This window comes from Bos taurus, chromosome 29 (genome assembly GCF_002263795.3).
Source record: "Bos taurus isolate L1 Dominette 01449 registration number 42190680 breed Hereford chromosome 29, ARS-UCD2.0, whole genome shotgun sequence".
Taxonomy (NCBI): Eukaryota; Metazoa; Chordata; class Mammalia; order Artiodactyla; family Bovidae; genus Bos; species Bos taurus.
The window spans coordinates 578,608-866,965 of record NC_037356.1 but is presented as its reverse complement, the minus strand read 5'-3'; the positions used below and the strand labels follow the sequence as shown (position 1 = coordinate 866,965).

Here is a 288,358-nt window from a genome sequence, read left to right as displayed (position 1 = left end):
GAGCGATGTGCTCATTGCGTCTGCCTCTCTGGTCACCAGAACCCTGACTGCAGTGGCCCATTTCTCTCTGTCCAGATACTGGTCACAATGGGACTTCACAGAGATAAAAGAAAGGCTTCACTCCTGTAATTCTTAGCACAAACACAGATGGACCCACAGCTCTGAGTTCTATACAGAGTTCTCCCATATGTCCAGTTCCATCCCTCTAAAGATACAGTCTAAATGTGCAGCCAAAGAAGTGGTTTTCCTGGGGTCCAGTCCAAGCTTCTTCTCCCCGCATGCCCTGTTGATTCTCTGCTACGTTTCTCATGATGTTCATGTCTGTTTTTTAAAAATAATATTTATTTTTGACTGTGCTGGGTCTTGTTGCTGCACGTGGGCTTTCTCCCGTTGTGGCGTGCAGGCTTCTCACTGCAGTGGCTTCTCTGGTGGGGGAGCACAGGCCTCAGGAGCATGGGCTTCAGGGGTTGCAGCAGGCGGGCTCAGTAGTGCGCCCGGCTCATTGGTTGCAGCTCATGGGCGCTAAAGCGCGGGCTCAGTGTTTGCAGTACACAGGCTTAGTTGCTTTGTGCCTTGTGGAATCTTCGCAGACCAGTGGTTGAACTTGTGTCCCCTGCCTGGCAGGCAGATTCTTATCCACTGTGTGACCAGAGAAGTCCAGTGTTCATGTCTTACACTGCTGCATAGCACAAAGCCTTTGGGCACTAATAGCCTTGCTTCGTCATTTAATTAGCTGTATGCATTTGGATAAGTTACTTACCTTTTCCTGTGTTTCAGTTTCCTTATCTCCAAAATGGGGAGCATCATAATAACAGGACTATAACACTCATATCTCATAGGGTTGTGGTGAGAATGCAAGGTACCTGTTCATCAATATGCAAATCCCTGTTCATCAATAGAAAGGTACCAGTCACAAAACATCATGTGATGGTGCCTGATGCAGATTAAATGCTCAGTGAATGCTACCCACTCACATTACACCAGGGAACACTGACTAGTAAGTCCTTAATTGTCCTCTTTGAGGAGGTATTTCCACTTAAGAGCATAGACTCTGATCATAGAGTCTATAGATCTATAGAGCATAGAAATCATAGAGTCTATAGATCTATAGAGCATAGAGTCTATAGTCTATAGAGCATAGAAATCAGATCAGCTGATTTCTCATTTCAGCTCTGCCACTTGCTGAGTGATCAGGGCCAGTTACCTGATTACCTCTCCAGGTCTCGGTTTCCTCCTCTGTAAAATGGGGATAATTACATCTATCTCACAATGTTGCTGTGAGGATTCAGTAATTTTATGTATATAAACATAAAATGGAAATAATGAGAGAACTCTGTACAGAACTCAGTTAGAGCTATGCTTATATTTGTGTTTGTGCTGATAACTACATCAGTGAAATCTTTCCCTTATCTCTATTATACACTTAAAACCATGCTTGGCACAGGGTAAACACTATACAACATTATTGTTAAACATACAGAGTCAATCTTGGGTGAGTTGTGGTTTATCCTTTTACCAAAGGATCTAGTGTTCAGAGAGCACCCATAATAGCACTGAGAAGGTATAACTGAAATGAAATTGGTAAAGTTCCTTGCTTGAACATTATACATTGCTCTATCAATTAGAAGAGTTTAGCCTGTGGCAGGAACTGCTATACGATCACCAAAACCTTTTCCTTCTTGACACAGAGCTAGCTTACATTTCCCAGCTTCGTTTTCGGGAAGGTGTGGCCATGTGCTTACTTTCTGGCCAGTGGAACAACAGGCCGTCATGATGTGTGGTACTTCTGGACCTGGCCCAGTATAACTTCTCATGTGTGATTCTCCATCCTCTCTGTCTTTTTTTTAAATTGTCTTCTGGCTGGATGCAGAGATCCTAGATGGATGCTTGGACCACAAGATTTTTTCAGTTTATCCTCCACCCCTATCTTCCAAACCAGGTAAATCCTTTCTAGATTGTAGGGCTGGATTCCATGGGATTCATGCTGGTGTCCTCCTCTGCAGATATTTAGAATTCAGCTTTCTCCCTTCTGACAAAGTTAGGCACCACACTTGCCCCTGCTTTTCATCTTCCCAAAATACATTGGCACTTCCTGCTCTGTGACCTTCCCACTCCAGTACTCTTGCCTGGAAAATCCCATGGATGGAGGAGCCTGGTGGGCTGCAGTCCATGGGGTTGCTAAGAGTCGGACACGACTGAGTGACTTCACTTTCACTCTTCACTTTCATGCATTGGAGAAGGAAATGGCAACCCACTCCAGTGTTCTTGCCTTGAGAATCCCAGGGACGGGGGAGCCTGATGGGCTGCCGTCTATGGGGTCGCACAGAGTCGGACACGACTGAAGCGACTTAGCAGCAGCAGCAGCAGCAGCTCTGTGACTTCATCTCCTATTCTGAGTTATTTTTCTGCATTTTTAGAAAGAGCTTCCAGGAGTGGGCAGAGACAAACAGGTACAGTCCTTCATGATTAAAAAGCAGTCCTGTCTGCTTGTCTTCAGAATTGACACTGGAGATGCAATATCAAAAACAACTTCAGAATTCGTGATGATTTTTCTTTTAGTAGTTATCATTCAGTATTTTAAAGCACAAACCGCACATATATGATTCATATGTCTTTAAACTAGATAATTATTAAACAGGAAATTAAGAGTATATATACAAGGCCTTTTCTTATTTATTCATTCATTTATTATTTAAAAGGACGATAGGAACTTCCTCTCCAGTTTACTCCACAAACAGCTGACTTGTCTACTTTGATCACCCACTTAGACTCACAGGCCTCAGTCAGGCTATGGGAGACTGGCATGGTCTCTTAATGGGAAGGAATGGAAAATCAAGTGGGCAATCCAATCAAAATTGGATTTTGATTTCTCTCGGAGCTCTGAGGTTCCATGACTTTGCCTAAAGTTTAATGTCCATTTGTAATTTCCTGCTCCTCTGATTCAAGCATGATAGTCTCATCACCTCAGCCTCTTTACTGAAGTTACTGAATAGCTTTCATGTGTATTTAAACATTTCATTTTAGATTCCACATGTAAGTGATATCATGATATTTGTCTTTCTCTGTCTGACTCACTCAGTGTGGCCATCTCTAGGTCTATCCATGTTGCTGCAAATGGCATTATTTCTTTCTTTTTTATGGCTGAGCAATATTCCATCACATATATGTATCATATCTTCTTTATCCATTCATCCATCAGTGGACATTCAGGTTTATTCTATCCTGGTCTTTGTAAATAGTGCTACAATCTAAAAAAAATTATACAAATGATCTTATTTATAAAACAGAAATAGAGTCACAGATGTAGAAAACAAATTTATGATTAAAAGTGGGGGGGATAAATTGGGAGACTAAGACTGACATATACACACTTGCCTATATAAGAAAACTAACAAGAATCTGCTGTATAACCACAGGTTATACTCTGTAATGACCTACATGGGAAAAGAATCTTAAAAAGAGTGGCTATATGTGTGTATATAGCTAATTCTCTTTGCTATATACTGAAACTAACACAACTTTTAAAATCAACTATACTCCAACAAAAATTAGTTAAGAAAACAAAAATTTATTTTAACTCCTTTTTCAAAGATCAAGTGAGAGAAATTTGGACTGAACTTCACCTTTTCTAGGGTTTTAGTGCTTGCAGAAGGCACCCAAGAGTCTAATAGCCTACTCATGGCTACTGTGTGTCCCTCCAAAGGACAGATCAGACCAGATTTCTTGGTGAATATGAACAACTCTTCTGTAACCAAATACGGGTTTCCAAGGTGGCTCAGTGGTAAAGAATCTGCTTGCCAATGCAGGAGATTTAGGAGACTCAGGTTTGATCCCTGGATCAGGAAGATCCTCTGGAGGAGGACATAACAACCCACTCTAGTCTTCTTGCCTGGATAACCCTATAGACAGAGGAGCCTGGTGGGCTACAGTCCAGGGGGCTGCAAAGAGTCAGACAAGACTGAGCCTGAAAGCATGACCTTTAGAGGCAGCTTAAGAGGAGCATAAGAGCTTATGAGCTTATGAGCATAAGAACTTATGATCTTATGCTCCTCATAAGAGCATAAAACACCAGGGAGGAAAGAACTGCAAGAACAGAACAGCAGAGCATAGATTCTCTTATTTAGCTTTTAATTTAACTAAAAAAAAATTATCCCTGGGACACTACATGCCTGTTTGCTAAGAAAGTGAAAGTTGCTCAGTCATATCTGACTCTTTCTGACCCCATGGACTGGACTATATAGTACATGGAATTCTCCAGGCCAGAATACTGAGGTTCATGGAATTTTCCAGGCCAGAATGCTGGAGTGGGAAGCCATTCCCTTCTCCAGGGGATCTTCCCAACCCAGGATTGAACCTGGGTCTCACACATTGCAGGCAGACTCTTTACCAGCTGAGCCAACAGGGAAGTCCAAGCTCATGGGAAAATCCAAGAACGCTTCAGGATTCTTATGAAACAATTAAATTTACAACTATTAGTAATGATTGTAGTGTAAGTATTTATGCTGATTTTGATAATGCTATAGTAATAAAATATTTATTAATAAAAACTTTATTATTAATAGTAATAATGTCAATCATCTTGCAAATAAATCCTTGATCTGACCTTGGTGTCCCTTGTCAGATTCAGGATGTTACTTTGTGGTGATGGAAATGATTATGGGCAATGAAGTGAGGTCACACAAGCAAGAACATATTCTTAATACCGAATTTTTAAAGAATACTTAAAAAAAACAAACCCATTCTCTTGATGCCATTGGTCAAGGTAGGCAAAAATAGAGAAAGATAGATTTGGAGATGGAGCAGGAATATTTTTTTAAAAACTTAATTAGGCAAAAGAGTATCAGTGAAGGGAAGAGTCCTGGCCTAAGAGGAGAAAGCTGGGTAACCTCAGGAAAGATTCTTAAATTCAAGCCCAAGCCCTTCTTTCTACCTGATGCTTTTCTTCCCTGTCCTTCCCTGCCAAGCATACCCTCCCCCGACCCAAAAGCTCTCTGCTCACGCCACAGACACCACATTCAATTTTTATTTAGGTCTCAGTTTATAGATACTACTTTCTGGGGGAGACTTTTCTGACCACCCCTTCCCACCACATGCTCCTGCCAATCATTGTGAACCCATGAAAGCAGGAACTAGATACCACATATTCAGCCTATATCACAGGGCCTGGTCTACAGTGGATGCTCAGTAAAGAAATTCAAGATGAAAAAATGACTGTTGAGCCCTGGCTCACCTTACCCTCCCCTGACAACTTATTTCACTTACTGTTCTGATTCTATCTTCCAGTGCAGGATTGTTTCCATCTTTTTCAATATGCATATTTCTTATGAATCCAAGCAGATTACAAACTATTGATCAATGAACACTAGTTCTAGACTTTGAATTCTCACTGGTATCAAGCATTGAGTTAAAAACCTACTGGGAGTGGGGGGAGCATAAATACTTTCTGATCTATTTAGTGAATGGTACGACTACCCACAATTAACTAGATCTTCCTTTCTCCTTCCTCATCCTCTCTTTCCTTCTTAATTTCTTGATTTAAGTCCCTTCTTGCCATGGGTCCACCCTTCATTGGCCCCAGATCACTCAGCCAAAAGAGGGAACAGATGAAGCCCATAATTAAGCCCGCTCACTAGTGTCTACAGAAATAATCCTTTACAGGACTTAAAGAAAACAATACAAAACCAAAAACCAGGTTAAATCTCCCAGAGTCCCTTATAAGGATCCTGAGGCTCAGCAGGTACCCCCTTAATTCTGAATGACAGAACAAACCCAACAGGTTGGTTATGAGAGTACATTGCACCTCAGTTTTCCCATATATATATAATGGGGTTAATAGCAGCTGCCTGCTACCTGCTCCACGGGAACGTGGTGAGATAGTGTTGTAACATGCGCCACAGTCCTCAGATGAAAGGCAATATATAAACCCAAAATGCTATTAAAGGCCCTTGACCTATGGAAGATCACGGAAGCTAAATTACTTATGGTGTTCACAGCAAGGTGGATGAAAAGACAGGGAGTTGAGCCCAAGGACTTTTTGGCGCTAGGACCTGGCCACTGCCCATGAGAATTAGGATCTGTACATGAAGCAAGGGCCTAAAAGCAATTTGGCAGTGATCCCATGGGAAACTTTAAACATTTTCGAATAAGTTTATAAGATAACTGACCTTGGTTAATAAATGAAATGGTATAGCACTCTGGTGATAAAACCACAGTCTCTTGCCTCATCTCTTCTGAACTCCTGTCCTTTTCCCTAGGGCAGCCACTTGTAATCCTTTCGCTCTTTCTTTTGGAATCACTTTCCATTTCTCTAAATAAAGCATTTATAGTCTTGCTTTTTGATTCACCAATTTTAGAAAATAGTTATTGAATTTTTGCCATTGATCTATTAAGGATTTTATCATCCTCCATCTCTCTTCCCTCAACCTTTTAATTTAGCTATGTCACTATTCCAGTTCTTTTTAAAAAAAGTTTATTTATTTACTTTGGCTGTGCTGGGTCTTCATTGTGGCTCATGGGACGTTCGCTGAGGTGCAAGGGCGTTCTCTAGTTGTGGCTCATGGGCTTAGTTGCCCCACAGCATGTAGGATTTTAGTTCTTTGACCACGGATGGAACCTGCACTTCCTGCATGGGAAGGCAGATTCTTATCCACCAGGGAAGTTCACTATTCCAGTCCTTTTATAATTTCCTTTGAAATTTTGTCATAAACTTATCACTTTGTTTCTTATTCAGCTATAGACATTTTTTTTTTTTTTTAACTCCTCTGCTTAGAAAATGAGACATTTTAGGGCATCTTGACCCTTCCTTTCAGTTCTCCTTCCTGTCTTCCCCTCTCAACTTCTGTCATTCGAACTTCCACATTGTCAAGATTGACATTTATATTCTGTATCAGAGCCATGACTGCACCTGCGCTTTGTATGTAGGTTAAGTTTAAGAACTGAAGATCATCTTAACTGCTTAGTGCAGAGCCTGATTCTGTACCATGATTATATTTTCTCTCTTATAGAATGTTTTAGGTTTTATGTAGAGTCCTTAATTCCTTTCTTTTTCTGGCATTGTTTGCTTTTATTATATCCTTAATTTATTCCCAAGTACTTAATCTGAGTAGGCATTCTATTAAATAGCCTCCCTCCTCTGCTCACTGCTCCCTAGATGCTGCACGGCTGTCACTCTGGGACTTCCTCACTGCTTTAGTTATTTGGAGCCTGCATCTTCTTTATTCTTGGTTTACTCTTGTTTTGCTGGAGCATATCTTCAACAGCTTTCCCAGAAAGGCATATTGAAAATAAATTTTGGGCTTTGAATGCTTAGAAATGTTTTTATTCTGCCCTCAATATAAGTGATAGTTTGTCTGGGTAGAGAATTCAGGATTGAAAATGTATTTTTCCCTAGAACTTTGAAGGCATTATTCCACGGTCTTTTTTTCCATTTTCAATTCTGTATGATGAAATTTTCTTTATATGTGTGTTTAGTGTGTGCTTTTTATAACAAAATTTATTTGCTTTTAATTGAAGGATAATTGCACTACAATATTGTGTTGCTTTCTGCCAAACATCAACATGAATCAGCCTTAGGTATAGCTATGTCCCTTCCCTCTCCACTGTCTTCTAATGCCCAGTATTAGAAGCCTGATGCCAGTTTTATTTTTGTTCCTTTGTGGGTGACCTATAATTTCACTCTAACATCTCACAGGGTCTTTTTCTTTACGATTTTGAAATTTCACAATGGAGGGTCTAGATGAGAATAGGTTTTCATTGTGCTGCAGAATTGGTGGACCCTTTTGGTTTAGAATGCTTATCTTTCATCTCTGGTAAATCCTTTCATATAGTTCCTTTGATAATTTTCTTGTTTGTTTTTCCAAACTCTTTTTTTTCTGAAGCATACTTGACTTACAATAATATATTATTTTCAGGTATACAGTAAACTGACTCATTGGAAGAAACCCTGATGCTGGGAAAGACTGAGGGCAGGAGGAGAAGAGGGTGACAGAGGATGAGATGGTTGGATGGCATCGCCGACTCACTGGACGTGAAGTTTGAGCAAGCTCTGGGAGATTGTGAGGGGCAGGGAAGCCTATCATGCTGCAGTGCCTGGGGTTGCAAAGACTCAGACATGATTCAGTGACTGAACAATAATACAATGTAGGGATTTGATATTTTTATCCATTACAGAATAATTGGCACTCTGAAGTCTCCTTTTCACTCTTCCTGGTGATTATAGGCAGAATTGTATCTGCTAAAATTCATAGGTTGAAGCCCAATCTCCAAGTACTTCAGAATGTGACTCTACTAGAAGAGAGGGCCTTTAAAGAGGTGATGAAACTTTCTTCCTGATCCGCTTCCATAATGGGACTGTCTGGATGAGCCAAAAGATGGGCCTGATAATCTATGTGCGCCTACTTCTGCTGACTCCAAAAATCCATTTGATCCTCAAGACAATGCCTTCCTGTCCTGGGCTCACTCCTACACTACATTTCATAATCAGTCTAACTGCTGGGTCTGCGGAGCACTCCCCTCTTTAGTGGAAGGCTTCTTGTGGTGGACATTTCCACTTCAAGGAAAAGACTATCTCCAAGTCTGCAAATACCTTCGACAACAGTCATATGTGATGTCTCTTCTTAAACTGATGACATTTAACAACATTAAGATGGACTGATGTGACTATGGACATAATATGACTTTTAATCTTGATTTTAATTTGTTTTAATGACTATTTTGCCTTGCATCTGTAACTGTGTAATTGGATTTGTTTCTAGTCGCATGAAGGTTTTTACGTTACAAATGGTGTCCAAGCGCCTACGAGTGCCACAGCCTCCTCCAACTATTACTTGGGGCCGCTGGATCAGAGACCCTCAATATGAGGATTAGGAGAATATATTGCCTCAACAATTTAGGGACCATGCCCCTAAACAGCAGGAATTAGTTTTGGAATTAAAACGACTCCCCTTTCCCTAGCAACATAATTCTCCTAAAAGAAAAGAGGGGGAATGAGAGAGTCATTTCCTAGGCAGGTTGATAAGAAGTCTAGGGGTCCCCAAGGAGAGAGGGGTCTGGAATTCTCAAGGAGGAAGAAAGGACAAACTTTTTTTCCCCCTCTACATTCCTTAAGATTATATAGCAATAATGTATCCTGCCTGAGGACAGTCTCTGGATTAAACCTTCTGGCTAATTCTGTTATCTTAAAATTTAAATTATGGGAGTAGGTCTGGTGAGGTCTTTACAACCTCCAGACATTCTTTGGATTCATTGGAGAGTATATAACTCCATTGCCCATACTAGCAAGGAGGTACTCTTTCTACCCGCTTCTGATGCCTATGTCAGAAACTTTCTCTATCTCCTTTATGCTTTAATAAAACTTTATTACACACACACACACACACACACACACACACACACGAAAGAGGTGCTGCTGCTGCTGCTGCTGCTGCTAAGTCGCTTCAGTCATGTCTGACTCTCTGCAACCCCATAGACAGCAGCCCACCAGGCTCCCCCATCCCTGGGATTCTCCAGGCAAGAACACTGGAGTAGGTTGCCATTTCCTTCTCCAATGCATGAAAGTGAAAAGTGAAAGTGAAGTCGCTCGCTCAGTCGTGTCCGACATTAGCGACCCCATGGACTGCAGCCCACTAGGCTCCCCTGTCCCTGGGATTCTCCAGGCAAGAACACTGGAGTGGGGTGCCATTGATGAAGTTAAAAATGAGACCATGAGAGTTGGTCCTAATCCAGCAAAACTAGCGTCTTCATGAGAAGAGGAAATTTGGACATATAAAGAGAGACAGCAAGCATGAATACACTGAGGAAAGACTGTGTGAGGATATGGAGATATGGTGGCCATTTGCCAGCTAAGTGGCATCAGAAGAAACCAAACCTGCCAGCACCTTGCTCTTGGACTTCTAGCCTCCAGCACTATAAGAAAATAAAATCTGTTGTTTAAAGCACCTGGTATGTGATACTTTTTTAAGCAGCTTGAGAAGACTAATACACTAAGTTTAAGTGATAAATGTAGAAATAAACAAACTTGAATCAGTTCAGTTCAGTTGCTCAGTCGTGTCCGACTCTTTGCGACCCCATGAATTGCAGCACGTCAGGCCTCCCTGTCCATCACCCACTCCCGGAGTTCACTCAAACTCACGTCCATTGAGTCGATGATGCCATCCAGCCATCTCATCCTCTGTCGTCCCCTTCTCCTCCTGCCCCCAATCCCTCCCAGCATCAGAGTTTTTCCCAATGAGTCAACTTTTCACAAACTTGAATAGGCTTCATTTAATAAGGAGAATTTATTGGTCCACATAACTAAATATCCGAGGGTGATAGGCTGACTTTGACCACTACTGAATTCAGGGGGCCAAGCAACATCATTGGGATGTGGCTTGTTTCGTCTTTCTGCTCTGTGTTCTACTTTCTGCCTTTATGCTCAGACCCTGGGTGGGGTTGGGTTGCATGCTCCCAGGTTTAAGTCCAGTGGAAGAGAATCTCGACCTCTTCATCTGCAGCTTCACGAAGAAGTCTCTTTGTTTTTATTGGCTCCTTTGTGTCACATGTTCTGAGCCGATTATTAAGCCCAGAACAACATGATGCTCTAATTATCTAGTCCTGTGTCGCCTACTCCCCCCATTTAAAAGTTGTTTGTGTATTTATTTGACTGTGCAGGGTCTTTGTTGCTGCAGGTGGGCTTTCTCTGTTTGGTGAATGGGGGCTTCTCTTCGTTGTGGTGCACAAGCTTCTCTTTGGGCGGGTTCTCCTGTTGGGGAGCACAGGCTCTAGGGCACATGGCTTGGGAGTTGTGACATGCAGGTTCAATGGTCGTGGCACACTGGCTTAGTTACCCCATGGCATGTGGGATCTTCCTGGGCCAGGGATCGAATCCATGTTCCCTGCATTGGTCCCACTGGACCACCAGGGAAGTCCACATTCTCCCCTTGAGCTAAGGGTGTCACATCATTCTCATCCAAACTGCCTGACTGAGAAGGGTGATTGTCTTACTAGAGGGAATTAATATGGGGAGTAAATGACAGAAGAGATTTAGATGTACCAGGTTACATTTTAATTGCAATTTTAAATGTGTCTGGTAGCAGGAACATAGCTGCATTCAATTATCTAGATCTAGAAATTTGAAGAAAGAAATGGCAACCCACTCCAGTGTTCTTGCCTGGAGAATCCCAAGGATGGGGGAGCCTGGTGGGCTGCCATCTATGGGGTCGCACAGAGTCGGACACGACTGAAGCAACTTAGCAGCAGCAGCAGCAGAGATTTAAAGATGGCATAACAATGAGAGGCGGTATGGGTTTGATCTAGCTGGTATTTTTTGAAGAAAGCTGTTTGTGTATTTGTTTGGCTGTGTTGGGTCTTAGTTGCAGCACACAGAATCTTTTAGTTGTGGTACGAGGGCTATTTTGGTTCCTAGTTCCCTGACCAGGAATCAAACCCAGGCCCTCTGTATTGGGAGCACAAAGTCTTAGCCACTGGACCATCAGGGAAGTTCCTGATCTAATCATTACGTAGTGGACATTTACTGTGTGTCTTGAAGGTAAATGAAGATGAGGGCAAAGCACTTCAAGAAAAAAATCTCCAGTGAGTGTGTGCGTGATCAGTGATTGGTGCAGTGTTTCTGTTTGTATCCAAGTAGGTCATTCTATAGCACTTTTCTGCTGGGGTCCAGCCCCGGTGGATCCAGGGAATTCGAAGGGGAGACGGCATCGGCGATCAGGAAACAATTGCTTAATTAAACGTTAATTAAGGATATAAAGAGTGGTTAAATAAGGATAGCTCAGTGAGGAAATTCAGTGGAGAAAAGAGGCTGAAATAAGGATAACTCAGTGAGGAAATTCAGTGGAGAAAAGAGGCTGAATAATTCAGCCAGAAGGTGAGAGAAAGAACGACATGGGGAGACCAAGTTTCGGTGAACAAGGCCCACACTTTATTTTTCAAAGTAGTTTTTATACCTTAAGTTATGCATAGAGGATAATGGGGGAAGGTGTAGAGTCATGCAGTAAGCCAGGCTTTCTTCCTGCAAACTTATCATATGCAAAAATTTAGGTGATTTGCATCATCTTCTGGCCTGGAGGCCTGTTAACATTTTAAGACCCTTTCTTCAGAAAACTTATTTTTCTCTGAAGGTGATTAGTCAGGCACCACCCTCCAAAAGCATTAAAATTGCATTCCTATAGGGCAAAGGTGTGGTGGGCTTTAACAAGAAAAAGAATTAACTCAAGGGTCCAAGGTTACAAACATTAAAACTGCTACTTAAATTTCTATACACCCATTATATCAATCAATACACTGCCAGGGACACAGTAGGTAAGGGATATGGAGACTTAGCAGCATACATTGGCCCAACAAGTGAAAAACCCTTCACCAGTACAATTTCTAATCAGTCTTTTAACTGCTCAAAGGAATCTGTGTTTAGACAGTTTAGAACGTCCCCTCCCTGTCACAGTTGGGAGGCTCTGAACAATCACATGTGGCCGGAAAAACCTATTCAGGCAGGCTAGAGGACTTCCAAAGGAGTTTGTAGGTTGAAACACTGTCACACCCAGGAATTATTAACTGGAGCTGTAAGTTAACTCTTTTTTCAGAGAGAGGTAGTGGGGGAGAGCCCCCCATAAAGTCAGAGGTGTAGGTGAGAGCACAAAGCAGAAAGTAGGCAGACTCTGGTTTTGGGGGCAGATGCTCGAGAATTTCCAGGGGGACTCCTGAGGCTCGATCCCGCCTTTGGGTATGCCGAGCCTCCTTCCTCATGACCTTTGCCACGGGCGGAGCTCCTGCTCCCGGCACTTTTCCATGACCTCTATCTTTGTAGTGGGATGAATAGTTATGGCTCATCTTATTTATCAACATTCTGAAGCCCCATGAGAGCTCTAAGAAGAGCAGTTTATTTCAGAGTTTATCATCCTTTGTCTTCATAGTTTTAAAATTTGCTTTATTCCTGTACCTTCTGTCATCAATGCATGTGTCCATGTGACTTTCGCTGCTTGATGGCCTTCAAGCTGATGCTAAGGTAGAGAAAGTGGGACACCCTTCTGTTAGGAAATCTCACTAAATGAGACTTGAACACCTTTTATAATTATCCTCAGGAAACCCATTTCTGGGCTGGGTGCCAGGTTCCGTTACTGACTCACTGGATAGCCTTGATCTGCAATTCCATAGCTCATTGCCTCAGTTTCTATATTAAAGAATAAGCCCCAACAAGACCTGTTTTCTGCTCTAAGATGTTTTGATATGTAAATAGAGTTTTACTTTTTCTTCCTCTCCTAAGTTTATTTCTTCCTACAAGCTGTTCTCACTGCCAACTAAACTCAGAAAAGAAGTGGTGGTAGTAATAATAATAATAATAAATACTAACGACAACTACAGTAACAATGACTTACATCTGTTAGTGATTTCTACGCATCGTGAACTCTGCTGAGTAATCATTTGCCTCACAACGCTACTTTGTGTACTGTGTGGTAAGTGGTCTCCTTACACTGTTGCCATTTAACATATGAGAAAACCAAGATGTAGAGGGGCTCATCTGGGTTTCCCTCACCCTGAGCCTTGTTCTTTACTGTTGGTCATAGCTACCTCCCTAAACAGTATGATGTTGTAGGACCTATGGACAAGGACTAGACAACTTCTGGAAAACTAGTACTAGTTGGTGGGTTTAGGAAAAAAAAAAAACTTTTGTAGTCAAACCTAATTCTCAGTCTACAGGTGAGGAAATTGAGGTAAAGAGATTGAGGGATTTGCTCAAGTTCATACCTAACAAGACCTCTTTGTCAACAATGATTTCAAAATACTGTTTGATGGGTGGAAGATCTAGATGTTTCTCCAAAGAAGACTTACAGGTGGCCAAGAGACACGTGAGAAGATGTTCAATATCTCTAACTATTAGAGAAACACAAATCAAAAACTACAATGTTGCCTCACCTCGCACTGGTTACAATGGACATCATCAAAAAAATCGACAAACAATAAATGCTGGAGAGGGTGTGGAAAAAAGGGAACCCTCCTACACTGTTGGTGGGAATGTAAATTGGTACAGCCGCTATGGAGAACAGTATGGAGGCTTCTTAAAAACTAAAAATTGAATTATCATATGATCCAGCAATCCCACTCCTAGGCATATACCCAGAGAAAACCATAGTTTGAAAAGCTACATGCACCCCAATGTTCATTGCAGCACTGTTTACAATAGCCAAGAAACGGAAGCGATCTAAATGTCCATCCCCAGATGAGTGGATAAAGAAGATGTGGCGCATCTACACCATGAAATATTACCCAGCCATAAGGAATGAAGTAATGCCATTGGCAGCAGCATGGATGGGCCTAGAGGTTGTCATACTGTGTGCAGTATGTCAGACAGAGGATGACAAATATCACATGATATGGCTTAAATGTGGAATCTAAAAAAAATGTACAAATGAACCTGTTTACAAAACAGAAATTGAATCACAGACCTAGGAAACAAACTTATGATTATCAAAGGGGAAAGGGTGGGGAAGGGATAAATTGGGAGACTGGAATTAACATATATATGCTACTATATATAAAATAAATAAGAACCTACTGTATAGCACAGGGAACTCTATTTGGTACTCTGTAATGACCTATGGGAATGGAGTCTAGAAGAGATTAGATATGTGTATATGTATACAGCAGAAACTAGCACAACATTGTGAATCAATTATCTTCAATAAAAAAAGTAATAATGAAAAAAACTGAAAAATAAAACATCAGTTGGGTGACTATCAGAGTTCACACATTAATTGTTTTTTAATTGTTTAACTTAATTAAAAAATTTTAAATCAATGTAAGAGGTTATTTTTCCTCCTTCCAGTATGGCTTTGAGAGAGGGTGTAGCATAGACATGAAGCATCCACTCACCCAAACCTGCTGAACTGACACACGTGGGGTGGGGTGGAGTGGCCCCGTGGTCTGCAGTCCTGTGGAGCTCCACTCCACTCCGTGGCACCTGTGATATCCAAGGTGGAGGGGCAGTGCATTTGGAGTCTGTGGACATCTTGCATCTGATCAAGGTGCTCCAAGAGTGGATTCAAGAATATGAGCATAACGAGAAATTTCTGATCAAGACGCACCACGTGCTGGTGGAGGGCACCCCACAATGCCCTGAGTCTGGACATCTATTTCTCATCGTCCATGGAATCTCCAACATGCTGCTGAATGATGAGGAAGCTGAGACTTAAAACCATGCCTGGCATGCTTTCCATTCAGTGGCCATGTGTACCTTTGTTTACACATACCCTGTTCACTAGTTCTATCCTGTGTATCCACAATCCTTCACCAAGTGACACATCAAACATACAATGCTTTTGAGCTCAATATTATATATATTTCCTCATTAAATATTCAAAAAAATTAAAGGTTGCCTTCCATTTATAGTTATTACAAAATATTGGCTAAATTCCCCATGTCGTACAATACATCCTCGAGCCTGTCTTACATCCAATAGTTTATACCTCCCTCTCTGTCACCCCTGGACTGTCTCTTCCCATCCTCCCCACTAGTAACCACTAGTTTGTGCTTTGTATCTGTGAGTCTACTTCTTTTTTTAATATTCACTAGTTCATTGCCTTTTTACGTATGTTACAAATGTAACACATATGTTACATCATACAATATTTGTCTCTGTCTGACTAATGTCACTTAATGTAATACTCTCCAAGCCTATCCATACTGCTGTAAATGCCAAGATTTCTGTTTTTTTTATGGCTGAGTGGCATTGCATTGTATATATGTACCACATCTTCTTGATGGACACTTAGGTTACTTCCATATCTGGGCTATTGTAAATAGTGCTGCTATTTTAATTTTTAATTAACAAAATATTTGGCTCCTATAACATTGACTTTCAATGATAAAATAGAAAAGTTCCAACGACATCTTTCTGGGTACTTTCCATTGAAATAACTGAATCATGCTGTTCACATCAGTGTATTTCATCTAACTCATAGGCAAAACTTCTGCTAGAACACCACATGGGCTTGGCTTTGCTCTTCCGCAGTGTGTGCTACAGATGAGATCTGATGCCAGCAGCATCTTCTGATTCAGGGACTCTCTCATTAGCTCTTCTGTTTCTCCTTCAACAGAGGAAATAGTATTGTTTTTCTGAAATTTGGGGCTGGTTTTAGAAGCTTTTTAAAATATCTGACTTATTTACATTTTTGTCATGAGGATCACGTTTTAGCCATGCTTCTGTAGGTTTTTTTCCTCTTCTGTAATGACTAAATTAATCAATTTCTTTAAAAACAAGGTCACTGGGCTTTGTTTGAACACAAAACAAGAGCATCAAGTGGTTTTGTATTTGAGAAGTTCCTTAAGAGACAGAGCACTGGGCACCAGAGATAAGGGTATTACCCCATCATTAAATCAACTTTCTGGATAGCAATGGTGATATTTCACAGAGGTAACTCTCTTTATCAGCTGCTGTGGAAAATCATCACGTTCAGAGATTCACTTATTCTAGTACAGAGCTGGTGCAGTCTACATTTATACTGGAATCCTTTCTATTCTTTACATTTATAAATTTTGAATTGTAGTATTGCTGTTACTATTTTATCATGGCTTTTTAAAAAATACTAAAAATAAAACAACAACAGCAATACTACATTTCAAAATTTATGAAGTAAGCCAGAAAGAAAAACACCAATACAGTATACTAACACATATATAAGGAATTTAGAAGGATGATAATGATAACCCTGTATGCGAGACAGCAAAAGAGACACAGATGTATAGAACAGTCTTTTGGACTCTGTGGGAGAGGGATAGGGTGGGATGATTTGGGAGAATGTCATTGAAACATGTGTAATATCATATAAGAAATGAATCGCCAGTCCAGGTTTGATGCAGGATACAGGATGCTTGGGGCTGGTGCACTGGGATGACCCAGAGGGATGGTACCGGGAGAGAGGTGGGAGGGGGGTTTCAGGATGGGGAACACATGTACACCCGTGGCGGATTCATGTTGATGTATAGCAAAACCAATACAATATTGTAAAGTAATTTGCCTCCAGTTAAAATGAATAAATTTAAATAAAATAAAATGAAATCATGGCTTTTGTACTTCAATAAATCACATTTGAGGGCTTCACCCCATTTTCAAATTGGTAGCATAATATAATACCATAGTTAAAGTAAAAATGCTAATTTAATGAACATGAACAATAACTTGCAAATTATGTAAAATATTTTAGCTAGCACAAAGTATTTCTATTTTTTTTAAATTGAAGTGCAGTTGATGTATGATATTATATTAGATACAGGTGTACAACATGGTAATTCACAATTTTTAGAGGTTATACTCCACTTATAGTTATTATAAAATATTGGCTATATTCACTATGGCAATATTGTACTGTACAATATCTCTTAGAGCTTATTATATACATAATAATTTGTATCTCTGACTACCTTCCCCATCTTGCCATGTTTCTTTTTTGTTATAGTCATTAGCTTGTTTTATTTTTTAGATTTCACATTTAAGTGCAATCATACAGTATTTGTCTTTCTCTGTGTGACTTATTTCACCTACCCTCCAAGTCCATCTCTGTTGTTACAAATGGCAAAATCTCATTCTTTTTTATGACTGAGTAGTATTCCATTATATACAATATGTGTGTATATATGTGTGTATATATGTGTGTATATATATATATATATGACATCTTCTTTATCCATTCATCTCAAGCCATGCTCTGTTAATTGAATGATGGTCAGAAGTCAATCCAGTCCTTGAAGAGCATGAACAGCTTTTAAAACAGATATGAGATTTCTGTGACAATAATAATCAATCCTGTATTTCCAAATCTGCAAAATAACATAAACATGTACACCCGTGGCGGATTCATGTTGATGTATGGCAAAACCAATACAATATTGCAAAGTAATTAGCCTCCAATTAAAATAAATAAATTTATATTAAAAAATTCTACTGCAATTTTCCACCTGAAATCACCAAGGTGTTGGTAGCCAACTTGATAGACTGATGGCCAGCTTCTGTGTCCAGTGAAATCTATTGGAGAAACGATGCTCTAAGTGTTTATTTGGGGAGGATCTGCTGGTCTTCTAGGAATTCAACCATTAAAGTTAGGTTCACACACCCCAAACATCCTTGTCTTTGGGTCTTTCACAAAGCCAGTTGAATTTGTCTCAGAAAGGTCAAACTTAAATATGTCTAATATAGAGATGCAGGTGGGAGGTTTAAGTGAAAACTGAAATAGCTCCCTTCTCAGCATCCTGCCTTTGGTACCCACATGGACATGTGAAGGAGGATCCCATGGGCTATAGATCAGCTTTGCCCTTTATTATGGGCTGAATCGTGTCACTTCAAAATTCATACACTGAAGTCTTAACCTATAGGATCTCAATATGAAAGAAGGAGCATTAAAGCGGACTTAAGTTGAGGTCATTAGGGTGGGTCCTAATCCATTATGACTGGTATCCTTATAAAGAGAGGAGATAAGGACACAGACACATGTGAGGAGTATGTGAAGAAGCATCAGCAAGAAGACAGTCATCTACAAGCAAAGGAGAGAAGTCTCAGAAGAAATCAACCCTACCGAAACCTTAAATTAAAACTTGTAGGCTTCAGAATTATGAAAGAATACATTTCTATTATTTAAACCACTGAGTTTGTGGTTCTTTGTTATGACATCTCTAGCAAACTAATATACACTGCTGCTGCTGCTGCTAAGTCGCTTCAGTCGTGTCCGACTCTGTGCGACCCCATAGACAGCAGCCCACCAGGCTCCCGCGTCCCTGGGATTCTCCAGGCAAGAACACTGGAGTGGGTTGCCATTTCCTTCTCCAATGCATGGAAGTGAAAAGTGAAAGTGAAGTCGCTCAGTCGTGTCCGACTCTTAGCTAATATACACTAATATATACAAGCACTTCAATTTGTCTGTGGCCCTGATACCTAGACACAGAAGGCAGTGTCCAGGTGAGGGTCTCATTGGTGAACCCTGAGGCAGTGGTGTAGTGATGAGGTGCCTTAACACAGCTTCTAAAATACCAGGGCCTTGAAAGTTACACCATGGAGCAGAAGATGCTTACAATTGAGAATTTACGTAATAGCTGGATAGAGTTTGCTCATGAGTATGAAGGAGACACCACCTGAAGATCCCAGATGCTGGGTGAGGGCTTTGTGGGAGACTGGGACCCAGTATTAGCACATGAGAATAGGATCCTATAAAACTCATTATAAAATCATGACTAAAATATTAAGAAAGGTAGAATATCATATTTGTTAAAAAAAAATAAAATTTGCACTTATTTGATTATTGGACCTGAAGCTTTTTTTCTTTCCAGATTCAGGTCTGTTCAGTTCAGTCACTCAGTCATGTCCAACTCTTTGCAACCCCGTGGATTGTAGCATGCCAGGCTTCCCTGTCCTTCACCAACTCCTGGAGCTTGATCAAACTCATGTCCATCCAGCTGGTGATGCCATCCAACCATCTCATCCTCTGTCTTCCCCTTCTCCTCCTACCTCCAATCTTTCCCAGCATTAGGGTCTTTTCCAAGGAGTCTGTTCTCCACATCAGGTGGCCAAAGTACTGGAGCTTCAGCTTCAGCATCAGTCCTTCCAGTGAATATTCAGGACTGATTTTCTTTAGGGTTGACTGATTGGATCTCCTTGCAGTCCAAGGGACTCTCAAGAGTCTTCTCCAACACCACAAGTTAAAAGCATAAATTATTTGTTGCTCATGTTTCTTTATAGTCCATCTCTCACATCCATACATGACTACTGGAAAAACCATAGCTTTGACCAGACAGATTTTTGTTCGCAAAGTAATGCCTCTGCTTTTTAATATGCTATCTAGGTTGGCCATAGTTTTTCTTCCAAGGAGCAGGTGTCTTTTGATTTCATGGCTGCAGTCACCATCTGCAGTGATTTTGGAGCCTAAGAAAATAAAGTCTGTCACTGTTTCCATTATTTCCCCATCTATTTGCCATGAAGTGATGGGGCTGGATGCCATGATCTTAGTTTTCTGAATGTTGAGTTTTAAGCCAGATTTTTCACTCTCTTCTTTCACTTTCATCAAGAGGCTCTTTAGTTCTTCTTTGCTTTCTGCCCTAAGGGTGGTATCATCTGCATATCTGAGGTTATCTCCCAGCAACCTTGATTTCAGCTTGTGCTTCATCCAGCCCAGCATTTCGCATGATGTACTCTGCATGTAAGTTAAATAAGCAGGATGACAGTATACAGCCTTGACATACTCCTTTCCCAATTTGGAACCAGTCTGTTGTTCCATGTCCAGTTCTATTCTTGACCTGCATACAGATTTCTCAGGAGGCAGGAAAGGTTGTCTGGTATTATGGCTTGCATTTTAGGTGGCTTTTTCAGCAAAGTTGTATATATTAAAAAAAATCTGGTTATATCACTTTTTGCCTTTGTGTTTCCTGCATTCTTTTCTTTAAAACCTGTGTGCATGTATGTATGTGTGTGTGCACATGCTCACACACACATGGACACTGAAATATAATGCAAACTTACAAAGTTTTCAGCAACGTCTTAGAGACTGGTATGCACTCTTCACACCTCCCAGGTGGTGCTAATGGAAAAGAGCCTACCTGCCAATGCAGGAGACACAAGAGATTCAGGTTTGATCGCTAGGTCCGGAAGATCCCTTGGAAGAGGAAATGGCAACTCATTCCAGTAGTCTTGCCTGGAGAATCCCATGAACAGAGGAGCCTGGTGGGCTACAGTCCATAAGGTCACAAAGAGTTGCACACAACTGAAGCGACTTAGCTCACAGACAGCATAGGGACTGGTATGCTCTCCTCACACCTCTCCATAAAGTCAAAGTGTATATTTTCTTCAAGATGCATCTCATGATCTCACTTCCTCTATCATGTGTTAGTGATAATAGCTATTTTTTGAGCACTTACTGTGCTAAGTGCTTTATATTTTCTAATATGCACTTTCCACCTCCCTACCTTTAACAGATGAGGTAATGTATACAGATAGTTTTAAATTGTTTAGGGTTGTCCTGAAGTAGCCAACTGTCTATTGTATTTTTAGATACTTAAAAAAATGTCCAAGTTGGTAAATGAAGGAATTAAAATTTTCAAAAATAGCTAACGTTTATTGAACACTTACTATGTGCCAGGGACTGTGCTAAACACTTTACACGGTTTACTTCATGTAGTTTCACAACCCAATGAGGTATTATCTCTTTTACAGGTGAGGAGACCAAGGTTCAGAAACCTTAAATCTCCTAAGATGACACCAGTGATTGATAAAGCTGGAATTCAAATTCAGGTCTCTCTGACACAAAAGCTCAAGTTCCTTAACCGTTATTTGAAATGATATTTTCTTTGTTCTGAATTCCTGCATCATTTGCATCTGTTTTTGCCCTGTGTGTATTTTTTTTTTCCATTTTCTCATCTAAATTTTAAACTCTTTAAAGCTAAAGTGTGCAACCATTTTGTTCTGTCCCCTGCAGACTGCCTAATCAAGTACTGGATCCACACCTGTCTCTTGATATGTGTATGTTGGATGGATGAGTTGTGTTGGAGCCCTTTTTTCCCAATAGACTTGGCAATGGTTAGCAGACATTAGTGAAAGCCCTCAGATGCTGATGTCTGCTGCAGGAAGTTGTGTTCATTTTCACTAGACAAAGAGTCTAAGAGATCTGAGGAATATTTAGGCCCAGAATGTCTGTCTTGGTGAATGTTCTATGTACCCTTGAGAAGAATATACACTCTACAGTTGTTAGGTATGGAGTTTGGCAACTACCAGCTGATTCTTAGTGCATTTGAGGGTAGCTGAGGTTCTATGTATTCTTACTGGTTCTTGTCTCTTTGTCCTATAGTTACTGGGAAGAGGATGCTAAAACTTCCAACTATGATGATAGATATGTCTATTTCCCCCTTTAGTTTTATCATTTTTACTTTCTGTATTTTGAAGCTCTTTTATTACAAGCAGATACATTTATGCAACTTTTGATTGATATGTCTTCATGAGGAATTGGCCATTATATTATCATGAAACATCCCTCTTCATTTCTTGTGTTACTTTTTGCCTTGTAGTCTACTTTGTCTGATAGTAACACAACCACAATGGCTTCCTTATGTTTATTGATTGCATGTCATATTTTTTCCATTCTTTTATTTCCAAACTACTTATGCCTTAAAAGTTTAAGTGAATTGCTTATAGACTTCTTACAGTTCAGTTGGGTTGTATGTTTTTTTTTTTTTGGGGGGGGGGGTGTTTTTTTTTAATCTTGTCTGACAATCTTTTTAAATTGGAATACTTATTTCATTTACATTTAATGTAATTATTGATATTTTCTGGTCTCCAAAATTGCTACTTGTCTTCAATTTGCCTTTTCTATTTTTTATTCTTCTATTGATCATTTTCCTTCTTCTTTTGGGGAAATTTTCTTAGTATGAACATACCTTGGAGATACTGCAGGTTTGGTTCTAGACCATTTCAATAAAGTGAATATCACCATATTTCCCAGTACATATAAAAGCTTGTTTGCACTTTACTATAGTCTATTAAGTGTGCAATATAGGTATGTCTATGACAATCAATATTACACACCTGAATTAAAAATTGTGAATCATTATTTGACAATACAGCATTGACATAAATCTTCAGTTTGTTAAAAAAGCACAGTATCTGTGAAGTACCATAAAGCAAAGCACAATAAAGTGAAGTATGCTTCTATTCCATTTAACTTCTTCTGTTGGCTTCTTAGGCATGCTTAATTTATTTCATTTTTTTTGTGTGTGTGTCTGCTCTAGTCATAGCAATATGTATCCTTAACTTGTCAAAGGCTGTTTAAGTCAGTATTGTAACCCTTCACATTTTCTTTATACCTTACCCTTCACTTTCCAACTTTCTACTTTATACCTGACACTTTCTACTCTTCAAGTATAATAAATTTTACAAATGTATTATTCCATTTACCTACTCTCCTATCCTTTGTTTTATTGTTGTCATAACATTTAGTTGTATATATATAATACTACAAACCATTCTTTATAATGTTATTATTTTCACCTTAAATAGTCAGCTGGCTTTTAAGTAAATTATAAGAAGACAAAAATGTAATATTTTACACTTACCCACAATTTCTGGTGTTTTTTCTTTCTGAAGAATCAAGTTTCCATCCAGCAGTATTTCCTTCAATCTGAGATGCATCCTTTACCATTCATGGTAGTGTGGGTATACTGGTGACAGATTCTCTCAGCTAAAATTTCTTTAAATTTAAATTTATTTATTTTAATTGGAGGCTAATTACTTTACAATATTATAAATATCTTTATCCCATCCTAATTTTTGAAGACCTATTTTTCCCATGTATGCATTAGAAGTAGAAGTTGGAAGAATGTTTCTGGACTGAATTTTATAGGGAACTTTTCTTCTAAGATGCATTAGCTCAATACTTACATCAAAAAGCAAATCTTGAGAAGTCCCAATGATTGTGAGAGCACTAAGGCTACTAAGCCTATCTGGAAAGGGTTGCTTTTGATGTGAAGAAACAGCAAGTAACCTTTCAGACAGAATGGTAACCACTCTGTTGGTACAAACATCTGCTTTAAAACTAAGGGTCCTTGGTTGTAAAATGCCTTGGGCAAAGTCTTTGATGAAGGCGTGTCCCTTTCTCAGATGGCATGAAAGGTGATATACCAGATGTGGTCTCACACCACAAGAAACACATCTGTAGGCAGCAATATCAACACATGAAAGCCCTGTTCTCTGCTAGACACATCTTTCATTAGGGTTTATTGTAGTATCGACTGTTCATTCACAAACATCTATTAAGTACTGCATAAGGTGGTGATGGGGGATATAAAACCGAGCAGGCACGGTACGTTCTGTGGGAACCTGTTGGCCACCTGAGACACCATAATGGGCACAGAGCAGCTTGCACAAGAGCTGTGGGCCATCAATCAGAGACACCGACACTGTGCTGCAGCCAGTTGGTGATGGACAAAGGAAGCCTGGTGTGCTGCAGTCCATGGGGTTTCAAAGAGTTGGACATGACTGAGTGACTGAACTGAACTGAACTGAAAGGGGGCAGGGCTCATGTTATTACCGGAATGATTTCTGGAAGACCTGGCTTTTGATACATACCTTGAAGGAGGTGGAAGCTGTGGATTAGAGAGGAGAACTGATGGAATTTAAGGAAAGGAAAGTTTGGGGAAGGGATAAACATATGAAGACACTAATATTTGGCAGAGCATTTGTTTAGCTGAAACCAAGGCAACATCCTTCCTTGTGTGTGTGTGTGTGCACATGCATACTCAGTTGTGTCCAATTCTTTGTGACCCCATAGACTATAGCCCACCAGGCCCCTCCGTCCATGGGGTTTTCCAGGCAAGAATATTGGAGTGGGTTGCCAATTTCTTCTCCAGGGGATCTTCCCAACCCAGGGATTGAACCTGCGTCTCTTGCATTGGTGGGTAGGTTCTCTACCAATAGCACCACCTGGGAAGCCCCAAAGGCAACATGGTAGGAAGTAAATACGAGATTGCAGAGGCACAGTCCATGGGAAGGTGTGGGCTCTGTGGAGCTGAGACACTGTTGGGAGTCCTGACTACAATCTTAGAGATGATAATTTGTCGTGACAGGTAACTGTAAGGGAGGCACTAAATGGAAAAAGACAATGTGAAAAAGAGAACTTGAATAGGAACTTTCTAGTAAAGAGAGATGAAGGAGCAAACTTCATCAGATGAAGGAGTCACTGGAGGTTGAAGATCAGCTAGGAAACTGTAGTAATTCTAGAGCAGTGCTGTACGCTAGAAACATAATGCAAGCTAACGTGAAATTAATTTAAGTAATCTACTTTATTTATTCTAATATATCAAAACAATGACATCAACATGTAATCAATGACAAATTAATAACAGTTTTTTTCATACTGAGTCTGAATTCCAGTGTGCATTTTTACTTATGGCACATTTTGATTTGAATGTTAAATCTTCATGGGAAACCTTTGACCTGTATTTTGTTGTTGTTCAGTCACTAAGTCATGTCCGACTCTTTGAAACCCCATGGACTGCAGCACACCAGGCTTCCTTTGTCCATCACCAACTTCCAGAGTTTACTCAAACTCATGTCCACTGAGTCAGTGATGCCATCCAACCATCTCATCCTCTCTCGCCCCCTTCTTCTCCTGCCCTCAATCTTTCTTAGCACTGGTCTCTTTCAATGAGTCAGCTGTTTGCATCAGGTGGCCAAAGCCTTGGAGCTTCAACTTCAGCATCAATCCTTTCAATGAATATTCAGTGTTGCTTTCCTTTAGGACTGACTGGTTTGATCTCCTTGTATTTAGATTTTATAAAATTTATGGTTAAAAAAGTCAATTCATGAAAGAAACATGTGTACCCCAATGTTCATCACAGCACTGTTTATAATAGCCAGGACATGGAAGCAACCTAGATGTCCATCAGCAGATGAATGGGTAAGAAAGCTATGGTACATATACACAATGGAGTATTACTCAGCCATTAAAAAGAATACATTTGAATCAGTTCTAATGACGTGGATGAAACTGGAGCCTATTATACAGAGTGAAGTAAGCCAGAAGGAAAAACATAAATACAGTATACTAACGCATATATATGGAATTTAGAAAGATGGTAACAATAACCCGGTGTACGAGACAGCAAAAGAGACACTGATGTATAGAACAGTCTTATGGACTCTGTGGGAGAGGGAGAGGGTGGGAAGATTTGGGAGAATGACATTGAAACATGTAAAATATCATGTAAGAAATGAGTTGCCAGTCCAGGTTTGATGCACGATACTGGATGCTTGGGGCTAGTGCACAGGGATGACCCAGAGGGATGGTATGGGGAGGGAGGAGGGAGGAGGGTTCAGGATGGGGAACACATGTATACCTGTGGCGGATTCATTTTGATATTTGGCAAAACTAATACAACTATGTAAAGTTTAAAAATAAAATAAAATTAAAAAAAAAATCAAAAAAGAAAGCTGTGGTACATACACACAATGGAGTATTACCCAGCCATTAAAAAGAATACATTTGAATCAGTTCTAATGAGGTGAATGAAACTGGAGTCTATTATACAGAGTGAAGTAAGCCAGAAAGAAAAACACCAATACAGTATACTAATGCATATATATGGAATTTAGAAAGATGGTAACGATAACCTTGTATGAGAGACAGCAAAAGAGACACAGATGTATAGAACAACCTTATGGACTCGGTGGGAGAGGGAGAGGGTGGGAGGATTTGGGAGAATGGTATTGAAACATGTATAATATCATATGTGAAACAAATTGCCAGTCCAGGTTCAATGCATGATACAGGATGCTTGGGGCTGGTGCACTGGGATGACCCAGAGGGATGGTCTGGGGAGGCAGGTGGGAGGGAGGTTCAGGATGGGGAACATGTGTGCACCCGTGGTGGATTCATGTTGATGTATGGCAAAACCAATACAATATTGTAAAGTAATTAGTCTCCAATTAAAATAAATAAATTTATATTAAAAAAAAGTCAGTTCACATACTCAAAGACACCTAAATGTTTCCCAATAACTGGATCGAGTGTGTGGTGTTTAGTTGCTAAGTCGTGTCTGACTCTTTGTGACCCCCTGTACTGTCACATGGACCAGGCTCCTCTGTCCATGGGATTCTCCAGGCAAGAATACTGGAGTGGATTGCCATTTCCTCCTTCAGGGGATCTTCCTGACCCAGGGATCAAACCCGCATCTCCTGCATTGGCAGGCAGATTCTGTACTGCTAAGTCACCAGGGCCTGGATTGAGTATCAGCTATTAAATGAGAATTAAAGTAAAAAAATTCAGTTTCTCCAATATCCAAGGCATATTTTGAATGCTCAGTGGCCTTGTATGCCTAGTTGCTACCATATGGACAGCTCAGGAGCAGAGGCTGGTCCTGGGGTGATAGCTTGGAGTAGGAATTTGAGGGAGTTTCCATCAAAATTGTGCTTACCTTAATAAACTGTGGGAAATTCTGAAAGAGACGGGAATACCAGACCACCTGACTTGCCTCTTGAGAAATTTGTATGCAGGTCAGGAAGCAACAGTTAGAACAGAACATGGAACAACAGACTGGTTCCAAATAGGAAAAGGAGTATGTCAAGGCTGTATATTGTCACCCTGCTTATTTAACTTATATGCAGAGTACATCATGAGAAATGCTGGGCGGAAAGAAGCACAAGCTGGAATCAAGATTGCCGGGAGAAATATCAATAACCTCAGATATGCAGATGATACCACCCTTATGGCAGAAAGTGAAGAGGAACTAAAAAGCCTCTTAATGAAAGTGAAAGAGGACAGTGAAAAAGTTGGCTTAAAGCTAACATTCAGAAAACAAAGATCATGGCATCTGGTCCCATCACTTCATGAGAAATACATGGGGAAACAGTGGAAACAGTGTCAGACTTCATTTTTCTGGGCTCCAAAATTACTGCAGATGGTGACTGCAGCCATGAAATTAAAAGATGCTTACTCCTTGGAAGGAAAGTTATGTCCAACCTAGATAACATATTCAAGAGCAGAGACATTACTTTGCCAACAAAGGTTTGTCTAGTCAAGGCTATGGTTTTTCCTGTGGTCATGTATGGATGTGAGAGTTGGACTGTGAAGAAGGCTGAAAGCCAAAGAATTGATGCTTTTGAACTGTGGTGTTGGAGAAGACTCTTGAGAGTCCCTTGGACTGCAAGGAGATCCAACCAGTTCATTCTGAAGGAGATCAGCCCTGGGATTTCTTTGGAGGGAATGATGCTAAAGCTGAAACTCCAGTACTTTGGCCACCTCATGCGAAGAGTTGACTCATTGGAAAGACTCTGATGCTGGGAGGGATTGGGGGCAGGAGGAGAAGGGGACGACAGAGGATGAGATGGCTGGATGGCATCACTGACTCGATGGACATGAGTCTGAGTGAACTCCGGGAGTTGGTGATGAACAGGGAGGCCTGGTGTGCTGCGATTCATGGGGTCGCAGAGAGTTGGACACGACTGAGTGACTCAACTGAATTGAACTGATACACTAAAGCACGGTGGCAGCAAATTGATTTATCCCAAGAGGGAATAAAGATAGTTTCCTAGGGTCTAAATATGTTACTTCATAAGTTCCCTGATGACAGGGACACACAATTCTGCTTGCTTTTCTCAGCTTCGCCCAGCACAGGGCCTGAAAGGTGGTAAGCTCTTGTTAAATCCGCACCGATCTAAGGAAGGAAACCATTTCAACGGAAGTCTTGAGTTCCTTTCTGTCTTCTGAGAGCACAATGGCCTGTGTATTTGTCTGAACTTCACCTTCAAGTCATACTCAGTCTCTGATGGCAGAGAAGGGACAAAGAAGTGTGTTTCTGCTGCTTCTCAGAGGCCCCAATTTAGAAAATGTGGAGTGAGAGCTGGAAAAGCAGGTGAACAGAGCTCGATCTGGGTGTTTGCTCCTTTTTCCTTCTTTAATAGCCCTACTTCCCTTCTTACCCTTGCTTCTCTTCCCTTGTATTAGGATCAGTCTCTGGAGTAAACATAAAGTTATTCCACGGCATTTAAAAAATCTGGAGACTTCTGATCCTATCTGCTGATTTCTGCAGAAAACCTTGATTAATGCTCTGTGAGAAGACAATGGGCAGGTCAGGACCCCAACTCATCTCCGTGAAGACCAGAGCGAGTGGTGTCCCTGACTACCTGCCAGACTACTCCCATTACTGCTGGGCCCAAATAAATCACCATGCTACCTGCTGCTGCTGCTAAGTCGCTTCAGTCATGTCCAACTCTGTGTGACCCCCTAGAAGGCATGCTACCTGGGGCCTCACAAAACAGCCTTCACATGATACACACACACACACACACACACACACACACACACACATATATATATATTTAGTGTAGTTTTGGATTTACAGAAAGATGGAATGAATAGTACATAGAGTTCCATGTACCTACCTCCCCCAGCTTGTGACCTCTGGCACACAATTTCCCCTATTCATATCTTGCCTTAGTGGTTTATTTGTTAAAATTAATAAGCCAATATTAACACTTCATTATTCACTAAAGCTCACAGTTTACATTCTTTGTGTTGTATGTTCTAAGAGTTTGACAAAGGTACCATTACAGTGTTTTACAGAATAGCTTCACCTCCCTAAAAGTCCCCTGTGCCTCACTTATTTAAGAAACAAAAAGGGCAATAATATTTCATGACATGTGAAACCTATGTGATATTCAAGTACCAATGTCCATAAACAATTTTATTGGAATGCAGTTACACCCATTTGCTTACATATCATCTATGGGTACTTTTGCTCTATAACAGAGTTGAGTGGTTGCAATGGGGATAGATGGCCTGCAAAGCTGAGAATATTTACTCTCTGGCCCTATGCAGAAAAAGTCTGCTGGACTCCAGCCTTGATCATGAATTCTGGAAAATTTGAATTGTTGCCTCTCAGCACTCAATGAGGGGTTGTGAACATAGTAGGTTTTTGCTCTAACTTGACCATTACAAAATATCTTGTCTGGAATATTAGCAATTATTTCCATTGTCAACTTTCTCCCAGGACCCCAGAATCCCTTCTGCCATTTTGCTAATAGGTCTTTATCACTAATGTCTTCATTTTTTAAAAAATGAATCTCTAACAAGAGATATGTAGTTGATATGTTTATTAATTACAAAAATTTGGATCAAAAATTTCATTCATTTGCTCATATATTGTCCTTGCCTCCCTCCAACAAACATTCACTTAGTATAACTGGCCCTTGAACAACACAGGTTTGAACTGCACTGGTCCCCTTATGTGCAGATTTTTTTCAATAGTAAATACTGCATAATCCAAGGTTGGTTGAATCCCTGGATTCAACTGGGATTGAGAGGTTGAATATAGACAGGGCTGCCTATAAATTATACATGAATTTTTGACTGTGTGGATGGTTGGCATCCCAACACCTGTGTTTTTTTTTTTTTTTTAAATTAATTTGTTAATTTAATTGGAGGCTAATTACTTTACAATATTGTAGTGGTTTTTGCCATACATTGACATGAATCAGCCATGGGTGTACCTGTGTCCCCCATCCTGAACCCCCCCTCCCACCTCTCTCCCCATCCCATCCCTCAGCATTGTCCCAGTACATCAGCTTTGAATGTCCTATTTAATGCATCAAACTTGGACTGTTGATCTGTTTTATGTATGGTAATATACATGATTCAATGTTATTCTCTCAAATCATTCCACCCTTGCCTTCTCCCACAGAGTCCAAAAGTCTTCTTTATATTTGTGTTTCTTTTGCTGTCTCACATATAGGGTCATTGTTACCATCTTTCTAAATTCCATATATATGTGCTAATACACTGCATTGGTGTTTTACTTTCTGACTTACTTCACTCTGTATAATAGGCTCCAGTTTCATCCACCTCTTTAGAATGAATTCAAATGCATTCTTTTTAATGGCTGAGTAATATTCTATTGTGTATATGCACCATGGCTTTCTTATCCATTCATCTGCCAATGGACATCTAGGTTGCTTCCATGTCCTGGCTATTATAAACAGTGCTGAGATGAACATTGGGGTACACATGTCTCTTTTAATTCTGGTTTCCTCAGTGTGATGCCCAGCAGTGGGATTGCTGGGTCATATGGTAGTTCTATTTCAAGTTTTTTAAGGAATCTCCACACTGTTCTCCATAGTTGCTATACTAGTTGCATTCCCACCAATAGTGTAAGAGGGTTCCCTTTTCTCTGTATCTTCTCCAGCATTTATTGTTTGTAGACTTGGCTTTAGATGGCTCAGACAGTAAAGTGTCTGTCTACAATGTGGGAGACCCAGGTTCGATCCCTGGGTCATAGAGATCCCCTGGAGAAGGAAATGGCAATCCATTCCAGTACTATTGCCTGGAAAATCCCATGGACAGAGGAGCCTGGTAGACTACAGTACATGGGGTTGGAAAGAGTCAGACACGACTGAGCAGCTTCACTTCACTATGACCAACCTAGATAGCATATTAAAAAGCAGAGACATTACGTTGCCAACAAAGGTCCATCTGGTCAAGTCTATGGTTTTTCCAGTGGTCATGTATGGATATGAGATTTGAACCGTGAAGAAAGCTGAGCACCGAAGAATTGGTGCTTTTGAACTGTGGTGTTGGAGAAGACTCTTGAGAGTCCCTTGGACTGCAAGGAGATCCAACCAGTCTATTCTAAAGGAGATCAGTCCTGGGATTTCTTAGGAAGGACTGATGCTGAAGCTGAAACTCAAGTACTTTGGTCACCTCATGCGAAGAGTTGACTCACTGGAAAAGACTCTGATGCTGGGAGGGATTGGGGCAGGAGGAAAAGGGGATGACAAAGGATGACTTGGCTGGATGGCATCCCCGACTCAATGGACGTGAGTCTGAGTGAACTCCGGGAGTTGGTGATGGACAGGGAGGCCTGGCGTGCTGCGATTCATGGGGTCGCAAAGAGTTGGACATGATTGAGCAACTGAACTGAACTGAGACTTTTTGAGAGCAGCCATTCTGACTGGCCTGAGATGATACCTCATTGTGGTTTTGATTTTCATTTCTCTGATGAGAGACATTGAGCATCTTTTCATGTGTTTGTTAGCCATCTGTATGTCTTCTTTGGAGAAATGTCTGTTTAGTTCCTTGGCCCACTTTTTGATTGGGTCATTTATTTTTCTGGTATTGAGCTGCATGAGCTGCTTGTATATTTTTGAGATTAATCCTTTGTCAGTTGCTTCATTTGCTATTATTTTCTCCCATTAAGTTTCCTTTGTTGTGCAAAAGCTTTTAAGCCTAATTAGGTCCTATTTGTGTATTTTTGCTTTTATTTCCATTACTCTGGGAGGTGGGTCATAGAGTATACTGCTGTGATTTATGTCAGAGAGTGTTTTGCCTATGTTTTACTCTAGAAGTTTTATAGTTTCTGGTCTTACATTTAGATCTTTAATCCATTTTGAGTTTATTTTTATGTATGGTGTTAGAAAGTGTTCTAGTTTCATTCTTTTGCAGGTGGTTGACTGGTTTTCCCAGCAACACTTGCTGAAGAGATTGTCTTTTCTCCATTGTATATTCTTGCCTCCTGTGTCAAAGATAAGGTGGCCATAGGTGCATGGGTTTATCTATGGGCTTTTTAAAAAATTTATTTTATTTTTAACTTTACAATATTGTATTGGCTTTGCCATATATCAACATGAATCCGCCACAGGTATACATGTGTTCCCAATCCTGAACCCTCCTCCCTCCTCCCTCCCCGTACCATCCCTCTGGGTAGTCCCAGTGCACCAGCCCCAAGCATCTAGTATTGTGCATCAAATCTGGACTGGCGACTCGTTTCATATATGATATTATACATGTTTCAATGCCATTTTCCCAAATCATCCCACCCTCTCCCTCTCCCACAGAGTCCATAAGACTGTTCTATACATCAGTGTCTCTTTTGCTGTCTCGTATACAGGGTTATTGTTACCATCTTTCTAAATTCCATATATATGCATTAGTATACTGTATTGGTGTTTTTCTTTCTGGCTTACTTCACTCTGTATAATAGGCTCCAGTTTCATCCACCTCATTAGAACTGATTCAAATGTGTTCTTTTTAATGGCTGAGTAATACTCCATTGTGTATATGTACCACAGCTTTCTTATCCATTCATCTGCTGATGGACATCTAGGTTGCTTACATGTCCTGGCTATTATAAACAGTGCTGCGATGAACATTGGGGTACACGTGTCTCTTTCAATTCTGGTTTCCTCAGTGTGTATGCCCAGCAGTGGGATTGCTGGATCATAAGGCAGGTGTATTTCCAGTGTTTTAAGGAATCTCCACACTGTTCTCCATAGTGGCTGTACTAGTTTGCATTCCCACCAACAGTGTAAGAGGGTTCCCTTTTCTCCACACCCTCTCCAGCATTTATTGCTTGTAGACTTTTGGATCGCAGCCATTCTGACTGGCATGAAATGGTACCTCATAGTGGTTTTGATTTGCATTTCTCTGATAATGAGTGATGTTGAGCATCTTTTCATGTGTTTGTTAGCCATCTGTATGTCTTCTTTGGAGAAATGTCTATTTAGTTCTTTGGCCCATTTTTTGATTGGGTCATTTATTTTTCTGGAGTTGAGCTGTAGGAGTTGCTTGTATATTTTTGAGATAGTTGTTTGTCGGTTGCTTCATTTGCTATTATTTTCTCCCATTCTGAAGGCTGCCTTTTCACCTTGCTAATAGTTTCCTTTGATGTGCAGAAACTTTCAAGTTTAATTAGGTCCCATTTGTTTATTTTTGCTTTTATTTCCAATATTCTGGGAGGTGGGTCATAGAGGATCCTGCTGTGATGTATGTCGGAGAGTGTTTTGCCCTTGTTCTCCTCTAGGAGTTTTATAGTTTCTGGTCTTACGTTTATATCTTTAATCCATTTTGAGTTTATTTTTGTGTATGGTGTTAGAAAGTGTTCTAGTTTCATTCTTTTACAAGTGGTTGGCCAGTTTTCCCAGCACCACTTGTTAAAGAGATTGTCTTTTCTCCATTGTATATTCTTGCCTCCTTTGTCAAAGATAAGGTGTCCATATGTGCATGGATTTATCTCTGGGCTTTCTATTTTGTTCCATTGATCTATATTTCTGTCTTTGTGCCAGTACCATACTGTCTTGATGACTGTGGCTTTGTAGTAGAGCCTGAAGTCAGGCAGGTTGATTCCTCCAGTTCCATTTTTCTTTCTCAAGATTACTTTGGCTATTCGAGGTTTTTTGTATTTCCATACAAATTGTGAAATTATTTGTTCTAGCTCTGTGAAGAATACCGTTGGTAGCTTGATAGGGATTGCATTGAATATATAAATTGCTTTGGGTAGTATACTCACTTTCACTATATTGATTCTTCCAATCCATGAACATGGTATATTTCTCCATCTATTAGTGTCCTCTTTGATTTCTTTCACCAGTGTTTTATAGTTTTCTATATATAGGTCTTTAGTTTCTTTAGGTAGATATATTCCTAAGTATTTTATTCTTTTGGTTGCAATGGTGAATGGAATTGTTTCCTTAATTTATCTTTCTGTTTTCTCATTATTAGTGTATAGGAATGCAAGAGATTTCTCTGTGTTAATTTTATATCCTACAACTTCACTATATTCATTGATTAATTCTAGTAATTTTCTGGTGGAGTCTTTAGGGTTTTCTATGTAGAGGACCATGTCATCTGCAAATAGTGAGAGTTTTACTTCTTCTTTTCCAATTTGGATTCCTTTTATTTCTTTTTCTGCTTTGATTGCTATGGCTAAAACTTCCAGAACTATATTGAATAGTAATGGTGAAAGTGGGCACCCTTGTCTTGTTCCTGACTTTAGAGGAAATGCTTTCAATTTTTCACCATTGAAGATAATGTTTGCTGTGGGTTTGTCATATATAGCTTTTATTATGTTGAGGTATGTTCCTTCTATTCCTGCTTTCTGGAGGAAATTTATCATAAATGGATGTTGAATTTTGTCAAAGGCTTTCTCTGCATCTATTGAGATAATCATATGGTTTTTATTTTTCAATTTTTTAATGTGATGTATTACATTGATTTGTGGATATTGAAGAATCCTTGCATCCCTGGGATAAAGCCCACTTGGTCATGGTGTATGATCTTTTTAATGTGTTGTTGGATACTGATTGCTAAAATTTTGTTAAGGATTTTTGCATCTATGTTCATCAGTGATATTGGCCTCTAGTTTGTGTGTGTGTGTGTGTGTGTGTGTGGCATCTTTGTCAAGTTTTCATATTAGGGTGATGGTGGCCTTATAGAATGAGTTTGGAAGTTTACTTTCCTCTGCAATTTTCTGGAAGGGTTTGAGTAGGATAGGTGTTAGCTCTTCTCTAAATTTTTGGTAGAATTCAGCTGTGAAGCCATCTGGACCTGGGCTTTTGTTTGCTGGAAGATTTCTGATTACAGTTTCAATTTCCGTGCTTGTGATGGGTCTGTTAAGATTTTCTATTTCTTCCTGGTCCAGTTTTGGAAAGTTGTACTTTTCTAAGAATTTGTCCATTTCTTCCACGTTGACCGTTTTATTGGCATATAATTGCTGATAGTCTCTTGTGATCCTTTGTATTTCTGTGTTGTCTGTTGTGATCTCTCCATTTTCATTTCTAATTTTATTGATTTGATTTTTCTCCCTTTGTTTCTTGATGAATCTGGCTAATGGTTTGTCAATTTTATTTATCCTTTCAAAGAATCACCTTTTGGCTTTGTTGATTTTTGTTATGGTCTCTTTTGTTTCTTTTGCATTTATTTCTGCCCTATTTTTTAAGATTTCTTTCCTTCTACTAACCCTGGAGTTCTTCATTTTTTCCTTTTCTAGTTGCTTTAGGTGTAGATTTAGGTTATTTATTTGACATTTTTCTTCTTTCTTGAGGTATGCCTGTATTGCTATGCACTTTCCCCTTAGGACTGCTTTTACAGTGTCCCACAGGTTTTGGGTTGTTGTGTTTTCATTTTCATTCGTTTCTATGCAAATTTTGATTTCTTTTTTGATTTCTTCTGTGATTTGTTGGTTATTTAGCAGCGTGTTGTTCAGCCTCCATATGTTGGAATTTTTAATAGTTTTTCTCCTGTAATTGAGATCTAATCTTACTGCATTGTGGTCAGAAAAGATGCTTGGAATGATTTCAATTTTTAAAAAATTTACCAAGGCTAGATTTATGGCCCAGGATGTGATCTATCCTGGAGAAAGTTCTGTGTGCGCTTGAGAAAAAGGTGAAATTCATTGTTTTGGGATGAAATGTTCTATAGATATCAATTAGGTCTAACTGGTCTATTGTATTATTTAAAGTTTGTGTTTCTTTTTAATTTTCTGTTTAGTTGATCTATCCATAGGTGTGAGTGGGGTATTAAAGTCTCCCACTATTATTGTGTTATTGTTAATTTCTCCTTTCATACTTGTTAGCATTTGTCTTACATATTGCGGTGCTCCTATGTTGGGTACATATGTATTTATAATTGTTATATCTTCTTCTTGGATTGATCCTTTGATCATTATGTAGTGACCTTCTTTGTCTCTTTTCACAGCCTTTGTTTTAAAGTCTATTTTATCTGATATGAGTATTGCTACTCCTGCTTTCTTTTGGTCTCTATTTGCATGGAAAATCTTTTTCCAGCCCTTCACTTTCAGTCTGTATGTGTCCCCTGTTTTGAGGTGGGTCTCTTGTAGACAACATATGTAGGGGTCTTGTTTTTGTATCCATTCAGCCAGTCTTTGTCTTTTGGTTGGGGCATTCAACCCATTTACGTTTAAGGTGATTATTGATAAGTATGATCCCGTTGCCATTTATTTTATTATTTTGAGTTTGAGTTTATACACCCTTTTTGTGTTTCCTGTCTAGAAAATATCCTTTAGCATTTGTTGGAGAGCTGGTTTGGTGGTGTTGAATTCTCTCAGTTTTTGCTTGTCTGTAAAGCTTTTGATTTCTCCTTCATATTTGAATGAGATCCTTGCTGGGTACAATAATCTGGGCTGTAGGTCATTTTCTTTCATCACTTTAAGTATGTCTTGCCATTCCCTCCTGGCTTGAAAAATTTCTATTGAAAGATCAGCTGTTATCCTTATGGGAATTCCCTTGTGTGATATTTGTTGTTTTTCCCTTGCTGCTTTTAATATTTGTTCTTTGTGTTTGATCTTTGTTAATTTGATTAATATGTGTCTTGGGGTGTTTCTCCTTGGGTTTATCCTGTTTGGGACTCTCTGGGTTTCTTGGACTTGGGTGATTATTTCCTTCCCCATTTTAGGGAAGTTTTCAACTATTATCTCCTCAAGTATTTTCTCATGGTCTTTCTTTTTGTCTTCTTCCTCTGGGACGCCTATGATTCGAATGTTGTAGTATTTAATATTGTCCTGCAGGTCTCTGAGATTGTCCTAATTTAATTCATTTTTCTTTTTTCCTCTCTGACTCATTTATTTCTACCATTCTATCTTCTAATTCACTAATCCTATCTTCTGCCTCTGTTATTCTACTATTTGTTGCCTCCAGAGTGTTTTTGATCTCATTTATTGCATTATTCATTATATATTGACTCTTTTTTATTTCTTCTAGGTCCTTCTTAAACCTTTCTTGCATCTCCTCAATCCTTGTCTCCAGGCTATTTATCTGTGATTCCATTTTGATTTCAAGATTTTGGATCAATTTCACTATCATTATTCGAAATTCTTTATCAGGTAGATTCCCTATCTCTTCCTCTTTTGTTGGTTTGGTGGGCATTTATCCTGTTCCTTTATCTGCTGGGTATTCCTCTGTCTCTTCATCTTGTTTAAATTGCTGAGTTTGGGGTGTCCTTTCTGTATTCTTGCAGTTTGTGGAGTTCTCTTTATTGTGGCATTTCCTCGCTGTGTGTGGGTTTGTACAGGTGGCTTGTCAAGGTTTCTTGGTTAGGGAAGCTTGTGTCAGTGTTCTGGTGGGTGGAGCTGTATTTCTTCTCTCTGGAGTGCAATGAAGTGTCCAGTAATGAGTTATGAGATGTCTATGGTTTTGGGGTGACTTTGGGCAGCCTGTATATTGGAGCTCAGGGCTGTGTTCCTGTGTTGCTGGAGAATTTGCTTGGTATGTCTTGCCCTGGAACTTGTTGGCCCTTGTGTGGTGCTTGGTTTCAGTGTAGGTATTTTGGCGTTTGATGAGCTCCTGTCAATTAATGTTCCCTGGAGTCAGGAGTTCCCTGGAGTCAGGATTTGGACTTAAGCCTCCTACTTCCAGTTTTCAGTCTTATTTTTACCATAGTCTCAAAACTTCTCCTTCTATACAGCACCATTGATAAAACATCTAGGTTAAAGATGAAAAGTTTCTCCAGTGTGTGGGACACCCAGAAAGGTTCACAGAGTTACATGGAGAAGAGAAGAGGGAGGAGGGAGTTAGAGATGACCCGAATGAGATGAGGTGGAATCAATAGAGGAGAGAGCGGGCTAACCAGTAATCACTTCCTTATGTGCACTCCACAGCTGGACTGCTCAGAGATGTTCACGGAGTTATACAGAGAAGAGAAGAAGGAGGAAGGAGACAAAGGTGGCCAGGAGGATAAAAGGGGGGAATGAAAAGGAGAGAGACAGATCCAGCCAGTAATCAGTTTCCTAAGTGTTCTGCACCATCTGGAACACACAGAAATTCATAGAGTTGGGTAGAGTAGAGAGGGGTTAGGGAGGATACACAGGCGACTTGGTGGAGAAAAAGGAGGAGAGAGCAGTCAAGCCAGTAATCTCGCTCCCAAGTAAAAAAAAATGTGTACTGAAGATTGGGTTCTTAAAGGTACAAAACTGATAACAAATACCAAAAAGCAAAAATTAAAAATCTAGAGTAAAGTTTGGAATTTCAAAAATACAATGTTAAAGAAAAGAAGAAGAAAAAGAAAAAGAAAAAAAAAAAACCAAACAAAGCCACAAAAATTATAAAGAAAACATAAGTACAAAATTGATAACAAATACTGAAAAGCATAAATTAAAAATCTAGAGTAGAGTTTGGAATTTCAGAAATACAATGTTAAAGAACAGAAGAAGAGAAAGAAAGAGAAAAAAAAGTCACGAAAATTATAAAAATATATATATATGAAGTTTGTTTTTAAAAAATAGGGTTTTTTTTTTTTTTTGCAAAGTAATAGTAGGTTATAAAAGTGAAAATTAAAGAAGTAATAGAGGGCTTAAAATTTTAAAGAAATTTAAAAAAAAAGAAAGAAAGAATTATCATAAAAATACTAAAAATATATCTAAGATTTACTCTGGTGTTGTTGTGGGTATTGTGGGGTCAGTTCATTTTCGGCTAGTTCCTTGGTCTGGCTTATATTTCTCAACATCTATAGGCCCCTTCCTATGTAGTGGTACTAACGACAGGGTTTTAATCTATTGCCTGTCACTTCCAAGGCGGTTCCCTCTGTTATAGCTTCTTCTGTTTGCTGGTCTCTTCAGTGTCTGATTTCTGCCCTGACACAAAGTGGGTGGTGGTGGACACTTTTTTTTTTTTTTTTAGGCTCACTTTTTCAGCCGCGCTGTGGGGAGGGAGGGACGCTGCAAACAAATAACACTGGTGTGTGCTCGCAGTGCCTCAACCACACTGGGCCTGCCCCCCACTCATGGCGCGTGTACCCTCCCTGCCCACACTGCTCAGGCTCTAGGTTGCTCTGCCGGGAACCATCTGAGGCTGGCCCTGGGCTGTATGCACCTCCCAGGTCTAAGCCTCTCAGGTTCAGGCACTTGGGTAGTCCTCAGAGGCGCAGACTCGGTTGGGCCTGCATTTTGTGCCCTTCCCAGGTCCGAGCAGCTCAGGTGATGAGGTGTTTGGCGAGCGCGGTTGTTGTGACTTATCGCCTCCCTGCCGCTTGGTTTTCTGGGTGTACAACCGGCACACCTTCTCAGGAGGATGTTGACCGTCCAGAACCCCAAGAAGTCTTAGTTAGCAAGGAAGCCTGCTTATGGTTTTGGAGATAATGTCTCTCTGGGGCTGAGATTTCCCCCTTCTGGCTCTGGCTGTGTGTCACTGGAGGGGAATGGTCTGCAGCCTGCTATCTCTGTTCAGTCCTTTGTTCTGTGCGCGGGCCTGGCGGTGTCTTAGGTTAGGGCTGGCTTTTCGCGTGGTAGTTATCCCACAGTCTGATTTGCTAGCCCAAATTAGTTAGCTCAGATAGTGCTCGGGGCATTCAGGCCAGATCCTTACTCTAAGCAATGCAGTCCACGCCTCCCTGCCCAGCCCCCGGTTGCTAGTGGCAGGTGCAGGCGTCTGTGCTGCTTCTCCGCTGGGGGAGTTACCGTTGGGCTTGTACTCTGTGGGTTTTAATTGTTTATTTACTTTTCCTCCCTGTTATGTTGCCCTCTGTATTTCCAAGGCTCGGCACAGACTCGGCAGTGAGAGTGTTTTGTGGTGTTTGGAAACTTCTCTCTTTTTGAGACTCCCTTCCTGGGACAGAGTTCTGTCCCTCCCTCTTTTGTCTCTTTGTCTTTTATATTTTTTCTTACCTCCTTTCGAAGACAATGGGCTGCTTTTCTGGGTGCCTGATGTCCTCTGCCAGCATTAAGAAGTTGTTTTGTGGAATTTACTTGGCGTTTAAATGTTCTTTTGATGAATTTGTCAGGGGGAAAGTGGTCTCCCCATCCTATTCCTCCACCATCTTGGCTCCTCCTCCTCTATGGGCTTTCTATTTTATTCCACTGATCTATATTTCTGTCTTTGTGCCAGTACCATACTGTCTTGATGACTGTAGCTTTGTAGTATAGTCTGAAGTCAGGCAAGCTGACTCCTCCAGTTCCATTCTTCTTTCTCAAGATTGCTTTGGCTATTTGAGGTTTTTTGTATTTCCATACAAATTGTAAAATTATTTGTTCTAGTTCTGTGAAAAATAATGTTGGTAGCTTGTTAGGGATTGCATTGAATCTATAGATTGCTTTGGGTAGTATACTCATTTTCACTATATTGATCCATGGACATGGTATATTTCTGTTACCATGGTCTGATCCATGGACATGGTATATTTCTCCATCTATTTGTGTCATCTTTGATTTCTTTCATGAGTGTTTTATAGTTTTCTATATATAGGTCTTTTGTTTCTTTAGGTAGATTTATTCCTAAGTATTTTATTACTTCCATTGCAATGGTGAATGGAATTGTTTCCTTAATTTCTCTTTCTGTTTTCTCATTGGTAGTGTATAGGAATGCAAGGGATTTCTGCGTATTAATGCTATATCCTGAAGCTTTACTATATTCATTGATTAGCTCTAGTAATTTTCTGGTGGTACCTTGAGGGTTTTCTATGTAGAGGATCATGTCACCTGCAAACAGTGAGAATTTACTTCTTTTTTTCCAATCTGGATTACTTTTATTTATTTTTCTTCTCTGATTACTGTGGCTAAAGCTTCCAAAACTATGTTGAATAGTAGTGGTGAGAGTGGGCACCCTTGTCTTGCTCCTGACTTTAGCAGAAATGCTTTCAATTTTTCACTATTGAGGATAATGTTTGCTGTGGGTTTATCATATATGGCTTTTATTATGTTGAGGTATGTTCCTTCTATACTTGCTTTCTGTTTTTTTTTTAAAATCATAAATGAATGTTGAATTTTGTCAAAGGCTTTTCCTGCACATATTGAGATAATCATATAGTTTTTATCTTTCAATTTGTTGGTGTGGTGTATCACATTGATTAATTTGTGAATATTAAAGAATCCTTGTGTCACTGAGATAAAGCCCACTTGGTCATAATGTGTGATCTTTTTAATATGTTGTTGGATTCTGTTTGCTAGAATTTTGTTGATTTTTGCATCTATGTTCATCAGTGATATTGGCCTGTAGTTTTCTTTTTTTGTGTCATCTTTGTCTGGTTTTGAACACCTGTGTTTTTGAAAGGTCAACTATATTTGGTTTTTGTTGAGTGCAGTCTTGGTTAGCAGAGATTAAGAAAACAGCCCCCATCTTTAGGGAGATCAGAAATGAGTATGGACGACAGACAGATAAAATAGTGACAACAACACAAGGTGGTAAATGCTCTAATAAACCCCGGCCAACAATAATAGAAGCGTAAGTCCAAGAATTAAAGAGCCACCAATCATTTATTTAACAAATATCTACTAGGTACCTGTTAAGTACCAGGTACTGTGCTAGGTGTTGGAAATATTATGGTGGGCAAGACAGATCTTAAACAGCTTTAAGTACAGGTTGCACTTATAAACATAGAAGGGATTTTTGAGGCCATGTGATATTACCCAATTATCCGATGAAAAATCCTCACCACAGCTTCTTGGCAAGTGCCAGTTACATTAATGTGGCCTATCTCCAGTAATAGGAAACATACGTTAATTTATGTCTAAAGTTGAATGATTATAAGTGTTGACTAAGCTTTATTTGAATGAAACTGTGACTCTGAGTAAAATTATATATTTCAGAGCTGAAAAGAACCTGTTAGTAAATGTAAATTCTTTCTCCTTTCCATGTGATGAAAAAGGCATTAACCTTCACTAAAGTATTAGCTCAAGGAAGATAGGGATTTTGTCTTTTGTCATAGCCTTTTGTTTATTCATAGACTTTACCATAGAACAGACTTTGGTATGTGATAGGCCCTAAGACAGGGAAGTCTGGTGTGCTGCAGTCCACGGGGTCACAAAGAGTCAGACATGACTTAGCTATTGAACAGCAACAACAAAGGCCCTAAGTATGTATGTGAATGAGTGAATAATAGTGGTCATCGTATACCAAGCATAACTCTATCAAGCAGTGTAACTCTATATAACTCTATCATAACTGTATCAAGCTCTTTACATAAATTATCTCATTTCTTTCTCACAATAAGATCGGAGTATTGACTAGTTCCCATCCTGCTGGTGGTCAACTGATAATAACTTGCTGAGGCTAACAGACTTAAGTGGTAAAGCTTAGGCTAAAGTTTTCTTTGTACCTTCTTTTGGCCAGATGTCAGGCTTCCCCAGTGGCTCAGATGGTAAAGAATCTGCCTGCAATGCAGGAGACCCAAGTTTGATCCCTGGGTTGGGAAGATACCCTGGAGAAGGGAATGGCTACCCACTCCAATATTCTTGTGGGGAGAATTCCATGGGCAGGGGAGCCTGGTGGGCTACAGTCCATGGGTTCACAAAGCGTTAGACACAACTGAACAACTAACACACACACACATGGCCAGTTGTCATTCTTGCTTGTACTCTGGAGACTTAGGATGTGAGAGCATTCCACAAGCTTGTCTTTCTTTGCAAAGTAGGATAACTGGGCAAAGGCAGACAAAGGTATATTGAGGAAATAGTCAAGCAAAGGTTGAGCAATCTTTGTGGTACCACTGAGCCCAAGGAAACTCCATGGGGACCACGGCAAATATATTAAGGATGGTAATACAGCTGGCCAATTTCCTATTTTCTCTCAGATCCATATTCTGCCTTTCCTCATCCTTTTACATATCATAGATAATAATATATTACAAACTTTCTTATTGACTGGTTCCCATGTTGTGAGATGAATGGGATGTTTTGACAGAGGAAAGCAGAAGCCAAGATAATTTTGACTTTCTTAATCTTCTGGCAGTGGCTGTCTCCTTTGAGCCCTAGATCCTGCAAGATTACCTCTAACTTTGTGGTCCCACCTCTGACTGGCAGCTCCAACAGGGATTCCAGCTTCAGCCAGGCAGTTCCAGTAATGAGTTCTGACAAAGCTGCCTCTTTCTGTCATCCAGCTGAGACTAAGAATGAACTATCACCCAGTTGTTGCTAAAAAAGGGTTGCTTCCTCATCTCACGTTTGGGTTCTAAGCTCTTTCATCTTTCCTGTGACCAATTCCTTATATTAAATTCCCTCTGTTGAAAGACTTAAGGTTGTTTCTGTTTCCTCACTAGGTGGACTTGACTGATACACAGTTAAGTCCTCAAATTTCAAGGTCTTAGACAATATTGATTCATTTTTTGGTGTGTGGTTAAAACTCAATCAGTGTTCACTGGTTAGGCTGCCACATGATTCAGGACCCATGGACTCTTGTGACACTGCCTTTCTCTAAGGGCCTTGGAGCCCTTTCTTGGATGCTCCCATGGCAGAGGGGACTCCGAGTCAAGAATCACACAAAAGAGGACTTTATAGGCCAGTCTTGGAAGAATCATATAACACTAATCTTCCGCAATCCTTTGGGCAGAATGTTTAGAGACACTGATAAGTGTATTTTTTCTGTGGGTCCATGAGCAGGAGATAGGTTATATCACCATCTAGTCAATCTCCACTGCACTGGGATGCTGAGACTTTGGCTGAGCTGGGTCTGTGAGTGCACACACTTCTCTCTTCTCATCTCTTCCATTTGCTCTTCTCATCCTGCCTTATTCATACATAATTCAGTTGAAAGACCCTTAAGGAAACTCAATATGGTGTGATGCTTATGCTCTGGGGGTCAGGATGAAGTGTATATGAATATATTATTCACCAACCAGTCAGACCACAACATGCCCTTTCAAATCCTAGAACTTGGTACCTGGAAGCAGCCATGGGCAGACTGGTGATAGGTGAACATTCTCTCATACACTCCACTGAAGAAGGTAAGAATTTGCTTCCCTATGCTTTGACGGTGGTGTATCCTTTGCTATTCAAAGAGTGGATCCTGTCAGTCAGCAGAACCAACAACATCTGGGAGTTTATTTGAAATGTAGCATTTCAGGCTCCAGCCCAGCTTGACGGAATCAGGAACCCATAATTTAATAAGATCCCTGGGGATTTGTCCATGTCCGAGGTAAGAGAAACCCAAGTAAGACTGTAAGTGTTGCAAGAGGGCATCAGAGGGGCAGACACACTGAAACCATACTCACAGAAAACTAGTCAGTCTAATCACACTAGGACCACAGCCTTGTCTAACTCAATGAAACTAAGCCATGCCTGTGGGGCCACCCAAGATGGACGGGTCATGGTGGAGAGGTCTGACAGAATGTGGTCCACTGGAGAAGGGAATGGCAAACCACTTTAGTATTTGTGCCTTGAGAACTCTATAAACAGTATGAAAAGGCAAAATGATAGGATACTGAAAGAGGAACTCCCCAGGTCAGTAGGTGCCCAATATGCTACTGGAGATCAGTGGAGAAATAACTCCAGAAAGAATGAAGGGATGGAGCCAAAGCAAAAACAATACCCAGTTGTGGATGTGACTGGTTATAGAAGCAAGGTCTGATGCTGCAAAGAGCAATATTTCATAGGAACCTGGAATGTTAGGTCCACGAATCAAGACAAATTGAAAGTGGTCAAACAGGAGATGGCAAGAGTGAATGTCAGCATTCTAGGAATCAGCAAACTAAAATGGACTGGAATGGGTGAATTTAACTCAGATGACCATTATATCTACTACTATGGGCAGGAATCCCTTAGAAGAAATGGAGTAGCCATCATGGTCAACAAAAGAGTCCAAAATGCAGCACTTGGATGCAATCTCAAAAACCACAGAATGATCTCTGTGCGTTTCCAAGGCAAACCATTCAATATCACAGTAATCCAAGTCTATGCCCCAACCAGTAATGCCGAAGAAGCTGAAGTTGAACGGTTCTATGAAGACCTACAAGACCTTTTAGAACTAACACCCCCAAAAGATGTCCTTTTCATTATAGGGGACTGAAATGCAAAAGTAGGAAGTCAAAAAACACCTGGAGTAACAGGCAAATTTGGCCTTGGAGAATGGAATGAAGCAGGGCAAAGACTAATAGAGTTTTGCCAAGAAAACACACTGGTCTTAGCAAACACCCTCTTCCAACAACACAAGAGAAGACTCTATACATGGACATCACCAGATGGTCAACACCAAAATCAGATTTATTATATTCTTTGCAGCCAAAGATGGAGAAGCTGTATACAGTCAGCAAAAACAAGACCGGGAGCTGACTGTGGCTCAGATCATGAGCTCCTTATTGCCAAATTCAGACTGAAATTGAAGGAAGTAGGGAAAACCACTAGACCATTCAGGTATGACCTAAATCAAATCCCTTATGATTATACAGTGGAAGTGAGAAATAGATTTAAGGGCCTAGATCTGATAGATAGAGTGCCTGATGAACTATGGACTGAGGTTCATGACATTGTACAGGAGATAGGGTTCAAGACCATACCCATGGAAAAGAAATGCAAAAAAGAAAAATGGCTGTCTGGGGAGGCCTTACAAATAGCTGTGAAAAGAAGAGAAGCGAAAAGCAAAGGAGAAAAGGAAAGATATAAGCATCTGAATGCAGAGTTCCAAAGAATGGCAAGGAGAGACAAGAGCCTTCCTCAGCGATCAATGCAAAGAACAGAGGAAAACAACAGAATGGGAAAGACTAGAGATCTCTTCAAGAAATTAGAGATACCAAGGGAACATTTCTTGCAAAGATAGACTAGATAAAGGACAGAAATGGTATGGACCTAACAGAAGCAGAAGAGATTAAGAAGAGGTGGCAAGAATACACAGAAGAACTGTACAAAAAAGATCTTCATTACCCAGATAATCACGATGGTGTGATCACTGACCTAGAGCCAGACATCCTGGAACGTGAAGTCAAGTGGGCCTTAGAAAGCATCACTATGAACAAAGCTAGTGGAGGTGATGGAATTCCAGTTGAGCTATTTCAAATCCTGAAAGATGATGCTGTGAAAGTGCTGCACTCAATATGCCAGCAAATTTGGAAAACTCAGCAGTGGCCACAGGACTGGAAAAGGTCAGTTTTCATTCCAATCCCAAAGAAAGGCAATGCCAAATAATGCTCAAACTGCTGCACAATTGCACCCATCTCACACACTAGTAAAGTAATGCTCAAAATTCTCCAAGCCAGGCTTCAGCAATATGTGAACTGTGAACTTCCAGATGTTCAAGCTGGTTTTAGAAAAGGCAGAGGAACCAGAGATCAAATTGCCAACATCCTCTGGATCATGGAAAAAGCAAAAGGGTTCCATAAAAACATCTATTTCTGCTTTATTGACTATGCCAAAGCCTTTGACTGTGTGGATCACAATAAACTGGAAAATTCTGAAAGAGATGGGAATACCAGACCACCTGACCTGCCTCTTGAGAAACCTGTATGCAGGTCAGGAAGCAACAGTTAGAACTGGACATGGAACAACAGACTGGTTCCAGATAGGAAAAGTATATGTCAAGGCTGTATATTGTCACCCTGCTTATTTAACTTGTATGCAGAGTACATCATGAGAAATGCTGGGCTGGAAGTAGCACAAGCTGGATTCAAGATTGCCGGGAGAAATATCAATAACCTCAGATATGCAGATGACACCATGCTTATGGCAGAAAGTGAAGAGGAACTAAAAAGCCTCTTGATGAAATTGAAAGAGGAGAGTGAAAAAGTTGGCTTAAAGCTCAACATTCAGAAAACGAAGATCATGGCATCTGGTCCCATCACTTCATGGGAAATAGACGGGGAAACAGTGGAAACAGTGTCAGAGTTTATTTTTTTGAGCTCCAAAATAACTGCAGATGGTGACTGCAGCCATGAAATTAAAAAAATGCTATTCCTTTGAAGGAAAGTTATGACCAACCTAGATAGCATATTGAAAAGCAGAGACATTACTTTGCCAACAAAGGTCCATCTAGTCAAGGCTATGGTTTTTCCAGTGGTCATGTATGGATGTTAGAGTTTGACTGTGAAGAAAGCTGAGTGCTGAAGAATTGATGCTTTTGAACTGTGGTGTTGGAGAAGACTCTTGGGAGTCCCTTGGACTGCAAGGAGATCCAACCAGTCCATTCTGAAGGAGATCAGCCCTGGGTGTTCTTTGGAAGGGATGATGCTAAAGCTGAAACTCTAGTACTTTGGCCACCTCATGCGAAGAGTTGACTCACTGGAAAAGACTCTGATGCTGAGAGGGACTGGGGGCAGGAGGAAAAGGGGACGCCAGAGTATGAGATGGCTGGATGGCATCACTGACTCGATGGACGTGAGTTTGAGTGAACTCTGGGAGTTTGTGATGGACAGGGAGGCCTGGCGTGCTGCAATTCATGGGGTCGCAAAGAGTCGGACATGACTGAGCGACTGAACTGAATTGGGGATTTGTACGCATTAAAGTTTGGGAAGCATTAGTGTAATTTATAAAGTTAATACTTTGCTCAGCTGGTGTCACAGGCGTCTATGCGGGACATACTGTGCTGTTTTATGGTTTCAGGAACTCCTGTCTGAACTCCCACAGAATAAACTCATCCTGCCTTGCCTCTTAGACAAACTAAAAATTGGACAGCAGGAGCATGCTGATGTTCTAACACCAACATGAAGAAGAAAGAAAGAAAAGAAGAAGGAAGGAAGGAAGACAGGGAGGGACGGAGGAAGGGAAGGAGGGAAGGGAAGAAAGAAAGGTCAAGTTTATAGAGTAGAGTGGTCTTGGGGCCAGAAATGCCCAGATTGCCCAGGAGTGGACATGCCTCAGTGAATATGCATGAGCATGAGTAAGAAACTTAAAACTGTCTCCTTTTTTTTTTTTAGAATTTACTCTCTAACTCTATTTTACTTCATATTGAGTTACCCTTCTCTGGTTACTTTTTTTTTTTATTGAAGTATAATTGATTTACAATGTTGCATTATTTCAGGTATATAGCAAAGTGATTCAGTCATACACAGTAATACATATATATATATATATATATATATATATATATATATACACATACATACATATACATATATTCTTATTCAGATTCTTTTCCATTATAGGTTGTTACAAGATACTGAATATAGTTCCTTGTGCTATATGCTAGATCCTCGTTGCTTATCTATTTTATATACAATAGTTTGCCTCTGTTCATGCCAAACTCCTAATTTATCCCTGCCCCGACCCTTCGATAATCCATGTTTGTTTGCCATGTCTGTCAGTCTGCTCTGTAAACAAGTTCATTTTTCTCGACTCCACATAGTCGATATCATGTGATATTTGTCTTCCTCTGTGTGACTCACTTTACTTAGTATGATAACCCATATGTGTGCACTTAGTCACTCAGTCGTTTCTGACTCTTTGTGACCCCATGGAATGTAGCTCGCCAGGCTCCTCTGTCCATGGGGATTCTCCAGGCAAGAATACTGGAGAGGGTTGCCATGCCCTCCTCCAGGGGATCTTCCCGACCCAGGGATAGAACCCAGGTCTCCCGCATTGTGGGCAGATTCTTTACCATCTGAGCCACCAGGAAGCCCAAGAATACTGGAGTGGGTAGCCTATCCCTTTTCCAGGAGCTCTTCCCAACTCAAGAAGCAAACCAAGGTCTCTTGCATTGTAGGTGGATTCTTTACCAGCTGAGCTACCAAGGAAGCCAGATAATCAATATAAAATCCCCTATCTCCTGTTAACAGATTTGGGCCATAGGCAATGGGTCAACTCTTAGGAATCTCTGAAACAAACTGATTTTAATTTCTTCTTGCCTTCTCTGCCAGCATGACAATTGAAAATTCCTACTTATTCTTAAAACTGAGGTTAAATGCCAAATCTCCTATGATTCTCTGAATCCAAAGCTTACCCCAGGCCCTTGGTACCCTTCTAGACTGACCTTCCAGGGCATGAAGCTAGGGGTTGCCTTCCACTACTAGGCCCCCCATACCTCTGATAATCAATCCAGGCTGGCCTCTGACACTCTCCCGTTTTCCTGAGGGGAAAGCTACCAACTAAATCTTCAGGTAAATACATCATCACACTTTGGTGCTATAGGGAGAGCTTAAGGATGGTTCATGTGTTTTAACAGAGGCCTTCTGCAGTCTTAAATGAAGTCCTGTAAGCACCTGAGGGAAGGCTTCTGCCCAGGTAGAGAGAAGCAGTGAGAAAGAGGCAGGGAATGAAAGGCTTTGCACACAGCCCTGCACACAGGGCTTTGTCCCAGACAAAGTGAACTTGGCAAAGACAAGTTCTCTCTTAGCCTGGGTCTTCCTCAGGCAACACAGGGCAATAGTGCATTTATCCTATGGCTACATGTATCAGAGGGCAGAGAGATGCCTAAACACGGCAGCTCTTAACCCAGGGACAGGTGGAGGTGGGAGGGAGGCAGCTGTGTGTGTGCTATGAGGGCATTGGTGCTGTATACTCACAGTGGTATTGAGTACTGGTATATTCACAGTTGGTTTATTCTAACCTTTATGGGCTGAGCAGGACTAATGGGCTTGTGTATTTTGGGAAACATTCCTTGGTGTTTCTAATTCATTTACCTGTGGATAACTGCCTTAAACGAATTGGTCACTCTCATTTATTGATTCATTCATTTATATTGCAAACATGATGGACTGCACACACACAGGTTACTAAAACAGTCCCTACCCTCTAAATGCTTACAGTCCTGTTTGCTTGGACCTTGCCCATTTATGAATTAGTCTAATACTTGCCTGTCTTACCTCCACTTTACTCCGACCCTGGGAAGACTCTGCATCCCCTCCCCACTCTTGGGAGGGGGTGGTTGACTTATGATCCTTTAATAGACTTGAAGAAAGTAGGGAAAACCACTTGGAGAAGGAAATGGCAACCCACTCCAGTATTCTTGCCTAGAGAATCCTGTGGACAGAGGAGCCTGGTGGGCTGCCATCTATGGGATCACACAGAGTTGGACAAGACTAAAGCGACTTAGCATGCGTACATGCATTGGAGAAGGAAATGGCAACCCACTCCAGTATTCTTGCCTGGAGAATCCCAGGGACAGAGGAGCCTGGTGGGCTGCTGTCTATGGGGTCACACAGAGTCGAACATGACTGAAGTGACTTAGCAGCAGCAACAGCAGCAGCAAGGAAAACCACTAGACCATTCAGGTATGACCTAAATCAAATGTCTTACGATTATACAGTGGAAGTGACAAATAGATTCAAGGGATTAGATTTGATAGACAGAGTACCTGAAGAACTATGGATGGAGGTTTGTGACATTGTACAGGAGGCAGGCATCAAGACCACCCCCAAGGAAAAGAAATGCAAAAAGGCAAAATGGTTGTCTGAGGAGGCCTTACAAATAGCTGAAAAAAGAAGAGAAGCTAAAGGAATAGGAGAAAAGGAAAGATATATCCATTTGGATGCAGAGTTCCAAAAACTAGCATGGAGAGATAAGAAAGCCTTCCTCAGCAATTAGTGCAAAGAAATAGAGGAAAACAATAGAATGGGAAAGACTAGAGATCTCTTCAAGAAAATTAGAGATACCAAGGGAACTTTCCATGCAAAGTTCCCTTGCACAATAAAGAAATGGTATGGACCTAACATAAGCAGAAGATATTAAAAAGAGGTGGCAAGAATACACAGAAGAACCGTACAAAAAAGATCTTCATGACCCTGATAACCATGATGGTGTGACCCAGAGCCAGACATCCTGGAATGCGAAGTCAAGTGGGCCTTAGGAAGCATCACTATGAATGAAGCTAGTGGAGGTGATAGAATTCCAGTGGAGCTATTTCAAATCCTAAAAGATGATGCTGTGAAAGTGCTGCAGTCATTATGCCAGCAAATATGGAAAACTCAGCAGTGACCACAGGACTGGAAAAGGTCAGTTTTCATTCCAATCCCAAAGGAAGGCAATGCCAAAGAATGTTCAAACTACCGCACAATTCATCTCACACGCTAGTAAAGTAATGCTAAAAATTCTCCAAGCCAGGCTTCAACAGTATGTGAACTTCCAGATGTTCAAGTTGAATTTAGAAAAGGCAGAGGAACCAGAGATCAAATTGCCAACATCCACTGGATCATGGAAAAAGCAAGAGAGTTCCAGAAAAACATCTACTTCTGCTTTATTGACTATGCCAAAGCCTTTGACTGTGTGGATCACAATAAACTGTGGAAAATTCTGAAAGAGATGGGAATACCAGACCATCTGACCTGCCTCTTGAGAAATCTGTATGCAGATCAGGAAGCAACAGTTAGAACTGGACATGGAACAAATGACTGGTTGCAAATTCGGAAAGGGGTATATCAAGGCTGTATATTGTCACCCTGCTTATTTAACTTGTATGCAGAGTACATCATGAGAAAAGCTGGGTTGGATGAAGCACAAGCTGGAATCAAGATTACTGGGAGAAATATCAATAACCTCAGATATGCAGATAACACCACCCTTATGGCAGAAAGCGAAGAAGAACTAAAGAGCCTCTTGATCAAAGTGAAAGAGGACAGTTAAAAAGTTGACTTAAAACTCAACATTCAGAAAACTAAGATCATGGCATCTGGCCCCATCACTTCATGGGAGATAAATGGGGAAACAGTGGAAACAGTGACAGACTTTATTTTGGGGGGCTCCAAAATCACTGCAGATGGATTGCAGCCATGAAAATAAAAGATGCTTGCTCCTTGGAAGAAAAGCTATGACCAACCTAGATAGCATATTAAAAAGCTGACATTAAAAAGAAACATATTAACAAGAGACGTTATTTTTCCAACAAAGGTCCGTCTAGTCAAGGCTATGGTTTTTCCAGTAGTCATGTACGGATGTGAGAGTTGGACTATAAAGAAAGCTGAGCACTGAAGAACTGATGCTTTTGAACTGCAGTGTTGGAGAAGACTCTTGAGAGTCCCTTGAACTATAAGGAGATCCAACCAGTCCATCCTAAAGGAAACAGTCCTGAATATTCATTGGAAGGACTGATGCTGAAGTTGAAGCTCCAATACTTTGGCCACCTTATGCAAAGAACTGACTCACAAAAGCCCCTGATTCTGGGAAAGATTGAAGGCAGGAGGAGAAGGGGACGACAGAGGATGAGATGTTTGGATGGCATCACTGACTCAATGGATATGAGTTTGAGTAAACTCTGGGAGTTGGTGATGGACAGGGAAGCCTGGCACGCTGCCATCCATGGGGTTACAAAGAGTAGGACATGACCGAGGACTGAACTGAACTGAATAGAATTGGGAAATTTGATATTATAACTAAAAGGAGTTTTGTTTCATCTGTTCTGGTTCCTCCCATTCTGTCAAAACACATTTGATAAGGAAACTGAGCCCTTTCTCCCCTTTTTAAATTAAAAGACTTTTTTTTTTTTTTGAGCAGTTTTAGGTTTACAGAAAAAGTGAGCAGAAAATATAGAGAGTTCCTGTATACCTCCTCACTCTCCACCCAGTTTCTCCTATTATTACATATTGTATTAGTGTGGTGCATTTGTTACAAATGATGAACCAATATGGATACATAATATTTTTGACTATAAGAGTTCATTCCTGGTATACAACCTACAGGTTAGGACAAATGTATAATTACATATACCCATAATTGCAGTGTCATACTGTATGGTTGCTGCTGCTGCTGCTAAGTCGCTTCAGTCGTGTCCAACTCTGTGTGACCCCATAGACAGCAGCCCACCAGGCTCCACCTTTCCTGGGATTCTCCAGGCAAGAACACTGGAGTGGGTTGCCATTTCCTTCTCCAATGCATGGAAGTGAAAAGTGAAAGTGAAGTCGCTCAGTCATGTCTGACTCTTAGCGACCCCATGGACTGCAGCCTACCAGGCTCCTCCGTCCACACAATTTTCCAGGCAAGAGTACTGGAGTGGGGTGCCATTGCCTTCTCCGATACTGTATGGTTACACTGTCCTAAATAGTTACACTGTCCTAAAATCCCATCTGTAGCCCCCTTTGCTCATTTATCTTGATGTTCTCAGGGTCTGCCTCCCTGCCTCCCTACCTCTCCTGCCCATGCCACAAGGTAAGATTGCACTCCCCTGGATGCAGATCAAGGTGCAGCTTATATTCAGGTCACCTTGCCCCACCCCAGTATCTTGGCTATCTCACTACCCAGTCATCTCTAAATTTCCGCTGAACTTGACAAAAAAATTCACCCTGCCTGCTCAGTGGAAAGACCCACAAGGAGATGAGTAAGATTGGATCTCTAGGCTCTGAAAGTTGCAAAAAATCCAGCTAGCTAGCAGGGCGATTAAATTTTCTGCTGAACAGCCTCAGGGAATTTCTCAAGAAATGCCAAGATTGTGGAATGGCTTTTCTTTAATCTTTATGACTCATTCCTCCTAAGCCAGCCCTAGTCCTTTAATGAAGCTTTTTTTTTTTTGCAGATGTAATTTTAGTGGTGCTACAATGTGTCTAATGAAGTAATAATTTGTGGGTGTGCAGGGTGTTATGAGGCAGCAGGAGGCCAGTTTAGGCAGTTCCTGCAGGAAGCAAAGCCAAGGTACCCACCCCATTTAGAAGATGCGCATTTCCCAGGCCCCACTGGCTGTTGCATGTTTGGCATTTGGAAACCCATGGTTGGCAAGGATCCGAACAACATATTCTATATTTCATCTTTCAAATCATTGTTCCAGGAAGGCAGCAGGGCAGACAGTAATCATTCCAGTTTGAACGATATTATCTGAACCTGCTGACAACAGGTTCTACTGGGCTTGGGACCTGCTAGGTTTCTCCTTAGAAGGACACTGATCTTTGGAAGGCAAGAAAGAAGTAAGATTCTTCATGGTCTGCAAGGCCACTCCACGTGACAGTTCAGGAGGCCAGGACCGTTCTCAGGTCTCGTCCAGGCCCTCCTGCTGCTGTTCCCCCATTCCAGATTCCATGACCTCTGCTACAGACGCCCCCTTCTCCCCCACTTCCCCTATCACAGAATGCTTCATAACCAATTGTCACTTGCTCCTTACTTGTCCACAGGCCCCTTTGGGCTGTTTCCTCACTGAGATCTGGACAGCTCTCTCTACAATAATGTTGGCAAAGTATACAGATTAGTTGAACAAATGAATGAACTGAATGGCTGTAATGGTTCTTTACCTCCATGAATGGCCCTTCTGTGTTGTAAAACAGAAGCCTCAATGCAATTCATACTTTCTCTCTTTTGAGCACAGCTCATTCCATTTGGTCACCAAGTCCATCAGTTTAAATCCTAAAATATCTCCCAAACCCTCTTCATTACTTTGTCCCTACCTGAGTTTAGATTCTGAGCATCTCTTGTGAGGGTTGCCACATAAAATACAGGATGCCCCATTACATTTGAATGTTAGGAAAACAACACATTAATTTTTTTTAGTATAAGTTTATCCCCAATATTGCAAGGGACTTAATGCTAAAAATTTTTCGTAGCTTATGTGAATTTCAAATGTAATTTGGTGGTCCTGTATTTAAATTTTCTTGTTATAAAATAATACATTTTATTGTTATAAAATACATAAAATTTTACTCATTTAGCCATTTTCACGTGTACAATTCAGTGGTGTTAAGTACATTCACAATATGCCACCACCACCACTATCCATTTCCAGAACTCTTCCATCATCCCAAATAGAAATTGTACCTCTTATAAAACAAATCCTCACTCCCCACTCCCTATATTCTCTAGTAACATTTACTAGATGTTACTACAGTACATCTACAGCACTATTACTTCCTGTCTATATGAGTTTGCCTATTCTAGGTACTTTATGTAAGATGAGTCATACAATATTGTTTTTATGTATGTGGTCTGTTTCACTTAGTGTAATATCTTTCAGGTTCACCCATGTTGTAGCATATACAAGGTTTTCATTCCTTTTTAAATTTAAATAATATTCCATTGCATGTGAATACCATGTTTTGTTTATCCATTCATCTGTTGTTCCATCTTTTGGCTATTGCAAATAATTCTGCTATAAACACTGGTATGTAAGTATTTGAGTCCCCACTTTTCCTGGTGGCTCAGAGGGTAAAACATCTGCCTACAATGTGGAAGACCAGGGTTTGATCCCTGGGTCAGAAAGATTCCCCTAGAGAAGGAAATGGCAACCCACTCCAGTATACTTGCCTGAAAAATCCCATGGACAGAGGAGCCTGGTAGGCTACAGTCCATGGGGACACGACTGAGCGACTTCACTTTCTTTCACTTTTTAAATTCTTTTGGGTATATACCTAGATATGGAATTGCCAGATCATAGGGTAGTTCTATGCTTAACTTTTTGAGGAACTGTCAGTCTGTTAGCACATCATCAGCAGCGCTCATTTCCACGATTCTCATGCCCATATGTTAAAGGATCAACTATAACTGAAAACTCAGCTGCCAAAGAAGCTGCCACCAAGGTGAGGTGGGCTTCTGTGTCTACCTTGCTGATGAGAACTGGTTTTAATTTAGTAGTGGCACAGCAAGGATTGGAATAGCTAGCAAGCATTCTCAATGTTGGAAGAGTTCAATATTTGACATCAAAATCATAGCAATCAACATTACATCTTTAAAATTATCATGTAAATAAGTAAGACCAGAATAATATCTGCATAGGTCAAACTAATATAGAAGGTACTGATAGGTATTGTATCAGCAGGTTAACCAAGAACACATCCAAGAGTTGATTTCTGATTGTCCAAATTTTGAACAAAAAATTCATTCAACAAATCGAGTAGACCAGCTAAAGCAAAAACTCGTAATGCAATATGAAAATCTTCTCTGGTAATCAAATAGCCCCAAACTGGAGGCAAGCCAATTCTCATTCACAAAACATCTGGAATTGTCCATGGATTTTCACATAGGCCTGGTTGTGCTTTCCTAGCCCTGTCATTGCCTGGACCCTTGGCAGTGAAGACCACCTTTTTCCCCCCAAGAAGGCCCTCCAGTTAATTTTTAAAAGTTTGTCATTTGGGTGCTTTATTGTCTCTTCATGTATCTAATAACTTATTTTACTCATTTGTTACTTGTAATTATGAGAGCTATAGTTTTATTTCTAGAAATTCTATTTTTAACTACTCATTATTTTCATTTTTTCATTAAAATTATTAATTTATTTATTTGGTTGCACTGGGTCTTAGCTATGGCACATGGGGTCTCTAACTGCAGCAAACTCTTAACTGTGGCACGTGGTATCTAACTCCCTAGCTAGGGATCGAACCTGGGCTCCCTGCATTGGGATCTGGGAGCTTTAGCCACTGGTCCACCAGGGAAGTCCCTCATTGTTTTTCATAGTGACACTCTTTTCTTAGAGTTTATTCCTTCACTGATTAATTTAAATATGCGTATGCCATAACTTTTAGAGTTACGTTATACTATCTCAAGTCTTTAGGGTTCTAATCCTGGTATTCACTGTGTCTGTTAATTCATGCATAGTTTTTCCTTATGTGTTTTTTAAAAATTTTGATTGTGAGGTCATCATTTGATTGATGAGACTAGCTTATGGCCTGGATTGTGAAAGTCTGCTCCTAGAGAGATGTTCCATTTAATTCTGGGGTATCACTGGCTTGGTGAAAATTGTATCACTGGTTGCATAAACTGTTATAAGAATTTCTTGGTCTAGACGTTCTGGGACCGTGAGAATAACTAAAAATGAAATAGCCAAGAGAAAAGCAAAACCAAAGCCCCATGAAATAAATCTCCAGGTTTTCCATCTCAACTGAAAGTATTTTATTTTAATATTTTTCCTCATTTAGAGTCTAGGGAAAAAGTAGTGATGTTCCTTGTTATTCAGTACTGGTGGATGGATTTTTCTTTTCTAGGTCACCATTTTTACTGAACATCCTGCTTATAGATGATCCTGGCTGTGTGTTTGGGTCTTAGGTCCAATTTCCTAGTCTTTGCAAAACTAAAAACTTATCTCCAGATCTTACAAGGTGGCAAAACCTAAGCCCTTAAGTTACTGAGTTCTATCATCTTCCTTGGTAGCTCCAGAGTCTCAGTATTCTAACTACTCTGAGCCTTTCTCTTGCCTCTATGTATCTTTCTTCTTGTGTGTTCATCTATGTGTGTGTGTATTGCTTTATTCAGTTGGTTCTATTCCATTTTGTCAATGGTTTCCTTTGCTGTACAAAAATTTTTCAGTTTAATTATGTCCCATTTATTTTTGCTTTCATTTCTTTTTCCTTAGGATACAGAGTTAAAAAAAGATCCCCTATGATTTATGTCAAAGAATCTTTAGCCTATGTTCTCTTCTAGGAATTTATGGTTTCAGGTCTTACATTTAGGTCTTTAATCCATTTTGAGTTTATTTTTGTGTGTGCTATTAGAGAGTGTTCTGATCTCATTCTTTTACATGGAGCTACCTAGTTTTTCCAGAACCACTTATTGAAGAGATTTTCTTTTCTCCATTGTATATTCCTGCCTCCTAAGAAGAAGGAAAGAAAGAAAGAAAGAAAGAAAGAAAGAAAGAAAGAAAGAAAGAAAGAAAGAAAGTGAAGTCACTCAGTCCTGTCCGACTCTTGGCGACCCCATGGACTGTAGTCCACCAGTCTCCTCCGTCCATGGGATTCTCCAGGCAAGAATACTGGAATGGGTTGCCATTTCCTTCTCCAGGGGATCTTCCCGACCCAGGGATCGAACCCAGGTCTCCTTCATTGCAGGCAGTCTTTAACCTCTGAGCCACCAGGGAAGCCCAAGCTTGCCTCCTAAGCTGGAGATTAATTAACCATCAATGTGTGGGTTTATTTCTGGGCTCTCTAATCTGATCTATTGATCTATGTGTCTGTTTTTGTACCAGTACCATGCTGTTTTGATTACTGTTACTATGTGGTATAGTCTGAATTCAAGGAGGATAATATCTCCAGCTTTACTTTGCCTATTTTGGGTCTTTTGTGGTTGCATATAAATTTAAGGATTAATTTTTCCAGTTCTGTGAAAATATCATGAGCATTTTGATAGCAGTTACATTAAATCTGTAGATTTTTCTGGGTAATATGGCCATTTTAACAATATTTATTATTCCAATCCAAGAATATAGTATATCTTCTCAGTTTTCTGCATCATTTTCAAATTTCTTCATCAAAGTTTTTATAGTTTTCAGAGTATAGGTTTTCACCTTCACCATAAGTGTACAGAAAAGGCAACAAATATTAATCTTGTTTGCAGAATTCATCTATTAGTTTTAATGGCTTTTGAGTGGAGATATTTTGTTTTTGTTCAGTCACTAAGTTGTGCCTGACTCTTTGTGCCCCATGGACTGCAGCACACCAGGCTTCTCTGTCCTTCACTATCTCCCAGAGTTTGCTCAAATTCGTGTCCATTAGTCAGTGATGCTATCTAACCATCTCATCCTCTGCTGCTCCCTTCTCCTTTTGCCTTCAATCTTTCCCAGCATCAAGGTCTTTTTCAATGAGTCAGTTCTTCACATCAGGTAGCCAAAGTAATGAAGCTTCAGCTTCAGCATCACTACTTCCAATGAATATTCAGGGTTGATTTCTTTTAGGATTGACGGGTTTTGATCTCCTTGCAGTCCAAGGGACTCTCAAAAGTTTTTTCCAGCTCCACGGTTTGAAAGCATCAATTCTTTGGTGCTCAGTCTTCTTTATGGTCCAACTCACATCCGTATATGACTACTGAAAAAACTATAGCTTTGACTCTATGGAAATTTGTCATCAAGCAATGTCTCTGCTTTTTAATATGCTGCCTATATGTCATAGCTTTCCTTCTAAGGGGCAAGCATCTTTTAATTTCATGGCTGTAGTCACCATCTGCAGTGATTCTGGAGCCCAGGAAAATAAAATCTGTCACTGCTTCCACTTATTCCCCTTCTATATGTGATGAACCTGAATGAAGTGATGAGCCTGAATGCCATGATCATAGTTTTTTGAATGTTGAATTTTAAGCCAGCTTTTTCACTCTCCTCTTTGACCCTCATCAAAAGGCTCTTTAGTTCCTCTTCACTTTCTGCCATTAGAGTGGTATCATCTGCATATCTGAGGTTGCTGATATGGATTTATATGTATAGAATCATGTCATCTCCAAATAATTACAATTTTAGTGTTTTCCCTTCCAATTTGGATGTCTTTTATTTCTCTTTCTTGTCTGATTGCTGTGGCTAGGATATCCAATACTATGTTAAATAGAAATGGTGAGCGTGGGCATCCTTTCTTCCTCCTGATTTGAGTAAAGGATTTCAAGTTTTCACTATAGAATAAAAAATTGTTAGTTGTGAGTTTGTCATAAATGGTTGCTATTGTGTTGAGATATATTTCCTCTGTACCCACTTTTTTCTTTCTTTCTTTTTTAAATTGAAGTGTAATTGATTTAATATTTTGTCATAGCTTCTGGTGTACAGCAAAGTGATTGCTCTGTTCAGAATGTCTATTTCTTCCTGATTCAGTCTGATTGCTTGTTTCCAGAAATTTGTCCATTTCTCCTAAGCTGTCCAATTCTTGGTAAATAATTGTAGTATTATTTTATTATTCTTTATATCTTAAACTTAATTTGATGAGCCACATTCATCATTTGCTTTAGAAAGTAATTATTTCATTCATAGGTTACACTTTTTATTTCTTATCTAATTTATTGATCATTTTATAAATACTTCATTAAATAATACTGGTAATAGTGGTCTAATTCAATTTACTATATTATAATCAGCTCAATTCCAGAAAAATAAATGACCCAATCAAAAAATGGGCCAAAGAACTAAATAGACATTTCTCCAAAGAAGACATACAGATGGCTAACAAACACATGAAAAGATGCTCAACATCACTCATTATCAGAGAAATGCAAATCAAAACCACTATGAGGTACCATTTCACGCCAGTCAGAGTGACTGCGATCCAAAAGTCTACAAGCAATAAATGCTGGAGAGGGTGTGGAGAAAAGGGAACCCTCTAACACTGTTGGTGGGAATGCAATCTAGTACAGCCACTATGGAGAACAGTGTGGAGATTCCTTAAAAAACTGGAAATAGAACTGCCTTATGACCCAGCAATCCCACTACTGGGCATACACACTGAGGAAACTAGAATTGAAAGAGACACGTGTACCCCATTGTTCATTGCAGCACTGTTTATAATAGCCAGGACATGTAAGCAACCTAGATGTCCATCAGCAGATGAATGGATAAGAAAGCTATGGTACCTATACACAATGGAGTATTACTCAGTCATTAAAAATAACACATTTGAATCAGTTCTAATGAGGTGGATGAAACTGGAGCCTATTATACAGAGTGAAGTAAGCCAGAAAGAAAAACACCAATACAGTATACTAACGCATATATATGGAATTTAGAAAGATGGTTAACAATAACCCTGTATACGAGACAGCAAAAGAGACACTGATGTATAGAACAGTTTTTTGGACTCTGTGGGAGAGGGAGAGGGTGGGATGATTTTGGAGAATGGCATTGAAACATGTATAATATCATATATGAAACAAGTCGCCAGTCCAGGTTTGATGCATGATACAGGATACTTGGGGCTGGTGCACTGGGACGACCCAGAGGGATGGCACGGGGAGGGAGGAGGGAGGAGAGTTCAGGATGGGGAACACTTGTATACCTGTGGTGGATTCATGTTGATATATGGCAAAACCAATACAATATTGTAAAGTTAAAAAATAAAATTAAAAAAAATATAAATCTTAAAAGTTCTTTCTCCATTAAGTAAAATGCAGACTGCTCTGAATAAGTATTATTTAATTGACCTGAAACATTTTAGAAGCATACTCACAGGTTATGAGGTAAAATCTTGGGATCATTTAACATGAATATAGATGGATAGAGCTTAATAACCCTATGTAATTCCAGTAATTTGGTTTTGCCTATGATTTTTACAGATAAGATCATCATCTAACAATGAGGTCTCCTGTCTATCTGAATAAGAGAAGTGGCCACTGGAGGCCATGAGTACTAAATACTAGTGAATATAGGCCAAGTAGCCACTATATAGTGTCTTAATTAAGGCCAAGTCAAAACTGAAACTAACTTAGCATGGACATGGGGATGGTTAGCAATTCAACAGACCCTGCAACTAAGAGACCAATAATAAAGGACTCGTATGGGAATGCAGACAGGTGTTTGAAGAATGGCAAGCTGGGATGTGCATCCTTTTTAAAATGTGCTTTAGGGTTTTATATCTACACCATAGCTCCTGGGCACTTGAAATATGTATATTCATATTCAGTAGATTTCAGCCAATATTTAGTGAATCCTTGATGTGTACTAGGGCACTGTGCAGTGGGGTAGGGATACACAGATCATCAAGATCCCTGACACCTCCCCTGGTCCCAGAGAACCACAGGATTACTGCAGGTGGGCAGAACCCACCCCCCCTCTCCACCAAAAAAAAAAAAAAAAAAAACAACAACAACAACAACAAAAACAACACCAAAACAGTAAAGAACAATAGAAAAAGTTGCTAAAATAAAACACTTCTTCCCACAACTGTTTCATGTTTTCTCATGTAATCCTTTCAACAACCTGATGAGATACATTATTATTTCCATGTTAGAATTAAAAAATACTGAGATAGGGCTTCCCCAGCAGTCCAGAGGTTAAGACTTCAGACTTCCAAAGCAAGGGGTACAGGTTTGATCCCCAGTCAGGGAACTAAGATCCCACATGCTATGGGGGATGGCCCTCCAAAAAATACTCTTAAAAAAACCACTGGGATACACTTTATGCCTTGGTTTGTAATTTAGAATGTTTTTAGGTATCAGACAGAAGACAAAACTGAGATAACTAGACCAGGTGTCAGATGATAGGAATTGGCAGGGATTCTGAAGAACTGGGGCCAATGTGCTTTACTTGAGGATGTTCAAAGTCAAGACTAACCAAAATAAAAACAACCTTGTAGGCTGCCGGATCTCAAACAAAACAAAGCTGTAGGATAGGTGCAGCAGCCAGTTTCTGATGTCTGCTCTGTTCCATCACAGCCACCAAATTCTGCAGATGGGGAAGAAAGCTAAGGCTCCTTGATGACTCTAGCTTTCAGCCATCTTACCCCCCCCCCCACCCCTGAGAAGTGGGAGCAAGAACATCAAAGGCGTCTAAGATAAGTAATAACACTCCTCCCACTCTAGTAGATTGTAAAGTGTGTTGCAAAGTACCAGTGATTAAAACCATATAGCTTTGGATTTAGAAAATTCATCATTGCAATAGAATAGGAATTTCAGAAATTCAAAATTGTACAAAGCTTTATAACATGTTAGAAACAGTATCACAATAGGGAACAGATTTACTATTCAATGTTTTGAAGAAATCGAATCTCAGTAGGGAAGAGAGTAAATTCAGAGCTAGACACTACAATAGATTCTCAGTAAGTCAAAGAATGAATGATTTAAAAACCACCTGTCAAAAAGAGCTTGAGGTAAACAAATTAGCTTGATTGAATGCTACTGAAGACTGTCATGGGACATCTTGAATATCAGTATTACCTGACTCCTGGGGCACATTCCATGTACAAAAATCTGTGGTAGCCAGAAATGCTGTAAAACACATATCAAAAAGAAAATAAATAGATTAGAGAAATTTATATCTGAAGAAGAATAAATATGATATAAATATATAACATTGTCATTTGATTCCACTTTGAGTGTAGTAAGAAAGGAACAGATGTTTTTGCTGATGGAAAAAAGTGCAGTATCTTATTACATTATAAAATGTCCATCCTCAGAGTAATTAACAGCATACAAATAAGAACAACTTGGAGGTACTATTATATCCCCATTAAAGTAATAAAGCCAGTGGTAAAATCCAGTGATGACAAGTCAGGAGGAGAAATAAGTTCCCAAGAAATTGTATACTTGTCTGGTCTCTTTCGAGAGCAATGTGGTTTTCTCTCTCAAGGACTATGAAAGTGCTAATATGTTTTGATCAAACAATTCCTTGCTCCCACAAATAAATATTTTTTAATGCCTAAAATGTTTATAACAAAATCAATTATAAAAATATAAAGGGAAATAAATAAATACATATATAGCTACTTAAATGGCAAAAGTGTGAATGATATAAAGTGAAAGATTAAAATATGGAACAATGTTCTGTGCTGACTTCATTGATAGATAATAGAATTTTGAGTCATTTGAGACATACCAAAGGCTATAATAAAGGTCATATATGACAAACCCACAACTAATATCATATTTAGTGGTGAAAAGCTGAAAGTATTTTCTCTAAGATCAGGAACAAGACAAGAAAGTCCTCTTTTGCCACTTTCATTCAACATAGTTTTGGAAGCCTTATCCACAGCAGTCAGGGAAGAAAAAAAAAGGAATATAAATTAGAAAAGAAGAAGTAAAACTGTCACTATTTGCAGATGACATGATGCTATACATAAAAAATCCTAAAGATACTTCTAGAAAACTACTGGAGCTCATCAATGAATTTGGTAATGTTGCAGGATACAGCATCAATGCACAGAAATCTGTTGCACTTCTGTACACTAACAACAATAGATAAGAAAAAAATTAAGGAAACAGTCTCATTTACCATTGCATCAAGAAGAATAAAATGTCTAGGCATAAAGCTACATAAGGAGGTAAAACAGCTGTACTCTGAAAACTGTAAGACACTGATGAAAGAAATGGAAGATGACACAAATAGATGAAAAGATATACCATGTTTTTGGATGGGAAGAATTAATATTGTCAAAATGACTATACTACTCAAAGCAATGTACAGATGCAGTGCAATTCCTGTCAAATTATCCCTATCAAGTTATCAGTGGCATTTTTCACAGAGCTAGAATAAAAAATATTAAAATTTGTATGAAAATACAAAATACATCAAGTAACCAAATAAATTGTAAGAAAGGAAAATGGAGCTTGAGGAACCAGGCTCCGTGACTTCAAACTATGCTATAAAGCTATAGTAATCAAAACAGTATGGTACAGGAACAAAAACAGACTCATAGAAAGTGAAAGTTAAGTTGCTCAGTCCTGTCAGACTCTTTGTGACCCTACGGACTGTAGCCTACCAGGTTCCTCCATCCATGGGATTTTCCAGGCAAGAGTACTGGAGTGGGGTGCCATTTCCTTCTCCAGGGGATCTTCCCAACCCCAGGTCTCCTGCATTGCAGGTAGATGCTTTACTGTATGAGCCACAAGGGAATTTATAGATCAATGGAACAAGAGAGAAAGCCCAGAAATAAATCAATACACCTATAGTCAATTAATCTACAACAAAGGAGGCAAGACTATACAACGGACAGCCTCTTCTATAAGTGGTACTGGGAAAACAGAGCAACCAATGTAAAAATAAGGATTTAGAATATTCTCTAACACCATACACAAAAACAATCTGAAAATGGATTAAAGAACTAAATGTTTAAGACTGGATACTCTAAAACTCTTAGAGGAAAACAGGCAGAACCATCTTTGACATAAATCACAAAAATATCTTTTTAAATCCACATCCTAGAGCAGTGGCAGATGCATGTTGATGTATGGCAAAACCAGTACAATATTGTAAAGCAAAAAAAAAAAAAAAAAAGGAAGAAAGAAAGAAAATAAAAACAAATATAGACAAATAAAGATAACATAATTAAGTTAAAGGCTTTTACACAGCAAAGAAAACTATAAACTAAAGAAAACAAACAAACAAACAAACAAAAAATCCCACAGAATGTGGAAAATATTTGCAAACAAAGCTACCAACAAGGGATTAACCTCCAAAATATACAATTTTTGCAGTTCTATTTAAAAATTCCAATCAAAAAATGGGCAGAAGATCTATATAGAAATGTCTCCAAAGAAGATGTACAGATGACAAAAAAAAAGCACATGAAAAGATGCTCAATTTCATTAATAATTGTAAAAGTGAAAGTCGCTCAGTTGATTCCAACTCTTTGCGACCGCATGGACTATACAGCCCATGGAATTCTCTAGGCCAGAATACTGGAGTGGGTAGCCTTTCCCTTCTGCAGGGGATCTTCCCAACCCAGGGATCAAACCCAGGTCTCCTGCATTACAGGCAGATTCTTTACCAGCTGAGCCACAAGGGAAGAAATAATTGGAGAAATGCAAATCAAACTACAATGAGGTATGACATAACACCAGTCAGAATGGCCATCATTAAAAAAATGTACAAACAATAAATGCTGGAGAGGTTATGATGAAAAGGGATCCCCCTACACTGCTGGTGAAAATGTAATTTTGGTGTAGCCACTATGGAGAACAGTATGGAGGTTCCTTAAACAACTAAAAATAGAACTTCCATATGATCCAGCAATCCCACCCTTGGGCATATACCTGGAGAAATCCACGATTCAAAAAGATATGTGCACCCTAAGGTTCCTTTTCTTTTTAGTGCGGGTGGCTGAGACCGGCACATTTAGCGCTGCTGAGAGGAGCTACCCCACGTCCGAGGTCAGGGGCAGAAGCCGGGAGGACCCTATGCCCGAAGAGAGGCGGCCAGGAGGACCTACCCCACGCCCGAGGCCAGGGGCCACAGCCAGGAGGAGAAACCCCATCTCCAAGGAGTGGTGGCTGCGTGGGCACAGGAGGGCCTAGAGGAGCTATTCTACATTCAAGGTCAGAAGGGGTGGCGGTGAGGAGAAATGGTATGGACCTCACAGAAATGGTATGGACCTCATCCAAGGTAAGGAGCACCGGCTGCGCTTTGCTGGAGCGGCTGTAAAGAGATACCCCACGTCAAAGGTAAGAGAAACCCAAGTAAGATGTTAGGTGTTGCAAGAGGGCATCAGAGGGTAGACACACTGAAACCATACTCACAGAAAACTAGTCAATCTAATCACACTAGGACCACAGCCTTGTCTAACTCAATGAAACTAAGCCATGCCTGTGGGGCCACCCAAGACGGGTGGGTCATGGTGGAGAGGTCTGACAGAATGTGGTCCACTGGAGAAGGGAATGGCAAACCACTTCAGTATTCTTGCCTTGAAAACCCCATGAACAGTATGAAAAGGCAAAATGATAGGATACTGAAAGAGGAACTCCCCAGGTCAGTAGGTGCCCAATATGCTACTGGAGATCAGTGGAGAAATAACTCCAGAAAGAATGAAGGGATGGAGCCAAAGCAAAAACAATACCCAGTTGTGGATGTGGCTGGTGATAGAAGCAAGGTCTGATGCTGTAAAGAGCAATATTGCATAGGAACCTGGAATGTCAGGTCCATGAATCAAGGCAAATTGGAAGTGGCCAAACAGGAGATGGCAAGAGTGAATGTCAGCATTCTAGGAATCAGCAAACTAAAATGGACTGGAATGGGTGAATTTAACTCAGATGACCATTATATCTACTACTGCGGGCAGGAATCCCTCAGAAGAAATGGAGTGGCCATCATGGTTAACAAAAGAGTCCAAAATGCAGTACTTGGATGCAATCTCAAAAATGGCATAATGATCTCTGTTCGTTTCCAAGGCAAACCATTCAATATCACAGTAATCCAAGTCCATGCCCCAACCAGTAACACTGAAGAAGCTGAAGTATAACGGTTTTATGAAGACCTACAGGGCCTTTTAGAACTAGCACCCAAAAAAGATGTCCTTTTCATTATAGGGGACTGGAATGCAAAAGTAGGAAGTCAAAAAACACCTGGAGTAACAGGCAAATTTGGCCTTGGAATATGGAATGAAGCAGGGCAAAGACTAAGAGTTCTGTCAAGAAAATGCACTGGTCATAGAAAACACCCTTTTCCAACAACATAAAAAGAAGACTCTACACATGGACATCACCAGATGGTCAACACGGAAATCAGATTGATTATATTCTTTGCAGCCAAAGATGGAGAAGCTCTATACAGTGAACAAAAACAAGACCAGGAGCTGACTGTGGCTCAGATCATGAACTCCTTATTGCCAAATTCAGACTGAAATTGAAGAAAGTAGGGAAAACCACTAGACTATTCAGGTAAGACCTAAATCAAATCTCTTATGATTATACAGTGGAAGTGAGAAATGGATTTAAGGGCCTAGATCTGATAGATAGAGTGCCTGATGAACTATGGACTGAGGTTTGTGACATTGTACAGGAGATAGGGTACAAGACCATCCCCATGGAAAAGAAATGCAAAAAGGCAAAATGGCTGTCTGGGGAGGCCTTACAAATAGCTGTGAAAAGAAGAGAAGTGAAAAGCAAAGGAGAAAAGGAAAGATATAAGCATCTGAATGCAGAGTTCCAAAGAATAGCAAGAAGACATAAGAAAGCCTTCCTCAGCAATCAATGCAAAGAAATAGAGGAAAACAACAGAATGGGAAAGACTAGAGATCTCTTCAAGAAAATTAGAGATACCAAGGGAACATTTCATGCAAAGATGGGCTCAATAAAGGACAGAAATTGTATGGACCTAACAGAAGCAGAAGAGATTAAGAAGAGGTGGCAAGAATACACAGAAGAACTGTACAAAAAAGATCTTCATGACCCAGATAATCACGATGGTGTGATCACTCACCTAGAGCCAGATATCCTGGAATGTGAAGTCAAGTGGGCCTTAGAAAGCATCACTACAAACAAAGCTAGTGGAGGTGATGGAATTCCAGTTGAGCTCTTTCAAATCCTGAAAGATGATGCTGTGAAAGTGCTGCACTCAATATGCCAGCAAATTTGGAAAACTCAGCAGTGGCCACAGGACTGGAAAAGGTCAGTTTTCATTCCAATCCCAAAGAAAGGCAATGCCAAAGAATGCTCAAACTACCGCACAATTGCACTCATCTCACATGCTAATAAAGTAATGCTCAAAATTCTCCAAGCCAGGCTCCAGCAATACGTGAACCGTGAACTTCCAGATGTTCAAGCTGGTTTTAGTAAAGGCAGAGGAACCAGAGACCAAATTGCCAAGATCCGCTGGATCATAGAAAAAGCAAGAGTTCCAGAAAAACATCTATTTCTGCTTTATTGACTATGCCAAAGCCTTTGACTGTGTGGATCACAACAAACTCTGGGAAATTCTGAAAGAGATGGGAATACCAGACTACCTGACCTGACTCTTGAGAAACCTACATGCAGGTCAGGAAGCAACAGTTAGAACTGGACATGGAACAACAGACTGTTTCCAAGTAGGAAAAGGAGTACATCAAGGCTGTATATTGTCACCCTGCTTATTTAACTTATATGCGGAGTACATCATGAGAAATGCTGGGCTGGAAGAAGCACAAGCTGGATTCAAGATTGCCAGGAGAAATATCAATAATATCAGATATGCAGATGACATCACCCTTATGGCAGAAAGTGAAGAGGAACAAAAAAGCCTCTTGATGAAGGTAAAAGAGGAGAATGAAAAAGTTGGCTTAAAACTCAACATTCAGAAAACGAAGATCATAGCATCTGGTCCTATAACTTCATGGGAAATAGATGGGGAAACAGTGGAAACATTGTCAGGGTTTATTTTTTTGGGCTCCAAAATCATTGCAGATGGTGATTGCAGCCATGAAATTAAAAGATGCTTACTCCTTGGAAGAAAAGTTATGACTAACCTAGATAGCATATTAAAAAGCAGAGACCTTACTTTGCCAACAGAGATCCGTCTAGTCAAGGCTATGATTTTTCCAGTGGTCATGTATGGATGTGAGAGTTGGACTGTGAAGAAAGCTGAGCGCCGAAGAATTGATGCTTTTGAACTGTGGTGTTGGAGAAGACTCTTGAGAGTCCCTTGGACTGCAAGGAGATCCAACCAGTCCATCCTAAAGGAGGTCAGTCCTGTGTGTTGGAAGGACTGATGCTGAAGCTGAAACTCCAATACTTTGGTCACCTCATGCATAGAGTTGACTCATTGGAAAAGACTCTGATGCTGGGAGGGATTGAGGGCAGGAAGAGCAGGGGATGACAGAGGATGAGATGGCTGGATGGCATCACTGACTCGATGAGTTTGAGTTTGGGTGAACTCTGGGAGTTTGTGATGGACAGGGAGGCCTGGCATGCTGTGATTCATGGGGTTGTAAAGAGTCGAACACGACTGAGCAACTGAATTGAATTGAACTGAACTGAACTAACATATACAAAATAGATGATCAACAAAGACCTACTGCATAGCACAGGGAACTCTACTCAGTATAATAACTTATAATTGAAAGAATCTGAAAAAAATAGATATCTGTGCTCAGTCACTCAGTTGCGTCTGACTTTTTGTGGCCCCATGGACTGTAGCCCACTAGGCTCCTCTGTCCATGGAATTTTCCAGGCAAGACTACTACAATGGGATGCCATTTCCTCCTCCAGGGGATCTTCCAAACCCCAGGACTGAACTCATGTCCTTTGTGTCTCCTGCATTGGCAAGGGGATTCTTTACTACTAGTGCCATCTAATAGAAAGAATCTGAAAAATAGAACCTACTATTCTTAGTAGATAAGAATCTGCTTATCTGTATAAGTAGATATATTTATATGTATATACATCGATAGGCTCCCCTGGTGGCTCAGTGGTTGGCAACCCACTCTAGTTTTCTTGCCTGGGAAACCCCATGGACAGAGGAGCCTGGCAGGCTACAGTCTATAGGGCTGCCAAAGAGTCAGACACTTAGTGACTAAACAACATACACATAGACATGTATAACTTTGTATGATGTATACATAGATATGTGTATGTATAACTTTGCTGTACACCTGAAACTAACACAACATTGGAAACCAACTGTACTCCAATATGAAATAAAAATTTAGAAAAAGAGTTACTTCAGTTTATGCAACACTTGCTAGTGACCAGAAGGTCTGGCTAGGTTCTTGGAGACAATGGAAAAAAACAGAGTTGTAGAATTTGGAACAAGATGGTGGAGGAATAGGTGAACATGGATATATCTCTCTCCTTGGATACATCAGGAATACATCTTTAGACACAGAAGTGCATGCAGAATACCAGCTGAGAGTGGACAGGAGTACCTGACCACCAGAAAAGAATATGTAGAACCACGTAAAATTCGGTAGGATGAAGGAACTAGGGAGAAAAACAGGAGTGTTAGTAGGGCCCGACCTGCCCTCAGCAGGTGGGGGAACAGAAGCAGGGGTCCGATCCCCACAGCAGGGAAACTGTCTGAGTCAGAGGAAAAACCTTTAAGGCTGAGAGTGAAACAGCTGATCTATGGCAGCCTAAATGGAATGAGAATCAGACAGTCCTTGCTGCAGCCATGCATACCCTGAACAGGGATGCAGGTCCCCTGGAAGGCGCAGCGGCTGGGAGCTTGAGTTTAGGGATTGTGGCGCAATCCCAGGGCGAGGGCTGCTGTCGACTGCAGAGAGACGGATCCAGGGGATGTGAGGGCGGAGATTGTGGTGGGAAATGACTGTGGAAATGACCATGGAAGCAAGGTGATATGGCTGAGTCACGCATAGCGGGTGGAGCCATCACCATAGCCTCTCTCCCCCAACATGCCAGCATCAGCAGCTGAACAATAGAGAGGCTGGCCCATCAAACACCTGACACACTGAACTACAGAGCAAGACCCCACCCAGGGTGCTCCTTTAAGTGACTGATACACCGATCTACAGAGTAGGACCCCAGCCACAGGGCCCCTTGAAGTGACTGATGTGCCAAACAACAGAGAAGGACCGCAGGCAAAGGAGCCCTCTAAGTGCCTGAATGGGCAGAGCTACAGAGAAAGACTGGCCAAAGAGGCCTTCTGATCTCCAGCTACAAGAGGCTGGAAAAAACACTGATCCGGCCATAACTCCTGCAGTGGAAGCAGTCTATGTCCCTGCACACTTGGCACCACCAGGGTCCCCACAAGTCAAGCAGATGTACCACCTTCACACTCAACCCTCACTGGGGCAGAGCAGCCACAGGCAAAAAAGTCTTGTGTCTATGCACGCAGGGTCGCTTTGGTCATGTCAGACTCTTTGCAACTGTGTGGACTGTGGCTTGCCAGATTTCTTTGTCAGGGATGGGGGTTCTCCAGGCAAGAACACTGGAGTGTATTGGCCATTACTTGTTGCCATACCCTTTTAGAGCACTATACTTCCTGCTGCCCTAGCCGCCAACTCCCTTGAGGACCTGGTGCTGCCAGAACCCCTGAGACCCAAACAGCTGCACCACCTCCACACCTGGCCCTCACTGGAGCAAACCCAACTCCTCCAGGGCAGCCTCAGGAGCAAACTCCAGTGGATGACCCACATATAGAGATGGAAATAAAACCACAACTGAAATCCAGGGGCAGTGTGACTAAGGAAGAAGATCCAAAACTTTCCCACTAGCTGTACAAGCTGCAGATTAAATCTACAAGACCAACTAGGTAGACGCTGTGTCTATGGAATATATGAAAGGACATTGAGAGCTCCCACAGAAGAAAACTCACTAGCTCTGATAGCTGTGGACATTGGAGGCAAGAACACACAGGACTAGGACCAGATTAAAATCTGAGCTGCCCCCACAGCAGGTCCAGAGAGATCAGCACAGCGTTGGAGGGCATCCCAGGGAGGTGAGGTGGACTGTGACTCCCAGTGTAGGAAAGGACTCTGACAGCAGTGACTCAAGAAAAGCATTAATCTTATTTTTTGACTTGCTCTGTAGATTCTTTTGGATTTTTTTTTCTTTTTTTTCTTTGCCTCCCCACTCCCCTTTCTGTTGTAGTTGTCGATTTTATTGACAGTAAGAAATCCAGTTAAGCTTTTGAACTTATTTTTTCCCCCCACTCACATTTTTTATTGTTGTCATAAACATCTGCCTCTACAATGGGCTTTTGCATTTCTGTGGAGTTTTCCTCTTTTTTTCTTTTCCATTTTAAAATTTTAATTAAAAAAAAAAACCTATTGTTATTTTTTCTACATTTACTCCTTTGTTTACTTTTCCTACTGTTCTTTTTCCCTTGCAGTTAATCTTTGATGTATATAAATCTTCTCCATCTACCTCTATTTAACTTTGCCTATCTATTCTTTATTTTCTTTCTTTCCTTTCCTCTCAACATATTTATTAGTTTTGTTTTCATTGATTTATTCCCCACTTTGTGCCTTGCTTTAGTTTTGTTTTCCAGTTAGTGCTAAGTTAGTTTTGTTCTTAACAGGTAAATACAATTTGTGATTTCCTTTGTGCTCCAGGTCAATCTACTGTACTTTATTTTTGTTGGACTGTTTTCACTGTGCTCATGGGTGTATATGTATATGTGCATATTCCATTATTTTAATTATTATTTGACTGATTTTGTAACTGCCATTTGTCTGAGGTTCATCTTTGATTTCTCAGTTTTGGATATTTGTTTTAATCTCACTTAATGCCATAACAAACCACCTGTGGAATCTTTGTTCCTGACCAGAGATCAAGCTGTGAGTTTTTGGAGTGGGAGCACTGACTCCAAGACCCTAGACTACCAGAGAACTAACTCTAGGAAGTATCAAATAGTGATAACTCACACGAAGGAAACCACTGGACTACAACACTCTGCATCACCCAACCACCAGTAGCACCCTGTGCAGGATGCCTCATCTAAACAACAAACAAACAAACAAAACTACAAACCCAGTCATCAGCAGACAGGATTACCACCTCACTCAGCCTTGCCAATCAGAGGAAAAATAAACAAACAAACAAACAAAAACTTCACACAAATCTCACCCTGTAGGAAGTTCACACACATACAAACTGCTGGACCAATCTTAGGAGGACAGAAACCAAAAGGAAGAAAGAATTCAACTTTCTTCAAGGAAAGAATTCAACTTTCCTGAAGCCTGGGAAAGAAGACCTCAAACACATTAACTTAAAAAAAAAAAAATGAAAAGGCAGAGGAATACTGCACAAATGAAGGAACAAACCAGAAACACAGAAGTCCAAATAAATGAAGAGGAAATAGGCAAACCACCTGAAAAAGAATTCAGAATAATGGTAGTAAAGATGATAAAAAACCTTGAAAATAACATGGAAAAAATGCAAGAATCAATTAACAAAGACCTAGAAGAATTAAAGAATAAACATACACGTGTTCCCCATCCTGAAACCCCCTCCCACCTCCCTCCCTATACCATCCCTCTGGGTTACCCCAGTGCACTAGCCCCAAGCATCCTGTATCATGCATCGAAGGCAAAACCAATACAATATTGTAAAGTAATTAGCCTTCAATTAAAATAAATAAATTTATATTTAAAAAATTAAAAAAGAATAAACATACAGAGAAAAACAACACAATTAATGAAATTAAAAATACTCTAGAAGGAATCAATAGCAGAATATCTAAAGCAGAAGAATGAATCAGTGAGCTGGAAGATAAAATCGTGGAAATAACTTCTGAAGAGCAGAATAAAGTAAAAAAAATGAAAAGAGCTGAGGACAGTCTCAGAGACCTCTGGGACCATATCAAACACATCAACATTCGAATCATAGGGGTCTCAAAAGAAGAAGAGAAAAAGAAATAGTATGAGAAAATTTTTGAAGTGATTATAGTTGAAAATTTCCCCAACATGGAAAAGGAAATAGTCAGTCAAGTACAAGAAGCACAAAGAGTCCCATACAGGATAAACCCAAAGAGAAACATGCCAAGACACATATTAATCAAATTAACAAAGACTATACATAAACAAAGAGTATTAAAAACAGCAAGGGAGAAGCAACAAGTAACATACAAGGGAAACCCCATACACTTAACAGCTGATCTTTCAGCAGAAATTTTACTGGCCAGAAGGGAATGGCAGGCTATATTTAAAGTACTGAAAGGGAAAACTCTACAACCAAGACTTCTGTACCTGGCAAGGATCTCATTCAAAATTGATGGAGAAATAAAAAGCTTTCAGACAAGCAAAAGTTAAGAGAATTCGGTACCACCAAACAAGGTTTACAACAAATGTTAAAGGGACTTATATAGTCAAGAAATACAAGAGAAGAAAAAAGATCTACAAAGTCAACCCCAAACAATCAAGAAAATGGCAATAGGAACATTGATATCAGTAATTACTTTAAAAGTAAATGGAGTAAATGCTCCAACCAAAAGACACAGACTGGCTGAGTGGATACAAAAACAAGACCCATATATATTCTGTCTACAAGAAACCCACTTCAGACCTTAAGACACATATAGACTGAAAGTGAGAGGATGGAAAAATATATTCCATGCAAATGGGAAGCAAAAGAAAGCTGGATTAGCAATATTCATATCAGACAAAATAGACCTTAAAATAAAGAAGATTACAAGAGATAAGGAAAGACAGTACATAATGATCAAGGGATCAATCCGAGAGAAAGACATAACAATTATAAATATCTATGCACCCAACATAGGAGCACCTCAGTACATAAGGCAAACACTAACAGACATAAAAGGAGAAATTGACAGTAACACAATAAGAGTAGGAGACTTTACCACCCCACTCACACCAATGGACAGATCATCGAAACAGAAAATTAATAAGGAAACACAAGTCTTAAATGATATGTTAGATGAGATGGATCTCATTGATATCTTCAGGACATTCCATCCAAATGCAGAAGAATACACCTTCTTCTCAAGTGCACATGGAACATTCTCCAGGATAGACCACATCTTGGGTCACAAATCAAACCTCAGTAAATTTAAGAAAATTGACATTGTATCAGGCATCTTCTCCGGCCACAATGCTATGAGACTAGATATCTATTACAAGAAAAAAAGTGTAAGAAACACACACACATGGAGATTAAATAACACATTTCTAAAGCACCAACAGATTACTGAAGAAATCAAAAGGGAAATTTAAAAATTTCTAGAAACAAATGACAATGAAAACACGACAACTCAAAACCTATGGGATGCAGCAAAAGCAGTTATAAGAGGGAAGTTTATAGCAATACACCCCTACCTCAAGAAACAAGAAAGACATGAAACAGACAACTTAACTTTACACCTAAAACAACTGGAAAAAGAAGGATAAAAAAAAAACAAAATTAATAGGAGGAAAGAAATTATAAAGATCTGAGCAGAAATAAATGAAAAAGAAATGAAAGAAACAATAGTAAAGATTAATAAAACTAAAAGCTTGTTCTTTGAGAAGATAAACAAAATTGACAAACCTTTAGCCAGATTCATCAAGAAAAAAATAGAGAAGAATCTAATCAACAAATTAGAAATGAAAAAGGAGAGGTTACAACAGACAATGCAGAAATACAAAGGATTATAAGAGACTATTATGAACTACTATATGGCAATAAAATAGATAGCCTGGAAGAAATGGACAGATTCTTAGAAACTTTCAATCTACCAAGATGGAAACAGGAAGAAATACAAATTATTAACAACCCGGTTACAAGCACTGAAATTGAAGCTGTGGTCAAAAACCTCCCAAAAAACAAAAGCCCAGGACCAGATGGCTTCACAGCTGAATTCTATCAAACATTTAGAGAAGAGCTAATGTCTATCCATCTAAAACTCTTTCAAAAAAATTGCAGAGGAGGGAACAGTTCCAAACTCATTCTACAAGGCCACCATAACCCTGATACCAAAACCAGACAAAGACAACACACGAAAAGAAAACTACAGGCCAATATCACTGATGAACATAGATGCAAAAATCCTCAGGAAAATTTTAGCAAACAGAATTCAGCAACACAACAGAAAGCTTATACACCATGATCAAGTTGGGTTTATTCAACTTGAAGGATGCTTCAGTATATGCAAATCAATCAAAGTGATACACCATATTAACAAATTGAAAGATACAAACCATATGATCATCTCAATAGATGAAGAAAAAGCCTTTGACAAAATTCAGCACCCATTTATGGTTAAAGCTCTTCAAAAAATGGCCATAGAAGGAACCTACCTCAACATAGTAAAGGCCATATATGATAAGTGTACAGCAAATATTATTCTCAATAGTGAAAAACTGAAAGCATTCCCCCTAAGATCAGGAACAAGACAAGGGTGTCCACTTTCACCACTAGTGTTCAACATAGTTCTGGAAGTCCTAGATAAAGCAATCAGAGAACAAAAAGAAATAAAAGGAATCCAGATCAGAAAAGAAGAAGAAAAACTCTCATTGTTTGCAGATGATATGATACTGTACATAGAAAACCCTAAAGATAGTATCAGAAAATTACTAGAGCTACTCAGTGATTTAGCAAAGTTGCAGGATACAAAATCAATACACAGAAATCACTTGCATTTCTACATACTAACAATGAAAAATCAGAAAGAGAAATTAAGGAATCAATCACATTCACCATTGCAACAAAAAGAATTAAATATCTAGGAATAAACCTACCTAAGGAGACAAAAGAAATGTACACAGAAAATTATAATATACCAATGAAAGAAATCTAAGATGACATAAATAGATGAAGGGATATTCCATGTTCCTGGGTGGAAAGAACCAATATTGTGAAAATGATTATATTACCAAACTCAATCTACAGATTCAATGTGATCCCTATCAAATTACCAATGGCATTTTTCACAGAACTAGAACAAAAATTTCACAATTCATATAGAAACACAAAAGACTGTGAATAGCCAAAGCAGTCTTGAGAAAGAAGAATGGAGCTGGAGGAACCAAGCTCCCTGACTTCAGATTATGCTACAAAGCTACAGTCATCAAGACAGTATGGTGCAGGCACAAAAACAGAAATATAGACCAATGGAACAAAATAGAAAGCCCAGACATAAACCCATGCACCTATGGGTAGCTTATTTTTGACAAAGGAAGTAAGAATATACAATGGGGCAAAGACAACCTCCTCAATAAATGGTGCTGGGAAAACTGGACAGCTACATGTGAAAGAATGAAATTAGAACACTTCCTAACACCATACAAAAAGATAAACTCAAAATGGATTAAAGATCTAAATGTAAGACCAGAAATTATAAAACTCTTAGAGGAAAACATAGGCAGAACACTCAGTGACATAAATCAAAGCAAGATCCTCTATGACCCACATCTTAGAGTAGCAGAAATAAAAACAAAAGTGAACAAGTGGGACCTGATTAAACTTAGAAGCTTTTGCACAGCAAAGGGAACTATAAGCAAGGTGGAAAGCAACCCTCAGAATGGGAGAAAATGATAGCAAATGAAACAACTGGCAAAGGATTAATTTCCAAAATATGCAAGCAGCTCATACAACTCCATACCAGAAAAACAAACAACCCAATAAAAAAAGTGGGAAAAAGACCTAAACAGACATTTCTCCAAAGAAAACATACAGATGGCTAACAAACACATGAAAAGATGCTCAACATCACTTATTGTTAGAGAAATGCAAATCAAAACTACAATGAGATATCACATTACACCAGTCAGAATGAACCTTATCAAAAAGTCTACAAACAATAAATGCTGGAGAGGGCGTGGAGAAAAGGGAACACTCTTGCACTGTTGGTGGGGATGTAAATTAATGCAGCCATGAGGGAAGATGGTATGGAGATTCCTTAAAAAACAAGGAATAAAACCACCATATGACCCAGCAATCCCGCTCCTCGACATATACCCTGAGGAAACCAAAACTGAAAGAGACCCATGTATCCCATTGTTCATTGCAGCACTATTTACAATAGCTAGAACATGGAAGCAACCTAGATGACCATCAACAGATGAATGGATAAAGAAGTTGTGGTACATATACACAATGGAATATTACTCAGCCACAAAAAGGAACACATTTGAATCAGTTTGAATGAGATGGATGAACCTTGAACCTATTTTTTTTAATACTTATGTTCAGTTCAGTTCAGTCACTCAGTCATGTCTGACTCTTTGCAACCCCATGGACTGCAGCACGCCAGGCCTCCCTGTCCATCGCTAACTTCCAGAGTTTACTCAAACTCATGTCCATTGATTCAGAGATGCCATCCAACCATCTTATCCTCTGTCGTCCCCTTCTCCTCCTGCCTTCAATCTTTCCCAGAATCAGGGTCTTTTCCAATGAGTTAGTTCTTCACATCGGGTGGCCAAAGTATTGTAGTTTTAGCTTCAGCATCAGTCCTTCCAATGAATATTCAGGACTGATTTCTTTTAGGATGGACTGGTTGGATATCCTTGCAGTCCAAGGGACTCACAAGACTGTATTCTCCAACACCACAGTTCAAAATTATAATAGCCAGGACATGGAAACAACCTAGATGTCCATCAGCAGATGAATGGATAAGAAAGCTTATTAAAAAGAATACATTTGAATCAGTTCTAATGAGGTGGATGAAACTGGAGCTGATTATACAGAGTGAAGTAAGCCAGAAAGAAAAACACCAATACAGTATACTAATGCATATATATGGAATTTAGAAAGATGGTAACAATAACCCTGTATACGAGACAGCAAAAGAGACACTGATGTATAGAACAGTCTATTGGACTCTGTGGGAGAGGGAGAGGGTGGGATGATTCTGGAGAATGGCATTGAAACATGTATAATATCATATATGAAATGAGTCACCAGTCCAGGTTCAATGCACGATACTGAATGCTTGGGGCTGGGGCACTGGGACGACCCAGAGGGATGGTATGGGGAGGGAGGAGGGAGGAGGGTTCAGGATGGGGAACACATGTATACCTGTGGTGGACTCATTTTGATATATGGCAAAACCAATACAATATTGTAAAGTTAAAAAATAAAATAAAATAAAATTAAAAAAAAAAAAGCATCAATTCTTCAGTGCTAAGCCTTCTTTATGGTCCAACTCTCACATCCATACACAATTACTGGAAAAACCATACCCTTGACTAGACGGATCTTTGTTGGCAAAGTAATGTCTTTGCTTTTTAACATGCTGTCTAGGTTGATCATAACTTTTACATTATCATATGTAAAATAGATAGCCAATGGTAATTTGCCATATGGATCAGGAACCTCAAATAGGGGCTCTGTATCAACCTAGAGGAGTGGGATGGGGAGGGAGACAGGAGGGAGTTTCAAAACAGAGGAGATATATGTATACCTATGGCCGATTCATGAAGTTTGACAGAAAACAGCAAGATTCTGTAAAGCAATTATCCTTCATAAAAAAATTAATTTAAAAAAGAGCTATATACCCAGATAAGTGCACAGATATTTTCAATGTGGTACGTTCAACCAAATTAAATATAATAGCTATTATGTAAATATTGACTAATATGTCCCAGGCACTATTCTAAGTGCTTTACATAAATCTCAAGTAATCATCTCAATAAACTTGTGGGGTTGAAACTATTATTATCCTATTTTACTGATTAAAAAACTGAGGTGAGAGAGGTCAGGTCCTGGCCCAAGGTCATGTGACTCTGATAGAGGTCAGCCCAAGACTCCATGAGAGATTCAAGATGGATCAGCTAACCCAAACTGGGGAGGACCAGAGGCATTTCCAGAGAAGGTGGTACCCGCTCTGAGTCTGGCAGGACAGGAAGGAGTTAGGTGAGGCAAAGGAGATGATTTAAGTGAGTGAAAGAAAAGATGACAGACATGATGTATTCAGGGACCATCAGCAGGGTATATTGCTGAAATACAGAATTTCATGGGGAGCCTAGCAGGTTTCTGATATAAGCATGGGTCAAATCAGTAGGGCTTTGCATGCCATGCTAAAAACTCTGCCCCCTCTTCTTTTTTTTGCTTCACCATGTGGCTTGCAGGATATTGGTTTCCTGACCAGGAATTGAACTGGTCCCATGGCAGTGATGCTGTACTTTGGACAGCACAAGGAAACTTCCTGACAATAAATTCAGATGAGCACACTATTGGGAGAGACAGTGGAATTTTCTGGGCACTCTTAAAATTTAGGTAATAATTCTTATGGCTCCATCTTTCCCATAATTTTTTTTTCTTTTTTTGATCAGACCATTTTTTTAGATCCCAATTGTGTTGAGAACTCAGATCTTCTTTTTACATGAGTTAAGTTCTTGGGTACATGTCATAGAGATTTAAAATTTTATGGGATTACTTAAAGATGCATGGATCTACCTCATTGAAATTTATAATTAGCAAATGGAAAATAGTATTAACCATAATGTATATAGCATCTGCTATACTTTAGGTGGCTCAGTGGTAAAGAACCCGCCTGCCAATGCAGATTGGGTTCAATCCTGTGGAACAAGTGTATGAAGCCCACTCCAGTATTCTTGCCTGGAGAATACCAGTGGACAGGGGAACCTGACAGGCTATGGTCCATAGGGTCACAAAGAGTCAGATAGGACTGAAGTGACTTGCCGGCATGCATACTTTGTACATACCTTACATACTACTGGACTTCCCTGGTGGCTCAGACGGTTAAGCGTCTGTCTACAACGTGGGAGACCTGGGTTCAATCCCTGGGTCGGGAAGTTCCCTGGAGAAGGAAATGGCAATCCACTCCAGTACTATTGCCTGGAAAATCCCATGGACAGAGGAGCCTGGTAGGCTACAGTCCATGGGGTTGCAAAGAGTTGGACACGACTGAGCGATCTTCTTCTTCGTGGCAGTGAAGGCACCAAGTCTTAATGACCAGACCACCAGGGGATTCCCATGAAAACTCTGGACTTTGTTTGTTGAATTTTACGTTAATGGTAGAAGGGAGAAGAACTAGCATTTATTGTTCACTAGGAGTTGGTGATGGACGGGGAGGCCTGGGGTTGCAAAGAGTCGGACAAGACTGAGCGACTGAACTTAACTGAACCGTGTTACAAACCCCTCTCTTAGGTGCTTGATGCAAATTATTTCAATCTTTTTTTCTATAAAATTTCCTCTCTTAAGAAACCAATACAATATTGTAAAGTAATTAGCCTCCAATTAAAATAAATAAATTTATATTAAAAAAAGAAATAAGGATCACAAATTATTTTAACTAAACCGAAGGCTCTGTGGCAAACCATCCCATTTCTTCTTGACACTGTAAGAAAGATTAATTAATGTCACAAAGAAGAATTGTTTTTAATGAGAAAGTAATAAGAATAATAGTCATGCATTCTTTATACTAGATAACAGCTTTGTAAGTACCATATTATTAACCTTAAAGTGACAGAACCCACTAGCCAGAACCCAATTTATTGGAACCACAAATTATCTCCATCTTGTCCTGTGATTCCATTTTAAGGAGAGATAAACAGGAAACAAGAAAACAGTTGGTATGAAAGATATATGAAGAGAAAAACAACTTCTAGGTCAAGTCCTGAGGTCAATAAACTCTTGTTCCAGCTCACTGTCTCTACCTACAGAGTGTACAATGAGGTCTGGTGTCCAAAGCAAAGACCATTACCTCTGCAGGATGGCAATTATCAGTTCAGTTCATAATGCTACAATTAATAAAGCACAGAAATTTAACAGACAATATAGAATGGTGTTTTCCAAGATGCATTCGTTTTATCAAATGCTTATTGTCTGTTTAACTTTGTACTAGGCCTTTCCAGGTGGAGAAGGCAATGGCACCCCACTCCAGTACTCTTGCCTGGAAAATCCCATGGATGCAGGAGCCTGGTAGGCTGCAGTCCATGGGGTTGCGAAGAGTCGGACACGACTGAGCGACTTCACTTTCACTTTTCACTTTCATGCATTGGAGAAGACAATGGCAACCCACTCCAGTGTTCTTGCCTGGAGAATCCCAGGATGGCGGAGCCTGGTGGGCTGCCGTCTATGGGGTCGCACAGAGTCGGACACGACTGAAGTGACTTAGCAGTAGCAGCAGCAGGCCTTTCCAGGAGCTGGAATTTCCTCCGGAAGAAGGGAGTTCCAGAGCTAAGACCTGATGTATGGAGTTTGCCAGGTAGATAAGTAGGACGATGTGTGTTCCAGACTAAGTGAAAGTGAAAGTCACTCAGTTGTGTCTGACTCTTTGCGACCCCATGGATTATACAGTTCAGTCCACGGAATTCTCTAGGCCAGAATACTGGAGTGGGTAGCCTTTCCCTTCTCCAGGGGATCTTCCCAACCCAGGGATCCAACTCAGGTTCTTTACCAGCTGAGTCACAAGTGAAGCCCAAGAATACTGGAGTGGGTAGCCTATCCCTTCTCCAGCAGATCTTCCTGCCCCAGGAATTGAACCGGGGTCTCCTGCATTGCAGGTGGATTCTTTATCAGCTGAGCTATCAGGGAAACCCGTTCCAGACTAAGGGAAATCCAAACCCTAAGTGGAAAGTCCCTGAGCCCTTTTGTGGGTTGGAGATAGAAAAAGAACTCTGTGCTGTAGTTGCTCAGTCACAAAGTTGTGTCTGACCCTTTGTGACCCCGTGGACTGCAGCACACTAGGCTTCCCTGTCCTTCACCATCTCCCAGAGATGCTCTCCATGGTTGAAGACAGAGTCGTAAGACACAAGTGCAAGTGTTGAGGCCAGTTTGCGCTCAGGGGCCAGATTACAGGAGACCTTCAATATGACAAAGAAAGTTGAGCAGGATGGATGCTCATGATCAGATTCAGGCAATACAAAGGTTATTCTGGGGACATAGAGGAGCTGCCATGGATGGGGGGACTAGAGGAGACCTGCACCTAGGGAAGACACAAGGCCCAACTCCAAGCCCAAGATAAAGGCTGCCCCACCTATGGCTGCTGCAGTGAAGGAAAGGCAGTAGAGCTGCTGGGGAAGGTGGCAATGATGAGTGTGGCAGAAAGCAAGAGGAGAGACTGAAAAAGGAGCCTAGTCTCAGGCCTAGGCCCCTGGGATGGTGGCACTTGTCTCTAAGATGGAAACAAGAGGACCACATTTGGAGGCTGAGACATAAGTCCAAATTAGGTATGCCAGACCCAATTCCATCCTTTGATAACCACATGTCCAGCCTAACTCCTGGTCTTTGGTGGTGGAAGGGCTCAAGTCAGACTGAGCCTGGACATAAGTCTGTCTTTTGCAAGGCCCCATTTTTCAACTCAAAGAAGCCAAAACAGATCCCCATTCACTTTTTTCCTTGTTAAAAAATTAAGCAACTTATATATGAATATATGCTTAGTGGAAAAGTTCAAGTAATACAAATTTGCCTTTGCTAGATTTATCAGAATAGATTAACAGATATCAAACTTTTGAATTCAAGATCTATTTATACTCTTAAAAATTATTGAAGACCCCAGAAAGCTGTAGTTTATGATGGTTATATCTTTTGATATTTATTAATATTGATAATCAACTGAGCCACAAGAGAAGCTGATATTTATTTATAGCATATCAGAAACTGAGTGAGAAATTGAAAACTGTGTATTTTTAAAGGCTAAGGATAAATGTTAACAGAAGGCTTATTAAATATTAATATAAATAGCATGTTTTTAAATAAAAATATATTTTCTGAAAAATTTTAATGAGAACAGTAGCATAGTTTAGTAACATATACCTGGACAAACCTGTTTAATTATAGACTTAATATTCTCATATCTACTAATATTCTTAGTATCTATTTCTATCTTGAATCTGTTGCAATATCACACATCTTTTTTTTTTCTTTTCTGTTTTTATTGATGTATAGTTGATTTACAGTGTTGTGTTGGCAAATTTTCTTTTTTTAAACTTAATTTTTTTTTAAATTTTATTTTATTTTTAAATTTTACATAATTGTATTAGTTTTGCCAAATATCAAAATGAATCCACCACAGGTATACATGTGTTCCCCATCCTGAACCCTCCTCCCTCCTCCCTCCCCATAAACTTAATTAATTTTAATTGGAGGCTAATTACTTTACAATATTGTAGTGGTTTTTGCCATACATCGACATGAATCAGCTATGGGTGTACATGTGTCCCCCATCCTGAACCCCACTCCCACCACCCTCCCCATCCCATCACTCAGGGTCATCCCAGTGCACCAGCCCTGAGCACCCTGTCTCATGCATCGAACCTGGACTGGTGATCTATTTCACATATGATAATATACATGTTTCAATGCTATTCTCTCAAATCATCCCACCCTCACCTTCTCTCACAGAGTCCAAAAGTCTGTTCTTTACATCTGTGTCTCTTTTGCTGTCTCGCATATAGGGTCATCATTACCATCTTTCTAAATTCCACATTTATGTGTTAATATACTTATTGGTGTTTTTCTTTCTGACTTGCTTCACTCTGTATAATAGGTTCCAGTTTCATCCACCTCATTAGAACTGATTAAAATGCATTCTTTTTAATAGCTGAGTAATACTCCATTGTGTACCACAGCTTTCTTATCCATTCATCTGCTGATGGACATCTAGGTTGCTTCCATGTTAGCTATTGGTACCTCTGGAAAAGTTCAACATACATTCATGAGTGGAGACAAGTTTGACCTCATAGCTGCCCTGAAAGGGTCACAGGGACCCCAGAGACCCTGGGCTTCACTTTGAGAATCACTGAGCTAGGCATTGGGGGGGGGGTGTGTGGTCATAGTGTAATTGGGTTTAGAGAGGTCCCTGCAGTCTCAAGAGAGACAGCCACAACTACAGAGCAGCTTGGTGGTATTACATGTCATGCAACTGCCTGCACCTCACTTATATTACCTGTGAAGTGGTGAGCGAGAGTATCTCCAAGGGCTCTTCCTGCTCCAAAATTCTATGTATTTATAAGCTAACCTATACTAGGTACTCAGTACATATTTTTTAAGGAATATATGAAAAATGAAAGAGCAAAGAATGTATGATGTTGTTGAAGGATTTTTGCATTGAGTAAAAAATTGGACTAGAATTCAAGGGTCAAAAACACACACAGCTTTAGGCCAGCTGTCTTGAATAGAAGTAGATGCAGGCTGGTGAGGGTGGTGGGCTCTGTGATGGACTGGGGAGCTCATATCCCACTCAAAAGACAGAAAGTTTGGATCTTGTATTAGACGTCACTCTAGACAAGCAACACAGTCTGAGTTTGCCCTGCGGACTGTGAATTGGGGCTTTTTTAAAATTGGAGTATAGTTGATTTACAAAGTTGTGTTAGTTTCAGATGTACGGCAAAGGGTATCAGTTATACGTATACATATATCCACTCTTTTTCTAAGGTTCTTTTCCCATGTAGGCTGTTACAGAGTACTGAGTAGAGCTCCTTATGCTATACAGCAGGATCTTGTTAATTATCTATTTTTTATATAGTAGTGTATATATATCTATATATATGTCAGTCCCAGTCTCCCAATTTTTCCCTCCCTTGTTATCCCTTGGTAACCACAATTTGTTTTCCATGTTTGTGACTCTGTTTTGTAAATAAGTTCATTTATACTGTATTTTTTTTGAATTCCACATATAAGTGATATCATATGATGTCTGTCTTTGTCTGACTATGTCTGACTCAGTATGACAATCTCTAGGTTCATACATGTTTCTGCAAATGACATGATTTCATTCTTTTCAATGACTGACTAATATTCCATTGTATATATGTACCACATATTCTTTATCCATTCCTCGATTGATGGACATTTAAGTTGCTTTCATGTCCTGGCTATTATAAATAGTGCTGCAATGAACATTGAGGTGTACGTATCTTTTTGAATTACATTTTTCTTTGGGTATATGCCTAGGAATGAGATTGCTGGATCATATGGTAGATTTTTTTTTAGTGTTTTTTTTTTTTTTTTTTAAGGAACATCCATACTGTTCTCCACAGTGGCTGCACCGATTTACATTCCCACCGACAGTGTAACGGGATGCCCTTCTCTTCACACCCTCTCCAGCATTTATTATTTGTATATTCCTTGATGGTGACCCTTCTGACCAGTATGAGGTAGTTTTGATTGGCATTTCTCTGATAACTAGTGATGTTGAACATATCTTCATGTGATTTTTGGCCATCAGCATGTCTTCTTTGGAGAAATGCCTTGAATTGGGACTGCTGAGCCAGACAGTCACTTACATTCCTTTTGACTTGTAGCAGAGCCTTACTAAACTTCTTCTGGAAGACCAGGTACCTTGTGGTGCTTCTTCTCTTCCTCCTCCCAATCTAAACCTATTTATGGGAAAGGATGTAGTTATCTCATTCATTGAAGGAAACGTCAATCAGTGAGACTATTATCATGAGATATTTCCATTTTTACATGGTTTACCTCAAGTCAAAACCAGGACGCTCTGATTGTGGAATTTGGGCAATAGTCATCAGGCAAGAATGGGGAGCTTTGGCTGTGCTCCAGAATCTAACACATGTGCCTACGTGCCCAAACCTGGGAGTTGAAGCTCTGCCTATAAAGACCTTTTCTACAGATTCACTCTACAGGCTCTTTGATGGTCAGAAGCATTTTTCCTGGGAATCTATGTCTCAAGAAGGTCTCAGCTAAGGCAGGCCCCACCTGGAGCCAGTTCCTCCTTTCTAACAGGAATTTACTTCCTACAGCCACCCAAACTCAGAAATTTGCTATAGTTAACCAGCATCTTTGAGCCATATAACAGGGCTTCCTGAAGAGCTTCGCTCCTCGGGTAGCATTTTTAAGAAGTGTTGAAAAGAGTAGTTTGTTATTTTCCCAGAAAACAGGTTAGGAAGTTGGCAAACTCCTTCCTGAGTGTGTACCCTGCTCTTCTGTATTCCATAGGCCCAGATCGCTGGGGTTGAACTGAGGACAGTTTTCACTTAGCCACTACTGGAAGAAACAGAAGAGTGGGAGAAGGGAGCGGAGCCTTCCATCTCCTGAGAAGTGGGGGATCTAGAGTCTGGACTGGCCTTCCAGCCAAACCTATATGGTACCCTGATTTGCCAAATACTTTCACATAGACATCACTCTAAAACCTGGGGACCTCAGACAGCAGAACTCTCTCTGCCTCTATGACTTCTTCCCTGGCCACTAATGATGAAGGGAAATGAAACTTTCTTCACAAGCTCAACCAATGCAAGATCATTATAAATCAAGCTGCAAGACTCAGGAAGACCCACCTATTTTGAGAGTAAATTCAAGGGTCGTAACAGAATCCTGAAAGTTCTATCGCAATGGAATCAACCCAGATTGTTAGACTCTTGCCTTCTTTGTTTCTAAGCTGCAAGCACATGGAGAGTCTCAGGAGCATTTAGTGACTGGGTTTAGGAGAAGTTTTGACTACCCATCACATATAAGTGACACCACAGCTGACTGTGAGGTTTGAGCATGGAGAATGGCAGGACATAGTTAGGCTATGACAATGGTTGTGAAGGGTGATCCCTGTCCTATGGAGGAGTAAATGAATGTCTGACCCTTTAGTCATGGAAAGGGGCAGTGGATGGGTCTCTGGGGGCTTTCCAGCTCTTTGCTTTCGTTTTTCTCTTTTAATGAGAAAGAGAGTATTACCCTAAAGGGTGTAGAAGAGTCACCAAAGAGATGATATGGGAAAATGCTTTGTTGAGCCCACAGAGGCCAGATTGTTCCCCTCCCTCCACACACACACACACACACACACACACACACACACACACAGTGGAGCTGGAAGAAGAGCTAAACCCAGTACTGTCCTTAGACTTGAGCAGTGGGACCCTCCTCTGAGCCCTGGTCCTGAGGAGGTCCCTCATTCTGGAGTGCATTTCTTAAAGAAGATTCCCTTCTGGTGTCCAGGAATATCTGGATGGGCAGTGCCATAGGGACAGGGTGCCTTGGGCCCAGACAGAAACATACATGGGCCTTGGTCTCTGGTCCTGTTTCTTCTCTTCACGGCACTCTCCAATCCTTCAGTGTGTGCAGGGGTTGACCAGTTGCCTCTAGGGGCTCTAGCCCTTGTGTTCATGTGGTTGTCCCAGGGACCTGTAGTCAGTTCAATTCTAGGAGGGTGGCCTGGTGGGCAAATTGCTGCTGTTGGCAGGCATGCTTGTTTTGTGGGATTGTGTAAGGCTGGCCATCATAAAGGGGCTAACACTACTATTATATTTAGATTGCCCTCCTCCTGATCCTGCCACACACCCCAAGGTGGCAGACCTGCTTGAACCCCTCAAAATCCATACCTCAAAGAGGCATTAGGGATTCGAATCACACCCTTAGCTGTGTTGGCTTGTGTGTAAGGAGGGAAAAACAAAGGACTTTGAGGAGAGAGTGTTTGCTCTTCTTTTTACTACATCTGTGATTGAAGGCCGACTTGCTGGAGTGTCTGGCACCAAGGTTTGCCTCAGGCATGTGGGCTCTGAGGCATCATCAGGCACTTCCCAGCAGAGGGACAAACAGATGCCTGAAAGCGGAAGCTCCCACTGGGTTGGGATGTGGCTCATCATTAACTTTCCTTCCAGAACTCAACCAACATGCCTCTTAGGTTGGACCTTGTACTTTTCCCTCCTCTCTCCCTCCCTCCCTTCCTTTTTTCTTTCCTTCCTACATTTCTTCCTTCCCTCCTCTTTTCCTCCCTCTCTTTTTCTTTCTCTTCCATGGCAGTGTGTGTGTGGGGGGCGGTTTATGGATGGGATTTCCACATGTTTTATTCCACTCTATAAAGTCAACATGCTTCAGAGCGCACTGCCAGGCCATCTCCCCGAACACCTCAAACACCTGGTGCAGCCCTAACGTTCTCCCCACGCCATTCACGTAGGGTTTAACTTGAACCTCACTGAACTCACCATGATATTTAGTTATACTTTAAAACTTGTTTCGTATTGACAGTCTGTTTCCCTCACTAGAGCATAAACTTCTTGAGGGCAAGAACCATGCATGTCTCATTCTCAGTTAACAAAACAGGTGTTCAGCAAATACTTTCAAATAGTGGCTTGAATGATTTAATCACTGGACTTGCATTTGGTGGAGTGATTGTCCATGTGCATTCTACATTCTGTTTCTTTAAAACCCTTAGGTCATGTTCATGTTTGGAGAAATTTCTTGTATATTGGTAGTGTTTTCTTCCTTGGAATGGTCTCCTGAACTGACTTCCAGTTCCTCTAATATGGATCAAGTGTGCTGGTCTAGAGTATAGGCTTCTGTATCAGATAGACATGGATTTGAATCCTGGATCTGGACTATTTTCTAGCTGTGTCACCATGGGCAAGCTATTAATCTTTCTAACCTTTAGTTTTCCCACCTGCAATACAAGGACAAAAATTTATACCTCAAAGAGTATTATGGTGGCAAGGAGTATGAGATGATGTATGCAAAGCAGTTTGTACCTTGGCTGACATATTATAAACACTATAGTCATTAATCTTGGTTTTTCTTCAGTGCTGTGTGCTTGCTGTTCATAGTCGCTCAGTTGTGTCTGACTCTGTGACCCCCATGGACTGTAGCCCATCAAGTTCTTTTTTCCATGGTATTCTTCAGGCAAGAATACTGGAGTGGGTTGCCATGACCTCTTCCAGGGGATCTTCCCAACCCAAGGATCAAACCTAGGTCTCCCACACTTCAGGAGGATTCTTTGCCATCTGAGCCACCAGGGAAACCCAAGAATACTGGATTGGGTAGCCTGGCTAAGAATTCAACTGGGGTCGCAGGAATTGAACTGGGGTTTCCTGCATTGCATGGGGATTCTTTACCAGGTGAGCTAACTGGGAAGCCCTTTTCTTCAGTGTCTACTGCTAACCACTGGTTCTGTGCTTACCCTGAGGATACAGAGATGAACAGGATGCCTTTCAAATCTCCCAGTCCACATATGAAGGGACCTGAGCACAGACCTGGACATGGGGATGAGGCAGGACTGGCTCTCAGACCTCAGAGATTGGGCCAGAAGCCTGAGTGGAAGATAGGGGGTGGGAAGAAGGAAGGGAGGGGAGGAAAGAGAAAGTGAAAGTGCTAGTCACTCAGTCATGTTCAACACTTTGCAACCCCATGGACTATAGACTTCCAAGCCCCTTTGTTCATGGAATTCTCCAGGCTAAAACACTGGAGGGGCAGCCATTCCCTTCTGCAGGGGATCTTCCCAAACCAGGGATCAAACCTGGGTCTTTTGCATTGCAGGCAGATTCTTTACCATATGAACTACCAGGGAAGCCCAGGGAGGGGAGAGGGGAGGACAAAATCCCATCCCAGGTGAGTGCATGGTCCAAAAACTGATGGACAGAAGAGAGACTTAGGAGAGTAAGAGTGAGGGATGGGGGCCACACAGGTGTCAAGTGGAGGTTGAAGCTGGCCCTGTGTGGTGGATTCTTTTACTGCTGCTTCAGTTATGTCTGACTCTGTGCGACCCCATAGATGGCAGCCCATCAGGCTCCCCCATCCCTGGGATTCTCCAGGCAAGAACACTGGAGTGGGTTGCTATTTCCTTCTCCAATGCATGAAAGTGAAAAGTGAAAGTGAAGGTGCTCGGTCGTGTCCAACTCTTTGCAACCCCATGCACTGCAGCCTACCAGGCTCCTCTGTTCTTGGGATTTTCCAGGCAAGAGTACTGGAATGGGTTGACATTGCCTTCTCCGATTCTTTTTCTAAGCCTTAGTAAAACTTCAGGCAGAGTGTGAAGGAGGTGTTGAAGGCTGGTGAGACATTGTTCTCAAGGAGTTTAGAGCCTAGCAAGGAAGGTTGACACATAAGCAAATAATAATATAAATAAGGATAAGCATGTGTGCAAAGTCCAGAGGAAGCACAAAGAAAGGACAAACGGGAGGGAAGTTGCGTGGTGGGTGTGATGGGAGGAACCAAGGCAGGCTTCCCAGAGAAAGGGCCTAGGAGGGTTTAGGGGGATGGGAGGGAATTTACTGAGAAGCAGAATGGGTGGAGGGTCAGAGCATTAAAAGGAGGAATGAAGTAGAATGGCATGGTTGGGTGTTCCATAATAATTAGGGCTTTCTCTAACTGTCAGAAAAAGAAACACAAAAAAGGTAAAATGGTTGTCTGAGGAGGCCTTAAAAATAGCTGAGAAAAGAAGAGAAGCTAAAGGCAAAGGAGAAAAGGAAAGATACCCATTTGAATGCAGAGCTTCAAAGAATATCAAGGAGAGATAAGAAAGCCTTTATCAGTGGTCAATGCAAAGAAATAGAGGAAAACAATAGAATGGGAAACTATTCTATTCAGTGGAAAACAATAGAATGGGAAACTAGAGATCTCTTCAAGAAAATTAGTGATGCCAAGGGAACATTTCATGCAAAGACAGGCACAATAAAGGACAGAAACAGTATAGACCTAACAGAAGCAGAAGATATTAAGAAGAGGTGGCAAGAATACACAGAAGAACTATATTGAAAAGATCTTCATGACCCAGATAACCATGATAGTGTGATCACTCACCAGACATCCTGAATGAGAAGTCAAGTGGGCCTTAGGAAGCATCACTATGAACAAAACTAGTGGAGATGATGGAATTCCAGTTGAGCTCTTTCAAATCCTAAAAGATGATACTGTGAAAGTGTTGCACTCAACATAACAGCAAATTTGGAAAACTCAGCACTAGCCATAGGACTGGAAAAATGTCAGTTTTCATTCCAGTCCCAAAGAAAGGCAATGCCAAAGAATGCTCAAACTACCACACAATTGCACTTATCTCACACGCTAGTAAAGTCATACTCAAAATTCTCCAAGCCAGGCTTCAACAGTGTGTGAATCATGAACTTCCAGATGTTCAACCTGGTTTTAGAAAAGGCAGAGGAACCACAGATCAAATTGCCAACATTCACTGGATCATCAAAAAAGCAAGAGTTCCAGAAAAACATCTACTTCTGCTTTATTGACTATGCCAAAGCCTTTGACTATGTGGATCACAACAAACTGAAAAATTATTAAAGAGATGGGAATACTAGACCACCTTACCTGTCTCCTGATAAATCTGTATGCAGGTCAAGAAGCAACAGTTAGAATTGAACATGGAACAACAGACTGGTTGCAAATTGGAAAAGGAGTACATCAAGGCTGTATATTGTCACCCTGATTATTTAACATATGCAGAGTACATCATGAGAAATGCTGGGCTGGATGAAGCACAAGCTGGAATTAAGATTGCCAGGAGAAATATAAATAACCTCAGATATGCAGATGACACCACCCTTATGGCAGAAAGCGAAGAAGAACTAAAGAGCCTTGTGATGAAAGTGAAAGAGGAGAGTGAAAAAGTTGGCTTAAAACTCAACATTCAAAAATCTAAGATCATGATCCCATCACTTCATGGCAAATAGATGGAGAAACAATGGAAATAGTGACAGACTATTTTTTTGGGCTCCAAAATCATTGCAGATGGTGATTGCAGCCATGAAATCAAAAGACACTTGCTCCTGGAAGAAAAGCTATAACCAACCTAGACAGCATATTAAAAAACAGAGTCCAAAAGACTGTTCTATACATCAGTGGTACACTGGGAGGACCCAGAGGGATGGTACGGGGAGGGAGGAGGGAGGAGGGTTCAGGATTGGGAACATGTGTATACCTGTGGTGGATTCATGTTGATATATGGCAAAATCAATACAATATTGTAAAGTTAAAAATAAAATAAAATAATAAAAAAAATAAAAAGCAGAGACATTACTTTGCCAACAAAGGTCCTTCTAGTCAAAGCTATGATTTTTCCAGTAGTCATGTATGAATGTGAGAGATAGACTATAAAGAGATCTGAGCAACAAAGAATTGATGCTTTTGAATTGTGGTGTTGGAGAAGACTCTTGAGAGTCCCTTGGACTGCAAGGAGATCCAACCAGTCCATCCTAAAGGAAATCAGTCCTGAATATTCACTGGAAGGACTGCTGCTGAAGCTGACACTCCAATACTTTGGCCACCTGATGTGAAGAACAGACTCATTTGGAAAGCCCCTGATGCTTGGAAAGATTGAAGATGGGAGGAGAAGGGGACGACAGAGGATAAGATGGTTGGATGGCATCACCGACTCAATGGACATGAGTTTGAGTAAGCTCTGGGAGTTGGTGATGGACAGGGAAGCCTGGCGTGCTACAGTCCACGGGGTTGCAAAGAGTTGGACATGACTAACCGACTGAACACCCACTCCAGTGTTCTTTCTTGCCTGGAGAATCCCAGGGACGGGGGAGCCTCGTGGGCTGCCATCTATGGGGTCGCACAGAGTCGAACACGACTGAAGTGACTTAGCAGCAGCAGCAGTAGCAGCAGAGCAACTGAACTGAATTTAACTGGCTGTCAGGGGTGCATGGATTGGGCTGGGAGAAGGCATTTGGTGAACCTTCTTCAATGGACACGTCCTTGAACAGTCCTGACATATTTCTTTAAAGTGAGCAAGTCCTCCTATAGAATGAAGCAGGAAACCGTAATGTCTGGTGCTCCCCTTTCTCCTTGGTCTAAGTGGACCAGGTAGAAATCTGACACTGGAGTCTCACAGAACTCTTTTGCTTACCACTGTGGGAATTGAGCAAGTTCCAGAACCCCTCTAAACTCTGGTTTCCTCATCTGTAAAGCAGATAAAATGGTGCACACCTGATAAGGATGTTGTTATAATTAAATGAGATAATGCATGTAAAGAGTTTTGCATAGAAACCAATATATAACATGCTCTTGGTACATATTGGTAGCATCTAACATATTTATTTATCCATTCATTCATTTATGCATGTGTTGGTTCACCATTTAATATCAGACATTGGGAACACAGGGATTAATAAAGTTTAGTCCCTGCCCATAAGAAGTCTCTGATGGGTATTTGTGTGGGAGGGCAGACAAACAGATGATGACTGTGCTGTGTGAGTGTGACAAGTGCTATGGCAAAGGCATCTACAAAGTGATGACGGCAGCACAATGAAGGGCGCACTGCTGGCCATGGTGGCGATGATGATCAGAGCCTGGGCCAAATGTTGAGGAGAGGGCTCTAGTCCCTAGGAGCCAGATTAGGGCCAGGCTTGAAAATCAAGTCAAGGCCATCAGCCCTTATCCTGAAGGCCATAGGAACCTGCCAAAAAGTCTCAAGTGGTGGAGAGACCTGATCCCATCTGTGTACAGGAAGGTCACCCTGGCCCCTGTGAGAGCAGCCAGGAAGCCCTAAGGCTCTGAGTAAGAAATATCAATAAAGAGGTCCCATCAAGAAACTGGGGGTCCCAAGGAGGTTGAAGAGCCAAGATCTACTGTGGCAGGGCAGTTAGAGGCCTGGAGTGGTGAGAGTTTTTGGTCAGAGTTTGGGATATTGAAAATCTCTTAAGGAGTATTTAATATTTCTCTTAAAAAATGCAAAAAGGCTAAAGAACAAGACAGTCAATTTGGTCATTCACAGTTTATTTTTTATTTAAAATGACACCTCAGCTAAGGCTAGCAGGAATACTATTTATCTGAATTGGCTTCTCACACTAAAAGTTTTATTGTCTAAATAGCCCATACTATGTTTCAGAGAAATATGATTTGATCCAAAAATATGTTTCTCTTCTACTATGCCTGACATCAAGATTTACCATATCTTAAACCTGGTGAGCATATTGAAGAAATCATGGAGTGAATATCTGGACTGTCCATCTCACATAGTGGGTGCTTTACAAATCTTGCATTTCTCTGCTTTATGTATGTCTGAATAGTGTCCAATGGAATTGAAAGTATTTGTTCATGTGGTTACTTACAGAATTCCTAATCAAATTCTTGACATTGTCCATGACATCTTGTATTTATTTATTTACTTGTTACTGGAAAACTTATTCATTTACTTGGCTGTGTCAGATCTTCCTTGTGGCACACAGGGTCTTTGCTGTGTCATCCAAGATCCTTGTTACCACTCGTGGACTCTCGCTGTGGCGCGTGGACTCCAGAGCACTTGGGCTCAGTAGTTGTGGCCCGTGGGCTTAGTTGCTCCATGGCATGTGGGATCTTGGTTCCCAGACCAGGATCGAATGGTATCCCCTGCACTGTACGGTGGATTCTTATTCACTGGACCATCAGGGAAGTTCCAACACCTTGTATTTAGCAATGGGTTTTCAGAGATGAGTGTCATAGGAACACAGCATCCACTCACACACTTTTGTACTCCTGAGCTCTTATGTAATTCAGGTGCTTGTTGAGTAGCATCTTTATTGTCCTAGAGTAAGGAAGAATGTCAAACTTTTCAGAACTTTATTTCATTGCTTTTAGTAAACTCTTTCCTGGGCCCTTGTGCCCCTCAGTAACCATGTTCTCTGCTTCAAATAGCTTGAGTGCACTAATCTCATCAGCTCCAGCACCTCCCGTGCACTGGGTCCTCTCTGGGGGCTTTGTTTTGAATCAGAAGCTAGGTGGTACCTGCCTCAGGTGGTACCCTGGACAGAAAAGTTAACTTGTGCGTTTTTGATCAGTGTTATTTATGCCTCTGCTTCTCCTGTCTAAAAGAATTGTGTGGCATTTTTTCTAATGATGTTTTTGATAGCATACTAAGACTGTGTGCTTCTTTGTGGTATAAACAAAAGGCTATTTGGTTTGGGATATTTCCAAATGTCCAAGCATGCTCAGTCATGTCCTACTCTTCATGACCCCATGGACAGTAGCCTGCCAGACTTCTCTATTCATGGAATTCTCCAGGAAAGAATACTGGAGTGGGTTGCCATGCCTTCCTCCAGGGGATCTTCACGACTTAGCAAGTGACTTAGTAAGAGTTATTTGTATATTTTTGGATAACAGTTCTTTATCAGACATGTCTTTTGCAAGTATTTTCTCTAAGTCTGTGGCTTTTCTTCTCATTCTTTTGACAGTGTCTTTTACAGAGTAGACATTTATTTTTGAAGTTTAGCTTATCCATTATTTCTTTTATGGGTTGTGTCTTAGGTGTTGTATCTAGAAAGTTATCAATCCCAAGCTCATCTAGATTTGCTCCTAGGTCATCCTTTAAATTTTCTGAATAATCCCTCTGCCCCCATTTTACAAACTTAGAGAGATCGAGTTATTATCCAGAGCCACTCAATCAGTAAATGGTGGGACTGGATTCAAACACAGGTCTGTTTAACCTCAAAGCCCAGCCAGGAGGGCATCTCCTTCCTTCCAGGGCTGCTGTCTCAAAAGCAACTCTGCAGGGGAATCAGACTGGCTGTCTTCCAGGGTTGGATGAGGTCTCTTTCAATACGGAGATTCTAGGTCACAGATCCGAGTAAACAGGTGAATGGGCATTCTCCTTCTTCTCCCTTATGATTTTTCTTCATCCTGAGAAAGGCAGCTCCCTGCCCTTGGGGGTGATGGACTGTAAAATTTTGACTGAACTAGGGGGTTTGGGTGCCTCGTTTTTGTTGATGGGATTTGAGAGAATCCGAGGGAGATGGTGCATGAGCAAATGGAGAATTAGTGAGGTTTTACAATGTTGTTATAAACTTTATGATGTGAGTTGATTGTTTCATGTAGCCTCATAAAACAAGCTGGAGATGGCGGGGGGTGATTACATCACTCCCTTTGCCTGTGGGACAGAGATGAAGCTTTCCCTGGTGCATGGGATTGTTTCCTGGTGCTCCATGCAGACCAGCCTAGTTTTCCAATCTTAATATATTCCTTTAAGTAGGTGTAGAGGAAACAGAGGAAGCAGGAGGAAGGTATCAGCTTAACTTTTTGCACTGACATTCTTCCTGGAGAAGGAGATGGCAACCCACTTCAGTATTCTTGCCTAGAGAAACCCATGGACAGTGGAGCCTGACTGGCTACACACAGTCCTTGCAAATTCCTGGCAAAGATAAAAGACCAATGTCACAGCAGAGCACCGAGACTTACAGAACCAAACCTGTTTGGTTTGTACAGTAAGTAAATAAGCCAGTTATGCATTTCCTGGACAGCTGGCAAAAGTTTGGTCACCATAGCCACTACCTCATCGAGCTTACACAAGTTGTCAGCCTCTGTCCCAACCCCAAACTCCTTGAGGAGGAGGAGCTGGGCCTTGTCCATTCCTTATTTATAACTGGCTGGGAGTGAGGGGGAGGGACAGGCAGGGTTGGTCCCTGTGCAGGCTGCTGGCCCAAGTTACATCCACAAATGCCTTGGAAGTGGCAGGCTGACAGCATCCTTCTTCTCACACTCCTGGGTCTGTCTGGGCTGGTTGGCGCAGTCACCAGAACATACCACATTGGGATTGTGGAAGAATACTGGAACTATGTGCCCCAAGGGAAGAATGTCATTACTGGGAAAAGCTTCGCAGAAGACAAGTGAGTGAACTTGGGGTCCTCAGAGACTCCAGTTTGTATTCCTTGGGTTGCTACAATGGATGGTGGTGGTGGTGTTTACTTACTCAGTGGTGTCCAACTCTTTGGGACTCCATGGACTGTAGCCCACCAGGCTGCTCTGTCCATGGGATTTTCTTGGCAAGAATACTGGAGTGGGTTTCCATTTCCTTCTCCAGGGGATCTTCCTCATCCAGGAGTCAAACTCCTGTCTTCTGCACTGGCAGGCAGGTTCTTTATCAATGAGCCACCTGGGAAGCCCGTACAATGGGTATGAGTTGATCTAGATCAACAGGAAGGCTTTGTGTTTGCTTAGAGAGCGCTTGCATGGGCAAGTGTATAATTTGGGAGAGAGATTCTTAGTTCTATCTGTTCACTTTGTCTGTAGAGTCATATACACAACCAGGTGTTCTGAATAATGAACTATTTTTTTATATGGGCAATTTTCCCTAGATACCACTAAGAACTTCTAGGGACTCTGGACTCACTTTGCCCAAAAAAGTTAAACTTTGGGATAAAAATTTGAGAATTTTCAAGAATTCTTGACTGTTAAAATACACAGTGTTTTCTTAGTTTTAATTTTTGGAATGAAACATAATCATTAGAGATAAATATGCCATAGGTAGTTACACTTTGGTTTTGGTTTGCAATATTTATTTATTTATTTATTTATTTTTTTTCTCTTTTAGAGAATACATTTTTTTTCTCTAATTTTATTTTATTTTTAAACTTTACATAATTGTATTAGTTTTGCCAAATATCAAAATGAATCCGCCACAGGTATACATGTGTTCCCCATCCCGAACCCTCCTCCCTCCTCCCTCCCCATACCATCCCTCTGGGCCGTCCCAGTGCACCAGCCCCAAGCACCCAGCATCATGCATCGAACCTGGACTGGCAACTCGTTTCCTACATGATATTTTACATGTTTCATTGCCATTCTCCCAAATCTTCCCACCCTCTCCCTCTCCCACAGAGTCCATAAGACTGTTCTATACATCAGTGTCTCTTTTGCTGTCTCGTACACCGGGTTATTGTTACCATATTTCTAAGGTTTGCAATATTTAAAAGATGGGGGCAGTTGTAGTAGATTTGGCTGGTATTTTAAGGGTTTCCTTGAGCCCACTTAAAAATGGCTTTATTTTGCTGGTGAGAAATTTGTTCCAGCCCCAATCCAGTCAGTCTGAGGGCAGTATTTATCCTCAGAGCCCAGGGCATAGCTGGGTGAGATGGTGCTGCAACATTCTTTGTTCCTGACTTTTTAATTTTTGCACAAAGCAGCCCTTGCTCCCCTTCGTCCTCCCAGGGGGAGGAATAATCTTAATAATAATCTTAATTTATTAAGATCTTAATCTAAGATAGTAATCTTAACTTAATAATAATAATCTTAATTTGTTCCCTTGAGCTCCCTCTGAAATCAGCTTCTGATTTCAGAAGTCCCATCAGGCATATTTTCAACATTGTAGTTCTTAGAACATCTTTGAAGATATTTTGGAAATAGTTGTATATTCACATACTTGTTCCTTTCCTTTTTTTTAAAAAGACATTTATTTATTTAAATTGTGCTGGGTCTTCACTGAGGTGTTCAGGCTTCTCTATTTGTTGCACATGGGCTCCAGAGAGCAGAGGCTCAGTAGTTGCCACTCGAGTTCTCTGTTGCAGTGTGTGGGATCTTAGTTCCCCGAACAGGGTTCGAACCCTGGCCGCCTGCCTTGGAAGCTGAGAGTCTTAACCACTGGACCACCAGGGAAGTTCTGATCTCTCTTTCCTGATAGGCAGTGCCCAGCGCATTCAACATCCAGGTTTCATCTTCTAGCTGCTAAGATTCATGGGGTCTGTCAAATCTGTAAGAGTCAGGTCCTCCTGCCCTGGGGGAAGACCAAAGATCCAGTTGGCTTGGACCCATGGCTTCCAGGCTTTCTAACAACACAAAAGGGGCATAGTCATGTTTTGCTTATTCAAAAAGGATGGTGCTTATGCCAGGCTACCGAGAAAGACTTTTTCTTAAGCTTTGTACCAGGAAATTTTGTCCAGGGGGCTATTTCCAGAAAAGACTCTTGACTTCTTTGTATTTCACATCTGCAGACTGTTGACTGTGGTAGTTTGTACTGTAACAAATGGAGCTGAGATTTTAAGGTTCCCCTAACTCCCAGCAGCCTTCCCTAAAAGTAGAGCTTGGTTATCCTCAAAAAGGGCTCAATAGAAAAACTGATCATTGTCAGTTGCTATTGGATGGGAAACTATTCAAGACGTATACTTTGAGGGCACTGAGCATAGGCTTTAAGCTCAATGGGATGTTGGACTGCCTTTCCATAGGCACAGAATTCTTTCTCCTAAAATGCTCATGTCATTAGCACTGTTCAGTAGCATTGATTCTGACCCAGGGATTCCACAAGCAATTTTCAATTCATTACTGCATACAGTTGTTATTATTCCCACTCTACAAACAAGGAACTGAGGCTCTGAGGTTAAGTATGTGCCAGAGTTTACGGTGTAAAACGCATCACCAAATTCACGTTCCTTTGGCTTCAGAGCTAATATTTTTTCACTGTGAAACTTTTTCTTGGCAAAGGTGATCCTTTCCCACTGAATTAAACTCAACTTTGAGGGAAGTAGGAATTGCAGTAAAAACAACTTTCTAGAGAGACCAAATTCTTTACCAAGGGCAGGTTTAGTCTCACTTGTCACTCTTTTCAGAAAAACGTTGAAAATGATCACTGGTGTCAGTGACCAAACCAGTCACCTGGGTTTATTCAAACACCCAAAGTACTTTATCTATTTTTACAATTTTATTTTATATGGGACTACTCGATGGACATGAGTCTGAGTGAACTCCGGGAGTTGGTGATGGACAGGGAAGCCTGGCGTGCTGAAATTCATGGGGTCGCAAAGAGTCAGACGCGACTGAGCAACTGAACTGAACTGACAGTTGATTTACAATGTTGTGTTATGTCAGTTTATGGCACTGATTCAGTTTTACATATATCTATTCTTTTTCAAATTCTTTTGTCATTTAGGTTATTATAGAATACTGGATTCCCTGTGTTACACAGTAAGACCTTGTTGGTTATCTATTTCGAATGTAGTACTGTGTATATGTCAATCCCAAGCTCCCAGTTTATCCCCCCACCCACTTCCCTTTTGGTAACCATAACTTTGTTTTCTATGTCTGTGAGTTTATTTAAAGACTCAAAGTACTTTAAATAATCAAATACTAAGATACCATTTTCACAAGGCTGGGTGCAAGAAGAAGTTAGGGGCTTTCTATTGATCATTTCAGCCAGCAGATGGGGCTTTGAAGAAATTACAATAAAATGTACAAAAATAGTTATGGTGAAAAAGAAAAAAAAAAAGCAGGCATGACTAAAACACAGTTTGGCATCAGATTAGAGTGAGGTTGTTTAACAAATGTTGTGGTTCCCTGGAGGAGGATTCCTGCCCTTTAGGAGCAGCTGGCATGCTAGATATCATACCCGGAAGGCCAAGGTTCCCACGTGTTTCCTTCTGGTGTGTCGAGGGGCAGTGTTTATGTAGGGCAGACTCCTGACTCGAAAGGGGGGCCTGGGTGAGGCTGTGACATGTGCTGGCTTTTAGTAGTAATCATGCCAGGAAGTAATCATGCCACGCATGTGGCTAGTGGTTCAGGGCAAGTTTCTAAGAAGGCACAGTTGTGGTTGGCTGCTGACTCTTGCTTGAAGACCACAGGACACATGTCTCAGGGGCTATGATTCACAAGTGTCATGGTGTCACAGGTGACACCTATGAAATTGTCACAAAATATGGAGTTCACTATGTGCACTCTGCGTTGCAACACCTTTCCCTGGAGCAAGGGGTCATCTTGGGTGATGTAACCATGCCTCTCACTCGGCTTCGGCAGGATGAGTAGACAGCATTTCTTAGGACACTCTGCTCCTTAGATATTCAGTTCAGTTCAGTTCAGTTCAGTCGCTCAGTCGTGTCTGACTCTTTGCGACCCCATGAATCACAGCACACCAGGCCTCCCTGTCTATCACCAACTCCCAGAGTTCACTCAGACTCACGTCCATTGAGTCAGTGATGCCATCCAGCCATCTCATCCTCTGTCGTCCCCTTCTCCTCCTGCCCCCAATCCCTCCCAGCATCAGAGTCTTTTCCAATGAGTCAACTCTTTGCATCAGGTGGCCAAAGTACTGGAGTTTCAGCTTTAGCATCATTTCTTCCAAAGAAATCCCAGGGCCGATCTCCTTTAGAATGGACTGGTTGGATCTCCTTGCAGTCCAAGGGACTCTCAAGAGTCTTCTCCAACACGACAGTTCAAAAGCATCAATTCTTCGGCCCTCAGCTTTCTTCACAGTCCAACTCTCACATCCATACATGACCACAGGAAAAACCATAGCCTTGACTAGACGGACCTTTGTTGGCAAAGTAATGTCTCTGCTCTTGAATATGCTATCTAGGTTGGCCATAACTTTCCTTTCAAGGAGTAAGCGTCTTTTAATTTCACAACTTAGATATTCACAACCAGAAAATGCCCAGTGTTTAGAAATCCATGACAGCCGAATTTCTGTCATTGCTCTTTCCACTGTCGTGGCTCTTTCTAGGAAAAGGCCTAGAACAGCAAACAAGAGGCCTGACTTCTAGTCCTTGCTTTGTCCCCAATTTGCTGTGTAACCTTGAACATGTCGCATAATCTCTGTGAACATCAGTTTCCTTACTTTGTATAATGTGCATGTGTGTGCTAAGTCACTTCAGTTGTGTCCAACTCTTTGTGACCCTACCAACTGTAACCCATCAGGCTCCTCTGTCCGTGGGGATTCTCCAGGCAAGAATACTGGGGTGGGTTACCATGCCCTCCTCTAGGGGATCTTTTAGATCTAGGGGTTGAACCTGCGTCTCTTACATCTCCTGCACTGGGAAGCGGGTTCTTTACCATAGCACCACCTGCGAGGTCCAGAAATATAATCCTTAAAGTCACCTGAGAAGTATAATTCCCAGGCATCAGAAATAATTTTCAAAATGGGAGAAGGGCATTGAAACATGTAAATCATCATATGTGAAATGAATCGCCAGTCCAGGTTCGATGCATGATACAGGGTCCTTGGGGTTGGTGCACTGGGTTGACCCAGAGGGATGGGATGGGGAGGGAGGTGGAAGGGGGGTTCAGGATGGGGAACACATGTACACCCATGGTGGATTCAAGTCTATGTATGGCAAAACCAATACAATATTGTAAAGTAAAATTAATAAATAAATAAACAGGAAAAAAAAGATCATATCTGAACACACACACACACACACACAAAAGAAAGAAAATTAGAGATACCAAGGGAACATTTCATGCAAAGATGGGCTCAATAAAAGACAGAAATGGTATGGACCTAACAGAAGCAGAAGAGATTAAGAAGAGGTGGCAAGAATAGACAGAAGAACTATACAAAAAAGATCTTCATGACCCAGATAATCACGATGGTGTGATCACTCACCTAGAGCCAGACATCCTGGAATATGAAGTCAAGTGGGCCTTAGGAAGCATCACTACAAACAAAGCTAGTGGAGGTGATAGAATTCCAGTTAAACTATTTCAAATCCTAAAAGATGATGCTGTGAAAGTGCTGCACTCAATATGCCAGCCAATTTGGAAAACTCAGCAGTGGCCACAGGACTGGAAAAGGTCCATTTTCATTCCAATCCCAAAGAAAGGCAATGCTAAAGAATGCTCAAACTACTGCACAATTGCACTGATCTCACACGCTGGTGAAGTAATGCTCAAAATCCTTCAAGCCAGGCTTCAGCAATACATGAACCATGCCAGGTGTTCAAGCTGGTTTTAGAAAAGACAGGGGAACCAGAGATCAAATTGCCAACATCCGCTGGATCATCAAAAAAGCAAGAGAGTTCCAGAAAAAACATCTATTTCTGCTTTATTAACTATGCCAAAGCCTTTGACTGTGTGGATCACAAAATTCTGAAAGAGATGGGAATACCAGACCACCTGACCTGCCTCTTGAGAAACCTGTGTGCAGGTCAGGAAGCAACAGTTAGAACTGGCCATGGAACAACAGACTCCTTTTCCAAATAGGAAAAGGAGTAGGTCGAGGCTGTATATTGTCACCCTGCTTATTTAACTTATATGCAGAGTACATCATGAGAAACGCTGGGCTGGAAGAAGCACAAGGTGGAATCAAGATTGCCGGGAGAAATATCAATAACCTCAGATATGCAGATGACACCACCATTATGGCAGAAAGCGAAGAAGAACTAAAGAGCCTCTTGATGAAAGTGAAAGAGGAGAGTGAAAAAGTTGGCTTAAAGCTCAACATTCAGAAAACTAAGATCATGGCATCTGGTCCCATCACTTCATGGCAAGCAGATAGGGAAATAGTGTCAGACTTTATTTTTTTGGGCTCCAAAATCACGTCAGATGGTGACTGCAGCCATGAAATTAAAAGACGCTTGCTCCTTGGAAGGAAAGTTATGACCAACCTAGACAACATATTAAAAAGCAGAGACATTACTTTGCCAATAAAGATCCTTCTAGTCAAGGCTATGGTTTTTCCAGTAGTCATGTATGGATGTGAGAATTGGACTATAAAGAAAGCTGAGCGCCAAAGAATTGGTGCTTTGAACTGTGGTGTTGGAGAAGACTCTTGAGAGTCCCTTGGACTGCCAGGAGATCCAACCAGTCCATCCTAAAGGTGATCAGTCCTGGGTGTTCATTGGAAGGACTGATGTTGAAGGTGAAACTCCAGTATTTTGGCCACCTGATGCCAAGAGCTGACTCATTTGAAAAGATCTTGATGCTGGGAAAGATTGAAGGCAAGATAAAGGGACGAAAGAGGATGAGATGGTTAGGTGGCATCACTGACTCAATGGACATGAGTTTGGGTAAACTCTGGGAGAGGGTGAAGGACAGGGAGGCCTGGCTTGCTGCGGTTCATGGGATTGCAAAGAATTGGACACAACTAAGCAACTGAACTGAACTGACTGACTAACTGGTGGCTCAGTGCATAGAATCCTGCCAATGCAGGAGACATGGGTTTGATCCCTGGGTCAGGAAAATCTGCTTGAGAAGGGAATGGTTACCCACTCCAGTATTCTTGCCTGGAGAATTCCATGGTCAGAGAGATGGGGTGTAGTCTTTGGAGCCTCATAAGAGTCGCACATGACTTATCAACTAAACAACAACACCAAACATTAATTGAATGTATGATGATATTAAAGAACTATTTTTCATTTTTTTAGGTGTGATAATGATATACTAGTTATATTTTAAGAGCTTATATTTAGAGGTAGTTACTAGGGTATGTGGGCTTCCCAGGTGGCTCTAGTGGTAAAGAACCCACCTGCCAATGCAGGAGATATAAGAGATGTGGGTTTTATCCCTGAGTTCCATCTCTGGGTAAGGAAGATCCCTTGGAGGGGGCATGGCAACCCTCTCCAGTATTGTCTGGAGAATCCCATGGACAGAAGAACCTAGTGGGCTACAGTCCATAGAGTGGCAAGGAGTCAGACATGAATGAAGTGACTTAACACACATGCATGCATGTGCTAGGGTATTTATATAAAAGTGATATAATTTGTTTCAAAATAATCTCAAAGAAGGAATTAGGTAAGGATACAAAATGAGATAAGATGGGCTACACACTGAAACGTGTATATTACCATATGTAAAATAGATGACCAGTGCAAGTTTGATACATGAAACAGGACACTCAAAGACTGTGCTCTGGGACAACCCAGAGGGATGGGGTGGGGAGGGAGGGGGAGTGGGGTTTAGGATGGGAGCAGGGGACACAAATGCACCCGTGGCTGATTCATGTTGATGTATGGCAAAACCCACCACAATGCTGTAAAGTAATTAGCCTCCAATTAAATAAATAATTAAAAAAAACTAAATGAAAAATATGTTATCTGACTTTCTGGTTGGAGAAAATTTTTTGCAATGCAAGGAGAAAGATGCTTTACAAATGTTCACCCTAGAAATCAAGAATTGGAGAAGTTGAGGTTTGACAGAAAACTACAAAATTCTTAAAGCAATTATCCTTCAATTAAAAAATAAATAAATGGAAAAAAAAGAGTTGGAGAAGTCCTAAGAGTGGGGATAAGTGACAGTTTTTAAAGTATTCTATACTTTTATTTATCCATTCATTGTCCCCCGCCTTTTAAGAATGATCTCCAATTGTTCACCCACAAAATATTTTATTCCCCAGAGTCCTGGCTTATTCTCATAACATTCCTTCCTAACCCCTCATGCAGCCTGGTGACTTTATCTGGCCTTGAACACGGCATGTACCCCACCCTGCTTTGCTCTTTAGGGGTTTGGTGTACCCCAGTCGCCTCCTTACCTGGAGAAGGAGGATGGTGGAAAAGGTCCAGGGTATGTGTAATAAACTCCCCAACCCTACACAGAGCTCTGTCAGTGACAATGACCCATGGAGAACTAAGCCAGCTCACTCACTTGGGATCCTTACAGTAAGAACTAATCCCTGTCAGTTTAGTTGTTCTGGTTGCTTTGTGTTTAAATAAGGGGAATGGGCAAAAATTAAGGGGAAAGGAAGGTGAATGCCAAAGTTTCAGTGATATAAAAAAGCTCGGAAACCAAAATGAGGCAGGGCCAAGAGCCTAATAAATTCTGGTTCACAGGGATGAGATAGGAAATAAACTGAAATTCTTTCATGAAGATATGACAGCAGTCAGATGGTGCAATTTAACTTCCCAAGTTGGTACCTTTGCTTGATCATAGGGGTCAAAAATGTAATTAAGGCTATAAGAACTAATGTCTCCTAGAAGGTATAAGATTTAGGAGTCATAGTCTATTTAAAATTTGGGAGAATGGCTTTGAAACATGTATAATATCATGTATGAAATGAGTCACCAGTCCAGGTTCAATGCACGATACTGGATGCTTGGGGCTGGTGCACTGAGATGACCCAGAGGAATGGTATGGGGAGGGAAGAGAGAGGAGGGTTCAGGATGGGGAACACATGTATACCTGTGGCGGATTCATTTTGATATATGGCAAAACCAATACAATACTGTAAAGTTACAAAAGAAAATAAAATAAAATTTTCCTCCTGATGAATGTATTCCTCCTCTTCCCCACTGGGCGTAATGAGGACACAAGGCTCCTTTAATTGGCCTGGGGATGATGTCAGCATTTGATGCACTCCTGCCGGTGCTGCTCCTAAAATGCTTAATGAAGATGTGACTGTGCTTCCGTGGTGGAGCCTGGTCTTTAATGGAGCCAGAGAGGATCACCTTACTTAAGCTACAGTTCTCACCAAGCTCTCCTTAGGCCACCAACACTCAGGCAGGCTTTTTTTCTTCCCAGTGAAATATAGGGGTTTTCATGGGTGCTGACTCATAAGCAGAATCATTCTTGGACACAAGTGAAACTGATCACTGCTCAAACTCCACTTAGGGTCTGTGAAGGGAGTTTACCCACCTCCATCATCACCGTGGCAGCCCAGCCAATGGCAAAGGGTTTTGAGCATCACCTATGAGCAGGTCCTATGATGGGAGTGAGGACGTTCTTGTATGTTTATATGAAAGAAGAGCCAATGAAGGGAAGCAGGAGGGGGAAGAGAAAGGCTTTGGTAAATTTTGAAATAAAGAGAAGGATATCACCTCATTAGTACTTCGTTTTATTTTATTTTATTTTTTTGTACGTTTTTGCGCTACATTGGGTGTTAGTTGTGTCATGTGGGATCTTCCACTGTGATACTCAGGCTTCTTCTACTTGTGGTGTGTGGGCTCCAGAGCACATGGGCTCAGTAGTTGTGGTGTGCGGGCTTAGTTGCCCCAGGACATATGGGATCTTAGTTCCTTGACCAGGGATTGAACTGCCTTCACTGCACTGGAAGGCAGATTCCTAACAACTGGACCACCAGGGAAGTCCCCTGATATGTGGTCATTTGCAAGACAAACACAGTTGCTTTCAATTCCCTGAAGAACTGGGCTGCTACCTAAATGATATCAAAAGATTGATTTGACCAACTACCTTTTTTACAATTTTGTTTTTTTATATCAGTAGGAGAAGGCAATGGCACCCCACTCCAGTACTCTTGCCTGGAAAATCACATGGACAGAGGAGCCTGGTAGGCTGCAGTCCATGGGGCCGCTAAGAGTCAGACACAACTGAGTGACTTCACTTTCACTTTTCACTTTCATGCACTGGAAAAGGAAATGGCACCCCACTCCAGTGTTCTTGCCTGGAGAATCCCAGGGACGGGGGAGCCTGGTGGGCTGCCGTCTATGGGGTCATGCAGAGTTGGACACGACTGAGGTGACTTAGCAGCAGCACCAGCAGGAAAATTTCCAACTAAACTGGAAATCAAAAGATCTATTCTAGATCTATTCTAGAACTTTAGGGATCAGTCTATAGTGTCTTCAAATGTTTGCAGAAGGACCTCTTTCTGAGTGCACAAGTCAAACTCAGACCAGTTTACCCTTGGTCAAAAACGAAACCAACCAACAGATGCTCACTTTCAAATTTTGGCTTCTATCTTGTCAGCAGAAAATATTTATGTGTTCGGCCTGAGGCCTTGTGAATCTCTTGGAGTTGCTGTTATTTTCTATATCAGTTAGTGGTTGCTTTTGGCTGCCAGTAAAGATAAGAATGCTGCTGCTGCTAAGTCACTTCAGTCGTGTCTGACTCTGTGAGACCCCATAGATGGCAGCCCACCAGGCTCCCCCAGTCCCTGGGATTCTCCAGGCAAGAACACTGGAGCAGGTTGCCATTCGCTTATCTAGAGTGGCTTAAATAAATGAGGATTTGATACTCTTATGAAAGAAATTTTACAAGATGCCAGAGTAGCCTGGCCTGCTGGTGAGTGTGGGGCTCTGGCATTAACTGAGAGGCCTAGGATTCTTGCTCTGTTTACTCAGTAAGTAATTGAGTCTTTTTGAAAAAAGTAATTTTTTGTCACGTTGGGTCTTCATTGCTGTGCGAGCTTTCTCTACTTTCGTTGAGCAGGATCTACTCTTTGTTAAAGTGAGTGCATCTCATTGTGGTGACTTCTCTTGTTGTGGCTTGCGGGCCCTAGCCACTCAGGCTTAAGTAGTCATGACGCACTGGCTTAGCTACTCCACCACACATGGAATCTTCCAGAACCAGGAATCAAACCTGTGTCCCCTGCATTCGAGGTGGACTCTTATTCACTGTACCACCAGGGGAGTCCCAGTTGAGTCTTTTTTTCCCCCCTTAATTTTCTCATCAGTGATATGGGGATAATGACAGTACTTGCATGGGGAAGGGATATATTCATTTCCTGTAGCTATTGTGACAAATTACCACAAACAACAGAAGTCTGTTCTCACCCTGTCCTGGAGGCAGAATGTCTGAAATGAAGCTGTTGGCAGGACTTCCTCCGCAATTCCTCTGGAGGCGCTAAGGAGAATCCACCCATTGCCTCAGTTTCTGGGGGCTGCTAATAATTCTTGGCTTGTGGTTGCATCATTCCACCCTTTGCCTCCATCTTCATATCATCTCCCCTGTGTGTGTCTAATCCCCTTCCTATGAGAACATTTTTGGAGCAACCAAGACACTTGCTTCTTGGAAATAAAGCTATGACAAACCTAGACAGAACTAAAAAGCAGAGACATCACTTTACCAACAAAGGTCTACCTAGTCAAAGCTATGGTTTCCAGTAGTCATATACGGATGTGAGAGTTGGACCATAAAGAAAGCTGAGCACCAAAGAATTGATGTTTTTGAATTGTGGTGCTGGAGAAGACTCTTGAGAGTCCCTTGGACCACAAGGATTGGATTATCTCAGACCATCTTCTCATCTCATAATCCTTAACTTAATTAAACCTGCAAGGACTCTTTCTCCAAAGAAAGGGATTAGGATGTGGACTTATCTTTGAGAGTCATCATCAGCTATCACAGTGGGTATCAGGAGATTTGTCAGTGCTCAGGTGTGGTGCCGGCACTGGGTTAGCACTCAGGAAATGTTTGTCATCATATTGCTCACCTGTCTCGAGGGGCTCTCTGGAGAGCAAGATACCTGTGCCAGTGATACCTCAGATGGTCACATTTTCTTCTTTCCTTTTGAGGTAGACCATTTTTAAAGTCTCTACTGAATTTGTTACAATACTGCATCTGTTTTATGTTTTGGTTTTTTGGCCACAAGGCATGTGGGATCCTAGCTCCCCAACCAGGGATCAAACCCACACCCCCTGCTTTGGAAGGGGAAGTCTTAACCACTGGACTTTCAGGGAAGTCTCGCATTTTCCTCTTTTCTAATTAGAGCTTTGCCAGAAGCAATCAAAACTCCCCAGACTCCCCCTGATCTAGTGCTCACTCTCCCAGAGGGCATATGTGGGGCTCCACATCTCATTCACCCCTTGTGTTGGCTCTGCCATGCTCAGCGGTTTACAGCCAAGGAAACTGGGGTTCAGAGAAATCAAGTAACTTCCCCAAGATCTCACAGTTGTTAAGTGGGGCACTGGGACTCAGGCTCCTTCTCTTTTCCCTTTACTGTTTGGATTTGGTGCCTGGGGGGCTTCTGTGGAATAAGGTGGGAGAAGGGGGAACTCAAGACTTAGGTGATGTTGGAGGAACCAGGGTGAGTTCTCCCTGAATTAATACTTCAAAAACTATTCATCTAATTAGGAAGAGTGTGGCTGGCCCCCAAATGCAGCTTGAAACCACCATCTCCACCCTTCCTTTTGCCAAGTAGCACTCATCTCAGTCTAGTCTTGGTGAGCGCGTTTTCTCCTTGGTGAACTGCATCCCATCTCAAGCTCAGACAACACAACTTGTCCTTATTGTGACAAGTTGATCTTACATGTTTGTATCTCACGTGTATGATCTTACATGTTTGCCCTGACCACACCCTCTGCTGATGCCAGCTTTTTCACTCTCCTCTTTCACTTTCATCAAGAGGCTCCTTAGCTCCTCTTCACTTATCCTGTATCCCCCAACACTCACTCGGACATCTGGGCTCTATATGGTTGCATGCATGCTTAGCTGCTCAGTCATGTCCTACTGTCTGCAACCTTTGGACTGTAGCCTTGGACCAGGCTCCTCTGTCCATGCGATTTTTCAGGTAAGAATACTGGCGTGGGTTGCCATTTCCTCCTCCAGGGAATCTTCTCAACCCAGGGATTGAATCTGTGTCTCCTGCATTGCATATGAATTCTTTACCCACTGAGTCATTGGGGAAGCCCACTATATGATTGCTGCTGCTGCTGCTAAGTCGCTTCAGTCATGTCCGACTCTATGCCACCCCATAGATGGCAGCCCACCAGGCTCCCCCGTCCCTAGGATTCTCCAGGCATTCAGATCAGATCAGTCGCTCAGTCGTGTCCGACTCTTTTCGACCCCATGAATCGCAGCACGCCAGGCCTCCCTGTCCATCACCAGCTCCCAGAGTTCACTCAGACTCACGTCCACCGAGTCAGTGATGCCATCCAGCCATCTCATCCTCTGTCATCCCCTTCTCTTGCCCCCAATCCCTCCCAGCATCAGAGTCTTTTCCAATGAGTCAACTCTTCGCATGAGGTGGCCAAAGTACTGGAGTTTCAGCTTTAGCATCATTCCTGCCAAAGAAATCCCAGGGCTGATCTCCTTCAGAATGGACTGGTTGGATCTCCTTGCAGTCCAAGGGACTCTCAAGAGTCTTCTCCAACACTACAGTTCAAAAGCATCAATTCTTCGGCCCTCAGCCTTCTTCACAGTCCAACTCTCACATCCATGAAACACAAGCTGGAATCAAGATTGCCGGGAGAAATATCAATAACCTCAGATATGCAGATCACACCACCCTTATGGCAGAAAATGAAGAGGAACTAAAAAGCCTCTTGATGAAAGTGAAAGTGGAGAGTGAAAAAGTTGGCTTAAAGCTCAACACTCAGAAAACGAAGATCATGGCATCCAGCCCCATCACTTTATGGGAAATAGATGGGGAAACAGTGGAAACAGTGTCAGACTTTATTTTTCTGGGCTCCAAAATCACTGAAGATGGTGACTGCAGCCATGAAATTAAAAGACGCTTACTCCTTGGAAGGAAAGTTATGACCAACCTAGATAGCATATTCAAAAGCAGAGACATTACTTTGCCAACAAAGGTTCGTCTCCAGGCATTAGTTGTCCCTTAATATAGAAAACTTTTTGTTGCTATATATTTACCAAAGCATCTGTTTTGTCTTCATAGCCAGGTGGGACATATCTTGAATACAGGGACTGATAATTATACATCTTGGCTCCAGTTTTTAATTTAAAGTCTCATATACAGTACAGGTTCAACAATTGCTCGATGGTTGAATGGATAAGGAAAAATTTTCACTAAAAGATCCAGGTTATGGGGCAATGGTGATGCTGGTGAGCTGCACAGCTCCTGTGAGCTACAGAGCCCTTGGAATTTAACCTCGCAGCCCATCTCTGCACTGGCTAGATGTTCCCACAGACAGGTTCATTCTGACAGTGGTTGATCTGGCCTGCCTTTGGAAGGTGTCTCCCTTCATGGTATTGTCCTTGGCCTTGGCAATGTGAGCATCTTGTCTTTAAAGCAGTAGAAAGTCTGAAACTTCCCACCCCACTGGATTCCTTCACAGCAGGAGATAAGACACCTCCCCAGCTTGAGTCACAATGTTAGAATGTAGATTGGGGATGAATTTCAAGGTTGGTGATTACTCACTTGCTCACAGTGGGATTATCCTGTGACTGCACTGTAAATATAATATACAACCCTTCCACATGGGCATTCTAACGAGTGTACTCAAGCTAAACTGGAGGCTGCTTCCTATGGATGGCTCTTTGAAGTCGCCCACTTGCTTTGTTACTTGGGCCAGATTTGCATTTTCTAGAGCTCATGGGAGCTGGAGCTTCTGTCACAAATGCAAGATGTATTGTTAGGGGTGGTTTGCTGAATAGACATTGAAAAGACTTTCTCTTATTTCCACCCCTCCTTTACTTTTTCCACTGTAGATAGATCCTATGGATTTAAGTAGCTCCTATGGTTTCAAATAGCTACTGTGATTTTTATGCCAAGCACTATTGTTGTTGTTGTTCAGTTGCTCGGTTGTATCAGACTCTTTGTGACGCCATGGACTAGCACACCAGGCTTCCTTGTCCTTCACTGTCTCCTGGAATTTGCTCAAACTCATGTCCATTGAGTTGATGATGCCATCCAATCATCCCATCCTCTGTCATCCCCTTCTTTTTCTGCCCTCAGTCTTTCCCAGCATCAGGGTCTTTTCCATTGAGTTGGCCCTTTGCATCAGTTGGCCAAAATATTGGAGCTTCAGCTTCAGCATCAGTCCTTCCAATGAATATTCAGGGTTGATTTCCTTTAGAATCAACTGGTTCAATCTCCTTGCAGTCCAAGGGACTCTCAAGAGTCTTCTCAAGCACCACAGTTCAAAAGCATCAAATGTTTAACACTTAGCCTTCTTTATGGTCCAGCTCTCACATCCATACATGACTACTGGAACAGACCATGGCTTTGATTATATGGACCTTGGAGTGACCACTGGCTGCTTAGGTTGTCAACTGAAAAAATACAATCTAAAAAAATGCAATCTAAAAGTTAAGAATTATGTTTATTCAGTGGGAATTGTTAGGACTTTAAACCCAAGATATAGCATCTCAAGTGACCCTGAGAGAACTGTTTCCAAGAAGGTGGGTGGATGAGGAGTCAGACTACATAGAAGTTTGCAGCAAGGGTCAGGTAATTTGAATATCAAAAGATTATTGTTAATTAAGGAAAACCAGATATCTCAAATTATGGAATTTAGCACTCTTCTATGTATCAGAAGATGTATAAGTGTCTGGGCTCACTGAAATCATTCCTTTCATTTGCGTCTCAGCTGTCTGGGACCAGCAACCTGCTCTGTATCCTTGACTCGCTGCTCACTGCAGGGAGGGGCGGACATGGCCAGGCTGCCACTTTCTCACGTGCCCCACCCACCCCCCACCAGCTGCTCAGCACTTATGGGGGTGGGGGGCGGGATGGCTAATGGCTGCGGACAGATGACACTGTTCTTCCAGGTCTCAGAAATTTACATTTGAAAGGCTGAAATCACTGATGGTTGTGACATCCTTGTTTATTGATATGGCAGGAAATACTCCATTTCACAAGGTGATAAGACTGATACCCATCCAGGAATGTGCAACACAAGTCAATATATAACTCACTGCTGAAATACGCAGTATATGCACTTCCCATCCCTCTGATATCCTCACCTTCTGTCTGGGTGGCTCTGCAGACAACTCAGAGTGAGGAACTCTTGCTCAGCAGACATTTGCACATGGGTATATACCCCACTCCAGTACTCTTGCCTGGAAAATCCCATGGACTGAGGAGCCTGGTAGGCTGCAGTCCACGGGGTCGCTACAGTCGGACACGACTGAGCGACTTCACTTTCACTTTTCACTTTCATGCATTGGAGAAGGAAATGGCAACCCACTCTAGTGTTCTTGCCTGGAGAATCCCAGGGATGGGAAGTTTGGTGGGCTGCCGTCTACGGGGTCGCACAGAGTTGGACACGACTGAAGCAACGCAGCAGCAGCATATGTACGTGTGCATGTATGCCCACACTACGAACCCAGAGCAGAGAAGTGAGGAGGGGCAGAGGTGCGTCTTTCCCTGCAAAGCCTGCAAGCTCCTACGAATAACTCATTATAACTTTTTACCCATCAAGCTGAGCTTAGAGCGGACACCAGAAATTCTGAATCTAACCCTTGCTCAGATGTTGGCTTACTTGGTGACCAGTATAAAGCCAGGCAACTCCGCCTGCTCCAGGACCAGTTAGTGAGGATGACTCAGTTCTCCTCTACCCTTCCTCCTCCTTCTCCTTCTGAGCAGCCTCCCCAGTTAGGATTTATGCTCAGTTTCTAGTTAACAGAAGCCCCCGAAACACTGGCTTAAGTGTATTTACTGACTTACACAAAAGAGATCCAGAGGTTGGCAATCGTTAGGGTCCCAGGTTCTTTTGGCTTTCCACTTGACTTACCCTCTTCTTCAGTCTCTCAGGAAGGCTGCCAAAGATCCATTGTTCATGTCTTCATTTTAGGCATGGATAATGGGAAATCAAAGGACAGAAAGCGTCTCTACCAGCTGAGTTCAGAGATGCACCAAGGAATGATATGTGTTCACATCTTTTTGGCTAGAACTGTGTCACATGACCATCCAAGTTGCAAGTGAAGCTGAGAAACACAAGAGCCTCTATAATAGAGCCCCACTATCAGGCATCCAGACTTTTGATCCCATTCCCTTGCACAGGGAAATGTAGGCTTTGGCCCTACGGACCAGCAGAGGTGAACGCTTGCAGCTGGGCAGGCACATGTAGGCTCAGTGGAGGAGGAAGACCAAGTGTGCACAGATCAAAGTGTTCCCAAGACCTGAGTCCTGAGGCTGAGAGAGTGGACTTAGACTTGTCAGTCCAGAGGCTGAGCAGGTGTTGTGCTCCCGGATCAGGATGCTAAGTCTTCCCTGCAGGGAAGGAGAGCTCATCCTCACAGCACACTTCATGGTGCCAGCTGGGTTTTCAGAGGTAGAAGTCACATAGGAGGAAAGTTTGACCCCTCAGTAGCCAAACAGGCTGTACTCTCTTGTCTAAATAAAATGTAGGCTTGTTTTTATTATGAAAGTAAGTACACTGGTACAAAGTAAAACATTCCCACAGTAGGGAAGAGGGTGAGTAAAAGTAAACGCTTTAAAATTTTTTGTTGGAGTATAGTAGCTTTACAATGCTGTGTTAATTTCTGCTGTACAGCAAAGTAAATCAGCTATATGTATACATATGTCCCCCCCTTTTAGATTTTCTTCCCTTTAGGTCACCATAGAGTATTGAGTAGAGTTCCCTGTTCTATAGAGTAAGTCCTCATTAGTTACCATCCTTATGGCAGAAAGTGAAGAGGAACTAAAAAGCCTCTTGATGAAAGTGAAAGTGGAGAGTGGAAAAGTTGGCTTAAGCTCAACATTCAGAAAACAAAGATCATGGCATCCGGTCCCATCATTTCATGGGAAATAGATGGGGAAACAGTGGAAACAGTGTCAGACTTTATTTTTTGGGCTCCAAAATCACTGCAGATGGTGACTGCAGCCATGAAATTAAAAGACACTTACTCCTTGGGAGGAAAGTTATGACCAACCTAGATAGCATATTCAAAAGCAGAGACATTACTTTGCCAACAAAGGTCCATCTAGTCAAGGCTATGGTTTTTCCTGTGGTCATGTATGGATGTGAGAGTTGGACTGTGAAAAAGGCTGAGGGCCGAAGAATTGATGCTTTTGAACTGTCGTGTTGGAGAAGACTCTTGAGAGTCCCTTGGACTGCAAGGAGATCCAACCAGTCCATTCTAAAGGAGATCAACCCTGGGATTTCTTTGGAGGGAACGATATTGAAGGTGAAACTCCAGTACTTTGGCCACCTCATGCGAAGAGTCAACTCATTGGAAAAGACTCTGATGCTGGGGGTATTGGGGGCAGGAGGAGAAGGGGATGACAGAGGATGAGATGGCTGGATGGCATCACTGACTCGATGGACGTGAGTCTGAGTGAACTCCGGGAGTTGGTGATGAACAGGGAGGCCTGGCATGCTGCGATTCATGGGGTCACGAAGAGTCAGACACGACTGAGAGACTGAACTGAACTGAACTGAACTGAAGTTAACTATTTTATACATAATAATGTAAATATGTCAATCCCAATTTCCCAATTCATCCCACCATCCCTTTCCCTCCTTGATGTGCATATGTTTGCTCTCTACTTCTGCGTCTGTATTTCTGCTTTGCAAATAGGTTCATCTGTACAATTTTTTTAGATTCCACATATGTGTGGTAATATAAAATATTTGTTTTTCTCTTTCTGATTTGCTTCACTCTGTATGACAGTCTCTAGGTCCATCCACATCTCTGCAAATGGCTCGATTTCATTCATTTTCATAGTTTAGTAATATTCCATTGTATGTATGAGTTACATCTTAATTTTAAAAAGTAGCATGGAGAAATAAATGGAAATACATAGAATTAAATGTAAAAAAGTAAAGTTCTCTTCCCTTCTTGCTCCTGTCTGTGGCCTCAGTCCCAAGTCCCAGAAGCTACACTTTATGGTTTCCCTGGCCACTTTTCAAATGTTTTCTTTGCATATGTGTGTATATACACTGTTTTAAAAATACACAAACAGCATACTTTACACACTTTACATGCTGAAATTTGCTTTTACCATTTAGTATTTGATAATCACACCATCCTTCTACCTGTTAAAACATCTAATTCTTATGTATGGCTAAGTGGTATGTGGGTGTGTATGCTGCTGCTAAGTCGCTTCAGTCGTGTCTGACTCTGTGCGACCCCATAGATGGCAGCCCACCAGGCTCCGCCGTCCCGGGATTCTCCAGGCAAGAACACTGGAGTGGGTTGCCATTTCCTTCTCCAGTGCATGAAAGTGAAAAGTGAAAGGGAAGTAGCTCAGTCATGTTCGACTCTTAGCGACCCCATGGACTGCAGCCCACCAGGCTCCTCTGTCCATGGGATTTTCCAGGCAAGAGTACTGGAGTGGGGTGCCATTGCAGTTGCTAAATCATATCCAACTCTTTACGACCCCTTGGACTGCAGCCTGCTAGGCTTCTCTGTCCATGGGATTTCCCAGGCAAGAATACTGGAGTGGGTTGCAGTTTCTTCCTCCAGGGAATCTTCCCAGCTCAGGGATTGAACCTGTGTCTCCTGCATTGCAGGCTGATTCTTTACCACTGAGCCACCTGGGAAACCAAGTGGTATGCTTCTGCTGCTGCTAAGTCGCTTCAGTCGTGTCCGACTCTGTGCGACCCTACAGATGGCAGCCCACCAGGCTCCGCCATCCCTGGGATTCTCCAGGCAAGAACACTGGAGTGGGTTGCCATTTCCTTCTCCAATGCGTGAAAGTGAAAGTGAAGTCGTTCAGTCATGTTGGACGCAGCAACCCCATGGACTGCAGCCTACCAGGCTTCTCCATCCATGGGATTTTCAGGCAAGAGTACTGGAGTGGGTTGCCATTGCCTTCTCTGAAGTGGTATGACTGTGCCATAATTTATTTACCCAGTTATTATTATATTTACCCAGTTATTATTATTATTTATTCAGTCAGCAGCTGAAGAAATATTGATATGTCAAGGCTTTTGATATGAAAATCATTGTTATAATTCTCCAGTCCTTTTGTCAGGATTCCTGTCTCATTGGCTCCATTATCTGGATTGGAAGTTGAAGCTGGCATCTGGGTGAGAGAGAGCTTTGCTTCCTCTGGCAGGACTGGCCCTATGATTTCTGGAGTGCTGGCCTTTCTCAGGTCAGGCTCACCTCCGGCTTTTCTTTGGGGGGCCTGAACCCTTGGCTTTCTCCTTTGTCATAGGAACCTCCCCCCATACTGACTCTACACCAAGGGCAGGGAAGGTTGGCACATGTGGGTGCCTGGGAAGGCTAGTAATCTGGTCCTCTGGGCAGATAAACAATATTAGGCTCTTTCAACTGATACTTGCTAAAACATTTATTCAACTCTAATTTGAAGGAAAGGCTGAGTACTGAAGTGTGTACATAGAGTACATAGATCTCTGCTTGCATCATCCTGAAAAGTCTACGGGATGGGCTAAACTACTATTCACACTAGAGACTGCTGGGATCTTTGCCAAAGGGACTGCTTGGGAGCTTGGATTTGAGCCACTTGTATCTGATCATTTGTTGATCTCTTCAAGAAAATGAACATGAAGCCTTGAAAATACCTGTTATTTAACCTTTTGGCCTATAGTTTTTCAGTTCAGTTCAGTGCAATTGCTCAGTCATGTCTGACTCTTTGCAATTCCATGGACTGCAGCACGCCAGGCCTCCCTGTCCATCACCAACTCCTGGGGTTTACTCAAACTCATGTCCATTGAGTCGGTGATGCCACCCAACCATCTCATCCTCTGTCATCCCCTTCTCCTCCTGCCTTCAGTCTGTCCCAGTATCAGGGTCTTTTCAAATGAGTCAGCTCTTCACATCAGGTGGCCGAAGTATTGGAGTTTCAGCTTCAGTATCAGTCCTTCCAATGAATATTCAGGACTGATTTCCTTTAGGATGGACCGATTGGATCTCCTTGCAGTCCAAGGGACTCTCAAGAGTCTTCTCCAACACCACAGTTCAAAAGCATCAATTCTTCAGAGCTCAGCTTTCTTTATAGTCCAACTCTCACATCCATACATGACTACTGGAAAAGTAGTGTTTAATTAAGTGCTGATCTTAATGAGGTTAACAGAAATCCATTAGCTAATACAGAGACTATCAGACCTGCTATGGATCCATCTACCAAGAAATTCTAGGGAGATTCCTGATAGTTCAGTATTTAGGACTTGGCCCTTTTACTGTTTTGGCCTGGGCTCAATCCCTGTTTGGAGAACTAAGATCCTGAAAGTCTCACAGTGTGCAGCCAAAAAAAAAAAAAAAAGAGAGAGAGAGAGAGAGAGAGAGAGTTATCTACTTGAATAGGACCCAGAAAGAGGGAAGAAGAGAGGAGAAGAATTGGGGAAAGATGATGTAGAAGTAAAGAGAGACAGTGAATCTTCTCCAGTTGGCTAAAGAAAGAACCAGATCCAACAAGGCAAGCAGAAGCCATATTCAGGCCACTGGGAGAGGGTGTTTCAGCCAAGCTGTGGTCAGATACCAAGGAATAAAATCCTGCAAATCAAGCATGAAGGTAAATAGTCTCTGTCAGCCAGGCAGGCCTGGTATTCAGAGGTGCAAGCTCAGAAAATTTGCTCAAGTGAGCAGAAGCAGGTGGGTGAAATCAGATGAAGAGAAGTTAGATATGGGAAAATTGTCTTCCTGAAACAAAGATATATGGTCAGATTTCCCTGCTCAAGAATCTTCAATGACTGTTAATTATAGATATAATTATATCCTGGGCTTCCCAGGTGGTGCTAGTGGTAAAGAACCCGCCTTCCGATGTAGGAGACTCAGGTTTGATCCCTGGGTTGGGAAGATCCCCTGGAGGAGGAAATGGCTACCCACTCCAGTGTTCTAGCCTGGAAAATCCTGTGGACAAAGGAGCATGGTGGGGTACAGTCCATGGGGCCATGACGAGTTGGACATGAATAAAAGAGAATGGAAGATACAGTAAATGAGAAAGAGAAAAGTGAAAAGTTATATCATGATGAAAGCAAGTTGGAGTTGATTAGAGAGAAGAAGCAAATAGCAAAATTTAAGAGATGAGAGGAACGTACAAGTCCCCAGCAGATTCTCTCCTTGGGCTGGCCATATGGTTGCCAAAAGCTCTAGACTCACGTTCCCAGTTCTGAGTACACAAAATGCTATCCTTCACAAGTTCCTAGATTTCCTTGGATTTAACCAACCAGCCATGCTATGGCTGTCCCTGAACCAATCACTGTGGTCCAGGGTGGCTTGGTTGGTTGGAATTGTCCAAGTGTGGACCATGAGCCATCCCTCCACCAGTGACAGAGTGCTCCACCAATGATGTGGTTGGTGTGCTGATCGGTTAGGTTGAGTCACTTTTTCCATTGCGGGAGGTGGATGCAGAGTCCCACCCATGCACATAGAATGAGAATGTGGAAGGCTTGCCCTTAGACCAAAGAATGTGGTGTGGGTGCTAAGTTGGCAAAGTGTCTGCCATATCAGCTCTTTCCATCTTCTTTGCTTGCATAACTTGTCTCTGCTCTTTGAGACCATATTTAGGCCCAACTTCATCTAGGAAACCTCACCTGATACATTTTATGCCCCAGATTAGATGCCTGTGTTCTCATAATGTTACTGAAGCAAACATGGATCCACTTACCCAGTGCGTAGCAAAGCATGTTTACCGATACCAGGCTGTGGTGAAGGAGAGTACAGCATTTGTTGCAAGGCACTCAACGTGGGGCCAAGCAAAGATAACAGGCAGCTCGTGCTCAAAAGACCCAAATGCCCCAGTGGTTTTCAGGGAGGGTTTTTTAAAGTGAGATCGAGGGTATGTGATCAGTTCATGTGATCCTTCTGACTGACTGGTGGTGAGGTGATGGTGGTGTTTGGGAGTCAACACCATCAACCTGTTTCCTACTCATCTGGGGTTGACATGCTGGTGGTCAGCACGTAGTTAACTTTTTCCTCTTGGTGCAGGATTTAGTATCTGCAAAACAACTCAAGGTTATGATGCAGAATATTGTCTGTAGCTCTTGAGGAGGAACTAAAGGCCTTTGACTTTGTTTTTCAGCTAAACTATTATTTTGTCTTGTCTTTGTTTCTGCATTTTCTCACTTCTCTGGTTAAACTTGCTCTTTGGATCTTGGGGAATACCTAGGAGACTAAAACTTTTCTACAAACAAGAGGCAGGGGACACCAGGGATCTGTCACTGGGAAGGCCCCACAAGGTCCTGCTTGCTTTCAATAACTCTTCCTTCTAGAATGAGAGCTCCTTCAAGTCTTTGCCCTTTTTCTCGAGTACAGGGCTTGAGATACTCACAGTCTGTTGAGTGACTGAGAGGGAATGCATGCACACAGGCAGGAGTGTGTGTGACAGTGGGACTTGCCTCTCATCACCTGATTAGACACAGCTACACTGGGATGGCTGTACCCAGGAGTTTTGTTCAAGCAGAAGCTAGTACTTCTGGGATTGGAGTCCCACACTAAGCACATAGATTGAGAGTGAGGAAGGGGGTTCCACCCCCAGGAGAAGATGGTATGGCCACCTCCAAAGTAGTGTCATTAGCACTGCTATTGTCTCAGGCTCTCAGACTCTGGGACTGAGTCTCCCTTTTACTCTGGGGTTCCAGGAGGGTATCTGGACACTTCACGTCCTAGAATCTTATTTTTTTCACATCCATCTCTTTTCTGTTGCACCACACCCTCCTGGTCTCCAAACAGCCTCCCTGCCCCCCATCTTTGGTATTCTCTTTGCCTGACTCCTTTAAAACTTACACACCACTGCAATAATACTTATTGCACCATCCTTAAATACTGATTATCATGTCATCCATTTTATGAGAAACCTCAGTGAGTCTTCAGAGCTTCCAGGATAAATTCTAAATTCTTCAACCTATGATAACCATATGATAAATTACTGCTCACTCCTCACCATCCACCCCTACTGCTGCTGCTGCTAAGTTGCTTCAGTCGTGTCCGAGTCTGTGCGACCCCATAGATGGCAGCCCACCAGGCTCCCCCATCCCTGGGATTCTCCAGGCAAGAACACTGGAGTGGGTTGTCATTTCCTTCTCCAATGCATGAAAGTGAAAAGTGAAAGTGAAGTCTCTCAGTCATGTCCGACTCTTCTCGACCCCATGGACTACAGCCTGCCAGGCTCCTCTGTCCATGGGATTTTCCAGGCAAGAGTGCTGGAGTGGGGTGCCATCGCCTTCTCCGATTCACCCCTGAGCCCCAGCTTATAAACCACTCTCCCCCAGATCACCCATACTTCTTCCTCCTTGTTGCTCAAGCTCCACCCCTGCTTAGTATCTTCAAGTTTTCCATTTTTTTACCCAATCTTACTTCTCCTTAATCTCTGCATTTTTCATGAGGTGTTTCTGACCTCTTTGATCCACAGCAATCTTTTCCTTCTGTGAATAAATATATCCCTAGAAAAATGGAGCCTATATCCATTGCATCAACCAGTCAGTTGGCACTTAATCATAAATTTCTCTGTGCAGTTACTTAATTTTTTCAATATTGGATCATAAACTCTTACTTAGAATGCAGTAAGTGCATCAGATCAGATCAGATCAGTCGCTCAGTTGTGTCCGACTCTTTGAGATCCCATGAATCGCAGCACGCCAGGCCTCCCTGTCCAACACCAACTCCCGGAGTTCACTCAGACTCACGTCCATCGAGTCAGTGATGCCATCCAGCCATCTCATCCTCTGTCGTCCCCTTCTCCTCTTGTCCCCAATCCCTCCCAGCATCAGTCTTTTCCAATGAGTCAACTCTTCGCATGAGGTGGCCAAAGTACTGGAGTTTCAGCTTTAGCATAGTGTTAAATGAAAAAGTGAATGGGATTGTATTGAATGAAAAGGGGCAAATGGACAGCAAATATCTTGGTTCTGTTTTAGTTTGGTTGTGAATACTATTTGTGCCTTTCAGCTTGTCACTTAACTCTTGGCCTCCATTTCCTCTCTAATAAATTGAGGATAATCTTACCAACTCTACAGAGGCTGAAGTGCTATGGTGAACACCAAATGAGAAATCATACTTGTAAGCACTTGATGAACTATTAAGGTAAGCTATTAGGATTTCTCTTTTAGCTTTAATTGTAAAATATTTTCCTTCTTACTTTCAGGCTTGCAACCTTATATCTGGAAAGAGGGCCCAACAGAATAGGAAGTCTTTACAAAAAGGCTGTTTACAGACACTACACAGATGAGACCTATTCCAAGGAGATCCCCAAGCCTCCCTGGCTTGGATTCTTGGGTCCCATCTTGAAGGCTGAAGTGGGTGATGTGATTGTCATCCATTTAAAGAACTTTGCGTCCCGCCCTTACTCCTTGCATCCACATGGCGTTTTCTACAACAAGGACTCAGAAGGTAAATATCAATCATATTATAGGTGTCTTGTCTCTCCTTCCTAAGTAAGGCAATTGTCAGCTATGGTGAGCAGGATTCTAAAAGCACAGTGGTAACATGTGTTCTTTTAACTTCTCCCTGCCTCCTCCTCACCCCACCTGCCTCTGTCCCTACCTTTTTCCTCTTCTTCCTTTTTCTTTCCCTTATTTCCTCCCTCCCTCCTTTCTTCCTCTATGTTGCTACAGGGGTAGGTGCTGAGGTCCCTTGGCACGTGCTCCAGCACAGCTCCGAGGCACACTAACCTTCCTTGTCAATCAGTCATGACCGGGTCTCACACTGGATAAAGACCAGCATGCGTGATGGGTTCCCATGTCCTGTCCAGTAACAGCCTCGGCTGTGGAGAGAGTGTCACAGTGCTCGTGGGCCTCAACTTCCCTGCTTAAAGCTACTGTCTGTGGTGCTTCCTTTCTGAAGCTGCCCTGTCTTCTTGTTTGCACTTCAAGAGTTTCAATAGTGCAATTCCCTGAGTTCTCCCTAAGGTTAAAAAAAAGTATAAGGGCACTCTTGGACTTTTGAAATGGGAACCATTTCTCAATCTTCAGAAGTATTTTTCTCATCCCTCACTGCATTCTTGCTCGTGATCAGATGGAACGGGTTAAATGGTACTAAACGTGCTACACCCTGACTCTGAGGAATATGCCGGGAACAGTAACCTTACCTTGGATGCAGTTCACTTTATCATAAAGGGAAGCTTCTGGATTGTGGTGAATGTCCTAAGGCAGCCAGACTGGCTTGGCAGTTGCCATGACCAGGTCTGTCTAAGTAGCCAGAGCAGGCACCACTGATGAAGGACACGAGATGCGGAGCCCCCTTTGTTCTTGGCCATTTTCCTCCGCCTGAAGTGCAGCAAAGCTCCTGGTCACTGATCTGGTTAGTTCTGAATAGTTGAAAGTGAGCACAAAAAATTCTTTACCTTCATGGACCTTCCACTGGGTGCCCACCAGATATCAGAGACTGACTCTAGGTATTGGGAAAAAGATAAATGAATCATAGGCTATAGTAGAAAATCAATGACTATAACTATAAAGGTTTATTTCAAGGTTCTCAATACCATTCTACTGATTCTATCTGCTTATCCTTTCACCAATGCTGTGTTATTTTGCTTACTATAAATTTATAGTAAGTTTTGAAATTGGTAAGTATAAGATCTCCAACCTTGCTTTTTAAAAAAAGACTTTTAAGCTTTTCTAGGTTCTTTGCATTTTCATATCAATAAATATCAGATCAGCTTGTTAATTTTTACCAAAAAAGTTAATTGATTTTGATGAGGGTTGCATTGAGTCTATTGATCAGTTGGGGAAAAACTGTTGTCTGCATTGAAAGATGAATTACCATCTGGGAAATATTGACTCTTCCAATCTGAGCATAAAATTTGATCATAAATGTCTCTAAATAATGTCTTAGATTTTAGCGCACAAGATTTGCATTCTTTTGCTCAATTTATTCAGAATTAGTATTTTATTCTTTCTGATACTATTATATGTGGAATAGTATTCTTAATTTCATTTTTGGTTGTTGCTAGTGTAAATAAATACACTTGGTTTTTATATGTTTATCTTGAATCCTATTATCTCATTAAACTTGTTTTTTAATAGATGCTTAAAGGGTTCCTTGGAATTTTCTAAATACTGAATCATGCCACTATGAATAAACAGAGTTTTATTTCTTCCTTACCAATTGGTAAACCTTTAATTTTTTCTTTTGCCTTATTGCACTGGCTAGAACCTTCAGGACAATATTTAATAATAGTGGTGAGAGCAGACATTCTTGCCTTGTTCTCATTAGGAAGAAAGCATGTTGTCTCCCTCCCGTTAAGCAAGAGGCTAGCCATGGATTTTTCTTAGATATACTTTATCAGGTTAAGGAAATTCCCATCTACTCCTAGACTGTTAAAAGTTTTTAACTTGATAAGCACTAGATTTTGTTTGTTTTCTGCCTCTTTTGAGACGAGGGTGTAGTTTTTGTCCTTTATTTTATTAACATATTTTATTACCTTAGTTTATTTTTGAATGTTAAACCAACTTTGCAGTCATAGGATAAATTCCATTTGGACATGGTATGTAATTCTTTTTCTATGTTGCTGGGGTTTGCTAATATTTTGTTAGACTTTTTTGGTGTACACTTATGAGGAATACTGGTCTATAGTTTTCCTTTCTTATGGTATTTTTAATCTGGTTTTGGTGTCAAGGTACTGTTTGCTTCACAGGGTGAATTTGGAACTATTCCTTTCTCTGTTCCCTGAAAGATTCTGTAATGGACTGGTATCATTTCTTCTCAGTATTTCATAGAATTTATAAGTGAAACCATCTGAGCCTGGGTTTTGTTTGAGGGGAGAATCTTAATTGTGAAACAGTTTCTTTGTGTATTAGGTCTATTCCAATTCTTTATTTATTCTTAAGTCAGTTTTAGTAATTTGTTTCTCTCCAGAAATTTTTCAGTTTTATCTAAGTTGTCTAATATTTTGGCATAAAATTATTTGTAATAGTCCCTTTATAGTCTTTTTAATTTCTGTAAGTCTCTAAAATGACACCCCATTTTTCATTCCTGGTTTTGGCAACTGGGGCCCTCTCTCTTTCTTGGCAGTCTATATAAAGTTTTCTCAATTTTGTTGATCTTTTTCAAGGAACTAACTAACTTCTGGATTCATCTATTTTACAGTTTTCTATTTCCTCCTTCACTGATTTCTGCTCCAAAATTTATGTGTGTGTGTTAGTTGCTCAGACATGTCCGACCCTTTGGTTGTAGCCTACCAAGCTCCTCTGTCCATGGAATTCTCCAGGGAAGAAATGGAGTGGATAGTCATTCCCATCTGTAGACCACTTTCGATGCTGTGTGATTTTCATCTTGTGCTTCCCACGTGGCGCTAGTGGTAAAGAACTTGCCTGCCAGTGCAGGAGACATTAGAGACTCGGGTTCAATCCCTTGGTTGGGAAGATCCAGGGAGGAGGGCATGGCAACGCACTCCAGTATTCTTGCCTGGAGAATTTCATGGACATGAGAGCCTGGTGGGCTACAGTCCATAGGGTCTCAAAGAGTCGAACTGAAGTGATTTAGAATGCACGCCCACAGTTTTCCTCTACATCAGGGATTGGCAACCTATGGTCCACGGGACATGTTTTTATATAGCCCATGAGTTAAGAATGCTTTATATATATATGAAGTTGGGGGAAAAACTAAGATTTTGAGACAGAAATCTGCAAAGCCTAAAGTATTTATACTCAGACTCTTCACAGGAAATGTTTTCTGAACCCAGCTGTATATGAATATACTATCGTTTACTTTTCTATTACATTCTTGATAGGTATTTGAGTGCTCTGCTGTTTTTTGACTCCTGAGAAATACTGCTGTGAACATTCTTACATGCTTTCTGCTCCAGTTGCATATGCTTCTCTAAGAAACATATCTAAGAGTGAAAATATACATACCTACGTTCAAATTTAGTAGATAACTCTGGTTTTCCAAAGTGGTTGTACCAATTATATTCTTAACAGCAGTGTATGAAAATTCCAGTTGCTGTACATTCCCAACAACACTGAATACTACCAACTTTAGAAATTTTTGCCTATTTGTTAGGTCCGTAGTGCTATATCATTGTCATTGTAATCTAGGGTTTCCCTGTAATGAAATTTATTAAATTAAGTATTTTTTTTTTTTCTAAATACTGATCCCATACCAATACCTTTACTATTTTCCTATGGGATTTTCTGGTTTTTTTGTCACTTAGTTGACGGAGTACTTTATTTTGAATATGAATCCTTTCATCAGTTATGTATGTCGTGAATATGTGACTTGCTTTTTCATTCTTTTAAGGTATCTTTTAATGAACAGAACTTCTTAACTTTCTTTTTTGTTTGTTTTCTTTTTAAAATTAATTTATTTATTATAATTGGAGGCTAATTACTTTACAATATTGTAGTGGTTTTTGCCATGGCTGATACATGAATCAGCCATGGGTGTACATGTGTCTCCCATCCTGAACCCCCCTCCCTCTTCCCTCCCCATCCCATCCCTCAGGGTTGTCCCAGTGCACTGGCTTTGAGTGCCCTGCTTTCATGCATCAAACTTGGACTGGTGATCTATTTCACATATGATAATTGAAATCATATTTCAATTGAAATAATTGAATACATGTTTCAATGCTATTCTCTCAAATCATTCCACCCTCACCTTCTCCCACCGAGTCCAAAAGTCTGTTCTTTATATCTGTGTCTCTTTTGCTGTCTCAAATATAGGGTCATCATTACCATCTTTCTAAATTCCATATATATGCGTTAATATACTGTATTGGTGTTTTTCTTTCTGACTTACTTCACTTTGTATAATAAGCTTCAGTTTCATCCACCTCATTAGAACTGACTTAAATGCATTCTTTTTAATAGCTGAGTAATATTCCACTGGGTATATATACCACAGCTTTCTTATCCATTCGTCTGCTGATGGACATCTAGGTTGTGTCCATGTCCTGGCTATTGTAAACAGTGCTGTGATGAATGTTGGGGTACACGTGTCTCTTTCAATTCTGGTTTCTTTGGTGTGTATGCCCAGCAGTGGGATTGCTAGGTCATACAGCAGTTCTATTTCCAGTGTTTTTTTTTTTTTTTAATTTAAATTTATTTATTTTAATTGGAGGCTAATTACTTTACAATATTGTATTGGTTCTGCCACACATCAACATGAATCTGCCATGGGCATACACGTGTTCCCCATCCTTAACCTCCCTCCCCATACCATCTTTCCAGGTCATCCCAGTGCACCAGCCCCAAGCAATTTCCAGTTTTTGAAGGAATCTCCACACTGTTCTCCATAGTGGCTGTACTAGTTTGCATTCCCACCAACAGTGTAAGAGGATTCCCTTTTCTCCACCCCCTTTCCAGCATTTATTGCTTATAGATTTTTGGATAGCAGCCATTCTGATCGGCATGAGATGGTACCTCATTGTGGTTTTGATTTGCATTTCTCTGATAATGAGTGATGTGAGTGATGTTGAGCATCTTTTCATGTGTTTGTTAGCCATCTGTATGTCTTCTTTGGAGAAATGTCTGTTTAGTTCTTTGGCCCATTTTTTTGATTGGGTCATTTATTTTTCTGGAATTGAGCTGCAGGTGTTGCTTGTATATTTTTGAGATTAATTCTTTGTCCGTTGCTTCATTTGCTATTATTTTCTCCCATTCTGAAGGCTGTCTTTTCACCTTGCTTAAGTTTCCTTCATTGTGCAAAAGCTCATAAGTGTAATTGTGGTTAAAATTTATCAGTGCTTTCTTTAACAATCAGTACATTTTATAATTATTTTAAAAAGCTTCCTACTCTAAAACCATGAAGATATTCTCCCATTTTACCTTCTTAAAGCTTTACAGTTTTGCCTTTTACCTTAAGGACTTGAATACGCCTGGAATTGGCTTCTATTTAACCTGTTGTTGTTGCTGTTGTTCAGTCACTAAGTAGTGTCTGACTCTCGTGACCCCATGAACTGCAGCATGCCAGTATTCCCTGTTCTTCACTATCTCCCGGATCTTGCTCAGACTCATGTCCATTGAGTCGGTCATGCCATCCACCATCTCATTCTCCATCGTCCCCTTCTCCTCTTGCCTTCAGTCTTTCCCAGCATCAGGATCTTTTCCAATGAGTCAGCTCTTCACATCAGGTGGACAAAGTATTGGAGCTTCAGCTTTAGCATCAGTCCTTCCAGTGAATATTCAGGGTTGATTTCCATTAGAATGGACTGGTTTGATCTCTTTGCCGTCCAAGGGACTCTCAAGAATCTTCTCCAGCACCACAGTTTGAAAGCATCAGTTCCTCAATGCTCAGCCTTCTTTATCGTCCAACTCTCACTTGTGTACATAATGACTGAAAAAAAACATTGCTTTGACTAGATGGACCTTTGTGGGAAAAATGATGACTCTGCTTTTTAATACGCTGTCCAGGTTTGTCATAGCTTTCCTTCCAAGGAGCTGATGTCTTTTAATTTCATGGCTACAGTCACTGTCTACAGTGATTTTGGAGCCCAAGAAAAGAAAATCTGCCACTATTTCCATTTTTTCCCCATCTGTTTGCCGTAAAGTGATGAGCACAAATGCCATGACGTTAGTTTTTTGAAAATTGAGTTTTAAGCCAAGTGTTTTACTTTTGTCTTTCACTTTCATTAGAGGTTCTTTAGTTCCTCTTTGCTTTCTGCCATTAGGGTGGTGTCATCTGCATATCTGAGGCTGTTGATATTTCTCCTGGCAATCTTGATTCCAGCTTGTGCTTCATCCAGCCCAGCCTTTGACTTGATATTCTCTGCACAAATACACAAGGTGACAATATACAGCCTTGATGTACTCCTTTCCCCATTTTGAATCAGTCCATTGATCAGTGTAATGTTCTAACTGTTGCTTCTTGGCCCACACACAGGTTTCTCAGGAGACAGGTAAATTTGATATTCGCATCTCTTTAAGAATTTTCTTCAGTTTGTTGTGATCCCCACAGTCAAGTCAAAGGCTTTCATGTAGTCAATGAAGCAGAAGTAGATGTTTTTCTGGAATTCCCTTGCTTTCTCTATGATTTAATTTATGTTGGCAATTTGATCTCTGGTTCTTCTGCCTTTTCTAAGCCCAGCTTGTACATCTAGAAGCTCTCAGTTCACATACTGCTTAAGTCTAGCTTGAAGAATTTTGAGCACAATCTTACTAACATGTGAAATGAGCACAATTGTCTGTTACTGTGAATATTCTTTGGTATTGCTCTTCTTCGGGATTAGAATGAAAACCAGTCTTTTCCAGACTTGTAGCCATTGCTGAGTTTTCAAATTTGCTGGTGTATTGAGTGCAGCACTTTAATTAACAGCATCATCTTTTAGGATTTTAAATAGCTCAGTTAGAATTCTATAACCTCCACTAGCTTCGTTTGCAGTAATGTTTCCTGAGGCCCACTTGACTTCATAGACCAAGATGTCTGGCTCTAGGTGACCACACCATTGTGGTTATCTAAGTCATTAAGATCTTTTTGGTATAATTCTTCTGTGTATTCTTGCATACCTTTTCTTAATCTTCACTTAAAAATTTACTAAGTATCTGACTCTGCAGGACACAATATACAGTGCCTCATATAGTTCTTACATCTCTGTGGGGTGGATTCCAGATTTATTGGTAGAAAAACAAGGCAGTGAGAATTTAAGTAACAAGTCTTAAATCCCGTAGCAAATAAATTTTAGCTGATACATGTTTGATTTCAAAGCTCTAGCTCTTTCCACTATAATGTGTGATCTCTGTGTTTTAACTGTTTCATTTTTCTTGAAAGGAGCCCTGTATCCAGATGGAACATCTGGAAGGAACAAGGATGATGACATGGTTCCTCCTGGCAAAAACTATACCTACGTCTGGCCAGTGAGAGAAGAATATGCTCCTGCCCCAGCAGATGCAAACTGCCTGACTTGGGTGTACCATTCACATATTGATGCCCCTAAGGACATCTGTTCTGGGCTAATTGGCCCACTGCTGGTATGCAAAGAAGGTAAGATGCCTAGAAACCTCTTCCCAAGTGTGCTGAAAAGTGAATATAGTCTTCAGGTCTTGTCTTGCCCACCCGCCTTGCATCACACAAAGTGTGTCTCTTCTTCCTAACTTTCTGTAAGAGTAAAGAAATTCTCCTAACATAGAAGATCCATAGCAGGGACAATAACTCAGACTTCTGCCTAAAACCATCATCGCATTCTGAAACCTATATGCAAAAACTACACACGGACACCACACACAGGAAAGTGTAAAATGTACTCAAATAACCAGGGATGCTTTGCTTTATTATTTCACCCACATAATCACCTTGCTACTTTGTACTCTATTAACTGATTTAATATATCTATTTTTATCAATAAAGTATATCTTTTAAGGATAGCCAGGTTTCCAAGTCTGTGGTTGTGAGAATTTCTGTTTCATGACTTTTACATGGTTCTGTCATTTCCATCAAAGCCCTTCACTGCTTTTATGTTGTGGGTTACTCTTGTAGACATAGGTCTTTAAAAATCTTCACATTTATCCGATACTATTGACAGAAAGAAAAGCTCATCTTGGTTTAGTTCATTTTGAACTTTTCCTACTCCTTTAATGTTCCTGATAGGTATCCTGCACAGCTATTCAGGAACAAGGACTGATGTAGACCGGGAGTTTGTTATAATGTTTACTCTTGTGGATGAGAATCAAAGCTGGTACCTCGATGAAAATATCAGACAATTCTGCACTGATCCTGATTCAGTTGACAAAAAAGATGCTGTTTTCCAGAGAAGTAATAAAATGCATGGTGAGTGTCTCCCATGTTATCAAGTACATACCAACTGTCTTTTGTGTATCTGGCACTACAAGGGATACAAAACACACAGAAATAGCAAACCGAGCTTTCCAAGATTTATAACTTAGTGATGAGAATAATAAGAAAGTGATGAAACATAATACCAGTCAGAATCTAAAGCAAAGAAAGAGAGCAAAGAAGAAGAAAGGAACAGAGAGGAGACGAAAGAACGGAGAGCAATGAACAAAATGGTAATAAGCCCACACTTATCAGCAATTAAATGTAAATAGACTACATTCTCAAATCAAAAGACACAGAGGGACTAAATAGATTAAACAGCAACAACAACCAAGCCAAGACCTATCTATTACATTACCTACAGGAGACACACTTTAATTTTAAGGACACATATAGATGGACACTGAATGGATAGAAAAAACTATCCCATGCAAATAGAAACCAAAATAAAGGTGGAGTAGCTACACTTATATCAGACTTTCAATTGACTTTAAAACAAAGGCTATAATAGGATACCAAGAATGGTGTACATAATTATAAAGTGGTAAATTCAACAAGAATAGATAACATTTAAAATATTCATGCACCCAATATAGGAGAACTTATATATATATATAAAGCAAATATTAACAGGCATAAAGGGCAAAACAGACAGCAATACATAATGGCAAAGTACTTTCATACCCTACTTATATCAATGTAGGTGTCCAGAAAGAAAATCAATTAAGAAATACTGGTGTTAAACAACATGTTAGATCAGATGGACTTAACAGATATTTATAGAACATTCCATCCAAAACCAATAGGATACTCATCGTTCTCAAGAGCACATGGAACATTTTTTAAGACAGATCATATGTTAGGCCACTGCTACTGCTAAGTCACTTCAGTCGTGTCTGACTCTGTGTGACACCATAGATGGCAGCCCACCAGGCTCCCCCGTCCCTGGGATTTTCCAGGCAAGAGTACTGGAGTGGGGTGCCATTGCCTTATCCGTGTTAGGCCACAGATAAGTCTTAATACACTTAAGAGAACTGAAATCACATCAAGCATCTTTTCTGACCACAATGGGCTAGAAATTAATTATATGAATAAAACTAGAAAATTTACAAACATGTGGAATTAAACAGCATGTTACTGAACAGTCAATAGGTTGAATAAGAACTCTAAAAAGAAATTTTTAAAAAGCTTGAAACAAATGAAAATGGAAATGTAATATATAAAATTTTATGGGATACAGCAAAAAGAATTCTAAGGGGGAAGTTCATATTAATAAATGCCTATCTCAGAAAACAAGAAAAGTTTCAAGTAAGCAAGCTAACTTTACACCTAAAAAACTAGAAAAAGAACAAATTGGGCCAAAAATTACTAGAAGAAAGGAAATAAAGAAAATTAGAGCAGAAAGCAATGGCACTCCACTCCAGTACTCTTGCCTGGAAAATCCCATGGATGGAGGAGCCTGGTAGGCTGCAGTCCATGGGGTCGCTAAGAGTCGGGCACGACTGAGTGACTTCACTTTCACTTTTCACTTTCATGCATTGGAGAAGGAAATGGCAACCCACTCCAGTATTCTTGCCTGGAGAATCCCAGGGACAGAAGAGCCTAGTGGGCTGCCGTCTATGGGGTCGCACAGAGTCGGACACGACTGAAGTGACTTAGCAGCAGCAGCAGAGCAGAAAGGGCAAAACAAAAATGAAATAGACACGAAAATATTTAATTAGACTCACTAAGAAAAAAGAGAAAGAACTCAAATAAACAAAATCAGAAATGAAAGATGAGAAACACAAAGGATCATAAGAAATTACCATGAACAAATATATGCCAACATGTTGGATAACCTATAAGAAATGCATAAGTTCCTAGAAACATACAGCCCACCAAGACTGAATCATGATGGAATAGACTCTTAACAGACTGATTAATAGAAAGTAGTAATCAGTAATCAAAAACCTTCCAAGTAACAAAAGTCCAGGAACAGATGGCTTCTTTAGTTAATTCCATCAAGCATTCAAAGAAGAATTAATACCAATTCTTCTCAGAATCTTCCAAAAAACAGAAGAGGGAGAAACTCTTCCAAACATGTTTTATGAAACCAGCATTGTGTTGATACCGAAACCAAACAAGGATGCCACACAAAAATAGAAAAAATACAGGCTAATATTCCTGATGAACATAGATGTAAAAATTCTCGACAAAATATCAGCAAGCCAGATTCAGCGATACATTAAAAGTTTCATAACCATGATTAAGTGAGATTTATTCCAAGTATGAAAGGATAATTCAGCTTCCACAAATCCATTAAAGTTGTATGCCACAATAATAAAATTAAGCATATAAATATATGATTATCACAATAGACATAGAAAAAGTATCTGACAAAATTCAACACCTATTTAGGATAAAAACCCTTAACAGAGTATAAATGGAACACACCTTAACATAATAAAGACCATATATGACAAGCACACAGCTAAGGTTATACTCAATGGCAAAAGCTGAAAGCTAATCCTCTAAGGTCAGGAACAAGGGAAGGATGCACACTCTTGCCACTTTGATTCAACATGGTGTTGGAAGTCCTAGCCAGAGCAGTTAGGCAAGGAAAAGAAATAAAAATCATCCAAATCTGAAACAAAGAAGTAACTGTTTCTATTTGCAGATGACACATTACATATAGAAAAGCTAAAGACTCCAGTAAATTAGAGGGATATAAAATCAATACACAAAAATCTGTTGCATTTCTTTACATTAATAATGAATTATCTGAAAGAGAAGTTAAGAAAGCAGTCTCATTTACAATTTCATCAAAAGGAATAAAATATCTAGGAATAAATTTAACCAAAGAGGTGAAAACCCCATATATTGAAAACTATGATATTAATAAAAAAATTTAAGAAGACACAAATAAATGGAAAGATATTTTGTGTCCATGGGTTAGATGAATTAATATTGTTAAAATACTCATTGTTAAAATATTCAAGGCAGTCTACAGACACAGTGAAATCCCTATTTCAATCTCAATGGTATATCATTTTTACAAAAATAGAAAAAACAATCTAAAATTTGTATGGAACCACTAAAGACCCTGAATAGCCAAAACAATCTTGAAAAAGAACAAAGCTAGAGGCATCATGCTCCTTGATTTTATTACAAGACTATACTAATTCAAACATCTATTTCTGCTCTATTGACTATGCCAAAGCCTTTGACTATGTGGATCACAATAAATTGTGGAAAATTCTTAAAGAGATGGGAATACCAGACCACCTGACCTGCCTCTTGAGAAACCTGTGTGCAGGTCAGGAAGTAACATTTAGAACTGGACATGGAACAACAGACTGGTTCCAAATAGGAAAAGTAGTACGTCAAGGCTGTATATTGTCACCCTGCTTATTTAACTTATATGCAGAGTACATCATGAGAAACGATGGGCTGGAGGAAGCACAAGCTGGAATCAAGAGTACTGGGAGAAATATCAATAACCTCAGATATGCAGATGACACCACCCTTATGGCAGAAAGTGAAGAGGAACTAAAGAGCCTCTTGATGAAAGTGAAAGAGGAGAGTGAAAAAGTTGGCTTAAAACTTAACATTTGGAAAACAAAGATCATGGCATCTGGTCCCATCACTTCATGGGAAATAGATGGGGAAACACTGGAAACAGTGGTTGACTTTATTTTTCTAGGCTCCCAAATCACTGCAGATGGTGATTGCAGCCATGAAATTAAAAGACGCTTACTCCTTGGAAGGAAAGTTATGACCAACCTAGACAGCATATTAAAAACAGAGACATTACTTTGTCAAAAAAGGTCCATCTAGTCAAGGCTATCGGAGAAGGCAATGGCACCCCACTCCAGTACTCTTGCCTGGAAAATCCCATGGACGGAGGAGCCTGGTAGGCTGCAGTTCATGGGGTCTCGAAGAGTCGGACACGACTGAGAGACTTCACTTTCACTTTTCACTTTCATGCATTGGAGAAGGAAATGGCAACCCACTCCAGTGTTCTTGCCTGGAGAATCCCAGGGACGGGGGAGCCTGGTGGGCTGCCGTCCATTGGGTCGCATAGAGTCGGACATGACTGAAGCGACTTAGCAGCAGCAGCAGCAGCAGCAGTCAAGGCTATGGTTTTTCCAGTGGTCATGTATGGATGTGAGATTTGGACTATAAAGAAAGCTGAGGGCTGAAGAATTGATGCTTTTGAACTGTGGTGTTGGAGAAGACTCTTGAGAGTCCCTTAGACTGCAAGGAGATCCAACCAGTCCATCCTAAAGGAAATCAGTCCTGAATATTCATTGGAAGGACTGATGCTGAAGCTGAATGTGAAGGGCTGATGGAAAGAGCTGATGCGAAGAGCTGACTCATTTGAAAAGACCCTGATGTTGGGAAAGATTGAGGGCAGGAGGAGAAGGGGATGACAGAGGATGAGATGGTTGGATGGCATCACCGACTCGATGGACATGGGTTTGGGTGGACTCTGGGAGTTAGTGATGGACAGGGAGGCCTGGCATGCTGCGGTTCATGGGGTTGCAAAGAGTCGAATGTGACTGAGCGACTGAACCGAACTAAACTGATACTAATTCGATATTGGCATAAAAACAGACACAGAGATCAATGGAACAGAATAGAGAGCCATGAAATAAGCCTGTGCAAGTATATATAGGAGGAAAAGGACAGTCTCTTCAATAAATGGTGTTGGGAAAATTGAACAGCCACAGGCAAAAGAGTGAAACTGGACCACTATCTTACATATATGCAAAAATTAACTCAAGTTGGATTAAAGACTTGAAAGTAAGATCTGAAAGTATAGAACTACTATAAGAAAACATAGGTGGTAAGCTGCTTGACATAGGTCTTGGTAGTGATTTTTTTGAATCTGACACCAAAGCAAAAGCAATAAAACCAAAAATAAACAAGTAGAACTATTTCAAACTAAAAACTTCTACACAGCAAAGGAAACATCACTGAGGAAAAGCAACCAACTGAATGGGAGAAAATATTTGCAAATCATATATCTGATAAGGAAATAATATCCAAAATATATAAAGAACTCATACAATTCAGTAGCAAAAAGCCATACAACCCTATTTAAAAAATGAACAGAATATCTGAATAGATATTTTTCTAAATAAGAAATACAGATGGCCAATAGGTACGTGAAAAGATGCTCAACATCATTACTCATCAGGGAAATGCAAATCAAAACCACAATGAAATATCATCTCATACCTGTTAGAATGGCGATTATCAAGAAATAACTAATGTAAATTGGTGTAACCACTATGAAAATCAGTATAGAGTTGCCTGATAAGACTAAAAATAAAAACCTAACATATGATCCAGCAATTCTACTCATGGGTATTTATCTGAAGAAAATGAAAACACTGATTCAAAAGGACATACACTCCCCTCCATGTTCACTGCAGCATTTTTTTTTTTTTTTAACAATGGCCAATATACGGAAACAGCCTGTGTCCACTCATGGATGAATGGATAAAGAAATTGTGGCCTATAATAAAGGAATATTAAGTGGAATATTCAGCCATAAAAAAAGAATGGTCTCTCCATTCGCAACAGCATGATGGACTTTTAGGGCATTATGCTAAGTGAAATAAGTCAGACACAGAAGGCAAATGCTGTATTATCTTTTTTATATGTGGAATCTAACAAACAAGCAAACTCCTCAAAACCAAGCTCATAGATTCAGAGATCAAACTGGTGGTTACAACAGGCAGGGGATGGGGATGGGAGAAATGGCAAAAAAAAAAATAAATAATAACGTGCATCATTCCTTTAAGCTGGCTTAAAATTCAACATTCAGAAAACTAAGATCAAGGCATCTGGTCCCATCACTTCAGGGCAAATAGATGGGGAAACAGTGGAAACAATGTCAGACTTTATTTTTTCGGGCTCCGAAATCACTGCAGGTGGTGACTGTAGCCATGAAATTAAAAGACGCTTGCTCCTTGGAAGAAAAGTTTTGACCAACATAGACAGCGTATTAAAAAGAAGAGACATTACTTTGCCAACAAAGGTCCATCTAGTCAAAGCTATGGTTTTTCCAGTAGTCATGTATGAATGTGAGAGTTAGACCATAAAGAAAGCTGACCACTGAAGAATTGATGCTTTTGAACTGTGGTGTTGGAGAAGACTCTTGAGAGTCCCTGGACTGCAAGGAGATCCAGTCCATCCTAAAGGAGACCAGTCCTGAATATATTCGTTGGAAGGACTGATGCTGAAGCTGAAACTCCAATACTCTGGCCACCTAATGTGAAGAGCTGATTCATTTGAAAAGACCCTGATGCTGGGAAAGATTGAGGGAAGGAGGAGAAGGGGATGACAGAGGATGAGATGGTTGATGGCATCACCTACTGGATGGACATGAGTTTGAGCAAGCTCCAGTAGTTGGTGATGGACAGGGAAGCCTGGCGTGGTGCAGTCCATGGGTTCGCAAAGAATTGGGCACAACTGAGTGACTGAACTGAACTGAACTGCCTCATTCCTCCCTTCTAATCATTTCTTTTTCTTCTTGCTGAATGCTTTTGTCACTTAAATAGCTACTATATGTCAGCTTTCCCAACGTGAGGTAAGACAGGGTTTCTAGTTACACAGAACAGATCCAGTGGGGATGGTAAATATGCAAATAGAGGTGGAAGTAGGAGGTGGCCAAGCTGTCCTGAATTATAAACAGCACTTTGGTTTACTCCTGATCTCATTGTGTTCACAGAGCAGCTCAGGCTGTGTTCCTATTGCTGATCACTTTTATTGAGTGCTTTTCTCTTAAAAAGACTAATGCTTTTCATTCCTTTGGGGACTGCATTTTATCAAAGAAGCCACGTTTTTTTCTGCACAAAAATATTACAACCCAGTGATCTGTGCTAGTTGTTCAGCTGTGCTAGAGTATGTATTACCATTGTTTCTGGTTCTGCTGGGCTCTGCAGGCGAGTGTCTTTCACCGGTGTTTCTGTTTTTCAGCGCTCAATGGATACCTCTTTGGAAACTTCCCTGAACCTGATATGTGCGTTGGTGAATCAGTGTCCTGGCACCTATTTGGGATGGGGAATGAGATAGACATCCATTCCATCTATTTTTATGGTAACACCTTCATCAGCAGAGGGCATCGGACTGATGTCGTCAACCTGTTCCCAGCCACCTTCCTGACAATAGAAATGATAGTTGAGAATCCTGGAAAGTGGATGATAACCTGCCAAGTCAGTGATCACCTCCAAGGTAAAAAGGATGAGGCCAGTGTGGAAATGGTTACAATGGCACAATTAAACCACACAGTCAACGGTGTTCATTCAGTGCATGCTATTGGATGGATTTTTGTCTGTGTTATATTTATTACAATTAATATTAAACATAGGAAAATGTATAATGCCTATTTGGCATCTTATTGACAGATATTTATTAATTAATTACCTACTTATGAACCAGGTAAGAGGTGATTGAAAAAATTGATAAGACCTTCCTGGAACCTGGAATCTAGTAGTTAAACATAGTTATACATTTACAAAATGAATAAAATTTGAGGCAGAATGATAAATGTTCTTGAGCTTTGTCACTTTACTGGAACAGTCAGAAAGGCTACCTAATGAGGGGGTCCCTAATCTGAGCCTAGAAATATGGGTAAGAATTTGATAGATGAGGAAGAAGAAAAAGGCTTTCCAAGTAGGGGAAGCAACAAAAACTGGGAAAAACACATGGGCAATTATAAATAGAATAAAATTTACAATCAGAAATTAGAATTTACAGATAATCTGGTCCAACCAGAAAGGGATTTCTAGATAATCTGGGCCACCTCCCTATCCAATTCTTGAATTCCCTTTTGGACATCTCTTTAAAATTTTTTAAAAAATTTTATATTGGAGTATAATTGATTTATGTATGATGTGTTAGTTTCAGGTGTACAGAAAAATGAGTTATACGTATTCAAATATCCATTCTTTTTCAGATTCTTTTCCCATGTAAGTTTCCCATATTACAGAGTACTGAGTATAGTTACCTGTGCTCTACAGTAGGCCTTGTTGATGATCTATTTTATATAGAGTGGTGTGTATAACCCCAGCCTAGTAATTGTAGCAGCCTGTTTCATCTCTGGGCTGCTCCATGAGAGTTCTTTATATTGAGACAGAATCCAGTGACAGGTGCAAAATCCTTTGAAAGGTGAAAGATAAGCATTTGTTGACTTAAATACCTGTTGAATGATTCGGTCCAGGTTCCTTGGGACCAGTCTACATGGAATAAGTCTACTTAGCTGGCCTCAGGTTCAAGTCAGAGGAGTGATGAAGCAGAAGTTTTAGAGAGGCAGTTTGGGCCTCAGGGGAGCAGTTTTGAATGGCAAGGCTAAGGAACATCTGGAAGGTGATGCGTGCGTACATGCTGAGTCCCTTCAGTTGTGTTGACTCTTGGCGACGCTATGGACTACAGTCCATCAGGTTCCTCTGTCTGTGGGATTCTCCAGGCAAGAATACTGGACTGGGTTGCCATGCCCTCCTCCAGGGGGATCTTCCCAACCCAGGGACTGAACTCACTATATTACTTCTCCTGCATTGGCAGGCAGGTTCTTGACCATTAACACTACCTGGGAAGCCCCTGGAAGGTAATAGTGAGCCCTTTTAGATCATTAGACACAAGTGATTTAGGAAGATTTAGGGAGCTAAATATGTCTTTATGCAGAGAAGACTCAATGGAGAGATTCTGGCTACTGGATGCCAGTTAAGAAACATTGGCAACATTAAAGTTATGATATATTAAAGGTTTGGCCTAAGAAGAGAAAAAGAAAATGTTATCAGTTGGATAAACATGGAGTAAATAATGTATGATTCAGTTTGGATCCTAACTACACACAGTCACCACAAGGACAGCTGTGCAGCACTTCAGGGCTGCTTTCATAACACATTTTTTATTCCCCTCAACCTTAAAGCAAACCTCACATTTGTCCACTGGGTTATTCCAGGTAAATTCAATTCAGCAAATATTGAGTTGCTCAGTTAATATGTATCAGACACTCTCCTGAAAAGACAAAGATGAACATGACAGTTACTATTCTCCACCCCCACTCCAGACTTCATTGATGTATAATTGACAAACAGGAATTGTATATAAATTTCTTGATGTTTTGATATAAGGTATAAACTTTTTAAACTACACACAAGCTAATTAATATATCAATTACCTCACATAGGTAAACTTTGTGAAGCTGGTGATGTTGAGAACACTTGAGATCTCAAAGAATACAAAGTTTCAGTTATGCAAGACAAATGGTCCTCGAGATCTAATGGTGACTACTATCAAAAATACTGTGTTGTATACTTGAAATTCCCTAAAAGGGTAGATTGTAAGTGTTCTCCACAGAAGATCCTTAAATTTGAGAAGAAATTAGTTTTAAAATCAAGGCATTAGCAGCCATTTGAAATTAGATTCTTAAATTTGGCCAGTAGTTGTAGACATAAGTTGGAATACATTACCGAAATACATTTACTGAATTGTCCATAGTCTTGGAAAAAATGTTTAAAATTGGAAGATATGTATAATTCAATTTTAAAATTAGCAATCACCTCTAGAGATAATGGTGTCACATTTTAATGAATATCTTCCCTATTTTCTAGACCTTCATATACAAATGTATATTCTTTCCAAACTTTACCATTTGATAACTGACAACAGTATCACTTGATTACTATTAGGTTTAACTTTTTTTTTGTTTGTTCTTGGGCCAATAGTATTTCTTTTGTGAATAACCTATAAATGTTTTGCTCATTTTCTATTGAAATATTTACTTTTTTCTTTTTTATCAAAGATAGTTACATATTAATCTTTTGTCATATATGTTAAAACACTCCTCTTCCCACTGTTTATTTTTACTTTTAATTTTGTTTACGGTCCTACTTTCTGTACAAAAGTTTTAAATGTTCATGAATTCAAATAAGTCAGTCTATTCTTCCTCTCTGATTGCTTTTGGAGTATTTATACATTGGCTCTTGGTTTTCCTCTGTTTTATAGCTGGCATGCTGGGGCAATACAATGTTGGTAACTGCAAAAGTGGTATTTCTCACCCCAAGATGAAGGGTCAACAGAGGCGCTACTTCATAGCAGCTGAAAAAATTCTTTGGGATTATGGTCCTCAAGGTTATGACAAATTCAGTGGTCTTCCCCTAAATGCCTCTGGCAGGTAAGCTCTCTTTGCTGATGTTTCTAAGCCTCTGATAAGAGAGACATCTGTTAGACTTTTTGCTGCGATCTCATTTGTGTTCCAGGCACTGTTCTTATGAGTACATACTGCATAGATGGCATAATGGCATCATTTAAGAAGCTCTGAGTCCCATAATGTACATCCTGCTTAGAATTGTATATACAACTGTATATACTGCAGATAAATGCAGAGTATCTCAGAGCTATGGTTTTTCCAGTAGTCATGTATGGATGTGAGAGTTGGACTATAAAGAAAGCTGAGCTCTGAAGAATTGATGCTTTTGAACTGTGGTGTTGGAGAAGACTCTTGAGAGTCCCTTGGACTGCAAGGAGTTCTAAACAGTCAATCCTAGAAGAAATCAGTCCTGAATATTCATTGGAAGGACTGATGCTGAAGCTGAAACTCCAATACTTTGGCCACCTGATATGAAGAGCTGACTCGTTTGAAAAGACCCTGATGTTGGGAAAGGTTGAGGGCAGGAGGAGAAGGAGACAACAGAGGATGAGATGGTTGGATGGCATCACCGACTCAATGGACTTGAGTTTGGGTAAACTCCGGGAGTTGGTGATGGACAGGGAGGCCTGGCGTGTTGCCATCCATGGGGTCACAAAGAGTTGGATACGACTGAGTGACTGAACTGAACTGAACTATTTATTGCTTTATGATTTGCTGGCCAAATCAAAGCACTAGATTCATCTATTCATCCATCAAACACTTCAGGAGCATCTACTATGTGCAAGCTGCAGCATTAAGTGCCATGAGAAGTACTAAGCTGACAGAGAACAGACTAAGGTCTTACACATATTAAGCAGACGACTTTGAAAAGGGAATAAGTCAGGACTCTCAGTGGAGATGAAATAGCCAAGGAAGGTTACCCTTTTTGGTTCAAGGACAGCCTGATATAAGTGAAGCCCCTTCTGCTCAGACTTCATATTCTTCCCTGTCCAGTACAATGCCACTTTCCCCCTTCAAAATCTAACTCTGCTGTAACTTCTTAAGTAAAGTCTCCCTGACATCTGAGTAATTTTCTCTGGGCTTCCATAGCATGTAATATTTTTCAAATCGAATCTAACAATTTATTAAGTGGATGAAGACCCCTGTAGCTTTAATTGTAGGATCATATACAAATATGTCTAGGGAAGCATTACAAAATATACAGTATGATATCAACAAGTATTGCTCTTACCCTGTAATCCTTTTCATGTTTGAGGGAATGTTTAAAAAATTGTCTTTGTGATGAATAAGATTCCTTTTGTTTCTTTCATTATAAATTTCATTCATTCTTCCACCAAAGTGACAACCTTTAACCTTGCCTGAAGAATTTGTGTGGACCACCTGTGAAAAACTCTTTGATATCAACATTCCCTATTGACTAGTATTTTCCCATAAACAGAATAGTGAAAATTAACATTGAGAATTATGTCTTAGAAGCCTTCCAAAATTAGAAAGCACCGTATAAAATATGAAATATTAAGCTATATTCAATGGATATTTAATGTAATATGTGAAAACACAATGTACTAAGTGACATGAGAGATGCAGGAAGGTCTAAGATAATGTTCCCGATCTCAGGTACAGAAAGAAGCTGAATATACAGCAGAAGAGAAGTGACTTTGCAAGTTACAGATAAGATTAAGATAAGCTGTCCAGACAGTAAGTTGTCTGGGCATTTAGAGAGAGCTAAGATAGCCAGAAATACGTCACAAAGGAAGTGAAACTTAAGTAGGTCTTTTGAATGATAGAATTTATGTAAGTGAATTGCAAAGACAGGGAAATTTTAGATGCAGGGGTTAATGCAAAGCATCTGCCATAAGTAAAGCAGAGTGATTAGATCAGAGTGAATGACATGTGAGGGATTTGCATGGGGCATGAGCACTTACACAGAGCAGTGGAGAGAGGCCTGGAGCAAACCAGATATCCTTTGCAGAGGTCCTCCAGTCTGTTTGAACTTTATTTGATTGGCAACTGGAAGCAACTGAAGATTTTGGAGCAGAAAAAATGACAATGAAAATGACTATTTTAAAGGTTTTGGAATATCAGTGCGTATGCTTAGAAAAAAACTCAAGGGAGCCAATGTAAGATAGAGGATGCTGCATGGATAGATAGGAGGTTCATACTATGGTCTAAACACAAGGCGAGGAGCACACACATGTAGAGTGGGTTGTGGGAAGAAAGGAAAGGAAAAGACGAAATAAAGGTGAAGAAAAGGAAGGGTGCAAAATAAAAGGTTACAAAGTCAGAATGAACAAGAAAAGAGGAAGAGGCAGAAAAAGAAGACACAGCTGGCATGTCTGCAAGAGTGGTGGTACCACTGACAGAAGCAGAGGAGGGATAGTACTAGTTGGAAGTTACATTATTGTATTTCACAAGTTTGAAATTTGGTATTTTGTATATATAGTTTATATGGTAACTCCACTGATTAAACTACTTGATTAACTAGATACTCCATTCCTTAATCATGCCAGATATCAGAGCTTACTATTTGCAGAGACTATTCATATTGACATCAGCAAGAGATAGAGGGATGCTCATTCTGCAAAGAAAACAGTTAGCTCTTTGTTACTTTGTAGGACACCATCTGGGACTCCAGTATTGGTAAGTAAGGAGTTTACCTATGCCTCCTTCGGTTGCTGGACCTCTGGGGAAGAAAGTACAATGGCTAAGAGAGAAATGAGCTTGAGCACCAAACAGCTTCTGAAGAATTTTAAGGCTGGTCGACTATTTCTGGGAACTTGGCTGAAGACTGTGCTATCTTTTCTGGGGAGATGGGTGGATGAATGGCCTAGAGACAATACAATAAAGCTTCATAATTAAGGCACTTAATTATGGATGTGCAGAGGTATATTCCTAGTCAACTCCCTTCTTTTCCCACAGTGACTCTGAGCTCTACTTCACACAAGGCAACAACAGAATAGGAGGGAAATACTGGAAGGCTCGGTACACAGAGTATGTTGATGCAACTTTTACTCGAAGAAAGCGATTCTCTGAGGCAGAAGCCCACCTTGGAATTCTGGGTACAGTGAAATCATCTGTCACGTTTGGAACGAGGGAGATGTTTCAGTGGGGCATGTAATCTAACAGGGAATGACTCTTCTGCTCCCATTCACTTCTCTGTCTCTTTTCATCTCTTCTCCCTTCTTCTCTCAACATTTCTCAGGTCCCGTCATCAAGGCAGAGGTAGGTGACACTTTATTAGTGACATTTGCCAACAAAGCTGACAAGGTCTACAGTATTTTGCCCCATGGTGTGATCTATGACAAAGCTTCTGATGCAGCCCCAAACGTAGATGGTAAGTCCTAGTCTGTGACTGGGGAGGATACTGGGCCCTTTACTTGCCAGTCCTGTGAGCTTGAGCAGCTATTTCAACTTTCTGAACCTTACACTTCTCCTCTATCAAGTGCAGGGAATTATGCTCACCTCACAGGGCTTTGGGAAGGGATACATGGGCTTCCTTGGTGGCTCAGACAGTAAAGAATCTGCCTGCAATGCAGGAGACCTGGGTTCAATCCCTGGGTCAGGAAGATCCCCTGGGGAAGAGAATGGCTATCCACTCCAGTATTCTTTTGTGGAGAATTCCATAGATAGAGGAGCCTGGGGGCTACATATAGTCAATGGGGTCACAAAGAGTCGGACACAACTGAGAGACTATCACTTCACTTCAGACAGAATTCAGGACAGGATCTGGCGCACAGTAGATATTTAGGAAACGTTAATGCCATTCCTTTACTCTCAGTAACATAATAAATCTCAAAGTGGGCTACTTTCACAGCCTCACCCACTTCTCTAAGATGGAGAGTTTTCTGCTGTAGTTGCATGGGATTCTCTGGGTAAGGCTAAGGGGAAAATCTGATTTCCAACGTTTTATTGAAATGAAACTCTTACACATGGGCTTTGCTTTGTCTCTATGGGCAAATATTTATTTAAAACTTTTGTGGGCTTACCATCATATATGTATCCCCCAATCACAGAGTATGTAACACAGGCTGTCTACATGTAAGAAAAGCAGCTTCTACCCATTGGCTACAGGAACTATCCTTCCATTCATGATACTGTTCTTGGGAAATCCTGGCTGTGTGGGAAGCCTTTCTCATCGCTATAGTAGATACCATGACTCCTGAGATACTTCTTTATTCCCACGTATGAGGCTGGTCCCAGTCCAGAGCAGGCTTTGTGGTGCTGGGGAGGGAACAGAGAAGGAAAGGGTGGAGGCAGTATTCCCCATTCCCTAGTCTCCCCCACCCCGCACCCCCTGCCCACTGCAGCAATGTCTCCTGTGCCCACATTCTCTTCCTTGGTCAAAATGCTCACGATGACTTTTGCAGAAAGAACCCTAAAGACAGCTGAAATGTCTACATTTCTATTGTTTATCTCAGAAAACTTTCTGTGTACCTGTTTGCAAGCCCTGGACAAACAAAATGCAGGAAGTCTCTGGCCTCAGTCTAGTTGAAGAGATGCAATGTGTTCATTTGACAATACAATGTGAGGGTCAAGTAAAAAGTCTTTGGAATCAGCCCTAGGTTTAATCCCAGATCTGCCTTTTACCAGCTTTGTTACCTTGTGCCTTTGCTTACCTCCTCTAACTTGTAGTTATTTGGGTTATTTCCTAGTTTAACCTTCTAGATTTAAAACTCTTTAAATGTAGGTCTCTTGTTTAACTTCTTGGGGTATCCTCTAAAGGCCCAAATATAATAAATTCCACATCATAGAAGGTATTAGATGATATTTTATGGATTTACATTTATATATAAATGGGCAATTATCAGTCTTAAAGATAATTTAAAGACAATTATCATTCTTTTAATATTTGCTAAACTTGAGATTTGAGTAAGAAGTAGAATCTATGAAGATATTAAGTATAAACTGTGAAGAAGATAGTCCTTTGATATAAGCATCTATCTCATAAAACAGCAGATGGTGGCACTGACCTCTCTGATAGGATACAGTGGAAACACCTGTCCTTCCACAAAGCACATCATCAGACAGAGACGCACCCTGAGCTGGAAGACCCAGTCTGACAAGTTTCTCATTCCTGGCTGTTGCTTTGAGTAGCTGTTTTACTTGTCTCCACAGGATTTCTGAAGCCAGGGGCACATGTTAAGCCAGGTGAGATCTTCACATACAGATGGACGGTGCCTGAAAGTGTCAGCCCAACAGCTGATGACCCACCCTGTCTGACTTATCTTTACTTCTCAGCCGTTGAACCAATCAAGGACACGAGCTCTGGCCTTGTAGGGCCTTTGCTAGTCTGTAAAAGGGGCGTTCTCAATGCTGATGCGACACAGGTAGGCCTCAGAGGTCACCGGGCTCACAGGGTTGTATGTGAGAGAGATCAGGAATGTGGGTAGAGAGTAAATAGTAATTCTCCATTACAAAAAGGTGAATTTTTTCCTCAGTGCTCTCGAAATCGAGTTCTACATGAGGATTTTATTTTATTTTTCATAAATTTAAGATGCAAATTTTAATTTAAGGTAATTTTAGTGTAAATTTAAGATCTGAAATGTACTGATGCCTATGCAGAAAGCCAGGAACTCTGCTTGTTTGGCTGGAATTTGGTGACTCTCTTTCCCTGGGCATTGCTTTGATTCTAGAATCTCCAGAGACCTATATAGAATATAAATTGGGATATTTTGGGGGGCAGGGGGAAAATTTTCTCAAGGGCTTCCCAGGTGGTGCTAGTGGTAAAGAATCTGCCTGCTAATGCAGGTAGACTATAAGAGTTGCAGGTTAGATCCCTGAGTCAGGAAGATCCCCCGGAGGAGGGCATGGTAACCCACTCCACTATTCTTGCCTGCAAAATCCCATAGACAGAGAAGCCTGGCAGGCTGCAGTCCATATGGCTGCACAGAGTTGGACAAGACTGATGCAACTTAGTGTGCATGCAATTTTCTCAAATTTGTCTACACATTAGACTTACCTGCCCACCCCCTACCTTCAAAAAAAAAAAAAAAACAACTTGGGGCCCTTTTAAACATCCTTTATTCAGGTGTTTCAGACCAATTACGTCAGAATCTCTGCTGCTGCTGCTAAGTCGCGTCAGTCGCGTCTGACTCTGTGCGACCCCATAGACAGCAGCCCACCAGGCTTCCCCATCCCTGGGATTCTCCAGGCAAGAACACTAGAGTGGGTTGCCATTTCCTTCACCGATGCATGAAAGTGAAAAGTGAAAGTGAAGTCTCTCAGTTGTGTCCGACTCTTAGCGACCCCATGGACTGCAGCCCACCAGGCCCCTCTGTCCATGGGATTTTCCAGGCAAGAGTACTGGAGTGGGGTGCCATTGCCTTCTCCGGTCAGAATCTCTAGGTGATTCCAATGTGCAACCAAGTTTGAGAATCACTGTAGCTCATCACTATAATCCAGGAGTTAATCACTATGACCAAAGAAACAAGAAAACAAGTAGATATTTTCTTGCAAGTCCCAACTTAGAGGCTTTTATTAAGCAACACTGATTAGTGTGGCAAAGCATAGCATTTCAAGCTATATCTACATAATATTAAACACATTTATGGAAAGAGGGAAAGTCAGCAACTTAATCATTTTGAATTACTTTACTAATCAGAAATAGCAGGCTATTTGTTTAAATGGTATATTTTATATTCGGCATTAATCCTAGTTCTGTAGAAGAGAAGAACCATTAGGATGTATATATAGATAGAAAATTATGATAAGGAGTAGGCTCACATGACTATGGAGGATAACAAGTTTCAAGATATGCAGGGTACGTCACAGAAAGAGACTCAGGAGACCCGAAAGTCCAACAGTCTTGAAAGGAAGAGCCTGTGTTTGAGTTTGAGTTCAAAGGCAAGCAAAAGCTGATGTTCCAGTTCAAAGGCAAGAAGAATCCCCTTTTACTTGTGAGAGGGTCAGATTTTTTGTTGTTCTGTTAAGGCCTTCAAATGATTGGATGAGGCTCACCCACATTAGGGAGGGTGATCTTCTTCACTTAGTCGCTGAATCAAATCCAAGCACACCCTCATGGAAATAGCTAGAAAAAAGTTTGACCAAATATCTGGGCACCCAAACAAGTTGACTCAAAATTAATTACAACACAGGGTCCTATACCTACCTTCTAACCTCCTCCTGGGCTAATTTTCCCTTTCATAGACCCAGTTACCTTACAAATGACTCTCAGATGATGAGGCTCTCCACCCGAATTCCTCTCAGTGGTTCCTTCTCATCCTGTGTACAAACACAACCACAGTTAATAACAGTTAACACAAGGTACTTAGTATTTGCTAGAGGGTGCACCAAGTGCTTTGCCTATAGTATCAAATTTAACCCTCCAAAAATATGAAGTAGGGACAACTCATATCCTCATTTTGCAAATGAGGGAATTAGGACTTAGAGAAGACAAGTCATTTGTCTCAGTTGTCATAACATGTAAGCAGAATGGCACTAGAACCTGATATCTTTCCAAATATATTTGATCCCTTATTCCCCCTCCAGTTTTAATATTTTATTTTCAAAAATCTTAAGCCTACATTGTTTCTTTCCATAGCCCATGATCTAAAACACCATGTGATAAAAGCAGTAAGTTATATAAGGTATAGTAAGAACGTAAAGCAAAGAATAACCTTACCTTCAATGAGAAGTTAAGAAAGCATCACAGAGCTGGGACAGCTAAGGTCCCCTTAAAGTTGGATTAGGGTGGCAGACCATCAAAGTTGAGGAAGAATGCGTATAAAGGACAGAGGCCTGCTGAACACAGCAAGTTCAGATTGCTACAAGGATCTTGGGCTTGCTTTGGTTCAGGTGTCAGGAGGGAAGAGCCAAGAGATGAGGCTGAAAAGGTAGGCAGGGACCTATCACTGTGAATTACATTGTATTATCCAGATTGAGAAGGAGAGAGATGTGATCAGATGGCACTGGTGAGGGTCCCTCTGGAGTAGAGGACAGGATGAAGGGTAGATTGGGAGGGAGTCCGTTAGAGGTGGGAAGATGGTTGAGAGACAGAAAACACAGTTACCTCTCTGGTTCAGCTTTAAAGAAAAGCAGATTTTGACAATTCAGTATGCTGTGTGGTCAGTAATATTCAAATAGGTGGTTTAGGAATATCCACATGGGAATTATTCCATTATCAACTCAAATTAATATAATTTAGCAAAGCCATGAATTACATGTATTCATTATCTCACTCAAAAACATGTATTAAGTGTCTAGTTTTCCAGGCATTTTTGTTGGAGCTGGGAATACAGAGAGACACCCAAAACTTTCCTACTGTATCAAAGCCTACATTACAGTGGGACAACAGTCAAAATTTTAAGTGCATACAGGAAATATTTTAGGTGGAGATAAGCGCTATGAAGAAGAGTAGAGTGCGGAAAAGTGAGTGAGTTTGCAGGCAGGAAGGAAGATGAGGGACTTTTAGCTAGGGTGGGGCGAGGATGCTCCAGGGAGGTGATATTGGTGCAGGGAATGGAACAGAATAAGGGAGGGAGCCAGGCAAGACCTAGGAGAACCTTCTAGACAATGGGAACAGCATGTGAAAAGGTCTTGAGGCAGGAATGAATTAGGTGTGTTCAAAAAAGAACAAAAGACCAGGGTGGCTGGAGTGAGCTAGGGGGTGAATACAAGGAGATGAGGTCAGAGAGGCCGAGGCCAGGACATGGAGTATAGAGTGACAAAAATAACATGGTGATGCCCAGCCTGAGAACAGGAAGTACTGCAGATTAGGAAAGCTTCTGAACAGGGACTTACTTCCTCTGAGGAGGTCACATGGGGAAGGAAAGGATGTAATGAGGAAGATGAATATATAGGGTGTAGAATGAATTTATCAGAATCTTGATTTACAAAATGATCCAGTAAATCTATGGCTGATGTTGATCCTAATTTACTTTCTGTTACTTTGTGTTAACTTTCAAAGTGAAGTAGAGCTAAGAAGTCTCCCAAGCTATACTTTAATACATTCATTTCTTTCTTCTCTGTAGAAAGGAATAGACAAGGAATTTTACCTACTAGTTACAGTCTTTGATGAGAATCTGAGCAGGTATCTTGATGAAAATATTCAGAAGTTTACCTGGCATCCCTTCAGCGTTGACAAGGAGGACAAAGAGTTTGTGAAGTCCAACCGAATGCATGGTATGAAAAATCTTTTCCTCTTGTAAAGTCAAGTCATAATCACATTTGAAGTGAAAATATTTGGAATGCTGTAGTTATCTTAAGCTTGGTTTCTGGGTATTGTCCTTGGTCATGACTAAAATATTTTGTGGCTTCAGCCTCACAAGGTATGGTGAAACTTCTCCATCTCAAGAGATATGAAGCTTAATACTTCTAAAGCACTTCATCAGCTGTAGATAAAATAATACAGAATTTGAACTAGCAAAGGTCACAGTACATAATAAATGTAGAAAATTACTGTTTCATATCTATATATCTATATATCTATATATCTGTGTGTGTATATACAGACATATATATATATATATATATTTTTTTTTTTCATCCAAGAGCAACAGAATACACATTCTTTTCAAGTGCAAACAGAACATTCTCCAGGATAGATTATATGCTAAGCCACTAAACAAGCCTCTGTAAATTTAAGAAAATTGAAAACACATCAAGCACCTTTTTTGAAAACAATACTATGTAAGACTGGAAATTAACTTTGAGGAAAAAAACTACAAAAAAACACAACAGGTGAAGGCTGAACAATATACTACTACACAACCAATACATCACTGAAGAAATCAAAGAGGAACAAAAAAATACCTAGAGATAAATGAAAATGAAAACATGACAATCCAAAACTTATGAGATAGCAAAAACAGTTCTACAACAGAATTTAAAAGCTTACTTCAGGAAAAAAGAAAAATTTCAAATAAAAACCTAACTTTACACCTAAAAGAGCTAGAGAAAGAGCAAATAAAACCTAATGTTAGTGAAAGATAAGAAGTCATAAGGATAAGAGCAGAAATAAGTGAATAGAGACAAAAATAGAAAGGATCAATGAAATTAAAAGCTGGTTCTTTGAAAAGTTAAATAAAACTGATAAACCAGACTCATCAAGAAAAAAATGGAAGGACCCAGATCAATAAAATCAGAAATGAAAAAGGAGAGGTTACAACGGACACCACAGAAATATAAAGGATCATAAAAGACTAGTAAAAGCATCTATTTGCCAATAAAATGGACAACCTGGAAGAAATGGACAAATCTTTAGAAATGTACAATCTACTAAGACTGAATCAGGAAGAAATAGAAAATACAAATAGACCACTTATCAGTAAAGAAATTGAGTCAGTAATTTAAAAACTCCAAGCAAACAAAAATCCAGTCTTCACCATATGGTAGAATTGGAATTCTACCAAATATTTAGAGAAGAGTTAACACCTACATTTTAAAACTATTCCAAATAATTGCAGAGGAAAGAATGCTTCCAAACTCATTCTATGAGTCCACCATCACCCTGATACCAAAACCAGACAAAAGTATCACACAAAAAAAGGAAAATTATAGGCCAATATCACCAGTGATCATAGATTCAAAAATCCTCAACAAAATATTAGCCAACTGAATCTAATAACACGTTTAAAGGATAATGCACTATGATCAAGTAGAATTCATCTCAGGGATGCAAGGACTTTTTAATACCCACAAAACAATCAATGTGATATACACATTAACAAACTGAAGAGTAAAAACAGTATGGTCCTTTCAATAGATGCAGAAAAAGCTTTTGACAAAATTCACCACCCATTTTTGATAAAAAATTCTCCAGAAAGTGGGCATAGAGGGAACATACCTTAATATAATAAAAGTCATGTGACAAATCCACAGCTAACATTATACTCAATGGTGAAAAGCTGAAAGCATGTCCTCTAAGATTAGGAACAAGACAAGGATACCCACTCTTGCCAATTTTATTCAACATAATAATAGAAGTCTAAGTCACAGTAATCCAAAGAAAAGGAAATAAGTCATCCAAATTGGAAAGAAGAAGTAAAGCTATTACTGTTTTCAGGTGGCATGCAATACATAGAAAATCCTAACGAAGTTACCAGAAAACTACTAGGGCTCATCAATGAATTTAGTAAGGTTGCCAAATACAAAATTAATATACAGAAATCTGTTGCATTTATTCACACTAACAATGCATTATAAGAAAAAGAAATTAAGAAAAAATCTCACTTACCATCTCATCAAAAAGAATAAAATACCTAGGAATAAATTTATCTTGAGAGGCAAAGGACTTGTACTCAGAAAACTATATGACATTGATGAAAGAAACTGAAGATGGAAAAGACAAAAACAGATGGCAAAGATATACTGTGATCTTGGATAGTAAGAATCAATATTTTTTGCTTGTTTGTTTTTAAGTTTTATTTATTTATCTTTTTACTTTACAATATTGTATTGGTTTTGCCATACATTGACTTGAGTCCACCACGGGTGTACATGTGTTTCCCATCCTCCCACCTCCCTCCCCATCCCATCCCTCTGGGTCATCCCAGTGCACCAGTCCTGAGCACCCTGTATCATGCATCGAACCTGGACTGGCGATTCATTTCACATGTGATAATTTACATGTTTCAATGCCATTCTCCCATATCATCCTGCCCTCGCCCTCTCCCACAGAGTCCAAAAGACTGTTCTTTACATCTGTGTCTCTTTTGCTGTCTCACATACAGGTTTATTGTTACCATCTTTCTAAATTCCATATATATGCGTTAGTATACTGTATTGGTGTTTTTCTTTCTGGCTTACTTCACTCTGTATAACAGGCTCCAGTTTCATCTACCTCATTAGAACTGATTCAAATGTATTCTTTTTAATGGCTGAGTAATACTCCATTGTGTATATGTACCACAGCTTTCTTATCCATTTGTCTGCTGAGGTTGCTTCCATGTCCTGGCTATTATAAACAGTGCTGTGATGAACATTGGGGTACACGTGTCTCTTTCAATTCTGGTTTCCTTGGTGTGTATGCTGAGCAGTGGGATTGCTGGGTCATATGGCAGTTCTATGTCCAGTTTTTAAGGAATCTCCACACTGTTCTCCATAGTGGCTGTACTAGTTTGCATTCCCACCAACAGTGTAAGAGAGTTCCCTTTTCTCCACACCCTCTCCAGCATTTATTGCTTGTAGACTTCTGGATAGCAGCCATTCTGACTGGCATGAAATGGTACCTCATTGTGGTTTTGATTTGCATTTCTCGATAATGAGTGATGTTGAGCATCTTTTCATGTGTTTGTTAGCCATCTGTATGTCTTCTTTGGAGAAATGTCTATTTAGTTCTTTGGCCCACTTTTTGATTGAGTCGTTTATTTTTCTGGAATTGAGCTGTAGGAGTTGCTTGTATATTTTTGAGATTAATTCTTTGTCAGTTGCTTCATTTGCTATTATTTTCTCCCATTCTGAAGGCTGTCTTTTCACCTTGCTTATAGTTTCCTTTGTTGTGCAGAAGCTTTTAATTTTAATTAGGTCCCATTTGTTTATTTTTGCTTTTATTTCCAATATTCGTGGGAAGTGGGTCATAGAGGATCCTGCTGTGGTTTATGTCAGAGAGTGTTTCGCCTATGTTTTCCTCTAAGAGTTTTATAGTTTCTGGTCTTACATTTAGATCTTTAATCCATTTTGAGTTTATTTTTGTGTATGGTGTTAGAAAGTGTTCTAGTTTCATTCTTTTACAAGTGGTTGACCAGTTTTCTCAGCATCACCTGTTAAAGAGATTGTCTTTTCTCCATTGTATATTCTTGCCTCCTTTGTCAAAGATAAGGTGTCTATAGGTGCATGGATTTATCTCTGGGCTTTCTGTTTTGTTCCATTGATCTATATTTCTGTCTTTGTGCCAGTATCATACTGTCTTGATGACTGTGGCTTTGTAGTAGAGCCTGAAGTCAGGCAGGTTGATTCCTCCAGTTCCATTCTTCTTTCTCAAGATTGCTTTGGCTATTTGAGGTTTTTTGTACTTCCATACAAATTGTGAAATTATTTGTTTTAGTTCTCTGAAAAATACTATTGGTGGCTTGATAGGGATTGCATTGAAGCTATAGATTGCTTTGGGTAGTATACTCATTTTCACTATATTGAAGGAATCAATATTTTTAAATGACCATTCTGCTCAAGGCAACCTATGGATTCAGTGCAATCTCTATCAAAATATCAAGGGCATTTTTCACAGAACTAAAACAAATAATTTTAAAATTTGTGTAGAAACACAAAAGACCCCAAAAAGCCAAATGAATCTTGAGAAAGAACAGAGCTGAAGGACTCAATGCTGCCTGACTTCAGACAATCAAGGGGCTTCCTGGGTGGTGCTAGTGGTAAAGAATCTGCCTGCCAATACAGCAGACATAAGGGACACAGCATTTGATCCCTGGGTTGGGAAGATCACTGGAGGAGGGTAAAGCAACTCACTCCAGTATTCTTGCCTGGAGAATCCCATGGATAGAGGAGCCTGGAGGGCTACAGTTCATAGGGTTGCAAAGAGTTGGACACGACTGAAGTGGCTTAGCATAGTAATCAAAATAGTTTGGCACAAGCACAAAACCAGACACAGATCAATGGAATAGAATAGAGAGGCTAAAAATAAACCCATGTGCTTCTGTCAATCACTCTATGACAAAGGAGGCAAGAATATAGAATGGAGAAGACAGTCTCTACAATAAGTGTTTCAGGGAAAACTGGACAACTATAGAATGAAATTAGAAGATTCTCTAACACCAATATACAAAAATAAAATGAATTAAAGATCTAAATGTAAGACTGGATACTATGAAACTCCCAGAGAAAAACAGAGGCAGAACACTCTTTGACATAAATCCTAGCAATAGTTTTTTGGATCTGTCTCCTAAAGTAAAGAAAAAAAAAGTAAAAATAAGCAAATGAGATCTAATTAAATTGAAAAGCTTGTGTACAGCAAAGGAAACCATCAACAAAATGAAAAGACAACCTACTGAATGGGAGAAAATGTTTGCAAATGATATGCCTGACAAGAGATTAATAGTCAACAAATAGAAACAACTTGTACAACCCAAAATCAAAGAAACAAACAATATGATTAAAAATGGGGCAGAAGAATTGAATAGACATTTTTCCAAAGAGGAAATGCAGATGGCCAACCAACAGACACCTGAAAAGATGCTCAACAGCATTGCTACATCAGAGAAATGCAAATCGAAACCACAATGAGGTATCAGCTCACGTCAGAATAGCTATCATCAAAAAGAACACAAACAGCAAATGTTAGACAGGATGTGGAGAAAAGGGAACCATTATACACAATTGATGGAAATGTAAATTGGTGCAGCCATTGTGGAAAACAGTATGGAAGTGTCTCAAAAAAATAAAAATAGAACTACCATATGACCCAACAATTTCAGTTCTGGAAACAAAAAACCCCAAAACCACTAATTCAAAATGATGCATGCAGCCCAATGTTCATGTGTATACACACACACACATATATAAGGAATAAAGCTAAGACATAAAAAAGGAATGAAATTCTGCCATTTGCAACAACATGGATGGATCTAGAGAATATTATGCTTAGTGAAATAAGTCAGACGGAGAAAGACAAATATTGTATGCTTTCACTTATATGTGGAATCTAAAAAATAGAACAAATGAATATATACAACAACAATGAAAAAACAGATTCATAGATATAGAGAACAAACTAATGGTTATCGGTGGGGAGAGGGAAGGGTGAAGGGGTAAGATAGGGCTATGGGATTAAGAAAAAAATACTACTATGAATAAAATAAATAAGCTACAAGGGTATATTATACAACATATGGAAATATTGCCATTATTTTATATTAACTTTAAATGGAGTATAATCTATAAACATATTGAATCACCATGTTGTATACTTAAAACTAATATAATATTATAAATCAAATATGTTTCAATAAAAATTTCTTTCAATACCTAAAGCAAACATGGCAAGATAACAGACCTTGTTTTAGGACCAAGCATAGCATCTATTTATTGCCTTTAAAACATTATGAGAAAATAGTGAAATAGCCTTCCCCTTCTCTCCCAAAGAAGTGCAAAAAAGTCTCTCTTTCTCCCATGGAAGTCCAAAAATGTTCAAGGCTCCAAGTGACCCACAGCACTGGCTCATACTTTTGTGGTCTCAGATGCTCTGTTCCAACTGAACCCCTTCTTGGACCAATGGAAAACAAGGAATAATGCACTTTCAACATCATCTTATAAAAAAAAATTTGTTATAACTGAAGACAAAATTTGTCCCCAACCTTTATAATAGCCAATAAAAAGGTAAACTAAGCTATAAATTAGGAAACATAGCAATCGCTTAATGGAAAAGCTAGGCTGCAAAAGGGATCTATATACAGAGAAGCCTGTATATAGAAAACAGAAAACAACCTAATGGATCATGTCAAATCCAGTCCCTTCCTGCTTTGGCAATTTGATATATTTGTATATTTTAAACCTGCAGAATATGTAATGTTTAAGGCAAAATTCAAGGAAATTATGTATTTAGTTTAAGCTTCACATTAATTATAAATTAAATTTTGTCTCCAGTCTTGCTTGCATGAGTAGGAGAAAGTTGGCTACAATACCAAAGAGAAAATGCCTTACATGGCATACAATGTTTGCATTGCTCGTGTTATACAGTCTATGTTCCAATCTGCTTGTTGAATATATAAATGAATGAATGAATGTTTCAGAAAAAGAGGTTCCGGAGTGGGTGAGGGCATGCCACACAGCTTTGTGGTATCTTAATTCCCTGACCTGGGCCTCCAGCAGTGAGAATGTGGAATCCTAACTACTGGATCATCAGGGAATTCCTAGGAAAGAGAAGTGTTAAACTGGAGTTCCTAGGCAACAGAGAATTCTCTACCAGCTCTACCAAGGACTAAACTGTTAGCACTACAATTTACAATGGGATGGGGAGGGAGGTGGGAGGGGGATTTGGGATGGGGAACACATGTACACCCATGGCTGATTCATGTCAATGTATGGCAAAACCCACTACAATACTGTAAAGTAATTAGCCTCCAATTAAAATAAATAAAATGAAAAAAATTTAAAATGATATCTCTTTAACATTCAATGGACAAGACAGTTTATTTGCAACATCATGATCAAAGATTTTCTTCAGAAAGTGTGATATTCTTCTTAGCAGCTCCAGGGCTTCTTGGAATTTCTGCTAATAATTCCAGATATTTGAGTAAAATTACCAAACACCACTCATTCACAGATAAAGAAACAAAAGGTAATTTTATTTGACAATGAGATTCTAACAGGAGACCATTTACGTGTGTGGTGGACAGGCTGTAGAAGGAGTGGAGTGGGGGGTGTCTCTCTCCAGGACATCAAGCCTGAGACGCAGTTAGGCACAGTCACGCCTCAGTGTACTCAGTCATAGTGGTCATCCCCCAGAGGGGGCGCGTGTAGCTGCTGTCAGTGGATTGAGGTTGATGTCAAAGAGAAAAGCAATTTGCATTTCTGGAGGTACAAAGACTTTTCATATCTAAGTGATCATTATTCAAAGTCTTGTCAGTTATTTTACTGAAGTTGGAAAATCAAAATTATCATAAGGCAAAACTATTTATTCAAGGGCTAACCTCTTAAAACTTAGTGTCCCTTCCCTACTTCTCAAATCCCTCTTCACTGACCAGACATGCAAATATAATGTCAATCAACTGCAAATCTTTCAAGTGATGCAAGATCCATAAAATCAGTGAAGGGATGTCTGATAACTTCTAGAATGAAATGCAAAGCCATTGGCAAATGAGGATCTGACAGAATTAAATGAATAACTGAGGAAAAGACACTTAACAAGGGAGATGACAGGATAAGAACCTTAAAAGAAAATGACTTCCATATAAAGAGTTTTAAAAAAAAGACTTTGGGGAAATTCATGAAATCTGTAAATATTTTTTCAAGGATGATGCTTTTTATAATCTGCAAAACTAAAATGTGAAATGAAGGATATTATATAATGCTATCAAATAATTTTGTCAGAAAAAAATTGCTTAAGAAAACAACCTGTTTATTTTTTATTACTTCTTAGAATTCATGTCCTGTGTATACATTGTTAAATAGAACAGTTTCACTGTTTTAGTGTATTTTCATTATTCGTTATTAAGTTCAGTCTCCATTTAAATTTGATACAACACCTGACTTTTTCCCAGTACTCTTTATTCTCTGATAATAGGATCTTCTGTAAATTTTGAACTTGAATACCACTGCCTCCATATGCACTGATAATCTTTCACTAAGGTGATGTGTTTTCAGCACATCTACAAAATAATAGTGCACTCTGCTCTCCTTTTCCTTCCATTTAGCTATTAATGGCTACATGTATGGCAACCAGCCAGGCCTAACCATGTGCAAAAAGGATAGAGTCTCCTGGCATCTGATTGGCATGGGCACTGACACGGACATGCATGGAGTTTATTTTCAAGGGAACACCATCCACCTACGAGGGACTCACCGGGACTCCCTGGCGCTGTTTCCCCACGTCTCCACAACGGCATTCATGCAGCCAGACCGTGCAGGTAAACTTGGCAGGGCCAGCTCAGGTGACCAGATTCCTATCTTCAGGCAAGTACTCTTAGGGTCTTTCCCCAGAAGAAATTGGTTGAATTTGGGCACTTCTGCGTGTGCAGAAGGAAATATAGCCTTGAGTAGAATCAGAGAGTCCTGACTATTGTATTTCAAACACATAATGTGAAGAACAGAGGAAAAGCATCTAATAAGATCCATAAAGCAAAAGTAGGAGTCCTCTAAGTGACCTGGCCTCACAAATCCTAGGAGAATGCTCTTTATTTATATCCATGAACAATTCAGCCCAAGAAAGAGTATTTTTGTTTGCTTGTTTATTCTCTTTAAACACAGACTTCATTTTAGTTGCTGCTTGGAAGCATCAACCAGACATGAGCAGACTGGTGGTTGCTTCCAGGTTGTAGATGTGAACTTATCTCCCTTCTCTAGAGATTGATAGTGGTCTCTTGATGAGTCCAAACAGGGACTTGCCTATTGTCATTCTCTCGGGTACCCAGAAAGCAAGCTGTGTTGGATCCGGAGTCCATGGAGAGCCCGTTGAAGTGCCAGTATCCATCCCTTCTCTTAGAGATTAATAAGTTAATTAGGTCACTGGGGCATTTTAATAAAAGATAAAGGGTAATATTTGGCAACATATACTCTCATGAAAAATAAGAATAGTAAATGCTGTGGATATTCAACATGTTTCTCCAAACCAACTTTTTCATTGGTCTAAAAATGAAACCAATATGCTACTCAAGATAAGTACTTGCCTGCTCTGTTTCCTTTATAAATAGGTATTTACTTCTTTCCTTCACACTGGAACTGCATTTTAGATGCTACTCTCTGTCACTGGTTAAGAATTTGAGATTTGAGGGAAAAAAAAATTCAAAGAGAAAAGAAGATAGAGCTCTTCAAAGCTACTCTTTTCTATTAACAAGTAGTAAATATGACTTACGTCACCTCTTTACACGTTAAACATTTCTACCTGAGACAAATCTAAAATTTTAAGTCATCAGAGAAATATATAGAAAACATATGGACCCTGGGAGCCACCTAACCCTGCCTCAACATTCACTTCTGGCTGCTGTGAGTTCCCGCCTCAACGTTCACTTCTGGCTGCTGTGAGTGTAAATGCATATTTTCTCCATGATTTTACATTCAGTTATCTGGTTGAGAGACGAAAAGTCGCCATGACTTACCTACCAAATAAAATACATGGATTTTTATAGAAAAAAAAAAAAGAAAAAGAGCCCTGAGCTTCAAAACTTTTGCCAAAGTACTGCCTCAGACTAGGGGCTCCATTAATCCTTGCCTTGTAAGCTTCTAGTATTCAACCTTTCTATATTAATTGATTGATCAATTATGAATCACCCCAAGGGATGCCTTTGGAACAATTACTTTTTTAAAATTCACTCTTCAAGACCAAAGAGGGGACAAGAGGGAAACAGCCAAATAGTTTTACTTCATAGAAACAGCATTCAAAGCTAGAGATGGCTGGAATAATTTTAGGGACATGGTTACTTACTCACAGGCCCTCCAGGCTTCTAAAGAGCTACATGACAGTGCTTTCCAGCTTATGTTTGGCGGTGAGTATAAATCAGTGACTGCTGAAAAGCTGAGTCATTTCACCTGTTGCCGCCCCATCTTCTAAGCTAAAAGGAGTACCCAAACATGGGTAGAGTAGCCTGTCAGCTGAAAGTCAAACATTTCCTCTTTGATCTTTTTTTTTTTTAAACCACTTTATTGATGTATGACTGAAACACAAAAAGCTGTATATTTTATACATGTAAATTGATGAGTGTGGAAATAGTATGCATCTGTGAAAATATCACCATAATCAAGACTTTAAGCTCCTCTTTGTTCTTAGAAAAGAAAATTCCTCCTCTGTTGAAGGGATGATTAGCATACAAATAGTGGGCTGCCTGGAGACCAGCACAGGCAGAAGAAGCTCTGGCCACCTCTGTTGTCAGAAGGGTCTTCTCTTTGTTTTTACAGAGGGTCACCATTTGTGCCTGGGTGTGCTAGGGTACCCTATGAACCAATGGTTTTGGCTCATCCTGAAGGGATAATTTGGCAATATTTAGACATGATAGATGCTATCTCTGTGCATTGTAGATAGTTAATGAGACCCACACTCTCATTCACCTCTGAGAACAGAGATTTGTTGATCCAATAATTTCCCTGAGTTAACATCTTCCAATAATTTGATTTTGTATGATTTTATTGTGAATTTAATTAAAATATGTATATTGATGCCAAGGCATCTAGAAAATTCAGCTTAAAAAATCATATAGTTCTCAGTCAGATAGGATGGTTGCTATTTCTTTTTCCTTTTCATCTGGCTTAATGTAGACCTACCACTGGAAATGAGACCCTCCTCTGCTCAAGGGCTTAATGAAAAAATACATTTATCTTTAAGAGTAATAGCTTATTTGTATATTGCACCTTATAGCTTATAAAACCTTTTAGGGCAAAAGCCATGACTTCAGAAGCCTGACCTAATTTGAACTTTGTCTAGACAGGTAATTAGTTCCTTTTAAACTGGGCTGGGAGAAGATACCTATCAATGATTTTTTTCCAGGAGTGACTATCCTCTAATAGGTGTGTACAATAGGGGAGACCCAGAGAAATAATTTCTTGGCAGCAACTTTACAGGTTTTTTCTTTATTTGTTTTTGGACATGACAGATGAATTTCAGATGGTATTTCCCCCCATACGTAAATATATTTACAAGTAATTTATTCCTCTTAGGGTCTGATTTTTAAATGCTATAGAAAGTTGATATCTTAAAAACCCACCTGACGGGTTATTTTTTAATAATTACGGAGGTTTGCTAGCAAATCAAAAGCAAGCGCTCGAGCATCGCTCTGAACGCCAAGCCATGTCTCTTCCAGGAATCTTCAGGGTCTTTTGCTCCACCCTGCACCACTTGGCAAGAGGCATGCATCAGATATATGAGGTCAGCAGCTGCGGCAACAAGTACCCTCCTGACCAGCCCTATGGGATGATAAGAACCTTTTACATCGCCGCTGAAGAGGTAGAATGGGATTATGCCCCTAACAAAAACTGGGAGTTCGAAAAGCAGCACTTGGACGCAAGAGGGGAAAGGTACCACAGGCCGAGCCGCCGCCGTGTCTGGGGTGGGTTCGCACACGTGCGTGGACGTTCGGCAAACGCGGAACCTAAAAGGGCCCCGGGTGCTGTCTGCCCAGTCCTGGCACACAGACATGTCACTCAGAAACACGAAAGCCTAGGGAAGTCGCCGTCCCCCTCCGAGGGAGTGGTCTGAAGCCAGTCTGGTCCTCGGGAGGCTGGCGGGCCACGCACGTGGGTCTGAGCGAGCGCGGGGCAGGTCAGCGCAGGGGCTCGCCTCCCGGGGACTCAGGGGATGCGGTGCAGAGAGAGGCAGGCCCGCTGCGCAGAGGTGGGGGAGGCCTGTAGATGGGCTGGGGGAAGGGGTCAGTACAGGGGCTCGCCTCCCGGGAACCCCGAGGGACGTGGTGCGGAGACGCAGGGCCTCTGCGCAGAGCTGGGGTGGGTGTGGCGCTGTAGATGGGCGGGGTGGGGGCCGCCGGCAGTCACTGGCCGCGGGGACACCCGAGGGGCGGGGGAGGTGGAGATTACCGGGCTGGGGCAGGAAGGGCAGGTCCCCTCGTTGGCCGGGTCCCCAGAGCTTCCATGAGGCTTGCCCTCCTGTGGAGGCGCTGCCCTTGCAGAGCACAGAGGAATCCGCGGGCTCGAGGACCTTGCGCACTGCTGAGCACGGGTGCCCTCCGGCCAGGCCTTCAGGGCTGAACTGTCTGGGGGGCAGGCCTGCAGGCCTCCTCCCCGGGGTTAGCGCCTTCTGCCTGGGTGGCACCGCCCCATGTATGCAGGTGAGGACTGGTTCACTCAGTCACTGGCAGAAGTGGAGTTGAACACTGACCTTTTTGAAGGACAAATCCGTGTTCTCATCACCATGCCATGCTGACGTTCATGCCCTGTTCCTCTTTGATATTTATTATCACACTTCCCGTGCCCTCTCTTGCCCAGCCTTCATGCACCTTCTGTGGTTATGATCCCCACCAACTCCTCTACATCAGCTTTTAGGAATCATAGCCTGTTCTGTTTTTCTTACTCGGCCTGTTTTGAGGGTTCAGGCTCATGGAAAGAATATAATGGTGCCACCTTGTGGATAAATGAAGAAACAAAATCACTCAGTTGTAAAAGATTTGCCTCAAGGGTAGGATGCTTTAAAATTCATTCCAAGATTCACCAGGTTTCCCTGGTAGCTCAGCTGGTAAAGAACCCACCTGCAATGCAGGACACTCTGGTTCAATCCCTGGATTGGGAAGATCCGCTGGAGAAGGGGTAGGCTACCCACTCCAGTATTCTTGGACTTCCCTGGTGGCTCAGACAGTAAAGAATACGCCTGCAATGTGAGACCTGGGTTTGATCCCTTGGTTGCGAACATCCCTTGGGAAGTGCTGCTGCTGCTAAGTCGCTTCAGTCGTGTCCAGCTCTGTGTGACCCCATAGACGGCAGCCCACCAGGCTCCTCTGTCCCTGGGATTCTCCAGGCAAGAACACTAGAGTGGGTTGCCATTTCCTTCTCCAGTGCACGCATGCATGCATGCTAAGTCGCTTCAGTTGTGTCCGACTCTGTGCGACCCCATGAACAGCAGCCCTCCAGGCTCCTCTGTCCACAGGATTCTCCAGGCAAGAATACTGGAGTGGGTTGCCTGGATGGGTAGCCCTTCCCAGGGAGAAGGAAATGTCAACCCACTCCAGTATTTTTGCCTGGAGAATCCTGTGGACAGAGGAGCCTGGCAGGCTACGGTCTATGGGGTCACAAAGAGTTGGACATGACTGAGTGACTTTCACTTCACTTCACTTCAATTATTCACCAACACATTTTGTTAAACCAGATACGCCCCCTGCCAAAGTAGTGCTGCTTATACAAGTTAAAAATGGATAATTCAGTATAAAGTGAAATGAATACTAATTTGGTCTTTTCTAAAATAATTATTTCATTAACAGGCTGCTATCTCTGAAGACATTATTGTATAATAATTGTCATATGTACAGTCCTAGCCCATGAGTATGTAAGAAATATATCCTTCATTATTTTCTTGAAACTCAGTGTAATTTCTGTTTTCAGCCCCATCCATCCAGGCTGGCAGAAAGAGCTAGCTTTAATCTTCTGGGATTGTCTTTCAAGCTTCTTAGAGAGATAGAGGGCGGTGGGTGTGTCTGCACCCTGTCCCTGCCATTCTGGTCTTGCCCATAAATAAATGACAACAAAGTGAAATGAGAGCATTTTCACCTATTAAAAATATAACAGAAGAGCCACAACCGCAGTCTTCTAGATCAGCACTAATATAGTAGACTGTATCCATACTTGGCTATACAACACTTGAAATGTGGTAGTCCAAATTGAGATGAACCATAAGTATAAAACATACATTGAATTTCATAGAATCAGTATGAACAAAAACATAAACTATATAACTAACAAATATCTTACAATTATCACATGATGAAATGATAAAATTTTGGTTGTGTTGGGTTAACTGAAATTGTTAAAATTGATTTCGCCTGTTTAAAAAGCAACAGCTCTGTAGATAAAAATGCAGGACAGAGTTGCAGTGACAGGTTGTCCCAGTGGCAGTCTGTGGCACCCCCATAGATCAGAGCCCAGGAGCAAATGCCCTCCTACCCCAGTTACTATGCATCTGCCATCTGACCCGAGGCCATATCTTAGGACATCTCCAGGTTTCAAACCACCCCTCAGTATGGGTTTTCCCTGAAACATTTATTGTCCTGGTCAGCACAGACCCTCTGCCTCACCTTGGAACCTGGAAGTCTTTCCCTGTGGCTTCCTAAGAACATAGTGGGGAGAACTCAGGATCCCAGAAAGGCAACAAATGGGACTGTCAGCACAATGCCAGCATCTATGCAGTGGGAGGGAATTTGAAAACAAAGAGTAGGTTGCTACAGAGAATTCCCTCATAGCTCATCTGGTAAATAATCTGCCTGCAATGCAAGAGACCCCAGTTTGATCTCTGGGTGGGGAAGATCCCCTGGGGAAGGGAAAGGCTACCCACTCCAGTATTCTGGCCTGGAGAATTCCATGGACTGTATAGTCCATGGGGCCGCAAAGAGTTGGACGTGACTGAGCGACTTTCACTTCACTTCCTAGCACTCTTGAACTTGTGGACTGATGCACATGTAATTTAACTAACCTGGAATTTGAGGTAAGACTCAGCATCTATTGAGCACCACCTCTCGTAAGCCAGGCCTTTTGCTGAGCATTTCCCACTCCATCAGCTCTGGCCCAGCACTGTTACATGACCTCCCAGTGAGATGATGATAGAGTAAGTGCTCAGGTGGTTCTTAACAGGTGTCTGACGCTGACATAGCTTTATATGTCCCAACTCCTATGATCCTCACATCACTCCTGAGAGTTGGGTGAATTATTATCACCTCATTTTGCAGAGAAGGGAAGCTAGAAAACAGCACAGGTAGCTCAAGAGTCTGGGCTTGTCACCACCACACATGCTTCTAGGACTCCTGGAAAATAAAAGTAGAAGAAAATTTTCTTCCTTGGAAAGCACACAGTGCAGGGTAGAAGGTATATACATGCATTTGTAAAATACCTACTGTGTGCTCAGGACTGTGCAAAGTGCTGAGAAGGGCACACAAGGTCCTTTCCTCACAGATTTCATGTTCCGGTGGGGGAAGACATTAGAGCAAACACGCTGAGTCATACAGGCACTGTGGGAGAGGGAGAGGGTGGGTGGTCAGGGAAGGCTTCTGGGAGGAGGTGGTCTTTGAAGGGAGGGCCTGTTGAAGAGGTGAACAGCACAGGAAGGCAGCATGGGAAAGCCCTGAAGGTGTGGAGGGCCTGCAGGGTTCACGAGAGGGAGTGTGTAGAACTGCGTGAGCACAGAGCGTTTGGGTGGTGGTGATGGGAAACCAGGTTTGGGAGCTTGGCAGAGACAAGTGGGGAAGTTTTGTTGTTCAGCCGCTAGGTCATGTCCGATTCATTTCGACCCCATGGACTGCAGCCCTCCAGGCTCCTCTGTCCTCCACTGTCTCCCAAAGTTTGCTCAAATTCTTGTCCATTGAGTCGGTGATGCTACCTAACCATCTCATCCTCTGCCGCCTCCTTCCTCTTTTGCTTTGTCTTTCCCAGCATCAGGGTCTTTTCCAATATGTCGGCTCTTCGCATCAGGGAAAGGGGTATGAAAGCTAAATCAAGGAGTCTGCCAGTGGGAAGCCATAAAAATCTTTTCGACAAGGACTGACGTATTCAAATGTGTAGTTTAGGATCTCTCTGCCTGTAGTGTAGAGAGGAGAGGGAAGGGAGGAGAATCGGGAGCAGAGAACATGGTTAGGAACAGTTTCAGTTAATACGGGTGAGTCAACAGATGAAGTCGGTGACTTAGGTTATAGTGTGGGGAGTTTGACCATGGGAAATGGAAGGATGTGAGACACAATATATTTTGGAGATGAAGTTGATAGATTTGTTTCTGTCTCTTGTAGTGATCTATGTTGTTACTAGATAAAATATAGAGTTGATCCTCATTATTTGCAGATTTCATATTTGCAAAATTGCCCACTTGCTGAAATTTATCTGTAACCCTCAAATCAATTCTTGTGGTGCTTTCATGGTCACTTGCAGATATGAATAGAACAGTGAAAAATTTGTGTCACCTGATGTTCACATTCCCAGCAGAGGTCAAACCAACAAGGCATCTCTCTGTTTCCTTGTTTTAGCTCTTCCAACTGTCCTTTTAGTCATCTATTTAGTGTCACTTTTTTCTTCTTTGTGCTTTTTGTTGGTGACTTAGCTGTTTAAAATGTCCCTCCCCACCCAGAGTAAGGCTGAAATGCTGTCTAGGATTCCCAAACACGGAAGGTAGTGCTGTAATATACCTAACAGAGGAAAAACAGGTTTTAGATAAGCTTCATTCAGGCATGAGTCAGTGTATTATCGGTCATGAGTTCAGTGATTATGGATCAGTAATATATATCACATGATATGTCTTTAAACAGAAACACACATCTATCGAATTTATATATTGATCTGTTGATAAATATATTGTAACCAGAGATTTGAAGGAACTTAACCCTGTATTTCCCTTAGGAACAATGGTTCAGTATTTGGAGTGACTCTCCAAATACTGAATAGAGCACACTATTGTGAATAACAAGAATCAACTGTATTTATATTTGTATATAAGTATATGCAGAATATGGGGCTTCCCTGGTGGCCCAGTGGTAAAGAATCCGCCTGCAATTCAGGAGCCACAGGAAGCATGGGTTCGATCCCTGGGTTGGAAGATCCTCTGGAGGAGGGCATGGCAACCCACTCCAGTGTTCTTGCCTGGAGAATCCCATGGACAGAGGAGCCTGGTGAGTTACAGTCCATAGGGTCAAAAAGAGTCAGACCTAACTGAAGAGACTTTGCACACATGCATATGCGCAATACACAACCCACAGACTTTCTTGAGATCTTTACAGTGGAAAAACATAGCAGGGTACAGAACAACATATGAAATCTGAAGGAATGCAGGGTGGTGGGGTGTGCGCATGTGCATGGATGAACATTTGCGTGAGGCTGGTTGGTCCCAGGAAGCTAATGTAATCTCAAAGTGCCTTTGGGAGTCTCTGACTAAGTCTGGCACTATGCAGCACCCAGCAGGGTTTATTTGTTTTTTTTGTTTTAATTGAGACTAATTGCTTTACAATGTTGTGTTGGTTTCTGCCGCACAACATGAATCAGCTGTAAGTGTGCATATATCGCCTCCCTCTCAAGTCTCCCTCCCCACTCACCACTCTTTCCTCATCATTGGTCCCTCCAGGCTATCACAGAACATCAAATTGAACCCCCTGTTATAGAGCAGCCAGCTGGCTATCTATGCAGCAGCAGCTCTCTATTTGACACATGGTGGTGTGCATGTGTGTCAGTGACACTCTCTCAATTCGTCCTGCCCTCTCCTTCCCCCACTGCATCCACGAGTCTGTTCTCTGTGTCCCAGCAGGGCTCTAGAGCAGTGGTTCCCAAGAGTGGAAGGTAGGCTGATGCTGGACTGCCACATGTAAAGCCCCAGAGATGCTTTCAAATGCAGATTCCTGGCCCCACTTCCATAAAGTCTGATGTAAAGGGCCAGCTCCCCAGGGAGATCCTGATCATAGCCTGGTTTTGGAAGCACTGCTCCAGTGCCCGCACCTCCAAATCATGCAGAAGCACTCAAGGTTTTTCTACCCTCTAACGACTTTAATTCCTGTTGCTTCTGATTTGCAGACACGGAGATATATTCATGAACCACACTGAAAACTGGATCGGCTCTCAGTACAAGAAAGTGGTTTACAGGGAATACACCAATGGAGAATTTGTAGAGATCAAAGCTCGACCGCCACGAGAGGAGCATTTGGCACTCCTGGGTATGGCACAGATCACAGCTGTGCACTGCCAGCACACACACACACACACACACACACACACACCCAGTTAGACATCTGCCCAAGAAGGAGTAGAAGCAACAGAGTAGCCTGACTGCATTCATCCAAGGGAGACAGCTTTCTGCTCTCTCATCATCAGGGAGCATGCTGCGTGCTCAGCTCGCACAAACAGTAGCATAAGAAGACCGGCAGATGACACACAAACAGGAATCCCTGTCATCCAGGCAGTCTAACCAGCACCTGCTGCCATGAAGGTCCTTGGCCACCCCTCTGCTGAGCCAGGAAACTTTCATATGAAACACCGATGCCTCAGAACAGCAGGCATAGTATTCACATAGCTTCTCCAAGGTCATCCATGGCCAGTGCCTTCACAACATACCATGAAAATCATTCTGACAAAAGAGAAATCTTTTACTCAAGAAGCAGTGCTTGGGTGAACAGCATGGATTCAGTTCCGGGGGCCCTGACTTCCTGGCCTTCTCAGAACTGACTCCATCTGTCTGACGCCCTGGGCTGCCCAAGAGATAGGATAAGCTCTTCTTGCTAACCTTCCCTACTTGTCGTCACCTGAGTGTCACCCCATCGTGAAGAAGAGATCTTAAAGCAGAGGGCTAATCTAGATGACTTTTCCGTTTTTAAATGTACAAGGCAACTTATATAAATACTAAGGCTTTAATATGTTTCTTATTATCAAAATAATGCACCACACGATTATTAGATTCATAAATTATTAACTGGCCCATCCATCTTCACCATCTGCTAATATCAGCTCCCAAGCTTGTTTTTCATACCAATGAGTCATCTCCCATGGGAACATTCCTTCTTTTGAGTCTCTAAGTCAGAGAACAGATCTCTGAAGAATGGGTGCTGATTCTGCAGAGGGGGCTGGGCTCAATTTGGTCTGCTCAGGAAAAGGAAAAAGACCAGTGACTACATCAGAGGCAAGCTCTGCACCACTTTAGTCAGGGGAGCAGAAGGCCCATCTGTTCGTTTGCTGCAGATCAGGGAGAGGCCTTAACCCCAGAAACTGCCAAGACCCCAGGATAGCACACTGGTCATCAATGCTTCACCCCTTCTCACCAAAACAGTAAAGCATGTGCAACTTAAGTGGTAATGAAAATATGTTGATTTTATTACATGTATGCACATGGCCCATCTGTAACTCTACCCCAAAACTACTTTTAAAAACATGCCTAAATTTTTCTTTTCTAGCTTTATCATTTAAAAAATACAGTGTGCTTTACAGACACTGTCTGATTCATACTAAATATTTGTTTTAAAGATAATAATAGTCCAACAAATTTCAGATTTATTTAGGCCTTTATCAGTACAGTCCAAGACTGGTTCCAGGAGATTGGTTCCGGGAACTTCACGGGCACCAAAATGCTCAAGTCTCTTGCAGTAAATGGCTTAATACTGTTGTCCCTCTATGTCTGCATCCATGAATACCGACAGCCAACTGCATTTCTCAGGAAAGCATTAAAACCACGGTTGAACCAGTGAACAGTGGATGTGCGTGGTCAGACTCAACTGTGAGTGTATTTCCCTGTGAACATAGTGTGCAGATACATTCCAAGAACCTCAGGGATCAGATCTGAGGTGCTTCCACTGGAAGTCTGTTTCCACCTCTCTCAAGTGATCCCTGTGTGAGTGATGCTCTGTCAGTGTGGCTGAGCAAACTGCATTTGTGCCTTGTTTTGGGGACCAACGGGCACCTGTGCTGGATGAGGGCATCCCACGGCAATGAGGGTAGACCTCTCCAGGGATGTGTGTGCCGATTTCCATTGGCACTCATGCTGGTTGCTTCTAACAGAAATGTGTACACACCACTTTCTGAAGAGTGCACGTCTCATGCAGGTATCCAAATACCGAGAAATAGCATTGGATATTTGGACATACATTAGTGAAATCACCATATTGATCATAAATCAATATGTTTATGTTTTAATTTTGTTGTCTTAGAAATTCCTTTTATACTCATTATTTCATTGCATCCTCACTATTATTTTATCTATTTACCAGATAATGAGCAATTTTAAGCTAACTAAAGGTTACACACAGGGGGATTACAATGGAAAGTCACCACGTGTTGTGGATATAGTTTTTCCTGAAGAGTACGTCTTAGCAGTAGTAAAAATTTAAGCATTTATTGAGTACTATGTCTCAATTTACTGAAATTAGCACTTTACATATGTTACTTTATCTAATCCTTGCTGTAACCCTTTGAGAAAGGTAAGACCATGTTACAGATGAGGAATTTGACTCAGGTAGGTTACTTGACTTACTCAAAGCCTCTCTAATAAGTAAGAGAAGGAGGCAGGATTTGAAACCTGATTGATCCAACTGCAAAACATGACATGATATTTAATGCTAACCAATGTCACCTGCTAGAGGAAATACACTAATAACAAGGTAACCTTTGTTTATTTTGTCAAATACTACCCACATGTGAATTACACCAATGTTGAAAAGAGCAACGATAATGCACACAGACCTGTGTTTTGCCTTTAGGCCCGATGATTCACGCCGAGGTTGGGGACTCCATCCTGATCATATTTATGAACAAGGCCAGTCGGCCCTACTCCATCTCAGCCCAGGGTGTGGAGGACGTGGATAGTGGGAAGCGGCTCCAAGTGCCTGTCACAAAGCCAGGTAACTTACCCCAGAGGTCTGCTCCATGCTGATGAGTACTCCAGGCTCAACTTCTTTCTTGTCTGATCTCTGACAGGTCTTGGAAAGCTCATTGTAACATTATTACTCCATTACGTTCCATCCATTACCCTGATACGAAATTACTATTCAGCCAATGACTGTTTATGGAGTTTCTAGGGCTCAATTAGAGTCCTTAAAGGGTATTAAGACATAATAACAGCTAGTACATATTGAATGTTAACCTTGTGCCAGCTTTTAAATTTAGAAAAAAATTTAAAAACTTACTTATAATAACTCAGGGAGGTAGACACTAACATATTTCATTGAGCCTGATACCACTGATTATAATGGCCATCATTACTTTGTTATTAAAGAAAAAAAAAGTGCTGTCAGGACCTCCCTGGTGGTTGAGTGGTTAAGAATCTGCCTCCCAATGTGGGGGACCCGGTTCAATCCCTGACCACGGAGCTAAGACCCCACGTGTAACTAAGCCTGCAACTGCCACTACTGAGCCCTTGAGCTCTGGAGCCCACACACTGCAAGATCCTGTGTGTTGCAACTAAGACCCAAAGTGGCCAAATAAATAAATATATTTTTTAAATGCTGCCAATTAAACTTTAACATGCCACTGATGGAAAGATACATCTTGGCATCAGATATGCTAAATTGTGAAAATGCACATCCTGTTATTGATGAAATCTGGTGGTGTTACGTTCATTTAACAGGTGACTGAGGCAAAGAGGAGTAAAGAGGTCAACCAGGACAGACATTAGTAATGGTGGAGCCTGTTTGACCTCAGGACCTGAGCTCTTAACCATGCATTTCTCTCAAGATGCTTAAAATGAGTTTGGAAGAAAAAAAAAGACAAGATGAATCATTTCAGCAATAATACAGATTATACATGTTGAAATTCTAAGTGGTGAAGATTTTCAAGAATATATCTGAGAAGGTTGATAAAATTTCAGAGAAAGAAAATCCATGAAGACTCATTTAATTAGGAACAGTTAAGAAAAGCTTTATAAAAGAGATAGAACTCTAATCGTTTTTTTAATTGAAGTATATAGTTGATTTACAATGTTGTGCCAAACTCCAAAGTATAACATACTGACTCAGTTATACACATGATATCACTTACATGTGGAATCCAAAATATTGCGCAAGGGAATCTATCTACAAAACAGAAACAGACTCATAGCATAGAGAACAGACTTGTGGTTGCCAAGGCACAGGGCGGGAGAGGGATGGACTGGGAGTCTGGGGTTAGTTCAGTTCAGCTGCTCAGTCATGTCTGACTCTTTGCGACCCCATGAACCATAGCACGCCAGGCCTCCCTGTCCATCACCAATTCCCGGAGTTTACCCAAACTCATGTCCATTGAGTCAGTGATGCCATCTAACCATCTCATCCTCTGTCGTCCCCTTCTCCTCCTGCCCTCAATCTTTCCCAACATCAGGGTCTTTTCAAATGAGTCAGCTCTTCGCATCAAGTGGCCAAAGTATTGGAGTTTCAGCTTCAGCATCAGTCCTTCCAATGAATATTCAGGACTGATTTCCTCTAGGATTGACTAGTTAGAACTCCTTGCAGTCCAAGGGACTCTCAAGAGTCTTCTCCAACACCACAGTTCAAAAGCGTCAATTCTCCAGTGTGCAGCTTTCTTTATGGTCTAACTCTCACATCCATATATGACTACTGGAAAAATCAGAGCTTTGACTAGATGGACCTTTGTAGGCAAAGTAATGTCAGCTTTTTAATATGCTGTCTAGGTTTCTCATGGCTTTTCTTACAAGGAGCAAGTGTCTTTTAATTTCATGGCTGAAATCACCTTCTGCAGTGATTTTGGAGGCCAAAAAAATAAAATCAGCCACTGTTTCCACTGTTTCTCCATCTATTTTCCATGAAGTGATGGGACCAGATGCCATGATCTTAGTTTTTTGAATGTTGAGCTTTAAGCCAACTTTTTCACTCTCCTCTTTCACTTTCATCAAGAGGCTCTTTCGTTCTTCTTCGCTTTCTGCCATAAGGGTGGTGTCTTCTGCATATCTGAGGTTATTGATATTTCTCCTGGCAATCTTGATTCCAGCTGTGCTTCATCCAGCCCAGCGTTTCTCATGATGTACTCTGCATAGAAGTTAAATAAGCAGAGTGATTATATACAGCTTTGATGTGTTTAAAAGATGCATTGAAAGGTGAGAAGATTTCATAATATAATGAGCTTCCATAAATTTTACACAGTTGAAATGTGGTTGTAATAAGTGTTAAGAGCCCCTGTTACAAAACTGATAGCAACCCCATAGGTATAATTATGGGGGAGTTATATTCCCTTGTACCTCTTATGACTACATAATAACACTATAATAATACTATCAGTTCAGTTGCTCAGTCACGTCCGATTCTTTGCGACCCCCTGGACTGCAGCACGCCAGGCTTCCCTGTCCATCACCAACTCCCGGAGCTTGCTCAAACTCATGTCCATCGAGTTGGTGATGCCATCTAACCATCTCATCCTCTGTCGTCCCCTTCTCCTCTTGCCCTCAATCTTTCCCTGCATCAAGGTCTTTTCCAATAAGTCAGTTCTTTGCATCAGGTGGCCAAAGTGTTGGAATTTCAGCTTCAGCATCAGTCCTTCCAATGAATATTCAGGACTGATTTCCTTTAGGATGGACTAGTTGGATCTCCTTGCAGTCCAGGGACTCTCAAGAGTCTTCTCCAACACCACAGTTCAAAAGCATCAGTTCTTCAGTGCTAAGCTTTCTTTATAGTCCAACTCTGACATCCATACATGACTACTGGAAAAACCATAGCTTTGGCTAGATGGACCTTTGTCGGCATAGTAATGTCACTGCTTTTTAAACGCTATCTAGTTTGGTCACTTTTTCTTCCAAGGAGCAAGTGTCTTTTAATTTCATGGCTGCATTCACCATCTGCAGTGATTTTGGAGCCCAAACAAATAAAGTCTTTAACTATTTCCATTGTTCCCCATCTATTTGCCATGAAGTGATGGGACCAGATGCCATGATCTTTGTTTTCTGAATGTTGAGTTTTAAGCCAACTTTTTCACTCTGCTCTTTCACTTTCATTAAGAGGCTCTTTAGTCCCTCTTCACTTTCTGTCATAGGGTGGTGTCATCTGCATATCTGAGGTTACTGATATTTCTCCTGGCAATCTTGATTCTAGCTTGTGCTTCACCCAGCCTGGAATTTTGCATGATATACTCTGCATATAAGTTAAATAAGCAGGGTGACAGTACACAGCCTTGATGTACTCCTTTCCTGATTTGGAACCAGTCTTGTTTCATGTCCTGTTCCAACTGTTGCTTCCTGACCTGCATACAGATTTCTCAGGAGGCAGGTAAGGTGGTCTGGTATTCCCATCTCTTTAAGAATTTCCCACAGTTTGGTGTGATCCACACAGTCAAAGGCTTTGGCAGAGTCAATAAAGCAGAAGTAGATGTTTTTCTGGAACTCTCTTGCTTTTTTGATGATCCAACGGATGTTGGCAATTTGATCTCTGGTTCCTCTGCCTTTTCTAAATCCAGCTTGAACTTCTGGAAGTTCTCAGTTCATGTACTGTTGAAGCCTGGCTTAGAGAATTTTGAGCATTACTTTGCTAGTGTGTGAGATGAGTACAATTGTGTTGTAGTTTGAGCATTCTTTGGCATTGCCTTTCCTTGGGATTGGAATGAAAACTGATCTTTTCCAGAAATGGTGTGGACCTAACAGAAACAGAAGATATTAAGAAGAGGTGGCAAGAATACACAGAAGAACAGAACAACTATAACAATGCTATAGCAATTTCAATAAAGATCATTAAATCAAAAATTTAAAGATGTAAAAAATAAGAAAAGAAAACAATATAATGAATCAAAAAGTTAGCAAGGTACCTGTTCAAGGATGGGGTTGTGGGAAGGAAAATCTTTACTGGTTACTATTCCAATTTCTGCCACTTCCTATTCCCAGTATCAAAAGCTGCTTCAACCTGCTTCAAGAAACTTTTCATGCACATCTGAATGTCTGTATACAGAGAAACAAGTAAATTTGGAATCTTTTTATAGTGGACCATTGTGTAGCCATAAAATGACATTTAAGAAAGATTTAACGAACAAGTTTTAATGAAAAAAAAGTTTTAAATTACATGGTAAAGACTTGTTAAGCAACATACAAGTATATAAGACAGACTAGAAGGGAAATAAGCCAAAATGTTAATAATGGTTTTATCTTCATGGTGGTATTTTAAACAGCAACGTGATCATCTTTTCTACTTCACATGTTTTGTACTTTCTTCTTCCCTTCTTGCTTCGATGAAGAGGGAAATGGTTTAAAATGGATAAAAAAAAACTATTAAATATATTTATTTTTGATGGTTGAAGCAGCTTCAGAGGGAGGAAGAAAGATGCCTATCAGGCCTGAGGGTTGAGGGGGCTCTGGTAGGGCTTTGGGAAAGCTGGCGTGACCCCTCCTGGTGGATGTACCCTCTTGGTGAAGACTGACAAGGGACACAGCTCCACTTCTCTAGGCTGACTGGACTCCTAAGAGTCCTAGGTAGGAAGGCTGTCAGAGTAGGAAGAAAAATTATTATAGATTGTGGCAATGGAGCATTTTTTCTTTTTTAAATTAGAGCCAGAGGTATTCAGTCCCCACAGGAGTCTCAAATAAGTCTGAAAGTTTTGGGAGAACCCAAAGATTGGGGGTAGGAGCAAGAGACTAACTTAGTTCAGGCAAGTTGGATAAGAAAGTTTAATCAGGGCATGCATGTGATGAAGAGTGCAAGTTAGCATTTTAAGAAAAGTAAGCTCCCTCAGGACTCTGTCATCTTGGATTGGATTGCCCTTATCTCCTGCAAGAACTCCAAAATTGCAACTCACTTCTGAATAACCATTGACAGGAGAATGTTGGATCCAACCAAAAAAGGATACCCATTTTTTTTAGGTATCCTTTTTTAAAGGATACCTTTTTTTAAAGGTATCCAATAAAAGACAGAAATGGTATGGACCTAACAGAAGCAGAAGATATTAAGAAGAGGTGGCAAGAATACACAAAAGAACTATACAAAAAAGATCTTTATGACCCAGATGACCATGATGGTGTGATCACTCACCTAGAGCCAGACATCATGGAATGCAAAGTCAAGTGGGCCTTAGGAAGCGTCACTACAAACAAAGCTAGTGGAGGTGATGGAATTCAAGTGCTGCACTCAGTATGCCAGCAAATTTGGAAAACTCAGCAGTGGCCACAAGACTGGAAAAGGTCAGTTTTCATTCCAATCCCAAAGAATGTTCAAACTGCCACGCAATTGCACTCATCTCACACACTAGGAAAGTAATGCTCAAAATTCTCCAAGCCAGGCTTCAGCAATATGTGAACCATGAACTTCCAGATGTTCAAGCTGGATTTAGAAAAGGCAGAGGAACTGGAGATCAAATTGCCAACATCTGTTGGGTTATAGAAGAAGCAAGAGAATTCAAAAAACCATCTGCTTCTGTTCTATTGACTATGCTAAAGCCTTTGACTGTGCGGCTCACACCAAACTATGGAAAATTCTTAAAGAGATGGGAATACCAGACCACCTTACCTGCCTCCTGAGAAATCTATATTCAGGTTAAGAAACAACAGTTAGAACTGAACATGGAACACCTGACTGGCTCCAAATTGATAAAGGTATATGCCAAGGCTGTGTATTGTCGCCCTGACTATTTAACTTATATGCAGAGTGTATCATGCAAAATGCTGGGCTGGATGAAGCACAAGCTGGAATCAAGATTGCCAGGAGAAATATCAACAACTTCAGATATGCAGATGACACCACCCTTATGGCAGAAAGTGAAGAGGAACTAAAGAGCCTCTGGATGAAAGTGAAAGAAGAGAGTGAAAAAGTTGGCTTAAAACTCAACATTCAGAAAATGAAGATCATGGCATCTGGTCCCATCATTTCATGGTAAATAGATGGGGAACAATGGAAATAGTGAAAAACTTTATTTGTTTGTGCTCTAGAATCACTGTAGATGGTGACTGCAGCCATGAAATTAAAAGATACTTGCTCTTTGGAAGAAAAACCATGACCAAATTAGACAGCACATTAAAAAGCAGAGACATTACTCTGCCGACAAAGGTCCATCTAGTCAAAGCTATGGTTTTTCCAGTAGTCATGTATGGATGTGAGCATTGGATCATTAAGAAACCTGAGTGCTGAACAATTGATGCTTTTGAACTGTGGTGTCGGAGAAGACTCTTGAGAGTCCCCTGGACTGCAAGGAGATCCAACCAGTCCATCCTAAAGGAAATCAGTCCTGAATATTCATTGGAAGGACTGATGCTGAAGCTGAAACTCCAATACTTTGGCCACTTGATGCGAAGAGCTGACTCATTTGAAAAGACCCTGATGCTGGGAAAGATTGAAGGCGGGAGGAGAAGGAGATGACGGAGGATGAGATGGTTGGATGGCATCACCGACTAGATGGACATGAGTTTGAGTAAACTCATGGAGTTGGTGATAGACAGGGAGGCCTGGCTTGCTGCAGTCCATGGTTCACAAAGAGTTGGACACAATTGAACTGAAGCCCCCTCAGATTTCCCCTCTCCTTCTTCTCCCCTTCCTCCATTTTCTTCATCTTCTTTTCATTATATCACTCAACAAACATTTACTGAGCATCCTCTTTTTGTTGAGAACTTGGCTTCCAGGTGGGTGGACAATGGATTGTTTCAACTTTAATAACCCCGCACCAATAGTCACTTGCATTTAGCTGTTTATCTTGTGATTACCAAGGCATGGGGTAAATCATGGAAACTAGACCTAAGATGATATTGCTAAACCAACTGCTTCATGAACAAATACAGACCAAAGTTTCATGCAAGTCTTTTGTTTTGCTTTGTGACTCAGATTCAGCTGTAAATTGTTTGTCCTTATAGGGTGAGGATGGGACTCAGATAGTTCAAAAGGAGATAATTTAAATGAGCCTTTTACAGTGTGATTATCTTGATAACTCATGAGTAATATATGGTTCCTCTGCAAGGCTCTGGGCCAGTCGCAGGGGATTCACAGATATGGGGCCTGACCAGAGGGAGTGCACGCATTTGTTGCTAGTATACATACAAACTAACTCTTGCACGGTGGCTCAGATGGTAAAGAATCTGCCTGAAACATGGGAGACTTAGGTTCAATCCCTGGGTTGGAAAGATCCCCTGGAGAAGGGCATGACAATCTACTTTGGTGTTTTTGCCTGGAGAATTCCATGGACAAAGGAGCCTGGTGGACTACAGTCCATGGGTTGCAAAGAGTCAGACATGACTGAGCAACTAACATTTAGGGCTTTCCCAGGTGGCACTAGCAGTAAAGAACCTGCCTGCCAATGTGGGAGACATAAGAGACATGGATTTGATCCCAGGGTCAGGAAGATCCCTTGGAGGAGGGCATGGCAACCCACTCCAGTATTCTTGCCTGGAGAATTCCCATGGACAGAGAAACCTAGTGGGCTATAGTCCATTGGGTTGCACAGAGTTGGACACAACTGAAGCGACTTAGCATGCGCACATATATACAAATTAACAATTATTGACTGACCTCAATGTGAGGCACTTTCCTAGATATTTTATTTCATTTAATCCTCACAACAGTTTGAAAACTGGGTTGACTAATCCACTTTACAAATAAGGAAACTAAAGTTCTGTGAAGGTTAAGTAGCTTGTCAAAAGCTAAGTGAAATCCAGGCATTGGTCTGGAGTGGGTAGCCATTCCTTTTTCCAGGGCATCTTTCCTATCCAGGGACCAAACCCAGGTCTCCTGATTTGCAGGCAGATTCATTACCATCTGAGCTACCAGGGAAGCTGTCACTTTTCAAAGGTCAGTCAGGTAAGGTAGCTTATCAAAGGTTGAGTGGAAACAAGTCATTAGGGTTGAGATTTGAAACTAGGCCTCTCTGAGTCTCTCTGGTTCCAGCTAGATCTCACTTGCCTGCAGATTAGAATTGCCTGAGAAGCTTAAGGAATATATTTGTACACCAATAATATATTGCAGATATTCTAATTTCATTGGTTTGGGATGAGGTCTGAGCAGTGAGGGTTTACAAAGCTCCCTGGTGGCTCCACAGGAAGCCAAGGCTGAGGCCCACGGCAACTCTAGTGTGCTCAAGCATAACTCTTGGGAAGGAGATACAAAATTTGAGGAGAAAAACCATCAAACTAGGATGGAAGGCTGTAATATAGGCTGAAATGAAAATCTGTCATGGTGAACCTGCAAAAAGTCAAGGTATGAGTTTAACAGGAATATTTCTATTGAATGGGTAATTCTCCCCAGCAGTAACTTTAATCAAAATATACAAAGAATCTGTTTGTATTTCTTCAGGTAAATTGTCTGGAACAGAGATCACATAATTAATTTTTTTTTCTATTTCTTCTTATTTGTTTCAGGAGAAATAAAAACCTACAGATGGAATGTCCCTAAAAGGTCCGGTCCAGGGCCATCTGACCCAAATTGTATTCCATGGCTTTACTATTCAACAGTAAACTTTGTGAAGGTAAGGTGGAAAGAGCCGCCAAAATGCTCAAAGTGATATGGTTTTCAGTTGACTGTTCAAGTTATCACAATTACAGTGGGTATATATGAAGAGGTATATTGGTTTTAAGCAGGGGTCTCAAACTATGGCCATGCCCATTTGTTTGCATTATTGATAATGAAGTTGAGTATCTGTGATGGAAATGGTATGATTCACAAAGTAAAAAATTCTTGCTTTGTGAAGTGAAGTGAAGTGAAAGTTGCTCAGTCGTGTCTGACTCTTTGCGACCCCATGGACTATGCAGTCTATGGAATTCTCCAGGCCAGAAACTGGAGTGGTTAGCCTTTCCCTTCTCCAGGGGATCGTCTCAACCCAGATCTCCCTCATTGCAGGTGATTTCTTTACCATCTGAGTCACAAAGGGAGCCACTTGCTATATGGCACTTTACAAAAACAAAGTTTGCTGCCCCTTGATCTAAAGTGTAGGGGAAAAAAATGAGATCTCAAATTACTAAATTTAGAACTTATAAGGAAGTTTGAAGCAAGAGAAGATATGTAAATTAGATAAACAAAAAATAAATATATATTTTAATTTTTAACATGGTTTATGATGTTACCCAGTTTTAAAATCCTTACCAGTACCATCAGGGCTCAGGAAAGAAAACACACTCCATAAAAACTTAGTAACTGAAATCACAAACTATTTGAATGATAAATAGGCTAACTTTACTTAGAAATTAAAGGCAAGGATTCAATATTGAACTTGAGTCAGATATGTATGTATAAAACATCTAGTCTTGAATTATGCATCATAATTGAAGTCCAAACTAAGGTCATATCTGATATAATTAGTGTCTTTGTACTGGAAAGCACAAGAGTTCAGGGGAAACATACCAGACACTTGAAAAAAACAACAAAAACCAAAGTAGAATCATGGGAAGTCCACTTTTTTTGCTGATTGCTTTGTTCATCCCAACAAATATTTATTGAGTCGTTGTGATGTGCAAATGACCTCACCAAGTACTATGAGGGTTGAAAATATTCTTGTCTTGAAGGAATTTATCATCTTTGGGGGAAATAATACATGTGTACATCCATAATTATATCACAATTCTGAATCTGGTGACTTTTATAGGACATGTTCGATCCCTGGTCTGAGAGATAATATCCCACAGGCTGCAGGGTGGGGCCAAAAAACAAAACAATCTTACACTAGAAGGATGGTGGATAGAATGAAGAGAAAGTCACAGAACAGACTCTGTGAAGGGGAAAAAAATGTAAGATTTGATAGCAAATGAGATGGGATGACCCCTGGCAGAGGAAATGGCGAGCCACTCCAGCATTCTTGCCTGGAAAATTCCATGGACAGAGGAGCCTGGTGGCTACAGTCCATAGGGCTGCAAAGAGTCCAGCATCATTTAGCAACTGAGTACACACACACGCACAACGTGGGACAAAGTGAGGAAAATGAGGAATTAAACACTGATAATCAAGTTTTCTGACTTAAGTGACAGGGAATATCATAGTGCTACTAACAGAAATAGAGAATTCAGGAGAAGGAAATGGTTTGAGGGAAATACTAAAATTCACCTTAGAAAGGCTTATGAGCAGATTGAATTATTGCAGGAGGCATCCAGCTGGAATATTTAAATAGGCAGATGGAAATGTGGGAGTTCAAAAGAAAGCTCAGGGCTGAATAACTCAATATGAAAATCATTCATGGGCTCATATCAATTTTTTGCTGATTGCTTTGTGCATCCCAACAAATATTTATTGAGCCATTGTGATGTGCAAATGACCTCACCAAGTACTATGAGGGCTGAAAATATTCTTGTCTTGAAGGAATTTATCATCTTTGGGGGATAGAAAATGGAATATAAGCATTTGTATATAGTTATAAATACAATCCCACTTGAGTATCACCTCACACTGGACAGAATGGCCATCATTAAAAAGTCTACAAATAATAAATGCTGGAGAGGGTGTGGAGAAAAGGAAACCCTCCTACATTGTTGGTGGGAATGTGAATTGGTACAGCCACTTTGGAGAATAGGATGGAGGTTTCTTAGAAAACTAAAAACAGAGTTAGCATATGATCCAGCAATCTTATTTCTGGGCATATAACCCAGAGAAAACCATAATTCAAAAAGATATGTGCAATGTTCATAGCAGCACTATTTACAATAAACAAAACAGGGAAGCAACCTAAACGTCCAGTGACAGATGATGGGTAAAGAACATGTTGTGTGTATATATATACACACACATACACACTCAATGTCTGAATATTACTCAGCCATTAAAAAATGAAATAAAACCATTTGGAGCAAAATAGATGGAACTAGAGATGATTACACTAAGTCAGTCAGACAAAGACAAATATTGTATGAAATCACTTATGTGTGGAATCTAAAAAAATGATACAAATGAACTTACTTACCAAACAGAAATATGCTTACAGACATAGAAAAAAATTTATGGTTACCAAAGAAGAAAACAAGGGGTGGGGGATAAATTAGGAGTTTGGGATTAATAGATACACACAGCATACAAAATTGGAGAAGGAATTGGCAACCCACTCCAGTATTCTTGTCTGGAAAATCCCATGGATACAGGAGGCTGGTGGACTACAGTCCGTGGGGTCACAGAGTCAGACACGACTGAGCACACACCACCACCACATACAAAATAGATAAACAACAAGGACTTACTGTATACAGGGAACTATATTCAATATCTTGTAGTAACTGATAATGGGAAAGAATCTGTAAAGTAATACATATACATATATATATACGCATAACTGAATCACTTTGTTGTACATCTGAAACTAATACAACATTGTAAATCCACTATACTTCAATAAAAAAATATAGTCTCACTTGAAAAACACACAGGAAAATAGAAATAAGCATTCATTTATTCAACAAATATTTATTGCACACCTTCTATGTAGTAGACAGCCCAGCTCTGGAGACTCAACAGTGAGTAAAGAACGCAGCCTCAGCCCTCATAAAGCTCACTCTCAGCAAATTTTTAGAAATAATCTTAAATTTTAGCGAAGATCGCCCTGATTCTTCAGGGTTTCTTAGTACTTATTTCATGGTCAATTGTCTTTTAGTCTTTTTGCGATGACTCTTACAAGCAACTAATCTGTGTTATTAAATTATTTAAAGCTTTTCTAATTCAGTTTATTTTTCTTTCAGGATACATACAGTGGTTTGGTGGGTCCTCTGATTACATGCAGAGAAGGAGTGTTGAATGAAAAGGGAAGAAGAAGCGACGTTGATTATGAATTTGCTCTCTTGTTTTTGGTATTTAATGAGAATGAATCCTGGTATCTGGATGACAATATTAAGAAGTATCTTAATAAAGATCCACGAGATTTTAAGCCCTCTGATGATTTTGAGGAGAGCAACAAAATGCATGGTATATCAGAGGTTTAAAAAGGAGACCCTTGTTGAGATAAGTCCATAGAAATCTGTGGAAGGTCCCAGCCTCCTTCTCTGAGCCCTTCTCCATTCCCATGGGCACCTTGACAGAACAAAGTCCTCCAAAGCTTTCCTTCAGAGGGAACCAGCCAAACCACTGACTGGCTGCCAGCAAGGTCCAGTGAGGTTCCGGACCATCTGTTTAGGCAGCTGTGTCTCTGAATGCTGGGATCCCTAAACTATAAGACTGTAAAGTAATTCCTAGGAAATGAATGATCACTTATTGGTATATTTGTATAAGAATACAGGATAACCTGTACTTGATCAAATTTAAGGGCCTGGTTTAACTGTCTCTGGAACATGAAACACTATCACCAAATTTCTGTTTTAATGTGTCTGTTATGTAATTCTTTGAAATTTAAGGTACTTCTTGTTTTTTAAGTGGAAGTAATGTGTTTTAATTGACATATCTACACTCTATCACCAAGATCTACTTTTGACCAACAGTGTGCAAAAAGATAGGTCCTACCCAAGATAAGAAAGCTAGTTAATTGCTAACATTGATTAGAATATAGCAACCTGATTTCTGATTCAGCTACTCTCTCCCCTACAATTTTGCCTCCCTCTATGCAAAGTTTCTTAGGCTCTCTCCTTTTAGTGAATGTAACTCATTTGGTTGTGTCATGACACACAGAATAAAAAGTTTGTAGAAAACAGAGGAATGAAATCCCTATCTACCATGTCAGCCTAGCTTGAGCTTGCTTTAGTCATTGTTAGGTCATGGGCTCAGGCCTGTGGGAACCTTTCCTTCTCTTGGAGATTGAGCCAAGTTTAGCAACTTGCCCCAAGCTAGTTCTCAGAAAATGAAATATTAATTGAACCTTTTAATTGGTTCAATTTTGATTTATATAAACTTGATTCTCCATGCTTGTGTTCACTCAGCTGTAGAATGGTGTAAATCTGGTGACCCCACACATGAGTCTGTAATCCACTCTATAAAAAGAATATTTCAAATAAACAACCAACCAACCAACATGTACTGCTACCCAAGAGAGAGCTTTTAAAAACAAACCTCTATTTCTCTTTTCTGGCTCTCTTTTATAAAGATTTCTTACTACTCTGAATTTTGGGTCTAAAATGGTGGGGACATTGGTAAGTGTGAGTGGGATGGTTACATGTTTATCAGGCAAATGAAAATGTTGGTGACATAAAGATCTTCTTGAATTGTTTCTAAAACCAGATTAAGTAATCATCACTAACAAGAGGCTGTTTTCTTTTACCTTCTTAGCTATTAATGGGAAGATTTATGGGAACCTTCATGGACTCGTCATGAATGAAGACACAATGACCAACTGGTACCTGTTAGGAGTAGGAGATGAAGTGGATATACACACCATTCATTATCATGCTGAGAGCTTTCTTTTCAAGGTTCGTGTAAGAGAAATGCTTTGGGGAAGACATTGAATTAACAGATTCAATATATTTCCATCGTGAAATTAGAGTTATTTGACAATAAGGCCTTCACAAGCCACAAGGGGTGGTAGTGAATGCTAGAGAATGGAACAGAGAAATATGATTATGTCCTTCCCCTGACAAATATTTCTTAATATGTATTTTTTTGTGCTTTAAAAAGAAAAAAACCTCTCTGAGCTTCAAATGAGAGTTTTGTTATCAGTTGCTGCTGCTGCTGCTGCTGCTGCTAAGTCGCTTCATTCGTGTCTGACTCTGTGCGACCCCATAGATGGCAGCCCACATTGGGATAATTCCAACCACTCTGGAGTATGCTATTAATATCGCAAATGAAGGCATCCATAGTATTTTGTCCCTTTTCCTTTTTTTCTTTTCTTTTTCCTCTCCTGTTTCTTCTCTATGTGCTTCACCAACAGAATAGCTCTCTCTAGTAAATGAGATATTTCAAGCTTTGTCTTGGGTCCGAAATGTTACCTTGACTTTTGCCCTAGTGGACTGGGCTCTACCACGTATGGCTTCCTGCCTTTCAAGCATCAAGCTGTGCTATCTGACTGGTGAATCACCTGTGGAGCAGTTTAAGAAACAGATTGCCAGGCTCCACTCCAGACCTGATGAATCAGAATCCCTGGGATAAGGTCCAAATGTCTGTCATCTCAAGTGCTGTGCAGTCTACAAGGAAGTAGATAGAAATGAATAATCATGTCTAATCTGCAAGGAAAACTTGCACTGCTCCTTTTCCAGTCACACAGAAATAAATAGTAACTAATGAAACATTTAATATCCTCTCCCCTCAGTATATTTATTCAAAACAGTTTAAGATAGAAAGTACTAACCTAACAGTGATTATATTAAGTTTCATATATTAAATGTCTATGATGCTTTTCAGAATTTGGCTGTTTTAATCCACATTTAAAAATTATATTAAAATATATAAAATTTATAAAAACAAAATTATTTTATATACATATAAAATTATTATATACCTAAATATTTCCAACTAAGGTATAATTTACACTGAGTATAATGCACCCTGGGGCTTCCCTGGTGCCTCAGCAGTAAAGAACCCAGCTGCCAACGCAGGAGACATGGGTTTGACCCCTGGGTGGGGAAGATACCCTGGAGAAAGAAATGGTAACCCTCAACAATATTCTTGCCTGGGAAATCCCATGGACAGAGGAGCCTAGCTGGCTACAGTCAATGGCGTTGCAAAGAGCTGAACATAACTTAGTGACTAAATGACAACAACAAAATTCACTCTGTTTAGCATACACTTCTGTTGTGATAAGCACATACAGTGGTGTAACTAACCCTAATCAAAATATAGAACACCTCCATCAACCCCTAAAATGTCCCCTTTGCACCTTCTAGAGTCAGCTCCTTTCCCATGTTTAACCCCTGGCAACCACTGATTTGTTTTTGTCTCTATAATTTTGCCTTTTCTGAAGTGTCTTATAAATTAAATCATACAGCCTATAGCATTATTAATCTGGCTTGTTTAATTTTGTATTGGCATTTAAAGTGCATCCACCACATTGTATAAGCAGTGTGTTCCATCCCATTGTTGAACAGTATTCCATTGTATGAATGTATTGCAGTTTGTTTATTTGTTCCCCTATTGAGGGACATTTGGGTTGTTTCCAGTTTGGGGTTATTAAAAATAAAGTCATTATAAACATTTGTGAACGTGGTTTCATGTGAACATAAGTTTTTCCTTTCCCTTGAGAAAATACCTAGGGGGTAGATTGCTAGTTGTTATTGTTAAGTTGCTAAGTTGTATTTCAGTCTTTGCAACCCTGTGGACTGTATCCTGCAAGACTCCTCTGTCCATGGAATTCTCCAGGCAAGAATACTTGAGTGGGTTGCCATTTCTTTCTCCAGGGGATCTTCCTGACCCAGGGATCGAACTCACATCTCCTGGGTTGGCCGGTGGATTCTTTACCACTGAGCCACCAGGCCAGGTGGTACATATATGATTAACTTCAATAAAACTTCCAAACTATGTTCCAGAGAGACAGTACACTTTTCTCTCCTATCAGACATGTATGAGGGTACCACTTTTCCACATCCACATGAACACTGGCTATCTTTCATTCTTATTGTTTCTTAGCCAGCCATTTAAGCATTGGGTTGACCACAAAGTTCGTTCACATTTTTCAATACGATCTTATGAAACCTGAATGAACTTTTTGGCTAACCCAATATATATATTGGTATCTCATTGTTTTTCATTTGCATTTTCCTAATGGCTAATGATATTGAGTATCTTTTCATATGCTTTTCTATCATCTGCCATCTGTAAATCTCCAAAGTTGTAGAATTCATGGATAGTTGTTCATAACATTCCTTTACTATCCTTTTTAATGTCTATAAAGTCTTAGTGATAGACCTCCTTTCATTTCTGATATTTGTAATCTGTGGGTTTTTTTTTTTTCCTCTGTCAGTTTGTCTAGAGTTTTGCTGCATAACAAATTCACCCTAAGATGTAGTGCCCTAAAGCAACACACTCTTATTATCTCACAATCTCTCTGGGTTAGGCTGGAAAGAGTTTAGCTCATTGATTCTGATTCAGCATCTCTTGTGAGGGTGCAATCAAGATGACAACTGGAGTTACAGTCATTAGGTTTGACAGCAGCTGGAGGATCCATTTCCAAGCTCACTCACAGGACTATGGGCCAGAGGCTTCAGTTCTTTACCATGACATGGGAGCTGGCTTCCCTAGAGTGAGCGATCCAGTGGGAGAGAAAGGGAAGCAGAATGCCATTTGCTTCTGTCATATGCTGGTGGCTTCAAGGACCAACCGTCAGATAGTAGTGTGAGAGGGGACTACCAAGGTACTGAGTACCAGGAGACAGGGATCACTGGGGACCAGCACAGGTTGGTTTCCATACAGTTCATCAATGTTACTGATTTGTTCAAAGAACCAGCTTTTGGTTTCTTTATCTTTATTATGTTTCTATTCTTCATTTAATTGATTTCTGCTCTTATCTTTATTATTTCCTTCTACCTGCAGATAGGTAAATCTTACCGAGAAGATGTACATGACCTCTTTCCCGGGACATTCCAAACCATTGAACTGTTTGCAGATCACCCAGGGACGTGGTTGTTACATTGTCATGTGTCTGACCATATTCATGCTGGCATGGAGACAACCTACACAGTCCTTCGAAACATAGGTACTGTTTTCTGTCTGTAATGCCAGCTGATAGTACCAGGCTTCCTGCAGACTTTGAAAATAGGAAGCATGAGGGCCTCCAAGGAGCTCAGAGTCAAGTAAGAGAGACAGACCTGTAACTGTAGTAGACTATGGTATATGCCAAGATAAAGTGCAGGGTACAGGGTTCAGTGACAGCAGCAGGGGGCAATGATTAACAGGCTGGGGAACATGAACCCAGGTTCCACGGGTGGATATCTTAATAGGTGAGCAGAAGTTTGCAGGGTGGATGGGGTATGCTGGCACGAAATAGGCACAGTGACTATCCAATAAAGGCTTACAGATACTGATAGGATCAAGTCTTTGTTGGTGAAATGACTTAACTCTGGAAACAACTCAGGTAGTGAAAAGAATCTGCTTCTATTGTTTATAAACCATCACATTGTCTTCTTTGTCCAGACAACAGGATTCCATACTCCACCAAGTCTCCTTCTGGAGGTGCATCCGGATCCGCGCCCTCTAACGGTAACGATGCCCGCCCCGACCCTGTAGTCAATGGTCGGGATTCACTCCGCAGGGAAAGTGCCCTGACAGCTCGCGTTTCTTTTGCACAGAACCCGGCGAGGAGCAGCTCTACTTCTTTGGCCAGAGTCTGGATCCCAGAGGAGCACGAGCAGCCTTGGTCATTCTCTTCGTCCTCGGCCTCCTCCTTCTGGTCCTCTCGGTGGTCCTCTCGCTCAAGCTGTGCTCCGCGAGGCCGCGGGCGGCGTACCAGGAGGTCCAGTCCTGCGCGCTCCCCACCGACGCCCTGTGACCCCCGCGTCCTCGGCAGGGAGACGGAACAGGGCACCGCTCCCCGAGGACCCTGCCGCCACTTACCGGGTCAGGCTCCGATCCTCTGGAACACAGTCAAAGCAATGTGCTTTTCTTTCTTTATTTTTAAAGGGGCTGTGAATAATCCTCAGGTATAAAATAGAAATAGAAGAGTGGGCGTGACTGAGAAAGCAGACCCAGTCTGTTCTCTGAATGAGCTCGTCGAAGTGTGAAGACCCTCTGAAAGATACCTTTGTTTTCCATCTTTCATAATTCTTAAACAGTGCTTCCTTACCATCAAAGTCTCTATATATGGACAGTTTCGGGAAAGAGTTACACTGCCTCAGACATCTAACTGGAATGGCACTGATTTTTCATCTCTGTTATGCAAGATGCTTCCTTTAGAGGTTCCAGGAAAAATAACTTTCTGGGGTGTCCCTGAAAATGTCTAAATCAGTATCTGCTGATAAAATTTGATCAAATGACTTTTTTGGAGGCTTTAGCCAGCTCCCCTGGCCTTTTCCCTTTTAATATAAATAGCCTGTGCACTGTTTGCTACAAGAAGCAAAGTTATACGCATTTTTAAAAAATACTGTTTTTATACAAACCTGTAGAGATATTTGAATGTTTACATTGAGTTGAATGTTTACAACTCACTTCATTTATACATTTTTTACAATATGTTTCTGTGGCAATGTTTGTATTTTCAAAGATCAATCAAAGAATTTGTATTTCAGAATGTGGAGGGCTGGAATCTGAAATAGCAGGCTAGATTCTCCCACTGTGAGTCAAGACACTCCCTGCGAGTTTAGTGGAAGCTTCCAAGGGGAGGGAAACTTGGCGGGAGGGAAACTTTGCAGGAAGCAAGCCTGGCCTTGATTCTTGAGTCTGATTTTTCACTGTTAGGAGGATCTTTCCCAGGCTCCATCTTTTATGAAATAAAGACAGTGTCATCATGTGAAAAACACCAGAAGGAATTCATCAATGCAGCTGACTGGCTGGGAGGAGAAAGACATAGTCTTTGATGGGAAGAGGAAAGAAAAGGCTAATAAAAGAGAGTCCCGGTAGCAAATTTTTAAACCAATAAATCAACTTTGAGATATATTTTTATAATTTTCAAGTCTCAAATGCCAAATAAAATATTGAACAACTAAGCTCAACCCATTAAGAGGCAATCCATACTCTGTATATATATGCCTCAGCTCTAGGTGTAAGATTGATAAAAGTAACATTGTTTATTACTAGACTGAGAAATTGCCCTTAGCCCATGCTGCTGTGAGATGGAGGCTGTTAGTACATCTGCCTTAGCAGTGGGTTACAGGGCTGTCCAAGTGAACAAGTAGGACCTAATAAATATTGGTGGAGGGACCTTTCATACTGTCTTATCTTCATCTTGGTGAAGGGAAATGAGTAATTTGATAGAAGCTATAGTCTTACATAAACAGGATGCAAATGCTAATAGTTCTGTTCATAGTTTGCTTGAATGTCATATCAAACATGATACCCAAGGATCTGGATTCCAGACTGCTAACCACTGATAATGTGATTTTTAGTATGTGCTTACAGTTTTCAGACATGTGTAGGCTATATAATTTCATAATATTAATCATGATAAATGCCTTATTTATAACTGACCTAGAAAACAAATTATTTAGTTGTAAGTCTTTTCCTTTTCTCTTAGCTTATTTTTTTTAATGAAAATGAAACCAAAAAGTAGTTTGATTATACCATTTCTCTTTTTAATAAAGTTTCATGTATCATAAAGATAGCTATTTACAGTTTTTTTTTTCAACGCCCTACCTGAGGTCTGCTGCTACTGCTAAGTCGCTTCAGTTGTGTCCGACTCTGTGCGACCCCACAGATGGCAGCCCACCAGGCTCCGCCGTCCCTGGGATTCTCCAGGCAAGGACACTGGAGTGGGTTGCCATTTCCTTCTCCAATGCATGAAAGTGAAAAGTGAAAGTAAAGTCGCTCAGTCGTGTCTGACTTTTCTCGACGCCAAGGACTGCAGCCTACCAGGCTCCTCCGTCCATGGGATTTTCCAGGCAAGAGTACTGGAGTGGGTTGCCATTGCCTATCAAATATTTGCTGCTGCTATTGCTAAGTCGCTTCAGTCGTGTCTGACTCTGTGCGACCCCATAGATGGCAGCCCACCAGGCTTCCCTGTCCCCAGGATTCTCCAGGCAAGAACACTGGAGTGGGTTGCCATTTCCTTCTCCAATGCATGAAAGTGGAAAGTGAAAGTGAAGTCGCTCAGTCGTGTCCAACTCCTAGCGACCCCATGGACTGCAGCCTACCAGGCTCCTTGGTCCATAGGATTTTCCAGGCAAGAGTACTGGAGTGGGGTGCCATTGCCTTCTCCAACCTGAGGTCTAGTAATAGGTAAATTTTTTACCTGGAGCAGGCGATTAGTTAAAAGAGAATTATTTTTTAGATATTTAGGAACTATCCTAGTTATACTCATTAGAGGAAATGAAAAGTGACAATATATATATACAGATAATGTTGTTGTTGTTTAGTTGTTAGGTTGTGTCTGACTCTTTTACAACCGCATGGAATGTAGCCCGCCAGCCTCCTCTGTCCATGGAATTTCAAGCAAAAATACTGGAGTGGGTTGCCATTTCCTACTGCAAGGGATCTTCCCAACCCAGGGATTAAACCCATTTCTCCTGCATTGACAGGCAGAATCTGTACCATTGAGCCACCTGGGAAGCCCACAGATAACACGACTCTCACCAAGTATTGTTTTCTCAGAGGTACCACACTTCTTCATGCTCAGCCTCACTCTGCTGAGAAAATGAATCACATTTATACATGTCTTTTCCTCTTGTTACAACAGAAGATGTGTGCCTGCTCCTGGCAGGGCCAGTCTCTCTGGACTCTGGAGATTGCATCCCTTCTTGCTTTCTCAAGAACTTAATTCCTTTAGTCATCTGTTTTCCCTCCTGCACGAAGTTATCAGCAATACCTTCCATTAAAAACAGACAGCAAACAAACAATCACTGTCTTTAACTCCATAACCTGCTCCAACACAGGTCCTCTGTTCCCTTGATAGCAGAACTGAAAGTGCTGTCCACACTTGTCTCTGTCTCCTCACCAGATGCATGCCTTCACCTGTTCCAAAGGTTTCCCTTCCAGAGGGCCCTGCCCAACTCTGCACCCCAGTCTGCTGTTATCAAAACCATCACGACTATAATGATAATGGAAATGATTCCACGTTCTGTGGCCTCTTCCCAGTCTTTATCTTACTTAACCTCTCAGTAACACTTGGCAGCTCCTTCCTTCTGGATACCCTCTAGTTCCCTGGCTCCATAACATGACCTGCCAACCTTCCTTCTTCCGCAGCAGCTATTTCCTTTCAGTCTCTTGCGAGTTCCTTCTCCTCCCTCTGACTTACATCTTAGCATGCCTCCCAACTTGAACTGGGCCCTTTTCTTCGTTCGGCCCTCCGGGGCGGGCTGAATAGTATAGCCAAAGATTCCAGGTCCCACTCCCTGAACCTGTGAATGTTATCGTGTACAGCAAAAAGACTGCAGCTATGATTGTTACAAATCTTGAGATAGGAAGTTTATATCGGATTACCCAGATTGGCCCTAAATGTAACCACAGTGTTCTTATGGGGCTTCCCAGGTGGCACAGTGGTAAATAATCTGCCTGCTGATGCAAGAGACATGGGTTTGATCCTTGGGATCAGGAAGATCCCCTGAAAGAGAAAATGTGGCAACTCACTCCAGTATTCTTGGCTGGGAAATTCCATGGACAGAGGAGCCTGATGGGCTACAGTCCATGGTGGGAAGAGTTGGACACAAAAGAGTGACTGAGTATGCATGCAAGCACGGTGTTTGTATAAAAAAAGATGAGGGAGCTATGGGACACATGAAGGAAGGTGCTATGCTGCTGGCTTTGGAGATGCAGGAATGCTTTCTCAAGTTTGGAAAAGGCAAAGGACCGGATTCTCCCCTCGAGCCTCTGGAGGCCTGCTGGCACCTTGACTTTATTGCAGTGAAACTGAGTTTGAACTTCAGATTTCCAGAACTGTTGAAAAATAAATGTGGGACTGTTGAAAAATAAATAACCCTGGTGGTCCGGTGGTTAAGAATCTGCCTTCCAATGCAGGGGACTCAGGTTTGATCCCTGACTGGGGAACTACGATCCTACATGCTGAGGGGTAACTAAGCCTGAAACATGCAACTAGAGAAGCCTGCTGCGCTGCTGTGAGGACCCAGAGCAGACAAAGAGATGAAAGATAAACGTGTGCCACCAAGTCAGCGGTAGTGTGTTATACCCCCTCCATAGGTTATTTCACTCATCTTCCCGGATCTGAAAATCATCTTTATGCTAATAAATTCAAAATGTATTTCTTCCTAGGCTGCAGACTCCAAACCCTGCTTGAGCAGATCATGGAGGCAGTCCCTGTCGCTTCTGTCCCTCTAAGCACAGTCCACACAGCTGCAACAGTGCTCCTCCAAATCCGATCAGATCACTTAACCTGGTAAATTTCCTTTACTGTCTTTTGGTTTCACTTTTAACAATATCCAAACTCCTTACCTTCATCTATAAAACTCAGACTGATTTGGCTGCCCCTGATGGCCACATCCCCAGCTTTACCTCTGACTCCTCTCTGTTTCAGCTTTCCTGTGCCCTGCTAGTTCCTTCTTGCCTCAGGACCTTTGCACACACTGCTTTCTGTGCCTGGAGTGCTCTTTCTTTCCAGCACCCTCATCCTCTTTCCTAGTTCAGATGTAAGCTTCCCAGACTGCCCTCTCTAAAGTGGACCTCTCCCAAGTTATTTCTAATTTCCATTATTTTCTTTAGTTGCCCTAATCCTGGGACATATCCATCTTACCTGTTAGTTTGACTTTTGTCTGTCTCCTTGAAATCTAGGCTCCATGGAAACAAGGACCTCAGACTTTTTGCTCACTGCTGCACCCCAGCACGGACCACAGTGCAGATACACAATAGTTGCTCAGCAAATATTACTTACAGAAATAAATGAATATATAAACAGAACAGACCATGTAGTGGGCTTAACTCTCTTGACTTTGACTATTTTGGTCACAGAAGATTTCATATCCAAATGTCAAGGGTCTCTAACAAACAAAACAATGGTTTTGGGACCATAGCTATGAGGCCCACAGCTGCTTTGGCTTCCTTCTAACAAATGACACTGGAGTAAGGAGAGGGGGAAGGGAGGCTTTAGAGGAGGTGAAGTCGCTCAGTCATGTCTGACTCTTTGCAACCCCAAGGACTATAGTCTACCAGGCTCTTCCATCCATGGGATTTTCCAGGTAAGAGTACTGGAGTAGGTTGCCATTTCCTTCTCCAGAGGAGGATGTGTTATTTAATCCCTAAATGCACCTTATAGCAATAAAGGGGGAGACAAACACTAAATCAATGGACAGTTAAACACATACTTGTTGAACTGTAAATGAAACAGAAGATATTAAGAAGAGGTAGCAAGAATACACAGAAGAGCTGTACAAAAAAGATCTTCACGACCCAGATAATCACGATGGTGTGATCATTCACCTAGAGCCAGACATCCTGGAATGTGAAGTTAAGTGGGCCTTAGAAAGCATCACTACGAACAAAGCTAGTGGAGGTGATGGAATTCCAGTTGAGCTATTTCAAATCCTGAAAGATGATGCTGTGAAAGTGTTGCACTCAATATGCCAGCGAATTTGGAAAACTCAGCAGTGACCACAGGACTGGAAAAGGTCAGTTTTCATTCCAATCCTAAAGAAAGGCAATGCCAAAGAATGCTCAAACTACTGCACAACTGCACTCATCTCACATGCTAGTAAAGTAATGCTCAAAATTCTCCAAGCCAGGCTTCAGCAAAACGTGAACCGTGAACTTCCAGATGTTCAAGCTGGTTTTAGAAAAGGCAGAGGAACCAGAGATCAAATTGCCAACATCCACTGGATCATCGAAAAAGCAAGAGAGTTCCAGAAAAACATCTATTTCTGCTTTATTGACTATGCCAAAGCCTTTGACTGTGTGGATCACAATAAACTGTGGAAAATTCTGAAAGAGATGGGAATACAAGACCACCTGACCTGCCTCTTGAGAAACCTCTATGCAGGTCAGGAAGCAACAGTTAGAACTGGACATGGAACAACAGACTGGTTCCAAATAGGAAAAGGAGTACATCAAGGCTGTATATTGTCACCCTGTTTATTTAACTTATACGCAGAGTACATCATGAGAAACATTGGCCTGGATGAAGCACAAGCTGGAATCAAGATTGCCGGGAAAAATATCAATAACCTCAGATATGCAGATGACACCACCCTTATGGCAGAAAGTGAAAAGGAACTGAAAAGCCTGATGAAAGTGAAAGAGGAGAGTGAAAAAGTTGGCTGAAAGCTCAGAATTCAGAAAACTAAGATCATGGCATTTGGTCCCATCACTTCATGGGAAATAGAAGGGGAAACAGTGGAAACAGTGTCAGACTTTATTTTTTGGGCTCCAAAATCACTGCAGATGGTGATTGCAGCCATGAAATTAAAAGACACTTACTCCTTGGAAGGAAAGTTATGACCAACCTAGATAGTATATTGAAAAGCAGAGACATTACTTTCCCAACAAGAGTCCGTCTAGTTCCAGTGGTCATGTATGGATGTGAGAGTTGGACTGTGAAGAAAACTGAGCACCAAAGAATTGATGGTTTTGAACTGTGGTGTTGGAGAAGACTCTTGAGAGTCCCTTGGACTGCAAGGAGATCCAACCAGTCCATCCTAAAGGAGATCAGTCCTGGGTGTTCATTGGAAGGACTGATGCTGAAGCTCCAATACTTTGGCCACCTCATGCGAAGAGATGATTCATTGGAAAAGACTCTGATGCTGGGAGGGATTGGGGGCAGGAGGAGAAGGGGACGATAGAGGATGAGATGGCCGGATGGCATCACCGACTTGATGGACATGAGTCTGAGTAAACTCCGGGAGTTGGTGATGGACAGGGAGGCCTGGCGTGCTGCAATTCACGGGGTCGCAGAGTCAGACATGACTGAGCGACTGAACTGAACTGAACTGAATTGTGATTTTCATAAAGAAGGAAAAATTGAGGGGAACAGTAATAGATAGCATGTACACAGCACTCGTCAGTCGCCAGGCAATGTCCTAGGCACCTTATGTATATTAACTCTTTCGATGTTTACCTCAATCCTAAGCAGTATAATCACCTTACAGATGAAAACACTGAGGTACAGAGGAGGCATGTAACTTTGCCAAGGCCTGCAGCTGGTATCACAAGAATATTTAACAAAAGTTAACAAAAATTAATCCTGTTTAGTGTTCGCAAGGAAGACTCTCCAGGGTAAGTGACATCCAGCAGAACAGTCCAGGCAAAGAGGCTACTGTGGATGTGTTTTGGGGCAGGTGAAGGTCTGGAGGAGGCTAAGTTGAAGAACTGAAGGGAAAGTAGTGAAACCGGTAAGGCAGGCAGTGGCCATACTAAACAATTTGAATTTTATCCTAAAAACAAGGTACACTTTAAGAAGGGTAGTGATAGGATAAGACTGGAGCTTTTACAAGCTCCCTTTGGCAGCTGCTTGGGAGAAGGGCTTGGGGGCCTGCAGGGCCTACCTGTACGTGGTTAGGAGAGAGGATGGCAGCACAGGTGGAGGAAAATGATTAGATGTTCAATGTTCAGGAGCGAGAAGCCAGAGAATCTGGAAATTGCCTAAGGGATCTGGGAGAGACGGCACTGTTACACAGGGCAGTCCAGGTGTCTGGTTTGGGCGCATGGTCGGATGGCACTGCTTTGAGAAAGATGGGGAAGACTGGAGTTCAGGCCAAGAGGAGATGCGGGTTGTGTTCCTGGCCATTGTGTGGTCCTGGTCCCATGAGTCCCCTAAGCGGAGGGTCGTACAGGCCATGGGACGAGGACTCCGAGGGCAGGGCGGGGTGGAGATGTACACAGGGCAGGTGAGCGCACACAGAAGAGGCTTGCCTGCACGGACCTGCCCGTGTACAAAGAGCAGAGACGGCAGCCCCGGCCCAAGGAGCCCTCCTCTTCAAAGGTCCTGCCAGCTCCAAGTGTTGCTGATCACAGCATCTTTTGACTGTCTCTCAGCATCCCAGACCGAGGCTCTCGCGGGCAAAGCGAGAGACGAAGCACAGACCCCTGAGACCGAGTCAGGCGCAGGCTCACCCCTCCGAGCCCGCACATCCCTGGCCCACAGTGTACCTGCAAGAGTTAAGCGCCCCCTCTCCCACGTTTGCTCGGTCTAACCCGCTCGATCGCCTTTTATGGCGCCCGTTGCTCTCTGAGGCCTTTGCACCACCTTCTGACCCGATCCCGCCATGTAGAAATGCTGGGGGTGAGGCGTAAGGGTCCGTCCGGTCTGCAGGGTGGCAGGTCACTTTCGGAAGGGACTTCAAACTTCCCGGCGCCCGGAAGAGGAGGGGATGAGGGTGGGAGGGGCGCGAGGACTAGCCGAGGTGCCTCTCGCCCGGACGCCCCCTTCAGGGGTGGATCCCAGGGTTGCGGGCGCTGCGGCGCTCACCTCGCCCTCCGGCTCCCGGAAACGCCGCGCTCCTTCGGCGCTCGCGCTCCTCCGAGGTTCCGGGAGAGCGCGCGGGGCGGGCGAGAGCGCGCGGGGCGGCGGCAGCCGCAGCCGGGGCCTCGCGGCGGGGCTCGTGCTTTGTTTGGCCGCGGACTCGCCCTCGGGCGCGCGGCGGCGGCGCGGAGCCCGGGGACCTGCCGGGGTGGCTGCGCCCGGGCCTGCGGTGGAGGAGCGGGCGCAACCCGGGCTCCCGTGCCCGCGGAGCAGCCCAGGGACACGCCAGGCCAGGCGCCGGGAGAAAATGGCTGCGGCGCATCACGGTACAAAGACCGGCGGAATGTGGGAGCCACCGGGGACCCAGCAAAGGGAAAGCGAAACCCGCGGGCTGGGCTGGTGACGGTCGAAGGCGCCGCACCGCCCTCCCGACGCCGGCAGTCCGCAGGCCTGCCTCGCAAACCGGCCCGGCCCAGCCCGGCGCGCCGCAGCTATGGCCATTGCGCACCTTGCCACCGAGTATGTCTTCTCGGACTTCCTGCTGAAGGAGCCCTCGGAGGCCAAGTTTAAGGGGCTGCGGCTGGAGCTGGCCGTGGACAAGATGGTCACGTGCATCGCTGTGGGGCTGCCTCTCCTGCTCGTCTCGCTGGCTTTCGCGCAAGAAATCTCCATTGGTGAGGTCCGGGGCTGGCGGGATCGGGGCGGGCTGGGCCGGCGTCATCAGAGGTGCCCTAGTCTCTGGCTGGAAGTGATTTACCGCGCGCCCCGGGCGGTGCTCGGCCGTTGTCATGGGCATATGCACGTTGGGAAGGAAGGTAGCCAGATTTGATGGTCTGAAGCAGTCTTTGTCCACGTGCTTCCCGCCCCCACCCCCAAACGTGGACTCTGCTCGTATCCCACTCCCCAGTTCGCCAGTTGCCTGCTGCCCACTGATGGCTTACTGGCAATGTGCCCAGTCAGTGCCTACTGCTGACTGTGGCTTAGTGTTCAAGCCTCACTCCTAAGACCGGCGCCGTTGTCACTAGATTTGCCTGGAACAACTGTCTCCTCTCCCCTCCACCCCCACATTCCTGCAGTCACCTAGAATTTGTATCAGAGAAGCTCCTTAGTGTCTAAATGGAGCATATGAGGAAAAGTACCCCAATCAAAGTGCTTTCTCCCTTGTCTTACATTAAATTAACGTGTACTGAGACTTAGCAGCTGCAGGGTTGTGAATGATGGGAAATAACTGCTCTTGGCCAGTATTAGAAGGATATCCAGATCCTCTACCTGGATGGTCTTTTTTTGAATGTGAGATAAATGAATCGCCTCCGTGTAAATTCTCATGTGTTATAGCAACAGTTGTGTGAGATTCTGAAAGTCTGGTGGCCTGGGTAGGATCACGTGGCCACGAAGCGGCTGGTCTTCCTTACCAGCTGTTCTGATTTTGGCGGGGGCGGGGTGGGGGGGTTGGGTTGCCAGGGGAGAGTGTTTGAGTTAACAGGAAGGCAGTGTGTGAGGCTATACACAGCTCTGTGGAGCGGAGGTGGCCAGTGGGCTGAAGGATGGGGAAAGCTTGTGTGAGAAGCTGGGCTGGCCTGGGTGAGAAGCCCCTGCCCGTGGGTGGGATGTGGATAAGCAGAATTGACACTTATGCCAAGATTTTGAGATGGTGGAGAAGGCCCACTTCCTGGAAGGACAGACACTGCGAGCGAGTATCCTCACTGAGGCAGAAGGATTGGTCAGGGTTTCTGGCATATGAAAGTGAATATGGGCCTGAGTCAGTGAGAACAGAACAGAAGACTTGGTTTAAAAAGTGAAAAGTTATGATTTGAGTAGAGGCTGGACTAGCTGAAAACAGCACTTAATAAGTAATAGGCTGAGGGTACTGTGTAAGGTGTGGAGAAGGCAATGGCACCCCATTCCAGTACTCTTGCCTGGAAAATCCCAAGGACAGAGGAGCCTGGTGGGCTGCTGTCCATGGGGTCGCTAAGAGTCAGACACGACTGAACAACTTCACTTTCACTTTTCACTTTCATGCATTGGAGAAGGAAATGGCAACCCACTCCAGTGTTCTTGCCTGGAGAATCCCAAGGATGGAGGAGCCTGGTGGGCTGCTGTCTATGGGGTTTCACAGAATCGGACACGACTGAAGCGACTTAGCAGCAGCAGCAGCAGCAGCAGCAGCAGCAGCAGCAGTGTGTAAGGTCTGTGAAGGGGAGGAGGTTAGAGTTAGGAAGGATGCCATAAAGATTCAGAATCAGTTGAGGTCTTGTGTGAGTGTGGGCCCCACGACTAGAAGGGAAAGGATGGGAGGTTTCCAGGAGCAGGGAGACACGCTTTTGGGCATATAGCTTTGCAGAGGCCCCTAAGGGCTGAACTGATCAGATACCGGAAAGGCTGCAGGCCTAGTGATTGGGGAGTGATATTGACGAAAGTAGTGAAGTTGAGGGAATAGTTGGTTAGAAAAAGGTTACAGTGAGCTTGATTTTGTGATCTGCACCACAGAATTGTTCAACTTGGCAGGAAGTCATCAAATTCATTTTGAAAAGTAGTCTTCAGTTTTCCTTGTCATTGGACAGGTATTGGTAGTCAAAGCTTTCCCTCTGCCTTCCTGTGAGTTGAGGCTTCCAGGAGAAAGGAAAACCACAAAGTAGCATGGATCCTGGAGATGATCTGCCCCTTCATTGAATGTTTCCTGAGGACCCAGTGCTGGGCGCTGAGGACCCAGGAGTTGGGGAGACATGGGCTCTGCCATGGGGGAGCAGCCATCTAGTGCCAGGAGCTGGATACCCTCTGTGATCAAACCTTACCTCTAGCCCACGTATTCCAGGGACTCTTAAGAGTGCTGTCAGCCCTTTCTAACTGATGGGCTGTCTGAAAGGCATTTACTTTGGGTAGGTTTACCCAGTGGGAGGCTGAGCTTTTGCTGGTTTTTTGTTGGAGGGTGTTGAAGGAGTTTGAGGTGTGGTCCTCTCCCTGCCCTGTAGGAGTTTACCATCCAGCTGGGCACAGGAACAGACTTGCTGGAGGTAACGTGGTTCAGCAGTGTGTGATTCAATGACAAGGCAGTGTTAAGCTCTGAGCACCAGGTGGCAGGAGCTTGGGTGAAGCTGTCAGCAGACTCCTGTATACTGAGAGCTTCAGGACATTTGACAGGAGGAAGGCAGGACCAGGGATGATGTTAGACAAAGCCAGAAGACAGACTTCAGAGGGGAGAGAAGAGGTACAGGAAAGAGTGCGTGGAACTGATCTGGTGGGGTCCTGCATGCTCTGGGAGGTGGGAGCAGAAGGGGCTCTGCCTAGCCGTCCGTCCAGCCTTTGTGGGTCATCACAGAGGTGATGTGGTGTGGAAGGGCAGAGCAGGGCGGTGCCCATGGGCACGGTGGAGGGCACATTGGCGGCCTTGGCAGCAACCTGGAGCTGTCGCTGCTTATTGGTCCTGACTGCCCTGTGACGGCCGGAATTACAAGCACAGCCATTCTGGAGGGAGTTGCTAGGAGAATCATTTAATTTCTGAGTTGTGGCTGGAGAGTTTTAAAGACTTCTGCAAAGTGAGCTGCTGATGTTGGATTGATGTAAGAATTAAAATAGGCCCCTGGTCTGGTTAAGCCTGATACTTTGCTCAGCTCTTCTAAAGCATTGCATGCCTGGCTTCCCAAGAGGGTAAGCTGGGTAGGGGGACAAAAAAACCCCAATTCCACACTGTCTGATGCACAGCAGAGGACAGTTTAAATTTGACTGTGACTCTTGGCTGGTAAGACTGTGCAATGGGAGCCAGAGAAGAGGCACTCAGCACTGACCACGTTTTTTCAGCTCTCACTTTTTCTCTCTGCTTGCCTTGCATCATGTCTTGTATACAACAAGTGCTCAATTAAGATGCGGTGAAAGAAATGCAGGAGCATGTGAGAGAGCTCTCCTGGGTCTGCCCTTGGAGAATGGCTGGGCTGAGGCGGGGAGGGGCATCCAGGGAGGGAGGCCAGGCCTCCGTGTCCAGGTCAGAAGCCCATGTCAGGATTGAGGTTGCAGCAGCCAGGTCCCAACCTGGAATTCACCAGCTCGAGGTGAGGGGTCCCTGGTACGGGGAGACTTGCTTGTTGCTGGGTCCCCGTGTCATTTAATAACACAAGGGCTGCTCTGGTGAGGTCAGTCCTGGTTCCCTCCCTGAGGTCCCGCTCTGATGACAGTACTGCAGGATATGGTCAGAGTGGAGGCACCAGTTGCCCCACCTGATTTACAAGCATAGGGTGTGTTGCAAACGCCTCAAATTCCCTTTTACAGCACTTTTGGGGCAAGGGAGAATCTGTTTGAAATGTCGAAGGCTCTGTGGAAGGCGGTTGAGTGTTGTTCTGTATGGCTCAGGCTGTTGAGTGTCATTCTGTGTGGCTTGGAGAACACACGACTGTCACCATATGGCAGGTGCAGGGGGTCAGAGTTCTGTGCCACAAAAGGACCTTCATTTCTAACACACCTTTGCAGATGCCTCTAGAGGTACAGCATCTGTCACCCTGATTATCTCCCTATCTCTATATATTTCTGTATCTAGAGAGAGTTTAGGAAATAGCAGAGTGACAGCTCTGTGTAGAATACAAGCATAATTGGGCCACATGGCCTTCACGCTCTGAAATTCTAGTATTTATCTCAAGCATTGAAGAAACTGATTCCCTAAGCATGTTATTTTTCAACAGACCAAACCCTGAATGAGATTTGTGGTCTTGGGGTCTTTTTCTGGATCTGCAGTGCCATTGGCCTAGGGCTGTACGTGACCCGAGGCCGAGGTATCCTCCCTTGGGATCTGCTTTGACTCTGGAGCCCCCGTCTGGCGCCTTGGGAGATGCTGGGAGGGTGGAGTCCCTGTGTCCCTCCAGTATGCTGGCTGCCTGGTCCCAGTCTGGCCGGACCAGATGAGCAGCAGGGCAACCGCTAGACCCCAGGGAAGGGCATCTGGTCCGCCCAGGGAGCCTGCTCCTCCGCTGCCCTACCGGTGGGCTGCTGTGGTTCTGGATGGAGGGACGTGGTCTCTCAGGGTTAGCCTTCTCTGCTGCTGTCATTCCCGGGCCGGTGCTGGGCCGGCCCCAGGGGGCCGGGGGACAGGGAGCTGCAGCCTCTTGCAGAGCTGTTAGTGCCCTGCTCCCCTCGTGTTTCCTCCAGCTGAGTCCGCAGCTCTGTCATCTGCTCTTCTGTGGCTGTGCGTAGGCACACCTTTGGGAATGTGTTCAGGCTGCCTTCAGCGTACAGTGGGTGGCACAGCTGATTGTTCTTTTCAGGCGTGTCTCTAAGAATGGGCTAATATAGGGTCTCAGGGCAAAGGTCCCAAAACAGCACATCCTCAACTCACAGTTTAAGCCAAAACACCAGGGGTGCATCCTGGTCCCCTTCCAGAAGGATGCCTGCTGTCCAGAGAGGGTACATACATACTGATACATGTTTTTCTTTGTTAAATTTTTTTTTTTTTTGGTATTTTTATTGTTCAGATAGTACCTACATACCTTCTCAGGGTGAAGGATTTATAAGCCTTCCTCGTGTGTTAGGATTTATAAGCCTTCCACTGTGTGTGTCCACAGTGACCACCGTGGACACTGTACAGCTGAAAAGTCCCCTTTCTTTGCATTAATACAAAGTTTAGACACTTTTTTAAACCAAACTGAGTCACGTCATGGTGGTTTGCACTTTCCCACTGAGTATGATATGGAGAGCCTTCTGTGTTAGTACTGAAGTGTCACCTCACTGTTTTTTAACAGACAGGCAGACAGAGATGGGAGAAGGCAATGGCACCCCATTCCAGTACTTTTGCCTGGAAAATCCCATGGAAGGAGGAGCCTGGTGGGCTGGAGTCCATGGGGTCTCGAAGAGTCAGACACGACTGAACAACTTCACTTTCACTTTTCACTTTCATGCATTAGAGAAGGAAATGGCAGCCCACTCCAGTGTTCTTGCCTGGAGAATCCCAGGGATGGTGGAGCCTGGTGGGCTGCTGTCTATGCGGTTGCACAGAGTCGGACACGACTGAAGCGACTTAGCAGACAGAGATACTCCATAGGGTGAAGTGTTCTTGCCATAGTTTACCCAGTCATTTTCCTAGGGATGTGCGTGTAGGTTCTTCCTAATTTTCCATGATTACACACCAGGCTTATTGGTACATAATCTCTGTAACAGCTGCCCTCCTCCCATCATTGAAAGAAAAACAAAAGTTCCCAGAAAGATGGAGCCATTCTCTAGGATAGTTCTGCATTCCTGAGTTACTGTTTCAAGTAAAAGTCAATGCGCCTGTGTACCCTCTGGCTCCAGCTCCCTCTAAATGTGACTCAGAAGAGGGGAAGAGGAATTTTGATGTGTTCCTTGTTTTAAGAAAGAAATTGCCTCTTTCAGGAGTAAGGTTGCAAGTTTCCATGGACTTTTCTGATGTGTTCTCAAAGCACAGTGTTTCCTTCTAAGCACTTACCCCAAGTTCCAATTTGTTAATTATTTCCATAATTTGTGTTTAATGCTGTCTCCCCAGCAGACTATAAGTTTACTGGGGTCAGGGACCATTTATCCTCTGTGGGGTTGACTGCTCTATCCCTAGCGTCCAGCACAAAACTTGATACGTAGTAGGCATTCAGTGGAGCTTGTAAAGGAATGGAATCATTAAAGATGTCAGTAGGATTTTAGCATTTTGGGATCCTGAGTGTTATTCTATTGTCTGTAAGACAGGATTTTATGTATCTTGAAAGAGTTTGTCTTAAAAAAAAAATCACCATCAAAAATATTTGAAAACTCTGTATAATGTCATTGGAGAGAACTGGAGTAACAGTAATAGACCAAAGAATGTGAACTGATGGATAATAAGCAAACATTTAGTCATGATGAGATTGATTTTAAAAATTAACAGAATTTACCCCAATAGCATTTGTTCTGTTTCAATGCCCATTGTTCCCTGACTTTAAAGAACTCAATGACTTAGATCTATATTTAATTATTTTCAAATCCCTTTCTCTTTTCCAAAGAGAAATGAAAATTCGAAAAGAAGATGAAGTTGTGTGTGTGGGGGAAACTCTATTATTTCGAAACAGATGAAAGTCCTGTCCTTAGCAAAAGCTGAACATATGTCTTGAAATCTTTGCAGAGTCTAGACTTAGATTAGCAACATCCTTTTAGAAACCATTCGAACACCCACCCTTCCTCTGCAGGTTGCTTCCTTGGAGTGCTTTCTTCTCAAACCCCTACCTGGGGCAGTGAGTTTGGTCCAGAGCGGGGGTGCAGTTTGGGAGCACCATGCCCCAGCTGAGTGAGCTGAACGCAGCCGTGTCCCTTGGGGCTGCTGGGGGCAGCTGGGACATTGGTTTCCAGGAGAGAAAGCACTGAGGTGAGCCTGGCTCCATGTGGGGCACAGGGTATGTGTTAGCACAGGGGGGGATTCTTCCCACTTATTCATCCTCTCTAAAGCTTGCACTCCTTTTTCTCAAAGGCTGTTTACATATGTGTATATTTATCTGATTATAAAGATATAACTTCCTGTAGAAAACATGGGCAATGTAGAACAGAGCAGTAATTCCAGCACTGTTACAACACTGAGGTAACCACTGTCAAATCTTTGTGTGTTTCCCCGAACTCTTTATTGTATATACATAGCTGACAACTTGTATTCTGCTTTTGAAAAACCAAACTTCATTTCGGGTGATTTTACCTCATTCTTAAATCTGACAAACTTGCCTTTTGTTGGCTACCAAAGGAAACATCGAAAAGGTGTATGGAAATTGAACCCTGTTGCAATTTTTTGCTAATACAAATAGCAATGTGAGGAACACTCCTGAACATAAACCTCTAAACTAAAGGTCTCAGTATTTCAACAAATTGTGTATAAATCTAATTACAAAGTGTGGGAACATTTTCAGGATTCTAGACTTAAATGGCTGGTTGCTCTCTGGAAAGATCATTTGTTGTTGAATCTTCCAGCAGTTTAGGAGGGTCCCCTTGCTCTTGGTTTCCAGAGTGTATGATTTTATGTATCTCATTTACCCAGGTATCTTCTTACATCTAGAAATAAACCGGGAAGTTGACAAGCAACAGACAAAGTGACTGACTTGCCTGCACAGCTTGTTACATCTTTAGTAGATAAATTCCTCAAAATATACTGCTACAGAATTATAGGAAGGGGATCATTACTGGGAATTTGTCAAGTTATCTGACAAACTTCTACATTTCGGGGCTCATTAAATTTACTTTCACTTCATTGTTTTTTGCCTTTTGACTAATTTATTTATTTGGCTGCATCAAATCTTAGTTGCAGCATATCTTGCAGTGGGGGACTTAGTTGCCCCGTGGCATGCGGGATCTTAGTTTCCCAAACAGGGATTGAACCTGGGTCCCTTGCATTGCAAGGCTGATTCTTAACCACTGGACCACCAGGGAAGTCCCTCATTTCATATTTTGATGATTGCTATTACTACTATCTTTGTGATTGAGAGAAGCTGGGCGGTTAAGGATGGGATAAACAAAGTGGAAATGCTTTGAGAAAATTACAGCTTCCAAATAGGCTCAGAACATGGTGAATATTCAGTATGAAGGATGAAGAGGTTCTCCATGGACTCATGCTGATGAGATAGACTGGGAGCAGTGCGTCTGCCCTGAGATGCTCTTGAGTAGATACCCCACCATTCTGCTGCTGTGCTGGTGGAGGGGACTTTCCAGATAGTTTTAATTTGCTATGTGTCTGTATGTTTGTGTTAAAGTTCAGAGCAAGAGGAAATTAATACCCTGCCCCCCCCTTTTTTTTAAAAAAAAAAAAAGCATACCCCAATCTTGGTCTCTTTACTAGAGGTAACTACTATTACTGTTTAACGTGTATCCTTTTACACTGCTCAATGTTCCTATGGAAAAATCTGATATTATTTAGCATTTTATCAGAGTTAAATTTGTAACAAAATATTATGTCATGTATTAACATTTGCTCGTTTGTCTATAATGTGTCCCAGAGATATTTTGGTGTCTATGTGTAGGTCTGCCTCATTCTTTTTAGTTGCCTATAATTTTCCATTGTATGACTATACCTTAGTTCACTTAACCTTTCTGTTAAGGGACTTATAGGTTCATTCCACTTTTTTCTACTGCAAATAGTGGTTCAATGAGCATCCTTGGATGTGCTTCCTCATGCAAAATGTGTTTCTCTAGGGCAGTGGTTCTCAAACTTTTTGGTCTCAGGACAGTTTTATACTCTTACTAAATTTTATTGAGGATTTCCAAAGAGCTTTTGTTTGTAGGTTATATCCATCAGTATCACATTAGCAATTAAAACTGAGAGATTTTTAAAATATTCGTTAATTTAAAATACAAGCCCATTACATGTTAACATGTATTTTGCAAAAAAATAAGTTTAAAAACAAAAGCTTAGCAAGAAGAGTGGCATTGGTTCCAAGTTTTGCAAGTCTCCTTAATGTCTGGCTCATTTGAAGACCACAGACCACTGCCTGCTCCTCATTCATTGCACAGTGATACACCAAGTCAGTAGCTTCTGGAAGCTCTATCGAACATACGAGAGAATGAGATTAAGAAGGTAGGTAACAACTTAGTTATATTATGAGAAGAGGGTTCACATCACGAACTGGCTTCAAGAGTCTGAGGTTCTGGACCCCACTTTGAGAAACATTCTCTGGGGTCAAAGAGTTGTGTTTGCGGCTAGCTCCACATGAGGTGTGCACGTTACGTGTTCACAAGGCACTTCCAGTTGCCCTTCAGGGCTCGGTCTACACCCGTCAGGATGTAGGGAGCAGCCCCTTCTCCACTTCCTTCCTGCTAAGCTTTCAGTTTCTCATTCTCTTGATGGAAATCGCATCTCACACATCAACTCTGCTGCTGCTGCTGTCACTTCAGTTGTGTCTGACTCTGTGTGACCCCATAGATGGCAGCCCACCAGGCTCCGCCATCCCTGGGATTCTCCAGGCAAGAACACTGGAGTGGGTTGCCACTTCCTTCTCCAATGCATGAAAGTGAAAAATGAAAGTGAAGTTGCTCAGTCGTGTCTGACTCTGTGCAACCCCATGGACTGCAGCCCACCAGGCTTCTCCGTCCAAGGAATTTTCCAGGCAAGAGTACTGGAGTGGGTTGCCATTGCCTTCTCCGACACATCAACTCTACTTCAATTAAAAAAAAAACAACACGGGATTTTCCTGGTGATCCAGTGGTTGGGAATCCTCCTGCCAGTGCAGGGGGATGCCAGCTCCATTCCTGGTTCAGTCAGAGCTCACACCCTGCGGGGCAGCCCGAGCGCTTCAGCTGAGAGTCTGGGGCTGAGAGCCTGGGCACCGCAGCAGGAGGGGCCGCGGCGACCGCGGGAGAAGCAGCCTGGCCACTGATGTAGAAAAAGCCCACACAAAGCAAGACCCAGGTCAGCCAAGAATAAATAAGTTTTTTAAAATTAAAAAAAAAATTGCTAAAAAAGTACACACAAAGTCTGCTTTGTTAGAATTAAAAATAAAAAGAAACAAAAACAGACAAAACGGCACCTCACTGTTCCAGTCTCTGGTTCCCGGCGTGTCCTGGGATTTCATAACGCGCAGCTCGGGGCTGTCCTCTGACTCTTGGCAGTGTCCAGAGGCTGCTCTGTCTCCAGGCGATTCTCCATTGCCCTCTGGTCTGGAGTGCTTGGTCCTAGAGACTATCAGGTCTCAGTTTGTTATTATTAGCTTATGAAATATTTCCTTCTACAGTCTCTTTTTATCTTTTTTTTTTTCCAAAGCTAAAAAGTTAAAAAATAAGCTGTTTCCCTTCTGAGCCCTGTTTCCTGCTTAACTAAGTAGCAAAATGAGCAAGTGTAATTTTTTAGGAAATATAAAGATGTCTTTAAGAAATCTTCTTTTAATTTTGAATTAGAGGATAATTTCTTTACAATATTGTGGTGGTTTCTGCCATACATCAGCATGAATCAGCCATAGGCATATATAGATGCCCTCCCTCCCTCTTCCCTCCCCATCCCACTTCTCTGGGTTGTCACAAAGCAGGAGCTTTGGGTTCCCAGCGTCATACAGCAAATTCCCACTGGCTATCTCTTTTACATATGGTAATTATATGTTTCAATGCTGCTCTCTCAAATCATCCCACCCCCTCCTTTGTGTCCAAAAGTCTGTTATGTCTACTGCCCTGCAAGTGGGATCATCAGTACTTTACATATGCCTTAATATACGATATTTGTCTTTCTCTTTCTGACTTACTTCACTGTGTATAATAGGCTCTAGGTTCATCCACCCCCAATCAGTTAAGTTCAGTTCAGTCGCTCAGTCATGTCTAACTCTTTGCGACCCCATGGACTGTAGCACACCAGCCCTCCCTGTCTGTTAGAACTGACTCAAATGCATTCCTTTTTACAGATGAGTAATATTCCATTATGTATACATACCATAACTTGTTTGTCCTTTCATCTATCAGTGGGCATCTAGGTTGCTTCCATTTCCTAGCTATTGTACATAGTGCTGCAATGAACATTGGGGTACGTGTGTATGGTTTCCCCAGGCTGTTGCCCAGTAGTGGGATTGCTGGGTTATATGGTAGTTTTAATGGGCTTCCCAGGTGGCTCATTGTAAAGAATCTGCCTGCAATACAGGAGACCTGGATTTGATCCCTAGATTGGGAAGATCCCTTGGAGGAGGTCATGGCAACCCACTCCAGTATTCTTGCCTGCAGAATTCCATGGACAGAAGAGCCTGACGGGCTGCAGTCCATAGGGTCTCAAAGAGTCAGACACGACTGAAGCAACTGAGCAGCAGCAGCAGCAGCAGCAGCATGGTAGTTTTATTCCTAGTTTTTTTAAAGGAATCTCCACACTGTTTTCCATAGGGGCTGTATCAGTTTTCGTTCCCACTAGCAGTGTAAGAGTGTTCCCTTTTCTTCACGCCCACTCCAGCATTTATTGTTTGTAGACTTTTTGATGATGGCCATTCTGACGGGTATGAGATGTTACCTCATCATAGTTTTGATTTTCATTTCTCTGTTAATGAGCAGTGTTGAGAATCTTCTCATGTGTTTATTAGCCATCTGTGTGTCCTCTTTGGAGAAATGTCTGATTAGGTCTTCTGCCCACTTTTTAATTGGGATGTTTGATTTTTGGTATTGAGTTGCATGAGCTGCTTGTATATTTTGAAAATTAATCCTTTGTCGGTTGTTTCATTTGCTGTTTTCTCCCATTCTGAGGGTTGTCTTTGCACCTTGCTTATAGTTCCCTGTAAGTAGATGGCGACTGTAGCTGTGAAATTAGAAGATACTTGCTTCTTGGAAGGAAAGCTGTGACAAACCTAAACAGTGTATTAAAAAGCAAAGACATCACTTTGTCAACAAAGGTCCATATAGTCAAAGCTATGGTTTTTCCTGTTGTCATATACACATGTGAGAGTTGGACCGTAAAAAAAGGCTGAGCACCTAAGAATTGATGCTTTTGAATTGTGGTGCTTTAGAACACTCTTGAGAGTCCCTTTGACTGCAAGGAGATCAAACCAGTCAATTCTAAAGGAAATCAACCCTGAATATTCATTGAAAGGACTGATGCTAAAGCTGAAATTCCAGTACTTTGGCCACCTGATGTGAAGAGCTGACTCATTGGAAAAGATCCTGATGCTGGGAAAGACTGAAGGCAAAAGGAGAAGAGGGTGGCAGAGGATGAGATGGTGAGATAGCATCACTGACTCAGTGGTGAACTTGAGTAAACTCAGGGTGATAGTGAAGGACAGGGAAGCCTGGCGTGCTGCAGTCCACGAAGTCACGAAGAGTTGGACGTGACTTAGCAGCTGAACAACAACATGGTTTCCTTCACTGTGCAAAGATTTTTAAGTTTAATTAGGTCCCATTTGTTTATTTTTGTTTTTATTTCCATTACTCTAGGAGGTGGGTCATAGAGGATCTTGCTGTGATTTATGTCAAAGAGTGTTCTGCCTATATTCTCTAAGAGTTTTATAGTTTCTGGTCTTAAATTTAGGTCTGTAATATATTTTGAGTTTATTTTTGTGTATGGTATTAGGAAGTGTCCTAATTTCATTCTTTTACGTGTTTTCCTAACACTATTTACTGAAGAGACTGTCTTTTCTCTATTGTATATTTTTGCCTCCTTTGTCAAAAATAAAGTGCCCATAGGTGCATGGATTTATCTCTAGGCTTTCTTTCTTGCTCTATTGGTCTGTATTTCTGTTTTTGTGCCAGTACCATACTGTTCTGATGACTGTAGCTTTGTAGTATAGTCTGAAGTTAGGAAGGTTGCTTCCTCCAGCTTCATTCTTCTTTCTCAAGACTGCTTTGGCTATTCAGGGTCTTTTTTTGTCTACATACAAAAATCTTTTTTTATTGTTTAACATCTACTCCATCATTGATGATCAAATATGGATGCTCAAAGTTTTTATAACTGCAGTATGGAAGGGTAACTTTTCAGAGCAGGGTATGCTTATTTGCTGTACCCTTTCTTGGCAAGTTTCACCTGTCTTCTCTGACCAGGTTTATTTTGCAAAACAGATAGCCAGGCTATCAAATGAGGTAATTTATGGAAAGAGCCTGGCACATACACCTGTATTGGTTTGTATTCAGTACATGTTGGTTGACTCTAAAACTAGTGACATAAGCTTCTACAATCTGAAGGTACTTTCCAGTGCTGTGAACAGCCAGCAAGGCAGAGACAGAGGCTTCATGCTTCTCTTCAGCAATCACACAGATTTGGGCGCTATTCAGACAGGTGCTGGAGGCTCAGCTCACATGAGTTTGGGTGATGGTACCTGTGACTTTCCTGCCTTCCGTTCCCGAGTTCCTTGGTGAGAGGAGAATCCAGGAGCTGATGGTCTTGATATTCTTCTTAATAAGGCTTTGTTCCTTTTGAGTGTCTGTAAACACTAAGCCTTTATGTTCTCCTTTTTTTTTTTTGCACATATTGAAGTGAATTCACTGCAGATGGTGACTGCAGCCATGAAATTAAAAGATGCTTACTCCTTGGAAGGAAAGTTATGACCAACCTAGACAGCATATTAAAAAGCAGAGACATTACTTTGTCAACAAAGGTCCATCTAGTCAAGGCTATGGTTTTTCCTGTAGTCATGTATGGATGTGAGAGTTGGACTATAAAGAAAGCTGAGTGCCAAAGAATTGATGGTTTTGAACTGTGGTGTTGGAGAAGATTCTTGAGAGTCCCTTGGACTGCAAGGAGGTCCAACCAGTCCATCCTAAAGGAAATCAGTCCTGGGTGTTCATTGGAAGGACTGATGTTGAAGCTGAAACTCCAATACTTTGGCCACCTGATGTGAAGAGCTGACTCATTTGAAAAGACCTGGATGCTGGGAAAGATTGAGGGCAGGAGGAGAAGGAGACGACAGAGGATGAGATGGTTGGATGGCATCACCAACTCAGTGGACATGGGTTTAGGTAGACTCCGGCAGTTGGTGATGGACAAGGAGGCCTGGTGTGCTGTGGTTCACGGGGTCGCAAAGAGTCCGACACGGCTGACCAACTGAACTGAACTGAAGTGAGTTCCAGAATAGAAAAATGATACACTTTGAACAGCTGAGGGGCTTCCCAGTTGGCACTGCTACTGCTAAGTCGCTTCAGTCGTGTCCGACTCTGTGCGACCCCATAGACGGCAGCCTGTTAGGCTCCCCTGTCCCTGGGATTCTCCAGGCAAGAACACTGGAGTGGGTTGCCATTTCCTTCTCCAATGCATGAAAGTGAAAAGTGAAAGAAGTCACTCAGTCGTGTCCGACCCTTTGCGACCCCATGGACTGCAGCCTACCAGGCTCCTCTGTCCGTGGGATTTTCCAGGCAAGAATACTGGAGTGGGTGGCCACTGCACTAGTGGTAAAGAATTGAGACACAAGAGACATGGGTTCGATCCTAGGTTTGGAAGATCCCCTGGAGTAGGAAGTGGCATCTCACTCCAGGATTCTTGTCTGGAAAATTCCATGGACAGAGGAGCCTGGGCTACAGTCCAGGGGGCTGCAAAGAGTGGAGCACGACTGAGCACAGAAGAACTGAGGGAACCCCCTTCCAGCCCTTCTTGCTTACCAGAAAGAAGCAGCTGTTGATGTGTAAGTGACCAGAAGCCCTGCCGCCTTGACTCAGTTTCACCCCTTGTGACGTGAAGACGCTGGACTAAAATTAGCTGTTACACGCCCTCCAGTTCCCTTCTGGTTCTGGCACTAGAGTTCACGCCTCGTCTTACCATCTTACTCTTTCTCACCTTCTCACCTTGGTGTCCGTTCACTCACATCCTCCTTCACATGCCTCACTTACTCGCTGAGTGCTGCTCTGCATTTGGGACCTGTCAGTGAAGGAGGCAGACGTGTCCCGGCGCTTGCAGCTTGGCAGAGAAGATGCTTTCCTAATAATTGCAGGCTTCTGGCTGTGATATGTGCTTTGGAACAAGTGCTGTTGGAGATGCGTCGCCCACCCACGGACATTGGAGAGGGCCTTCTAAGGAAGTGACACGTGGCCGAGACACGTGGCCGAGTTGTCGGTGAGTGCACGTGTGAAGCTTTGAGGGGAGAAAGGACATGGTTTCTTGGAGAATGGGAGAGGCTCAGTGTCCCTGGGGCCTGCTGAGTGGGAGGAAAGGGCGAGTGGTTGGTTAGAGAGGCAAGCAGGGCTCCTCGAGGACGGCCTCTTGGGATTTGGATTTTGGAGTTTATCCAGAGTGATTGGAGGGTTTTTTGTTATAAATGACATAGTCAGATATGCATTTGAAAATCTCACCCCAGATACTTTGTGGAGACTGGAATGGAGACATGGAGAGACTGGTCAGGGGCTGTAACGGTTAAGTTCAGGATCACTGACTGTGCCCTTGAAGGACGGGGATTGTCACATGTGTCTTGGACTCACTGTGAGGCTTCATGTAGGGGCACATGGGTCACCAACGTTTCTCAGGAGCCGTTGCTGGGAGCTCTGTGGGCACGCTGGACGCCTCTGGTTGTGCTGGGATGCTGAAGCTAGTTGGGGAAGGCCCCGAGTTGGCCACATTCAGAGGCTCTGCTCTGGGCTCCATGGTGTCTTTGAAGCCTGGCCCCAGGTGGGCCCCAGGAGCCTCTCCGACAGGAAGCTCTGTCTGCCGGGGCCTGGGAGATGCTGCAGCTCTGGGAGGCTCTGGCCTAGGTCCTGCAGGCGAACCGCCAGCAGGGCTGGGGTGCGGAGGGAAATGCTGCTTCTCGGCTCTGCACCAAGGCAGCTGCTCCCAATCTCTTCCCTCCCCTGCTGTCCTGAAGACCGGTATTAATAGCTGCTGTGCGTATACACACACACACACATATTAGTATTTTTATTTTTAATTTAGTTTTTAAATTTGGCTATGCCACCCGGCATGTGAGATCTTACTTCCCCAACCCAGGATTGAACTTGTGGCCCCTGCGTTGAAAGCGTGGAGTCTTTACTGGACCATGGGAAGTCTTAAGTGAAAGTGAAGTCGCTTAGTCATCTCCGACTCTTTGCAACCCCTTGGACTGTAGCCACCAGGCTCCTCTGTCCATGGAATTTTCCAGGCAAGAGTACTGCAATGGGTTGCCATTTCCTTCTCCAGGGGATCTTCCCAACCCAGGAATTGAACCCTGGTCTCCCGCATTGCTGGCAGATGCCTTACCACCATTTGAGACACCAGGGAAGCTTTAAGACTTTACTTTTTCAGAACAGTGTTAGTTTTGCAGCGAAACTGAGGGGAATGTACAAAGATTTTGCCATATACTCTCTGCCCCTACACATGCACAACCTTCTCTGCTACCAACATTTCCCTTATAACACATTCTGTGGATTTGGAAAAATGTATAATATTGTATATCCATCATTATGGTATTACACGGAGTATTTTTTCACTGCCCTCAAATTCCTCTGTACTCTGCCTATTCAGCCTCTACCATATAACCCTTGGCAACTACTGACGTTTTTTTTTAGAGTCCATAGTCTGGTCTTTTCCTCAGTGTCATAGACTTGGAATCACACAGTCTATGTAGCATGTTCAGACTGGCTTCTCTCACTCAGTGATATGCAGTCAGGGTTTCTCCATGTCTTCTCATGGCTTGATAACCATTTCTTTTTAACACTGAATAATATTCCATCATTTGGACATAGCACTGTTGATGCCATTACCTGCTGAAGGACATCTTAGTAGATTCTGAGTCTTGGCAGTTACGAACAAAGCTATAATGAACATCCACATGTGAATTTTTGTGTGGACATGAGTTTTCAGGTCCTTTGGGTAAATACCAAGGACCATGATTGCTATACAGTATGTTCAGCTTTGTGCAAAGCGGCCAAACTGCTTTCCAGAGTGATTGTCCTCTTCTGCATTCTGACCGGCACCGAACGAGAGTCCCTGTGGCGCCAGCCCTCACCAGTGTTCGGTGCTGTCTGTGCTCCAGACTGTGGCCATTCTAATGGTGTGCACTGGCACCTTGTCGTTTTAGTGTTTATTTCTCTGATGACATATGATACGGAACATCGTATCATATGCTTATTTTCTATCTGCATATCTTCTTGGGGGAGGTGTCTGTTTAGGTCTTTAGCCCATTTTTTGAGTTGTTTCTTATTGTTGAGTTTTAAGAATTCTTTGTGTGTATATAAATATTTTAACTGAAGTACTATTTGGTTTATAGTGTGGTGTTTCTGGTATACGGTAAAGTGATTCAGCCATATGTATATACATTTTTCAAATTCTTTTCCATTTTAGGTTATTATAAGATCTTGAATATACAGGAGGACCTTGTTGTTTACCTATTTTATATATAGTAGTTTATATGTAAAAGTGAAAGTCGCTCAGTTGTGTCCGACTCTTTGTAACCCCATGGACTATATAGTCCATGGAATTCTCCAGGCCAGGATACTGGAGTGGGTAGCCATTCCCTTCTTCCCTCATAGCTCAGTTGGTAAAGACTCCACCTGCAAGGGAGGAGACCCCGGTTAGATTCTGGGTTGGGAAGATCCGCTGGAGAAGGGATAGGCTACCCACTCCAGTATTCTTGGGCTTCCCTTGTGGCTCAGCTGGTAAAGAATCCGCCTGCAATGTGGGAGACCTGGGTTCGATCCCTGGGTTGGGAAGATGCCCTGGAGAAGGGAATGGCTACCCATTATAGTCTTCTGGCCTGGAGAATTCCATGGACTGTATAGTGCATAGTATTGTGAAGAGTCAGACATGACTGAGCAACTTTCACTGTCTCTCCAGGGGATCTTCCCAACCCTAATCTGCTCATCCCAAACTTCTAAATTTATCCTCCTCACCCCATCTTGACTTTTTCTTTGGTAACCATTAATTTGTTTTCTACATCTGTGAGTCTGTTTTTGTTTTGTAATTAAGTCACTTGTATCACTTTTTTATATTTCACACGGAAGTGTTATTATATGATATTTGTCTTTGTCTGACTGACTTCATTTTGTATGATAATCTCTAGGTCCATCCATGTTGCTGCAAATGACATTGTTTCATTCTTTTTTATGGCTGAGCAGTGGTTCATTGCATGTATATACACCACATCTTCCACATCTAAGGAATTCTTTGCATATGTTCAGTAGCAGTCCTTTATTACATGAAGCCATTGGGTATTGGCACCACCTGTGTGCTAGGTCCATAAAGCATGATATTTTTCTCAGCAGAAATTCTTCCAAAAAGTTCTGTATTTTCATTTTGGGGAGACTTTGGAATATTGGTTAAGTTATGAGTTTGGAGATAGACTTCGTTGGTTCCAGTCCTGGCATATCACAGACACATTCACTGTGAGATGTTGGGCAAGTTACGTGATTTCTCTGTGTCCTGGTTTCCTCCTCAATAAATGGGGTAATACTAGCGAACCTGTCTCACAGGATGGTGAGAATTAAATGTTCACACCATGGGCCCTAGAACCATGTCTGGGACATAATAACCATTCAGTTGCGGTTGGCTGCCCAGCGCCCTCCAGCACTGTATGACTGACAGATGAGGGCCTGCCGTCAGTAGGGGCCAGATTAACACACTCAGGGGTGTGCAGGGCAGGGCTGTAGCACAGCTTTGATTCTGCAGCCTGAGTTTTCGGACATTGCTGTGTACTTTGCCGGAGCAGCACACTGAAAGCAGAGCGAGCTTGTACCCAGCACAGACGCTGCTAGTTTGTTCTGGATCTCGACCCTGTTCCCCACTCTTGGGACCATCTTCCCACTCCCGAGACCATCTTCCTCACCTCTTGCTGGGGAGGGTGCCTGTTCTGTTGAGTCACAACCAGCCCCATCCTCAATTTAGCCCTGCAGCTTCAGTGGGGCATCAAGACCATGGGTGTGTGAATGACAGCCCCAAGGATCTTATTAATAAAACACAGCACACCTCCCACCACCCATCCTGCCAGACCTCCTGGTGATTATCATAGCATCAAGTCTAGACTTCCCAGCATGTCACCCCATGGTGTCTTTTATCTGATCCCCACCTGAACTCTGTTCCAGGCACAGTGGTCTGCTTCCCTTTGTAACATGTGCTGAACTTCAGAGACCAAGCCTGGGACTTCCCTGGTGGTCCGGTAGCTAAGACTTGGCTCCCAGCTTGGGGAGCCCGGGTTTGATCCCTGATCGGGGAGCTACATCCCACATGCTGCAGCTGAGTTTGCATGCCACAACTGAAGATCCCGCGTGATGCAGCTAAGACCCCGTGCTGCCAAGTAAATAGATAAATAGATACTTTAAAATAAATAATCAAAGACTCTGATCCTTTCTCATGCTTTTTCGCAGCCTGGGTTTTCTCCTTTCCTCCCTTTGAGTATGATTATCTGCCATGGCTCAGCCTTCATGCAGTCTTTTTGTCTGTTAATCATTAGTGGTTCATATTCTTGGCCTCCTCCGCTGGACTATAGTCTCTTCAAGGACAGGGTCCATGCTTTCTTTGTCTCTGACTCCTCTGTGGTCCCATGCCCGATAAATGCTTTTGGGGTTGAGCTCAATACCATCGAGGTCTGAGTACCTTATGGAGCGCAGCTGTGCTCTGTTGTGCCAAAGAGAAACAGAAAGAACTGCCCTTGGGGAGAACAGGGTCCTTGGCACAAGGCTGCTGGCACGAAGACTCTGTGGCCTTAAATACCCAGCTCAGAGAAACTAAGATGTCTCTCTTCTTTTCGTTTTTTGGCTGCACCATGAGGCATGTGGGATCTCAGTTCCCCGACTAGGGATGGAGTCCGTGCCCCTGATTGGCAGCGTGGTTTCTTAACCATGGTACTGCCAGGGAAGTCCCTGTCTTTTCTGAGGTTCCTTGAGAAGAACATTTGCTGCTTCAGCATCTGCATCTGTCCATGAAATCCTCCATGGTCTGTTCAGAATGTCCTTGTGTCTGCAAAGAACTGGCCACCTCTTGACCCATTGTCTAAATTATGGTAGTAGTCTCTGTTCTTCTCATTTTCCTGGAGTCACTAATCGTTGATTTGTACCAAATTTAGACACTCAAGGCCTTCTCTGATACAGTAGGCTTGCTTTGTTGCAGAAACTATAAAATCTCGCTTTTAAAAGGCGTCTTTGAGGGAGGGCAGATACAAAAGGACTTAACAGAGTTGAGTCTAGTTTCAAGCCATGACCCCATTAGATCTCAGATCCCAGCTGTCCAAGGCATGCTTTCACAATGCATGTGCTCTAAGATTTATAGAAGATAAGCAAGTATACCAGTAAGGGCCGTGAAATTCAAATAATTATAAAGGTACTGAAGAAAAGAATAAAGGATATGACATATAAATGACCCATACATCTTTGTATTTCCAGTGCTTACCGTGGTGCCTAGTACATAGAGATAAAAACAGCTACCATTTATTGAGTTCTTACTGTCTGCTTGCACTGTGGCATACATTTCATTTAATCCTTATAGGAATTCTGTGAGGTTTTGCAGATGAGAAAAATTAGGTTCAGAGAGGTTAAGTAATTTGTTAGCAAGTAAAGGAGAAAACCTAATGACTATTGGCTATAATGGGACCTTAAAGCCATATTCAGGAAATACTTTGGAACCTAATTTTTTCCCTTTAGACTAAAACCCCTTCTCCACACCTAAGTGGATTTCCGTGTTCACACAGTTTTGGCCTCTGTGTCAGTGAGGACCGGTTGTACAATTATTTTCTTCTAACCCTTTTTATACTTAAAAGGGTCTATTAACTTGCCCCCTGGCCTTAAATGAGCTGTTCCTTAATTGTGTTTTCTTAAGGCCCCTTCCCCTGCTTTGGGGGCAGTATCCATTTATCCGGTTCATTTTGGCACGGTGTCTGGTATCCCCACTGCCCTCTTACAAGGCAAAAACCGAGCCCACGTTTCCTGTGGAGGAGGTGGGACCCAGCTGGGGCTGATGCAGCGATCCATGCCTGGCTCTTACATGTCCTTCCTGCTGTGATGTTCCTGGTGATGCAGTTTGTCTGATCTGGCCCTTCCCTCCCGCCGTGGGCCCAGCCTCCATCGCTAGCAGGGAACATCCTTTTCAGTTGGTCCCCTTCACCCTGCCAACAATCTTTCTGCCACAAATCGGACTCCACATGAAGTAGCATTAGGTACTTTGTGTTAGGTTTTCACACACCAGCCATTACTGTTCTTCGCCCTGTGGCTTTTTAAAAAAAATACTTATTTTTGGTCGCACTGACTGGGTCTTTGTTGCTGCCTGTGGGCTTTCTAGGTGCAGCAAGTGGGGCAACTCTTCGCTGCAGTGTGGGCTTCTCATTGTCGTGTCCCTTCTTGTTGCAGAACACGGGCTCAGTAGTTGCGGCACACAGCCTTAGTTGCTCCGCAGCTTGTGGAGTCTTCCCAGACCTTGGATCAAACCCGTGTCCCCTGCATTGCAGGCGGATTCCTGTCTACTGTGCCACCAGGAAGTCCGGTGCTGAACTTTTTGACACTTCCCTTTGTGAATGTGGGCCTGGAGCTCAGGACCAGGCTGATGGGGAGACTGAGGTGGGCCCTTTTTCTGCTCTTCCTGTGTTATTGGCTGGCCTTGCATCCCACAGCACCACTCCTTCTTCATTCCACCCGCATCTGCTGTCTCTTCCATGATCACTGCTTCTCAGGGTGTCATCTCGTTGGGGAAAGAGGAGGGCCGTTCCCTGGAACTGACACAAGTGTTCTCTCTCTACGTCTGGAAGTTGTCTGACCTCTCTGAACTTTTTCCTCATCTGACAAATGAAACTAAATGATAACCAGATTCTTTTTTTCAGTTGAGTGAGAGCGTCTAATTCCTATCTAATCATCCTATTTAGTAAATGACATTTGTTCCTCTCAGTGATTCTGTGATGGGAAGTAGCTTATATGGGATCAGACATAGGGAATACCAGCAAAGAATATGAGTCGCATTGGTTCATATGCCATTTCTCCAGCACATGAATGATTTGTGCCACCAAGGAAGAAGACCGGGATGCAGTAAGCTTCAGAGGAGTATGGCACACACGATGGCTGTTCACCCCTCACTCCCCTTGGCTCCATTTGGTCACATGTCCTGTTTTAGAAGTGTTCTCTGGTGGTTCTCTCTGGTCTTTTGATTTTGTACTTGGGTGCATAACTCAGCAGCCTTCCTTACACACCCCTTTATCACACTAGTGAATGTGTTTTTATCAGGATTGTTGCTGTTTGGTTACTGCTCTAGGTACAAAATCTGCGAAGAATTTGAGTGATGTGCCTCAATCCTGTATGTTTTATAATCTCTGTTATTTCAGTGATTTTGCAGAACACATTTTTTTTAAATATACAAGTTGTTTTATGTTTGCATTGATTTCCCTTTTTACCTTCATCTACATTTTGTATTGATCATTTCATGGAAGCAAAACCTTTGGCCTGGACCAAGCTAGGACCTAGAGGTGATGGGAGGGACTTCAGGCAGGTGTCTGTTCACACTCTCTCACCTGGACTATTGCATTAGATCCCTGTCTGGTCTCTACTTCAGTTCTTGACCCCAAACGGCCAATTTTGACATATAATCCAAAGTGAAAATCAGATGTTGTTGCTTTAAAAATTCTTAAGTTATTTTCTGTGAATTATCAGTATGTTGATGTATTGGGGGGTAAGGGTCTAAATGAAAGAAAGCAGATACAAACATGGAATAGAGGAAAGCAAGGAAGGGCCTAGTGATGTTGGATCAGAATTAAAAATCTCAGCATAAACTCTTTCTCTCTCTTACACACATACTCACAAATCAGATTCTTAGCTAGGTCTCTTGTAAGGGCTTGGAAGCTATGATGTCCCAGGAGCAATGAGCATAGCAAGCGTCCAAATCTTGGTTTAAAATTTTATCACCTACTGAAAGGAATGGAGGGCTCCTTGGAGAAATGGCCAATTGCAGGGCTGGGGCAGGCAAAGCACAAGGTAAGCCCAGAACAGCTTGTGCCAGGGAGTACAGAAGTGCTCAAAACCCCAGGGAGCATGTTAGGTACAGGATCTAGTTTGCAACAATTTAAGCCTCAAAAGAAATAAAAGGGTTTTTTGGACTCTATGGGAGAGGGTGAGGGTGGGATGATTTGGGAGAATGGCATTGAAACATGTTTAATATCATATGTGAAACGAATCACCAGTCCAGGTTCGATGCATGATACAGGATGCTCGGGGCTAGTGCATTGGGATGACCCAGAGGGATGGTATGGGGAGGGAGGTGGGAGGATCATTCAGGATGGGGAACACGTGTACACCCGTGGTGGATTCATGTTGACGTATGGCAAAACCAATACAATAATGTAAAGTAAGCCTCCAATTAAAATAAATAAATTTATATTAAAAAAGAAATAAAAGTAATGGATTATAAAATATTGAAAAACAAGACTACATGAGTCTATGTTGATTATGTTGGTGCTTAAAAAATGAGGGAGGGGGAAAGGGGAAGCTCCTTTTTATAGTAAAATGCCACTAATAAATTAGAAGGAAGGATCAAGTTGGAAAACCTTCATGTTGCAGCCACAGTGGAAGTATTGGGTTCACCACTGAGTAGAAGTTAGTTGGGGAATAGAATACTTACACAGTCTAGGAGCGTCCCCCATAGATCACTTATTTCTCAGGGAAAAAGGCACTTTTACAGCAGAGCCCTGGAGGATGGCACCTTGACCAAGTGATTATCATAGGTGACATCACCTGTCATGGGGAAGCTGTCACAGGTATCTCCAGGAGTGTCCTGTGGAGGGCCCACAACCCTTTCATGGGATCCCTGCCAACAAACACAGATGAAGGCGTGTCGCACAGAACAGGGGGCCTGAGCTCTTGACACATGTTAGGGTCTTCATCGACAGAGGAGGGCTGTGGAACCAGGATAAAGTGGCTAGGGAGATGTGACATCTAAATGCACAGTGTATGGTGCAGGGTTGGACCCTGAGTGGAGGGAAAATTGCCATAAAGGATAGTTGTATTTGGCTTTTCTGCTGTTGTGTTTTCATTTAGTGATCGCACTGGGTAATGTTCCAGGTGGCGCTAGTGGTAGAGAACCTGCCTGCAAGTGCAGGAGATGTAAGAGACGCTGGTTCCATCCCTGGGTTGGGAAGATCCCCTGGAGAAGGGCATGGCAGCCCACTCCAGTATTCTTTTCCTAGAGAAGCTCATGGACAGAGGAGCCTCGTTGGCTACACAGTCCATAGGGATGTAAAGAGTCAAACCTGACTGAAGCACCTTAGCACACACGGATGCACACAATGTAAGAGAATATCTTGTCTTTGAAGATATGCACTCTTCAGAGGAAAGGGTCATAATCTCAGCAACTTACTCTCAAGAGGTTCAGGGAAGAAAATGTACGTATTATACATATAAAGGGAGGGTGTGGCAGAATGTTGACAGTGTGATATATCAGTAATATTTTTTATGGTGATACTGTATTTTATAGGACTTCCCTGGTGGCTCAGACAGTAAAGTGTCTGCCTACAATGTGAGAGACCTGGGTTTGATGCCTGGGTTGTACGCTGCTAAGTCGCTTCAGTTGTGTCCGACTCTTTGTGAGCCTTGAGACGGCAGCCACCAGGCTCCCCCGTCCCTGGGATTCTCCAGGCAAGAACACTGGAGTGGGTCGCCATTTCCTTCTCCTGGGTTGTATATGTGTTTGCAAATTTTACTTTTTCCCCCCAGTTTTATTGAGAGGGAGAGGGTGGGATGATTTGGGAGAATGGCATTGAAACATGTATAATATCATATATGAAACGAGTTTTGCTCTTTTGCTGTCTCGTACACAGGGTTATTGTTACCATCTTTCTAAATTCCATGTATATGCGTTAGTATACTGTATTGGTGTTTTTCTTTCTGGCTTACTTCACTCTGTATAATAGGTTCCAGTTTCATCCACTTCATTAGAATTGATTCAAATGTATTCTTTTTAATGGCTGAGTAATACTCCATTGTGTATATGTACCACAGCTTTCTTATCCATTCATCTGCTGATGGACATCTAGGTTGCTTCCATGTCCTGGCTGTTATAATTGACATATAACATCGTATAGGTTTCAGGTATGCAGCACAATGAATTGATATATGCATGTATTGCAAAATGATCACGACAGTAAATTTTGCTAATATCATCATCTTACATAGTTATTTATTTCTTATGATGAGAATTTTGAAGATCTACTTGCTTAGCTTTCAAATATACAGTATGGTGTGGTTACCTGTAGTCACTGTATCGTGCGTTACTTCCCAGAACGTGTATCTGGGTGTTTTTGCCTTTTGACCACCTTGGCGCATTTTCCTCATTCCCCTTGCCTGGCCTCCGTCAACTGCCACTCTGTTTTCTGTATCAGGTGAGTTTCGTTTTATTAGATCAGACATGTTTGTCTTTCTCTAATTTATTTCACTTAACATGATGCCCTCAGGGCCCCTCCATGATGACACAAATGGCAGGATCTCCTTGTTTTTTTATAGCTGAATGTCATTGTAATATTCGTGTAACTTCTGCGTATCTGAAAAAATTCAAAATAAAATGTTTAATTTCTAAAAAAGATATGAAGTAGGTACTTCCCTGGTGGTCCACTGGTTAAGACTTTTCCCCTTCCAATGCAGGAGGGGAGGGTTCGATTTCTGGTCGGGGAACAAAAATCCCACATGCCTCACAGGCAAAAAGCAAAAAAAAGCAGCATTGTAAGTTCAATAAAGACTTTAAAAATGATCCACAACACAATTTTTTTTTATTTTTTAACTTTACAATATTGTATTGGTTTTGCCATATATCAAAATGAATCCATCACAGGTATACATGTGTTCCCCATCCTGAGCCCTCCTCCCTCCTCCCTCCCCTTACCATCCTTCTGGGTCGTCCCAGTGCACCAGCCCCAAGCATCCAGTATTGTGCATCGAACCTGGACTGGCGACTCGTTTCATATATGATATTATACATGTTTCAATGCCATTCTCCCAAATCATCCCACCCTCTCCCTCTCCCACAGAGTCCAAAAAACTGTTCTATACATCAGTGTCTCTTTTGCTGTCTCGTACACAGGGTTATTGTTACCATCTTTCTAAATTCCATGTATATGCGTTAGTATACTGTATTGGTGTTTTTCTTTCTGGCTTACTTCACTCTGTATAATAGGTTCCAGTTTCATCCACTTCATTAGAATTGATTCAAATGTATTCTTTTTAATGGCTGAGTAATACTCCATTGCGTATATGTACCACAGCTTTCTTATCCATTCATCTGCTGATGGACATCTAGGTTGCTTCCATGTCCTGGCTGTTATAAACAGTGCTGCGATGAACATTGGGGTACACGTGTCTCTTTCCCTTCTGGTTTCCTCGGTGTGTATGCCCAGCAGTGGGATTGCTGGATCATAAGGCAGTTCTATTTCCAGTTTTTTAAGGAATCTCCACACTGTTCTCCGTAGTGGCTGTACTAGTTTGCGTTCCCACCAACAGTGTAAGAGGGTTCCCTTTTCTCCACACCCTCTCCAGCATTTATTGCTTGTAGACTTTTGGATCGCAGCCATTCTGACTGGCGTGAAATAGTACCTCATAGTGGTTTTGATTTGCATTTCTCTGATAATGAGTGATGTTGAGCATCTTTTCATGTGTTTGTTAGCCATCTGTATGTCTTCTTTGGAGAAATGTCTATTTAGTTCTTTGGCCCATTTTTTGGTTGGGTCATTTATTTTTCTGGAATTGAGCTGTAGGAGTTGCTTGTATATTTTTGGGATTAGTTGTTTGTCAGTTACTTCATTTGCTTTTGTTTTCTCCCGTTCTGAAGGCTGTCTTTTCACCTTGCTTATAGTTTCCTTTGTTGTGCAGAAGCTTTTAATTTTAATTAGGTCCCATTTGTTTATTTTTGCTTTTATTTCCAATATTCTGGGAGGTGGGTCATAGAGGATCCTGCTGTGATATATGTCGGAAAGTGTTTTGCCTATGTTCTCCTCTAAGAGTTTTATAGTTTCTGATCTTAGGTTTAGATCTTTAATCCATTTTGAGTTTATTTTTGTGTATGGCACAACACAAAGAATCTTAAAAAAAAAAAAAGAAATGAGGTAAACGAAGCGAAATATCAGTATTGCTTTAAACCTCTAGGTATCTCTTATATTATTTTTTGTATATTTGAGCTAGTTAATCTGTATGATAAAAATTAAAAAAATAATATTTAAATACATTAAGTACTTTTTTTTCATCTTTACTAGAACATTTACTTGTCTACTCAAGGCTGTGGTTTTTCCAGTAGTCATGGATGGATGTGAGAGTTGGACTATAAAAAATGCTGAGTGCCAAAGAATTGATGCTTTTGAACTGTGGTGTTGGAGAAGACTCTTGAGAGTCCCTTGGACTGCAAAGAGATCCAACCAGTCCATCTTAAAGATCAATCCTGGTGTTCATTGGAAGGATTGATGTTGAAGCTGAAACTCCAATACTTTGGCCACCTGATGTGAAGAGCTGACTCATTGGAAAAGACCCTGATGTTGGGAAAGATTGAGGGCAGGAGGAGAAGGGGACAGTAGAGGATGAGATGGTTGGATGGCATCACCGACTCAGTGGACATGGGTTTGGGTAAACTCCGAGGGTTGGTGATGGACAGGGAGGTCTGGCGTGCTGTGGTTCATGGGGTCGCAAAGAGTTGGAAATGACTGAGCGACTGAGCTGAACTAGAACATTAGTTCTTGTATTTTTTTTCACTGGTGCACACGTCATTGAAATTGTATTCACTGGACAGTCGTCAGGTTTTACATTGGATTGATGCAAGTTCTTCTGTGTGGTCTAGACGTTCTGGGTGTGCTCAGGGACTTGGTTCTCCACCACAGGAAAGCAGCCCCTCAAACCACTGCTTATTTGTCTAGTCTGTTCTTGCTGGTATAATGCTGGCCTCATGGGTCCTTCAAGTTTCAGTCTTTGTCTGACTTCGGTCTCGCTTCTGCTCCTGCACTTAGCAGACTGTATAATATTATATTGTTCACAACATTATTCTTGATTGGGTTAAAGGAGCCCTGCCGTTTTCACTGGAGGCTGGCCAACTTAATTGTATGGTTCCTTGGCTGTCTACTCTATAGTCACAAATCCTGGACCATGTGGTCTGGGCTGTTATTCCCCTCTGTTAGGAGAGCATTGTACACTGATGGGCCTTTGTCTAATTTGGTAGACCCAGAAGCAGAAAACTATCAATGCAGAAATGCCATGCAGTTTATTCCTTGGATGGGTAGTGAAATATCTAGACTCATTTAGAAAATAACATTTGATTATGTTAAGGGGCTTCCCAGGTGGCTCAGTGGAAAAGAATCCACCTTCAATGCAGGAGATGTAGGTTCAAACCCTGGGTTGGGAAGATTCCTTGGAGAAGGGAATGGCTACCCACACCAGTAGTCTTGCCTGGAGAATTCTATGGACAGAGGAGCCTGGTACGCTACAGTCCATGGGGTCATGAAAGAGTCAGACATATCTTAGTGATAAACAACAACAGCAACAGTCTTATCAAGGAGCAGATGTTAGCCCTGGTTGGGTTCTCTGTAAAAGCCAGGCTTAGTTGTAGTTGTGGAAAGAAAAGAGAACTGGTGAATCAGTTTGGTTTAAAGGAAAATGAAACTGTCATTCCAATTCAGTATTTCTTTTCTTCCAGTTTGGATTACAAGAGAGTACTTACATTTTCACACTATTTTAAAATTCCTGTGCCAGTGTCAGTTCCTGCAAAGCAAAAGGCAGAAATGAATCACGTGGGACTTGTAGAATTCATTTATTTGCTTGTGTTTGAGGCTAGAGGTGGGTTTGGGGTGAAGTTGGCTGGAGAGGTTAAAGGGGAGGCTGCTGCTGCTGCTAAGTCGCTTCAGTTGTGTCCGACTCTGTGCAACCCCATAGACGGAAGCCCACCAGGCTCCCCTGTCCCTGGGATTCTCCAGGCAAGAACACTGGAGTGGGTTGCCATTTCCTTCTCCAGTGCATGGAAGTGAAAAGTGAAAGTGACGTTGCTCAGTCATGTCCGACTCTTCGCGACCCCATGGACTGCAGCCTACCAGGCTCCTCCGCCCATGGGATTTTCCAGGCAAGGGTACTGGAGTGGGTTACCATTGCCTTCTCCGTAAAGGGGAGGAATTTGGTTCTTTTTTAGAGAGACGAATAATCCTGAGATTCTTGGAATTTTACTTTCTTTTATCATGGTTGGATTTCTTAGTTTTTGGCAAGAAAGGATCCTTTGGGGCAGACTTCCTTTGGTTTTATGTTGGTGTCAAGGGTACTGAAACCAATTTAGACCTGTTTCATTCTTAGGAGTGCTTGTTACTATTTCCTGTTTATTTTTCAGTGCTGACCACTGCCCATCTCTTTCTCTACCACACAACCAGGGTCCATTTCTACATGGTTATTCTCATTGAACCTGAGAGTTTATAATAGAATTGTTTCCTTTTTTTGGCAACCTTAAAATATGGCAAGAACTTTCAAGTCCAGTCAGTGCCTCACAGGTTGTATTATGACGTACCTGGACTCCGTGTGTGTGTGTGTGTGTGTGTGTGTGTGTGTGTGTGTGTGTATGAGAGAGAGAGATTGATGTGTGTATGTATGTAATTTACATTAAAGTCAGTTAGAACTGGTTTTTTTTTGTTTTGCAAAATTAAAACACTTTGCAAACTTTTAAAGAACTATATCAAAGTAATGTGTGTAGTTGATATCATTAAAGTCTGTTTTCCTTTTCTGCTTCCCAGGACAGCAAACCCAGCACTTACTCTTTTCTTCAAAGAAAGTCTCCTGTCTCCCTGCCTCTGTTTTGACCTTCTCTGACTCATTTTTCTTCAATAACCTGTGCATTTTGCCTTTTCTTTTTCATGTTTGGAAGATAAAGATGGAAACCCCGTTGATATGCGAGCTCTACAGCCCACTAGTTGTGAGATCTCAGGGCTCAGTTTTCCTGATCCTTAAAATAGGGTCAAAGTCCTCAGCACGGGAAGCGTTCCCTTCCTTGCTTTTTGCTGCCCTTGAGTCTCCTCACTGTGCTGGTGACCAGCTTAGAGTCTCTTCTGTTTGCAAGTTCCTCTAAAGTCCTCCCAGGCAGTTAGCTAGCTCTTTCCCTTGGTGCTTTGTTAACCTGTGGTTTTGGTGAGTTTCATCGACTTTTCAGGAAGCTCAGTTCTTGTGTCACTGTCAGTTGCATGTAGCCTTTAAATGGGGAAGCAACGTAGAAGAATTCCCACACAGCACCTGGGGAGGGAGGGTGGATGTGTCTTTGTCAGAAGATGCTGAGGGCTTTCCCAGGACTCCCAGCCCTTCAGATGCTAGCAATGAGAAGAATGGAAACAAAGCTTATCAAGAAAAAGAGGGACAGTGAAGTCCCACCTCTGAGGGGGGTGGACCTGTTACAGAGCGAGCTTCACTGGCCTGGTGCTCGCTGGCGATGGTCCTACAGAGAAGCTGTGCGGGCTGGCCCGCCTCCCTGCTCCCGTCCTGGCTCCCCTCGGGCTGGGAAGCCCTCTGGTTGTGCAGCGGCTGAGTCTGCAGCTCAGAAACAAACCTTGGCTGGGCTGCCTCAGGGAGAAGGCATGAGCTGCGCCTTGGGCTCCAGTCAGGGGTCTGGGATGTGGGCCGGGGATGGCGTGATGTGGGTCTCTTGTTAGCAGATGCTGAACCTGCCGCCACGGGGCCCGGGAGGGAATATTTCCTGCCTGTGACCTTTCATCCTCTCTGGCCAGACTCAGATGGAAAGCCCACAGCTGTGTGCACTCTCAGCCGGATGGACATGGTGGTGTTGTTCCTGGTGTAAACTGGACACGCATTTCTTGATTTCCGTACAGTTGTGAAAGACAGTGCAGATCTCACGAAGCTACCCCCTAGAATCAGAGTGTCTTCATTCAGCCAGTGTGTGGCAAAGTGAGGCAGGCAGAGCACAGGACCCAGGCTGGAGGGCCACTGCCGGTCAGGGACTCTGTTTCCTCAGCTGTGAGAGTTTCTTACCATTAATTGAGATACTATTTATCATAGTACTTGGGAACATCTTGGGCCTTCCCAGGAGGCTCAGTGGTAAAGTCTCCACCTGCCAGTGCAGGAGATGTGGGTTCAATTCCTGGGCCAGGGAGATCCCCTGGATAAGGAAATGGCACCCCACTCTGGTATTCTTGCCTGGGAAACCCCATGGACAGAGGAGCCTGGCGTGCTGCGAGTTCATGGGGTAGCAAAAGAGTCAGACATGATTTAGCGACTAAACAACAATGACAGAAGCACCCAGATAGGTGTTGTTTATTCCTACGGGGTGCTGTATGAAGCTGAGAGAGAGAGAGAGAGAGGAAAGAGAGAGTGTGTGTCTATGTGGGTGTTCTGTGTGTGTGACTGTGTTCACCCTGCCAGCCAAGAGCTGAGATATTACTAGAGGGGATAATGCATGAGTATTTATACAGCCTGGTTGAAGGTGATTATCTGCATATTTCTGATGGCTCCAGGAGCTCAGTGGGTCAAAGCTTTATGGAGAGGGTGAGCTGGTCTTTAAAAGATGGACGTGGAGGGGCACTGACTTTAACAAGAACTAGAGAGAGGGCCCCTGGGTGGAGGGAATGGTGTGATGAAAGGCAAAGATTTAGGAGCAAATGGGGCCTGTACATGCCATGGCAGCAATGGGTTGGGTTGAAGCATCAGTTTGGATTTGTCCTCTGGGTGGTTGGGAACCAGTGAAAAACACTGAGCTGAAGGAGTGTCAAGATGACAACTGAGCTCGAGGGCAAATGATCTGGCAGCAGTTTGCAAAGGTGGGGTAGAGAGAGACCAGAAGCTGTCTTAACTAGAAGACTGCTAGGAAAATACATAAAAGACTTGTTCACCTCCCAACAGTATTATTTTTTCCAGTTTTATTGAGTTATAATTGACTGTATAAGTTAAAGGTGTACGGTGTAATAATTTGACTTACATACATCATGAAATGATTATCACAGTAAGTTTAATGATCATCTATGGTCTCATAAAGATGCAAAATAAAATAAAATTTTCCTTGTGATAAGAACTCTCGAGATTTGCTCTCTCAACTGCTTTCATGTATGACATGCAGCAGTGTTAAGTGTGTGTGTAGTTATGGTTATGGCCTTAACCCTCATAGTTGGAAGTTTGTGCATTTGACTGCCTCCATTCAATCCCCTGTCCCCCACCCCTGACTCCTGGAACTGCACATCTGACCCCTTTTTCTATATGAGTTTGTTGCTTTGTGTGTTTGTTTTTGAAGTATAATTGATCTGCAACACTGTTAGTTCCTGTTGCACAACATAGTGATTTGATATTTCTTCCCTTACAAAATGATCATCCCCCAATATTAGTTTGAAGAGTAAATAAGACAGAAGACGTGGAGTTCCATTTGAAAATGAATCAGGATGGGCCAGGACCAAGCATCCTAGCCCCATGGCAACAGTTGAGCATCCCAACACGGTGATTTAGGCCAGGCGGACGGCCCTGGGTGAAGGTGTAGGACTGCACAGCCCTGCTTGGATAGGATCCTGCACCCTCTGGCTTTGCCCCTCTCTTTCTCCTGCCTTTCACCCCCAGTTTGGCTCTTTTCCTTGTCTGGCTCTTGATTTCCTTTGTTTCCTGTTTCTGACTTGGGAATATCCAGTACCTGGGGCTCGATTTGTTCCTTTCCCTGGGTTTGACCCTGACCATTCCTAGGAAAAAGCTCTGCCCTCTCTGGTCAGTTGGAGTGTCCGCGTGTTCAAACCTGCCCCCTCCCTGTTTCCCCTGCTCTGCCAGAGGCCTGGCTCCCAGGACTGCCTCTAGCTTGGCCTCCTTGGAGGGACTGGTCTCCGCCTTGCCCCATCACTCAGTCATGTCTGACTCTTTGTGACTCTATGGACCATAGCCTGCCAGGCTCCTCTATCCATGGGAATTCTCCAGGCAAGAATACTGGAGTGGTTTGCCATGCCCTCTTCCAGGGGATCTTCCCAGCCCAGGGATTGAACCAGGGTCTCCCGCATTGCAGGTGGATTCTTTACCAGCTGAGCTACCAGGGAAGTCCAAGGAATGGTCTAGATAGGAGCATTTTAAGAGCCTAAGAGTTGAGTACAGATTCAAGTTCTGGCACCCCCATTGACTTCACAGATTTCATTGGGTGGGGGATTGCTGAACTACTTTGAGCTTCAGTTTATTCCAGAGTAAAATGAAGATAAGGTCTCTCTATCCCTTTTCCACATTTCGTTGTGAGGTTTATATGAGGTGATGATTTAAAGATGGCATGGTGTCCTGTGAGTATCAGTAGTCTTTTTCTTCTGATCTTCCATTTCAGGGGAAGAACATTTGAACATACTTGTACTTATGAGCGGGAAGGATTGAAGGCAAAAAGAGAAAGGGGCAGCAGAGGATAAAATGGTTAGATGGCTTCACTGACTCAATGGACATGAATTTGAGCAAACTCTGGGAGATAGTGGAGGACAGAGGATCCTGGCGTGCTATAGTCCATGGGGTCACAAAGAGTCGGACAGGAGTTAGAGACTGAACAACAATACTTATGAGGCTTCCTTGGTGGCTCAGTGGTAAAGAATCCACCTGTCAATACAGGAGACATGGGTTTAATCCTTGGGTTGGGAAGATCTGCTGGAGAAGGAAATGGCGACCCACTCTAGTATTCTTGCCTTGTAAATCCCATTGTTGACTGAAAAATATTAGTCACAGTCTGTAAATAGAGAGTTATTTTATTCCAGGAGGCAGCATCTCAGTAGCTCTGAGAAAATTGCTCTGAGGAGGCAGGAGAGGAGGTCAGGCTATATATAGGTTTGCAACTAGGGGAGCAGGCAATCTATACATCAAAGATTCTTGTTAAGTGGAGAGGAAAACAAGATATTAAGGGATTTAGCGTTCTTCTGTGTCTGAGAAGATGCAAGCTTCTGGGCTCGCTGAATTCATTCCTTTTATATGCCCCTTAGCTATCTGGGGCCAATCCTATTCTTTTTTTAATTTTTATTTTCTTATTTTTTTTATGTTTTTATGTTTTTATTTTTTAACTTTACAATATTGTATTGGTTTTGCCATATATCAAAATGAATCCACCACAGGTATACATGTGTTCCCCATCCTGAACCCTCCTCCCTCCTCCCTCCCCATACCATCCCTCTGGGTCGTCCCAGTGCACCAGCCCCAAGCATCCAGTATCGTGCATCGAACCTGGACTGGCGACTCGTTTCATATATGATATTATACATGTTTCAAAGCCATTCTCCCAAATCATCCCACCCTCTCCCTCTCCCACAGAGTCCATAAGACTGATCTATACATCAGTGTCTCTTTTGCTGTCTCATATACAGGGTTATTATTACCATCTTTCTAAATTCCATGTATATGCGTTAGTATACTGTATTGGTGTTTTTCTTTCTGGCTTACTTCACTCTGTATAATAGGCTCCAGTTTCATCCATCTCATTAGAACTGATTCAAATGTATTCTTTTTAATGGCTGATTAATACTCCATTGTGTATATGTACCACAGCTTTCTTATCCATTCATCTGCTGATGGACATCTAGGTTGCTTCCATGTCCTGGCTATTATAAACAGTGTTGCGATGAACATTGGGGTACACGTGTCTCTTTTCCTTCTGGTTTCCTCAGTCTGTATGCCCAGCAGTGGGATTGCTGGATCATAAGGCAGGTGTATTTCCAGTTTTTTAAGGAATCTCCACACTGTTCTCCATAGTGGCTGTACTAGTTTGCATTCACAGCAACAGTGTAAGAGGGTTCCCTTTTCTCCACACCCTCTCCAGCATTTATTGCTTGTAGACTTTTGGATCGCAGCCATTCTGACTGGTGTGAAATGGTACCTCATAGTGGTTTTGATTTGCATTTCTCTGATAATGAGTGATGTTGAGCATCTTTTCATGTGTTTGTTAGCCATCTGTATGTCTTCTTTGGAGAAATGTCTATTTAGTTCTTTGGCCCATTTTTTGATTGGGTCATTTATTTTTCTGGAGTTGAGCTGTAGGAGTTGCTTGTATATTTTTGAGATTAGTTGTTTGTCAGTTGCTTCATTTGCTATTATTTTCTCCCAATCTGAAGGCTGTCTTTTCACCTTGCTTACAGTTTCTTTTGTTGTGCAGATCCTATTCTTTTTTTTAAATTTCTCATCCCTTTCCCCTTGCGCTCCTCCCCCCCAGCTCTAGTGGGTGGCAGCGTCTGCTGGAGCACAGGCATTGTGTTACCTTTTGGGAGCCCTGGTTCACGTTTGGAGGCTTGAAGTCACTGATGGCTGTCACGTCCTTGTTTGGCCGGAGACACTCCATTTCCCACCGTGGAGTGGGGAGCCCGGTGGGCTACAGTCCTTGGGGTCGCAGAAGAGGCAGACATGACTGAGCAACTAAACAACAGCAGCAACATGCTTACGACTGTAAGAACATAACTGTGAGCTCAGCACGTCCCCAGCTCCATCTGTAGACTCGGTTTCCTTTCTTCCTCTTTTCTGCCAAAGCTTGCAAAAGGTTTGGTGTGAAAAGTTTAGTTATTTATGCTCCAGTGCTTTCCACCACTGCCCTGGGGGAGGCCCCTGAGGTCCCAGGACAACCCACAGCATTTTCCTTTGGAAAGATTACTACATGTTGGCTCCATGCACCATGAGGACTGGTATCTACAGGAACTTCTGGGCCAGACAGGTTTCCATGAAATCCTAGCAGCATGGTCCATTTTCACGAGAACGTGTTTGAACAGATTCTGCCAAGCAGGCAAAGTGCCCGAAACCATTTATAACCCAGGGCCTGTCTGTCTCATTGTAGTCTCATTGTATCTGCAGATTTATGTAAGCCTTGGTGTCTGGGATCTCGTTGGAAGCATTTGACAAAGGAATACTGATGCAGGAGCAAAGCGAGGTTAGCCTGGGGGCCTGTTCTGTTCTGAGCCCTCTCTTGTTGATAGAATGTAAGAACTCAGGTTTAACGGGGTCAGAGTTGGAAGGGACCTTGACATGTCTTTCCCACCCCCAGCTTATGTGTAAGCCATTCCTGGTTGGCAAGAACTTATGCTATTAGAGGACATTTTCAGATGGTGTGTGACTTTTCACAGTGATCTCCAAGGGCTCTTGCTGAGAAGTCCTTCTTTGACCTCTTTGAGCAAATGAAGAAGGGGGTTGCAGCCCCTTTGCCCCAGGAATCTGCTCTGCAGCCAGCATGGCCACCCTCACTGCCTTCTCCTGCCACGTGTGTGAAGGCCAGCTCCTCCCCAGAGGCTTCCCTGCTGGCTCCTGCAATGCGGGAGACCCAGGTTCAGTCCCTGCGTCGGGAAGATCCCCTGGATGAGGGCCTCCCCGTGGGTCGGGCATGCAACCCATTCCCAGTATCCCGGGACATCCCCTGGACAGAGGAGCCTTGCGGGCTGCACTCCGTGGGGTCACAGAGTCAGACACAACAGCGAGTAACTCTTTACTCCCGAGGACGGTGACCGTTTGTGGGTGTTTGTGTCCCTCATAAAGGGACCGGGGATGTCCAGCCTGTGTCTTCCTGTGGTCCTGTGCTCTCTGCAAGGTGGGGAGGGAGAAGATGGGCACCCCTCTCCCGTCTTTAAAGCTGTAATGCAACCTGCTGGCCACTTTGTACAGGAAGAGGTAGCGCACAGTGTTCGACTATCGGGGACCAGGTCCTCTTCTCAGAATGCAGACTCTAATGTCGGTCTCATTCGGACGTCCCAGGAGTTGTAAGTCAGTGGCGAGGTCCCTGGCTGTGTGACGGCAGGTTTACCTGCAGCGTTGTCAGAGCCGTGTGGCGGGGAGGGGGAGCCTCTGCCCCCAGGGCTGGTGCCCATGGCGCTGCTGGGCGCGCCGCGGAGCCTCAGCGCCAGCCCTCTGCCTGCTGCCGAGGAGGGGAGAGCGGTGTCAGCCCTGCACCCAAAGCTTCATTGGCCTGTTTTCCACGGTGGCCCCTGTGAGTCAGGAGGAGTCTGCTGCTGCTCCTGCTGATGCTGCTAAATTGCTTCAGTCGTGTTCGACTCTGTTTGACCCCATAGATGGCAACCCACCAGTCTCCCCTGTCCCTGGGATTCTCCAGGCAAGAACATTGGAGTGGGTTACCATTTCCTTCTCCAGTGCATGAAAGTGAAAAGTGAAAGTGAAGTTGCTCAGTCGTGTCCAACTCTTAGCGACCCCATGGACTGCAGCCCACCAGGCTTCTCTGTCCATGGGATTTTCCAGGCAAGAGTGGGGTGGAGTGGGGTGCCATTGCCTTCCCCGAGGAGGACTCTACCAGGCAGTAAGTGACGACAGCATTTATGTGGAGACGCGGGCCTCTGCTTGCAGAGGAGAGAACGAGGTCCGGAGCCCCTCACAGAAGAGCAGCAAGTTATGAGAGTCCGCACTCTGAGCCCCACTCCCTGCCTGCGGGTTGGCACTTGAGAGCATCTGCCTTCTGAACATACACCACTTGGGCTGTAATTCTGGCCTCAACCTTCTTTTTGCTTAGAGGAGATGGAAAACTCGATTTTCCGTCCAGGGATGTATTACCAAATGTTGCACCAACTTTCTCTTCCTCAGGCTGAACGTTCACTGTTTCTTTGTTGTAAAAAGGACTCCTTTTCCTGTTCAATTTTCTGTACTGAGTTCTCCTCCTTCCCCATTCCCCACCCTTCACGGACTAAGTTGCTTCAGTCGTGTCCGACTCTGCAACCCCATGGACTGTAGCCCGCCAGGCTCCTCTGTCCATGGGGTGCTCCAGGCAGGAATACTGGAGTGGGTTTCGTGCCCTTCTCTAGGGGATCTTTCCACCCCAGGGACTGAATCCCCGTCTCTACATCTCCTGCATTCGGCAGGCGGGTTCTTCACCACTAGTACCACCTGGGACCGTCCCCACCCCCACCAGTCCTTACCCGAAACTAAACCAACTCTGCCTGTGTCCTTAATGCATGTTTGGCTCTGCTTCCTTTCCTGCTCACTTTTCCTTCTTGAAAAATTCTCTCTGATGGCCGGGTGGGCTCTCTAGTTGCAGTGTGTGGGCCTCCCACTGTGGTGGCTCCACTTCTGTGGAGCACAGGCTCTAGGCTCCATGCGCTTCAGTAGTGGCAGCGCCTGGGCTTCGCTGCTCCATGGCCTGTGCAGCAGGGATCGAACCTGTGTCTCCTTCATTGGCAGGAGGCTTCTCAGCCACTGGACCACCAGGGAAGTCCTCACTTTTCCTTTTTATGATGGTGTCTTTTCTTTCAAGAGTTCTTCCTCAACTGAGCCCAAGCTGCTGTCATGTCCAGCCCTGGCCAGAAAGCTCACAAAAGTCAGCTTTACCACGGACTCGGGTGTTTGGTTTCGGTGCTGGCCTCGCTCCTATCGCGGTGTTTGGTGACTTAGTAAACACTTGCAACCCTGAGGCTGGTGGGGAGGGGGTGGTGCGGCAGGAAGGGTCCACACACCTGCACTCACACTGACTTGAAACACTCTGTTCTTGCTTCTTAGGTACCCAGATAAGCTGCTTCTCCCCCAGTTCTTTCTCGTGGCGTCAGGCTTCCTTTGTGGACTCTTATTGCTGGGCGGCCGTCCAGCAGAAGGACTCCTTGCAGGGCGATTCTGGAAACCTTCCATTGTGTCTGCATAAGGTAATGGGGGATATTGCAGATCTCACGTCTTTGCTTTGCCTGCATGGGAACTGAGGTCCGGAGTGGCAGCACCAGTCCACAGCTGCCTGTGGCCAACCAGGGCTGTAACTCAGATCTTGAAGCCATAGCATGTTCAAATCGGAAGGAACCTCTAAGATGACTGGATCCAGCGCCTTCCTTTAGCAGATGGGAAACTGAGGCCCTCTGATTTTAGCTCTTTAGTGGTTGGCACCTCATGTGTCTCAGTCACCTTTCTATCCTTGATGCCCAGGGATTTCTGAACCATAGGAGGCTCTCAGGCCATTTTTCATGCCTCAAGGAGCTTTGTTAAGAGAACAGCAGAGCTGGGACTCAGAGCTTCCACCAGCTCCTATCCCACCACATGCAGGACCTCTTGGAAAAAGTAAGGACAAGCCTAGAGGTCAGTGGCTTCCAGTTTGTGTGTTACTCCACCATCAAGAAGCCCAGGAATGAATTCATTTGGGGGTGTTGGTTGCAGCACAGCTTTTGGCATACGCGCCTTTGCTTTCTGATGGGTCCACGTGCTGCAGGGAAGGGGAGATTGCTGCCTGGGAGATAGCAGTGTCCTGTAGAGAAGAGGAGCAGGCCAGGAGCCTGCCGGGGGAGCGCAGGGGCAGGGCACACAGTGGCTTTGCAGTGTGGGGCTTGGGCCAGAGCCCCCAGGTTTGTGCAGGAGAATGTTCTCTGCATAATGAAATGGCTCCACTGGGTCTTCTCTGTGCTTGTGAAAGTGGGACTTTGTTTCAACTTGTCATTATTTCAACCACTGGTCTTTTTGTCCATCATGAAAATAAGTAGAATGGGTATCTTGGGACTTCTCATCCACCAAGGAAATCATGGTATGTTAGCTGCTGAAAAGCCAGAGGCCAACATTTGAGGCTCTCCTGCCTTGAGCACATAGCATCCTTCTTTTTTAAAAAAGAACAATGTAAATCATTTGCTGTGACTCAGACTTGTCCCCTTATGTCTGTGTATCACGTGCCATTTGGCACAATGATGCTCTCCACTGACTCCCTTCTTCTTTGGGGTTGGGCTTTCTCTTTGACTTTCTGCCTTGGCGTTGATTGGGTCCTCATCAACTTTGCATGCCTTAGTAGCCAGGACAGCAGATAATAAGGATCTTCTGCATGGATGGGCACAGTTCTAGAAACTGAATGTCTTTGTTTGCACATCTAAATGCATGCTCTTGTAGTTTGGTGGTGGTTTAGTTGCCATGTCGTGTCTGACTCTCATGACCCCGTGAACTCTAGCCCACCAGCCTTTTCTATCCATGGGATTTCCCAGGCAAGAATACTAGAGTGGTTGCCATTTCTTTCTCCAGGATTATCTTCCTGACCCAGGGATCGAACCCACATTTCCTGCATTGGCAGACAGATTCTTTAACATTGAGCCATCAGGGAAGCTCTCCTGTGGTAGTTTAAGTCCATTTATTTTAATGGTCTTCTGAGAATGGGAAGTTGTGATCAGTGGCTGGGCTGGGCGCTGATAGATCCACAGAAGAAGAATGTATATTCTAGGATTGTCCAGTGTAGGAGGTGGCAGGGATATTAGAGACTGTGAAGCTTCTAGAGCAGGAAGACGTTCAAAGATTCTGATCCAGATGCATTTTACATGTGAGGCTAAGGGCATCTTGGGAGGTCACGCCCAGGAGTCACAGAACTAGTTGCTGGCTGTAAGGTGAAAATCAGGTCTCTAGGCTCCTTTTGCCTCTGCAGGGTTGGGGAAGTCTTTTGGAATGGTGTGGGTAGCCAAGCTGTAAGTTTTTGATGTTAGTGAAAGATGGAGCTCTTTTTCTGGTGATGGTAGTCTGGCTTGTTTTGGTAGAAGTTTGGCTGAAACTCTGAGCAGAGGTCTTTCCAGATTCACAGGACTGGAGACAAAAAATTGAACAGGCCAAGTTGGAAGGACCCTGGTCAACGCCCTAGGCTTGAAAGGCCATTGCTGAGGAGTGAGGGGTAATGCAGAGTTCATCAAGCCCTCATAGGGTCTGGAACCTTGGTTCGAAGCATTTTAGCACCAATTAAATGAAGGGAATTTGGGATTGTCAGTGTTGCTAGTCTACTGCCAGTTAGAAGCAAAATTAAGGCAGTCCTCACTGGAGGAAGTCGCTTCATCCAGAACCTCAGACCCTTGCTCTGGTTTTTGCATGTGGTGTTCAGCACTCAATCAGAAATAACCAGAGTACAGGAGAAATCCCAGAACTAGAGAGAGACCCTCAGACCATGAGAGCGCCCTCAGCCCCTTGCTGTTGTACCTGCCCAGCGTCCCCCTGCAGCACCAACCCCCTCCTTTTGGTGAATGGAGGAGCCCCTTCTCCTGACCAAAGCCAGACCCGCATGTGACCCACCTGTGTTCTGGATCCCCCTCCCAGGTTATATGGACACTTCTCCCCATCTTTCTTGTCTACATCCTCAGCCCTTCCCTTCCTAAGGGCTCTCTTCCCAGTGATGTTTTAGTGAGTCCACCTCTGTAATGCGTGGTCTTGTCGAGGTCCCCTCTGCCCTCGTTGCTGAGTTACTTCTCTCGGGGGCACGTGCTGCTTGGCTTCTCTGGCATCCAGCCCTGTGGGCCACGCCCTCCTGTGGGTGCTGTCTTGTCTCTTGGGGCAGTGTCGCCCTTTGCCCGTCCCTGAGAAGCTGGGGTTCTCTCCCAGGGCACCCCCTCAGCACCCCTCCTGGAACCATCCCAGGCCCCGGTTCCTCTTACCTCCCGTGGGTCGTTGACTCTCACATCTATACCCCAGCCTGGCCTTCTCTCCTGAGCTCCAGATCCGCACGACCTGCTGAACCCTGAGCTTGGACCTTTGAAGGTCTGGCTCGTGCCTCCAGCACAGCTTCAGAGCTGACCTTCCGTCCCCTGCCTGTCCGCACTGTGACCTCTAGCTTGGTTCATGACACCAGCCACCCTGTTAGATCAGCCACAGATCTGAGGGCCACTGTGACTCTGTCTCTCTCCCCACATCCTGTCTGTCATTGAGCCCTATCAGGTCTGTTTCCTTAAGTAGCTCTGAGCCCTTCGCCCCTCGGTCTGGCCCCTGGGGCTGCCTGTCATGTTGGTCGCGTTCCACATGATCACAGGGGCTCTTTTCAGCCTGACTGTTATTTTCCTGGCTTCCCTGATAGCTCAGTTGGTAACGAATCCGATGCAGGAGACCCCAGTTCAATTTCTAGGTTGGGAAGATCTGCTGGAGAAGGGATAAGCTACTCACTTTAGTATTCTTGGGCTTCCCATGTGGCTCAGCTGGTGAAGAATCCGCCTGCAACATGGGAGACCTGGGTTGGGAAGATGCCCTGGAGAAGGGAAAGGCTACCCACTCATTTCCCTAAACAAACACCTCCAGTGTCCTTATGAAATGTCTCTATTTCTTTTTTTTTTTTTTCGTTTCTTACATGATATTTTATGTGTTTCAATGTCATTCTCCCAAATCTCCCCACCCTCTCCCTCTCCCACAGAGTCCATAAGACTGTTCTATGCATCAGTGTCTCTTTTGCTGTCTCGTACACTGGGTTATTGTTACCATCTTTCTAAATTCCATATATATGCGTTAGTATACTGTATTGATGTTTTTCCTTCTGGCTTACTTTACTCTGTATAATAGGCTCCAGTTTCATCCACCTCATTGGAACTGATTCAAATGTATTCTTTTTAATGGCTGAGTAATACTCCATTGTGTATATGTACCACAGCTTTCTTATCCATTCATCTGCTGATGGACATCTAGATTGCTTCCATGTCCTGGCTATTATAAACAGTGCTGCGATGAACATTGGGGTACACGTGTCTCTTTCCCTTCTGGTTTCCTCGGTGTGTATGCCCAGCAGTGGGATTGCTGGATCATAAGGCAGTTCTATTTCCAGTTTTTTAAGGAATCTCCACACTGTTCTCCATAGTGGTTGTACTAGTTTGCATTCCCACCAACAGTGTAAGAGGGTTCCCTTTTCTCCACACCCTCTCCAGCATTTATTATTTGTAGACTTTTGGATCGCAGCCATTCTGACTGGCGTGAAATGGTACCTCATAGTGGTTTTGATTTGCATTTCTCTGATAATGAGTGATGTTGAGCATCTTTTCATGTGTTTGTTAGCCATCTGTGTGTCTTCTTTGGAGAAATGTCTATTTAGTTCTTTGGCCCATTTTTGGATTGGGTCATTTATTTTTCTGGAATTGAGCTGTAGGAGTTGCTTGTATATTTTTGAGATTAGTTGTTTGTCAGTTGCTTCATTTGCTATTATTTTCTCCCAATCTGAAGGCTGTCTTTTCACCTTGCTAATAGTTTCCTTTGATGTGCAGAAGCTTTTAAGGTTAATTAGGTCCCATTTGTTTATTTTTGCTTTTATTTCCAATATTCTGGGAGGTGGGTCATAGAGGATCCTGCTGTGATGTATGTCAGAGAGTGTTTTGCCTATGTTCTCCTCTAGGAGTTTTATAGTTTCTGGTCTTAGGTTTAGATCTTTAATCCATTTTGAGTTTATTTTTGTGTATGGTGTTAGAAAGTGTTCTAGTGTCATTCTTTTACAAGTGGTTGACCAGATTTCCCAGCACCACTTGTTAAAGAGATTGTCTTTAATCCATTGTATATTCTTGCCTCCTTTGTCAAAGATAAGGTGTCCATATGTGTGTGGATTTATCGCTGGGCTTTCCATTTTGTTCCATTGATCTATATTTCTGTCTTTGTGCCAGTACCATCTGTTTCTTAAAAAAAAAAAAAAAAATATATATATATATATATATATATATATATATATATATATATATTTTGGCTAACAAGTTCACTCTCCTTTCTGGCCCTGTGATCCCAGCCTTGCCTCCACATGCAGCCTCACCCCCGCTGCACCCAGGGGGCCCTGACTTCCTGCAGGTCTCCTGTTCTTGGTTGTTTCGTTCACATTCTACTTTGAAGTGCCTTCCCAGCCCCGAATCCAGGGAACTCCTAATTTGGTTTTCTAGTCTCAGCTTAAATGTTATTTCCACTTACAAGCTTCCCCTGAACCCTAGACTGAGGGTTGTTGCCAGTTAAAACTGCTTCAAGGGCCAGGTGGGTGAATGTGAAGCAGGAATAAGACTGTGGGCTGCCTGAGTAGACAGTAGACCACACGCCCTGCCTCAGACATTCAGATGCTAGAAATGGGGCAGCAGCCGAGCAGACTATCATCTGTACCCCACCCTGGTCTGCATTGCTTGGTTGTGTATTCCCAGAGCAGCCTGCCCTTTCCATACGGTCACTACTTGCCTTGTGTGCTAAGTTGCTTTAGTCATATCCAACTCTTTGTGACCCCATGGACTGTATCCCACCAGGCTCCTCTGTCCATGGGATTCTCCAGGCAAGAATACTGGAGTGAGTTGTCATGCCCTTCTCCAGGGGATCTTCCTGACCCAGGGAATGAACCCTTATGTCTCCTGCATGGGCAGGTGGGTTCTTTACTACTAGCGCCACCTGGCGCTTGCCTTAATTCTTCTCAATTAATTCTTTATTTCCAAGACTCTTAAGTTTCATGAAGGCAGACCTGACGTGTCTTGTTCGTCCCCGTGCCCGGACTCTGCACCGTCCATAGTGGGTACTCGGAACACACGTGTGGATGGGAGGTGAGGAACGAGGTGGCTGCAAGTCCTGATCAGAACCAGACTTGGTTCTCCAGGAACCTTCTGACTTGTGCTCACAATGAGAGGGTTAGAGGCACGGGGTTTATGTGAACACTTCTCAACTCAGTTCTGATGTCAGAGCTACAGTGAGAAGACCCAGGGACTTCCTGGTGGCCCAGTGTTTGAGAATCTGCCTTGGAGTGCAGAGGACGCAGGTTTAATCTCTGGATAGGGAACTAAAATTCTACATGCCATGGGGCAACTAAGCCCATGCACCACTGTAAAAGATCCCACACGATGCAACTAAGACCTGCCTCAGCCAAAAAAAAAAAAAAAAAAGACCCAGAATCCCCCTGAAGAAGTGGAACACTGACATGTGCGTGGGCGTGACTTGGCAGTGCTGTGACTCATGCTGGCACTCCGCACCTGCTTTTTTCATGTCTCCGGTCCTTTTCCTCCTCGCTTTCTCTCCCACCCCTTACTTCTGGTGACTCTAGAGCCTGAGTTGCCTCTGGTGGGAATGTGGGTGCACTCACAGGACCAGCAGCTGGCACCCCAGGACTGTTTGATAACTGGTCTTTTTGGAATGTTCTGTTCTCTCTGTTCAAGTTCATAAAGTAGGCAACTGTTAGGCACGATTTCTTTCGGAAACAGAAAAGCCAGTTTTTGACTGAAAAACAAACAGACAAAAACAAGAAGAAACTTAAAAATAACAGAGTTGTCAGATCTTGCAGTGTTTCCTTTAAGTGGATTCAAAGAAGCTTAGTTGGAGGGATTCTCTGAGGCTACCAGACCAGAGGTTTTCAAACCTTAGCATTATCCGTGTGAAAATACAGGACCCAGGGCCCCAGCCAGACTGCTGAGTTGACACCTGTGGGCTTGAAACCTGTGGGATTAAGGCCCAGAATATCATTTTTATCCACTTTTCAGGAGTCTGCTTTTGCTAGGCCAGATTAGGTTCCATTGTAGACACCGGTCATCTAAACCAGTGTTTCCCAGACTCTATGTGCACGCAGATTACCTGGAGATCTTGTTGAAATTTAGATTCAGATTTTTGTATTTCTTTGCATGTCTCATTTTGTAGTGGTGGTTGTTTTTCTTGTTGAAAACTGGACATTATTGAGAATATATTGTAGCCCAGCCAGATAGGTTACTAAACAAAAAAGCAAATAACAAAGCAATCTTGGATGAGGGAGGAATCAGAATCTATAATCCAGAGTTGCTGCACTATAGACTCAGATTCAGTAGGCCTGATGGGGGCTGCAGTCTGCATTTCTAACAAGCTCCCAGGTGATACTGAGGGTGCTTGTCTGTGGATCACTTGTTGCAAAGCAAAGATCCTGGGCAGGGGCTGGCAGACTGACGTACGTACCCCAGCCAGATCCAGCCCATCACCCATTTCTGCAGATAGTTTCATTGGAACACAGCCATGCCCTTTCCTATACACTTTACCTGTGTCTGCTTTTATACTATGACAGAATCACCTAGTTGTGACAGAGGCCATATGGCTCACAAACATTTCCTGTCTGGCCTTTTGCAGGAAAAAGTTTCCCACCCCGGATCCAGAGCTCCTAAGCCCTCCCAGATGATCCAGTGAAACAGAACTCACCACCTCACAGAACACTCTGTGCTGTGTTCATGCTGATCTTTGGGAAAGTTTTTCCTTGCTTCCTTGTGACTTGGTTCTAATTCTATTAACAGGAGTCTTGTCTTCTTTCACACACAAATGCTGTGTTTGCCATCTTCTCTTTTCCAAGTCTCTCTTCCTGTTAGGTCCTTCCCAGGATGTCACTCAGCACGAAGCCTGCTGCCTTGGGTGTCTTCCTTTGAGTGCAGAATAGGATGACATACCACCTTTCTCCTCTCTCCTCTGTAAAGCGCTGATGTAATGCATTAGTCTTTCTGGGGAGCCCTTTACTCATTGGGCTTTGTGTAATTGAAGTTATCTTTAAGTATGTTACTGTCCAAGCAACAGGCATCCAGGGACAAACATAATTTGTGAATCTTATTTGTCTCCTCCCCTATAGAATTTGTTCTTGATTAACGTGACTCCTGCTGACTGATCCTGAAGTGTTAGGGTGTCACATCCTCTGTGCTTCGCGTATCTTTTCCTGCAGGTTCTGCTTGGATCCTAACCATGGCTTCTTTGACCATCTCTATGCTGCAGAATCTGAAATTGGAAAGAAATGGTCAGATTTCCTTTTATTTTTGGTTATCTGCTACACGTCTCCACCAGGCTACTCTTGACTGTAGTGTCTCGTGTTCAGACTTTCTCATCTCAGCTCTGTCTCCCACGTCACTCCTCTCTGCTCTGAGTCTGTTCCTCCTTGTTTCTTTATTTCAACTGCTGGCGCTACCATTCATGCCCTCACCTAAACTGGAAACCCGGGATTATTAGCCCTAGTTCCTCCCCTTTTCCATCCATCGCTTACAGTTGGGCACCAGAAGATGTTTTTCCCTCTGTGTATTGAGTTGGCCAAAAACTTCATTCAGATTTTGCCCTAAGATGTTACTGGAAAAACCCGAACTAACTTCCTGGCTGACCCAGTAGCTCTCCAATCCGTTTCCTCCGCTGCTGCTGCCTTGCTAGTGCTAATCGCCGCCCCTCTCTGCAGCAGTAACCTCCTGCCTGCTGTCTCCTCGTCTTTTCTTCACAGCTGTAATAATCTTTCTAAAATAAATTCTCATCATGCCCTCCACTAGTGGCTTCCCCATACTGTGGGAACTTCATAATTCAGTTCATGCTTCCCCTTGGTGTGGATTTCCTGGGGCTGCTCTGACAAGTGACCACACACACAGTAACTTGAAACAACCAATATTTCCTCTCTCCTATATTTGGAAATCAGGGTGTCAGCAGAGTCGATTCCTGCTTTGGGGCTCAGAGGGTCTGTTGGTGTCTCGCTGCTGGTTTCTGGTCATGGCTGGCGGTCTTGGTGGTCCTTGTCTTATAGGTGCATCACTCTAGTTTCTGTCTCCGTCTTCACATAGCTTCTCCCCTGTGTGTCTCTGTGTCTTCTTGTGGCCTGTTTAGAGGAATACCAGTCGCTGGATTAGAGCCCACCTTAAGTTAGTTAGCTTGGTCCTTGGAAGAAAAGCTATGACAAACCTAGACAACATATTAAAAAGCAGAGACATTACTTTGCTTTCAAAGGTCCATCTAGTTAAAGCCACGGTTTTTCCAGTAGTCGTGTGTGGATTTGAGAGTTGGACCATGAAAAAGGCTGGGCACCAAAAAATTGATGCTTTAGAACACTGGCATTAGAGAAGACTCTTGAGAGTCCCTTGGACTGCAAGATCAAACCAGTCAATCCTAAGGAAATCAGCCCTGAATATTCATTGGAAGGACTCATGCTGAAGCTGAAGCTCCAATACTTTGGCCACCTGATCTGAAGAGTCATCATTGGAAAAGACCCTGATGCTGGGAAAGATTGAAGGCAGGAGGAAAAGGGGACAAGAGGATGAGATGGTTGGATGGCATTGCAGACTCAATGGACATGAGTTTGAGCAAGCTCTGGGAGATGGTGAAGGACAGGGAAGCCTGGCATAATGCAGCCCATAGGGTCACAAAGAGTCAGGCATGACTGAGCGACAGAACAACAGCAACAACAACTTAAGTTAGTATGACAGGCTTTCCAGGTGGCTCAGTGGTAAAGAATCCACTTGTCAATGTGAGAAATGCAGGGGATGTGGTTTTGATTCCTGGGTTGGAAAGATCTCATGAAGGAGGAAATGTCAACCCACTCCAGTATTCTTGCCTGGTAAATTCCATGGACAGAGGAGCCTGGTGGGCTGCAGTCCATTTGGTCACAAAGAGTCAGACACAACTGAACATGCAATGCTAAGTTAGTATGACCTCATCTTCGCTAGTTACATCTGCAAAAATTCTGAATCATGCAATCATGACTTTGAAAGATTCTGAGACCTCAGAACTAACTGGGAGTAGGTAGAGCTTAGGAACAAAGCCGTTCCCCTCCAGTAGATGCACTTGAAAGCCTGGTAGTTTTTCTATTCTCCTTATTTGGACAAAAGGATTTTAAAGAACATAATTTCATGGCCCTTTTTTAAAGTTCCTATTTCAGTGGAATTAATTGCAGTTTCATTGAAAATCACTTTTTTTCATTCTGATGGAAAAGAAAAAGAAAGGTTTAACTATGAAGAAAAACTAAGAAATGGGACATTTCTCTACATTCAAAGTACAAGAATCAAAGTACAAGGATATTTAGAAGAAAACAAACATTCGATATGTAATACCTTTAAATATTCATTTTTCTAATTGCAGTGAGTGGTGTTGAACTATTCATTGGTGCTAATTATTACATGGTTTTGGCATGTTAGAAAAATTGTCACAGGCTGTAAATAGTTCGGCTTCCCTGGTGGCTCAGAGGTTAAAGCGTCTGCCTGCAATGAGGGAGACCTGGGTTCGATCCCTGGGTCGGGAAGATCCCCTGGAGAAGGAAATGGCAACCCACTCCAGTGTTCTTGCCTGGAGAATCCCATGGACAGAGGAGCAGAGAAGGCAATGGCACCCCACTCCAGTACTCGTGCCTGGAAAATCCCATGGGCGGAGGAGCCTGGTAGGCTGCAGTCCATGGGGTTGGACATGACTGAGCGACTTCACTTTCACTTTTCACTTTGACGCATCAAGGAAATGGCAACTCACTCCAGTGTTCTTGCCTGGAGAATCCCAGGGATGGGGGAGCCTGGTGGGCTGCTGTCTATGGGATCACACAGAGTTGGACAGGACTGAAGTGACTTAGCAGCAGTAGCAGTAAATAGTTACTTTTCAATTGAAAAGAATACTTGGAGGTAAAATGCTATTATTCAACTATCTTTGAAACAAAAGTGACTTTAACACATATTCCATAGCCCCAAGTTAAAAACAGTGTTCCCTCCATGGTTCTCAAAGGAAATCCCTGTTTCTTCTGGTTATGGAAGGAACACAAACTCATTTTTATACTAATGGGCAAACTTCAGGGCGACTAGGATTAAAGGAACACTATATCTCACTGTAGCCAACAATAAATCATGTGGCCAAAATACAGCTAATCACAACCTCTTGTGTGTATCATTGTGTAGCAGCTCTTTGTAAATTGGGTTAGTAATTTTGAGGAGGCCATCCCATGCCAGAACCCCTGAGGGAAGCAGCTGCTTTGGTGGGACTTTGTGGAGTTTCTGAGCCATTTCTGCTATTTGTCTTGCCCCTTGGGCAGGGCTTCCTAATGTGGGCTCCATGATAGCGTCAGGAAGATTATGAACTGGGATAAGAAAACATAGGGCAGCTTTATTTTCTGTCTACTTCCAACTAAAACTTTATAAACCACGTCTGTAAGTGGTCAAGAATCTATAGTGGTGTTGGTACCACCCGTCACTGTCACCCATAGAAATCTCAGCTGCCTTGAAGTACTTTTTACTCTTCATCACTTCCAGGTCACTGTATTGCTGGGCCATCTGTTATATCCCATCAAATGTGCTGCTGCTGCTGCTAAGTCGCTTCAGTCGTGTCTGACTCTGTGCGACCCCATAGACGGCAGCCCATCAGGCTCCACCGTCCCTGGGATTCTCCAGGCAAGAACACTGGAGTGGGTTGCCATTTCCTTCTCCAATGCATGAAAGTGGAAAGTGAAAGTGAAGTCGCTCAGTCGTGTCCGACTCTTAGCGACCCCATGGACTGCAGCCTACCAGGCTCCTCTGTCCATGGGATTTTCCAGGCAAGAGTACTGGAGTGGGGTGCCATTGCCTTCTCCATCAAATGTGCTAATAAGAACCATATACAAATCTGTCTTTTAATGTTGTGATAGCTGTATATCAGTGTCATCCATTTGCTTTGTGAATTTGTGTTACTTTAAGCATTTAAAAATGCTATTCTTCATGAAAAACAAGGCAAACTAAGGAACTGTCACAGAACCAAGGTTTCTAGGGAGACATGACAGCAAAATGCAATGGATACCCTAAATCTTGAAACAAAAAGAAGGCAATAATAGGAACACTGGAGAAATCCAAATCAAAGCCTGAAATGTAATTAATGGTACTATATCAACAATGGTTTCTTCCTCTTAACAAGGGTACCATGGAGATGTCCAGTGTCAGCAGTGGGGCATACTGAATGAGGGTCATTTGAGAATACTCTGGACCATCTTTGCAACTTTTCTATTAATAATCTATAGTGGCTTCCCAGGCTTCCCCAGTGGTGCTAGTGGTAAAAAACCCACCTGCTGAGGTAGGAGACGTAAGAGATGCATGTTCGATCCCTGGGTGGGGAAGATCCCCTGGAGGAGGGCATGCCAACCCACTCCAGTATTCTTGCCTAGAAAATTCCATGGATAGAGGTGCCTGGCAGGCTGCAGTTCATAGGACCAGAAAGAGCTGCATGCAACTGAGCGACTGAGCACACACACACAGTCTGTAGTGAGTCACACTCTCACTTGGTCTGCTGCCGGCTTCCAGAGATGTTGGGGTGGGGCTTTTGTGTCAACTCAAGGCCTTCGTAGCCTCTTTCTGTTACAACTCTGAGGAGCTATGTAGAGAGACCAGTCCAAAGGGAGGGAGAAGTTTTCCAAGAAGTAAAATGATTTGCAGTGTATTATGGTGGAAGAGGTATAGTTCTGGGATCAGAAAGGTCCAGCTTTGTATTCTGTCTCTGTCACCAGTTTTGTGCTTCATGGCCAGAAATTGCTCTGGGCATCCTCTTCCTCTTTGCAAAATGAGGCCATCAGTAATGGCTTTGCCAAGGTCATTGTGAGGGTTGACATTAACGTGGCCACTCAGTAGCCCTTCCGTTGGTTTTGATTGGTGTGTTTTAGTGCCTGTGACAGGCCAGGCACCATGCAAAGGATTTTTCATAAGGTATCTAATTTAATCTTTATAACACATGTACTGTATGACCATTTCATAGATAGGGAAACTGAGGTCAGAGGCTCAGCAACCTTGCTGTTAAGGCCACTACCTGAACTTGACTTCACATCTGTGCTGGCTGGCAGCTTCCTCTGTCTTTGAGGCTAAGCCTTTACTCCCTTCCCCAGGGGTCTTGGTTATAGGATGCTCTTTGCTATCTCTGACTGCTGAATCCTCTCTCGTTGGTTTTGCATACCATCCAGATTGGGATGCTCCCCCATGACTCCCCCATAATTGTTCATTATGGTTGGCTTCTCCAGACTTGAGATTACCTGGCTATAAAATAAGAATGTTGTGTGGTCCTCATGGTCTGTCCCTCTACAGAAGATCCGTTCTGCACTTTGTGGATTTTACCTGCTTATTTCTGCTGTTTCACGGGGTGTTTACTGGGTCACTGAAACCAACATTTTCTAATTTGTTTTGAGCAAAGTTGTGCATTTCTGTGTCATTCTCCTAGATTCCAGAGAGGGAGAAAAACAGAGTTCCAAAAGTCTTAGTGACCTCCTAAAACCATAGCGATTAAAAAAAGAAAAAAAGAACCTGGAGGCCACTGTGACATTAACATCTTCCTTAATTGTGATTTTGCTGAGGGGTTATTTTAAAGGACCAGGGAATAATTTTATTTTTTGTTTCTTCTCTTTGATTAGAGTGGAGACATCATGTGTCATGACGTACTTGCCAATTATTTCAAATTGAGTCTAGCAAAGTTGGGGAGTTACTAGTGTCAAGTATTACCTGGACAGGTGAATTTAGCCATAAGATGTAGCTACTGGGTAAGGAGCCTGATTTTCACAAGCGATGTGAAAATGAGAAAAGCACTAACAGTGCTTGGCACGGTTGCTTCAGTGGGGGCTGGGGTAGTCTGCTGATTGCGTGATCTGCTCCCGTTTTCCAGTTTTTCCCCTACATCCTGCTGCTGGTGGCCATCCTGCTGTACCTGCCCTCCCTGTTCTGGCGTTTCGCAGCTGCTCCTCACGTGTGCTCGGATTTGAAGTTTATCATGGAAGAACTCGACAAAGTTTACAACCGCGCAATTAAAGCCGCAAAGAGCATGCATGACCTTGACTTGAGAGACGGTGCCTGCCCAGCGCCAGAAGTTAATGAGAACATGAGGCAAAGGTAACTCAGCCCCCAGCCCATCGGGATTTGGGAGTACGAGTTTGCTGCCCTTCTCCTATCCATCTGGGCTTCGGGTTCTCACTACCAGTACATGGGGGACTGCCATCCGCCTTGTGACACCCGGGGGAGCCAGGAAGGCCCGCCCTCCCCAGATCTCATCCTGGTTGTCTGCCCCAGCAGCAGTCCTCACCTCAAGTCCTTCCCTTGTGGAGTGAAGCGTCACTCTCATGTTCTCAAGTGCGGGGCGAATTGCTTTGACCTTCCCCTTCATGGAGAAACACAGGATTATGAGGCTCCTGGGCACCGAGAATGGACATGCGGGAACTAGGGAACAAGTAGACAGCACCTTGCTTTCTGGACATTCTTCTTTGGGTTTTTGTTATTGACACTAGCAATAACAGCATTAGTAGGTCTCATTTGGGGCTTCCCAGGTGGCACTAGTTAGTGATAAAAAATCTGCCTGTCAATACAGGAGATCCAAGAGGCATAGGTTCAATCCCTGGGTTGGAAAGATCCCCTGGAGTAGGAAATGGCACTCTACATCAGTATTCTAGCCTGGAGAATTCCATGGGCAGAGGAGTCTGGCAGATCATGGTCCATGGGACTACAAAGAGTTGAACACAACTGAGCACACAGCTCTCATTTTTAAAAGTTCTTAATATAACTCAGACACTGTTGAGTTTTCCAAAGTGCTTCATCTCATTTAATATTCAAAACATCATTACAGATAACTACATTTATCTATCCCCCTCACTGCCGTTGTCCACCACTCCCTGCCCCGCGTGCCCCGCCCCACCACCACAGTTGAAAACTCTGTCCTGTAGCTTTAAGTGGGAGACCTGGAACCAGGACCAGGTTTAGTTCACAGGCTAAACCCACACCCTCTCAGCTGTCTGCCTCCCACTGCTGGCCTATAGGAGGCAGATGTGTTCTAGTTAGGCTGGAAAAACTGTCTTTATTCTACACACTTGAATGGAAAATTATAGTTTACAAAAACAGCAGTAGACTAAGAACAATCAAGTTCATGTAACAAACATTTACCTTTCAATAGGATGACTGAAGCGATTTAGCAGCAGCAACCAGGAGTTGTTCTAACAATTTACAAGTAGCACATTTAACGAATTAGACCTTCCTTAAAATATCAAGTTGGGGGAGAAGGGTTTTATTGTTACTTTTCCTTCTTTTTAAAAAAAAAACAAAAAAACTAATTTAATTCCCTGGGTACTCCAGTGAAGTTACAGGTAGAGAAGTATGGAAGGGAAGGTGATGGAAATTTTCCACGTGGTACCATTGAGTGTGTTTCTATTTGATGGTCTTGGTGAGGGTTTAAATTATTTTTGTTTCTTTTTAGTTCACAGGAAAGCCACTTCAGGTACCCAATTGTGGAACAGTACTTAAGGACAAAGAAAGCCTCCAGACATTTAATCGTCAAGTACATGAGCTGCCGGGTGTTGTCACTCAGCACGATACTGTTAGCCAGCCTCTACCTGGGCTATTACCTGAGCCTTTCCTCCCTCTCGGATGAGTTCGTCTGCAGCATCAAATCTGGCATCCTGAAAAATGACAGCACCGTCCCTGATAAGTTCCAGTGCAAGCTCATTGCTGTTGGTATCTTCCGGCTGCTCAGTTTCATCAACCTCGTGGTGTATGTTATGCTGGTTCCGGTGGTGGTCTACTCCCTGTTTGTTCCCTTCCAGCAGAAGATGGATGTTCTCAAAGTGTATGAAATCCTGCCCACGTTCGACATTCTGCATTTGAAGTTGGAAGGGTACAATGACTTGAGCCTCTACGTTCTTTTCTTGGAGGAGAATATCAGTGAACTCAAGTCATACAAATGCCTTAAGGTCCTGGAGAATATTAAAAGCAGTTGTCAGGACGTTGACCCCATGCTGCTCCTGACCAACTTCGGCATGATCAAGATGGACATGGTTGACGGCAAAAATCCCGAGCCTGTGGAAATGATGGTGGAGGAGCTGGGAGACCAGACGACAGAGCTGCAAGGTAGGCCTGGCTCTCGGGGAGCTGGGGAGCCCATGGAACCCTCTGTGCGCCTCCGATGACTGACTGGCAGTGTCTGCCCCGCCCACTGGTGTTAGCCCATTTCTCTGGTGTGATTAGCAGAAACCCCACAGTGCTGGGAGAGAGGGGGGCATCGGTGCTGCCTGAGGTTTCCAGGGGACACACCTGTTGCTCTTCCTTCTCATTCTCTTCTGTCTCATACTCCGCTTCTTGCTTGAGCATTCTTCTCTGACGTCACTCTTGCTCATTTTTGTTTTGTTTTACTGGCTTATCTCCCTGTCCCTCTGATCGTCTTGTTGGTTGTTCTCTGTCTCTTACAGAAGGAACTGGGAGTTTATTGAGTTACTTGTCACCCTGACCCACCTTCAGCCATTCTGCAGCGAAGCTAAGATTAAGTGGATAAGGCAGAAACCAACAGCTAGATTGATTGTTAGTTAGTGCCAATGGAACCTGCTGTGGGATTTCCATCATAAATGCTTGTTTTCTGTTCTGACAGATTTGAATGTACACAGTGAAACAAAAATAAGTAATAGAGAAAAGAATGCCCGACAGAGACTTCTGGACACTTCTTGCTGATGATTTTTGTCCTGTGAACTTCAGATCGGTGACTTCAACCTGGGATTCGTTTTGGCTGCAGCACCTCTAGCAGGCACCCAGCTGACTGGCAGTAAATGGTTCTCAGCAGAGGTACTGAGCATGTCTTACTGAGGCTCTGGTGGAAACGATGGTCAACAAACATTGTGGAGGGTGGTTCATGAACTTCCTACGAGACAACGCGGAAACAAGTAAGCCTCTGCAAATGTCGATGCGAGCATCCTCATCAGATGGAAAGTGGTAAGGCTAATCTCAGGAAGAGGAGTAGCGCTTTAGCGCCACAAACAAAACGCCTTTCTGTGCGGATGGTGCAAAGAGCCTCTGAACTACAGAGAACAAGGACTGGGGGAGCTTTTTGTTTTGTTTTATGGGGTGATAATATCAGGGTATAATTAAATATGAATCTTGTCTATGTCCCAATGACTGTTGGAGGAGAAAACATTCACTGGCTGACTCTGGACCCATGGGGGCCTCTTCCTGGCGGTGCCCCAGGCTGGGAGAACCGCTGGCGCTTCTGTCCTAATAACCAGGCTCTGGGCCCTGCCACCTGTCACCCTTGGTCAGCCTAGACCCTCTAAGCACCATGTGATGCTCTGCGCTGCAAAGGTCAGTGGACCCAAGTGCTGCTCTGGCTGAGAACTTTGTTAATAAGGTAGAGTTGAAAGGATGTTTAACTGTTGACTTCATACAGGAAGGAATGCTTCTAAATGAACCCAGTGGGGGAAAACGAACATACAAAACAAGTTAAAGTGACTACTTCAGAAGAGGTTGTCTGCAGGGCGTTCCTCTGTTATCAAAAGCATTTGAGACAGGATGCTACTGAGGCAAATTCACAGAACACAGAAGGCTTAAAGTGAGGGACATTTCTTGCCTATTAGGATCAGAATGTGTAAATGACGTTTGTCATGTGCACACTGACATATGCTCAGACCCAGAACAATTTCGCAGTGTATTTATATTTAAAACCATCTTTGAAAATTTTCTTTAATTTTAGAATTGTATGATATCAGAATTGAGGCCATTTGGGAAGAACATTCTAGCATTAATGCAGAATTATAGAATAAATGTTACAAATTGTATATTGGGTATCAACCAAGCATTATTTCGTAAACATTCAAGGCTGACTGGGAATATCAAAAACCTTTTCCCAATTCCAGTCATGTAAATAGATCCCAACTATGTTTACATTTTATACAAAATTCTTAAAAAGGACATCTGTGGACATTGCTGTTTTTATTCTTGGAAGTTAAAATTAGTACATTGCTACTGAATAATCCTCAGGAGCCTCCAAGTTTATGTGTGGCTCTTAGGGACATTTGTTTATCTGATCTAATTACATAAGCTGCTCTCTGCCTTTCAGAATATTCGCAGAAGTGGATTTTATTTGTGTTTCTGCGATGGTTTCTGAGATGGAAAGCTAATAATAAATATCCAGGATGCAATCAGTGTTTTAAATTATTCTTACTGCATAATATTTATTACCCTTGAATAATAGTGTGGCTTAGAAATGTCAGTAATCTAACTCATCAGTTTTGCTACTTTTTATATCACTGTATCAGGTGTTTTATTGTAGTTCTCTCCACCTGTTTCTTTGTGTAATTTGAAAATTTTCTGAAATATAGTTTTCTATGACTTGATTTTTTCCCCCAAAGCCTCAGATTCTTTATAGGCTGCCCCTAATTTATAGTTTGAAGTGGATACGTTATTATAGGAGATCAGGAACTCTCTCGGCCCCTTATCCCCCCATCCCTACTCTCTGAGTTCCAATAGCATCTGTGATGTCCCAGAGGTCAGCTAGTGACTGGCTGCGTGGATGTGAATAAGGCTGGTGCCCACCTTTGAGGAATTCAGAGACTAGTAAAAGGCAGTGAGGACAGAGGCAGGTACCAAGAGGAAGAGTAATAACCACAATGAAGGTCCTTCCAGAGAACTGCCAGCAAATGCTGTGTTCTTGGGGAACACAATACTATTTTTCTCTTTCCCATCATTTCTAGCTGATAGTTTTGAGAGTATAGTTATTGCTTTTCCCGGAAGTTCTTTAGCCATGTATCCCCCAAGCTGAAGCTTGAACAAAACAGTAACATAGACAGTGATTTTGAACACAAAGAACTCCAATCACACTTTGTATCTTACCTTGCAGGACATGGGGAACACAAACCTGGAGGTACGTGATGCTGTCCGTGAACAAGCATGGTGATAAGAGGCTAATGGGCACATCTGGCCATACATTTTGACTTGAGGAAAAGCGTTACTAGGAAAGTTAACTTCTCCATCTACTGCTGGCTTAGGTGAGGACCACCTTTGAGCAGATTCCCAAGAATGAGGAATCGATCATTGCTTTACAAAAGGGGGCAAACAGATCCTAAATGGCAGCTAACTTTGTTCCGGCTGGTGTCTTCCTAATAAACCACCACACGTCCTCTAACCCAGGCTTGTAGCGCCAGTGTTGTGTCTGTGGTCTGACCGACGGTTCTCACAGCAGTGTCTGGCTCCTCCTTTAATTTCACCAAATGACAGGCAGACACATTCTTAAGACAGAGGCTCTTAAACTTTTAGGAAATTACAAACCCTCTTGTAAATATATTTTCTAAAGCTAGGGACCCTCTCCTCAGACACACACACAACACTAAATACCCGTCAGGGGTCTTCGTGGTCCATACACCCCAGGTTAAGAAGCTGGGCTCTAATGGTTGGGGACCAAGCCACGTGGCAGGGAGATTCCCGTAGCCCTTGTGGAAAGTTGCCGCTCCCAACAGTAAGTCTCAGCTGCTGTTTACTGATTAGAGTTTACACACTTAGAATGAGCTGTCCCCTTGAGTAACTGACATCGTTTCCTCAAGTCAGACTGAAAGAGTCCGTTAAGGGAGCAGGGGGTGGGCAGTGGCACAGCCTGATCAGGGGTCCGCGCGGACTGCGTCCTCTCAGCCTCCAGATCGCGGCATTGTCCCCTGGGGCCAGCCTTGCTGGGCTGGGGGAGGGTGGGCACACCTCTGACCCGCACGATGCTTTGTCCTACTTCGTAAGTGTCCTGGGAGAAATGGAGAAATGTGCCACATTGTGTGGCAGGTCCTGTTTGGTGTGTGTGTTTCTTTTGTGGAAGCTTGCTGTTCTGAGCACCCTCTCCTTTGCAAGGATGAGCTAAGCTGGGACAGTGGCAGGGTACTGCAGGCACTGACCCTGTGAGAACTGTTCAACTCTTAGAGCTGGATTGTTGCACAGCTTTTAAAATGCACGCATGTTGGTTTCTTTTGCTTCTTTCATTTTAAACCCATTGCCGTATCACAAATTCCAGGAGAACAGTGACTGGCTTGGACTAGGCATTCTGTAAATACTTGAACAGAAGAACACACCGTTATAATAAATCCTAGTTTGTGGACAACTGTAATTTGATTTTCAAAGGCAAATGGTCCTCTGCAGGTCAGGGGAGGGGAGGCTTATTTAGCCTCTTGCTGGAGAAAGGACCTGTTCTGCAAATGGATAGATTTCTGCATGTAAGTAGTGCCAGTTCTTAGCTTTTTATTTTGGAGTGAATTGCGATCCTTTCCATGTTCAATACAAGTTTTCAGTGTTGCCTCCCAGAGATCAGGGCAATTTTAGTTATAAAGGTCTCTGTAATTTCCCAGAATAATTTGAAAAGGGATGTTGACTGAAATGTGCAATTCTGAGTAATTTCATCTGAGGGTACTAGGATGAAATGGCTCCTCCTGGGCAGTCATTGGCGTTTTTGTCCTGTTTTTCACAAGTAAAGTAAAACCTTTGAAAAAGTTTGGCAAAGATGACATTGTGTTGTTTATGGAATATAATACACGCTCATCCGTGATTGGTTTGTCCTGCCTGCTTTAGATGAAATGTATTGTCTTTGGGGGTTCTCTTTTTTGCTGTAATAATACTTGTCTCTTAAAGCACGTCATTGTTCCTGAAAGTTGTAAAAGTTTCTCATGCCTTGAATACTTTCTCTGTGCCTCATCAGAAGAGGAAAAAAGAATTCTGCAGTGTGCCAAGGGTTTTCTACAAAAACTGAAGCCATCAGCTCCTCTTTAACAAGTTGACTTTTTTAAAAGCACAGTAATGACAGTTTAATGGTATTCCATAAAGTGGTGCTCTAGGCAAAAATTACATTCTTTTTAATGACTACATTTCTTCAAACCTTTTAAAGAAAAATAGTATTTGTTTTTTTTCTTTCTGTGTCATTTGGTAAGAATGATTTGGTTTCTATTCCACAGAGATTGAAGGATGGGAACAAATTAGTCTTAGAAAATGTTAAAAACCAAGAGCCTCAAAATTTCTGTATTTGGGTGATTATCACCATTCTATTTCATATTTCTACATAAGTCACCTGTCCACGCCCTGCTTTCTGACCATGCTGATATTTAAGGAGAGTTGAAAGGCTGAACACCAAGGCTGCTGTGTCTGTATGTAAAAGTGAAATGGTGTTTCTGTTCTGCACTGTTGTGTCTACCTTAAATAAAACTTTGTTTCTAATGAAAAATGTGCCTTAATGTTTCTTGTCTTCTCTTCAGGGAAGATGTGGCAGAAGATGAGTCCCCAAGTGTCTTGAAGCCTGTTCCTTTGCTGAATACCTGAGATTCAGTAGGCTTCATGGCACACATGAAAATCCAGCTAGCTGGCAGTAGCTAAAGGACAAAAAGTCCTTGACTAAGAATCTGGAATTTCTGAAGCAGAGATCATATGCTGTCTGATTGGGAGCTGCGTGCCCGCCCGGGCGTGGAGAGGGAGGGACCGGGGCTTCGTGCTGCTAAACACGGGTCTGCCTGCCTCCCTCTCCCAAGAAGGGGACTCTCTTGTACAATGGTCAGTTAGCACCATTGACTGTTGTGGGTAATAAATCAGCTGCCTGAAATCTTAATACAGTGCCTGGCCCGTGGTGAGGTCTGTAAGGCCTGTAAGTCCTAGCTGTAACTGTCATCAGCTCCTCCCGCAGCCCCACTGTTCCCTAGGCGGGCACCCCCAGGGAGCTTGGAGGTTGTGTTAGTCTGTTGTTGCATAACATTTTACTACAACCATTGCAGCTTAAAGCAACACATATTATTATCTGGCTATTATAATAATAATGTATTATTATTATATTATTAAACCCAGTTTTCTGGGTTAGGCGTCTGAACATGGTTGAGCTGAGTCCCCTGCCCAGGGTCTGACAAAGCTGCAATCAAGGTGTGGATTGCACCTGGGCTGTAATCCAGAGGCTGTACTGCGGAAGGGACCGCTTCCAAGCCCCCCTGCCTCGAGTTGTTGACAGATTTCATTTTCTTGGGATTGTACGACTGCCTTTTCATTGGCTGGAGGCTGCTCACAGGTCCTGGCATGTGGGTTTCTCTAGCATGACTGCTTACATCGTCAAGCCCATAGTGTTAGCAGCCCACGCTCGCTCTGCTCGCCACAGGATAGGTCAGTGAATCTGAGAGATGAGGGGTTGAGGCAAGGAATATGACTTTATTTGGACAACCAGCTGACCGAGAAGATGGCAGACTAGCATCTCAAAATAATCATCTAGTCGGGGTCTGGATGCCAGTTTCTTTTATGGGTCAGAGATGAGGGGGAGGTGAGGAAACAAAGGAAACAAGGCCATTAATCTTGCAAACATCTCCTAGAATGGCAAGCGTCAGGCACGGGGATATTGTTAGTTTCCTGCCATCTGCAGGTGGGCAGGGTTCTGAACAAAGGCAGTTTAACAGTCAGGCAGAGGGGCAGGGTCCTCTGAAGCAGGCCATTATGTATGATTATAATAACGAAAGCAATGGGAAGCAAGTCAAGAAACAGTTTCAACATGGAGTCAGAATCAGCTTCTCCCTGCACCAATAGGACTCTCTCAACTGGAAAGGGCCCGGTTCCTCTTTTAAGGGTTTTGAAATCAGGCCACTCAGGATACTCTCCCTCTTGATGGACTCAAAATGAACTGCTTTTATCTGCAAAATCTCTTTGCTTTTGCTTTTTTTAGAAGTGAAGCACAGCACTGCCTCACTCGGGGAGATTACACAGGGCATGAACATCCAGGGACTCATGGGGCTGCCTTAGGGTCTGCCCGTGGGCAGTTATCCTGAATTGTCTCTGCCTCTGACTCTGTGGTGCAGCCTCCTCCAGGGGAAGTTATCCTGAATTGCAGCCTCTCTGACTCCGACCCTGTGGTGTTGCCTCCTCCATACCCAAGTGCCCCCTCCAGCTTGAGTGCTGTTCTTCAGGCTCTTGTCTGCTTTCCAGAAGTGTTCTCATGGACTTGCCATGTTTAACGTGCCTTCCACATTCCTGTCAGTGGATTTCTTGGAAGGCAGACCTCTTATGCCAACCCTCCCCACACACCCCCATCACCACTTTTAAATCCCTCCGTCCCTCCTTGGATTTCAGTGTAAGGAGCAAACTTCTGCCCACTGCCTCAGGCTCATCCCGCCATCCCTCCTCTTTTTGATGTGGCCACATGTATCATTCCTTCAAGGCCTCTCTGCTTTCTCAGGTGCTCCTCTGTCTCCATTCCCTCTTAACGCTTATTCAAAGTCAGCTCCAGGTTGGTGGGAATGCAGAATGGTACAGCCACTAAGGAAAACAGTATGGCAGGTCTAAAAAAAATATATATATTAAGCATATCATTCCCATATGATCCAGCAATTCTACTTCTGGATATGTAATATTCCATGCTGCCATAACAACCCAGAAACTAGCCCCATTACCACAAAACTTGAGACTGCCAGCCCCGTGGCAGAGCAGTCCTCCTGGGCCCCCTCACCCTGCTGCCCTCCGCCCCCACGCCCCTTCCCAGTAAAATCTCTTGACTGTGTCAGCATGTGTGTCTTTCAGACAATTCATTTCTGCGTGTTGGACAAGAGCCCACTCTCGGGCCCTGGAAGGGGGCCACCTTCCTGCAACAGGGAGAGCTTACATGTCTGAAGCAGGGCCCTGGAATGACACCCAACCTTGTGTGCCAGGTGACCAGCAGGACATGGCAGCAGGCTTTGCTACTGAGGGAAGAGGGAAGTTACCAGTTACAGAGGGAACTGATGTCAGGTTACCTGAGAAACACTCCTAACTGCCCCTTTGATCAAATTATAGTAGAGATAATCCTGCTCTGAAGATTAGAACAAGCACTGGTTAAGCTCTCTGATTAAGAGCAAAGGTCAGTCAGGTAAGTAGGCTGTGGGTGAGGCAGAGACTGGTCAAGTTGGGTATATTCAGACAGCAAGAGAACAGCCATCTTGAGTGGCCTGACCATACATAGAGGTCTAACCTACATCATTTAAACACTGTTATTAGATGCCGTTAGAGTAAGACTGTAACACCTTCTATTTATGAGTAGTTCCCAGCCAGGAAAGAGGCTGAGTCTATGCTTCTTCCGTACACCACCACCGCTGCTCCCTGCCCCCTACCCCCGCCCCAGGTGAGAGCGGGGCGTGAGGGAATCCCTGCCCCCACCCCCACCCCAGGTGAGAGCGGGGCATGAGGGAAGAGGCCGGATGCAGCTGACTTGGGCTTTTTTTGTTCTGTGTTTCACCTGATAAAACCAAATTGCACTAACTAATCTTACTTCTTTCCCTTTCAAATAACATCAGTGTTCTGGTTCCCTTCTTGAAAGTGAGATGAGGGACTTCCCTGTTGGTCCAGTGCTTACGAATCCACTTTGCAATGCAGGGGACTAAGGTTTGATCCCTGGTTGGAGTAGGGCAACTTCTGAATCCCAGGGGCTCTGGAGCCTGTGGTACTGAAGGAGGAAACAGAGAACAGGCTCCATCTTGAAAGCTGAACTCCATCTTGGGCCAGATTGTGGACTTTGAGCTATGTGCCCAGTGTCTATGGAAACGACATACCAACTGGATAATCAGACCTCCGGATGGAAGAGCCCTAGGGCTCATACCTAGATGCTCCTTTGCCTAAAAGAATACCCTAATTATCTGTGTAACCGAATAGAATAATACATTCCATTATGCTTATTGGGATATGACCACAGGTCTATTGATAATTGTCCACTGTTAACTACCTAGGCTTAAGGCATATGAATCATGGGTTAACTTTGACTGTATCTTTCTTTTCCTTTGTTCAGACTAGTTTCAGGAAATTTGGGGAGGTGGGTTTGGGCACATACACTTAGGGGATATAAAGTTTTCAAAAAAACTGGTTAGGGTCCTTGGCTAAGAGGAGACTCTGCCTTGAGCCTGCCAGTGTAATAAACTGCACTCCACTATCTACATTGTCCTGAGTGAGTGTGTTTCCCGCAATGCATGACTACAACAGAACCACAGTTGGAGAGTCCATGTGCTGCAACAAAAAATCCTGAGTGCTGCGACTAAGACCCAATGGAGCCAAACAAATAAGTATGTTTTTTAAATGAGATAAGAAAAGAAAACGAGCAAATAAGTGCTCCTTTGTGGTTCTCTAGAGACTGTAGACTCCTCAGGGAAAGCAGAAACAACTCAAATCCTGTAAACAAAGGAAAATTAAGGTCCATTTCCCAAGAGGCCTGTTCCAATGCTTCAGTGTGTCTTTTCTCAGACAGGAGGAAAAGAAAAACCAGAGAAACCACAATGCTAACAAAAATCACTTCCAAATCCCCAGAAACAAAATTCACACTACCTCAGGCAGTGAAGAGTCAAATAGAGCCTAAGCCTCTATGGAAAATTCAGAGCCAGGAAAGGAAATGTTCTGATGGTGATTTCAGAGGTAAAGAGACTCAAGAGATTTTAACATTCATGCATTGGTTCATTTTGAATATCAAAACTGTTGCAAAGGAAGTATTGTTAAGCACAAAGGCCTTGAGGCTCTTTCCTATCTTTCAAAGTACTCAATGAATTATCACCCCTTGTGATAAGGGATGGTACATTTTTTAAGGAAAGAGAAAAGAAATTACCCCAAACCATGGCTACTGCAAATGGGAACCGAAAAAAGAGTAAGCATTAGACAGAACAAAGGTGTTCTAGAGGGCTGCCCAACAGAATATGATGAGAGCCACATAAACTGACAACTTTCTAGTAGCTGCATAAAAATAGTAAAATGAAACAGGAGAAATCAATGTTAAAAATTACTTTAGCTAACCCAATGTATTCAAATTCTCATTATTTATGTAATCAATAGGAGAAATTCTGAGATATTGCATATTTTTTTGACTAAGTCTTTGAAATCCAGCCCATTTCATTTCAGACTGGCATCATTCAAGGTACTCAGAAATCACATCAGTGATTACCACATTGGTCAGAGCAGGTCAAAACAACATGTCTCCCCCATATCTGTTGCAGGAGGGGGGACCATTTCCAGGGCCTGAGAGTGGGCTCTTGTCTAAAATTCAGAAATGAATTGTCCAAGAAGACACACATGGTGACAAAGTAGGAGACTTTCTTGGAAAGGGGCACCTGGGGAACCAGGAGGACTGCTCTGCCATGTGGCTCACAGTCTCTGGTTTTATGGTGACGGGATTAGTTTCAGGGTTGTCTTTGGCCAACCATTCTGATTCAGGGTCCTTCCTGGTGGTGCAGGCTTTGCTAAGCTAAGATGGATGCCAGCGAGAAGGATACTAGGAGGGGGCGTCTCCTTTTGACCTTCCCTGAACTCTTATGGTTAGTGGAGGCTTATTAGTTCCAATTCTTTACCAGGACCTCCTGCCATAAAATAACTCACACAAATGGTTACTATGGTACCTGGCCAGGGGAGGTGGCTTCAGTCAGTTTCCCCTAACATGTCCACTCCCACTTTATGACATGAACCTTAATATCTTGTGTCATTGCCAATGTCTCCCTTTTGGCATCAGGAATTAAAGTCCAGCTCTTTTCTGAAATACTGTCTGTCCCTTTCATCAGAAAGAACTGGGTGTACATTTTCTGTTCTCTGAAACACAACAGGTCTATGAGTACATATCACTTGCTCACCAGGAGATGTACATTAAATACCTTCTACTTTTGCAGTAGCTTTTTTTTTTTTTTAATGTTATACTGCTTTTTATTTTATCTTTTTATTCAGTTAATTTTTATTCGGGTGTAGTTCATGTACAATGTTCTATGAGTTTCTACTATACAGCAAAGTGAATCAGTTATACATATACATATATACTCTATGGAAATAGAATCTTAAAAAAGTGGATATATAGAGCTTTAATCTGGAGTAAGAGTGGCCCACTGGTTAAGAATTTTCCCCTTCCAATGCAGGAGGTGAGGGTTCGATCTCTGGTCGGGGAACCAAAATCCCACATGCCCCATGGGCAAAAAACACAAAAGCAGTATTGTAAGTTCAATGAAGACTTAAAAATGGCCCATAACAAAAAGAATCTTAAAAAAAAAATGAGGTAAACAAAGCAAAATGTCAGTATTGCTTTAAACCTCTAGGTATCTCTTATGTTATTGTCTGTCATTTTCTGTATATTTGAGCTAGTTAATCTCAGATGATAAAATTAAAAAATATTTAAATACATTAAGTACTTTTTTTGCATCTTTACTAAAACATTAGTTCTTGTATCTTTTTTTACCTGTGCACACGTCATTGAAATTTTATTCGCTGGATAGTCGTCAGGTTTTACATTGGATTGATACAAGTTCTTCTGTGTGGTCTAGATGTTCTGGGTGTGCTCAGGGACTTGAGGGACTTGGTTCTGCACCACAGGAAAGCAGTCCCTCAAACCACTGCTTATTTGTCTAGTCTGTTCTTGCAGGTATAATGCTGGCCTCATGGGTCCTTCAGGTTGCAGTCTCTGTCTGACTTCGGTCTCGCTTCTGCTCCTGCACTTAGCAGACTGTATAATATTATATTGTTCACAACATTATTCTTGACTGAGTTAAAGGAGCCCTGCCGTTTTCACTGGAGGCTCGCCAACTTAATTGTATGGTTCCTTGGCTGTCCACTCTGTAGTCACAAATCCTGGACCATGTGGTCCGGGCTGTTATTCCCCTCTGTTAGGAGAGCATTGTACACTGATGGGCCTTTGTCTAATTTGGTAGACCCAGAAGCAGAAAACTATCAATGCAGAAATGCCATGCAGTTTATTCCTTGGATGGGTAGTGAAATATCTAAACTCATTTAGAAAATAACATTTGATTATGTTAAGGGGCTTCCCAGGTGGCTCAGTGGTAAAGTAGGAGATGTGGGTTCGATCCCTGGGTTGGGAAGATTCCCTGGAGAAGGGAATGGCTACCCACACCAATAGTCTTGCCCGGAGAATTCCATGGACAGAGGAGCCTGGCACGCTACAGTGCACGGGGTCATGAAAGAGGTAGACACATCTCAGTGATAAACAGCAACAGCAACAGTCTTATCGAGGAGCAGGTGTTAGCCCTGGTTGGGTTCTTTGTAAAAGCCAGGCTTAGTTGTAGTTGTGGAAAGAAAAGAGAACTGGTGAATCAGTTTGGTTTAAAGGAAAATGAAACTGTCATTCCAATTCAGTATTGCTTTCTTCCAGTTTGGATTATGAGAGTGTACTTACATTTTCACACTATTGTAGAATTCATGTGCTGTAGGGTCAGTTTCTGCAAAGCAAAGTGAAGGCAGAAATGGACCATGTGGGACTTACAGAATTCATTTATTTGCTTGTGTTTGAAGCTAGAGGTGAGTTTGGGGTGAAGTCGGCTGGAGAGGTTAAAGGGGGAGAATTTGGTTCTTTTTTAGAGAGAGGAATAATCCTGAGATTCTTGGAATTTTACTTTCTTTTATCATGGTTGGATCTCTGAGTATTTGGCAAGAAAGGATCCTTTGGGGCAGACTTCCTTTGGTCTTATGTTTGTGTCAAATGTACTGAAACAGATTCAGACCTGTTTCATTCTTAGGAGTGCTTGTTACTATTTTGTGTTTATTTTTCAGTGCTGACCACTGCCCATCTCTTTCTCTACCACACAACCTGGGCCCCTTTCTACATGGTTATTCTCAGTGAACCTGAGAATTTATAATATAATTGTTTCCTTTTTTTGGCAACCTTAAAATATATCAAGAACTTCCGAGTCCAGTCAGTGCTTCATAGTGAGAGAGTCAATTCCTATGCAGGTTGATAAGAAGTCTGGGGGGTCCGCAAGGAGAGAGGAGTCTGGAATTCTCAAGGAGGAAGAAAGGACAAACTTTTTTTCCCTCTACAGTCCTTAGTCTTAGTCACATTCGCGTTTTTATCTTTAAGCCTTGAACTGATGATTACATAACAAACAACTCGTTTAAACTCTGTACTAAGGATATATGGAGAAGGAAATGGCAACCCACTCCAGTATTCTTGCTTGGAAAATCCCATGAACAGAGGAGCCTGGTAGGCTACAGTCCATGGGGTCGCAAAGAGTCAGACAGGATTGAGCAACTTCATCATCAAGGATTATATAGCAACAATGTATCCTGCTTGAGGACAGTTTCTCCTTCCTGAAAACCTCTGGCTAATCTTGTTATCTTAAAATGTAAGTTATGGGAGTGGGCCTAGTAAGATCTTTACAACCTCCAGACATTCTTTTGATTCACTGTAATAAGTAATTAAAAAGTATATAACTCCCTTGCTAACACTAGTGAGGGGGCAGTCTTTCTGCCCCCCTTTTGATGTCTGTGTCAGAAGCTTTCTCTATCTATTTTATACTTTAATAAAACTATTACACAAAAGCTCTGAGCAATCACGCCTCCTCTCTGGCCCCGGATTGAATTCTTCTCCTCTGGAGGCCACGAATCCTGGCGTCTTTCATGGTTCAACAACAACCTTTCAATAGGTTGTATTATGACCTATCTGGACCCCGTGTATGTGTGTGATTGATGTTTATATATATATAATTTACATTAAATTCAATTAGAACTGGTTTGTCTGTTTTGAAAAGTTAAAACCCTTTGCAAACTTTTAAAGCACTATATTAATAGTAACGAGTGTAACTGATATCATTAGAGTCGGTTTTCCTTTTCTGCTTCCCAGAACAGCAAACCCAGAACTTTACTGTTTTCATCAAAGAAAGTCTCCTGTCTCCCTCCCTCTCTTTTGACTTTCTCTGACTCAAGTTTCTTCAGTAACCTGTGCTTTTTGCCTCTTCTATCTTGTGCTTGGAGGGTAAAAATGGAAACCCCGTTGATATGCCAGCTCTATAACCCACTAGTCATGAGATCTCAGGGCCTCACTTTCCTCATCTTTAAAATAGGGTTAAAGTCCTCAGCATGGGAAAGGTTCCCTTCCTTGCTTTTTGCTGCCCCTCAGTCTCTTCATTGTGCTAGTGACCTGCTTAGACTCTCTTCCATTTGCAAGCTCCTCTAAAGTCCTCCCAGGCAGTTAGCTAGCTCTTTCCCTTGGTGCTTTGTTAACCCTGTGGTTTTGGTAAGTTTCATCAACTTTTCCAGTACTCTTGCCTGGAAAATCCCATGGATGGAGGGGCCTGGTGGGCTGCAGTCCATGGGGTCGCTAGGAGTCGGACACAACTGAGTGACTTCCCTTTCATTTTTCACTTTCCTGCATTGGAGAAGGAAATGGCAACCCACTCCAGTGTTCTTGCCTGGAGAATCCCAGGGACGGGGAAGCCTGGTGGGCTGCCGTCTATGGGATCGCACAGAGTCGGACATGACTGAAGCGACTTAGCAGCAGCAGCAGTTCTTGTGTCACCCTCATAGTTGTGTCGACTAAAAAAAGATGTACAACTTGAGAGTTGTGAGTTAAGTTTTATTTGGGGCAAAATGAGGACTGCAGCCCGGGAGGCGGCAACTCAGATAGCTCTGAGAGACTGCTCCAAAGCGGCAGTGGGGAAAAGTCAGTGTATAAGGTTTTGGTGAAGGGGGAGTTCAATACCATGAAACACTCAATTTGCAAAAGGTTTTTTGTTAGTCATGAAAATCTAATGCCACCATGAAGGGATTTAGTGCTTCTCTAGATATGAGGAGATGCAAGGATTGAGATCATAAAATCTGTTCCTGAAAACATCCAACTATCTAAAGACCTGTCCCACCAGATTCCCTGGAGCACAGAGTGCTTCACTTCACCCTGAACTCCCTCCGGGTGTGCTGAAGGTCAATAGCTACGGCAGCATGGGGTTCAGTCTCTGTAGAGGCAGATGGCAAATGCGTTTGTTGTTCCGTCGTTAGCAATGTTCTTGGTAAGTGCCAATTTGTAGTTGACAGTCGCATGTAGCATTTAAATGGGGAAGCAATGCAGAAGAATTCCCAGGTAGGATGGATATGTCTTTGTCAGAAGATGCTGACGGCTTGCCCAGGACTCCCAGCCCTTCAGATGCTAGCAAAGAGAAGAATGAAAAGAATATCAAGAAAAAGAGGGACAGTGAAGTCCCACCTCTGAGGGGGTGGACCAGGCACAGAGCGAGCTTCACTGGCCTGGTGCTCGCTGGCGATGGTCCTACAGAGAAGCTGTGCGGGCTGGCCCACCTCCCTGCTCCTGTCCTGGCTCCCGTTGGGCTGGGAAGCCCTCTGGTTGTGCAGCGGCTGGGTCTGCAGCTCAAAAACAGACCTTGGCTGGGCTGCCTCAGGGAGAAGGTATGAGCTGCGCCCTGGGCTCCAGTCAGGGGTCTGGGACATGGGCCAGTGATGGCGTGATGCGGGTCTCTTGTTAGCAGATGCTGAACCTGCCACCACGGGGCCCGGGAGGGAATATTTCCTGTCTGTGACCTTTCATCCTCTCTGGCCAGACTCAGATGGAAAGCCCACGGCTGTGTGCACTCTCAGCCGAATGGACATGGTGGTGTTGTTCCTGGTGTAAACTGGACACGCATTTCTTGATTTCCGTACAGTTGTGAAAGACAGTGCAGATCTCACGAAGCTACCCCCTAGAATCAGAGTGTCTTCATTCAGCCAGTGAGTGGCAAAGAGAGGCAGGCAGAGCACAGGACCCAGGCTGGAGGGTCACTGCCGGTCAGGGACTCTGTTTCCTCAGCTGTGAGAGTTTCTTACCATTAATTGAGATACTATTTATCATAGTACTTGGGAACATCTTGGGCCTTCCCAGGAGGCTCAGTGGTAAAGTCTCCACCTGCCAGTGCAGGAGATGTGAGTTCAATCCCTGGGCCAGGGAGATCCCCTGGATAAGGAAATGGCACCCCACTCTGGTATTCTTGCCTGGGAAATCCCATGGACAGAGGAGCCTGGCGTGCTGCAAGTTCATGGGGTAGCAAAAGAGTCAGACATGATTTAGCGACTAAACAACAATGACAGAAGCACCCAGATAGGTGTTGTTTATTCCTACGGGGTGCTGTATGAAGCTGAGAGAGAGGAAGAGAGGAAAGAGAGAGTGTGTGTCTGTGTGGGTGTTCTGTGTGTGTGACTGTGTTCACCCTGCCAGCCAAGAGCTGAGATATTACTAGAGGGGATAATGCATGAGTATTTATACAGCCTGGTTGAAGGTGATTATCTGCATATTTCTGATGGCTTTAAAGGGCTCCAGGAGCTCAGTGGGGACAAAGCTTTATGGAGAGGATGAGCTGGTCTTTAAAAGATGGACGTGGAGGGGCACTGACTTTAACAAGAACTAGAGAGAGGGCCCCTGGGTGGAGGGAATGGTGTGATGAAAGGCAAAGATTTAGGAGCAAATGGGGCCTGTACATGCCATGGCAGCAGTGGGTTGGGTTGAAGCATCAGTTTGGATTTGTCTTCTGGGTGGTTGGGAACCAGTGAAAAACACTGAGCTGAAGGAGTGTCAAGATGACAACTGAGCTCGAGGGCAAATGATCTGGCAGCAGTTTGCAAAGGTCGGGTAGAGAGAGACCAGAAGCTGTCTTAACTGGAAGACTGCTAGGAAAATACATAAAAGACTTGTTCACCTCCCAACAGTATTATTTTTTCCAGTTTTATTGAGTTATAATTGACTGTATAAGTTAAAGGTGTACGGTGTAATAATTTGACTTACATACATCATGAAGTGATTATCACAGTAAGTTTAATGATCATCTATGGTCTCATAAAGATGCAAAATAAAATAAAATTTTCCTTGTGATAAGAACTCTCGAGATTTGCTCTCTCAACTGCTTTCATGTATGACATGCAGCAGTGTTAAGTGTGTGTGTAGTTATGGTTATGGCCCTAACCCTCATAGTCGGAAGTTTGTGCATTCGACTGCCTCCATCCAATCCCCTGTCCCCTACACCCGACTCCTGAAACCACATATCTGACCCCTTTTTCTATATGAGTTTGTTGCTTTGTGTGTTTGTTTTTGAAGTATAATTGATCTGCAACACTGTTAGTTCCTGGTGTACAACATAGTGATTTGATATTTCTTCCCTTACAAAATGATCATCCCCCAATGTTAATTTGAAGAGTAAATAAGACAGAAGACATGGAGTTCCATTTGAAGATGAATAAGATGGTCCCCGTCTGAGCATCCTAGCCCCATGGCAACAGTTGAGCACCCTGACGGAGGAGCCTGGTTGGCTACACTCAAAGGGATCACAAAGAGTCATATATGATCGAGCAAATTCACTTCTCCTGAATCAGGCTGCTTGATACCTCCCTCTGCTAGGTCATCTGACAGTATGTTTCACCTAATCAGAGTGAAAACAGGCTTGGCTATCCACAATCACAGAGCACTCTCCCATGATGTCTTGGCTTCTCAAACGGGACAGTGTCTGTGAACTATGAGTTCACAGTTCTTTATGCAACTCTAAATGTGTAAGGAAACATGTTACCTTGAAGTGGAATTCCAGGCAATATGGCAAAATCAGTATATTCTTCCTGTGAAAGCAGACTTGCAGCCTCAAACCAGCCAGGAAAACACACTGGGTCATTTTTCTGTGTATTATGACAACAGCTTTGGTGCATTTTTTGTTTTCTAAAAGGAACATGCTGCTGGCCACTTCTCACTGGGAAGGCAACACCCAGTCCAGCTTCACAGAATTAAGCTAATAATAGGTATGGCAGCCAAACTCAGAGAACACTCCCCACTGGAACCTCAGAGCACTCCCCCTTAACTCTTTACTCATGGAATGGTGCTATCTGTCCTTGGGCTCTCTCAGACAGCTTTCTGACTACACGGACATTTGTTTTTGTTAGCATGGGATTTGGAACCTAAAGGCAGAAGCGGCATTTCTTCACGTGACTGCTGGGTGGTTGCAGTCTGATGCCTGGAAGAAACACACATGGGTTCATTTCTGTCTTCCTTACACCCGCAGCTTTGCTTAAGTATCTATGTTTTCTGAAAGCACGTGCCCTTGCTTATTAATGCTACAAAGTCATCTGATAGTGTAATTTTGCCCACTCAGGGTAGCAACAGGTAGAGCAGAAGCCCTCATGGAACTTTTTTTTTTTTCTATCTCCTTTTGCTTGATTTTTCTTTAGAACAGGTATCATTTTTCATTTCCATCACTAGAATGTAAGCTTCAAGCAAGGATGAACTTCATAAGTTTTTGTCCTTTTTAAAAAAATTTTTTAATTTAATTTAATTTTTTAATTTTTATTTTATTTTTTAACTTTACAATATTGTATTAGTTTTGCCATATATCAAAATGAATCCACCACAGGTATACATGTGTTCCCCATCCTGAACCCCCCTCCCACCTCCCTCCCCGTACCATCCCTCTGGGTGGTCCCAGTGCACCAGCCCCAAGCATCCAGTATTGTGCATCGAACCTGGACTGGCGACTCGTTTCATATATGATATTATACATGTTTCTATGCCATTCACCCAAATCATCCCACCCTCTCCCTCTCCCACAGAGTCCAAAAGACTGTTCTATACATCAGTGTCTCTTTTGCTGTCTCATATACAGGGTTATTGTTACCATCTCTTTAAATTCCATATATATGTGTTAGTATACTGTATTGGTGTTTTTCTTTCTGGCTTACTTCACTCTGTATAATAGGCTCCAGTTTCATCCACCTCATTAGAACTGATTCAAATGTATTCTTTTTAATGGCTGAGTAATACTCCATTGTGTATATGTACCACAGCTTTCTTATCCATTCATCTGCTGATGGACATCTAGGTTGCTTCCACTTCCTGGCTATTATAAACAGTGCTGCGATGAACATTAGGGTACACGTGTCTCTTTCCCTTCTGGTTTCCTCAGTGTGTATGCCCAGCAGTGGGATTGCTGGATCATAAGGCAGTTCTATTTCCAGTTTTTTAAGGAATCTCCACACTGTTCTCCATAGTGGCTGTACTAGTTTGCATTCCCACCAACAGTGTAAGAGGGTTCCCTTTTCTCCACGCCCTCTCCAGCATTTATTGCTTGTAGACTTTTGGATCGCAGCCATTCTGACTGGCGTGAAATGGTACCTCATAGTGGTTTTGATTTGCATTTCTCTGATAATGAGTGATGTTGAGATCTTTTCATGTGTTTGTTAGCCATCTGTATGTCTTCTTTGGGGAACTGAACATTCTTCCCTGAATCCTTTTCGAAGGGAATACTGCAGTGTGATCTAGGTGTGCCTTGCATAGCTCCGAACCCGTGGGGCAATGTTTTTCTGCACCTAGAACTCAGTGCCTGAAGAGAAAGCAGCATTTTTGCCTAACAAATCCAGAATACTTGCAGTCTCTGACCTGATGGGAAAACACACTGGTGCATTTTCCCCTTCTTTATGACAGCAAGTTTCATCAAATATTTGTGTTTTCTGAGAGAAACATGCTGCTTACCTTTTCTAGCTGGAAGTCCTCTGACAGTACAGTTTTAGCTGATCACTGGAAGCCCAGATATGGAAGTCAATATACACAGATCATATCTTGAGTCCTAGGAGTAAATTTACACAGCTTTGAAACTGCAGGGAGACGTGTTTTTGTGAGCTTGGAATTGGGGTATGATGTTCAAAAGCAGTCATTTGCCTGTGAAACCTGTATAGTTGCAGCATGTAACCTGCCAGAAACACACACAGGCTCATTCTACTCTTCAACCCTAGAACCGCTTCTTTAAGTAGTTGACTTCAAAATATTAGGTGGGCATCCCTGGTGGCTCAGAGGGGAAAGCATCTGCCTGCCACGTGGGAGACCTGGGTAAGATATCCAGGTCAGGAAGTTCCCCTGGAGAAGGAAAGGGCAGCCCACTCCACTACTCTTGCTTGCAAAATGCCATGGACAAAGGAGCCTGGTTGGCTACAGTCAAAGGAATCACAATGAGTTGTACACGACTGAGCAACTTCACTTCTCCTGAATCAGGCTGCTTGGCACTTCTCTGGGAGGTTATCTGATGTTGAGAAACATCAAAATGTCTGTTCCATCAAGTTTTCTCTGTAAGAAGGATCCAGTGATCCTAGGTCAGATCCTAGGGATTCCAGAATCCCTGGAAAATTCTTGGGGACACATACTGAGTGTGAACCTGGATATTGGACCTTGTTGGCAAAATTAGCATTTTCTCTCTGTTGGCCCTAAAAGGGTGCATGCTAGCAGCTGCCTGATAATCCATCCAATTAATGTTTTGCTACTGATGACATCAATAGGTTTGGTCAAACCTTTCCGATTTCTGACAAGCAGGTGGCTTGCAACCCCTTGTGGCAGGATCATTTCCATTAAAATGTCAACTAATCTAGGCAACAACAGTATGGCACTCAGCACTCTTAGACAATCTCCTGAAGCCTGTTTCCTCGTGGGCAGACCCAATATGACCTAGGAATGTGTTCACAAGGCTTGGAAAGTACAGGGAAACACACTGGCTATGAGTATGGAAATTAGGGCCTCTGTGCAAACCTGGAGTTCTTACATCTTAGAATCTAGACAGTTCCTGATAGATAGAAGCCCGAAAAACACTCTCTTTTTATGACTTTCATTCATCAAAGAAATATATGTTTTCCAGCATTCTTGGTGCTGAGAGTAACCCACTACTTGAAAATCCTTGCTTGGACTTCATTTTTAAGTAACAATTTCCCCTCACAGGTGTCGTAGTAGGGAACGATTGCATAATTACAGGGAAAAACAAATAAAAAACCCCAAGTTTATTCAGTTTTTCTCTGTAGGAAGGATCCAGTGAGCCTAGGTCTGTCTGGAAAATTCTTGGATGGTGCTTGGACACATTCTGAGCATGAAGCTGGATACTGGATCTTGTTGGCAATATTATCATTTTCTCTCTGTTGGCCATAGTAGGCTGTGGCTTAGCAGCTGCTTGAAAATCAGTCCAATTGCTGTTTTCCTGCTTATGACAGCAATAGCTTTGGTCAAAACACTGGGATTTCTGAAGCAAGCAGGCAGCTTTCAACTCCTTGTGGCAAGATCATTTCCACTGGAGTGCCAACTAAACTAGGTAAAAACAGTATGGCACTCAGCTCTGTCAGACGTACTCCTGCAGCCTGTTTCCTCATGGGTATGATGTAGGATGTATGTAGTAATGTACATTATGATGTAGTAATATGTTCACAAGGCTCAGAAAGTGCAGGGAAACATACTGCTGTGACTCTGGAAACGAGGGCCTCTGTCAAACGTGGTGTTCTCGCATCTTGGAATCTCGCATCTTGCTGAAAGATAGATGCCTGAAAAACACTCTATTGATTGCCATTCATTCAGCGAAGGAATATAGGTTTCTCAGCATTCTGTTTGCTGAGAGTAACCTGCTACTTGGAAATTTTCATCCAAAGTGAGAATGAGAGTCAGGCACTAGTGAGGATGAGAGTCAGGCCAAAGTGAGGACAAGAGTCAAGCCCTAGTGAGGATCTCAGTCAACATGTAGTGAGGACCAGAATCAGGGCCCAGTGAGGATGAGACTCAGGGCACACTGAAGTCCAGAGCCAGCCTGTAGTGAGGACGAGTGTCAGGATGCAGAGTGCTTTGCCTCACTGTGTAGGACTCTGCTCCTCACAGGGCCCTGTGCTGGTTCCTCAATGGGACCTGCCACACTCTGACCCTCAGTATGGCCTGAATCTGGTCCTCACTGCATTTTGACACTGTTCATTACTGGGCCCTGATATGGTCTTAACTATGATCTGACTCTGGTCCACACTATGGATGCTTCTCTTCCTCAATAGGGCCTGACCTTTGTGCTCACTTAGGCCCTAGTGAGGATGCGACTGAGACCCTAGTGAGGACCAGAATCAGGATGTAGTGAGGACCATATTTAGGCTAGGTGATGTCCAGCGTCAGGTCCCAGTGAAGCAGAGTCAGGCTGTAGTGAGCCAAAGAGTCAGGGCACAGGGAAGATCAGAGTCAAGCCCAGTGAAATGAAACGTCAGGTGGAGGTGAGGCAAAGTGTCAGGCCACAGAGAGGACCAGAGTCAAGGCCTACAGAGGACCAGGTTCAGGATGTAGAAAGGACCAGAGTCAAGCCGTAGAGCGACCAGGAGCAGAGCCCAATGAGAAGAGAATCAGTGCCTAGTGAGAACCAGACTCACGGCCTAGTGAGGTGAGACTCATGTCCTAGTGAGCACGAGAGTCAGGCCCTACGGAGAACAAGATTCATGCCATAGTGAGGACAGGAGTCAGACTGTAATAAGGACCAAAATCAGAGCCCAGTGAGGAGCAGCGTCAGTCTCCAGGGAGGACTAGATTCATGACCCAGTGAGGCAAAGAGTCAGGAGGTAGTGACGCAAAGTGACAGGCCATAGAGTACAGATTCAGGCCTTGGTGAGGATGAGTCAGGTGAAAGTGAGGATGAGAGTCTAGCGCTACTGAAGACGAGAGTCAGGTCAATGTGAGGACGAGAGTCAGGCCCTTTTAGACATGAGGTTCAAGCCCTAGTGATGATGAGGGTCATGCTGTAGTGAGGGCAGAATTAGTCAGTGTGAGGACCAGAATCAGGTCCTAATGAGAAGCAGAGTCAAAGTGAGGCAATGTGCCAGGCCCTAGAGATGACCAAGTCAGGTCATAGAGAAGACCACAGTAAGGGGCCACTTAGGGCCAGGGTCAGTGAGGATCAGAGTCAAGATGTAGCAAGGATCAGAATCAGGGCACAGTGAGGATGAGACTGAGGGCACATTGAGGTCCAGGGTCAGATATAGTTAGGACGAGTGGCAGGACGTAGGCAAGACAACAGTCAGGCCCTAGTACAATGAGACTCAGACTGTAATGAGGACCTCAATCAGGACATAGTGAGAGCCATATTAAGGCTGCAGTGATGTCCAGCGTCAGGGCCCACTGAGGACCAGTGTCAATTCCCAGTGAGGCAGAGTCAGGGTGGTGTGAAGACCAAAGTCAGACCGAGTGAAACAAAATGCCAGGCAATGGTGAGGCAAAGAGTTGGGCTGTCAGAAGACCAGAGTCAGACTGTATAGAGGACCAGATTCAGGATGTAGAAAGGAGCAGATTCAAGCCACAGAGTGGACCAGGATCAGATCCAGTGAGGAAGAGAATCAGAGCCTAGAGAGGAAGAGAGTTAGGGTGTAGAGGACGAGAATCAGGTCCTTGTGAGCATGACAATCAGGCCCTATTGAAACAAGAGTCTTGACGTGGTCAGGACCAGAGTTAGGCTATAGTGAGGACCAAAATCAGAGCCCAGTGAGGAACAGTGTCAGTCTCCAGGGAGGATGAATTTCATAGCCCAGTGAAGCAATGAGTCAGGAAGTAGTGATACAAAGTATCAGGCTATAGAGGACAGTCAGGCCCTGTTAAGAATGAGAGTCAGGACAAAGTGAGGAAGAGTGTCAGGCCCTAGTGAGGACCATAACCAGGGCTCAGTTAGGACCAGACTCAGGGCACAGTGAAAACCTGAGTCAGTGACTAATGAGGACAAGATTCAGGAGGTGGAGAGGACAAGAGTCAGAAAAAAATGAAGATGAGAGTCAGGCCCTAGTGAGGACTAATGTCAGGCAATAGTGAGGGCCAAAGCCAGGCTGTAGTGAAGACTAGCATCAGAGGCCAGTGAGGACCAGAACCAGGGCCCAGTGAGGACAAGCATCAGGGCCCAGCGAGGCAAACTGTCAGGCTATCGACGGGACTAGATTGAGACTGTAATGAGGATGAGAATCAGGCCACAGTGAGGACCAAAGTCAGATAGTAGTGAAGAACAGAGTGAGGCCAGAGTGAGGACTAGCGTGAGGCCATAGTGAGGACATGTGTGAGGCCAGAGTGAGGAGAAAATCAGTCCCTTGTGAGGAAATCAGTCCCTAGTCAGGCCCTAGTAGACACAACCTTTGGCCCTAGTGATGATGAGAATGGTGCTGTATATGAGGCAGGGTCAGTCTGTAGTGAGGACCAGAATCAGGGCCTTACTGAGGACCAGAGTGAGGCCCAGTGAGGCAATGGGTCAGGTCACAGACAGGTACAGGTTCAGGCCATAGACAGCACGAGTCAGGGCCCAGTGAGGACCAGAGTCAGGGCCCAGGGAAGAACTGTGTCAATCTCCAGTGACAACAAGATTCATGAACCAGTGAGTCAGAGTCAGGTTATAATGATGCAAAGGGTCAGGCCATAAGGACAGAGTCAGGCCATGGTGAGGACAAGAGTTGGCCCTACTGAAGATGAGAGTCAGGCCCAAGTGAGGATGAGAGTCAGGCCCTAGTGATCAGGCCCTAGTGGATCAGAGGACTTAGTGAGGACCAGAGTGAGGACATGTCTGAGGCCATGGTGAAGACAAAAGTCAGGCCCTTGTAGACATGAATTTCAGGCCCTAGTGATAATGAGGATCATGTTTAGTGAGGACAGAGTCAGTGTATAGTGAGGATGAGATCAGGGCCTAGAGAGGACCAGAGTCAGGCTGTAGAGAGGGCCAGAGTCAGGTCAAAGTGAGGAGCAAAGTCAGGTCATAGTGAGGACCTGAGTCAGGGCCCATTCAGGACCATACTCGTGGCCTAGGAGGACCAGTGTCAGGCTGTAGGGAGGAGCAGAGTCAGGTCCCAATGAGGACCATACTCACGGCCTATTGATGACCAGAGTTAGGCACCATTAAGACAAGAATCAGCATGTAGTGAACAAAAGTGTCAGCCACATCAGAGAGGACAGAGTTAAGCCATAAAGAGGATCAGAGTCAGTCTGTAGTGAGGATACAACAGCTGTAGAGAGGACTTTAGCCCAGTGAAGACCAGACTTAGGGTCCAGTGAGAACCTGATTCACGGCCTAGTGAGGACCAGAGTCAGGCCCAGTGAGGCAGTGTCAGGTCATAGCGAGGACCAGAGTCAGACCACAGAGAAGACCAGAGGCAGGCCACATTAGTGATGAGAGTCATGCCACTGTTAGGACCAGAGTGAGGTTGCAGTGAGGACCAGAGTCAGGGTGTAGTGAGTATGAGAATTAGGCCATAGTGAGCATGAGAGTCAGGACCTAGTCAACAAGAGAGTACTACCAGAGTCAGGACGAGAGACAGGTCATGGTGAGGACCAGAGTCGGCCCAGCGAGGACAAGAGTCAGGCTGCAGCAAGGCAAAATGTCAGCCACAGTGAGGCAAAGAGTCAGGCCATATAGGAAAGAGTCAGGTCATATAGGAAAGAGTCAGGTCATTGTGAAGATGAGAGTTAGGGCCTGGTGAGTACAAGAGTCAAGCTAGGAACAGAGTCAGGACCAGTGAGGACAGAGTCACCGTCTAATGAGGACAAGTGTCAGAATAGAGTGAGGACCTAGTGAGGATGATATTCAGTCCTTAATGAGGACCTGGTCATGTCATAATAGGACCAGAGGCAGAGCCTAGTGAGGATGATAATCAGGCTCAAGTGAGGATCAGAGTCAAACCATAGTCAGGAAAAAAATCAGAGTGCCGTGAGGACCATAGATGGTGTAGAGTGAGGACGAGTGTCAGGACACAGAGAGGATGAGAGTCAAGCCCTAGTGAGAAACAGAGTCAGGCCCTAGAAAGGACCAGAGGCAGTGCCCAGGGGACCTGGCTCAGGGCCCAGTGAGAGTTGGGGTCAGTGAGGCAAAGATTCAAGCTGTTGTGAGGCAAAGAGTCAGGCAGTCAAGAGGACCAGATTCAGGGTGTAGTGAGAATGAGGGTCAGCCCCTAGTGAGGACAAGGGTCAGAGTATCGTGAGAAACAGTGTCAGGCCATAGAGAGAATCAGATTCAGGTACTTGTGAGGAAAAGAGTGAGCATGTAGTGAGAACCAGAATCATGCCGTCATGAAGAACAGGTTCAGGCCATAGTGAGGAACTTATTCAGGTCATGGAGAAGAAAGAGTAAAGCTGTAGAGAGGAAGGACCAGAGTCAGGCTATATTGAGGACGAGAGGCAGGCTCTACAAAGGAAAAGTCTAACAGCCCATTGAGGACCCAAGTCAGGGCCCATTGAAGAAAGCATCAGTAAGTACTGTGTCAAAGATTTAGGCCGTAGCAAGTAACAGAGTTCGGCCGTAAGGAAGACCGATTCAGGCTATAGACAGGACCAGATTCAGTTGTAGACAGACCCAGAGTCAGGCCATAGAGTGGACCAGATATAAGCCATAGAGTGGACCAGTATCAGAGCCCAGTGAGGAACAAACTCTGGGCCAAGTGAGGACCAGATTCAGGACATACTAAGGATGAGAGTCAGGCTCTAGTAGCACGAGAGTCAGACCCTAGTCAGGACCAGATACATGCCGTACTAGGACCAGAGTCAGGCTGTAGTGAGGACCAGAATCAGGGCCCAGTGAGGAACTGTGTCAGTCTCCAGAGAGGAAAAGAGTCAGGCTCCAGTGAGGCAAAGTGTCAGGCTGTCATGAGGCAAAAGGTCAAGACACATTGGACATAGTCAGGCCATAGGGAGGATGAGAGTCAGGCTGAAGTGAGGATGAGAAACAGGCCAAAGAGAGGATGAGAGTTAGGTCCTGGTGAGTACCAGAGTCAAGCCCTCAGGAGTACCAGACTCAGGGCCCAGTGAGAACTAGATTCTGCAGGCAATGTGGACCATAGTTGGCCTCTAGTGAGGTCTAGAATCAATGCTTAGTGAGGAATCTTTATAGGCTTAGTGATGAAAGGGTCAGGCCCCATTGAGCCAAAGTGTCAGGCCCCAGTGAAGAAAAAACTCAGGCCATAGTAGGCAAAGAGATAGTCCATTTGGAGGCAAAGAGACAGGCCATAGAGAGGACCAGAATCAGGCTCTAGTGAGATGAGTATAGGCTTTTGTGAGGACCAGAGTAGGGCTATAGTGAGGACCAGACTCAGGTCCCAGGGAGGACCCAAGTCAGGGCCCAGTGAGGAAAGTGTCAGGCTGTATGAGTGAATGAAACAGGCCATAGAGAGGAACAGAATCAGGCCATTGTGAGGATCAGTTAGCTCATTGTGAGGCAGAGTCAAACCATAGAGAGGACCAGAGGCGGGGCTCACGGAAGAATAGAATCAGGCCCAGTGTGGCAATGTGTTAGGCCTTAGTGAAGCAAAGAGTCAAGCAGTTGAAAGGACCAGACTCAGGCCATAGAGAAGACCAGATCAGGCCATTGTGAGGACCAGATTCAAGCCTTAAAGAGACCAGTTTCAGGGCCCAGTGAGGAACAGACTCAGGGCACAGTGAGGACCACAATGAGGGCTTACAGAGGATGAAAGGCAGGGCCTAGTGAGCACAGTGCAGGCTCTATTGAGGACTAGAGTCATGACAAAACGAGGACTAGAGGCAGTCCATAGGGAGGGCTATAATCTAGGACAAGTGAGGAACATTGTCAGCTCCAGTGAGGACAGGTCCCAGTGAATCAATGAGCCAGGCCATAGTGAGGCAAAGTGTCAGGCCATAAAGGCCAGTGTCAGCCAAAGTGAGGATGGCCCCTGTGAAGATCAGAGTCAAGATGTACTGAGAACCAGAATCAGGGCCCAGTGAGGACCAGACCTGGAAAACATTGAAGTCCAGAGTCAGAAGCTAGTAAGGACTAGTGTCAGGGGGTAGAGAAGACGAGAGTCATGCCCTAGTGAGAACAAGACTCAGATCCTAGTGAGGACCAGAATCAGGACATAGTGAGGACCATATTCAGGCCACAGAATGGTCAGAGTCAGGGCCAACTGAGGATCAGTGTCAGGGCCCAGTGAGCAAAGAGGCAGGCCATAAAGAGCCAAAGATTAGGGCTCAGTGAAGACAAGAGTCAGGCCCAGTGAAGTGAAATATCAGGCCGTAGACAGGACAAGAATAGGCCATAGAGAGGATGAGATTCAGGATGTAGAAAGGACCAGAGTGAAGCCATAGGGAGGACCAGGATCAGAGCCCATTGAGGGAGAGATTCAGTGCCTCATGAGGACCAGAGTCTGGGCATACTGAGGATGAGATTCAGGACCTAGCGAGCATGAAAATCAGGCCCTCTTAATATAGAGGACGAGAGTCATGCTGTAGTGAAGACCAGAGTGAGGCCATAGAGAGGACCAGAGTGAGGACCTAGAGAGGACCACAGTGATGCCATCATGAGCACCCCAGTGACGCCAGATTGAGGACTCAAGTGAGGATGTAGTGAGGACATGTGTGAGACCATAGTGAGGAAGAAAGTCAGGCCCTAGTGAGGACCAGACTCAGACCCTAGTAGATCTGAGCTTCAGGCCCTAGTGATGAAGAGAATCTTGCTGTTAGAGGATAGAGTTAGTATGAGTGAGGAGCAAAATCACAGCCTAATGAGGACCAGATGTATGCCCAGTGAGACAATGTGTCAGGTCATACAGAGGACCATGATCAGGCCTGAGAGAGGACTAGAGTGAGTCCCCAGTGAGGCCCAGAGTCAAGCCATAGTGAGGACCACCATCAGGACCTGGTGAGCAACAGACTAGAGCACAGTGAGGACCAGAGTCAGGGGCCAGTGAAGAAGAGTTTCAGGCTCCAGTGAGCACAAGATTCATGCCCCATCGAGGCAAAGAGTCAGGTCATAATGAGACAAAGTGTCCAGACATAAAGGACAGTCAGTGATAGTGATGATGAAAACCAGGCTCTAGTGAGGATAAGAATCAGGGCCCAGGGAGGAACAGAATCAGGGCCCATTGAGGATCAGAGTCAGGATGAAGTAGGGACAAGAGTCAGGTCCTAGTAAGCGTGAGAGTCAGGCCCTAGTAATGATGAGAGTCATGCTGTAGTGAGGACCAGATTCAGGCTGTATTGAGGATCAGAGTCAGGCAATAGTGTGGACCAGACTTAGGGCCCAGTGAGGAACTGACTCAGGGCTCAGTGGGGAGCAGAATCAGGCCCAGTGAGGCAAAGCATTGGATGATAGTGAGACAAAGATTCAGGGTGTAAAGAACACCAGAGTCAGGCTGTAGAGAAGACCAGAGTCAGGCCGTAGAGAGGACCAGAGTCAGGGCCCACCGAGGGCCAGAGTTAGGCCCTGTGTGGCAAAGAGTCAAGCAGTTGAGAGGATCAGACTCAGGCTGTAGTGAGGTTCAGATTCAGGCTTTTTTGAGGACCAGAGTAAAGCCTTAAAGAGACCAGATTCAGGGCTTAGTGAAGACCAAACTCAGTGCATAGTGAGGACAAGAGTCAGTGTGTAGTGAAGACCACAGTCAGGTCACAGCAAGAAGTGGTGTCAGCACATCCTGAGAACCAGTGTCAGGTAATTGAGAGAAAAGAATAACAGTGTACTGAGCACAAAAATGAGGCTGTAGTAAGGATCACAGTGAGGGCATAATGAGGAGCAGAGTGAGGCCATAGTGGGGACAAGGTCAAGGACGTAATGAGGATGCTAGTGAGTCTGAAGTGAGGACAGGACTCAGGCCTAAGTAAGCATGAAGGTCAGGCCCTATAGAGGACAAGAGTCATGCCATAGCATGGACCAGATTCAGGTTGTAGTCAGGACCATAATCAGGGCCCAGTGATGAACAGTGTTAGCATGCAGTGAGGACCAGAGTCAGCCTGTATTGAGGATCAGAGTCGGGCCATAGCGTGGACCAGACTTAAGGCTCAGTGATGACCAGAGTCAGGTCCCAGGTAGGCAAAGAGTCAAACCATTGTGAGGCAAGAGTCACGGTATAGAGAGGACCAGATTCAGGCTGTAGTGAGAACCAGGGTCAGCATGTAATGAGGACAAGGTCAGTGTATCATGAGAAACAGTGCCAGGGCATAGTGAAAACCAGACTCAGGATCTTGTGAGGAACATGTTAGGATGCAGTGAGGAGCAGGGTCATGTCGTATTGAAGAACAGGATGATGCCGTAGTGAGGCAATTAGTGAGGCCATTGAGAGGAAAGAGGGAAGCTGTACAGAGGACCAGTGTCAGCCCAGATTAGATGACCAGAGGCAGGCTCCGTAAAGGACCAGACCTTGGGCTCAGAGATGACCAGACATTGGGCCCACTGAGGACCCAAGTCAGGGTCCATTGAGACAATGTCTCATGCTGTAGTGAGGCAAAGATTCAGGCCATAGAGAGGAAGAGAATGAGGCCATAGAGAGGACTAGAGTCAGACCAAAATGAGGACCAGAGTCTGGCCATATTGAGGGCCAAATACAAGCTGTAAACAGGACCAGATTCAGGCATAGAGAGGACCAAAGTCAAGCCATAGAGAGGACCACACTCGGAGCACAGTGAGAACCAAGGTCATGGTCAGTGCGTTTTGAGGAGAAGAGTCAGGGAAGAATGAGAAGCATATCAGTTAAGAGAGAGGAAAAGAGTGAGGAAAAAGTGAGAGCAGAGTTGGTTCACAATGAAGATCAAGATGAGGACATATTGAGGACAGAGTGAGGCTGCGGTGAGAACCACAGTGGGGACCAGGTGAGAATGCTGTGAAGACAGAGTGAGGCTGTTCAGAGAAGAGAGTCAGGCTCAGTGAGGACACAGGCAGGCCCAGTGAAGACAGAATCAGGTCCAGTGAGGACAGAGTCAGGCCCGAGTGAGGACAGAGACAGGCCCAGTGAGGACAGAATCATGCCCAGTAAGGATGAGAGTCAGGCCCTAGTGTGGATGAGAGTCAGGCCCTGTGAGGACAGAATCAGGCCCCAGTGAGGACAGAGTCAGGCCACAGTGAGGACAGAGTTAGACCTAGGAGGACACAGTCAGTCCCCAGTGAGCACAGAGTCAGGTCCTAGTGAGGACAGTCAGGCCCCATTGAGGACAGAGTTGGGCCCCAGTGAATACAGAGTCAGGCCCCAGTGAGGACAGAGTCAGGCTCCACTGAGCACAGAGTCAGGCCCCAGTGAGGACAGAGTCAGGCCCAGTAAGGATGAGAGTCAGGCCCTAGTGAGGATGAGAGTCAGGCCCTAGTGAGGATAAGAGTCAGGCCCAGTGAGGACAGAGAGTCAGGCCCCATTGAGGACAGAGTCAGGCTCCACTGAGCACAGAGTCAGACCCCAGTGAGGACAGAGTCAGGCCACAGTGAGGACAAGAGTCAGGACCTAGTGAGGACAAGAGTCAGGACCTAGTGAGGACAAGAGTCAGGACCTAGTGAGGACAAGAGTTAGGCCCTAGTGCGGATGAGAGTCAGGCCCTAGTGAGGACAGAATCAGGCCCTAGTGAGGTTGAGAGTCAGGCCCTAGTAAGGATGAGAGTCAGGCCCCATTGAGGACAGAGTCAGGCTCCACTGAGCACAGAGTCAGGCCCAATGAGGACAGAGTCAGGCCCAGTGAGGACAGAGTCAGGCCCTGTGAGGACACAGTCAGGCCCACTGAAGACACAGTCAGGCCCAAGTGAGGACAGAATCAGGCCCAGTGAGCATGAGAGTCAGGCCCTAGTGAGTACGAGAGTCAGCCCCAGTGAGGATGAGAGTCAGGCCCAGTGAGGGCACAGTCAGGCCCAGTGAGGACAAAATCAGGCCCCAGTGAGGACAAAATCAGGCCCCAGTGAGGACAAAATCAGGCCCAATGAGGATGAGAGTCAGGCCCTAGTGACGATGAGAGTCAGGCCCTAGTGAGGACACAGTCAGGCCCTGGTGAAGACATAGTCAGCCCCAGTGAGGATGAGAGTCAGGCCCAGTGAGGATGAGAGTTAGGCCCTAGTGAGGACACAGTCAGGCCCTGGTGAAGACATAGTCAGCCCCAGTGAGGATGAGAGTCAGGCCCAGTGAGAATGAGAGTCAGGCCCTAGTGAGGACACAGTCAGCCCCAGTGAGGATGAGAGTCAGGCCCAGTGAGGATGAGAGTCAGGCCCAGTGAGGATGAGAGTCAGGCCCTAGTGAGGACACAGTCATGCCCTGGTGAAGACATAGTCAGCCCCAGTGAGGATGAGAGTCAGGCCCATTGAGGATGAGAGTCAGGCCCAGTGAGGATGAGAGTCAGGCCCTAGTGAGGACACAGTCAGCCCCAGTGAGGATGAGAGTCAGGCCCAGTGAGGATGAGAGTCAGGCCCAGTGAGGATGAGAGTCAGGCCCAGTGAGGATGAGAGTCAGGCCCTAGTGAGGATGAGAGTCAGGCCCTAGTGAGGACACAGTCATGCCCTGGTGAAGACATAGTCAGGCCCAGTGAGGATGAGAGTCAGGTCTTAGTGAGGACACTGTCAGGCCCACTGAGGACAGAGACAGGTCCCAGTGAGGACAGAATCAGTCCCAGGGAGGATGAGAGTCAGGCCCTAGTGAGGATGAGAGTCAGGCCCAGTGAGGACAGAGTCAGGCCCTAGTGAGGACAAGAGTCTGGCTGTGGTGAGGAACAGAATCAGACCCCAGTTGAGGACTAGAATCAGTATCAGTGAGGCAAAGTATCAGGCCATGTTAGGCAAAGACCAGGTCATAGAGAGGACCAGGGTAATGAAGTAGAGAGGACAAGAATCATGACACAGTGAGGGAGAGAATCAGGGCTATGTGAAGACCAGATCAGTGAGTCAAAGTGTGAGGCAAGTCAAGCAAGGGGAGCGAAGTCGGAGGGGGGTTCAGAATGGGGAGCACATGTACACCCATGGCTGATTCATGTCAGTGTATGGCAAAACCACTACAATATTGTAAAGTAATTAGCCTCCAATTAAAATGAATAAATTAAAAAAAAAAGAAAAAAAAAGAAAAGAAAAAAAAAAAAGAGGAAAGGAGTCAGTCCATAGTGAGAACAGAGTGAAGCTGTGTAGAGGACCAGAGTCAGGGCCCAGTAAGGAATTGATTCAGGGCTGAGTAGCAACCACTCAGGACATAGTAAGGACAAGAATCAGGTCCTAGTGAGGAATGTTCTCTGTCTCCAGTGAGGACAAGAGTCAGGTCCTAGTGAGGCAAAGAGTGAGGTCATAGTGAGGCAAAATTTCAGGCCATAGAGGACAGAGTCAGACCTTTGTGAGGACGGGAATCTGGTGGTGGTGAGGATGAGAGTCAGGCTAAAGACAGATGATAGTCAGGCCCAGATGAGGAACAGAGTCAAGCAGTAGTCAGGACAAGAATCAGGATGTAGTGAGGACCACAGACAGTGCATGGTGAGGACGAGTGTCAGGACGTAGAGAGGAGGAGGAGAGTTTCAGGCACTAGTGAGGACGAGGGTCAGGCCAGAGAGGACAATAGTCAGGCCCTGGTGAGAAGGAGAGTTAAGTGGTAGTCAGGACCAGAATCAGGGTGCAGTGAGGACCACAGACAGTATATAGTGAGGACGAGTGTCAGGACGTAGAGAGGACCAGAGTCAGGTCACAGTAAGGCAAAGAATAGCCGTTTTGAGGCTAAGAGTCAGACTGTAGAGAGGACCACATTCAGGCCATAGTGAGAACCGGAGTCAGTCCATAATGAGGACAAGAGTCAGCATATTGTGAAAAACAGTGTCAGGGCATAGAGAGAATCAGATTGAGGTACTTGGGAGGAAAAGAATGAGAATGAGTGAGGACCAGAGACATGCTGTAGTGAATACCAGGGTCATGCCATAGTGCGAAACTTAGTCTGGCCCTGAGAGGAATGAGTAAAGTTGTAGAGAGGACCAGAGTCAGGCCATACTGAGGACCAGAGCCAGGTTCTAGAAAGGACCAGAGTAAGGGCCCAGTGAGGACCCAAGTCAGGGCCCACTGAGGCAAAGCATCAGACCGTAGTGACTGAAAGATTCAGGCTGTAGATAGGAACAGAGTTAGGCTGTACTGAGGACCAGAGTTTGGCTATAGTGAGGACTGATTCAGGCTGTAGACAGACCAGATTCAGTCCATAGAGAGGTTCAGAGTCAAGCCATAGAGAGGACCACACTCAGAGCAGAGTGAGAACCAGGGTCAGTGCGTTTGAGGAGAAGAGTCAGTGCAGAATGAGAAGTGTGTCAGGTAATAGAGAGGAAAGAGTGAGGAAGAAGAGGGACCTAAGCTAGTTCATAGTGATGACCAGAATGGGGACATATTGAGGACCAGAGTGAGAACCAGAGTGAGGACCAATGTGAAGATATTGTGAGAACCAGAGTGAGGCCATACAGAGAAGAGAGTAAGGCCCTAGTGAGCACGTGACTCAGGCCATAGTTAGGATGAGTCAGGCTGTGGTGAGGACTAGAGTCAGGGTCAGTGAAGAAAAGCATCAGGCCATAGTGAGGCAAAGAGCCAGGTCGTAGAGAGGACTGGAGTCAGACCACAGAGAGGACCACATTCAGGGTCCAGTGAGGATCAGGGTCAATGAGTAGTGAGGACAGGTGTCAGGGCCCAGTGATGACACGAGCAAGGCTGTAGTGAGGCAAAGAATCAGGAGGCTCTTAGGCAAAATTCAGGCCATAGAAAGGACCAGAATAGGCTATAGTGAGGATGAGGGTCAGGCCCTAGTGAAGACCAGAGTCAGGCCAGGGTGACGTCCAGTGTCAGTGCCCATTCAGGAGCAGATTCAGGGACCATTAGGACCAGATTTAGGCTGTAGAGAAGACCAGAGTCTGGGAACAGTGAGAACCACAGTCAGGGCCTTTCGGGGCCTTTCAAGTCAGGCCCCAGCAAGTCACAGAATCAGGCTGGAGAGAGGACCAGAGTCAGGTTGTAGTGAGGACCAGATTCATGTCCCAGTGAGTAACAGTGTCAGGCATACCTGGTGTCACATGTCCAGTTGCCAGAGGGACGCCCCGTCCCAGATCCTGTACCTGTGGTCAAATGTCGTCAGTCTCCAGGATGACCACCTCCTACAACCTGTACCTGGGTCACACGCCCACAGTCTCCAGGGTGAACCCACCCTCCAGACCCTATACTTGTGTTCACACATCCACAGTCTCCACAGTGATGCCCCTCCCCAGAACCATTACCTGGGCTCACAATCCATAGTCTCCAGAGTGATCCCAACACCAGACACTGTACCTTGGAGCATATATCCAGAGTTTTCAAGGTGATCCCCCCTCCCCAGACCCTGTACCTGGGTCCACACATCCACAATCTCCAGGGTGAAACCACCTTCACAACCCTGTACCTGGGGTTGCAGGTCCACAATCTCCAGGGTGACCCCAACTCCAGACCCTGAATATGGGGTCACGTTTCCACAGTTGTCAGCATGACCCCACCTCACAAACCCTATACCTGCGGTCACATGTCCATAGTCTGTAGGGTATACCCCTTCCAGACACTGTTCTTGGGGTCTCATGTTCACAGTCTCCTGGGTGACCCCACTTCCCAGACCCTGTACCTGGTGTCACATGTCCACAGTTTCCATGGTGATCACCTTCTCAAAGACCCTGTTCCTAGGTTCAAATGTCTGCAGTTTCCAGACCCTGTTCCTGGGTCACACATCCAGTCTCCAGGGTAAACCCATCCTCCAGAACCTGTACTTGGTGTCACACATACATAGTCTCCAGGGTGACACCCCTCACAGACCCTGAAACTAGGGTCACATATCCACAGTCTTCAGGGTGATCCCACCTCCCAGACCCTTCACCTGGAGTCACATCCACTATCTCAAGAGTGACAGCACCCAAGACCCTGTATCTGGGGTCACACATCCACTGTCTCCAAGGTGACACCCTCCCAAGATGTACCTGAGATCACATGTTTCCCAGGTGCTGTACCTGCTGTCACAAAGTCCACCATCTCCAGGGTGACTCCACTCCCAGACCCTAAAGCTGAGGTTTCACCTTCAAAGTCTCCAGGGTGACAAATGTCCCAGAGGCTGCCATGGAGTCACACATTCACAGTGTCTAGTATAGCCCCATCTTACTAGAACTTGTACCTGGGCACACATGTCCACAGGATCTAGTGTAACCCCATCTGTTAGATCTTTTACCTGTGGTCAAACATCCACAGTCTCCAGGGTGACCACAGCTGCCAGGCCCTGTCCCTATGGTAACACGTCCACAATATCCACGGTGAAGCCCTCCCCTTAGGCAGCACCTGAAAACACATGTCCACAGCCTTCATAGTGACCCCCCTCCCAGACCCTGTACCTGGGGAAAAAGTCTGCAGTCTCCAGGGTGACCCCTCCCAGGCACTGTTCCTGGCATCACATGTCCAGTCTCTAGGGTGATCCCCTTCCCAAATTCTGCATCTATGGTCACATGTCCACTGTCTCCAGGGTGACCCCACCTCCCAGACCCTGCACCTGGGATCACATGTCTACAGTCTCTAGGGTGACCATCTCCCTGACCCTTCTTGGGGTCAAATATCTACATTCTCCAGAGTGATACCCTCCTAGAACCTGTACCTGGGGTCAAACATCCACAGACTCCAAGGTGACCCCTCCTCCCAGACACTGAATTTGGTGTCACACATCCACAGTTTCTAGGGTGACACCACCTCCTAGAACCTGAACCGGGGGACACACATACACAGTCTCCAGGGTGACCCTACCCAGTCGCTGCCCCTGTGGTCATATGTCTAGAGTCTCCATGGTGAAGCCCTCCCGAACCTGCACCTGGGGTCACATGTTCAGTCTCCAGGGTGATCCTGCCTCCCAGACCCTACACCTGGTGTCTCAGGTCCACAGGCTCCAGCATGACCCCTCCCAGAGCTTGCACCTGGGTTCACACCTCCACAGTCTCCAGGGAGACACCTCTCCCCAGATACCATACCTGGGGTCACACATCCAAGTCTTCAGGGATCCCCCCTCACCAGAAACTGAAACTGGTATCACACGTCCACAGTATCCATGGTAAGCCCTCACAGAATCTGCTCCTTGGGTCACACATCCAGAGTCAAGGGTGACAACCTTCCCAGACACTGCACCTGGTCTCTCAGGTCCACAGTGTCCAGGGTGACCGCACTTCACAAGAACTTGTACCTGGAGTCACATATCTACAGTCTCTAGTTTACCCCATTTCACCAGACCTTTTGACTGTGGTCGCACGTCCAAGTCTCCAGGGTGCCCACCACTTCTAAGCACTGAACCTGGGGTCACAGGTCCACAGTTTTCAGGGTGATACAACCCAGACCCTGTAAATGGGGTCACATGTCCACAATCTTCACGGTGACCCCACACACCAGACCCTGCAACTGGAGTCACAAGTCCACAGTCTGCATGGTGACATGCTCCCAGACCCTGTACCTGGAGTCACATGTTTAGAGTTCCCAGGGTGACCCCTCCCAGGCACTGTACCTGGGGTCACACATACAAAGTATACAGGGTGATGCCCAATTGCCAGACCCTGTACCTGGGGTCACAGGTCTACAGTCTCCAGGGTACTCCCCTCCCAGACCCTGTACCTGGGGTCACATGTCCACAAGCTCCAGGGTGACCCCTTCGAAGTACCTGCACCTGGGGTCACATGTCAGGATTCTCCTTGGTGACACCATCCCAGACCATGAACCTGGGTTCAGATGTTGACAGTCTCCAGGGTGAACCCAACTCATCAAAACTTGTACCTGGTTCACATTTCCAGTTTCCTATGTGACCCCTAACCAAACCCAGCACCTGGGTTCACAGTCCACATTCTACAGGGAGACACCCTCCAAGACCCGGTACCTGGGGTAACAGGTCCACCTGTAGGGTAACACCTCCACAATTTCAAGGGTGACCACATCTCCCAGAACCTGTACATGGGACACGCTTCAATAGTATCCAGAGAGACACCACTTCCCAGACCCTGCACCTGGGTTGGCAGGTTTATAAGCTCCAAGGTATCCTCTTCCCTCACCTTGGACCTGTGGTCACATGTCCACAGTCCTCAGGCTAACCCCACCTCCCAGACCCTGCACTTGGGGTCACACGTCCTGAGTCTCCAGGTTGATCCCTCCCAACCCTGGACCTGGGGTCACATTTCCACAGTCTCTAGGGTGACACCTCCCCAGACCCTTTACCTGGGTCACACGTCCACAGTATCCAGGCTTATTCCACACCCTCTCCTCCCAGACCCTGCACTTGTGGCCACAGGTCCACAGTATCCAGGATGACAATACCCCCCAGATTGTGTACATGGGGTCACATGTCCACATTCTCCAGGGTGACACAACCTCTCTGACTCTGTACGGGGTATCACACCCACAGTCTTCAGGATGACCATCCTCCCAGACCCTGCACCTGGATTCTCACGTCCACATTCTCCAGAGTAAACCCTTCCCAGACCCTTCACCTGGGGTCACACGTCCACGGGCTCCAGGTTGAACCTTCAGAAGTACCTGCACCTGGGGTCACATGTCCACAGTCTCCACGATGAAACCCTCCCAACCCTGCACCTGGATCATACATCCACAAACTGCAGGGTGACATTCTCCGAGACCCTGGACTGGGGTCACGTGTCTACAGTCTGAAGGGTGACCCCACCTTCCAGACCCTGCACCTGGCTCATACTTTAGCAGTCTCCAGGGTGACCACTCCTGATCCTGCACCTGGGTTCACATTTCTACAGTCCCCTTGGATGACACCTTTCCCAGGTCCTGTACCTGGGGTCACATGTGCATAGTCTCCATGGTGATCCCCCATTTCAGACCCTGTCCCTAGGGTCAAATATCTGCAGTATCCAGTGTAACTCCCCCCAGACCATAAACATGCGGTCATACCTCCGCAGTTTTCAGGATGAGCCCACCTCCAGACCCTCTACCAGGAGTCACATGTTCACG

General features: G+C 42.9%; 2 protein-coding genes and 1 pseudogene across 6 annotated transcripts; 2 read left to right on the top strand and 1 right to left on the bottom strand.

Moving 5' to 3' along the window:
* Nucleotides 1-55,258: 55,258 nt before the first annotated feature.
* On the bottom strand, nucleotides 55,259-96,264 carry LOC100297728 (cardiolipin synthase (CMP-forming)-like; annotated as a pseudogene).
* Nucleotides 96,265-96,351: 87 nt separating this feature from the next.
* HEPHL1 (hephaestin like 1) lies at nucleotides 96,352-187,952 on the top strand. The gene is made up of 20 exons (NM_001192511.3): nucleotides 96,352-96,521; nucleotides 121,733-121,977; nucleotides 129,292-129,504; nucleotides 130,108-130,287; nucleotides 137,263-137,517; nucleotides 140,293-140,461; nucleotides 143,357-143,496; nucleotides 143,640-143,771; nucleotides 145,553-145,764; nucleotides 149,407-149,557; nucleotides 157,738-157,950; nucleotides 160,834-161,047; nucleotides 167,231-167,370; nucleotides 169,900-170,040; nucleotides 178,440-178,546; nucleotides 181,731-181,953; nucleotides 183,244-183,383; nucleotides 186,436-186,598; nucleotides 187,036-187,101; nucleotides 187,191-187,952. Exons 1-20 carry the CDS (start codon nucleotides 96,352-96,354, stop codon nucleotides 187,388-187,390), a joined length of 3,474 nt encoding a protein of 1,157 aa, NP_001179440.2. The 3' UTR covers nucleotides 187,391-187,952.
* Nucleotides 187,953-195,959: 8,007 nt separating this feature from the next.
* PANX1 (pannexin 1) lies at nucleotides 195,960-255,397 on the top strand. 5 transcript variants are annotated; one of them, XR_816331.3, is made up of 6 exons: nucleotides 195,960-196,566; nucleotides 234,545-234,684; nucleotides 248,072-248,295; nucleotides 249,647-250,296; nucleotides 250,811-251,148; nucleotides 253,049-255,397. XR_816331.3 is itself a non-coding variant. In XM_024987174.2 (5 exons), exons 1-5 carry the CDS (start codon nucleotides 196,386-196,388, stop codon nucleotides 250,920-250,922), a joined length of 1,203 nt encoding a protein of 400 aa, XP_024842942.1. In that variant the 5' UTR covers nucleotides 195,960-196,385; the 3' UTR covers nucleotides 250,923-255,397. The 5 variants fall into 5 exon arrangements, 2 of the variants coding, with proteins under 2 accessions (XP_024842942.1, NP_001232854.1); XR_816330.3 differs by having other exon boundaries at nucleotides 250,811-251,514; XR_816329.3 differs by having other exon boundaries at nucleotides 250,811-251,560.
* The last annotated feature ends 32,961 nt before the right edge of the window (nucleotides 255,398-288,358 follow it).

Bases quoted from the DNA above. Each gene is read 5' to 3' on its own strand.
- PANX1 (NM_001245925.1), top strand. From the start codon at position 196,386: ATGGCCATTGCGCACCTTGCCACCGAGTATGTCTTCTCGGACTTCCTG. The intron at 196,567-234,544 runs GTGAGGTCCGGG...CTTGCTTCTTAG, and splicing joins CGCGCAAGAAATCTCCATTG to GTACCCAGATAAGCTGCTTC. The intron at 234,685-248,071 runs GTAATGGGGGAT...CCCGTTTTCCAG, and splicing joins TTCCATTGTGTCTGCATAAG to TTTTTCCCCTACATCCTGCT.
- HEPHL1 (NM_001192511.3), top strand. From the start codon at position 96,352: ATGCCTTGGAAGTGGCAGGCTGACAGCATCCTTCTTCTCACACTCCTG. The intron at 129,505-130,107 runs GTAAGATGCCTA...TGTTCCTGATAG, and splicing joins ACTGCTGGTATGCAAAGAAG to GTATCCTGCACAGCTATTCA. The intron at 145,765-149,406 runs GTAGGCCTCAGA...TCTTCTCTGTAG, and splicing joins TCAATGCTGATGCGACACAG to AAAGGAATAGACAAGGAATT.